General features: G+C 32.4%; 2 protein-coding genes across 10 annotated transcripts; both read right to left on the reverse strand.

The window, feature by feature from the left end:
• Positions 1-6,553: 6,553 nt before the first annotated feature.
• On the reverse strand, positions 6,554-79,875 carry LOC129222098 (peptidyl-prolyl cis-trans isomerase G-like). Of its 3 annotated transcripts, none has more exons than XM_054856538.1 (17): positions 79,834-79,875; positions 60,826-60,891; positions 60,642-60,716; positions 45,642-45,749; positions 43,453-43,497; positions 41,989-42,076; positions 33,281-33,310; positions 32,112-32,257; positions 27,152-27,275; positions 26,359-26,469; positions 26,175-26,268; positions 23,487-23,614; positions 20,831-20,899; positions 17,142-17,288; positions 14,917-15,793; positions 12,972-13,018; positions 6,554-8,851 (listed from the first exon to the last, which is right to left on the reverse strand). In XM_054856538.1, the coding sequence occupies exons 2-17, from the start codon at positions 60,884-60,886 to the stop codon at positions 8,098-8,100; spliced, it is 2,904 nt and encodes a 967-aa protein (XP_054712513.1). In that variant the 5' UTR covers positions 60,887-60,891; positions 79,834-79,875; the 3' UTR covers positions 6,554-8,097. The 3 variants fall into 3 exon arrangements, with proteins under 3 accessions (XP_054712513.1, XP_054712512.1, XP_054712514.1); XM_054856537.1 differs by having other exon boundaries at positions 79,820-79,872; XM_054856539.1 differs by lacking the exon at positions 79,834-79,875 and adding an exon at positions 79,708-79,832.
• A 4,813-nt stretch (positions 79,876-84,688) lies between these two features.
• On the reverse strand, positions 84,689-193,690 carry LOC129223385 (inositol hexakisphosphate and diphosphoinositol-pentakisphosphate kinase-like). 7 transcript variants are annotated; one of them, XM_054857970.1, is made up of 33 exons: positions 193,589-193,690; positions 191,245-191,354; positions 185,460-185,581; positions 179,320-179,493; positions 174,289-174,434; positions 170,925-171,010; positions 167,386-167,534; positions 165,103-165,204; positions 164,485-164,646; positions 160,350-160,471; positions 159,864-159,965; positions 159,653-159,739; positions 157,727-157,802; positions 157,529-157,638; positions 155,761-155,846; positions 138,920-139,021; positions 132,564-132,685; positions 130,660-130,772; positions 130,510-130,576; positions 129,887-130,028; positions 127,286-127,512; positions 126,308-126,450; positions 124,785-124,899; positions 120,654-120,800; positions 118,590-118,709; positions 117,149-117,304; positions 109,714-109,831; positions 105,152-105,259; positions 102,187-102,279; positions 97,798-97,884; positions 95,854-95,940; positions 93,969-94,184; positions 84,689-84,998 (listed from the first exon to the last, which is right to left on the reverse strand). In XM_054857970.1, exons 2-33 carry the CDS (start codon positions 191,246-191,248, stop codon positions 84,796-84,798), a joined length of 3,894 nt encoding a protein of 1,297 aa, XP_054713945.1. In that variant the 5' UTR covers positions 191,249-191,354; positions 193,589-193,690; the 3' UTR covers positions 84,689-84,795. The 7 variants fall into 7 exon arrangements, with proteins under 7 accessions (XP_054713945.1, XP_054713946.1, XP_054713947.1 ...); XM_054857971.1 differs by having other exon boundaries at positions 102,214-102,279; positions 138,899-139,021; XM_054857972.1 differs by having other exon boundaries at positions 102,214-102,279; positions 193,589-193,674.
• Between the last annotated feature and the right edge of the window lie 43,934 nt (positions 193,691-237,624).

A 237,624-nucleotide genomic window follows, 5' to 3' on the forward strand; every position in this document is an offset into this window, starting at 1 on the left:
AAAATTCTTATTTAAGGAAGTTTTTCATACAGTAGTCATACTATGTATATTTCTGTGAGTAATTCGGGGCTCTTTGGGAAAATGGGGCCTCAGTCCCCAGGCCTAGTTGGCCCTGTGCAGTAATCATGCCCGCTCTGATTTAGCCTAAGGCCCATGAGGTGCAGCAGAAAGGCAAATGACTGGTAAAGATTTTTTTCAAAGCTCTTATGTATTTAGAATTATTTATTTTTTCTGAACGTACAAAAAACTTCCAAATATTTTTATTCAAGTATTATCTTAAAATATTAATTTTTGTAGCTGACCTTGTCATTGATGTTGCGAAGGAGGTTTAGTTGTTTGTGCTTCGAATTAGTCCCATCATTTAAAAGAGGTAAACAAACTCTCCCCATTTCGTTAAAAAATTTTCAGGAGTGACTTATCATTGATATTTGAATATATTACATAACTATTTACAAAATTAATTGAAACTTTTTTTTTTTTTGCTTTTTGACAAGGGAAGTTGAAGTTTTGAAATCTATAGAATTATATAAATTCCATTCCTCATCCTTGTATAGATATTGTATGCAACCATTTTTGTTTCAATTTTTATTTAAAATTGAGTAATTTATGAGGTGCTGAGCAGAGTGGCTTTGAATATCAAACAACTTTTTTTTATTATTCCCAAATCTCAGGGCCAGATTAATAATTTTTAGGACAGTAGGGCCAAGTGCAGGGACCCATCTGAACAGTACATTCGATGAAACACTGCTGCAGAGGTGCAAAAACTTTTTCTGTCATTAAATTTGTTACAGTTTAGAGTACCCTGAGAGTGTAAAGGAGAAGGCTAAACAGCAAATAATGATCTTAAATGTTAAAAAGCACATTACACGTTCAATAGCATTCTTAATTTTAAACACAACAAACAAATTAAACCCCTAAATTAGTATAATTTTTTATATGGTTTAATTTTCAGGTCCCCTTAAGCTGGGCTTCCTCGACCTAATGGTTAATCAAGCCCTACTAAACTACATTAATGATTTTGTAGTAAGTTACCGCCCCTAAGGTAGGGCTAAGGCAGAAGTACTTAAATACACCGGCAGCTCAGTTATTCCATCCGAGGACCGCAGTTTTGTGCTTTTTAGCACTCATCTGCCCGGAATAGGAACTACCTGAGCTTGAGGCGAAAAATCTCATAAGGGAGCCAAACAAACTGGTAGCTAATGTTAATTAGCACACCAAATGAGTGACCGCAGTGATGGTGCGGTTCAACTGAAAGATTGATGACAAAGCATGGTATTTTGTAGTACTTCCTTCTTTGTAAAAGGAAGTAAAAATAAAAACCTTTTAAATTTTTTTGCAAACATAAAGTTTACAAATTATTTTTACTTTTACAAAAACTTTAAATCTCAATTCATTTGGGAAGGAGGATGGCCTTCATCTTTAAATCTATGCTTGTTTTGCAACTGCTGTATGCAATGATTGTTATGTAGCATCTACTTTTGGTTAGAGCTCAGGGTTGGCAAGTTTTTAACAGTTGGTAGTTTTATCTAGATTTAATTACAACTTTTAACGTCATGTCAAAAATCCCTTTTGGGCTTAATTGTCAAAAACCTAAATCTGTTTGAAACCTACCTAAAATTAATATTGACGATAAAATTACCTTAACAAGTTATTTTAGTGCTATAGACTTTGATTTCATGCACAAAAGGAACCTTTTTGACTGTTATAGATTTTTAAAATGATATGCAATAAAAAATTATTGTAGAATGAAAAGTATTATAAATAGTAGTGTATTAAAAACAAATAATGAACATTTATGTGGTTTTAATTTGCAAACTTACGTACTTGAATCGAGACCGTTTCAGTTAATATTGCATATCATATTTAATCCTATTCTAAATCTTTTTTTCCTTTTGAAGCATGTGGTAACAAAACACCAGGTTAAAAGCTTTTTGTAAATTAAGTTTAGGGTGTATCAATCGAAAATCCTCTCAATTGATACTGAACTACATTAGTTTTTCGAAAAACCTTTCCACCATACTTAAGCTGAGACATCCTGAATCGAGTTGTAACTTCCAGGATATGGTACAGATTCAGCTTCAAAAGCTTTTAGAAACTTAAATGCATTTTGTTGTATTTCAAGCAAATATTAGCTCATTTATGAACAGAGAATATTTATAATAGTTTATAGAAATTATTAACTAAAAAAGAAAAAAAAAATCATCATCAAAAATATTTAGATAACTTATTTTTCATTGAGTGTTGACTGACTTCAGGGTTCATACCCTTTAGGCAGAAAAAAATTCAAGCACTTTTCAAGTACTTTTCAAGGTAAAAAATTTTGTTTTCAAGGCAATATCATAAATTTGTACTAAAAATATTGTATGCAGATTTCATTTACTACAAACACATAGAAATAAGGCAATAATACAAAAAAGTATAGGAAAACAAAATTGCTTTTTCTACAACGAGAGACACTTTGGTGAAAAATCTACTGCATTGAAAGTTTTTCTGAAAATGTTTGAAAAGTTTGGTCATAAAGAGAAGCAGATACCAAGAGGTTTAATTTTGAGGTTTTTCAAAGGTTGCAGCAGTCAGAGGTTTGTATATTTTCTAGAATCAGCAAATTAATACTTTAAAAAAAACCTTTCATAAGTGCTTTTAACTTTTATGGGAAGAAACTAAAATACCCAAGTTCAATGGCATTGCCAGAGAGGAGTTTTTGAAGTCACTCCCCCCCCCCCCCCCCCCCCCCCGGTTTCAACATTTATTTCCAATATCTATACAGTGGTTTATTACAATATAAGGGCGGTTAGGACAAAACACTACCCAGAAAGTAATTTCAGTTTGCACTATTAAGTTCTAAAAATATTAGGTTTGCAAATCATTTATAAGTATGCAAATCAATTATTCGTATGTATTTATTAGCTGTTCAGCCAATAAGGCATTTCAACTGTCCTCGAGTAAATTTAAAAAATAGGAAGTAAGAAAAGTTTATGTAAGTCCACAGTACAGTATCTACTCCTCAAAATATACAAAAGCAGCTTAAGCAGTGATAAATAATCTGAATGCAAACTTGAGCCTATTCAGCTTTCATTGATTAACTTGCAATAGACAATAAATGTGCAAGTTCAGATTTATAGAGCCATATTTCGAAATTGAAAAGATTCACAAGAAGTTGACATATATTATGACAAAAGTAGTTTTATTTTGGGAAAAAATGGGTTATTGTTGAAATTAGAATTTAAATTTAGAAAGGCAATAATATTCAGGTGTAATTGTGATTTGTGAGTTCATAAAAAATTACCTGAAAGTTTCAAAGAGCAAAATGGGGCAAGGGGGGGGGGGGGAATAATTTTTAAAACTAAGACCCCCATTACTTGAATATACATATGTACAACAATAGCTTTTGCTATGCATACAATTCATAAAATAGTTTATTAAGTCAAAATATTCTGCATAGAAATACCATGCCCAGTGCCTGTTGATAACCAGCAACAGGCACTGGGCCTAGCTAGGCTGGTACTGGTCAATTTATTAGATCCAAATGAAGATGAATGACCCTCCCTTAAGCTATCTACCCCTTTGCTGATTAAAGCCTCTTTCAGTAAGCTCCAAGTACCCACAACCTTAATAAAGTAGTAATTTTGAATGTTTGAGGAAAAGGAGAAAATTGGAGATAAAAGCATAAAAACGAACACTACTGGATTTCAAGTGAATAATCATAACACAACCACCCCTGTTATATACCTTATTTATTTTAGCAGACATAAAAAAATGATGTACTTATTAATAAAATTATATAAATCAACTTTATGTTTAAAATACAAACTTTAAGTTAATTTGTTAGGTGCTCAACTGCTGAAATTTAAATTTTTTTAAAAAAAATCTGTTATGACCAAAAATTAGGTAAAGATAATCATTCAAAATTGCAAAAATAAATAAGCAAATAATTAAACAAGACCAAGGTAATAAATTCTTTAACTCTTTAGCTATTAAAATAAAAAATAAAATAAGCTAATCTGATGTAGCAGTGTCAAAATAACTACTAATTGCCAAAAATATAAAAATATTTACAAAATGCAAACGGATTGAAATCTCAAACAAGGGAAGCAAATTTTCGCGAATTAAGTTTAATGTTGTCATGTTTCCCATAAAATAAACTTATATTTTACTGAAATTAAACATAAAATATGCTAATCTACGGTAGCAAATATGAAAATAACATCTGATTAGTGAATATATTTAAATATTTGCAAGATGCAAAAAGATTGAAATTTCAAACACGAGAAGCAATTTTTCACGAAGTCTGAGTTTGTTCGACGTGGCATGTTTCCCATGAAATAAATTTATTTGTTTTTTTATTAAAATTAAACAAAAAATATACTAATCTAAGGTAGCATATGCAAAACTAACATTTGATTAGCCAAAATATTTAAATATTTGCAGGATGCAAAAAGATTGAAATTTCAAACACAAGAGCAATTTTCCGCGAAACCCGAGTAAGTTTAATGTTGTCATGGTTTCCAAATTAATTTTTGTTAATTAATGAAATCAAACAAAAAATAAACTAATCTAAGGTACCATATGTCAAAATATCTTTCGGTTGTAAAAAACATCAAAATATTTACAAGATGCAAAAGGATTGAAATCCCAAACACGGAAGCAATTTTTCGCGATGTTGCATACTGAACACATGTTCAGAAAATTGCATTGGTGAAATACTTTTTTAAAACTTCTAAGCACAATTCGTTGATTTTTGAGAGAATTTAAGCACTTAGAAACTTTTTCAAGGTTTTAAAACTTTTTCAAGGTTTTCAAGCACTTGAAAATGAACTTTTTTTTTCAAGCACTTTTCAAGGTTTTTCAAGGGCGTACGAACCCTGGACTTAGTTTTACTTTCACTCAATAGAAAAAAAAGTACATTTATATAAATCTTGACAAAGAAGGATTTATAACTTGAAAAAATTACTTGTTCCCAATAGTTTTGCTTATTGAAAAATTGAAGCAGAACTACTTTGAAAACTGAATATAAGTATACCAGCTAACATCTACCCAGTAGCTGATTGAGACACACAGCAATATCATAGGCTCAAAATTAAGGAACCTCCCGGAAAAACCAGTCGAGTTGGCACGTATAATGTAAATCTAAAGAAAAATTTACAATTAATTTGTAATTAACTCGATGAGTAAATTCAAGTTAGAAAAAAATCCAGTATGAGGAAATCGTATGTTATTAAAAATTCAATAATAACTGTATTTGAGAATAATGTCTGTATTTGAGAAATCAGCACTTTTTTGAGTTTTCGGCTAGTATTTGACATGTCACATCAAATAGTTTTTTGACATCAAAAACCGAACTCTGTTCTAGATGGTAAAGAAAAATTCTCTTTTTGTTAATAACCTCTTTCTGAACAACCATCATTCTTGCTGCATGCAATTGAAGGTAATTACTCGCTGTGGTTTGAATTTCAGCTTTGCTTTTTTTTTTCAAAATAGTTGTAATAAGCGAGTTTTATATTTGCAGCTCAATGCTCACAGTTCCATCCATTTAAAAACTTAAAATTTTTTTAAACACTAACTCCAAGATTTGTCAATTAAAAAAGCCACTGAATTTCTGGGTTGCTAAGTTTTACTCCTGATTAATACATAAATTTGTGAGCTTTGAGATGTAAGGAATTCAAGAGTTTCCTAACAATGTTAAATTTCATGTCTCCCATGTCATTGAAATTTGTATTCAAATAATGTTCATTTTATCCCTTGCTATCCCACAACTTCTTTCCCCTGGTGGAGCACCCTAGTGTACCCTAAACTAGGGTTTATATTTTTATTTCTAATTGATTTAGTTTCCTAACCCTTTTCCCTATTTATTTGCACTCCAAAATGATAATAATGGTAGTAGTAAAAGCTAACTGAAAAATAAAATAAAAATAATTTAGTGAATAGATTTGTTCAAGCTTTATAGTAGAAGGAAGGGATAATAAACTTGTGGTAGGGAGAAGTAATAGCAATATTAGTCGAGTCTTAGCTCTTTGTACCTTTTACACATCTCTAAAATATGTTGTAGTTTTTTTTAGTTTTAAAAATGAATATCAAAATTTTGGGAGATTTTTTTTTCTTTTTTATAATTATATAAGTTTGATTTTGAAGTAAAATGTAAGTTCACATCATCAAGATAGCCAAAACGAACACATATAAAAAGTTTTATGAAAATATTTGGGCATGTTGATGAAAATTTAATGTGAGGCACAGAAATTTTGATGATACTACAGATGAAAACAAAGATGAAGTATTATGGGGGGAAACATGAAAATGCTCTTTTCAGTGTGTGCTACAAAAAACTAGTACAATCTTGAGTATATTAAAAAGAAATTAGTGATCATGATTTTTAAAAAATAGATATGCTTCATTTTTTTACAACTTTCATATGATTTAAAACAATTCAAGATTTCTTTACTATGCCTTGAGCCATGGAGGTAATCAAGTGAGATAACTGTTTAAAAGAGCATTGCAAAGTAAAACAAAATCTACATTAAGCAAATTTTCAAGGTTTTTTTTACAAAAATTTTAATTACAGTTTACAATGGGTACAAGTTACATCATTAAATTTAGATACATGAGAACACAATTCCAACAAAATGAACATCAGATACACAGAGCAGCTGTTAGGCTCAGACAAACAGGAGAAATTGCCTCAGGCTCCAAGCTAGTCAAAGCCTGTCACTAGAGCAGGTTTGCACTTATAAGAGGCATACATGATTCCAAAACTAATTTTCATTGGAACTATTTCTCTTTAGTCGAAAAATAGTGCCATAAGGATTGTGTCAATGAAAGAAACAAATTTCACAAAATGAAAACCATCCTAATACTTCTGACCTTGTTTACAACATTCAATTATTTGAATCAATAGAACAAAATCAAATTCACAACGTTATTTTTAATGTTCAAGCAACAATATTATCTAAAAATGAAGGAATAACTTATATGAAAAAATTATCACAATTCTTGGCCTATAAGACGCAATTGATTTATCAATCTAGAATTAACCAAAATTACTAGGATGAAAAAGATCCACGTACTTATTTGAATGATTATACTTTTTTACAGTGAAAACCAAGATGTTTGCATTTAAAAAAGAAATATTTCAGCACTTATTCATTGTAGAACCCCAGAAATTCAATATTACTATCATTGCTGCTAAAATTATATATGATTTTTAATTCTACCGGCTCGAAACAGAATTATTATGAATATTTGCAAAAAAGTCAACCTAATCTTTGAAAAAAAAAAAAAAAAACCTAACAGCATTATCTCTTGCAAATCAGCTTGCCTCTTAAAAGATGGAAGTCAAGCTCCCAAAAAACTCAGGCTGATTTCATGGACCATTTTATGTGGTTAATTTTGTTTCATATGTGAAAATTACAGGAATGAATTAATCACACTTCATAGACTTTATAACAAAGGGCTTAAAAACAAAGCTATTCAGTAAATAGATACATACATATCTATGTGCAACATACTTTCTTATTTTTTCTTTATTTTAAGAAAAATGTTTTTTTCCCCTTTATTTTTCAAAAAAAAAAAAAAATCATCATTGTGCAAAATCTTGTACAACCATTTCAAAAATATTGAATTATATATCATTAATTTTAAAATTTCTTTGATTTAAACTTTTTTTGTTTGTATGTTTTGGAAGGACTGCTTTCAACCCAAGACTCTCAAAATGGATGATTAGGTACATCTATCCCAGTATTCATTACACAATTTAGGGTTAAATTACGAAGTTTTAAAATTTAGAAACTTTTGACCAGGTAAATAAACATTTCTAAAGAAAGGTCATTTTCAGTAAGTAAAAACAAAATGTGTAAATACTAACATAATGCTCTCAAATTTACCGTTGCCAAAGATAAAATTTTATTTTGTTATTGACAGCTACTGAATTCAGTAGCATATAGTTAAGAGTTTCTGATAAGATTATAAAAGTTCTGAGACAATACATCTACGAGTTTAAGCCGGACAACTCATTTCAACACCCCTCCCCTTCCCACTGGGCAGTCTTGAAAGAGCCATATTTCAGCAACATCCCTAAATTTCTTATTTTCTTTCTCAAATAACAACTCAGTGTGAATCACTATCCGATCGAGAATCAGATGATCCAGTAGATGATGATGACGATGATGATCGTTTTTTCTTCCTAAGCTTGCGGGATTTATTCCTTTTAGCATCGCTATCAGAGCTTGATGAGTGCCCTGAGCTGCTGGCTGAACTGCTGGATGATCTCCTCTGCCTACGGCGCCTCCTAGATAATGAACGAGAACGAGATCGTGAACGATAGGCAGCACCTTTAATTCTACCTCTACTGCTCGGGCTCTTGGCATATGGTCTATAATAATTACCACGTCGAGGCGGACTGTAGTGTCTCATTCCTTGGGGCTGATAAAAACGGGATCCTCTTTCATTACGTGGTCTTGAACGTGATCTTCGCACTCGATTGTCTGGTGACCTGCTGATTCTTCTCCGATTTCTGCTTCTTGGTGGTGAAGTTGAGCGTCTGCCAGATCTGGATCTAGATCGAGATTTAGAACGACGACTTGCTAGTGATCGACCTGTCCTATGAGGTGATGATGAACGTGGTTTGTGAACAGGTGATCTTGATCTTCGATCTACTGATCCTCTATTCTGCCTACTGGATGATGCTACTTTATCACTAGGTGATTTGGATCTTTTTCTTTTTGTAGGTGGAGAACTGGACGAACTACCTTGAGGTGATCTGGTATATTGCTTGATTGGAGATGCATTTTTCTGTTGGGGAGGTGAACCTTCAGGTGAAGGTGTGGAAGGTTCAATATGTTTTTCTTGCTCCAAGTTCTTACTGTAAAGATGAAAATTTACACATCATTCATGCTAAGGTATGGAAGAACTACAAAAGTATCAAGTCTGAACAGATCGAAAAATAATTGAATAGAAATATTAAATTACATATAAAAATGTTTCTTAATTCTAAAGGATATTTTTATAAGCTTGATACACACTAAAAAGTATGAAATAAGTATATGGTTTCGTTTGCATAGAGCTACCGGTCGAACCCTGGTCGGTTAATCGCATGAAATCTAATGATGTCAGCAGTTATTAACGGGTTGTTCGCAAACTGATGTTTCATTAAACACTTTTGGTTGATACACGGTTACTGCACAGACGAGTAATGGGTAGATGAAAAATACTTATAATTGGTCAACAAAGTCACGCGTTTCAATCCGGTGGATCTACTGGTGAAGCCATTAGGACGACTTCGAAAGCAACCAGTTATAGGGTAGCTGTATTAGAACGCTCTGGTAAGTCACCGGTTGACTGGTAGCGCCATGCGAATGTAACCAATTATTTCTCGATTACAATACTCAAAAATTAAAGTTATACTTATTTTATATTAATTATAAAGCAGCCAATAAATGTTAAATAAAAAATTTAAGAAAAATAGGCACTGTACAGCTTAGTACAAATAGCTTTTTCTGCCTATATTTCTTCTCTCAATACACATTCCACAAACATATGCTTGCTTAGGTTCAGCCTTGAAATTTGTTAAATTTATTAACAAAATATTTGCACTTTATTACTACTATTACTTTTATTGTTGTTGGCAACAATTAAAAGCAAAAGTATGTTATCTTTATAATTACTTTTTTTTTCCCGGCAACAGCAAGTAAAACACAGGCATTATTACAGAGGAAGTGAACTGAAAAATAGTGTTTAATGGAAAGAGGGGCTAATGTGACAGAAAAGAAACCTAATTTAAAAATTGTGATGTGAACATAATTTTTTTAAAGCTACAAACTTGATCTGGATAATATGGAGATCTGGACAAACAAGGACTGGATAGAAGTGATTCTATCCTAAATATTTTTTCATAGATGTCTTAAAAATCTTCATGAAATAAATACATAAAGAGCTGAATTCTGTCAGCAATGTTTCATATGTATCACATGTATTTCGCAACATTCCAAGAAAAACATCCAGAAAACATTTGCAATGCATCACAATATAAAATTTTACACTGTCATTCGGGGGAAAATATGGATTATTAACATATTTCAAAGTACAATCACATGCAAGATCTTAACTTCATATAAAAAGAGTAATTCATTTAAACACGGAACAGAATAATTGAGACTACAGATAGAATAGACAGAGAAATTGACCTATAATTTATAACTAAAACTTATTTTAATTCATATTTATGTATGATTTTCCTTTTTCTAGCAGCAAAGTATCTTTGTTAGAAGGCTACTTTATAATGATTCACTAGTTGCAACAATGATTTATACTTTGAATAACTAAAGTCATAAAAATAACTCATGTTATTTTATATGATAAAGTTTATTGATACTAAAAAAATTAGTCATAACTTGAGCGATACAAACATATTATGAAACAATTTTATACTGATACAAATGCTGCCAGCTTTCACTCAGTAAGATTAAAGTATTTAACAGAAAACTTTTAGACAGTAAAGCAAATATTCTTGTCGAACAAACGCTGAAAATCTAAGTCTCTCCTGAAAAATCCAGTAGTTAGCAGCTCATATCTTTACACTGAAGATATCATATCAAGATTCAAAAGTGTCCACATTGTGAAAGTTATTGAGACAGAAGAGTTTTAAAGCAAGAGAAGCTTGTCTCTGGTTATTTACACTGAGCAATGAGTGCCGGATCTATGATTTTTCTGCACTGGGGTAAACACTTGAAAATGCCGACCTTGGTTGTCAAATCTTGAATAACGCGCTGATGTGTGCATCACATGACTTCGTTTTACACCAACTTAATGTTATTTCCCCATTATTGGCAATTTTAATGTGATTCAATAGTTAACTCTCTAAATATTATCAACAGTGGCCAAATGCAACCAGATTTTAAAAAAAAAAAATTAAAAAAAAAAAAAATGCCAAATTTGTCGCGAAGTTGGCGACCAAAAGACTGGCGACATACCGCCAAGTGTCTGCCAAATTATAACACCACTTGGGTTTGCATCAAAATTAACAATGATTTCCCCCCAAAAGGGGGCAAAAGCCCCTTTTAGAAACACCTGATTGCAACCAAAAGGGGAGGTGTGCAACTAGACCCCACTAGGAGTCTACGTACCAAATTTCAACTTCCTTGAACATACCGTTCTTGAATTATGCAACATACATAAGCACATATGCACATACATACATACATACATACGGACATCAAGGAAAATTCTAGTAATTAACTCGGGTATTGTTAAAATGGATATTTCGGGGGTCTATATTCTTAGGCACTTATCCACGTGTGGTCGGGTTGAAAAAAAAGCTCAACATTCATTCAGGGGTGAGCAAAATGGAAATTAAGGTCCATTTTTTAGTGAAATTTTTTTTGCGAATACAATACTTCCTTTTTTGTAAAAGGAAGTAAAAATAAGTAACTTTAATTAAAAAAAACACACAGAAATAGGGTGAATTTGCTGCAGTTACCGCCTGGGGCAAGGGCTCCGGGTTGCTCCCCCTAGATCTGGCACTGTGTGCAATTTTGTTAGCTCCGAGTCTTTCTCTCTCGGTGGTGTTAGCTACAGAATAAGAACCTGAAGTATTTTATTTTTTTATGCTTGTGTTCTTTATGTGACAACAATGATTTTTGAATTAACAGTCATTCTATGCATGCTTGTGTTGTTGATAATGCTAGAACTATTTTATGGCTGGTAACTTCATTGTGATTGTTATCAAATTACCAGAGGTGATGGTGGATTCAAGTAAAATTTTCTGAAAACAGTGTGAAATTTTCAGAAACTATGAGGAAGCTGGACCGCTACCCTGCTCTCCCCTGTATTCATATAAAAATCATTGGGGAAAAAAAAGAAAATTTTTCCTTTTGTTTTTAAATAATTTTTTAGTTTTAGAATGTGTTGTTAGCCCAAAATTTTCGGAAACAGCAACCAAAAATTTCGGATTACAAACATTGCTGCAAATTACTGACAGTATTTTTTAATGCACTCAAAAATTGAACAAACAACATAATAATGCGCACATTATGATAATAAATTAACAAAATGGTATTGTCCATTCCCCTATAAAACGGAGATATGAAAATGACAGAAAAGTTTTATGACCCCCAGATCAAAATTTTGGATTTGTCACCATGCTTCACACAATACATGATCATATTTTATGCTTGTGTTTCCACCGACTTTGCAATTACTACACTACAATTAGAGTTTCGGTTGAAAACAACTGAGGGAAATGACCCCATATTTGATTTCCATTCTTATATCTTTTATGCAAATAATCTATGACATGATAAAAAGCTAACGTGTTTCAATAATTAGTAAAACTAAAATTACTATTTTAGAAAGTTTGTAATAGGTCTACAATTGCCCATAATGCCTCATGGTTTAGTTACTGGTGGATAGATTATGATGATGTCAGCAATCTAGGAATTTGAAAGCTACTGTTAATCGCAAATTCAAATTAGTATGAATGGTAGCATTTAATCCCAAGATTAGTTTTTAAACTTACCACTATATTTGCATCAGTAATAATAACAATAATGAATATATCAATACCACAAACAGTTTTACGATAAAGAATCAAATATTTATGGGAACAACATACCCAACCAAACCACTTACAAATAAAAAACTAAATTAACCATGGGCACCCATATGCAAAATTTTAAGGGGGAAGGGGGCTCAGATATTTTCCCTGTGGTTGAACAGGAAATTTTCCCCCGATGGAAATTGATTTCAGTACAGATTAGAGTTACTAAAACTTTAACATTTTCAATGACTCATTCATTAATGGCTGGAGAAGAAATGATTTTACATTTTTGCAAAGAAAAAAGTACTAAAAGCAAGGAAGTTCTAATTTCTAGGGGGGGGGGGAGCTTGAGCCTCCACTTGCCCCTCCCCCCCATATGGACGCCCATTCAATTAATTGCATTCAGTGTTACAACCAGATTAAGCAACAGAATGATGAAATAACTTACTTTTTTGGTATATCATGCTTTTCTTCAGTTTGAATAAATTCAGATTCCTAAAAATAAATACATAATTATAAATATATTCATATTTACATACACACACACACACACCAGGGATGAAATGGTGCTGGAAAACACCAGGACGCCATTCTGGTAGTTTTTCTGGAAAAATATATTTTTTTTGTTTTTACATAAAATTGGTCAGGACTAAGGAATCAATTACTTCTCATTGACATTTGGGTACTGGAAAATTTATTAACTCACTCTTGATACAAACACACACACACACACATTCATTATAAAATTAAATGTCTGTATTCATGCATGCAAAAGTATATACAATGTCTGGCCAAGTTAATCACACTTACTGTCATTAAGTTCTTCGCTAGGAAAACCTAAAAGGTTAGCTGCAATTTAAAAATTTAAGCTTAATTTTTCATTAAAAAGTTTAACTAGGGAAGAACAAATATGTGTCCAGAAAAAGTAAAGGCATTGAAGAAATTTCAACACATTTTCACTAAATATGACACATAGTTTTGACTAAACATACAGCATGAAGCAGTATGTTCTAACTACTCAGAAGTAATTCTAAGCCTAAGCCTCTCCCATTAAACTCATAAGCTATTTATACACAACAAAAGTTGAAAACAATATTTAATAAATGATAAACTAACTTTTACTTCTCTTAAAATGGTAAAAAAAAAATACTGTTATGTAAGTCATGCACTTGTATTACATATGCAGATCAACCTTTTAACTTCTTCTCTTGCGATAAAATAAAAATATTTCAAAATTTAACTTTAACAATAATACGGTTTTGCAATGGAAAAAATTATGGTTTTACATAAATTCATGTATAAAATAGGCAGTAAATGAATTTATGCAGGCATTAATGTATACAAGTGGCAACGATATAACACAATAATTTTTCATCAATATTTTGATCTGCCAAATTCTGCCTTTCATTTAACAAATTAGCTGGTCAACTGTCTTCTAACTGAAGATCCCACAACAAATTTTAAAGATCAATTGATCCTGATTCAGCACATTGACCAAGATTTCCTTCCTTTAATGCAGACTATGCATTATCTGCAGGTGGGTTAAAATTAATTTTTTACCGCAAGGTAGTATTTTTGATTTGAGGCAAATTCAATGACAATACCATTTTTTTAAACTGGGACTATAGCTCAATTTGAGCAAACCGTAACTCAGAGTCGGTTTCAGAGAAGAGAGACGTTGAATGCAATTTGTAACAATTCAAATTTTCATGGATTAAGTTTTAGTCAAATTCTTCTGAACAATTGAATGTTCAAAAACAAACACAATGCTTCAATTACCCTGATGAAGAATTAAAACATAAGTTTGTTTCACTGATTTGAGGATTCATTCACAAACAATTCCAAAAACTTATTTTTTTTATTGTTGTTGTTCAAAAGGATCACTGATGTAGAATCCATTTCTTACTAGTTAGCTCAAACTTTTCTAAAACAAATTCATATGGAAATTTAATTATACTCTTGATTTTCGACATTTTAAATACTACAGTTAAACAAAATGTTTTAAAAACGAGGAAAAATTCTTTCAACAATGCATTTAAGAAGTAGTAAGCAGTTTGCTTACTCATGCCCACACTATTAGATTGAAGTGACATTGTGTCTGCAATCGCTCAACTTTTTCATACAGGAAAAGATCTTGTCTTATTGTATGCAACAGAGAGATGAACCAAGAAAGCACGGTTTTCCTCACCTTCTGCTCAATCCTCAAATTATTACTACGTATCTACAACTCTATGATTTAAGACTAAATTTCATAACAATTGGAGGGTATGCAGCAGATTTCTGGTTTGGCCAGACTCTTTCCACTTCGGCCAATCTCAGGTTTACAAGCATTCATTCAGAATATCTTTTAAATCACTCAAAGAAAAAAAAAAGAAAATAAAAGAATATCTTACTTCATTAACTTCTTTCTGCAACTTGATTACAGAGAGAGCGTCTTCATTATTGATAGCTCTAACATCATAGTTTTCAACTGATTGCACTGGAACTCTGGAAGGTAACGGCTCAACATCTGAGGACATTATAAATGAAGATGTACTATTAGGTTCGTTTTCACTAACTACAGCATTTAATTCTACTGAAGCTGTGTTCTCGACTGCATCATTTTCTACACTTGAAGAATGCCTATTTGGCACTTCACCCTGGTCATCCTGTTCTTCAACTGAAGGCTCCTTCACGTTGTCATCTAATGATCTTACAGGCTCATTTTGAACTTGATATTCCGACAAATTTTTCTGAGTTTGGAATTCAGGAGAATGTGAATCTGATTTATTTAGTTTAAAGTCTTCATCACATATTCCAGGAATAATTACCACGTTATCTTGACTACATTCTGCTTTATTTTCTTTCTCAACTGATTTATCTCTGGAGAAAGTTTTGTGTACTGGTGTATCATCCTCATCATCACTATCATTACCATAATTAGTATACTTAAATAAATCTCTTTTTAAAGATTTGATTTTTTGTTTTTCACGTAAGATTTGCTCAGCGCTTTTTTCCGGCACTTTAGGCTCTTTATTGGTTGTTGAGTGACGGTCATTTACAACATGCCTCTGAAAGTTGGCACCACGCTCAAATTCACTACTAAATGATTTACGCTCACTTAATTCTTTTCTTCCCTTTCTCTCAGTATCTCTTTCAAATTTTCGATCAGAATGCCAGTCTTCCTCTTGTCTGGAAGACTTAACAACTATCTTGCTCCGCATAGGAGAGTTTGAGAATTCTTCTATTTCATAAGATGAATAACGCTCAAGAAATTTCCTGTCTGAGGAGCTGAAGGGAGAAAAGAAGATATGATACACATGCAAAATGTAATGCATTTTTAAGAATGAAACTATTTATACTTTTTGCACTGACACTTTAATAAGAACCATAATAACCAGTTAAACTTCATTTTTAAAGCTAGTAACAAAATAAAACTAAACATTCTTAAATTAAAAAAAAGTCTTTACCATGTTCAAAACATTAATTGTTAATAACATTAACGAGCTGACCCGCAAGAAGCATTCAAGTTGGAAATTTATATCCCTGCAGTAAAATTATCATGTAAAAACACTCTCTGTAAAAATTCATATATTCACTAGGTAGAAAATTACCAGACTCAATAGTTTATGAACTACATTGTGCTAATGACTTAAAAATGCATACTCTGCCATAGTTCAGAACGTTTAATAAAGGCTGCACTGAGAAGTCAAAAAGCGAAGAGCATTCCTGCTGCTTTAATTTTAACGCCTAAGATTTGATAGGCAAAATGCATACTTCAAAAATGCTGAAACAGTAGGCCACTAAAACAGTGGCTTAACACCTGGACCATTTGATTGAAAGCTGAAGGATCTACCGACTGAGCTACCCGACTATCCCTTCTGACAATCCAAACAGAAATTCTTACTCCATTAAAGAATATCTCCTAAGATAATTTTAAGTCTCAAATTTAAGAACAGCGGTACATTTTTAGATCATGGGTCTATTTTTCATCATTAGTCTGCTAGATAAGCTTTAAAATGAGGAATAGATCATGGAATTTGAAAAGGAATAAGAAAGATCTTGTGGACTGACAGAAAAACGGACCAGAGATATTATATATAAGATACACACATGATTGCATGAAGGATTCTTTGGTAATGCATTTATTTATTTTTTAAACATAGTTATGAAATGCAAATGAAGGTTATTCTACGTTCAGTAAAAAAGCACCTATGCCTTACTTATCTCAACATTTGTTTTCTGAAAATTAATTTAAAAAAAAGTTTGGTGTGGCACTTTCTGAGGTAGTTTTAGCTCTTGGAGCTTTGCTAGTTTCCAAACAGTTATTTTTTTTTCATACACCATTACTTTTAAAAACAAATTTGCAAGCAGAATGAGGAGAGCAAATGGCAAAATTATGCAACTACAAAATAATAGCTGGCTTAAAAAAAAAAAAAAAAACTAATAGGATAGTTAAAAAGAAAAAAACAAACAAAATAATTCAAAATAAAAAAAAATTTAAGAGCACTTTTCATGATGCAAAATGCTTTTTAAGTATCATAAATTTTGTGAAAACAGTACAGAGTACAGACATTTTTTTATGCATAAAACGATCAAATGGCAACGCAAATAACATTTATGTCAAGTTGTATGAAACCTTTTATTATTTTCTCTGCTTGAATTTTTTCTTGAATCTTCAAAAGCACTTTCCTTCCTATTCTTTCTTGAGTCTTCAAAACTACTTTTCTTCCAATTATTTCTCGAGTCTTCAAAACCACTTTCCTTCCAAGTCTTTGACACAATTCTGTATTAAATTCAAAACATAAATAAATAAATGAGGAAAAAACAAATATACTTTTTTTATTCATTTGCAAATTTAGTTAGTCAAGTAAAATGCTTCAAGTTTTATTATTAATGATAATTAAAAGAAAACATTTAAAACTTCTGTATGCCTAAAAGTTTTTTGTTTCCCGCTTACAGAAACACTTTTAGCATTAAACATTAAAAAAATGTACAAATTTTTAAAATAAATTTTAAAATCTGTATCGCTTATTATTATTATCATTATTTTAGAATTCCCATAATGCTGCACTCCCAAACTTATGATCAAGAAGCCAACACTGAGTTTAGGCATGTGTTTCTCATACCCTGTAACATTAGCCACCCCAGTCATCAGTAGCACTTATCACCCCAAGATAAAAACAACATGAATATACCCGACACCTTCAAAACACCTATTTGAATATGCTTGATATAAATTTTCAAAATTCTTTTCGAGTAGGTATTTCTAAATTTCTTTTAAGAACACACTTAAAAAAAATCTAAAAACCATAACAAAGTTAATTGAATAAAAGTTGACATTAAATGCGGATTTCTTCTTCAAAATCTAGCATGAAATCAGGATGTCAATTAAATGTTTTAAAAATTTTTTAAATGCAAAAGAAAATGAATTAATGCATTAAAAATTATCAAAATTAAAGGGCAAAAGGAATAAATTATTAAAATAAAAAATAAAATGAGAGGCAATCTTGATTCATTAAAAAAAATTATTTCTGATTTATTTCCCTCAAATGAATCAACGTACCATGATCTGCTACTACAAGTTGGCTATTAGCATTAAACCATGAACTCAAGAAATATAAAAAGAAATTAAGTTGTTCTGAAGGGGGGGGGGAGATAAGACATGTGATTTATGAGAAGTTCAAAATTAAAAAATAGTCACTACTTTTCATTTAAAAAAATATCCTAATGGCTTAAACAAGATAATGAGAAGCAAAATATTCAAAAATGCAAGCCCACTTGAAGTAAAATCACCAGCAGCACCAAAGTCAATTCATATTAATACGATACAAAGCATTTTCAATTACAGCTGAGCCATCCCCTACAAGTAGCAAGCAGGGTGACCTCCAAATTATGAGCTAATTCACAACAGGGAAAAAAGGGTGGCAGAAAACTTAATAGACATTCAGTAGCAGAAGACTGGTAGTCCACAGACAGTGGAAGTTTTACACATCCGAAGTAATGGTATTGGTAACGGAAACATAAACCATTGGCATCCGTGGCATGAGCAATATTGTCAGAATAAATTGCCAGGATGAAATAATACTTCTACCAGTATCATCAGAAATACTGCTTCTAGTATAACGAAAAAATGATGACTAGATTTAGATTACTTGTTAAACAATTTTAACCCTGTCAAATCAAATGACACAAAAATTTATATCACAAAATAAAACATACAGCATCTCTAGTTCTGATACCCATAAGACAAGCCTCTCAAACTCTGCCAAAATTGGTGGTCATTCATTTTTGCATGCAGATAGAACCATTCTACTCAGACAGTTCTACTGGTTACGCTCAAGGAGCATATTGCAAATAATTACTTTCCTCACAAAATCAGGTGCACAAACAGGAAATGCACAGTTAAATATCTGTACTTGACATAATCTGTTTGCAATACCATTGCAGCTGGTCGGTCAGTGTGTCACTGTCAACTATTTGAATAGGTCGTAAAATAAAACTGAAAGGTCTTTGTATCATTTTTTAAAGCTTCATATTGCTAGATTAACTCCCAGTATGCTAGGCTTTTCGACCAATCAGATCAAATGGGCTGGGTTACTTAATTGTGTGAGTGATTAGGTATCAGGATTGCAGATGATACTGACAATGAGACCTTCTGGTTTTTAAAAATCTGGAATCAAGACTTAGTTCTAAAATACAAGTAGTACATTGCGCTTGGAGCTTCCTTGATCTTTGTGGCGTTACATATTCATTTCAGTTTAGCATTCCTGCCAACATCTACTGGGAACAAGTCCAGTAGATGATTAAAAAATCCAGTAGATGATTATGACAGGTTTTTCATTGTTATTTAGGGAAGAATAAGGATGTTTTATTATCCTTCTAACTACACCCAAATGTTCCTTGCGTCAGATACACAATCAAGAGGAATGATAAAAATCCAGGAATCAAATGGAAAAAACAGTAGAGTTGGCAGGTATGGTTTTAAGCACTTTGACATGTGCTTGAGTTTTTAAATGAGGGAGAACTAAAAATACATTGAAAATGCTAAAAGAAATACATAAGGGGGAAAAAGAAAGGAAGATTAAAAAAAGCCGGGGGGGGGGGGGGGGAAATCATAAAAAAAGAAGAAAAACATCTGCCTCTGGCGATGGGCCCTTTCCATTTGAGTGCTGGCAAGTCGCATTCAAAAGATGTTTTTGCAATCCGAATTGCGATAGCATCTTAGCACGTTAATAATGCGATAGGACGTTCTTCATTGGTTAGTTTTTGTTGAGGCATGATAAAACTATAAGGTATAAACCAACCTAAAGTAAGGAGGAAGTCGAGAAGGTATAAACCAACTTCCTAAATTCGTACATAAATTTGAGATTCTATTATAAAAATCAATCAAACTTTATTAACATCACACATAACATTGTTACACCTCAAGAAGTAGTTGCTCAATTAAATTAAAAATCGATTGAACACAATCTCCCGAGTCTTTTACTTTTCAACAATGAAGTGTTGCCATTCGGCAGTTTGTGTAAAATGAAATAAATAAATATATTTAACAATTGAAATACATTACATGTACAAATATGAATGAGGTGTTGCCTTATGGCTATATAGCTATACATCTATATATGGCTATATATCTAACATATTATACAAGAGATGATCATTATGTGGGAACATTGAAAAAGGAACCGGAATGTCAATAACAGTCAAGTGAGGATAATAGGCAATTCGGTTTGCTTCAAAAAAAAAAAAAAAAAAAAAAAAAAGGTGAGATAAACAAGAAAAGCAAGTAACACTGAATCGCTTATGAATATTAATAATTGAAACAAATATGTAATAAATAAGTTCAAATTGAAAAGTATGTAAGTCATCAGCATTCACAATTATCTCTTAAACAATCTTATACACTTTCAAAAAGCATGCTCCAAATAGCATTTTTACCCTTCTTTAGACCATTCAAACTTAGTAGAATTAAACAAATATACCCCTTCTCCCTTTTTAAAATGAATATGAAAAAAAAAATACTCGATTTTATTCTTTTGTAGTCCAATTTTAAGAACATTTTACTGAGCAGACTATCATAATGTTGATGAGTAATTACCAAATTATCATAACGTGGAACCGTAACATGGGCGAGCAAATTGGCAAGAAATTTACCATCAATTATTTGTAAATATACAGGCGAACCAAATGACTGTTTACTTTTCTACTACCGGCAAAGCTGTGTGGGTCCTACTAGCGCAAAATAATAGTAATAATAAAAGCAAATGTAATAACTTAAATTAAGTGATTTTTGAACATAAGAGATTACTGAAAAGATCTATGTACCCCAATCTGGAAGGCAGTAAAGAGTTTTGGATTTCCATTTCTTCATCCTGTTCAAATCCTTCTTGAGCTCTAAAAATTAATAACATTCCTTTTACAGATGTGTATATAGATTTTAATCCAACTTTAGATAAAATTATTAATGTAACCAATGCATATTAAAAGTAGTTTAAGTAAACAGCAAAACAACTTGAAATTTCCAGTGTATTTAAAACAAACTTCTTCAATATGCATCACAAACTGTGGTTGAAAAGGCTCAAAAATTTTCAACATGTAGAACAAAATAAAATTTGCATTTAGCACACAATCTTAGTTTTAAAAACATGCATAGGGGTGGGGTTTTACCAGATGGCATGTTTTAATCTTCTCAACATTTTTTTGGGTTTCTTCCGAGAATAATTTCAAATTTAGACAAACAAAGATGTCATAAATGCTCTACAGAATTACCATTAAAGTGGTCAAACTTTTAAGAGGTTAATAGATTATGGTTACACGGTTACATATTGATTAAGAAATCTAACTCAGCTTAAAGTTATTTTACTTATGGTTTATGTGACATAAGAAACTTGCATATTTATTCTATTCTAATGCAACCCATTAGAGTATGAACAAAAATGGAACAAAATCACTAACCTGCAAAAGTACGGTAACAAACAAGAAAATAACACAAATTATAATACTCTCCATCAAATAATAAAGTAAATGTTACTTTTACATGAGATCAAGTTGCCAGGTAAGAGAACAGTTTAAAAAAGAGGGGGGGGGAGAAGACAATTTAAAGAAAATATTGAAATTCTATGTAATTAGTCAATTAATATGGAACTTATCAAAGCTTTTATCAAAAGATCAAGAAAAACAATTTTGTCAGAAAGACATGTTTACACCAAGGAACTTAGATGGATTGGTATTTTCATCTGTGTGGATAAGTTCTAAATCAGGTGGACTATATATTTTTTGAATCATTAGAAAATGTATGATAATACTACAGTCAATTCGCAATAACTCTTAAGGGACCAACGAAAAACTTCGACTTATCGGTGTTCGACTTACCACTAGTTTTGGTTTTCAACATTTTAATGTTAAAAACCATCGAATATTTTAATTAATATGCACATATAACAGACAAATTCACAAAACTTAAAAGTTTTTAAGCACATTATGCACAGTTTAATCAAAAATATTCAGAGAAAATAAATCAGAAGCATGGTTTTGGTTTCGATACTGCTGGAACCAATTGAATAGAGCTGATTCTACTTCAGAAAAGGTGCACATTTTCATTTGTTTCAAATTCGGGTTCATGGATTCTACTGCTTTAGAAGTTCCTCTTTTTCTTTTAATATCATTGACAGAGTACTTGCTTAGACATCTTTAATAGTAGAGAAAACTCACTCTGTCTCTCAGGAACTTATCAGCAAATGATCGAACTAAAGAATGAAGGGGAACGCATCTTAACTTTTAGGTCAGCCTTTGAATAAAGATACAATCAGTTGACTTGACAATTTGACAGCTTAAAAGCAAATTCGTAGCCCAGCAACATGTCAAAGTGTAAACAGTACAGTACAACAAAAGAAAACAAGCTAACTCATTTCCGCACATGTTACTTGTTTATCGCACATTGGCTCAACAGGTGCTCTTCCTGCTTTAGAGGTCTATTGTGCAGGAATTGCAAGTGAAGGTGAATTAATTTTTCTGCCATAGTCACTTGCTTCTTTTTTTCTCTTTTTTTTCGCTCTTTCGAAATAAATTTTAGTCATCTTTGAAAAAACTTCGAGTTATAGGAAGTTAACTTCGAGATATTGAGAACAAATAGCATGGAATTAAAGATAAAGGGGTCGGGTCTTGATAAAAACTTTGAGTTATATTAATATTCGAGTTATCACAAATTGACTGTACATTAAAAGCACTTAATCGTATTTTAGATCTTAATCATATTTGTCAATATATTATTTACACTGCAAGTTTCTACATTGAAGATTTGCAATGCAACTCATGCAAATTATGGCTGGGATTTATTTTATTTTATTTTCAACTTGAACATAATTTTGGATAAAACACTTGTACAGGTGCGTCTGATACTCTACTTTTTACAACAAAAAAGTATAGAATTGAAAGAAAAAAAGAGGGAAGAAAAACTAAAAATGATTTTATTTTAATGATTTTTTGAAGAAGAAAATTCCTCGAAATCTCCTTGCAACATATGTTTATGTTTCCGAACTTTTATCCCTTCAGAAGAATTGTAATGTAGGGGCTTTCCAGTGAGGGGAGGGGGTGAATGTTTTGGTTTCCAGAAAACAGTAAGCAATAGAAAAAAAATAGAGGTAGTATTTAAATTCAGGACGTCATTTACATAAGAATTAGCAAGAATGGTACTAGGGCTTGGAAAAAATTCTTGTTCAAAGCAAACAAAGCTGTAGAACCCCCCAAACCCCACAAGGTATTTAAAAATCAGAATCTTAAAAAGGGAATATTAAGGATCCTATGGAGACTTTCTTTAAAACTATTAACTTCAGGCATTTTAAAGGGCTTTTATTAATGATGCAAGTACTTATAAATCAAAAAACATAAAATAATTTCTATTGTTAAAGTTTGAGCTGCTACATTTATATAAAGATTCAAAATATAATACAGACAGAAAAGGGGCAAGGGAGAATCAAGTTACCCTGAATCGTCAGGAGTAGTTTCTTTTGTTGGTAATGGCATTTTACGCAATCTTGACTGCTCTTGCTTCCAATGTGGAGGTGTCTCACTTCCAGATTTACTGCCAGTAGGAGATGGAGTCCTATATCTCTGAAAGTAGAAGTCACGATATAAAATTAAATTCAGGTAAAAGCCAGGGAGGTAAAAACATTTTTATCAAACATTTAGGCAAAATACATAAGTTAAGTGCACCTAAAGTGGATACTACACCAGAAGCAGGTAACGTCTTCAAAACATTAAAGATAATATGATTTTTTCCTCAGCTAGGTGGCTCCTTAACAACTCTCACTTTTTAGGGGGAGGGGGGCACTTAGCAAGGGAAAAAGTCTTATCATCTTCATTTTTCGAAGATGTTATTTCCTATTGGTGCATATATCCACTATAGATGCACTAACCTTAAAGAAAAACAGGGGGGAAAATCCAGGTTTTTGTATCAGGGATGTTAGAATTAAAAATTTAATTAGTTAATAATAATTGAATAAAAAATCAAGTTCAAGTTCTTTTAAAAATATTTAGTTTGAAAACCCATGAAATATTTAACAAATTCATGCATTGTTTAAAATGAAGTATATTCCTAAAAATAAGTTAACTACTTACAATAAATTAAATCAAGTTGGAGAAAATTTTGAAATTATTTTTCTTCCTTGAATAAGAAATTTAAAATACATCTTATAGAAATTAGCTTATTTTAAAGTAGCATCAATTAAAATATTTTTAAGTGGCATAAATCAATATATTTTAAAGTAGTATAAAATTAAACATTTTTCAACTTTCAAAATAATTAAAACATTTAGAGAGTGCTACAGGATAGAAGTTGCATTTAAATTTGTGTGAAGTGTGTGTTTGATTGTTCAATGTCAGCATGTTTCCAAAAAAAAAATTTCAATAAATTTGAGCAAATTTTCAATTTTTTATTTTTTTTATTTTTAATCTGAAGTTATTAAATTTTTAAAATGAGATAATTTAACTTCAAAATATGAATTCTTGAATAGTTAAAACTATAAGAAAAGCAAACTTTTCCAGAAAAATAGGCAAACCTGCAGCATCTTCAAAGCTCTAAATAAGTACAGAAGCATAATAAAACTTGTCTTCAGAATTGAGTTAACAATGCTTTCACAGCCTTCATGTAGTTTGTATCAGAATTTGGAGAACATAAAATGCTGCTTTATAGCAGTCTTGAAGCAGAAAAATTAACTTCTGTGTCAGTCATGGTGCTGAAGAAATCAATTTCTGCATTAGTCACAGAGCAAATTATTGATTTCATACCATTATTTCAGGCAAATGGTTTTTCTTGAATTATAAATGGCAGTAGCTCAACAAATAGATTGTTTTACATAATATTATTCTTCCTGATTCCCATTTCCTGTTACTAGTATTTAATATTTTTATGAAAACAAAGTTATAAAGGGAAGAGAAAATTAGAACTGTGTATGTTAATGCTGTCAGATTTCTTTTTTTCCCTTCTGTCTTGAGGTGGTGGAAAATAAAGAGTACTCTAGAAGATGTTTCAGCTACTTGTACGATGGATAGATGAGTTTTTCTGTAACTTGCAAAGAAGGCAATTTCACTTTTGGTTTACACAATTTCCCTTTTAATTCGTAACTCACATAATATGATGATATATCATAGGAACAGTGCAAGAATATTCTCTTTCGGGAGCATTGACAAATTTTACAGTTAAATACATTGTGCTTAAAATGTTCCTTTACTTAAAAAAGGGAAAGATGTTCAAATTAAAAGACAATTATAGCAGTGAGAAACAAAGAGATGTATAAGGTTAACACATCGGTAGTGGCCAGTGCTTCAGTAGTAGCCACTTCAAAGTTTATATTTGAAAAAATAGGATTCCAGGTCTCCCAATGGATTCAAACATGCAGGAAGAAATATCTCCTGCATGTTTGGTGCACTTTTGAATCTATTGAGAGACCTGGAATCCTATTTTTTCAAATATAAACTTTGAAGTGGCCCTTACTGAAGCACTGGACATTACTGGTATGTTTACCTTAAGTGGATTGTTTAAAAAAGTCTTTTGAAAAAAAAAATGTATATGAAGTTCAGATCCTAGGTAAGCTTTCATTGATTTTTTTCTTCTAAATCCTGCAGTATAGCAGAATCTACAAGGGATACCAATTCTATCTCTTGCCCCAAAACAGAGGAGAGTTTCTCCTGCATTTTTTACAAGGTATCTATAAATTTTTAGTTCTGGCACTTACATCTGTTTGCTTCTCACTGCCTCAATTTTAGATCACAAATATAATGTCCCCTTTCCTTTTATTTCTACAGTCAATGTTTTTTTAAACATTTGAAGAAACATGTTTTGGATTCAATACTAACAGGAAAACGTTAGAATAAAGAAGTTTTCTAGCTTTTTTTCTGCGGAAATCATATAAGCAAGCTTGTACAATAAAGCTAACGTGTAATAGGTGACAAAACTGCAAAAAAATAAAAAATAAATAAATAAAATTATTAAGTTTGCAGTTACTACTCTTCACCTGCGTATGGCAATATTGCACGTTTGATCACAAGTTATTAAAAAATCTACAAATTTAATGTGATTAATAAACAAGTATTAAAACTCAATTATCCACTGAATGTCAAACTTACAAATATTTCAACTAATTAGAAAATAAAAACATTAATGACAACTTACCATAAAACCTCTACCTTTTATTTTCCTCCCTGACTTAGATCTATGAGGTCTTCTACTATAGCTATATGAATCTCTTGATCTGTTACTAAAATTTCTATAAAATCACAGAATAAGAATTATTTGGATTCAGAAAAAAAAAGAGAATTATCATGACGTTTACAAATTATAATTCATTTGATCTAACCTTCTTTCCTGAGTCACAGGAGATGTGTTTCTTAACAAAAATCTGTTTGTAGGAACATCTGGAATTTCTTCAGGATCTATTAAACACTTATCGTCTTCTCTGTCGGATAATCTACAAAGTTTCAAAGAGCACACATAAAAGAAATTTTAATTCGATAACATATTAAATTTATTCTTATTGACACATAATTCATTTTCAACTGAGAAATTTAAAACATATATCCAAATGTGAATACAAATTATAGATCCAAAATTTTGTAAAATTGCTAATATAGTTACAGTAAAACCTGTGAAGTTGACCACCCTTGTAAGTTGACCACCTGTTTAAGTTGACTGCTTTTTTCAAGCACGAAATCAGCCCTTATATAAATCAACCTCTGTAAGTTGACCACTAAAGTAGTGCACCGCAAGTGGTCAACTTACACAGGTTTCACTGTACTTATTTCAGCAAATTTGACCTTCGCTACTAAAATGCTAGTTAAAATTAATCAAGTAACCCATTTTCTGGAGTTAAACCAAAAATCATTACCGTGTATTAGATTATAAGCAAGATTACTTGTTGCTACGATGCAAAGATACTTTTTAAATTATTTTGCTACAGTGTTTTTAATGTTGCAGGGGTGGATAGTTAAAAATTGATATCTGGAGCAGCTTTGGAATAAGTAATTGCATTATGGAGCTTTGTGAAGCTTTGGAAGCAAAATGCTGATGGCAAATGCTGTGCAACATCTGAGGGTCAAGAGGTTGCACGTAACTAATATATATCACATAACACATTTTTAAAAAGCTATTACCTTTTATGTTCTTTTCTATCTCTTTTATGCGACTTCTTTTTTGTTTTATGTGATCTTTTCTTTCTAGATTTTTTCTCCTCGTCAGAATCCGAAGATGATGTTACTTCCCGTTTCTTCTTTCTCTCTATGTATCAACCGAAGTTATGTATAAAACATCATGATAAATTTAAAAAAAAAATCACTGACCACAAAATAAATATTTCAAGAGGTGGAGAAGATAAAGAACAAAACACACTGTATGTATGAATAACTCAATTTACTCAAATTAATTAATATATCTATTTAAAGGTATGAAAGTATCCTTCAGTGAAACTTTGAACATGTTTTTAAGATGCTTAATTGAAAACAATGTTTTTATACTTTAAAATACAGTGAAGCACCGTTTATACGTTTCTCTTTTATACGTTTTTATCAATTATACGGTTTTAAAATTGGTCCCAGCAAAGACTAATACACATTAACCTATACCTATTATACGTTTTTTGGTTTGTACGCCTTTTTCATACAGTCCCGTAAAAAACGTATAAACGGTGCTTCACTGTAGTTTTAAAAATAAATGTTATAGCGAAAATTAAAAAAAAAAAAAAAAACTATGAGGTTCAACAAGTATAACGATTTAGGGGAATGTGGGGCAAAGTGAAATAGTTAAAATGACTGAACTTTCTCAAAATGAACAAATTGAAAATTTGTTTTGAAAATTACAGCACATTAAGAAAGAACATTGTATTTTTTTTATTTTTGAAAATAAATTTGCGCCTTCAAAAAAAAAAAAAAAGAGTAGAACACCCCCCTCCTTTTTTTTGATGGGGCAAAGTGAAAAAAAATTCTAAGAAAATATTTTCCAGATGATTATAAAAAGTATTTTTGATCAAATGAATTGGTAAATAAAAGTTTGAATGAATGAATGAAAAGATAATGCAGAAAAAGTGAATAAATAAATTAATTAATATATGAAGAAAAGCAAATAAGTGAGTAAACGAGTGAATGAATAAGAAAATGAGTGAATGAATAAATCAGTGAATTAGTAAGCCAAGGAATGTAAATGAATTACCTAATAGATGAATACATTAGTGTTTTAGTAAATGATAGAGTGAGTAAACGAAATAAGCTATTTCATTTTGCTTCATCCACTTGACTAATTGTACAAAATATTTAAAATACAAATATGCATAATACTAACTAAATAAGCACTGCATCGAATATTAGAAGATCTCATTTAATAATTAAAATATTAATAACAAAAACTTTATAATTTTATATGTGATACCACATAAATAAAATATTACCAGATAGATGGCACTAAAAGTAGAGTAAATATTTCACCATTTCACTTTGCCCCACATTCACCTACGTTGTGCTAAGACAGTAAATCACCAAAACATTGTTGTCAAATTAACTTATGTTGACAGGATATTAATATTTAATTGCACAAAATTATCAGTATATATTATAATAATTCAATTACAATCCAGTAGAGTAACATGTCACATTTGTGGCAAAATTTATACAAGATAAGCATGTTGACAAGTAAATCTCAATGGGGCGGGTATGGAAATGATGAACACTATTTTGGAGCAGCTAAAATATTGTTTTAGAGCATGAAAATAAACATTTTGGAGCAGCAGGCTTGAGTAGAAAAATTACAGACCACTAAAACAATGGTTTTAAAGCGGAGGGGGGGGGGGGGGGATCAGTGCAAGCTAGAGTAAACTAATAACAAGTAAGAAGTAAAATAAAGTAAAACTACTGTTTTTTAATAAAGAATTAAGCAAGAGACAGCATTCTAAAGGTGTCCGAGAGACTAAATCAGAATATCTGCAATGAATTTCTTTTCTTTTTTCTTTTTTTTTTTTTTTTTTGCCGAATTTCAGTTTTAACAATCTTTTATGTGTGCTAACAGAGGTACCACGTGTACCATTCTTAGTGACCCCAATATACTTATATTTGAAACAAAACAAAGCTAAACATACAACTGTTCCTGAGTGATTTATTTTTTAAAATAAATATGAAGAACTTGAAAAGCTAATTGTTAGCTTTTCAAGCACTTGCAAATATAAAAGGGGGAAAAAAGAATGAAAACAAAGTACAGGCACACCAATGTTTGAAAAAAAAAAAAAAAGATGAAATATTGTTTAGTTGTTAGCACATATATGCTGCTATGAAAGATTCGGTGCATCATGGAAAATGTAAACAGCTACCGGTGATTCACTAGAAATATACATTTGTTCTTTTGTTGATGTCTTCTGCTATGTGAATGTTGACATTCATTCAACACTTACCACATTTTCGTTTCTCGTAACAACATCAAGTAATGTACAATTGTATTGCCCCCCCCCCCCCCTAAAAAACATTATACATAGGACTCCGTATCATCTTGTACTCTTCCCAATTGTTGATATTTACTGGGCTGTGTTTTTTTTATGATAATATCAAATAATGTTTCATTGCATTGCAAAAAAAAAAAAAAAGCTTTGAAATTAATACAAGAGTCATTATAATGCTATTTAATCAATTCAATGTTTGTTGTGAGAAAAAAGGTGTTGGAGATACTGTATATCATACATGAGTAAAAAGAAAAAATGTTGCAAGAATTCACAAGGCAACACTACTGTTCTGCCTTGAAAACAAAAAAGTTGAAAGGCAAATTAAATTTTGAAACAGTTTTTCATCTTTCCCTTAATTTATAGCTTTTAAATGAAAATTAACATTCACAGTTAAAAACGAATACCAGGTCGTTCTTGAAAATGCAGCTTTGATGCAAATCATAAAGCTAGCAGAACTGCAGGATAATTCCCTTTATTTTGATTGTGAAAATTTTTTGCATGACAATACATATATACTGAATTGCATAATTAGTGCTTTAATACACACTGCAGATAAAATTTATTCTGAAGTGCAAATATATAGATTATATTCTGAATATTAGTTTCAAAATTTGTGAAATGATCTATATAACGCAAAAGCTCTGGTCCCAAGGTGTGCATTATAGTGCTTCTTCTGTGTATAATTTCCTAAAAACTTAAGAGCATTTAATCATACACTGTTCAGCAAAACTTGGAAGATCAGATTGAAAGAATCTGTATCATCCTGTAGGGTTTTGTAAAATTGTATTCTTTGGACTCTACAAAACTCAATATAAGAAATTCTGAGAAATACATTTTTATTGCCTGTGTCTGTTAAAGTTTTGATTTGAATAAAAAATGTGCTTTGTGATTATAAATAAATAAATAAACAGGAGACGATTGTGTGAGCCATGGTAAACTGCTGCAGATTAATGTAGGAAAAGGATTTTCTTTTTACTGTTTAACTAAGAGCACTAAACATTTACCTTTAATATAAAGCATTCAGAAAAAAATATAAGACACAGGAAAAAAATATATACTGATAACAATATAATGTTTTCAAACAAATGAAAAACTAAACAAACAGCCTTATTTTAAGGTTTAATATGTTTCTAAACGCAGTTAACAGTCAGTAACTTAAAAACAGCTAAACTCCCAGCTAAAAACAAAATCAAAAAATAAAATGAGTTTATTTAAGTTAGCACAAATTAAAAATTACATCATAATTTTGAAATAACTGCAACATTTACAGGATGCAAGATGGATTGATTGAAATCTCAAACGTAGCATGCCATTTTTGGAGAAATACGTGCTCAACGTTAGAACATTTCTATGGAAATGAATTTCTTATACAAGTTCGATGTTATTGAAATTCAACAACACTATACAGATTTTTAAACATTTCTGTAAATCAGGGGCGCAACCAAAAAATATTTTTAGGGGGGGGGGCACAATTTTTTTTTTCACAACACTCTATCAACGTTCTCTCTCTCTCTCTCTCTTTACATCAATATATATTTATTATTATTAATAATATTATTTAGTAAAATTCGTTAAAATTGTATAAGTTTTGCAATTTATTCAAAAACTTGCAAAAACATTTATTGTTCTTATGCCAGAATTGAAATCAGGTTAAGAAAAAACTTTAAAGTACTTGAAACAACAGTATGGCGGTAAGATTTTCAAATTAATAAATGGAAATCAAAACTTGTTATTACTTCATTTACTATATTAATGAAACAAGTCAAAATGCACACAAATTTTTATCACCAAAAGCTCTAAATCATTCATATTTTTAAGATCATTCAAGGAAAGAATAAAAAAGGAACACATTGAAATGGCATGAAATCACTCAAAAATACAACAAAATAATCAATAAAATCACTTACACTTGATGAGTCCGAAATATCCACATTGCATATGTACACTTATAAAATTGTCTTATTGTCTGCAATACAAGGTTTGTTGGACAACATTTTCACCCGTCGTCAATCGGGGAGTGTTTCCGAGAAAAACGAAAGTGGCGGTGAATTTGTTTTCTGAAATTTTTCTCCTCAGATTTACTGCTTATCCATCAACTGTCACACGAAAGAAGATACGATCTTGTAATCACTGACGTTTCAAATGAGTTCCCAACTACAGAAAAATAAATGCCAAAAAGCTAAGAGGGGGAAGTTTTAAATGACCTCTCGTCGTCCCTGCTTACTTTGGAACCACTTCGTTTTCTCAAAGCTCATTCATCTTCATTCGAATAAAAAAAAAGAGTATTTTAAAATATTGTTCAAATTAGCGTTCTGGGGGAGGGGTGGGTGGGCACGGGTCCTGTGCTCCCCCCTGGTTGCACCCCTGCCTGTAAATTATTTTAATCTACAAAACAAATCAAAAATATACATAATGAAAACTGAGATACTTGAACTAATTATGGTCAAAGTACTTGTTTAATTTATTTTTGATTTCAATTACATTAATAGATCTCCTTTTATTTTATCCTATAACTAGATTACGCTTTTTATGAAGCTAAGCAATGCAAGCTTTAGGAAGCAAAATAGAAAATTTACTAATGGGGAATTCAAAACGATGAAAAATATATTGAACTACAATGAATAAAATTAATTTACCTTTTGACTTGACTTGTAAGACCATTTCTCCACAATTGACAATTTTAACATCTTTCAATGGTCTGCAGTTGCTATCTGTTTCAACATTTTCAATCAAAGTAACAACTTCTGTCCCAGAAATCACTTTTCCAAAAACTGTATGCTTCCTACCAAAAAATTTAAGGGTAGCTATAAAACTAGTCTAACAAGTTCCACTTTTTAATGGAAACTTAAAACAGTAATTGAAAACAGATGCATATTGTTACCACTATGTTACGGAAGTGAATATCTACGGTTACCATAATTTAGATAAGTTAAATCCAGACACCTTCATTTTTTTGGGAGGGGGGGGGGGGGAGATGTTTCACACTCACTTAGAAACCATTTTAAATTGAATAATTAATTTTTGGTTGGCACCATCATAGAACTTTACAGTTTCACAGCTCATTTGCATTTTTCTTAAAATAATGCTAATTTTTTTTTGAAAATTAAAAAAAAAAAATAAATAAAAATTCATCTGAATTTTGATGTTTTGAATTCCAATTATGCTTTTCACAATAACAACCCTGCTCCTTGAGTTTTTTGTTTCTGCAAATGGACTAGAATGGAAATGAAGAGAAATCTGCACGTATCATAGTATGACTAGTGGATTTCTAGATTAGGTAATATGAGGTATATCCCTAAAAAATTTAATGGTCACTAGGATGTGGAAATAAAGATCTGGTTATTGTGGCAAATTTGCATTGGTTTATTCATCACAAGAATTAAGTTTGTATACCTAAACAGTATTTTTATTTAAGCCTTTAATGAACGCAAATGATTTGTAACCATGGTTTCGAAAATTTGTTCTCTTAATAAATTTTCGATATAATATATATTTCGATATAATAAATAAAAACAACAACTATTTTTCTCGTCACTATGGCAATCTGAAAAATCAGAACAAAGTCAACCTCTGTCAAGTAAGCTTACTAAGCAGTTTGTAATTGCTCAATAAAGAGTTTGATATAACTGAATATATTGAGATGAAAATCTGTCAACATTTATATTCAGACTAAAGATGGACTATTAACCATTATATCTAAGTAAACCACTATATTTTTTTTACTGAGAAACGTTGTAAGAATAGGGTCGAACATTGAGGAACCCTTGAAAGACTTCAGTATAAATGGAAGAGTAAGTACACTTACCCATCTAGGTGAGGTGCAGATTGAGTAGTTCTAAAGAGAAAAAATAATTTGTAAGGAACAACGTACATGATTTTATTTAAAAAAAAAGCATGAAACAGGGGGTAAAACTGTTTGGAGGGTCAAAAATACTGACTTTACTGACCAAAAATTATAAAATACTAACCAATACTGACTAAATTTTAAGAACTTAACTAACTTTGGCATAAAAGAAAAGACTATCATACTTGGTGAAATAGATGCTAGCTTTATTTGTAATGTGCAACAACAAAAGCTTACAGTAAACTTCCGATTATCCGCGGAATTGGGTGGCACAAGTGCCGCGGATAACCGCAAAAAGACTAAAATGGGGGACAAATCAGGTAAAAATTGTCCTATCTCAAATTCTTAACTGTATTGATGCATAACACTTTCTGCAAACAGTGAAAATATATATAGAGTACAGTACAAATGTTTTGCATTTTTGCACAACCGAACTTAACATCAATAACAAACAAGTGTATGTACGATGAAGAACGCACAAAAATAATAATAATAATAAAATTAAATCAATCAATCAAGCAAAAACAACTGAGTGTAAATTTACAATTTTTCAAAAAAAAAAAAAAAAAAAGCCACTGGTATTCGCTTTTTACTGCAAAAATACATGTTCGCGATTGTTGATTGATTCACGGATAATCCGTCCCGCGGATAATCTGGAGTCTACTGTATTTGGTACAAATTTTAACGGAAAGATGTGAGTTTAACTTATATATTTAGTGAATAATGAATGTAACTTTTTTGAAACTAGGAAAATAAATTGAACGATCTTGCAATTGATAAAAATATTATTAATTGATTCAGAGCAGTATTTCATTTACCATTTTTTTTCTTTAAAAACTCAAGCTGGATAATACAACTTCAAGAAAATTTCTGATATCAGGAAATACATAGAGAAAAAAAATCTATAAATTGTTCACTTAACCTTGTTAATTTTTTGTTAAAAAAATATTTTAGTAAAACTCAGAGCACATTTGGAAAAATATTTTAATTACTTAGCAGCAAATATTTTTACAAGTACAGCAACTAAGTTCACTTATACTGAAAAAACTTGCGATGAAAGTTAAAAGCGACAAATAAAAATAACAATTTAAACATAACAAATTTTTTCTCATCTCAAAATTTTACACAATGTTGTTGCCATGTATACCTTATTGCTCTGATATTATTTTCATCTTGCCTTACACTTTGTACAAATATAGGAAAATTTTTCTAACAGATTTTTTCAATGATGATAAAATGCAGTGTATTATAAAAATGTAAAGATGTAAAGCATAATAAATGGTTGCCCAAATTTAAAGATAAAACATCCATAATTCAAACAAAAAATTTGTTTAAATTGGACTAATCACTCAAAAGTTATTAGGGGGGGGGGGACAGACAGATCGACCGACAGACATTTTCCCCCATCTTAATATCCTACTTTCCAATTTTTAATTTTTCGATATTTATTTATTTTTTTTTTATTTTTGACTTTTTTTTTGCTTTTTGTAATATTTTCAAGATGCATTAAGCCTTCTTTCATGCTTTTTTCGTCTTTCTCTGACTTTTATGGGAAAATAGGCTAAAAAAGCAGCATTTAATTTATAAGAAACATAGACTGTCAGGATAAGTACTACCAATTAATTTCTTTCATGAACCAGAAAAAATAAGCCAAGTTACAACATGAAATAACCTACCTTATCCATGTTCTAGGGAAGAATAAAATGTGTGGGACAAGCATTTACTGTCCCACACATTAAAAAAAATTGTATTAGTGATAACTAAAGAACCTATTCGAAGAATAGGTGATGATTGGGCCGGGAAAAGGAGACAGGTGATAATACTCAAATTAAGAGATAGACGGTTTTATCCCTCAACCTGTTCTCAACCAGTTGTTTATTCCTCAACCTTTACTCAAACAGCAACAGTATAAGTTTCGACCCTTTCATTCCCAGAATAGCAATAGGCGGAGAAATGCTTTAGATCTCACAATAGCCCAGCTCAATGCACTCCAGAACTTCTCCCACCCTAATTGAGAGCTAACAAGCTTGAATTCGGGGAGAATGAGAAAGGAATGCGCAGGGGGTTGCATTGACTGTAGTTTCATTGTCATTTAAAATTTTCTGTGCCATGTGGTAAAGGGATAGCTGTCACCACATGGTAACTAAAAGATGGGTAGGAATTTATTCAAAGGATAAGGAAAACATGGTTAGCTTTCTGCAATGGCACAAAGCAACAGAAAAAGTATTCAATCAGGAAATTTTTCCATGAAGAGGTCAAAAAATTTTGCTTGTCTTAACTGAAACTTAAATTTTTGTTTCTATGTAATATCAGTGACATTTTTATTGTAGCTCAATAGTAAACCAAGCTTAATTAACAAGATGTTCGTTTTAGCATGATTTCATATCAACCGTGGTCGTATTAAAAGAGTTCAACTGTAACACGAAACTGAGGGATCAAAATTTTTCCTGTTAAAAGATGTGTATTAAATTGCACAATATACTGTAGTGATGGGCATAATCGAGTTCTCATAATCGAATCACTCGATTATTCAAGATCATTCGAGAACTCGATTACCACGAGTACTCGATTATCGTATCTCGAGTTCTCGATTATCACTTCTCGAGTTCTCGAGTGATGAACTTCTCGAGTACTCGATTATCACTTTTCGAATTCTCGAGCGATGAACTTCTCGAGTTCTCGATTATCACTTTTCGAGTTCTCGAGCGATGAACTTCTCGAGTTCTCGATTGTCACTTTCCGAGTGCTCGAGCGATCAACTGCTCGAGTTCTCGCTTTGAACTTCTCGAGATGTCAATCACTCGAGCAGTATATTCTTCGATCGATTTGATAATCGAATGAACCTCTCAATATAGTTGACTTCTGACAAGGGTGCCCACCTAGAGAGGAGGGGGGGGGGGGTCATGGCGCAGACTGTGCTATTGACATTTTGGGGGGGGGGGGAGTGTTTTAAGGGGTATTTTTCTCATTTGTTGGGGGGAGGTCTCTGCGATATTGAGGGTGGGGGGGGAGCTTGACCTCAGGGTGGGTGGGCACCCTTGCTTCTGAAGTGTTTTAGTTGCAGGGGCGGATCCGTCATTTAGGCGGTCAAAGGGCTGGCTTTGAAAAGTTAATGATTTTACTTATGAATGAGCATGGTTTTTTTCTGTCTTCTGAAAAAATTTGCATTGAAACCTTTTAATATTTCCCCCAGAAAGACGGGCAGCGCTGAGGAGCCCACAGGGGAGGTTGGTCATTGCGCAGACTACGCCATTGATATTCCTAATGGACGTTAGACTTTTTTAGGGAGTGTCCTTCTTGAGGGGGAGAGAGGATCCCTAATTTTAAAAAGTGTGCCAGCACACTTGAGGAATAGATACCCTTGCGATCTAAATGGTATTACAAACAAATAATTGCCTTTCGAATGTTTCATTCGAATAGTGTTATAATTGAATGTATATTGTTAAATGCTTGATTATCAAATGATTCTTTGGGGATGCTTGGTAGTCTAATGATATGTTTTGAGCGAAAGGTGTTAATGAATGAACACATGGACGGGTCTGTATGAGACATGTGTTGTGTGTCCCGGTGGTGGAAGTAAATGTTGGAGGCGCTTATAAGGTTCTAACTTCAGTGGCATTAAAATTATAGTTCAGGTAAAAAGGGGGAATACTTAAGTTGAAAACCTGAGGGGACGTCTTCCCCCTTACGTTCACCTTCGACTATACGATTGGGTAATGATACAAGTGTAATAGGCAATAACAAACGATTTAGCAAATATACAGATCACTGCAGACACGTGTTTCGAGGTTTCAAGGAACCCTTTTTTTCAACGCAAAATAGTGAGATTGTGGATGTAAGGACATTACTGGATGTCTTTACGGACCATTCATTAATTGCGTAAGGGTCCCGAGGGGGTGGGGTTGGAAAAATGTCTACATACTTTGGGGGGGGGGGGGAGTGGGGTTCAAACGCATTCTTACGCAATATTTTCCAAGCCGATGTTTCATTTGCGTCTGGAAAATAAAAAGTATTAGGATGACTGTTATTTGTTTTACGAAGAATTAATTATGTAAAACATAATAAAAGAATTGCACTATGTATGGCATGTTTTATTTTTAACTACTATCGCATCATATACAAAAAAAATGTGGAAAACACATTCAGTCTAGATTCCAACTTTTTAGTAAATATTTCTTCACACAAAAAGGTTTAATTTAATAATAGTGAATTAAATTTCGATTCCAGTGATATTAAATTAGTTATTTCATTATTTCGAAAAACGAAATGGAATCTTACGTAAGAATAGGGGGAGGTGTTTGAAAAACCTTACGTACCCTTACATGGGGAGAAGGGGCCAAAAATGGCCAAAATCACCCATACGTAACAAAGGAATTGCCTCTTATATGTAAAAGCTTACTATTTTGTTGAAAAAAAGGTACCTTAAAACTCCAAAACACGTTTCTGCAGTACTCTGTATATTTGGGATACAAAACGTTTGTTATTTCATGTTACTTCTCGGCACAAAGGTACTTAGTTATTTCTTAATAAAACAAGTGGTTAACTTCTCGTGTAATTCATTTCTATGGGTGCAAATAAGAAAGGAGGGGGGGGGGGGGAGTTTTGACGTAAACTGCGGGATTGTAATTTTTAGGGGATTTTGTCTCTTTTGGGGGTATTGCTCTTGGGGGAAGAGCTTCATAGGTGGTGTCCTTTGCTCTTGGAATGGATAGATTTGGAATGATTTCTAAAATCGAATGATTGCTTTTCTCTTGCTTTATTCGAATGGGGTAATAGTTGCATGTTTGGCTTCGAATTTTCTATAATTGAGAGATTCCTTAATAATCGAGAGAGAGAGAGAGAGACAGAGAACGATATTTTTAGAACGAAAATTGTTAATTATCATAAAAGCAGATTTATGGAGGGGCATGTGTTGTGTGAGTGGCGGATACAATGGAGGGTCGTGGGGGTCATGACCCCCCCCCCCCCCGGAACTCTCGAGAATAGTATCCGTACACATTGTGTTCAAATAATTTATGCATAAAATGCAAACGATGACAGTATCTTATCTTTTTAATACATCAATTATTTTTCAAAGAAAATATTTGAACTACTACTTTGTTTTATTGCTTATGAAATTAATTTGCAACGTTTATCCCCAATTATGTGCCTTATTCCTGACCGATTAGGGGCTTTTTATTGACCCCCAAAAAAGTTTCAGAATATTTTCGTACTTAAAACGGGAATTTCGTTCATGGGGGAGGGCTTTCTTCAGCATGACTCCCACTCCCCTTCAAATGGTTTTCTGTATCCGCCCCTGGTGTGATCCGGTGGTGAAATCTTGAAACAAAGGATAGAGAAACGCTTTCCATACTGTTTTGAACTTGACAGTTATTAAGATTAAATACGTACGTATGTACAATTTTTATTAAAAAGTGAGGGATAATGATAGTATGGGCAAGTCATTGGGTGACACTAGCAGGTTTAAAATTGAGAGTTGTTAAACTTAAAAATATATTAAACCGGTATCAAGGGCTTCCATATAGAGGGGAGGGGGCAAGTGGGGGCTCAAGCCCCCGCCCCCTTCTTTGAAATTAGGACATCCTTGCTTTCAGTACTTTTTTTTTTGCAAAAATGTAAAATTATTTCTTCTCCAGCAATTAATCAATAAGTTATTAAAACTGTCAAATTTTAATAACTCTAATCTGTACTTAAATCGGTTTCTATGGGGAAAATATCCTATTAAACCATGGGGAAAATATCTGAGCCCCTCCCCTTAAAATTTTGCATATGGGCGCCCTTGACCGGTATGGTACAAACCGTGTAGTTGAAAATTTAATGTAGTCTTAGCCCTTTTTCGGATTATCGTTTCTTGGGGGAGGGGGGATTGTCATAAAAAGCGCGCCATTGCTCACAGGGACGGACGGACACCCGTCATTCTATAAGGTTTTAGAATCAAATAATTGCTTCTTAAATGTGTCACCCCTGTCATTCTACAAGGTTATTGAATCAAATAATTGCTTCTGCTTTTTTTCGAATGGGGTTAGTCAGAGAGCACACTTCGTTGAGTTAACGTTTTAAAGCGATTGTTAACGCTGTGGCAGCCATGTTAAAACGTTTATGAAATGTTTAAACGCAAGGTGTTTGTAATGCAGTGGTGCCCCCCCCCCCCATGGCGATGATACTCATCCCTCAAATGCGACATTGAACTCTCTAAAACAAATTAAAGCCCGCTTAAGTTTCCCTCTCCTCTTCAAAACTTCAATGGCGCGGTCTGCGAAATTTACCCCCCTCCCCCGAGCTCTCTCTTGTATAATATTTTGTTTGTTGTGGAATGCTCGGTTATCGAGCATCTCGGATGATTTGAAAACCGAATACGTAATCTGCTTTTCAGAGAAACTTGACAATCAATTTTAACCTTTTTGAGGACCAGCGCACGGAAAATGAAACGTAACTATGGAACCTTAAGTTCCGAAATGGACAGTTGCGAGCCTAAGTATTTTCAGCAGTTTTGCCTCAACTTTACAAAAACAAAAAAACATAAAATCAGCACATTAATTGACTGAAAATTTTTAAGTTGAGTAAATAATATACTAATCAACATTTATTAAACTATAAGGAATATGACATAAACAGAAGCGAGTAAAACAAGCAAAATACTTAAATTTAACTACCCACGCGAAAATAAATGCTATGCACACAAGAAGTCACAAATATCTTGCGTATGGAATTTCAAAAAAAAAAAAAAACAATCTGTATAAAATGTAATTTTTATTTAAAAATTGGGCCGAAGAGTGGAAGCTAAAATTAATCCCACACGACAAACTTCAATATTTCTTTTTAATGCACTCAGAAACATTTCTACTTCATTCCCAACACTTTTACTGTTATTGCATATTGAAAAATAAAAAAGAGCGGATCAAAGAAAGAAAAAAAATAATCATGAACTTCAATGCACTTCAAACCACACTTGTACACTTTTCAATGCGAAGGGAATCCCAATCCTCTGGGAAACGCAATCAGAAATATTTCACACTTCATCCTCATGCATTAGTCAGATAAATATACGTAACAAATCTCTCCAAAAACATCCAAAAAAAAAAAAAAAAAAAGCAAAGCTGTAAACTAGGAAAGAATGAGTACTTTTGCGCAGAGCAACTATTCCCCTACTTGTTTACATTATTAACTTTGTGTTTGAGAGCCCGAAACCATTTGAAATAATCACGTGATAACTGAAAATCATTAGTTTAAATGCATAACCGTTCGAATAAATCACTCAGTCGCCCAAATGCCGAGCTCCTAGTTTCTGACAAGCTAACAGGGAATCTAGTCGAACCTGCATCCCCCAAGGATTGCGACCCCAAAATGAAGACTAAAATCTATCGAATCGACCCCCTAAAACAAGCTTGCATTTCGAACTTTACCGGAGGGTAAGGGAACAAAAGGTGTATTTGCTCATTTTATCGGAAAACAACAAAAAACTATACCCACTTAAATGTAAAAACTAGAATTTTTCATGGAATTTGGGGGGAGTGGTGTTGATTCCCCTTCTAAAAGGGGGGTGTAAATACCCCCCCCCAACTTAACCTAAAACTTCTAAAAGCCAGGAGGGTTCACCCCTTTATACCCCTAAATAGTAGGCTAAATGTCACATTCCTATCTCGAGCGCACCTCTGCCAAAACAACTCGGGAATTCAACTGAAGTCAAGGGAGTCCACCTCCCCCCTTTCGCAGGGTGATGGCGCACCCTCTCAAATGTTACGGAGCATCCGTCTAGAAAGAGCTCTCCCCCCCTCCCGAAATGAGATTAAAAAAAAAAATTCTCAAAAAACCGCTTCTAAAAATTTCGGTTTCGCAGGCTGCGCCATGGACCCCCTCCCCCCTTCCGAAAATGAGATTAAAAAAAACCTTCTCAAAATACCGGCTCTAAAAATTTTAGTTGCACAGGCTGCGCCCCACTCCCTTTTAGTGGGCACCCCCGAGCAGTCAACTCAATTTTGGAAAAGCTCAGAAAATGAACTACTCGAGTACTCGATTCAAACGTCTCGAGATCTCTATTTGAAACATCTCGAGATCTCGATTTAAAACATCTCGAGATCTCGATTCAAAAGATCTCAGAAGTCAATCGCTCGAGTACTCGATTCAAAAGATCTCGAGAAGTCAATCGCTCGAGTACTCGATTTCAAAGATCTCGAGAAGTCAATCGCTCGAGTACTCGATTCGGAAGATCTCGAGAAGTCAATCGCTCGAGTTCTTGATTTCAAAAGATCTCGAGAAGTCAATCGCTCGAGTTCTCGATTTCAAAAGATCTCGATAATCAATCACTCGAGTGATCGATTAAAAAAGATCTCGATTATCAATCACTCGATTATCAGAAGTACTCGATTCCCGAGATCTCGATTATCAAAAGATCTCGATTATGCCCATCACTAATATACTGTCATGTTTGGCACATTGTCTTAACAGATTTTTCATGTTTTTTTAGTTTCTCGGCAATAAAGGAATTATACTGGCTTTTCAGAAATTTAAGGGGGAAAAAAAATCCTCATCTGAAAAGACAAATGAAAAAGAAAATATACAAAACAAATACTATAATAGAGTAGGTATTAGATAACATTCCAGAACTTAAAGGATTTTTGCAGTTACAAGAATACATAGGTAGAATGAGTTTCAAAACTCATTATACTTACATAAAGAATTGGGAGCCATTAGAATCTTTTCCCTTATTAGCCATTGATAAAATAAACGGCTCATCATGGGGGATGATGAAATTTTCGTCTAACAAAGAGAATAATACGCTAAATGAGGTATCAAACACTATATACATTTGATTATTACAGTAAGAAATAAAAAATTAACATCCTTCATTTATGAGTTATAAGCACTTCAGGAAAAAAAAGGTTTCAATTGGTTTTTTTTTCTAGGGGGAAGGACGGGGGACAGAATATTGTTCTATACTCATATAATTAGTGCTGACACTAATTCAAGTTCCTTGTGAGTGATGTGTATTTTTGAAATTGTATCTTTTCCATTGAATAAGCTCAACATATTAAGTTTTACAGTATCTAATGGTCTAGTAAGAGTATAAATTTCGAAAGTATAACATTATCCTTATCAATTATTGTTTTCAGTATTTTATGAATAAATTAAAATTGCTTAGGTCAAAAAAAGGGGGTAATTTTTATAACCATTAAACCACTGCCTGCTCCATATCCTTAATTTATTTACTTATGTTTCAGAGGTGAAGATGGCGGTATTCCCACCGAAATTTCTCAGACACTTTCTTAGAAAACAGTCCTAACACTACACCAGGGAAGATATATACCCCAGGTAAACTGGATTTTCAGCACTTTTAACCATGTTTTCTGCATTTTTAGCTACTCAAATTGTATTTTCTCCAACTAAACCTTTATAAAACTGCATTTGCTCTTCACCATCCTCTTTGGCATGAATAAACAAAAGAATCACGTATTTATAAGTCTGATTATGGCTTTCAAAAGGTTTTTACAAATAAAACTCCCCATGAGGTATTTACCATTGTTTGTAGCTTACAAGTAAAAAATGGATTTGTAGTTCTAGGGATAGTCTGAGCGGGAGACTCCTTCCAGTGAAATATACGAAACTTTTGTGCTCGGCAGATCTACTCACTTAAGAAAAAATTGTGAAAATGCTACACTAAACTGCTTCAAATAGTTCTTCCAACATGCTGGCAATTTTCTGTCTTCACAGTATTACAGAATAAAACAAAAGCGAAAGATGCAACACATTTTCTTAAAAATTAATTTGAAAGAAATACTGTTTGGGAACATGATTCTACTGCATTTGATTCTTTGTATTTGCTTCAAAACTTTTTAAGCACATACTCATTTAACACAAGATAGAGGAAGATTTCAATACTTTTTTTCCCTCTATACATTAAGCTTTCTGAGCGAAAATGTTTTTTTCTTCCAAAACGTAACCTACAGTTAACAGCTAAAAAAGCTGTCAAAGCAGCTTTAAAGTTTTCAATTTATCAACAACTGACTTTTTCCCCAGCTTATATATTTAAGAATAGGAAGCTCAAAATTGTAAAAATTGAACATTTATTTTTTTAATCAACAAAAGCAAATGCAGATAACACAGTGCATATTCATATAAATATATAATTTTTTTACCCTTGAAAGATCCACCATAAATAGACTCGCCACCACGCCCATCACCTAAATTAAGATTAAAAAAAAATAAAAAATATATATCAGGATAATTCAACAAATGTTTGACAAAATAGAAAAATATTACTCATGTAATTAAAAGAAGTGGGGGAAAGCCTGAATAAGTGAAATAAATCTGTCTAAGTAAGAAAACATTTGTCATAAAAATTACATAGATATCAGAATTGCTGCTAGCAAGCATGTACAGCATGTCAAATGCTTCGAAATTAAAAAGTAGAACACAAACATAAAGTATCACAGTCCCAACATCCTGCAAGAGGCATAAATTCAATGTCCTCCAAACTGCTTTGTTCTCTATTTTAACTGAGCTTTGTGGCAATCAATGACATTGTTTACACATAGTCAAGTTATTGCTTTGATGACAATTCTTCAGTGAAATAACATCAAAAATATAATTTTGCTTGAAATTTGGATGAAAACAAAAATAATTAGAATTTGCAACAAAACTAAGTGCATTAGATTTTTCAGTGATGATTGAATTTCATGCCAAATTTAATTTCAGTCCTTCAAGTCCTACACAATAGGGTGCCTCCCCCCTCCAAAAAAAAAAAAAAAAAACTTTCAAATGTTTGAACTCTCACTCCCCAAAAAGTTCTTTTTTGTAAAAGTAAAAAGACTGGTAAAATTTTAGAACTTTATAAAAATATTTAGAGGTCCGCCAAGAAACAAACTTTAGCAATATTTCACATTAAAACCAATTTGTAACATTGCCACCCCAAAATATTTAAAATATGTTGATTTATCAATTGATAACAATAAAAACAGAAGTAATGTGAAAACATATTTGCTTTGAACAATACAAAAAAAAAAAAAAAAAAAAAAAAAAAGAAATTCTCAGTATCAAAGCAATTTTTACAGTTACACTGTAGAACGTCTTTTTCGTGCAACTTGAATTCATCAAATACATCCTCCATGGAAATCTTTTTTTTCTATCCTTCTCTTGTCTAGTTGTTGTGTACCAAGTTCGATGTACATATTAGTGTGACTATGTTCAAAATTGCACTAAATAATCATCTTGATATTTGTTATTTCTTTCAACAATATGAAAATTTTCCCTTTATACTCAATATTGGCAAAGGTAGTTCAGCCGACAAGTGTTACTTTGCAATATTCTCTTGAAAACTGTCTATAAAATAGCTAGCCCGAAATTGTTCATTTGATGTTCTATTGAATATTTAAGTATTAAGAATGTTGATGATTGAAAACATTTGTCCTCCAATAGAATCTTTTTCTAAAACCTCAATTTTGGAGTTAAGTCCTCTTAAAAAAAGGGCATTTGTTTTAACAGTTACAGATTTCATTGTTTTCTACAGATTTGACAATGAATCTTGATGCAATTTCAGAATTTCATAAGAGATTGGATTTCACATGGTAATAATCTGACATATTTGTTTAACATTTGTTTTACTGTCCTAAAATCCTGGTTGCAAAAGACAAACAAATGTCATTTCAGAGGAAAGTCATCAGCAATTTTGCTAAACAATTTCTTCACTTATTTCTAGAAAAAGTCTCCTGCAGTGTTGTTCTTGTTTTGACCAGCATATATCTTACTGAAAGCCTACAGTTTTTTCGCAATTCCTAGAGTGATGTTAATAAATCCCTGAGAAATTAGCGAATTTCATTCAGATTCCGTGATTTCGAATCCGTTCTAATTTGTTTTTACTTCATTACACCCAAAAATCTAGTTCTTCTATGATCTTGCCATTGCGTCTTACTATTTTTTCCTTCGCGTTTAGTGCAGAAAGAGCATAAGTTCAGGACTTATGCCCTTTCTGCACTAAACGAAAAATGTGACCCCTAAATAAAGTGCTTTGTTGTACAAGGATCGACTTCCCTGCTGCACTAGTCGATGTGTCTACATACAAATATGGAAAAACACAGCTAACTCAATTTTGAAAAAAAAAAGTGACTTATACCCTTTCTGAAATATTCGACTCAATAGTGATATTTTTTAAACTTGTAAAAAATCACTTATGCATTTATAGATAGATTTTATAAAAAGTTTCAGGAAATTTGGCATTTTCTCACTAACAAGCCTTCATACGTTTTCAAATAATATTCATTTAACTACATAAATTTTAATAATAAAAACTAGCTTGTAAAAATACATTTCAAACTTAAAGATCTCTTACCATATACAAAGTCTCCCCCTTGAATAACAAAGTTTTTAACAATTCGATGAAACAGAGTACCCTTGTAATGAAGTGGTTTTTTAGTAGTTTTGCCAATTCCTTTTTCACCTGTTTAAAAATAAAAATTTAACACAATGACGCATATTTTTTATAATAAATTTCATTTGAATTTATACAGAATTTAAAGTGTATTTAAGCATGTATAGTATTTATTATTAACATTGAATAGTTTAGAAGTCAATACAATAAAACCACTGACATCTGAGCAACTCAATAAATCAATACTCTCATATCAAAAGAAATATTAAAGCAAAAATCAAGCTAAAAAAAATCAAAATCAAAATAGAATCATCCATAAAAGGTAGCTGATTTCAAGTATAAAACCAAATCTTAAGATTAGTATCTATTGATACATATTTTTCATACAAATCTTACCAGCCTATTTTGTGTAATGCTAAGTCCATAGACTTAAATTAATTGTCTGTAAAATCGTTAATTTATGACAAAAATGCATATCAAAAAGCCTGTGGGCCAAAAGTGACTTGTAAAGGTTTTTGAATTGACCCACTGAGAAAATAGATTATTCCCCCTTTTCATAAGGGGAAGAAAATAAAATTGAACTAAGTATTTTACATCTATTTTTATAGTAGTATCTCATTATTATTATTTTTTTTTTTTTGAGAAATCACGATTGCTTATTGTTCTCATTTGATTGTTTTGATGTCCTTTGATTTTATCCCCCCTTCGCCTCCCTCTGCAGCACCACCCTCGACCGGCCTCACGATGCTGCTCCTCTAGCGAAAACCGTCTCCAGGTTGCGTCCATATCCTACACACACACGCATACATACACGCACTTACACACACATACCCACACACTCATGCCTGCACACAGGCACAAACACTCACACCTACATACACATATACGTGCACACACACACACAAATCCACACACTCATCATTCATGCTTGCACACAGACACAAACTCGTGATTGCAAAAAACATAATTTGAATTCAAGATGTCAAAATTCAAATTAATTTTTTTTTTTCAAAACATGCTTAAGTTAGAGAATATGAAACTCTTAAATTATTCAAAACTGAGCAGCAAATACTTAATAACTAAAATATAACAGGAAATCTTACAGGTATGACGTTTCAAGAATTCAACTCATGAATGTAAATTGATAAAAATATTCCCACAGCTTAACACAATCATAAGTGAACCAAATTGATGTAGGGAAAAATTCGGATAGTGAAACTGATAAGTCGGAAGAAGAAAGCTTTAAGGTAATTCCACGGTCATGTGTGGGACAATTTGGACTAAATTTTCTTTATAATCTCATCTATACACAAATTAATAAGGGCTGGTAGTTAAAAATTTATTGACCCAGCAAAAGTACAGAACTCAAATAATTTGCTTAAAAAAAAAAAAAAAAAAAAAAAAAAAATCTTATTTAAAAAAAAAAAAAAAAATTGGTATTCTTTAATGAAGTTTACCTGTCCTGTGCCGGACAAACTTTTATACATCAGCTTTAGAGTTCTTGATTCTAGCATTATACATTGGATTCTGTTATTTAAGATCCATTACATACAGCGACTCCCAAAAAAGTGTTCGTACACATACGACTTTCAATGAAATAGGACCCCATCCATTGGTTAGAATTAATATTTCGGAATAGGTATTTAATTATAAGATCTATGATCAATTTTAAACAAAACTACATGAATTTTTTTTAAAAAATACATTAAAACTCGATTTTTTACAAATGAAAAACCAAAAAGTGCCGGAAATTTTATCTCACAAAAGCCTTTGTACAGTTTAAAAAATGTCTATATATTATTGAATAATCAAACTTTTTATCAAGTTGTTATTTAGTAGAATATCATGCAGTATCAACAACAACTTTTTAAAGGTCTGGGAATAGATTTCATTCTTTTTTCTTTCTTTTTTTGCGTAATTTCTGAGTAAGTGTTCAACCACACTTCGTGTCTTACTGTTTCTAGCTCTATTTTTGTTTCAAAGTTGTATTTTGGTAATCAAGCCTCCAGATATCTCTAAATATGTTACATTAAGTTCAAATCTGGAGACTGAAGGAATATTTTCTAAACTTTAGGACAATTTTTGAGGCACTAGACGCAAACGTTGAAAAACGTGTGCTTCTTATCCTTATCTTGATAAAACACAAAGTTGTCTCCGATTATTTGGTTTTTAAAATATTTAAAAAAACAGTATGATTCACTATTTCATCAAAAAATTCCAAACTACCAAGTCTTGATGTTGATGTGGAAATTCACACAAAAACACCTTCACACAGTCCAGATTAACTGGTCCAACTAAGTTCTTAAGATTAAGTTCCAAATTTTTTCTTCTATTTACAATTGTACAACAATTTAACCAAAAATGTTGAATTCATTTTTATCTGCAAGTAAGACGTAATTCCAAAACGTTCTGAGCTCATTTATCATTGATTTTGCGACGAAAAGCATAAGCTTTCTGTTTTTCGCATGGCCAAGAAAATTTCTGCAGGAAGAGGTCCTATTTAATCCAGCTAATTATAGAACTTGGCGAACAATTTTAGGTGAAAATTAAATGTAAAAATTTTCATTTAACTCTGCAGAAACTTTTACAGCTCTCAAATGCATATCTTTCAAATTTTTTAACTGTGAATCTCCGATCACGCTTTGTCAACTTTGCCCTTTTCTTACCTTGTTTTAGGTCTGATTCTTTTCTTTAAAGCATTTTATCAAGCACTTTACTAGGGAATGGAAAACATTGATTAATTTAGAGACATTTCAAACCGATTTACTGCTGCTGTGGGGAAAAAATACAAATTTCGAAAGGTTTGTGGTTTTTTACTAATACTAGCCATTTTGAAGTAATAATTACAATATTAAGGAATAAATAAATAAAAAATTAAAGCCAAATGACTTTTAAGGGTCAACACAATGCAAAAATAACAAAAAAAGACATATGATAAGTTTAATCATGAATTTATTTGAAAATATTTTGAGTGCATGATGACTTTTATGACGTATTATTTCTCTCTCTCTTTGTTTTTTGTCCCATTTCAAAAAGAATATCTGTCAATATTTTGAAATAACTACAGGGTTTTATTTAGAATGATGGGACATTCCACGAAAATGTCAACCTGTAGGCCAAAATTTCAAACTCAATCAATATTAATGTGTTATACATAATTTTAGAGATAACATTCTTAATTTTTCAATCTCGTAAAAGGTTTTTCACGATGGATGCTGTGCGTAGAATAATAGGGAAGTTGCAACCTATTAAATGTTCATATTTTGACTATTAGATATTGTTCACTTACCCTCAAAACCAAAAAATTCCCCATCACCAAATTTTAAAACACCGTGATTGATTTTTAATGAACTTTTAAAAATCCACGCGCAAAAGTGCGCTCTTCTGAAACGTCACGAGCTTACGGCACAGGGCACTAATGGGCAGCCTTGCACCGAAAATCCATTGTTTTTGCTACGGACATTTTGAGCACACTGATCTTTTTATTTTTTAGAAATTCAATAATCCTTTTTAACACGCTATGGAGGCCAGATTCGTTAAAGCACAATCTAACAATCTTCCTCAAGTAACATCAATGATGGTATTCGAATATTTACAAGAGGATGAGAGGTTTAATGTTCCAGAAATGCGAAGAGTTAAATACAAGGAGGTAAGCTTTACGTTTTGCCTTCGAAGCCAACTGCACGTTCTTCGGCTTCTCCCGCGGCGGAAAAGCGCATGACGTTACTTCCTGTGCCATTTGAGTCACAAGTGCTTGAACTTTAAAAATTAATTTAAAAAAAAAACTACTTATCGTATCCCAAATTTTTTTTCACGTATGATGTTCATACATATTACTCTATCATATAAAAATAAAATTGAAAAATCGAAAACTTCCCTATTACTGCTTGAGCATCTTTAACAACAAGTAAATTTTAACTATAAAGCATTCAAGAAACACGACCTGTAATTTTTTAAGCATACATTTGATGTATATAATTATTTTTCCAGTTATTGCTCATATTTTGAGATTTTAGTTTCTTTAATTTCTTTCACTAAACTTAAAATTTTTCCTCGTTGAGCCCATTTTGAATTTTGTGTTGAACGGCCTGTTACGTTCATCACAAAACATCGTATTTCCCCTTCCACACTTTTTATAGGACTATAAAAAGAAAAATTTTGCTTTATTCTCCTCCCAAGAGCTACCTAGAATATATTTAAAAGGTTGAATTTTTATTAAATTACTTAAACAATTAGCTATCAGCGTGACGAACGTAACAAATTGTGATGAACATAATTGCTTGAAACAAACTTCATCTTTCAAACGTTTAGTTCAATAAGAAATTAATAAAATGTAAAATTTTAAATAATTAAGTTTTTAAAAGTCCCTACATAATATTTTGTAATTTTTGCAACAATTAACTGGATTTTTTAACACATATTTGTGGAATTTCCTTGGGTTGCGTTTTATGGAAAAAACGGCAGCTGAAGAAAAAAAAAAAGAGTTGAAGTAGGGCAAAAATGGCAGGTAAACTTAGGGGAAATGGCAGCAAAAAAGCAGCAGAACGTATGCTGCAAATATTGCGTCAAAAAAAAAAAAAAAAAAAAAAAAAAAAAAAAAAAAAAAAACTCAAGAAGACTGAGGGATTGAAAATGAAAAGTCAGGAGGTGAGAAACAATTGCGGAGAAGCTAGTAAGCTAAATTCGAATAGAATTGTAAACCAATGCAACTTCGTCTTTTTCAACACGCTAAATTTACGGAAAGATTCAAAAAGCACGCTTTTGCAAGTAGTCTCAGGAAATAATAGGCTCTTAAATGTTATCTTCCTAAATAATAATAATAATAATAATATTGGAATTACTGAGGCAGAAATGAAAAACAAACAGTTCATGGGAGAATCCTTCTTGAAAAAGCAATCTTTACAATGGATTTTGTTTTCATAAAGAAGATTACATTTCTTAATAGTTTTCTGGGGAAAAAACGTTCTGCTTGTGTGTGATTAAAAAAATAAAAAAGTGTGTTGTAGAAACCCAAGATAGAAGTAGAACTTATACCTTTTCTTCTTTTTTGCATTCTAAACTGCCATTCTAACCGTACGTTTTCTTTCACACTAAGCTCTTGTTCTTTCTGCGTCTGATTTAGGCATACTCACAACATGATTGTATATTTTAATGAAGAAAATAGATTATAAGCAGTGAGAAAACTAAAAATTACTCGAAATCCGCTTTTTAATTGTTGCGAAAAACAATTAAAATTATAGCAATAATAAAGTTAGTTTTGGTAATAAAAGTGAACAAACTAGATTGAAGGCTAAACCTTAGCAATATGGATAATGCTCTTAAACTGGTGACTTGACTTAAATCAAAGCAAGTCTCGAAAACCTGCACTATTTGAAATGTTTAAAGTCACCAAAGTACACAAATACATGCTTACTTAAGCCTTGAAGTTAAATTGTTAATTTTATCAACAAAATTAAATTAACAAATGCTATCATTTTCTATTTTTTCTGGCCACTAATTAAACAACAACTACGTCACGTCCATCACACAAAAAGGTTTAGGATCAGAAATTCAAAGCTCTCGTATAAAAAGTTTCATTTCAAAACAGAGGAGAAAAAAATAAATTTTGCACAAAGCCAATAAAAAAGCATTTATTAAATCCATGTTGAAAAATTGTTGATATGAGAGTTAATTTTAAGACGAAGTATCAGTGCTTGCTTACTTATTAATATTTAAACACATAAGGGTCTAAAAAACTAAAAGAGTCTTCACCATGACGAACGTAACTTCCGAGTTACGTTTTTCATTGTTACGTTCGTCACACTTCATATTTTGAAGAAATATACATTTCTGTCACATTGTAATAAAAATGAGTATCATTCTGCATGAAAAATAAAGTTAAAGAATGAAAATGATGCATTGCATTGTTATTACAATAATACCTACCTAAACACTAGAGAAAAATGAGAGCTGAATTTCATGTTGCAAATTTAAGGTTGCAAAAATATTACGTTCGTCACACTATGGTAAATTAGTTTCAAAAATCAATTTATGCGATTTATAGTGTACTTTATTGCTTGAATATTACACAGAAGTTTTATTCTTTCACAAAATACCGCAAAATCACAAGTAAATGATTATTAGACCTTTAAAAATCACGTTATGCAACGAAACAGTCTCTGAATGACATCACAGCATTGACTCACATCATTCCTATGTTCGTCACTATGGAATGACCCAGACATAGAAATGATGTGAAAAAATATTGGAGTTCATATTTGAATTCAGTTTTGCGTTATTTTGGTTTTACTAAAAAATTTCAAATTGCATGAATACTTTTGGGATCCACTGTATATGCTTTGCTTTCCTGCTAATTACTTTCTGGTGAGAACTAACAGTGGGCCACAAAACAGGAAATCAGATATTTTGTCCCACAGGTGACAGCTCTACATTTTATGCCAAAAGCAATATTCTAAAAATGTAACAAACAAAGATTTTTTACCTAAAACACCACACATACACAAGTCTTTTCTTAGGCAAAAAATTTCGGGTTATTGCAATTTTTGAAAAGAAGTGTACATATGTCACATGCGGGACTTTTTTTGTGGAATGGCCCTTTAATTATTGAGCCAACTCCTACAGATACTGACATGAGGAGGAACGCATTGAAACGATTGAAAAGAGCAGTAGAACACCACCTTTAAAAAAACCATAGCATATGAACAATTTAAACTAGTATGTTGTGGCCATTACGAAACTTTCTTCTACATTTTTCTTTTTTTTTCTGATCCCTCCCCATGCTTGATGAGGAAGCAATATTCCCAACAAAAACAAAATTACACATGCAAAAACTTGAACAATGTCTGAATTATTGCAAAAGCAAAGCAAAGAGCGAAAATTGAAAGTTATTTTAAAAGCCTTTCTTGAATTAATTACAAACATTTATTTGTTAACAAACACAGGATGGCAACAATTAAAAATTTTAAATCATTGAGATAATTTTTCCGATCATTTCTATACAATTAAAATCACGAGAAATACGCAGACGACAATCTATTATGATTTATCTTTCTTATTGTTGCATTAATAAAAATATTTTTATTCGCAAAAAAAAAAAAAAAAAAAAAAAAATCAACACCTCTTGGAGCCATTGGTATCAAAATTGAACCAAAGCCTGTTTACATATGGATTCACATATATTCCAAATTTCAACCAGAACGTAGCATTACTTCTTGAGATAGGGCACTCAAAATGGAAAAAAAGAACGGGTGATTGCGCTACCCCCTTTTTAGCTGTTGACACAAAAATAAAATCAGTTCTTATACCCACTAAGGGCTACTTGACGATAAATTTTTCTTTCATTCCGTTCATTATTTCTTGAGATACAGCAGTCACAATTGACGACAAAAAACGTTCTATAGCTCAACCCCCGTTTGAGTTATTGACACCAAAATTGAATCAGCACCTGTTCCTGTTAATACCAACATATGGACCAAATTTTGTTTGATTCCACCAGTAACTTCCTGAGGAATAGCAAGCACGCGTAACTCGAAAAACGTCCCATTGCTCCACCCCCCTTGGAGGAATTCGCGCCAAAAACTAATGGGCACAAGTTCACATAGGGGCACATATGTGTACTAAATTTCGTTCGATTTCATGCGGTAGTTTTTGTTGTAGAGCGGCCACAAAAAACTGGTCACACACAGACGTGACACACATACACACACACACACACATACACACACAGACAGACAGACATTTTCCAAAAATGGTCGAAATGGACTCAGCACACCTCAAAACGTTTGAATCCGTCAAAATTCGAAATTCGAAAATTTGCACGAATCCAATACTTTCTTCTATATATTAGATATAGAAGAAAGTAAAATGAGTTTCTGGAAAACTGAAGATCTCCTAAATAGATTATTATTTTAAATTTTAATGGGAATAACCAGTACAAAAATTTGCGCAATAACATATGCAATTCATTTTAAAACTTACTTTGTGTGGCTAAATTAAGTAAATTTAATTTTGTGATCCTTTTATTGTTATCAATTGGTTATTGTTATAAAAATCAACTGTTTCAAAGTGATCACATTAAACAGAGACTTCCCTTAGTATATCCAGTCATTAATAAACGTTTAAAGAGAAACAAAATGTAAAGTAGAAAAAAAAGGAGCTAACATGGTGGAACTAGAGTGTGCACTAGAGATATTACTATTTGGTACAGATGTCTCCCCCCCCCCCCCCCCCCCGGCGATATCCAATTTTTTTTCACAAAATTAAAATTATTTTCTTCGCCAATGAGGCGATAATTTTTTTAAACATGGCATCCCTGCCGAAACTAACCAATGTTTGGCAACCCGAAGGTAATCTTAAATCTGTTCAAACATGTAGCCTCTTTGCACACTGCAAAGCTTGGGATGCTTTTTGTGTGTGTGTGTGCAAAATACTCATAGGAAAGTTTATTTTATATTTTTATTAAATTCAGCAGTGTGTTTCGATGTGTAAATATTAGAAGATGCCAGTTTCTTCAAACTTGACTGAATTAAAAGTAATGTCAAACATAGGGTGTGTCTCTGTAAAGTGCCATTGTTTGATATGTTGTGTGTTCTGTTTTTGTTCTTGACATAAGTTCCTTATTTATTAGTAGTTTCAGGCTGAGTGTGTGGATTTAGACAATAAAAAAGTAAGTTCTTTTTTTCAGAATTCAAAAAAAAAATTCTCACTTTAAAATTTTTGATACCTAGATATTTTTGGCTTTTGAAAGCATTTCCGGATAGCAAATTAATGTATGGTATTCTTGTATTGTTTATGTTTGAAGTGTCCTTTCGAGCCATTTCTACTTTTCATACATCGAAATTTGAATAACTTTGCATTTTTTTGACTGAAATAGTCCTATTAAAAATATAAAACAGTAGACTTATAGTTTTTTGATAATTTAGTTAGCATTTCTGCTCATAATTTACTTTCTGATATTTTTATGTTTGTGATTGGTTTTGGGGCCTTTTCCGCTTTAAACATCGCAATTTGAATCGCTTTGCTCTTTTTTAGTAGAGTATAAGAAAAGTTTTTGTTTGATGAAATGCATGTTGGGAAAAAGCTTTTATTTCTATTGGTACATATTTTTTGGTGAACTGTTATAGTAATTTGTTACGTTAAGCATTTTAAATAACTTCTAGTATTTTTCCCTTATGTACAAAAACTTTCTACTTTCTGGTATTTTGGAAGCGCATATCGTGATGTTTTTTTGCTCTGGTTTTGTGTTGTTTGAATGTAAATTACGTTCTGAAGTGTTTTGATCATCGTCATACATCGTTTTCTTGGAGATGCTTTTTTGGCACCAACAGGAAAAAGTCAGCAGCGAGGGGGGGGGGTATATGACATTAGTTCCTAATTTTTTTTCAGAGTGTGAAAAATCCTTGACCTTTTAAAGACGTGAATCAATTCTATAATTCTATAATCAAACTTTCTACAAATGAAATGAAGGTTGGCAATAAAAGAAAAGATGCAGGATGTTCCAATTTTTAGCATTTGGAATAATTGACATATTTTGTGTTTAAAAAAATTAACAAAACATTAGAATGCATTTTTTCAATTTTCATTTGACTAAAATTTTGAGGCGTACTTCCAATTTTCCATGTATGAAATATGCTTGCCAGAGATCTCTGCAGCAATGGCACATCTACAGAGGGGACTAAAGCGCTTAAACCCCTCCGACAGACAAGAGGGAATTCAGAAAGCGCCATTACCACTTGACCGAATACTTTAACTAGTGATGTGGATCGGGTAAATACCCAACGGGTAGGTAAATATTTTACCCAAGGCCTGGGTAAATACCCAAAAACTGGGAATTTTGCAAAAAAATGCAAAAAGTGAATGGGAATTTTTTTTAAAAATATAAATATGAAATAATTGATTAAACTGATACATACATATGAGGCAGTGAGAAGCAAAGGGACGCAAGTGGCAAAATTAAAAATTTGGAGACAACCAGTACACATGGTAGGTGAACCTCTCCTCTGTCTAGGGGCAAGAGATGGTACTAGTAGCCCTGGTAGGTGCTGCTATACAGCGTGATTTAGAAAAAAATTTCAATGAAAGCCTACCTAGGATCTGATCTTTAAACTTGTTTTACTCAAAACTTAAAATAGTCCACTTGCATCCCTTTGCTTCTCACTGCCTCATATGTATTACACAGTTTAAAATATTTTTTTTATTGAAAAACTTGATGAAGTTATGAAAGAAACATATTGTGAACCAAAGAATCTTGCTTTTCAACGTCATAATTGGTGAAGTATAAGCAATTCAATGATGAACATAAGGATTTCAAAATCACAATCTAAGTTAGTTATACCAAAAGGAAAAAAAAAAGGAAGCATGAGGCATGTTTGGAAGAATAAACTGAGAAGTTATTAAGACACTATGATGATATTTATTTATTTTATTACTGTTTAAGTGATAACGTGACAAATATAGAAACAGTTTTCACATTAATAAGTCAAAAAAAAAAAAAAAAAAAAAAAAAAAAAAAATCAAAATATTGTTTTCTGTTGCCTTGCTTATTTGCATTTGCTCCTCGGTACTCCATGATGAAATTTTATTTAAACTATTTTTAATACACGCAATTAGTGATGTAGGGTGAGAAAGTAAATATATTTTTGGGTATTTATCCGAAAGCAGGGTAAATCCCCTAGTAATTGCGCATTTTGGAAAAAAAATTAGGTGGTATCAAAAGGTGATGATTTTCTTTTTAAAACATAGACCGTAAAATGAAGGATTAAAAATATATAAATTTATAAATTATAATTTTTTTAATTAAAGGCTTAGTGAAAAAAATGAGGTGCAGAATATGCCTGAACACTTGAACTAGGTTTGGAGGAAATTTCTGCAAATGATATAGGTAAATAAATAGTAATAAGAAATTGAGCAACATTTCATTACTTTTTGATGTCACGCAGAGACATATTACTGGTTATAGAAGACTAGGACCCAAAAAAATTGATGTTTGCTTTTTTTTTAAAAAACAGTTAAGCTTTTTACTTTTTGTATAATGGCTTTTTATCAGGGTTGGCAAGGTTTTGGACACTATGGTAAAAACCACGGTAAAAACCCTGGTTTTTACCGTCCTGTCCAAAACCCTTGTGTCCAAAACTGTCCGAAAGTGTCCAAAACTATATTTTTAGAAAAATTATACTTTGTGAGAAAAAAATAAAAAAACAGAAAATGCATCAAAATAAAGTTTTATATTGAACATTTATTCAATGTGAACTTCAACTTATTTATGCCGCTGATTTTAATCTAGTTTCAGAAATTGAATTCTTGATTAAAATTTAAATTTATATGCATGAGTTTATTTTATTTATATATTTATTTATTGTTAGTATTATTATTTTTTGATAATGGTAACCAAATTTACTTATGCTTGTACATGTGTGCAAATGAAAGCAGGGTTGGCAAGGTTTTTACTATACGGTTCAAAACCCTTGTGTCCAAAAGTGTCCAAAACTATTTTTTGAAAACCATATTTTGTGAGAAAATATCAAAAACAAAACAAAATGTGTCAAAATGAACATTCAAGCATATTATATATATATATATATATATATATATATATATATATATATACACTACTGGCCATTAAAATTGCTACACCAGGAGGAAATGCAGATAACAAAATGATATTTATTGGACACATATATTATGTTAGAAATAAAAAATGATTAAATTTTCAAGAAATTTGGGTGGATAGATCCTGAGAAATCAGTACCCAGAACAACTACCTCTGGCAGTAATAACAGCAGTTATACGTCTGGGCATTGAGTCAAACAGAGATTGGATTGCATGTACAGGTACAGATGCCCATGCAGCTTCAACACGATGCCACAGTTCATCAACTGTAGTGACTGGCGTTTGGTGACGAGCCAGTCGCTCGGCAACCATTGACCAGACGTTTTCGATTGGTGAAAGATCTTGAGAACGTGCTGGCCAGGGCAACAGCCGAACATGTTCCGTATCAAGGAAGGTCCGTACAATACGGGCAACATGCGGTCGGGCATTATCCTGCTGAAACGTAGGGTTTCGCAGGGCTCGAATAAAGGGTAGAGCCACGGGTCGTAAAACATCAAAAATGTAACGTGCACTGTTCAAAGTGCCGTCAATGCGAACAAGAGGTGACCGAGACGTGTATCCAATGGCGCCCCATACCATCACGCCAGGTGATGGGCCAGTATGACGATGACGAATGCACGCTGCCAGTGTGCGTTCACCACGATGCCGCCAAACACGGATGCGACCATCATGATGCTGTACACAGAACCTGGATTCATCTGAAAAGATGACGTCTCGCCATTCGTGCGCCCAGGCTCGTCGTTGATCACACCATTGAAGGCGCTCCTGTCTATGACGCAGCGTCAAGGGAAGCCGCAGCCATGGTCTCCGAGCTGAGAGTCCATGCTGCTGCAAACGTCTTCGAACTGTTCGTGCAGACACTTGTTGTCTTCCAAACGAGCCCGTTTCTTGACTCACGGCTCGTGACGTGGTTGCACGATCCATTAAAGCCATGCGGATAACATGCCTGTCTTCTCGGCTGCTAGTGATAGGTGGCCATTGAGATCCCGCACGGCGTTCCGTATTACCGTCCTGAACCCATCGATTCCATATTCTGCTAACAGTCATTGGATCTCGACCGACGCGAGCAGCAATACTGCGATAAGATAAACCGCAATCCCGGTAGGCTACAATTCGACCTTTATCAAAGTCAGAAACGTGCTGGTACGCATTTCTCCTTCTTACACGAGGCATCACAACAATTTTCCAACACGCAGCAACGTTCAAACTGAATTAGCACGTGGGAAAATGTCTGTACAATTTCCTTATTTAAACACATTGTAGGTGTCGCTGCGGGCGCGTGCGCTGTCTAAATGCGCTGAAAAGCTAATCATTTGCATATCACATCATCTTCTTCCTGTCGTTTAAATTTCATGTCTGTACTATGTCGCCTTCTTGGTGTAGCAATTTTAATGGCCAGTAGTGTATATATATACAGCAGATTTTAATCTAGTTACGTAGAAATTAATTATTTTTTGTTTCCATAAACCAGATTTTTCGACATTTATGCATGTGTCGAAAGAAAGTAGTCAAAATATAGTGCAATAATTGACTTAAATGCAATAAATGACAATTTTTTGCAAATACAGAATGTGTTATATTAAAAATATGAACTAAAAAAAGAATAGCACAACTTTTAAAATATAAGTTGTGTTTAATCATCAATTTCCTGTTCTTTAATCTACAATTTAAAAAATAATTTTCATTAAAACATCACGCAAAACTTATTTGCAAAAACCATTAAAAAAAATGAAGCTTTTAAAAAAGTATTGTACAATTTGATAACATTCCTTTGAGTTATAAATGTAACTGAAATTAGTTGTCTTGGTAGGAATGTGAATTTCCTTTCATGACTGTACCAACTGTTACAAAAGGAAGTTTTTATGTGATAGAGTTATTGGCATTTTATTTTAAGTAAAATATTTTTTAAATGAACATTTTGGAGAAAAGTATTATCAAATACTCATCAATTAAACTTCATTAATATTTATATTTATGCATTACAAATATTGTAGTAAATACAAATTGATTAGATTACACCCCTTTAGCTTTAGCATAGTTTTGGACAGTTTAGGACAGTTTCGGACGGTAAAAACCACCTGTCCTGTCCTAAACCAGTTTTGGACAGTCCAAAACCCAACCCTGCTTTTTATACCTGAAATTTGGCTATCAACATTGATTAGGCATATCCAACACATTTAATGTGAATATCATATTAGATTGCTAAGTTGTTTCACACAATAATCCTTTAAATATGTGATCAAAATACAATTTTTGGGAAAAAATTTATGGTTTTGTGTATGATTGGTTATATATATATATACATAGTGGAAAACATAGTTGAATATAATTTTTTTGAAATAAATACCCAGGTAAATACCCATTTTGGGTATTTACCCGGCTATATACCCTGGGTATTTACCCCTAAAAATAAATACCCGGGTATTTTACATCACTAACTCTAACAGACTAATTTTTACTGTCTTAGTTATTACTAGACGTAGATTATTTGTTCTTAAAAAGGGAAGACTTAAAATTGCGTTTTAGAGCTCTTAATTTCGGAAATTTTACAAAATGGTTGAAAATTATTTTTTAAAAATAAGACTGCTGTAAAAATCTTTTTCCAAAAGTCTTAGCCACTATTGAGGCTCCTCTTCTTCTTCTTCTTTTTTTTTTTCAATATTTGCTGCAGCTTTCTTTATTCAACAGTTCTTTATATTGCAGTGTGCCTTTTATTATCTATAAAGTTAAACTGATTTTGCGATTTAATAGATTGAAAGAGAAAGTACTATTTTAGTCTTCCTTGAAATTTTATAAAGTCGGCATAAAATTAAAATAAAACTATAATAAAACTTAACTAATGAAAGTGAAAAAATATATACATATAATGATAATAATTTATTTAAATTTGGGAAGGGTGAGGCTGTGGAAGTTTTATGAATTTTGCTTCTCAACTCCATGATTAGAGTTCCATAAAAAATTCCTGAGTGGGCCACTGCCCTGCTGTATGTTCTTTTACTATTTTTGTTAAAGCAGAAAGTAAACAAGTTACAAAGTTGAGTATACTTACTTATAATACAAAAGTATCTTTTTTTTAAACATGTAATTAAACTGAAACATATTAATCAGGTATAAGTTTTTGAAGTCAAAAACCAAAAACCTGTTTCTGTCGAAAGAACTTGGTCAAAACGTCAAAAATTTGTAAAATACTGACATTATTGTGGTTTTTTACATAACAATAAAAATCATGGTTAAAACCGGATAAAACCACCAGCTATTAAAAACTTGCCGACCCTAATGTTATTGCACATAAACTAATCCTATGATGTTTCATTATGTTGACAGAAACTATCAGAAAGAAATAATAAAACTCACCTGAACACAGTAATCTGAAGTTTTCACAAGTTATGGGACATGTCTCCATGAAGAGTTCAATAATAATTCTTCCAACTACAAAAAGCATCACATATTAATTTTACTTATTCCATAAATAGTCTTAATACTTTCTTTTGAAAATCAAATACAGCTATTAAAATAAATATATGCATAAGTGACTTACTGTGTTCATTTCCGACTTCAACGTCAAGAAAACACCTTGGCCGTTTTGAAATCATAATCATAAATTCTGAAGGAAGAAAAGTAATATATATATATATATATATATATATATATATATATATATATATATATATATATATATATATATATATAATGCAAAACAATAAACACATAAGGGATTTACAAAATTAAACAAATAAGAATACTAAAACTAATAAGACTAAGTTGATGAAGCCAGTACTCCTCAGCAGTGGAACCTTCATCCTAAGGTCAACAGCTCAAAAATTTTAAACTAAAAGCTAAAGGGGCATTCCAAGGTATTTTTGACATTTATGTAGAGTCCGTAACGTGACCTTTTTTGCCATAACTTTTTAATTTACAGTTTGATTTGCAAATTATTTTAATTTGAGCTGGTGTGTTGGTAGGAAAAGATCAAAATAAAATAATATGCTAATCAAACAGTAAATTAAAAAGTTACGGCAAAAAAGGTCATGTTACGAACTCTACATAAATGTTAAAAATACCTTGGAATGCCCCTAAAGCGAGGATGTCCCATTCCGGAAAAGCTAGCATTCAGTAATACATAGGGCTAAATGCACAGTATGTGAAAACTGAACACAAGATTTCCTGGAACTAGGACCTAAAACTATACAGTGGGGTGATATTGAATCCGACTGTGAAACCACCATTTATGATAAAAGAAGCGGTTTCGTTTCAAAGTTAACTGTCTGCCAAGTTTTTCTTCTTGCCTAAATAAAAAAAAAAAATTTATCGGCATCATAGATTCACAAGCCATCAGAATCAAAAGAATTTGTAACACCCAGGGTTCATACTCTATTTGGATGAAAAAATTCCATGACTTTTCCAAGACTTTTTCATGACCTCGTTACACGAAGATAATAGCACTATTTAATCTTAAACTTGGTAATATTTGGAAATGAGCATTAGCAAAACGTCCCGCAGCCTCATTGAAGCACTTACTCGTTGTGAAAAAAATATAAGTGCACACTTAAAAAACTAAACTATTCTTATTTGTCTTTATCATATAAATTTAAGTAAAGTAAAAATGCAGTGAAGCAAATATGATAATGCTTAAATGTATGATTTTTTTTTTTTTAAACAGGCAGAATGATATTGAATGGAACAAAGGTTGAATGAGTCATCATAAGGTTTCAATAAATTTGCTTCAAAAGTTACCTTTTAGTGTCAACAGTGCCTCTAATCGTCCACATAACTTGACAGTATTTTGGTTCTTTAAAGTAAAGCCACATAGTTTAGTTCTTTATGTTTCCAAACCAGATCTTTTTTGAAAAAACCATTCAGTAATGAATCAATCTTCTGATTCAAAAGTACATTTGTTTTGTTTACAAATTTGCATTTTCAAATGCATATAAATTAATAGGTTCAGAAATTTCAAAACACGTTTAATTCCTGACATTGAACGTAGCAGTGGGTCGCATGGATTAGTTTTGCGTGCCGTATGTTGGGTACTACTGTTTTAGAGCATTCGAAATCCTCTTTTTCTGTATTCTGTCGCCTCACTTAATATCTATATTTTCTAAAACATTCAACAAATTAAAATAAACTCTGAAAAATTTAATAATAAAGTTCTTACAAGTGATGGAATCGAACTCCCATGCAACTGAATTGCTTTTTTTGAGTGGGCGTGGCAAAACTAAGAACGTGAAATTTTGCTACTACAGAATATGAAACATAAGAAGTGTTGCAAATAACAGAAAATTCAAAATAAACGATGTCCAGGCAGTAAAATCACATCGCAAAAAATGGCAAGCGGCTGCGACAGAAGTGGATGTAATGAGATTTCAAAATTCAGATTTGATTTTTGGGTCGTTCCATTTTTCACTTTTAGTAGCTTTTATGTGTTATACTGTTAAATCACTCAAGATTTCTAATGCTCGTTTAGTTACTGTTCCTTTCTCTTTATTCAGGACATTTTTCCGTGACTTGAAATAAATTTCCATGACTTTCAATGAAAATTTCAATTTTCCATGACTTTTCCAGGTCTGAAATTCTGTTATTTTTTTTCCATGACTTCCAGGATTTCCATGATCTGTACGAACCCTGAACACCATTACAGCTTTCAACTATGAAATTTTTCTGCTTAAAAATAAATTACTTGAAAACAATTTCCCAAATAATCTCGTCAACAACGTTACTGCTGTTATAACCTTTGATCAATACTTTGCTTCACTGTAAACCGTTTAACTGCTTCTAATGAAATGATTTTTCTTTAGCAAATCACAACATGTGGACTTTAGTTAACGATGCCTTAAGAAATTAGTTTTTCTGTTGACTTTACTTGTTTTATGGAACTTTTTTTATGGATAAATATCTTTTTATTTTAATGGATCTACGTTTTATTGACTGGAACTAACACTGACTTGCGGGACACGGTACTGAGCCCTCACCTGGAATATTAGGGAAGACCCCAGTGGCAAAAAGTTTTGTAACTGTCTGCGACAAGCTTTTAGAAATTCATAATCTGTCTGCAAAATTTTGAGCGTGGTTGCAATAAAAAAATAAATAAATAAACGAGCCTTTTTAAAAATAATTTTATTTGAAATAAGGCAGGAGAAATAAGGATTTGAGATAAGCCCCCGCCCTTCCCAAAGACGATGGTGTACCTCCCTAAATTCTATGAAGCACTCCCCTCTCAAGAACTAGATCCCCACACCAAACTTAGACCAGAATCATTCTCAAATTATCTCCCCCCTCCACCCAAAATTTTTAACGGTGCAATCTGATGACCCCCTGTCCTATGTGGGCACCTGACATTTGGAAACATGAGTTGGCTATTAAACAGGGGTCTGTCCAGGATTTTTTGCAGGGTCCATTTTTTTTTGTGAAAAATAAATTCATTTTTGGAAAATCAAATAACTTCGTGTGTGTGGGGGGGGGGGAGGTTGTGAAACAAAATTTCAAAGTGGGTGTTTTTGTGACATTTTTGTCCCTTGATAATATTATTCTTGAAGGTTTATTTGGGGGGGGGGGGGGGCTCATGGCATGTCTCTGGGAGGTAGGAACCCCTTAAGTATATTAAAATTATACACCATACCACATTATATTAAATTATGCTATAAATGTTAATTGGAAATTTTATACACACATATTTAAAATAATTGTAACACAAAAATAAAACTCAAGCAGTGGTTGAGCATTTAACTCTTTGAAACTATTAAAAATCTCAGAATTTCGTTTAAAACTTCTAAATTTTCTGATTTCAATAAAAATAAAAGGATAATTTATTTGTTTACCTTTTAACAAAGCGTACTAAACATCAAAAATTCGAGAAATACGATTCTCAAAGCGGATGCAAAAAGATTGCAATTCTCAAAGTGAAGGCTCTAAAAGTATAAAAACGGATCATAAAAGAAATAATTTTTAAAAATTATTTTAGAATTGCATTTTAAATGCCTACGATAAACATCTCACTAATATCTATCGACACAGTTGCAGAAAAACTAAAATTAAAACATCTATTCAGCATTTAAATTTTTGACTAATAAACAAAAACACAATTCCTTTTCAAAATCTTGAAACGATGGTTTTAATAGACTTATAATTTATTTGCCTTCACATAGAGCGAAGTTAGCTTGAAAAAAAAAAGAGCAAAATTCAATTCTCATATTGGATGCAAACAGATTGCATTTTTCAAAATGAAAGCATTAAAAGTATAAATAAAAAGTTTATTAAAGTAAAATAATTTTAGAATTACTATTTAACAGGTCTGAATGATGAACATTATTAATATCACTGACATATTCAGTGAAAATTCGGAGCCACGAAAAAAAAGGATGAGTAAAGGTTTAACACCACACAGTAAATGGTGATAATTTGAAAGCTGGTAACTCCTAAAGCTGGTAACAGGTCTGCATGAACATTATTAGTAACACTGACATATTCACTGAAAATTCGGAGTCGTGTTAAAAGAAAATAGAAAAAGGATGAGTAAAGGTTTAACACCAGACACGAAATGGCGATAATTATGCTTTTTTTTTTGTTTAAGTCATTAGTGGGAAAAAAAAATCCTTACTCTGCATTGTCAGAGAATTTAATAACACCACCAAAGGATGCGACAAAACAAACAAGCAAAATTATTCACTTATGTTAGTTATTTATCGCTTGTATCATAGAAGTGTGCGGACTTTTTTTTCTTTCATCCACAGAAATATGCGTTATTTTGATTTCAGTTTGCTTTTTCAGTAAACAATTTGAAAAATATCGTTTTGTTTTGGTTTATAGGTGCCACCTGCGAGCAAATGATCAGGTGTGCATTCTCTCCCCGAATCAGCAGTTCATGCATATAACTGTCTGACAGTTGCAGACAGCTTTTTTTCTCTGCTGGCAACCTTTTTTTCTTTTCTTTTTTTTTGCGGACAACTTTTATTTTTTTACTCTGAACAAAACTGTCCGCGATAGGATTTCCTTGTCCGTGATGACATTGCCTTGGCGCAGCGTTTCTGCTACTGGGGGTAAGACCCTTGAATTTCTGCTGGTGGTACGGTGAAGGACTATTATTGATAGCCATTGGCTTCTAATAGTCGAGACGAAACCCCAGTGTATAGTTTTAGGTCCTAATTCCAGGAAAGCTGTGTTCATTGTTTCCATACGGTGCGTTTAGCCCTATGTATTACTGAACGCTAACTTTTTCGGAACGGGACATCCTTTCTTTAGTTTTTAGTTTCAAATTTTGGGTCTGTTGACCTTAGGATGAAGGTTCCACTGCTGAGAAGTTCTGGCTTCATCAATTTAGTCTTATTATTAGTTTTAGTATTCTTATTTGTTTAATTTTGTAAATCCCTTATGTGTTTATTGTTTTGCATTATATATATATTTATGTATATATATATATATATATATATATATATATATATATATATATATATATATATATATATATATATATATAAACTCCATTATCTTAAACACCCCATTATAAGCTATACTTGTTGACTGTAGGGTAAGAGATAGGACTTTTTGGGGCTGCCCAAGAATGATTTTTTTTTGTAGAATATATCCAAATCGATCACCCCTCTGCCCAATTTTTCGAAATTGAAGTTCAAAAAATGCAGTTGCAAACCGATTGTTTATACGCGTTCGCTTAGAGGGCGCTGCCACATCCCTTGCGATCCCTCGCGACTAAACTTTGACCCTCCGGGGTCAGTTGGTTTCTCCTCCGAGATGAGGAAGGTGCTGTTCTTGGCCGCTGAGGCGGAAAATGCTTGTTACTCTTATCAATAATGTAATCATATCATATATCTAAGTTCAAATTAAATAACATAAAAACTAATGCTCTCCCAATATTTACTGCTCCGTGAAGTTTTTTCACTGATGATGTTGTGAGCAGTGGCGTTCAGGGGCTCTCCCCCCCAAAAAACATGGTTTAAGACCCAGGTTTGTTTGTTTTTTCTCTCATTTTAAGCAAGCATGTAAAGTATTTTTAGAGAATCTTAATCAGTTTAGGTTTTACAACTTGTTAAAATTTTTGGGATTTTAGTTTTTATGATCAACTAATTTTGTAACTTCTGTGATCTTTAATTCATCATTTCTGTGGTGTTTCTAGAAGTATCTCATTTTTACAGAAATGCATAACAACAGTCATTTTTAAAAACTGAAAGAAAAAAATCCAGAATTTATAAATACTTTCATAGTAGTCCGGGAGCAAATGGTTTCCCGTGCGATTTTTGTGATACAATTATAGCAGTTAGTTTTTCTGAAAGGTATTTGCATGAGGAAAACGAATTCAGATGTTGCCACCCCCCAAAATGGTGCAGGGGGGCTGGGAGGCAGCTATAACTGCCGTGGGGGGGCAAGTGATTTCCCGTTCAATTTTTGTGATACAATTGTGTGACTTAGCTTTTCTGAAAGGTATTGGTACGAGAAAACCAAATTTCGATAATGCCAACCCCGAAAATGGTTCAGGGGGGCAGGGGGGCGGCTATAACTACATTTGGGGGGGGCAAGCTGTTTCCCGTTCAATTTTTGTGATACAATTATGGGAGTTAGTTTTTCTGAAAGGTATTGACACGAGGAAACCGAATTTGGATGATGCTACCCCCGTAAATGCTGCAGGGGGGCGGAGGGGGGAAGGGATTATAACTGCATTTGGGGGGCAAGCTGTTTCCCGTTCAAATTTTATGATATAATTATGCGAGTTAGTTCTCCTGAAACGTATTGGCACGAGGAAACCGAATTTAGATGCTGCTAACTCCGAAATTGGTGCTGAGGGGCAGGGGGGGGCGGTTATAACTGCGTTGGGGGCATGTAATTTTTCGTTTAATTTTTGTGATACAATTATGGGAGTTAGTTTTTCTGAAAGGTATTGTCACGAGGAAAACAAATTTGGATGTTGTCAACCCCGAAAATGGGGCAGGGGGGCGGGGGGGTGGTTATAAATGTGCAGGGGGGCAAGAGGTATTCTGTTCAATTTTTGTGATGCAATCATGGGAGTTGGTTCTGCTGAAAGGTATTGGCACGAGGAAAACGAATTTGGATGTTGCTATCCCCTAAAATGCTGATGGGGGGCAGGGGGGTATGACTGCAAACATAACACACTTATATATTCAAAATTTCTCGGTTTACAACAAGTTTTCAAAGTTTAATATGCTTAAATCCACTAATAACAACATTAAATGCAAAAAACTCCGAATTAAATTGCTGACACGTGTTTCGAAGCTATTAAGAGCTCCTTTTTCATTGTTGTCAGCCAGTATTTTTGCAGTCATTCCACGCAAACGGATATTAGATGAAACATACTTGACGTTTTCATATTTAGCATTTTCTAGCACACTCTTTAAAACCTTTTCATGTGTGTTAGGGTTAATGATTAGTCCTTCGGTGGATTTCTCTTGACATATAATACATAATGTATAATTAATTCCTATTTTTAGCTTTGTATTTGGTTCAGTGAGATCCATCTGAAAGTGACTAATTGCTTACTAAACTAATAAACGACGTGCGTCAAACTTCTGCATACAATATTTTTATTTTAAATGAGCTAGACTAAAATAAGAATCCCTTCTCCTCTCTTTCTTAAAAATAAATGGTACAACGTTCCCTTGTTGACGAATTTCCATTTCATGTGACTCCAGAGAAAAAGTGGCCAATTAAAGTGTCCAATAAAATAGATAATACAGTGAAACCTGTGTAAGTTGACCACTTGCGGTGCAGTACTTTGGTGGTCAACTTAGACAGGTGGTCAACTTATAAAGGGGGTAATGATTTTTTTTTTTTGTCATTTCTTGCACCATGCACATTTTTTTACTAATTGACACTTACTCTTTCTGTTCAACTCACTTTCATTGTTTAGTATTACTTTGAAACAATAATTTAAAACGTTATTCAAATATTTTTAGAGATTATTTTCTCAGAATAACGTATAATGTGTCATGCAAATTTAAAATTTCAGTAAATTGATCAAAAAAAAAAAAAAAAAAAATTGTTTATGAAAAGTTATTTATTTGATATTAATAGTTCCTAAAAATTCATAGCTAATCAAAAATTACAAATTTTTCGCTTTATTTTTTTTCTCATATACATTTATAACCCATGATGATATACTTTTCAACAAAATAACTCCTTATTGAAGTTTGGCGCACTTATTAGACCGGTTTTGGAAATTCCATATGTCTCCCAGCTAATTTTCTCTGGATTTCTCCCTTTTCAATTAATTTTAATATTTCATACTTTTTATCAATCTCAAGTTCAACTAACTTTCTTTATGAAGTCCTATTATGTAAAACTATAACACAAAGAGCAACAAGCTGGGCTGAGGTTTAGTTATGCTGCTCTTTCATTTAGTTGATAAAATGCTGGTCTGGCATCAAAAATATTCTTGGAAAGCTATAAAAAAATGATAATAAAATGAAATAATTTGCTAAATAAAATTTAAAAAAATAAACCAAGTGGTCAACTTACAAAGGGTTTTTTACAATACTCCAAACCAAATTTGGTGTTCATTAATGGTCAAGATAGACAGGTGGTCAAGATAGAAAGGTGGTCAAGTTACAGAGGTTTTCCTTCATTACATAAGATAGGACTAATTCCGTTCTTGACAAAAGCGGTCAACATAGACAGGTGGTCAACTTACAAAGGTGGTCAACTTTACAGGTTTTACTGTACTGGTGACAGCAATAAATTTCTGTTTTGACCATTTAAAGAGATCTGCTCTTCCCTCTCTGAAACTTGTTCGTGAGAATTTTCTTTCAGAAGAATAAAAAGATACGGTGTGCTTCATAGAGAAAAGAGATATTGTAAAAAACCAATACTATCACGATCTGATTAGGAAAATGAGACCCATCAAGTTGCTTTGTAGAATAACTAGAGACATATAGGTTGTAAAACTGGACATGCCGATTCCGTGAGAACTGGATCAGATTTTGACATTGTTGCTTTTGGAAAAACTGACCGCCAACCAAGAATTGAAGATACACTAGGCCGCAATACAAAGGGAAGGAAAAGATAAGCAAAATTAAAGGCGGCGGCAAGGAACTCATGTTAAGCTCTCGTAACAATGCCTTTGTCCTCCGCTTCTATGAGTACAAAGGAGAAAGGAGAAAAAAGACCTCCTTCGACATATGTTTGTTTCTTTAATGTACGACCACCATGGTGTTGGAAATTTCATCCAAGCGCTCCCACCACTTAGTTAAAATTTACTTTAAAAAAAAGGAGAAAAACTCAAACGAAAAAACATTATTCTTTCAGAGCTGGGGCCGTCAAAGCCGTCATTTGGGGGGGGGGGGCTTAACACTGCCCCCCCCAAATGATAGGCCTGGGTAAAGGGTACAAATTTATTTCGGAAGAGGAAATATATACAAAGAATAATAATGTACACAAATACAATTTTGCATTTTTTTAATCAACGGGGGGGGGGGGGGGACCCCCCTTCCTCCTAATATTTTTTACTGAAATGATAAACTTTGTTACCAGGAACCCATTATCAATGGAAAGATCGTCTTCAGTCGGATGAATTTTCATTCATAAACTCACATCTTTTACAATGAAAAAGGAGCTCTTAATAGCTTCGAAACACGTGTCAGCAATTTAATTCGGAGTTTTTTGCATTTAATGTTGTTATTAGTGGATTTAAGCATATTAAACTTTGAAAACTTGTTGTAAACCGAGAAATTTTGAATATATAAGTGTGTTATGTTTGCAGTCATACCCCCCCTGCCCCCCATCAGCATTTTAGGGGATAGCAACATCCAAATTCGTTTTCCTCATACCAATACCTTTCAGCAGAACCAACTCCCATGATTGCATCACAAAAATTGAACAGAATACCTCTTGCCCCCCTGCACATTTATAACCGCCCCCCGCCCCCCTGCCCCATTTTCGGGGTTGACAACATCCAAATTTGTTTTCCTCGTGACAATACCTTTCAGAAAAACTAACTCCCATAATTGTATCACAAAAATTAAACGAAAAATTACATGCCCCCAACGCAGTTATAACCGCCCCCCCTGCTCCCCAGCACCAATTTCGGAGTTAGCAGCATCTAAATTCGGTTTCCTCGTGCCAATACGTTTCAGGAGAACTAACTCGCATAATTATATCATAAAATTTGAACGGGAAACAGCTTGCCCCCCAAATGCAGTTATAATCCCTTCCCCCCTCCGCCCCCCTGCAGCATTTACGGGGGTAGCATCATCCAAATTCGGTTTCCTCGTGTCAATACCTTTCAGAAAAACTAACTCCCATAATTGTATCACAAAAATTGAACGGGAAACAGCTTGCCCCCCCAAATGTAGTTATAGCCGCCCCCCTGAACCATTTTCGGGGTTGGCATTATCGAAATTTGGTTTCCTCGTACCAATACCTTTCAGAAAAGCTAAGTCACACAATTGTATCACAAAAATTGAACGGGAAATCACTTGCCCCCCACGGCAGTTATAGCTGCCCCCCAGCCCCCCTGCACCATTTTGGGGGGTGGCAACATCTGAATTCGTTTTCCTCATGCAAATACCTTTCAGAAAAACTAACTGCTATAATTGTATCACAAAAATCGCACGGGAGCTAAAATTTGACCGTTTGCTCCTCGACTATAGTGGCGAGTTTTGTTACCCGTTGAATGTGAATTTTTTTCTCTAAACATATGCCAAACTACCTTGGTTAATGCACCTGTTAAATAAATCTATTTAGTCATTGTGTGCAAGATTTTAAGGCCTGATATTTTTCTAACTGAAATTTGAAAAATGCTAGAATACTATACTTTGAGAACAAACAATATATGCAATCTTAAGTTCTTCCTAAATATTTGAAGTGAATTAGCATGTGAAAGTTTTGCTGTATCTTTAAAATTGGTAAATTAGGCTTTTTCTAGAGGGTTATCCTCCCTTATAGAAGCTGGTTTGGTGTATTTTTAGATACCCTCCCTTTCCACAATTTTTAAATTTCCTCCTTTTTGCTCTAACTACTGATCCCTGCCTGGAAGACCAATCCATAAATCAATGTCTGTATGAGGCAAAAATTTTTAGCTTAACATATTCAGGGGTCTGTCCACGATTTTTCACAGGGTCCGTTTTTTGTGAAAAATCGAATAATTTTGTGAAAAATGAATTAATTTTGTGAAAAATGAATTAATTTTGTGAAAAATGAATTAATTTTGTGAAAAATCAAAAAATTTCACAAAAAAAAATTTTTTTTTTTGTTAAAATGAAATTTTAGAATTTAGAGATGGCACAAACTGCATCAATTAAACTTAAAGTTGAGTGTTTTCCTCTTCTACGTCGAGAAAATCATTCTGGATTTTTTTTTCTGATATTTGGGGGGGGGGGGGGGGGGGGGGCATCGCTCTTTCAAGTATCAATATTTATCTACCATTCTACATTATGTTAAATTATACTAGATATATTTCTGTACAGTACTTAAAATAATTGTAACAAAAATATAAATAAATAAAATAAAATTCAGAATAGGGTTCAGCATTCAACTTTTTGACCCAAGACACTCTTAAAAAGCACAGAATTTCGTTTAAAACTTATAAATTCCGTGATTTTAACAAAAATAAAAAGATATTTCAATTGTTTACCTCTTAACAAAGCGTAATAATCATTAAAAATTCGAAAAATCGGATTCCCATAGCGGATGCAAAGAGATCGCAATTCTCAAAGTGAAGGCATCAAAATTATAAAAACGGCTTGTAAAAGAAATATTTTGGATAAAATTATTTTAAAATTGCATTTTAGAGTCCTATGATAAACATATCATTAATATCTGTGGACACAGTTGACCCAAAAAATAAAATAAACCATCTATTTAGCATTTTAATTTTTGACTCATAACAGAAAATGGAATTTTGCTTTAAAAACTTGAAATGAGAGTTCTAACAGAAATAAAGAGACTTTTCATTTATTTGAATCCTAATAAAGCGAAGTTAGCTTGAAAAAAGAACAAAATATGATTCTCATATCGGATGTTAAAAGATTGCATTTTTCAAAATGTAGATATCTAAAGAAAAAAAAACGGTAATTAAAAGAGTTTATTTAAAGTTAATCATCCTTGTTAGCATGGAAAAATCAAAACCCATATAATTTTCTCCCAAAATAACAATTAAACATGGCACCGCACCCGCACAGTAAAAACGCAAATATTGACAAGCTGGCAAAATGATGAGAATATTTTCTAATCAAGTCATTATAAAGGTTCAACGCCAGACGCTAAGTGGTGATAATTTTGAAGTTGGTAACACTATCTGAAGCGATCATATTTTTTCCACACCCTTACTATCCCTTTGCAGTTCTTAGTTCATTTCGCAGATATATATTATTATTGTTTATAGTTCATTTCGCAGATATATATTATTATTGTTTATTAAATCATAAGTGGAGAAAAGTGCTTACTAATGCATTTTCAGAAAAGTTTACAACAACACCGCTGCTAATTAGCTGTGATAAAACAAACAACCATTATATTTATTTGGCAGTAGCAATTATTTATCGCTTGCAGAAGCATCCCAAGAGTGCCGATTTTTTTTTTTTCTTCAAAATTAGCCGATTTTGTATAAGCTGATCCCTCTAATTTGACTTTGAAAAAGGTTCCAAAAATTATCGGTTTATACACAGAAATATGCGTTGTTTTGCTTTCAGATTTGCTCTTTCAATAAACAATTTGACAGATCCGATCTTGTTTAGCAGAATTTTGTGAAGGGTCCGTTTTGTTTGATCGGGATTTTGTGAAAGGTCCGTTTTGTTTGATCGGGATTTTGTGAAAGGTCCGTTTTGGTTGATCGGATTTTTGTGAAGGGTCCGTTAACGGACCCAAATATCCTCTGGCCAGACCCCTGATATTTGTGTAGGCATTTCTTGGTCGTACTATTCACCATGTGCTGTTATTTTGAGGGAAAATACTGCTTCGCATGAGATAATTGGAACTGTAAAAGCATTCAAAACTCTTCTATGTTTTAGGTAAAGAGGCGGCACTTCTATGGGCTGGGTTTTGCATTTTCTGTCAAGAATGTCTGCTTGAAATTTCGATTTCATGCTGTTTTCTGCAGAAAGACTGAGTGCACTACTGAACAAATAAAATGTTTCTCTCATACTCCTGTTAGAAATGGTTTCGATTTTGGGCTCCCTATTTGGGGAAAAGGTCGTGTACAATGCTTGAAGAACTTGCAGAACTATTTTGGTCAAATAATTTTACGTTGCAGAACATAGCAGATGGCGATTCAGGTTCTATTTCTTGGGTTCATATTTTATAAAAAGTAAAATGTTTTTATGAACATTTCTACATTTGTTCATTAATTTGCCTTTTTTTTCTGGCAAAACATAAGGTACAGATGTGATATACCCCCCCCCCCATTTGGCGACATCCGATTTTTTGCACAAAATTGAAATATTTTTCTCGCCAATGAGGTGATAAATTTTTAAACATGGCATCCCTGGTGAAACTAACCTGTGGTTGGCAACGCGAAGGCAAACTTGTTCGAACTTGTTTACTTGGGTTCTTGGTTTTACGCAGGAGAGATACGTGTTGTTTTGTGCAATATACCTTACAGGAATGCTTATTTTGTGTTAGTTTAGATTCAGTAGTTGTGTTTTGAAGTAAAAACATTAGAAAATGCCAGTTTCTTCAAACTTGAAGGTTAATTAAAAGTTAACTCCAACGTGGTGTGTATCTGTAACGCGCCATTGTCAGATGATGTTTTGTTTTGGACTGAGTGTGAGGATTTATACCATAAAAAGGTAAGTTCTTTATTTTAGAATTCACATAAAAATTCTCACTTCGGAAATTCTTTGTTTTTTACAAATCCTTGAGGGGTTCTTGTAGCTTTTAACTTTATTTTTACTGTAGGTTAATTAATTTTACAAAAATAGTTCGATTATTTTGTTCTAAAAGTTAATTCTTATCGATGCCCCACGAATTATTTAGACATTAACGTGCCTCCTTTAGGTACTGAATTTTATGTTAACAATTGAAAGTTCTTTCGGTTGTACTCTTAAAAATGCTGAATTTTATTAATAAATCTGCACAATAATGGTGCATATTTCACACTTAAAACTGTGTCATTATTGTACACTGAACAGAAGGAGCCACCCTTGGGTGTACATACACATGAATATGCATAATATACATAAATATACATAATTGTGACCATACTCCGACTGTAATGTATATTAACAGTCGGAGGGATAACGGACCGAGCGGAGCGAGGTCCTGGCGAGCCAGAGGTCTCATAGTACTTTCGTAATGAGACCGAGGCAGGGCCGGCGAGCCGAGGTCTCATTACGAAAGTACTATGAGACCGAGGGCTCGTATCCCGGAGAAATGACGAAAAAACAATTAATGCATTAATTTCGACTTGTAATTAATACAATAATTTATTTCATTGTTTTTTAATATGTTTACAAAAAACCCCGGCCCTGTACATTTTTGAAGCATATATTCGTGATGTTTTTTGTTGTGCTTTTATGTTGTTTTTATATATATTCAGGGGTCGATCCAGGTTTTATTTTTTGGGTCCCCATTTTGTGAAAAGGCAAAATATTTTTGTGAAATTTCGTTATTTTTGTGAAAAAGCAAAATATTTTTGTGCATTTTCTTTATTTTTGTAAAAAAGACCTTCTCGTGATTTTTTTCTTGGAAAAGATTATATTAAAGCATTTTTAGCTGTCGTATCGTTATAGAAAAGCCTTAGACAGGTTTCAGGGGTGATTGCAAGTTCTTGAAGAATACCTGAAAGCTGTCAAGAGAAAATGCGCTGGGGGAGGAGGGAAGTAAGACCCTTAACATTTTATTCGTAATTTGACACATACATTACATTTATTGCTTTTTACAAATATACATATGCAAGGCACACTTTCTTAAGGTGAAAGTCTCACAACAGATTTCCTGTTTGCCCCTCTCAAATACTTTAAGAGCAATGAAAATTGCACATGCTGCTGAACGTAATGATAACTCCTAATAAATACAATATGAACAGACTCAAAGATATCACATATTTCTTAACACAGAAGTGAAATACTCATTAAAGATTCCATGTATGTGTTTGAAAAACTTAAAAGTAATTAAAACCCAAAATAATACTGCACCAGCATTCAGCGTTTAATTTTTTGACGTTCTTACAGAGTAGGTATTTCGTTTAAAACTTGGCAATTTAATGATGTTAATAAATATATAAGAAATTTTATTTGTTAGCCTCTTAACAAGGTACAGTAAACATCAAAAATGCGAAAAATTCGTTTACCATGGCCGATGTAAGGAAATCAGGATCTTCAAAACAAATAAAAATATAAAAACAGCATGTAAAATAATTTTATTTTAAGTAAAGTTATTTTAGAATTGGATTTTGAAACTCAACACAAATTAATACTAAATATATATTGCGTAATCAAAGTAAAATTTAAGATTTTCCTGAAAACAAGCTACCAATCACAAGTGTCCCTCTCCCGTCCCCCCTCTGACGCTCTCAAGCAAAAACACCTCACGCAGCAAGCAAAAAGATAAGATGGGGGAAGGTGGAAGAGGCTCCCGCGTAGATGCGTACACCTTTGCGTTTAAAAAATATTGTGAAAAGGCTGCCTTTTTATAAATTTTTGTGAAGTGGCTGCTTTTACGACGCGGAATTTTGTGAATGGGGCCGCTTTTGCGATGAGGAATTTTGTGAATGGGGCCGCTTCTGCGACGCGGAATTTTGTGAATGGGGCCGCTTTTGCCATGCGGAATTTTGTGAAGGGGCCGCAAAGAGGCCCCAATTTGACGCCGGATCGACCCCTGATATTGTGTTCTGAAGTGCTTTGATCATGTTTTTTATCTGATTTTTTCCTGTTGGCGCAAAAAAAGCATCGCTAAGAACGATGTATGACATATGTCGTCATACATCGTTTTCTTGGCGACGCTTTCTTGGCGCCAACAGGAAAAAGTCGCCAAGGGTGGGGTATATCACATCAGTTCCAAACATAATATCAAAGCATTTATAGTAGTTATACTTTATTAAGAAGAGGATATTAAGAGAATAACAAGTATAATAAGGGCAAATGATGCAATATACAAAATAAGACCCTTGAAATTCTTAAATTTAATCAAAGATCTTAAAAAGTGATACATTCAAACAAATTTTAAATTCCTGACTATCGACTACATGTAGTGAATGGGGCCGTTTTTACAAAGCAGAATTTTATGAATAGGGCCGCTTTTACATTGCGGAATTTTGTGAATAGAGCCATTTTCATGATGTGAAATTTTGTGAAGTTGCCGCAAAGCGGACCTAATTTCGGCCTGGATTGACCCCAGCATAGTAAAGTAGTCTGCTTTAAGAAAATTATATAGAAGTCTATAAGAAAGTTCCTATAGAAATTATTTCTATGTAATTCTATAGATATCCGTATAGAACTTGAGAATGAAGTTTCTATAGAGAATTTCTTCTATAAAGTTCTATAGAAACTGCTATAGAATTTGAGCATAAGGTTTCTATAGATAATGAATTCTATAAAATTCTATAGAATTTGATCAGAAAAAAAAAAAACTTCCCTTACTGTAGAACTTTGTAAAAAGTTGAGAATTTGTTCATTTTGTTTACAATTACAGTTTTCATTAGTGTTTATATAATACTTCTAGTTTGGAAAGGCTAAAAAAAAACCATAATTAATTAGGAAGCTTAATCCCTAAAATGAAATGGTTTAATTCCTAATTAATCTACTTAATTTTAAGAATAATTGTTTTAACAATTATTTGTTAAGGTCATATTTTTTATTACAATGGCAGATTGTAGTATGGTCTTAAATAATAATACTGTTGCATTTTGTCATAGCTCGATGAAAAAAATCTAAACTTAATGAAATAAAAAAATATACTCATAAAATATTAAAAATTATTTATTATTTACAATGTTTAAGTTATTTTATAGTAATAATAAAACTTCTAAACATTGAAATTAATTCTAAAAATGTGAGAATTCGTAAAAATTCTTGTCATTGTTTAGTAAATAAAATAATCAAAATTCCAAGATGCAACTCCGTATTTTGTTGCGAGAATTTGCCAGCAATATTTCTCTCAATCTCTTCGTGCATGCGCCAGTCTGTTTTTCCTTTTCTGCCCCGAACGGCGATCGCGTCCATCTTGCACGTGCGATCCTCTAAACGTAGCAAATGAAAATGGCTGAATCTTGCCGAATTCGTTAGAAAGTATGTATTATTTTTGTGTTGTTTTGTTATATTTACAATTTTATTGTTATATTAAAAAAATTGGGAATGAAAAAATTTACAAATAGTACTTATAAAACAAAACTTGAATTTTAAATCCAGAATGAACTTCATATGCATTGGAAATTATTATTTGATTTTACTAAATAAATAAAGCTCATGACTGAGTAATGACCTTAATTTACTAGTGATTTTTGCATCAAAAATTTATATGTAAGTAACAATAACCGAAAGTTTTGGCGTGTTAACATTGTTTTTTATACTGATAGGGGTTTTAATATTTAATTAGCACTCCCAAATGGTATCACTGTCCAGTGTTATGAAGTGTCTTTAATCTAATAATAATGTGTAATCGTTGTAATAAATTCAGGGTTCATACTCAATTTGGATAAAAAAATTCCATGCCTTTTCCATGACTTCATAAAAATTTTCATGACCTTGTTACACAAAGAGAATAGTACTATTTATGTCAAACTTGTCAATCTTTTCGGAAATGGGCATTAGAAAAACTTTTACATGAGTACCATTACCTCATTGGAGCACTTACTTGTGACTGAAAAAATATCTGCATACTGCTGAAAGTAATAAATTATTCTTATTTGTCTTCATCACACAAATTCAAGTAAAATAAAAATATAATGAACACATTACACTGATGTTTAAATGTCTAATAAATATTTAATAAATAGGGCAGAATAGTAATGAATGGGATAAAAATTGTATAAGTTTAAAATAATAAATTTACTTCATAAAAACATTGCCCTTTGGTGTCAATAGTGCATCTTATCACTCATGTAACTGGACAGCATATTCGTCCATTAAAGTAAATCCACATTTTACAGCAAATTCATTTTTCCAAACCAGATATTTCAGCTGGCTAAAAGGATCAGGTTTGCGAGCTATATGTTGGACAATTCTGCTTTAGAGTATCAGAATTCCCCTATTTCTATGTTCTATTGCCTGACTAAAGTCTTCAGTTTAAAATCTTCAACATATCAAGATAAACTCTGATAAATTTAATAATAAACTTTTTGCAAGTAGCTGAAACGAACTCGGATGCAATTGAATTACAGTTTTTGAGGGGGCGTGGCAAAATCAAGAAAGTGAGAGTCCACTAATACAATATAAAATATAAGAAGTACTGAAAATAATGGTGGGTTCAAAATTAGTAATGCCCCAGTAGTAAAATCACATCACAAAAAAAGATGAGCGGCTGTTACAGAAGCGGATGAAATTGGATTCCAAAACTCGGATTTGTTTTTGAGATCGTTCAATTTATATGCAATATTACTAAATCACTCAGTATTTCTAGCGTTCTTTTAGCAATTGTTGCTCTCTTACTGCCCAAGACATTTTTCCATGACTTGAAATGAATTTCTATGACTTTTATGAAAATATTAATTTTTCCATGACTTTTCCAGGTCTGAAATTTGTTTTTTTTTTTTTTTTTCATGACTTTCCAGGATTTTCATGACCCGTATGAACCCTGTAAATTGCTGCACCTAATATTTTTAGGCATAATTTAGTTTTGTCAAGCATATATTAATTATGTAAAGCATTGTCATTGTGTTTTATGAGACTCTTAATAGAATCTAGAGGCTGTATAGGAAGATCTATAGAGGCTCTATAAGAAATACCTGTATAGAGTTTTATAGAATTATGGCCCAATTTTCCGTAGGATTCTATAAAAATAATTCTATAGAATTCTTTAAGTATATAGAATCCTATAGAACTAATTTTATAGAAACCTATAGAATTCTTCACTCGAGAATTCTATAGAAAATTGGGCCATAATTCTATAAGACTCTATATAGGTATTTCTAAAGAATTTTTTTATAGAATTCTATAGACCATTTTCATAAGGGCCTGTTTGCCTAGAGATCTGCTTACACATTAATTTATTGAGCCGGGCCTTTTCATTGAGTTTCTCGAGACAATGACAACACATCGAAATTTAAATTGACCAGAGTTGGACTTGCCGAAGTTGCCGCAGTATCGCGATGTTGTCTCGTACAAAGCTCGACTCAGCTTTCATAAAAAGTATGCGCAATTTGGTATACTTAACAAGGGCCAAGAACACTTATACCGTTTAAAGAAAAATAGCACATTTCTACAATTTGAAAAAGACCAGAGCGCTGCGAGTTTGAAAAGCGATCCATCGGGAACACTAATGAAACACATAGCAAGATTAAAAAGTAAACAGCACAAACAATGTAAATCAAAACCTGTTAGGCCATAAGTACAGGAAAATTTAGTGAAAAAGAATGATCAGTTAACACTGTCCAACTAAATGGTGACAATTCAACGTAAATTTAAATCTGTAACACATTTTCCTACCGTAATATACACACCATTTAGACAGACAAAAACCCAAACATACAGAACGAAGAACCCGGACGAAAACGAGACGAGATCGAAGTAGAAGTTCTTTTTAAACATTTCGAAAAACTGGAGTGAGTCCTCTAAACCTGGGAGAACCTCCATTCTCTAAACACTGAATCTACTACAATTCCTTATGATATTAAAGTTGAAAAACGGTTTATAACATAATGATTCATCCATTACAAACTATTTTAAGCTCATAGTCAATATTTTGTAGTCCTGAAACCTAGTTTTCCTGAAATTATATAGGTCGTGTTCGAATATGCTAACAGCTGCGTTCGCATACCACTACCGGTGAATAACCAAAGCATTGTAATGGGTTGCGTTCGACGAACCTCACCGGTCTACCGGTAAGTAACCAGTTACTAACCGCGGCGTTCTATGATTAACCGATTACCGCAGCGGTTGCCATTCTAAGCAGTTGATTGGAGCACGTGATCATTAGCTGTCACGTGATAAACTAACCGGTCACTCTCGGTAGTGCTCGTCGAACGCACTCATAGTTTGCGTTCGACGAGTTTAACCGATCACGTGACAGCTAATGATCACGTGCTTCAATCAACCAATCAACAGCTTAAAATGGTAACCGGTAGGTGATAGAACGCTGCTGTTAGTAACCGGTTACTCACCGGTCAACTGGTCAGGGTCTTCGTCCGCAATCATTGACCACCACCGACCGGTCGTGTTATGCGAGCGCAACCATAAACAGTGTTTGAGCACATTCATCTGAAGGGCCGTGGTAGCCCGATCGGTAGAGTGTCGGATTCGGGGCCGAAGGGTCCCCCGAGGGAGTTCGAACCTCGATGATCGAAGACCCACCGTCGTCATTAAAGGGGACTGAGCGACGTTAAATATGCTCGTGTTCTCAATGTCCTCCAAGTGAAACGATACCTCTGGGGGTGCTAGCACCAGGTAGCTATTAGCTCCTGGACTAGTTCTAAATTATCATTAACTGTTCGATCCGGTGATGGTGCTGTCATCTATCGGTATATAAAATAATGGAGGCAAGGCACTTAGTATGCAGTCCTTGACATAAATACAGTTGTAGTCAGTTGTGACTATGAATAGGAGTAGGACATTCATCTGAAGTAACCACATAGACACACACAATAAGAGTTATTATTATTAGTCTATGAGTAACCATGATTAAACGAAATGTACGAGCAACGAAAGCGTAACAACCGTCCGGTAAATCGTGCGTTAAAAATTTATTGCATTTCTACGACAAGGTTACCTTGGCTTTAGATATCAAAAAGTGCGTGGATGTTGTTTATATTGATTTTCAAAAAGCTTTTGTAAGGTACCGCATCTTGCTCTTCTCAGCAAATTAGCTGATATAAGAATAGGTGGGAAAACTTTACTTTGGGTTAGAAATTGGCTGACTGGAAGGAGACAAATAGTAGTTGTGAGGGGAAATTATTCTAAATGGAGTGATGTTTTAAGCGGGGTTTCTCAGGGTTTAGTTTTAGGGCCTCTCGGCCTCTCTTGTTTATTATTTTTATGAATGACAACAATGGGAATATTTCTGGAAGAATGAATTGTTTTGTTGATGATGTAATAATTATGAGGATTGTAGAAAATGAAGAAAAGTAAAACAGCTTCAAGAGGATTTAGATTATATTACTAAGTGGGGTATGGCAGTTAATGTAGGGAGATGTCAAGTGCTACACTTAGGTCAAGTGCTACACTTAGGTGGAAATAAGCATACAAGTTATCGTTTACAGGGTTCAATCATTAGCAGAATTCACGAATTCTGAGAATATAACTGTTTAGAATCGAAAAAAAAGGCCTCTTTCTCCATTGTCTAGTTCCCATCAAATTTTTTGGAATTCTAGCTGTGCATGAAGTAACGTAACCAGAAAAAAATTTAGGAGAGCACACAGAAAAAAAATAAAGAGAAAAATTTTGGTCTAATAGGAAAGGGTGGAGGGGGAGTGGGGGAGGGGATATTTTGAAACTTTGAGTTTTAAAAACGCAATTTTAGACTCTCTTTGCAAAAGCTACGGGGGAAAAGGTGTAGGAGGCCTCATCGATAATTTGAAATTGAAGACTTAAAAACGCGATTATATGCCAACTGACGTCGTGCAAAAAATGGAGTTCAAGGACTGTTCCCTTTCGATTTTTTAAAAAAAAATAGGTTGAAATCAATTCTGTTCCCCCCCCCTCCACAAGTTTCCCAAATTGAAGTTTCAAAAATGCAATTTTAGACAAACTTTTAAGATTTTATGCAAAGGGGGATCTGATGGACCTTTCCTGGCAAATTTTAGAAAACTATGGTCCAAAAAACTTAAAAAATGTTTTATATTCAGAGGTTATTGCACTAAAATTTTGTGTAAGTGTCGTTTGAAAAAAACCTATTGTTTGTACAGTCGAACTCGCTTATAACGAGTGCAAAGGGACCGCGATATTTGCTTGTTATAATCTAGTGCTCGTAAGAAACGAGTTCGTGAAAACAATCATAAAAATTCATCATAGTTGCTTTTTTCTCTTTTTTAATCAGTGTTCCAAAGAAGCTTTTACTTTGCTTTTTGAAGTATCCGAATGCATCTCTCTTAGGTCATCGTTTTTAGGAATATACATATATACATATAAGTAATTTTAAAATGTTTCTTTACTCCACAAAAAATGTGCTGCCATGGCCTGTTCTCAGAATTTCTGATTCCTCACTAATTTTGGTTAAATTTGGAATGTTAAAGACAATTTACCGAAAAAAAAAGCTAAGCTGAGCTGGAAGTCATAGAAATTTTATGAATCGCAAAAATAATGCTCTCTTTAAGCTGGGTTTGCTCGTTTAAAGCGAGTTATGCTTATGTTTAAAAAAAAAATTTTTTTTTTGTTTTTAACATATGAAAGCTGGTATTAAATTGGTTCAAGTAAAACCAAAAAGCTCTTGAAAGGAATCATTGGATGAGTCCAGATCGAAATTTAATTTTTATGTAATTTATTTCGATAAATACATTTTCTGTTTATAATCAACAAATTATTTACTTGTGTTCTTCGTTTGATTAATATGAGTAATTAATTCAGTTTTAATTGTTTGTTTCTTCTTAATTTGTGGGACAACATTTTATAAGATAAATATTTAGATTTTAAACATTTCCATTTTTTGAAAAGTTTTTGAGGTATTATATGTTTTACAAATATTAGAAACAGATTCATTGCTTGCGTTTTAATTTGTATTATCCATATCCCTTTGATTTTTTTGTTCATTAATATTTAAAAAATGCAAGTATGATGTACTGATGTTATAACTTAAATTTTTCTGTGTGTATGGGGGGGGGAGGGGCGCCAGGAAACTTTTGCCCAGTTAGCTGCCAGGTCTTTGGACGACCCTGAGTTTGGGTTAGTGGGACAAGGTTTTTAATCATTGCATATAGAGTCAACAATTAAATTTCAAGGCTGAATTTAGCACAGGAATGTGAATTTTAGTCATTTGAAAGTTTTCAAACAATACAGGTTTTTCTTGACATAAGTCATCCATTTAAAAGTGTTTTTAGAAATCATTTTCACCATGCACTTGTTTAGTATTCTCATGCAATGGTAGCCCTGAAGACAGGAAGCTGGCACAAAAAGTGGAATGTTTTATCTCTCTAGCGCTCATCCAACAATTCATCCACCTATGCTGCTCCCCAATTGTCATGCATTGAAGTATATAAAATACTCTGGAAAATGAAATATATTTTTCTTTTTTTCCAGTCACTGGACCGTTTCATTTGGCCCCAGTGACAAACCCAGAAGCTTTCTGAACCAAAATTATTAGGAAAGGAGAAAATTACTCAATGAAACTCTAAATTTTACTGAATGATTAAAAATGAATAAATGAATAAAATTAAAAACTAAAAAGGAGGAGTAAAAATGACTAAAAATACAAAATGAATAAAATTAAAAACTAAAAAGGAGGAGGAGAAATGACTAAAAATACAAAATAAATAAATGTTCATACTATATTAAAGAGACATTTCACGAGGAACTATTGATGTTTTCCATAATGGCCATGGAAATTACAAAAAAGCTTTTCTTTTTTCTCCATTCACCTATAGTACAATGCTGAATACATAATTTTAAACAAGGAAAAAATTACAAAATACACATACCTTTGATCTTTTGACAAATTGCATATTAAATTTCCTTTTCATCAACTAACTATACAACACAAGAGAGCGAAAGGAAGTGTACAAAGTGGATCATTACATTGAAAAATATGAATTTAGTGAAATCTCAGGAAAAAAAGTGAAAAATTTCCATTCTTTTGGAGGTTCTAATTTACTGCCAAAAATAAAAAATAATGCAAGTTTTATTATTAAATACATTGTTCTTTCTTTATATTCCGCAATTTTCAGAACAAACTTCCAATTTTTTTTAATTTTGAAATAGCTCAGTCATCTTAACTATTTCGCTTTGCCCCACATTCCCCTACTTAGAATGCATTGTTTGTTCCCAAAATATTTCAAGTTTTTTACAGCAATAACTATTGGGTCAATGAGATAAGAAAATGTTCACTTTCTGTTTAAAATTTCCAATTTTTAGTACCTTTTAAGATCATAAAAGTAAACGAATAAATAAAATAATAAGTAGTTATAATTATAAAATTATTTAATACTGCTATGGACTACATTTATGAAAAATATATACTGTTTTTTACCATTATATATTATATAGTAACAAGTGTAATACGGGGACAGAAAGACTTTTTGTAGGATTGCCTCAGAGCAATGAAATACTAAATGCTTACATTTAGTTCAAAACTGCCAACTTTTAGAACTTTCATAGCAAGTACATTTGGTCACAAATCAAAAACCAAGAGCAACTCTGACAAAGACAGAAAATTAAAATCTATTTTTTATTTAAATATTTACAACTCTTTAATAATTTAATACTGCTATGGACTATGTTCTTGAAAAATATATATTGCTTTAAGATTTACATTTTTGTCACAGGCTGTTGTTATAGTAACAAGGGTCATGTGGAGACGGAGGATTGCTGAGACTGCTGCGACTTCCAGGACCTGAGAAATCTAACACTGAGTCCACTTCAGTCATCTGTCTCCACCTGGCCCATATATCTAATGTTGATGAATTGGGTGATGAAGGACCACTGCTGGATACGAAAGATGGAGGTCCACTCCAAAGAATACCTAGTGTGAGAAAAAAGGATACACTTAAACCACACATATTATATTTCAAATAAAAACAGACATGAAAGTGTCAGTTTGGAACAAAAAGCTAAACTCCACATGGATTGAAAATTTTCATAAGAAGAACAAGCAGTTAGAGTTACATACATAAATCAGGATGTTATGAAATGCGTTAAAAAATACTTCTAAAGTGCACACTAAAATAAATTAATGATCCAAATTAAAAACTAAGAGTTATTTAATAACAAAAAGTAAAGGGTAAAGAAATTAGTAAAATAAATATGAAATTGAGAAGATTAAAAATAGAATATGCAAAAATAGCTTGCAACTTTCAAAAGAAATGAAGTATTAGCAGGATGCAAAAGGATTGAATTCCCAAACATGGCGAGAGATTTTCGGCTATGCACATGTTTGATGTTGCCATAACATATTTTTCACTTATGTGTGTTTGAAATAATGAAAATTTATTCTAATTACTACAATAAGTTTCTGCAAGTTACCTCCATCCATTTTTGCAGGCACGATTTCTCAATGGATTTATGTTGATCAAAAAAAAAAAAAAAAAAACTTTAAAAAGCAGATTTTTTTGCAAAAATTAGGAAAATTTTCATGCCTGTAAAAAGGAAATATTTTTACAGTCTTTTATTCAAAACTTGATTTACTGCATCCTCTAAAGAGTCATAACACTGACTACTTGAGTTTAATAAAAGAAAAATAAATAGTAAAATTGTGAACAGAAAGCAAATTGTATCATTAAACATTCTCACAGGTATAAATGAAGGATGAAATAAAATATTAAAATAAATACTTTTGGGGGGGAGGGAACATTTTGGGGACACTCACAACAAAGGATCTATACTAACACACACATATACATTGCAAAGGTCCCTAAAAATCTTTGTGTACATTTCTTCCTCAGAAGTAATAAAAATTCTCAGTGTGTGGGGAGGAGGAATACAACTTTACTTCTCTGACTTACTGTACCAAGATAAATATAATTATCATTAATTACAAATGCATCTTTACCTTTGTGCAATAAGTTTAAAAGCAAAATAAAAAAAGTTACAATTGCTATTTAGCAGTAAGAATAGCAGATTTGACTGTTACAAAAAAGCCCACTTATCAATCCAAAAAAAAAATATGAAAAGAATTTTGCTTTGTTGGATGTCTTTTAGCACATTAGTTCATTTTTTGTACTGATGAAGGAATTCTTTTAACTCTGAAACATGTATCAGTAATTTTCATCATTATTTGTGCAATTTTAACATTGTTCAAACATTTTTTAATAAAAACAATATAACTATGCAAAAATTGTCAAGAAAAATATTCCTCTACATATTTTAGACTACAAAATAAGTGATTATTATTTTTTTGAAAACCAAGCATATCTTATTTTAAGTTCATATTTTGTCAAAACAAATCTTAAAACGATAAATAATTCCAGAAGCCTTCAGATTTAAACATTTTTTAGAGATAACACAGCAAATGAAGAGGCTGAAAGATAAAAGGTAAACAACCCATATTGCGTAACTAATACTTAGTGTTGAGATAAGAGAAGTAAATCTAGATCCAGAATCATAAAACCGCTTAGAGCATCAATATTTATCTCTTTTCAGAGGAGCATTGGATAAATAGGATTGCTGCAAGGAAAAAGCATTGTTGAACTTAAAGGTATGGTAAAAATTTATTTTTGTTAATAACAATGAAAAAATGCACTATTATGAATTATTAAATCAACATGTTCATGAAAACATTAAATGGAGATCAGTTAATAAAAATACCTGATTGCAACCAAGGCATTTATGGCGCATTAATGTATAGTGATGTAGATATAACTTTGAGAAAATCTTGCAAAAGCACAATAGCCAACAACCAACAAAGCAGACAACCATGAAAAATCGGTCATAAAGAACAATTCGAAAAGAAAGAAAGAAAATTTTCAACGCTATAAAAATGCATCACAAGTCTTTATTGACTAATTTTCTTTATTATGAAGTCTTTAGTGCAACCATGTGGCATGTTTGAAAAACATATTTTACTAAGTTAAAAAATAAAGTAAGAAAATATTCTAAAGCAGCATTTTACTCCACAAAGCAAAATATCCAATTGAAGATGAAAAAAAGCTGAAGGAACAGCACACACAGATTTAATTATACATACATTCAACATCTTTACTAAACTGAAAGTTTGTCTGGATATCAGTCGGGATCTCTGTCTGGATCTTTGTGACGTCCATAGTGTGATATAGTAATCACATATATTTTCATAGATTCGCGTTTTTATTTCATGTGTTCGCATTTTCGGATTTTTTTATTTAATGGCGTCTTTTCCGAGTTTTTGGCGGCCATGTTTTCCCTTCGTCTTCCCGCAATGTGTTGTCTCCCGCCCTTATCGCTCATTGGCTGTAGGCGTTGTCTTGATCGGTGATGTCATTTTCCCACGTTCCCATTCGCTGCGCTAAGTGACGCCGCGTATGAATATCTGCTTTTCACGCGACCGCGTGGGTTTTTAGCGGGGATGTCTCGAAAATTTTCGTGATGAGTCGTGTGCTAGCCGTGATATGTGACGGAGCGTTGTGTCATGAGGAGCGTGGACGCTTGACCCGTGAAGGGTCGTATGAAATGGCGACGACAGCGATACGATATCTTGATTCATCTGCCTGAAAAACGATGTAAATTGTGAAGCATTTACACAGGAGCCAAGGAGCCCCGTTTCTCTCAACAAATGACAGTTTAGTTAAAAATGTGATCCAGTATTTAATCAAGAGTTTACCAAAAAGAAAATGAAAAATGTTCGCGTCCACATGGAAGTAGCTCCGATCATGCACGGATAAAAATCTTTTCTTCTTCACATTGTAACCCTTGCATAAGATTGAAGAAGCGAGTGATGTCCCTGTTTATGGTGAGACCATGATAGTGAAGCGGTATGCGCGGTCGACATAAATTTAGTTCCGACTCCCGCTGCGCCATTTTCTTCGTGAGTAATGGAGATTTCTCAGTCATCGCTGTGGTATAGTAGCCAGCTCCATGTGGTTTTACATCATCTCCTTTGCTGATGTCACTAGGATGAATTCTTTTGCTGCAACAACAAGCCGCACCCTTTTTTTAGCCTCTCCATGTGCAATGCACATCCCTCTGCTGTGACAACCTAATTCCCTGCAATAGACTGGACTTAGAACTTAACCTACATTAATTTTTTTACATTTTAATCTTTTATATTCCCTTCCATGTTTTGATTACTCCGCGGGAGCTCCCTAGGATCTTGGTATTCGTCGTGTAAACGATGATCATCGGAATAAATTTTCACATGTGACGCGAAAAAATTGTGCTTATTTTGTCTCAACTACATTGGGGTAAGTCAAACTTTTTCTTTGTGTGTTCCACGTAGGCACCAAACATTGCGACGTCCTGGAGTTTTGCGGAAACACTTAAAATACGATCGGCCTAAATTTTTCCTCATTTTTTTTTTTTGTTTAAGTTGATGGTTTGTTTTCTAACAATTTCAAAATTTTAACCATTTTTCCACCACACATAGCACCTACACTGTTTGGACGATTTTCATTGGCACTACTTTAGTTTGCAGTGTAGGGGTGTGTACCTCAAAGGGATTTTTTGAAAATTCGAACTGTTATTATTTGTATTACAATTTTAAGCCCATTTTTCACATAAATTTTATTCTATGGGGGTGAAATATTTCATTCATAGTTTTAATTTTTATGTCATTTGAGTGCTTGGAATTTTCTGCATAAGATGAAGTTTGTTAAAAGTTTCTACAAGCATTAGGAAAGCAGTAAGAATTGTTTAAAGAAAACTAAAGTCCAAGGCTTATCTTAAGCAAGCCAAACGATTCTACATGATTATGCTAGAGAATAAAATCAAAAATTAAAGATAAGTGGAATTTATTTCCATAATAGAAATAACTTTTGTATGTTACCATGGTTACATTTTTAATTCCTTTAATTGTTTTGTCACTTAAAAAAAAATTCATTTCAACATTTTTAAAAACGTGCTTATTCTGGTGATCAATCCTTTTTGTTTATTGAAAAGGATTTAAATTAAAATACTTGAACGGTTAAGAAAAAGTTGTCTGCTTTTAGTTTCTTAATTTTTATGAAATTACGTTCAGTAAATTATTAAAATATTGCTATTACAGCATTCTTTCTATAGTGATTACTTTTGGAAAAATGTCTTACTTTGTGTTTTAAGCAAGGAAGGGAAACTTCCTTCCTCTTTTAGAATATTTCTAAGGGTTTTGTTGGTTTCTGTTAAGCTATATGCTAAGCTTTTGAATTTGCCAAAAATATGAAAAAATCTTTAGAGAAATATAACTTAATGCATTGTTGATGTTATCTGTAAATATACAGGCAAACCAAATGACCTTCTAATATTCTACTATGGGCAAGGCTATGCGGTTACCGCTAGTACGCAATCAACAACAACATGAATATCCCGAAAACCCAGACATTAATTGTTTAAAATTACTTTTCGGTTTGCTGAATTTTGTTATTCAGAATATAATAACAAAATTATAAACTAACCAATAATCAAATTTGCATGGCAATAGGGAGAAGTCTTAGATTCAGCAACGTTTTACTACACACACACACACATCAGTTCATAATTTACTAATTCATAATTCACTTGATAAATAAGTAACGCTAAAAAGAATTCAATATTAAAGATACAAGTCATTAAAGCCTTAACTATTACAATAACCAAAGTTCAACTCTTCTTTAAGGCCATTCCATAAAAAAGCAGACATTTTTTCCCACATGTGACAGGTCTATATTTCATTCCAAACTGTGTAAAAAGCATTTTTTTAAATTTTTTAATGCTTTGCAAATAAAGCATATATGTGTGACTTCTTTGGCAAAAAATTTAATTAATGACATTTCTAAAATATAACTTTTGAAACAAAGTATAGAGCTGTCACGTGTAGGACATAATGTCTGACTTTCTGTGCAATAGCTTTTTTTTTAATTCTTAACTAAGACTAAAAAATAATTTGTATGAAAGCTAAGTACTAATTTGAAAATTTGCAATAATAGATTCGGAAAAGATATTGCTAGAATTGAATACTCGAAAGCAAATGTCGAAAAGTGTGTCCAACACATGACTGGCAAACTTCATTTAAAACATAAAAAAACCCCCCTTGAAACTGTCTTTTTTTTAAACTAATTATCATACAAATACAGTAGAACCTTGTTTATTCTGCTCCTGTTCATTCAAATCTCTGGTTGATACAAATAAAATTTCAAGTTTTAAAATTTTTTATATTCACATAAATAACAATTTTGACTTATGGGCAGCTGATCTACAAGTATGCGGAAAATTCGATTCTTATTTTGATTAAATGTATAATTCCTGCATAAATTTTAACAATATAACAAATATTATGGCACACTTGGAGCATCACCACTACAGCTGAACCATATATGTTGATAAAGTGTTTGTGCGAAATACTCTTATGTAATTTTGTTATACAGCCTTGTTTTTCTGCTGTAGTAAAATGCATGTATGCTTATTTAATAATTTGATTTGCTTATTCTCCATATTAACTGGATTATTGCACATCTGGATTACCTTTGGTCCCAGTTAGGATAGATAAACGAGGTTGTGCCGTAAAGTACTTTCCCTAGGTCAACTAAGTTGCAACTTTCAGTCCTTATTAATTAATGTGTATATATTATACAGTGGCATACTTAGCATGCGTGACACCCGGGCGGTAATTTTGGGTGTCACCCCCTCCCCCCCCCAAATGCAAAAGAAGAAAAAAATTATGAAAACATGTAATTCATGTCATTTTTGGAAACAACTACATTTGTGTTATAATGAAATTTTAAGTGGGCTGATGAACAAAAAATAAGTAAAAGTGGGACGTATGGCATTTTTCCCGCAGAAAATTTTCAAAATTGTAGTTTAAAAAATGCATTTTAGCTTTATATTTTTCAAAAACTTCTAATTCCACTTTAGGTATCACCCCCGACCCCCCCTCAAACGGGTGACACCCGGGGCAAACCGCACTTTTCCTCCCTGTAGCGATGCCACTGATATACATTGCTTGACAATTGCTAAGGAACAATTACATTTTTTGGAATAATTAAGAATAGATAATGATTAAAGAAACAGAACGAAGTATATAGTTAGTAGGGATGATGTGCCTTTATTATAAGTACAAAATAATGCAGATATTACTGCATCAATGAAGTAAAATCTTAAAAATAAAAAAATAATCCTACTTAAATGATTTTCATACAACCACAAAAAAATGATTTAGATCAAAATGATGGAGACATGAGTACCTTAATATGATGTATTATTACCAGGGACACTGATGCACAATTCACATCTGTTTTCCATACTCCCCACTAATTATTGAGAAGTGTTTGGGGGATGTTTTCCCACTCCTCTCTCAATGCAGATTTGAGTGCTTGTACTGTTCTGGGAGGGACGCTTCTTCGCGCAACACATCTGCCAAGGTCCTCCAAGGCAAGTTCAATTGGATTTAAGTCGGGAAAGTCAGCAGGCCATTGCATACGGAGAATGTTTTCACTTTACAGTGTGTCTGACACTTCAATGGTCCTGTGTGGCTGTGTATCGTCGTCCGTAAAGAGAAAGTCTGGACCTACAGCCCCTCTAAAAAGACGAACATTGTCCAGCATAACTTCTCTGCAATAAATTTACGACGTAAAGTTTTCTTGTTTAAAAATGTGAAGCAGTGTTCTGCCATTGAGCATGATGCCTGCCCACACCATCACGCCTGGACCGTACCGATCACGTTCTCAAACAAATTTTTGTGCATAACGTGTTCCACGCTCTCTCCACAGTTGTTGGTGACCAGAATCACTTGTCACACTGAAACGAGATTCATCAGAGAACATCACTCTAGACCAATTTTGACGATCCCAACCAACATGTCCCTGACACCAGCGTAATCTCTCTTGACGATGGCGTGGTTGAACTTGGATGCAACGTACGGGCTTTCGTGCATACAAACCAACATTATTTACTCGCCATGAGATGGTTCTTGCAGAAACATGCGTACTGGTAGCGGTTGTAAGATTTTCAGCTATCTGTCCAGGAATGAAATTTCTGTTCTTTTTTACCACGAGGGCTACATAGCGATCCTCTGAAAGTGTTGTGTATCTACCACGACCCCCGGCATGCTTTTGCAAAACATTTCCACCTTAAGCGGCCTTCTTTAATCCGGAGATGGCCTTTTTTTGATACACCCATTGCAGCAGCCACAGTGGTGGCACTTAGACCTACTTCCAGTCGTCCACGATCGTAGGTACTCAAATGACGTCTTGCTGACATTTTACTCTCAAATATTTCAAGAACCAAACAGAATTTTAGAAAAAAACCTTTTTAACATCCAGCACATTTTTTGTTAAAAACCAAACAGCTTGAATTTTCGCACGAATCTTGAGCGCGTATGAACTGTCTTTTATACAGATAACGAGTCTTGATCTACCACACCATCTGGACTTGAATTTTTTTTCCATTGGCCAGCAGGTTGAGGTATAAATTTACATAAATCACTTGTTCCTTAGCAATTTTCAAGCAGTGTATATTATATGTATATATATATATACACAAATAATAATAATAATTTACTGGCTCCAACACTTCAAATTTAGATTTTTATTTTACTGTGTTTTGCTGTTATTTTTGGTTTATTTTAAAACTATTTGTTTCTTTAAAATGCTATTTACTTCGCTTAATTGGTTGGCTGCTTTGGCGCATCTTTAAGCTTTCAGTTTGGTTTTCTCGTAACTTTATGAACGTTTTTGTATTTATTATATATACTATATATATATACAAAAGGGCGTTCCATTTTAATGTGCCTCTATTTTTGCAACCGTTAATCCTAGAGGCATACTTCCAATTGCAAAAATGTACAAAATCAGATGCAGAGTTAAGATGTTGAAAGTTAGAAGCAAAAATTAAAATGAGACAAAAAATACAAAATATAACTTTTCATGTGGGGCCCTAGGTCCCCTTACTTATGTTTAGAGAAATTTGCTCCACTGAAAACTCATTCCAACAGAAAAAAGTTGACAAAAGTACGATCAATGATCAATATTCACCCAGCTATGCAGCCTTTTGTAACCTACACCACTTTACACTGGCCATCAATAACAACTTCTGGGGGAAAATATAGCAGTTGACAAGGGTTTGGAATTATATGTGTGCATATAGCGTGATTTTTCATATTGTTTGAGGTTTTGTGTATCATGGCATAACATTTGCATTTATTTTGAAATAGCAATGAAAAATATAAATACTTTGTTTTTTTACTTTGACAACCTGACATTCTTCTCAAAGGGCGATAAATTTCAATCTCATCTTTTGTATGAATCTCATCTTCATTGAAATGGAATATCTCCTTGAGTTTTGGTTGCACAAGTGTCAAGATTTTTGTGTAATATTTTTCAATCGAGATTATTTCCCTAAAGATAAGTTAGAGGACCTACGGTCCATATAAAAAGTCAAATTTTGTATTTTCTGACTCATTTCTATTTTTGCTTCAAATTTTCAATATCTTAACTCTGTATCTGATTTTGAACAATTTTGCAACTGGAAGTATGCATCTAGGACTAACGGTTGCGAAAATAGAGGTCTTGCAGGTTAAAACAGAACACCCTGTATACACACATACATAATGTGTCATAAAGAAACAATAAAAATGTGAACAGCAAATTAATATTAACAATACAAATGTAAATTGAAAACTAAAATTAAATTGATGGATTTAGTCTCATCAGCAGTGGAAATTCCATTTTATTGATGAAAAATCAGAAAAATAAAACTACAAACTAAAAGAGAAATGTTTAAGTCCTCAATGTCTGTAAGTTCAAACTGTTCCATATGAGATGATAGAATTGCACACTATTAAAAAACTTTGCCAGGCATTAATTACAAATAAAAATGATATAAAGAGATACAAGAAAGAGAAAACAGCACTTACTGCTTGAGGGGGAAACAATAGGAAGAGCAGATGGTTGAGAACTGGATGAATTTCCAGAAGAAGCCGACGAAGACGTAGATAACTTGCACATAGCTTGTAATGACATTCGAAAAGTAGCACTTGTCATTCTTTCTAAAAAACTGTCCAATTGCTTTAAAGACAATGCATTATGCAATGTTTCCAAAGGTCGAATACTAGGAACACTGCAGTATCCATCTGAAAAAAAGAAAACAAGACAAGAAATATGATTTTTATGAAAAAAGAATCAATACAATATTAGGTTGGATTTTAAAACAGTAGATGTTTCCAAAAAAAAAAAAAAAGTCCGATAACATGCTTCTGATTATGTTAAAGTAACTACAGAAAAATGACATTACAGTTTAAGTAACAGTAATTTTTATGGATGAATATAAAATTATTTGTTGTAAATATTCAATTTTACAGTGAATATTAATTCTTTTCATAAAATACACCGCCAGCTCAGTCATGCCATCTGAGAACTGCAGTTTCATGCTTATTAGTACCCATCAGCCTGGAATAGGAAGTGACTGAGCTAAAGGTAGAAAACACCTCCTGAGCTGGAGGTTTTCCACCTCCAGCTCAGTCACTTCCTATTCCGGGCTGATGGGTGCTAATAAGCACGAAACTGCAGTCCTTGGATGGAATGACTGAGCTGGTGGTGTATTTTATGTATTTCTGCCTTAGCCCTGGCTATAGGGCGGTAACTAACTATTAATTCTACATTCACAATCACATATATTTTTTCCTAATTTGAAGTATTGCACAATCAATATATAGGAGCACTATAATTTTTTTTTAAAAGCAGAATATGATGTTTTTTTTTATTTTTAAAATGCACTTATTATTTAAGAAGAATGGTACATCATAAAATTTTACTGTTCAGTTTAAATAAATTCAACAAGAAAGCCTCAATCACATGTCAATCTCATAGTGAACTAATTTAAATAAAAAACACATGAAAAGGAAAAGTAATGATGAAAATATCATATTAAAGATCAATAAGTGCTTTAAATGCTAATATATGATATAATCATAAAAATTAAACAAAAGTAAGAAAAGAAATATGAGAACATAAGCCACATTACACCAACAAGAAAAAAACTCATGTTAAATTTTTAATACATAATTATATCAAATATACAGACAAGATCAATAACAAAATACAAACTTTGAATTATTGCCTGATTGATTTCACATGCTCAGTGCATGTTAACTTTGCCAAGGAAAAACTAGGTATAACTTACTTTCCTGAACACATTTCCATTTTCAATAAATAATGGTAACAATCATGATAAAAACCTGTTTTAACTATTCATTAGTTTTTGTTCACGGAAGCTGTTTTGATTATCGTTTTTGCACTATGACATAATGTTTGTTTTGGGGTAGAAATAATCATACTGAACTAGTCAACAACAATGTATCAAACATTAAAAAATAATTTTAAAAAAAAAGGTTTTAAAATAATATACTCTTATTTAAAATAAAGGAAGAACAAAGCACTTTTTTGAGCAGTTAGGAAAAAAAAAAGTTTTAAAACACCATAAAAATCCACCAATTTGCCGTTCGGATTTTTTAAGCTAAAAGGAAACAATGTATAAATTCAAATAATCCCTTTTTTTTAATTGGAAATTATTCTATTTTTCAAATGCATCTAAATGTTTTAAAATTTTGGTATCTATTGCTTAGCTTAGAGTGATTAGAAAAAAAAACTTATTGTGTAATAATAATATTGGCTAAAAAAGTAATCAATAAATTTAAAAAAAAGAAACGAACAAAGAAAACAAGTTCATTTACAAACAGTATAATTCTAAAATAATGTTATCCTTTACAACTACTTTTAAAATTTTGAAAAGATAAATAATACCAGTTGAAGGCGGAACTGCATTTTTAAGTTCTGGAGCACTAGAAGATCCACTTATCACAGCAGTGCTGAAAAGACTGTTAGTTGAACCTAAGAAATTACAACAGGTATTTGTTGAACCTATGAAATTTCGGTAAAAACAAGTCATTTAATATTAATCTCAAAATTGGCAAAAGAATAATTAAAGGTTAGTTAGAAATACATGCCAGCATAAGAAAATATAAAACAAATAAACAAATTTCATAAAGAAAAATTAAACATTATTAAAAATAATTAAAGCAAAGGAGGCTGTTGAAAAAGAAAACTGAACTATTGAATAATAATGTAACAGTAAATTGAATAGTATGGTAATATTGAGCTACTTTAACGACACTAATTATTTTCTTCAACCGTGAAAAATATTTAAGTTTGAGTCAATGTATAATAATTTTAAAAGGAGGAACAATTAAACAATACTTATACCAATAAGCATAAAGCAAAGCATTTCTAGAATAAGGGAAATAGGCAAATTATTGCCACAGAATTTTTGTAGAGAACAATAAAAGGATTAAATTCAAACTTAAAAAGTTAATAAAGTAATTCATTTGTTAACGAAAATCGTAGACTGGCAGCGCTGGAGTTTTAGTTTTCTTTGTCCAAGAGTAAAAATACAAACATGTAAAATTAAAGGCTATCTACTTATATATTCCAGAAAAGAACTGCCATTAAAAGAATTTAATTTAAAAATAATTATTGGAGGTCTAAGTTCAGAGCAAGATTCATGAATTGAATAACTTGTAACAATCTAATAAAATGTATCAAGTAGGTATTCTTTTTGTGAAACATTTTATGGTACTTTTGATTTACCATGTAAGTTTACTTCTTCTTTCTCTCTCCAAAATGTGTGAATAGAATAACAGTGAAGTATTACACAGAGGAATAAAAAATGTTTTTTCTTCGGCGCCCAGAGTTTGAGAACTGATTTTAGATATGTCTGGGGACCTAAATCGAAATATGAAATTAGTTTTTCTCTAGCAGCTCTATTTTTTAGATAAGTGCTGCTGTTTTACATAAAATGTGCAGTTTTAAATCCATTTTGTGCACTTCTAAAACAAGTGTAGGCTTCTTAAACAAGGATTGTTTCTGGCATATTTACCCTATTGTCGGCCTGCAGTCTCGTAATTTAAAGGAAAATTCACCAGATGCAGTAAAAGTTTGACAAGTTTAGTAATAACGCTTCAACAAGAAGGTCAATTTGTAAGTTCTTGGCTTGCTTACATTCGTCCGCGCAATGTGTGATGAGCTGGATCTTCGTATACAATATTTTTCAGGGCCTGATTAATATAGTGGGTGACCCGAAACAAACATTTTTCGGGGGGTCCTCTGAAGTCAAACCTTATAAGCATAAACATTAACGGGGAACCACCATTTCAGGGGTGTTGAGGTCTTTTAATACTCGTTCGAAATATTTGTTGGGAGGCAGAGTACCCTACACTTAAGTACACGTAAAAAAGGTAAATAAATAAAGGAGAAAACTTAAGAAAATGAATAGAAATTAAGGTAAAGTTTTCTTAAGTAAGACTACTACAATTTTTGTCATTTTGAAGCTCTTAAAAATTAGGGATACATGTCCAACAGCCTAATTGGACTGCTTGGTAATCAATCTCTTATTATTTGTACAATACAATAGAAATAAAAAAATCTCTGTTTTGTGTTTTATTTGATCTATAGATGTAACTTAAACCCGTTTTATGCATATTTAAATGTTATATCTTAAGAATTTGAGCTTCTGCACAAAAACTGATGTCATATTTGAACTCAGGGTACCAAATTCATATGACATCAGTTCCAAAAACCCCAGCACCAAAATCACTGTTGCCCTGTGTTATCAGTAAGTATTCTTATAGAGGTAAAGCATTCTTAATTTCATTAGTTATAAATAAAATATTAAATGATATTTATTACTACCATATATTTTTGCCAAATCCGCAGCACTACACATCCTAAGATATGAACAGAGTTGACCAGGAACAGAATGTCGGTGCTGGAAACTTTCTGAAAGAAAATGGCAAACTTGATAATTAAATGTACAAAACTGCACAGGGGAAAACAGACAGCATGCTATGAAATATTCTGTATTATTACTAGAAGAATTTTGACCATTAACAAATGAGACTTACATTTCTATGATGATAGTCATGATGTTAATATATATATATATATATATATATATATATATATATATATATATATATATATATATATATATATATATATATATATATATATATAAATGAGTTCTATTTAAATTCAAATACTTATAAACCACTTAAGTAATTAATTTAATATTTTCCAGGAACACTTTGTGAGCTTTTTTTGTGATTTCAAGCAATGTGATCTGTGGAAAATCTTGCAAATATTAAGTTCAAGAATGTAAAAATTATCTTCATACTCTTAAATTGAATCAGATTGTTTTAATTAAAATAATCAAGCATGCAATTGAAAAAAAAAATATTTATATGTATTCACAAAAAATAAGACATTAAACTCTTAATTAATTATGAATACAATGTAGTCATTTAGAGAAAAGTTCAAAATAATTTTTAACTTTTCATTGCTTAGTGGAAATTTAGTTCTTTCTTTTTAAAAAAAAAAATCTCACAAAGCAGTTGCCTCAATTTCATGTTCAAATTTAAGACATACTTCTCTCTACTAAAAGATTTTCCCCTTCTGTATATACATGTTGATGCAGTTTTAAAGTTTCACAAACAGTTTAATTTTTTTTTTTTTTTGTAATTCTTACCAGACATTTTTAAAAATTTTAAACATATATATGCAAGCATATTTTAAATTTTTGTAAAAGTGCTTAAAGTCTTATGTAAGAAAAATAATTTCACTAAAGGAAAAGAAATATTTTTAGGTTCAATTGAAAAGAAAATCTTGAGTAACACATATATATTTTGCAAGAACTTAATTTTTACTAAAAACAAGAACAATAAAATTTTTATTAAAAATTGAGAGACAAGATATAGGTGGTATAGCAAAACACAAAGCTGTATGCCACCTATTTCTTCTCGTAAAATTTTCAACTTAAATTTTATTGGCTGTTTTAGAATTAAGCTAAATATATTTGATATTAACATTAACTGCAATTTTTGAATGTTGAAATCAAAAAATCGTACTTGTTTTAGTTCATACTTTTTAGTGCAAACAAACTTGGTGAAATAGACTTCAGATAAAAATATATAAAAGTTAACAAACTAATTTCAAAGCTGAACTAAGCAAACATATATTTGAATTTTGGGCATTTGAACTGTTCAAATTATACAGGTTTTCAGAAGTTTCTTAGATTCAAGTCAACTCATCAGTTTAAAAAAGTTTTTAAAAGCATTTTTTGAAACTGTATACTTGTTCAAAATTGTTTTTAAATTCCAGCACAAACTTGCAGTATTTAGGGCAGATTTGCAGTAAATATAAGCAAAAATGAATATATATATATATATATATATATATATATATATATATATATATTAGGGTGGTCCTTATTTTTGAAGTTGTAGATATTTTACACAACGCCCCCTCAATTTGTTCCATTATACAAATAAATGATCCATGCAAAATTTTAAGTCAATCCATGAATATTAACACGTGCCCCTAGGGCCCCCTTTTTTGAGTTTTAAAGAAAAAATTGCGGATTTTCTCATTTTTATGTAAAAATATAACTAGGTTTCATATTTAAAGTGATTTTGAACCTCAATAGATGTTGCTACTTCCAGACCAACCATTCTCTCACTTTCATTCTGTAAAATTTTACAAATTACATAGGGTACATGTACAACAATGGCCCTGGGACAGGCATACCGTTATTCGCGCTCGTTTCAAACCAAGCGGCAGGGGAACATTTCTTTCCACCAAGATGGACACAATGGATTTTAAAGGCCATTAATGAATGGCCTAGGCCATTAACGAATTATTTTTGACAACAACAAACTGCCTCCTCCAGGCTTTGGGGGTGTTAATTTAGAAAATTTTCTGTGTATTTAATAGGTGTGGCATATAGGGTCACTAGGTTTCCATGCTATAAATATAAGTAATGACAATTATATTTTAATTTGCTGTTCTTTAGTTATATACTTAAATGCTTATGCATTCTTATAATTTAAATTTTGAAAAATCCTCGATTACCCTACAATAAAAATAAACTCTATTTTCCATATCTAAAATATAAATTTAAAAAAAAAAATCCAGATCAGAATTATGTAAAAATCTATACTTTAAACTGTCTTCTATTTCAGTACATAGTCCTTTATTATCATCAAATTCCCCTTGCAATTCACAAGATTTAGATACCAAAATGGGTATATATCCTAACCTGTTGAACCTTTTTTTCTATATCTGGTTTACCACAACGCAAAAAAGCTTGAGAACTATTGATATCTGCTCGCATTTCATCAATGTTAGACAAATGCCATATTAGGGATAAAGATGCTGCTCATTTATTAACAGCCTATGTAGATGCAGTAAATTTAAATCCATATAACCTTATGATCAATCGTACATCCCTTAAGAGAGCAAGAGAAAATCTTCGAGAGGTAAAATCAGATTTCATGAATTTAAATTTAGATTTTTTAGTTATTCCCTGGGATACAAAGCTACATCCAGATGTAACTGAAAAAAAAAAAAAAAAAAAAAACGCCGATAGGCTTACCCTGATAGCTTCAGGTTCCAATGTTGAACAGCTACTCAGAATTTCTGAGATATTTCTTCAGTTGTATATGATATCTTAGATGATTGCTCTTTATTGCTAACTGTTCAAGGTGTAGCGTTTTATACAGCGGCTTACAATACCGGCCGTATAAATTGTGCATGTAATTTTTTAGAATAAAAGCTGAACGGTGATATATTGCATTTGTATTGATATCATCTTGCACTTGAAATCATACTGCAGAGTGTCTTTAAAGAAGTTCTTTCCTTTCTTAGTTTTTTAGACTCGATATTCCATTATTTAAGCGCTTCAAAGTTCAAAAATTACACATACCACTTAAATCCTAAAAGAAGAATTTGATGACATATTATTGTTCATAGAAAGCGGAATTAAGAAATATTACAGAGAATTCTCATAACGTGTAATAATATTTCTTGTTGAAGTCCTCCCTCCTACAGGGATATGTTTTCGGCAACCTGAAGCTTATCTGTGAGCCAGATGGGTGGCAAAAGGAATTTATTGTTTGAATATTTATATATTTAGGAAACAATTTAAATTGACCTTACATGAAGAGATTGCTCGTAAGTTGAGATTGCTGTTTTACAGTTAAATGTTGTATGAAGAGATAGTTTTTCGCAGCAACCCATTCTAGGCCTTTTAACTTAATGTAAAGTCTACTGTCTAAACCCTGCAGCATACAAAATGATGTCAAACATGCAGCAAAAGCAGTGATTGAAAAATTCTTAAATTACTTATGGTACTTAGGGGATGAACTAGTAGCTTTGTCCGTATTGAATGAAGGAATTAACTTTGAAGACAGGAAAAGATTACTTCAAAAAAAAAAAAAAAAGCTTGCTGAATAGGAAGACGTGTCTGATGACTGTATAAAAATTTTCAGATAACAGTAGATGATTTGGAATACTTTCTTAGTAAAGATCTTCTTCTTTATAGAATCAATTACAAGTCAATAAAACTGTTTGATAAGTTACAAACACCAAAAGATGTTTTCCTATTTGATCCTGATTCATGGCAAAATGAAGGAAGCTATTTAAAGGGAAGAGATATCGTTAAAATGCTGAAAGTTGTGAATGATACAACTAAAGAGGAGCACAATTAATCGAGGAATTTCACAATCAATCTACCAAATATGAGTCACAAAAGCAACTTAGTATTTTACAGACAGTCCAAAACTATCGGGGAAAAAATGCACACGATTGATATACATTGAGAAAAGGGTACGATTAAGGTAAAGTTTCTATAGCACTATTTCATTCCTATTCAATGTAAAATCTTTAGACGGTATGAAGTAATTAAAAAATTTAATTTTAGCGCTACCTCACTGTAAAAATATTTTGCAAGCATAGGAGAAACGATGTACGGGGTCTGAAGTAAAAACTCGAAGATTTAGGGGAAAATTATCAAAAGTGTTGAAGTTCAACGGCCTAGGGGCACGTGTTATTATTGACCGATCGAGTTCAAATTTTGCACCGATTACTTTTTATTATAGTGTCACAAAACTAGGGGGCGTCACTTGTTGAATTCCGAAAAAAAAATTTCCCATATAAATAAGGACCACCCTAATATATATATATATATATATATATATATTCAGAAATGGCCTCTTAATAAAAACCGAGAACGATAAAGAATACCTGGATTTGAAAACATGCAAAAAGTACCTCTTCTTTCTGGAGTATTTCTGTTATTTACAGAGACATCTTCTAGACTTTGAGTATGAGGACTACCTGAAATGATAGATAATAGCATTAAAAAAAGTTAATGGCAACAGTGCAGCATTAACACATGTGAGATTGATTTGACTAAAAACAAATTAACTATAAAGGTTGAAAAAAAAAGTTTTCAGCTTCTTAACTTTTTTTTTTACAGATTAGAAAAAAATCTTGCCATTTTGTATCTTGTTCATTCCTTTGGAGCTTTAACATACATTTTTCTTTATCGCCATGCACTCTAATATCTGCAAAGTTGAGTTAAAAATATAGATATAACTTAATCTGAAGTGCACATGTGGTCCACAGTTCATAAGTAAAAAGCAGCAAAACATTCATGCCACTCTTTTACTAATTGCAGATTATAAGATTGAAATTTCTATTCAATAACTGACTTCATTTATGGATGTTTTATCACAGAATGCAAAGAATGGACCCCCCCCCCCCTGCCATTCTTGACAGGATGTAAGGGTATTACAGACTGAAAAAAAAGCATAGAGTGATAATTCCAACTTTGACTGAAATTTGCAATGAGTATTGAAGGCACACATTTTGAAGTTGTAAGTGTTCTAAGTTTTAGAGAAAGAAAATACTAAGCCTGAGAGAAAGAGAAAACGGAAGCTACAATTTTTTTTTCTGCACAGCTTTTTTTCTGCAAAGAAGCTTCTGACACACATGCAGGAAATTTCTACAGCAAATTTAAGTCAAATATTGCTTGGCATATCAGAGTACAGTATGCAGTCAGCATAAAAATTATCATTTCAATTTATTTTTAGAAGATAAAAGTTGATTTTTCAGCATATGAGCGATTCTGTCATCAAATGCCCCTTTATTAAGACTAAATGAGTGACTAAACAGTTTTTCAATGCTGATTCGCATAAGTTACAGGTATTTTTTTCCGGTCATGTTCTAAAAGGTGGAGATGTTTTTTGTCAATGTATTTATACAAAAACAGAAATATTTTCAAGAACAATAATACTAAAATGGAAAACACCTCAAGCAATTTAAATGCTTTATTTTTAATCAAAACTTTTTAACTTCTGCCTATAATATTTTTTACATTATTATTACTGCTGTTGGAAAGTTGACGTAAACTTGAGAAGAAAAGAAGTATCTACAAATTTTAATAATGTCAGATTTCCAGTAACATCTGAAGCTTTAACTGTATAAACAGAGAAAATCAACAACTAATGCAATTCAACATCTTTAATAAATCACCAGAAAATGGAATTATTTCTATCTATTCATTTGTTATGTCCTACAGATTTCAAAATTCATTTTGTTGAAAGAAAAATGTATATTAACTTTTACTGAAATGAAGTTTCTTAATTTATACATTTTTCTGTCATCATGAACAATTCTTGAAAACCCTAGATGATGTGTCTCACATTTTTTTTTTTTAATTGGCATAGCTAAATTAATAAGGTATTATTATTAACACTTACTGTTACTTAATCTGCAACACTAAAGATTTTAATTTAAATTGGCTACATCTTGATAAAAGTCACATTTCATTATGCTTATGTTTTATCAGATACATATTTTTATTGTTATTAGTTAGAAAAGACTCAAAAATACAGACAGATGGTCGATTGAAATTCCAAAAAAAAAAAAAAAAGAATTTCTCAGAGTTGGGCATAAGTCCATAGTAAGCTGCATATGTTATCGTCGCTGCCCTGTGCCAATCCCAAACAGCACATGAATACTTAGACACATACACTTATGGCACTGCACTGTACATAATAACGTGTCGCAAATCAAAACAAAGTCAAATCTGTGGAAAAATGGAGAGTCGGATGGCACAAGATATGTGGTGTAGTTTATGCAATGCAGAATATGGCGGGATTTTACCAATTTTTTTTATTATTATTGTAAAATAATTCAAAACAATCAGCCCGGATTTTTGCAATCTGGATTTATGAGTCTGTTGTACTATTAAGCAGAAGTGGATTTTTTTTCACTGTAAAAGACTTTCTGTTACAGAACTCACACCAGAGAAAAATACAATGTGAATTTCCAATTCTGACCAAAATGTTAAGGGATGGTTGTGATTTGTTTGGGAATGCACCGTAATGTGATTTTTATGGGAATTGGGGGCAATAGATTTTTGTTCAGAGGAATTTTGGAAAAAAGTGCACGAATAATAGAATCCCACTTCCTGGTAGGAGCACTGTTCTAAAATTTACTTCCATTCTTGTTACCTAATATGTACACATATGCACACACTTAGAGAGAGAGAGAGAGAGAGAGAGAGAGAGAGAGAGAGAGAGAGAAAAGATACAAAAAATAGCTATTGATTCAGCAAATAACATGATAGAAATTCGTACTGATACAGATTCAAAAACACTTAATCCTTATTCAAAAAGTTTTTGCAATATGATTTTTTTCTATCAAATAAGCAAGATAGACCATAAGCAACTCAAAATAGACCAATTCACAAATTAACTGATATTTTAGCAATAACAATGTACAGTAAAACACCTCTAATGCATACACTAATGGGACAATTATTTTGGTCCACAATAGAGGGGTGTCTGCAGGACAGGGTTTAATAATATTATTTGCCTTGGAATCGGGGAATTAAAAATTGTCGGCATAAGAGGAGTGTCTGTTAGGAGGGGTTTTTAACTTCAGTCATTTTCCACGAGCATGATGACAACATAACAATATGTTATAACACAGTGAAATCCCATTACAACAAATGCCAATACAACAAAATATCTGTTTTGAGGAAACAAATTTTCTGTCCCTATGTAATTAACATTACATTGCTTGAATTCCAATTACAACAAAATTCTTGTTGCATTAAAGAAAATTTGCAGTCCATTGAAGTTGGCTATGAAGGGATTTCTCTGTATTAATATTTCATAATTTAAAGCTTCGTTTCCACCTTTTTCAGTTTTTGAAGACTTTTTGTTAATACTTTCATTATCAAGACTTCTAGGCCGAGAGGAATCGCTATTACTCTTCATAATAATACATGGTTTGTGTTGGACATCTGAAATGAAATCATTTAAATTAGATATTAAGTAGATGTACAAAACATTAAGTAAGTATTATTACTCCATTCATATTCAAGCACAAGTTTATTTTAGCAGTTATTATAATTAATATTATTGTTTTATTTCAATTGGAAAAATTTCAATATCAGAAGGTTATTAAAAAAAATAAAAAAGCAAAAATAATCGAAACATTTAAATGCTGTTAAACAACTTTCAGAAATTTTTTTAAAATATATGGCATACAACAGTGTCCAAGGAAACAGAAAAGAGGCAATATCTATTACAGAAACAGAAAAAAAAAAAAAAAAAAAAAAAAAATCAGTTTTAATTTGATCAGAGAAAAAAAACCTTGAAATGCCTTTTTATAACTCTAGAATGTGTGATTAACAAACGCTTACAGATACATATTTTTTGAATATCACTGATTTACTGGAGAGCCTTTATTTAATTGATACAGAACAATATTTTACAAAGACTTTTTTTTGAGTGTGTGTGGGGAGGGGGATTGAAGATTAATTTAGCTATGAAAATTCTACACAATTTTCATTCAAACAAAAACTTTAATTCCCTTAAAATTTTAATACTTGGTAAGATTTGAACCTCTTAAACATAATAAATAACTGGGTGTTATACATATGAGAGTTTGCTACTGCCATAAAAAAATTTCTGCAAAACAGAGGAAATAAACAACATTGAACATAAACAACAATTTACTTAAAGAATAAATAAAGAATAAATAAATAAATAAAAAAATTTCTGCAAAACAGAGGAAATAAACAACATTGAACATTTTTGCTGTTTCCTTACCCCCACATAGATTATCATCTCACCCTCCTAATCAAAAATATTCAGCTTTCAACACATATGTTTATCGTGCAATGAATATTTGTTCTTCACCTGAGCTTCTTAATGCGGAACTTAACTATTTAAGAGCTGTTGCTGTTGATAGAGATTATCCGCCCACCTTAGTTGATTCCATTTATAAAAAACTTTGCAAAAAATCTCAAAATGTTGTTCTTAATAGAACTTTTAACACTAAGAATTTAGTTGTTCTGCCTTTCTTCCCTGGTATCAGTTTTCAGGTTGCTAAGATTCTGAAGCGATTCCAATTCCAAGTGGTATTTTCTCCTATTAATAAACTTTCTTTCTCTTCTCTTAAAGATTCTATTCACCCTCTTAATTGCTGTGGGATCTATAAAATTGTTTGCAATTGCGGACTCGGATACATCGGACAGACCCGCCCTTCTTTGAAATTTTGGTTAAAAGAACATCAAAGCTATGTGAGAAAACAACAGCTGAATAAATCCAGTATTGCTCAACACTGTTGGGAATCGAATCACTCTTTTGATTTTAACTCTTATCAAATTATCCAAAAATGCCCCAATTTGTTGGATCTTGATTTTTGGGAATATTTCCACATCCTGAGGAACTGTTCTAATTTAGTTAACGATCTTACTGCAATTTCCTATTTTTCCTCTGTGTGGACTCCTTTGTTAAAATTGGTTTAGATTTTCTATTATTTTTATGTAAACGTCGTACATTTCTTACTTTTATTTTTTCATTTTTTGCTTTCTTATTTCGTTTTGTGATTAACTAATTCCAATATGTTTATCCTTCACTCTGTTTTTTTTTCTGCATTTCTCCATTTGATACATTGCTTCCATACATAGTCCCCCCCCCCCCCCCCCCCCCGCTGGTAAATTTATTGCTAATTTATTATGAGTGGTTTCATTTTTGGACTTTTTGCATTGTTTATGGGTTTTCTTTTAAAATTTATTACTTAACGGTTTTTTTTCCTCATGGAATTATATAATAAATTTTGTCTCCAGGTGTCATTTTATCTTTTTTGTTTTGTTTAATTTCCATTTTTTGATATTTATACAATCTCCTGTTCCACCGTGTTGCTTTTCTCGGATGACTTTTTATCCAAAAGCTCACACTTCTTTGCATTGAAAAAGGTGTTCCTTGTAACACCGAAACACGTGTCTGCAATCATTTGCAAGTTTTGTGCTTAATAACGTTGGATTACTGACTTTTTAACAATTTACTTAGTTATTTTTTAAAGTGTGCAACAAAAATAATTTTCATTTAAAAAAAACATTATCTACTCAGGGTTGCCACAAAAGTTCAAGAATGAAATTCCCTGAAATTTCCAGTTGGTTTTGAAAAAAATTCCAAATTATCAATCTCCACCTTTATTTTGCAACATTAATATATACATCTCAACTTTTTGATAAAAAATAACCTCATTTTCAAACTTTACAAACAATGGTTACCAAATTTAATTTACTCAAGCTGAAATAATCAAAAATATGTACTAAGGGTGGTTCAAAAAAAAATTTTTTTTCAGCTAGAGTCCAAGACACCCCTTATTTTTTCTAGACTTACTAATAGTATTGTGCTGTAAAAGTTTTAGCTTCTTAATCAAATTTTAAGAGTCTCAATTAAGAGCTTAATTTAACATTAACCCTAGCACAGAAAAAGTCACAAATTTAGAAACATTTAATTTCCCCAGTTGTTTTTTTTTTTTTTTTTTGTAAATAATTATTTTATTACAATGTATATGCATATAACTCGTGTATATTATAATATGTAAAATTGTTTTTTCAGTTCAATGTATTTTTTTAACCCCCATATTACTAACCACAAGTCTAAAAACATTGAGTGGAGTCCCGTTTTCTAGGAGAAACTTTTTTTTTTTAAGTGTATTTTTGAACCACTCTAATGTACTATCACAAGTGAAGCAAATTACTGTAATAAAGAATTAATAATTAATGTAAATGTAGCATATCTTGTTTTCAATAGCGAGGAGCCACTGCCTTAGATCAAGTGAAAGAACTGCCAAATAAACAATTTTGACATCTATATCAAAAAAAAAAAAAAAGTTAATTGCTAATAGTCTGAACTAAAAACTTATGAAACCTAAACCTTTTCAATTATTGCCTTCCAGCCCTCCAGTCCAATACATTCACTGCACTTTTAGACTTTGGCCTGAAAAAAAAAATCATGCATCTTTTAGCTCCACATATTTCCCCTATTTGTTGCTCATAAAGCAGGGGTGCTTCCCCCCCCCCCATATTTCAGAATGCCTTTGCTTTTTTTTATTTTCAATCCTCTTTTTTTATTTTTTTTAAATATTTTTTTATTTACCTATTTATTTTTAATTATTATTGTTTTAAAAGAAAAGTTCTGCGCTCGCTCTACAATGAAATACACACACACAGCATAAATAAAGTAAAATAAATAATTTGAATAAAAATAAATAAAGTAAAACAAATAATTAAAAAATCCCCCCAAACATTTTGATGGCGCAACTTGCGCCATAATCCCCCCTGTGGGCACCTGTCATAAAGTTAAATTTTGAGCAATGATCACAAAACACTCTCATGTGCAGATTTTTTTTTTAATCGGATTACTTTTATTTTGAAAGAAAGAAGCGCATTGAAGCAGTCATTAAAGATCACTACCAAAATACTAAAAGATTAGCAACACTCCTGTAAAAAGAAACTTTCTAAATTTAAAATTGTCTAAAGAACTAAATTTACAGAACAAAATTGTTTAGAAGAATACGATTTCATTTATTAATTTAAATAAATGACATAAAATATGAAAAGATTATTGCAGCTCAGTAAGAACTTCTGTCGCACTCGCAGACAAAACAATGTGCTGTGTATCATAACAACTTCAGAATTGCTGAGGTAAAAAAGCAGCGTTTAGACAGAGCCCGCTCCTCAAACTACAAAGAAATCTAATTCCTTCTGTGCATGTTCTGCATGTTCGCCGCTGACTGCTATGGCACGCGCCAATGCTAGAGTTGATAAAAAGAGCTGCAGGGGGGAGGAGAAAGAGGGGAAGGGCAAACCAACGAATGGCAGCCGGAAAAACAAGGCTGAAAGATTTTTTTTTTTTTGACGTCATAGAGCACGCGCCACGCTAACTAAGAACGATCGGAAAATAAAAGAAATTCCCCTGACATTTCCAGAAAATTATGCTATTTTTCATTTTCCCTGACCATTTTCGGCCAATTTCATTTTCCCTGACAATTCCAGGTTTTCTCGGTGCATGGCAACCCTGTCTACTCTATTTCGAAATGAGAGAAGAAAAAAATACATATTACTTCTGCATGTTTGTTTAACATATATATTTTTAAGGGGGAAAAAAAAAGAGTAGAAAAAGTTTAAAAGCATTTAATGAAGAAAATACAAACTAATTTAAGGTTTTTTGCTGGCTTAATGATAACACAACAAAATTGAATAAATATAAAGTAGATAAAATTAAACTCATTGAGGTGAGATTTTAGTGTTATTCTGCTTTCCCAATCTTTTGTTTGAAAATGTTGGTTAAGGAAATTTATTTAATGTAAAAGAGAATTTAGAAATCTGTTAAATGTACAGAAACTGTTGAGTGCAGAAATGGAAAATCAATGAAAATAAAATCTTGTACAACTAACTTGAGACAGATTTTACAGCATTTCTTTGAATTGGAATAGGTTCTGAAGCTTTTGATCGACTTGAAACTAGTTTCTTCTCATATTTTAGTTCATTTTCTTCCAAAATAGTTGGAGAATCCTATGAATAACATTGATTTCATCAAATTACATTGGTTACACTAAAGACATTTCATAGAAATGAAAATGCCATACACAGTGAAGCACCGTTTGTACATTTTTGAAGGGACTGCATGAAAAAACGTATAATAGGAAAACGTTAATAAGTATCGTTTATCCCACTATCTTTACTTTGAAGGTATCGATTCAAAAACGTATAAATGATGAAAGCATATAAAAGAGAAACGTATAAACAGTGCTCCACTGTATTCTCATTTTAGCACTGAAAGAAAGAAATCATGAACATGACAAGCACATAATTCTTAAGTACGAGCCTGCCTATTATATTCAAGAAATAAAAATTATTTTTTAAATAAAACACACTAATTGTATGTTTGTTTTATTAAATATCAAACCCTCATAAGCATGCAGATTTACAAATGGGTAACTTCTTTTGACCACTATGCGCACACCACCTTAAACACAGCATGAAAAAATGGGTAACACTGTAACGGAGGTTAGCGCAGGATCAAGAGGTTGAGATTATGATCAGTGTGTGAATGGAAGTTCCAGAATCTTCTTCACGGATAATTCAGAAGAACAAGGTGCAAAAGGAACGTTTTGAAGCTATATGAAGCAAAAAATTAGAAAATCCAAAATTCAACAGTTTTGCCACATTACGCAAGAAAATTTGTTAGTTTTACTAGATAAAAAGCATATTATCCAATACTTCCTTTTAATTTGAAGGAATGGGGATACTACTACTAATTCACTTCTTTTGACCACTATGCGCACACCACCTTAAACACAGCATGAAAATATCAAGAAATTGAATACTGCTGCAAGTCATTAGGAATTACGACATTCCTTTTTTTTTAAACATTAAAACATAGCAGAGACGTCTTTTAAACTCTAGTAATTCACTATGAACAAATTTCTTAAAGTTGACTTTTTTTTTAATTTTAAATCCACAGGCATGGTTTTGTCATAAATTTTGCAAATTATTGGTTTAGAGAATATCTATACTAATATTATAAAGAGAGAGGGTGGATTTTTGTGTGTTTATATGTTCGAGGTAATCTCTGGAACCACTGCACCTATTTGAAAAACTCCTTCACTATATGAATGGTGCTTTCTTACTGAGTGACATAGGCTATAATTCGAAAAAATCCGATAAATAGTTCTTTTTTTATTCCAATTCAGGCCCAAATTTCACATAAATTCCCGAATATGGGAGTGAAAAATTACTTGCACATATTAATATTACATATCGTTGAAAAGTGTAGAATTTTCAGCGTTCTAAACAATTTGTTTCAATGCTCTAACCTAATTACAGCGGGAGTAATTTGCACTTTTAGCTCGAACTTCTTTAGGCTTAGCTGAAATTTAGGCACTTTTTCTTCATTAAATCTATCAATAAAAAGTGAAGTAATTGTCCCACAGTTTTCTTTTTGACAGCATTGGAAACAGCGACATTTTTTACTCCAGATCTCTCCCGACCTGGGGTCGAAAAACTAAGCTTCTATCTTCAAAGGAAAAAAAGTTACAAGCATTTTTAAATCAAATTCGAAAAATGTCATTTTGATTCAAGTTGTCAACCATTTTGTTTTTGCATTTTCATGGTTACACTTTTTGAATCCATTGTTTTTTTCCTTATTTTGCATTTAATTTCTTAAACTTATTTTATTTCGTGTTTCCATAGTTATGCTTTTAAAATCCATCTTTCACATTTTAATTTCTTAAAAGTATTTTAATATCTGTTGTCATTTTTTGGAAGGGTAATTTTGCATGGTGTTTTTTTTTCTTTTATTTAAGCCTGATTGTTGAATATATGTCACTTGACACAATTTATATTCTCAAGGTAGACCGGGCAACGCAGCTCTTAATATATAAAGATTTGAAAACTACTGTTAATGTGATTTTATACTTTTTTGTTTGTTTGGCGAAACATTTATTATTGCCCAAGAAAAAACATCCGCTTCATTCGCGAAAGAGCTGAGTTCCGGTAGCGTGGTCACTTGGCACGTTAGGCGCTGAGCAGTTCAGTCTAGGATTATTGTTTTAAAGCAACCGTAAATGTAATTCATTGTTTTGGCGATTTGTTTTGAAAGAAAATAAACTTTTGATTTGTTTTTGGCCAAGTGAAATGTACGACATTTTCTCCTTTTTTTCTGACGATGATTTCTGAATGTTCCACTAGATGGTTTTTTTCGTTAAATGGATGGATTATGATAACGTGGTTGCTGCGTGAGTTTGGCGATAAACAATAGAGTTGCGGAACTATTTTTACATTTGAAAGATTTTTGATGTCTTTTTTTGTTTATTTGGCTAAATATTTTAAATTGCAGTAAAAACTGCTTCACTCGCAAAATAGAGTTTTAAAGCAACTGTAAATCTAATTTAATGATTTGAAGAAAAGTTTTAAATTCCAAAGAAACTTTAATAGGTTTTTTTTTTTTTGAAAAGGTGTGTATGCATTTTATACAAAGAAAAATGATCATTTCACATCAGAGGGGGAGGGGGAGTCAATTTTTTTTATTCTTCCATTAAATTTTTAGCAAGGGCATCACTGTGCGGGCACTGCTAGTTCTTTATAAATGAGAGGGAGAGAGCCTTTCAGATTTAAATACCTTAACTAGTTTTAACTTTAACATTGATTTAAAATGCTTTTTGTTCACCAACATCAGCTATTTTCAATTTCTTGAATAAGCAAAAATGATTTTCTGGTTTTTGAAACTTAATGCATTAAAGTTCAAATACAAACGCTAATGTAACCCATCTATATTGATTTAAAAAGTGGGTCATTTGGGCCTGATATACTTTTTTCCTACGTATGCAAAATGGGAGGTAAAATATTTTTGGACACAACACTCCAGGGTGACTCGTACCTACCACTATGCATGGTTCAACCAGTTGGGACCTGAAGACAGCTCTGTTTTTTTAATTCCAGACCAGAAACCAAGTAATCCCACATTCAGCACCCCCAAAGGTATTGATTTGGAATGGGAACTTGGGGGACTTAGTGACCACGACATATTTAACGAGCCCCAGTCACCATTAATGAACACAGAGAATCTTCGACCGGCTGGTATCCAACTCGGGACCCTCCGGTTACGAGTCCGATGCCTTATTTTTGGACAGTAACAAATAAGAAGGTTAGGGAATTGAAAATTGCAATGGAAGCAGGTTTTGTATAGAGAAAACCAAGTCACTTTTTAGTTAATTTATCCATTACCAGTGGAAATAGCTACAAACAAAACATGAAAACAGCAAGCTTACGACTAAAGAAAAAATTTACCAACAAATGATTAACAAAGAGGAGATAAGCAAAAGCTACAGTATCATATTAACAGAAATATATTCCTTGAAGCTGGTGAACTAAACTTTCAAACACAGTTCCAATGCTAAAAATGGACAAAATACGAAGATTATCGTTGGAGGAAAGGCAAAATTTGTTGAAAAAAATTCTAAAATCCCAAGAAAAGTACATATTTGGTTCACGACATCCAAAATGCTTCTGTTAAACAGTTTACATTGCAATCTCTCATAAATGCATTAGCAAACACGGGGTTCAGTAAGGATTAATTATGCCTCCTATAACTAAATGTTATTGCAACTCAAGTTCATAAAAATGACATTTAATTAAGTACCAAATGTGTACATATGTATAACTAATACACGGCAAAAGCACATAATTATTTTGAAGAGGATTATCTAGCAATCTTTTGTTAAAAATACAGCAATTTTTTGAAAGTTTTTGAAGCGAAAAAATGTTTGAAAGCATAATAGTTTAAAAACTTCTTCTTAGAAATCTATAACAAACTCAGTTTTAAAAAAAAGTTGTGAAATAGAAAGCCAAAAAGTGATTAAGAATTTCTTGATTTCAAAAGACTGTTTCTGAAGCAGTGAATCATCTTGACTGTTTTACAAAACATAGATATGTGTGAAAAGTTGAAGAAAGAAAGTAAGAATGGGTAAATGAAAGCATTAAGTTAGGTGGATATGAAATTCTGATTGATAATGAAATCACACTATGTAACTGCAAAATGAATCATTTTCTCACATTAAGTAATCGATGATTGTTGATATTCTGCATTTATAAGTTGAAGATCTTTTTGGTTAATTAAATTGCATGGATAATCAAAACCGTTAAGTGAAAGATATTTCACGCAGGAAAAATGTTACTATCTACTTTTAAGCAGTAATAAATCAGCTCAGTTCCAATTTTTAAATATGATTGACTCTCCAGGGCTGAAACTTTTCTGGGGCGACCATAGAGAATTCTGAACTCTTTAAATTGACGAATTCTGGAATTATGGGGGTTCTCCTTTTTAATTAATGAATCTGAATAAGAAGAGATATAGCTTGGACTTCCCTCAAGGCCTGAAAATGCTCCTTGATGTTTTCTAACCCTTTGAGGACTACAAGTTTTACAGTAAAAAAGAAAAGAAAAAAAACAATGTTTATTTTTCCTTTGTTTTTTCTTTAAATTAAGATTCTGATGTCTCATTAAGATGGGGGAAAAAAATCGTTTATAAAGTTTTTGTTTTTGAAAATGAATTTGAACTTGAGGGAAACATATGTCCCATTTTGGTACTTTAACTATTAAAGGAGTGAAATATATGAAAGGGGTCCAAAATCACAATCAACCCAACAGCAGAAACAGCAAGACATTGCAATGACTGTCAGATTTTAGAAAAAGTTGACATGTTTAGTAGAGAGAAATAAAAAAGAGGAAGAAAATAAGAATTTTTAAATCGTAGATTTCTGCAGATAGAGATTTATGCCACATTTTTTGGAGTAAAATCTACATGATGTATATACATTGTGGGAGTGAAATAACTATGTTTGAATTTTGAAAGAAAGTCAGCAGGGAATACAATGATTTCTATTATTATGCATTATACAACCTACGAATTAATCCAATAAAAAATTACACATCTTTTCTCAATGCATTTTGTGTGAGTACTAATGAGAAAATAATAAGAAAGCTGATGCTAAAGACTGTAGCACAACTATAGTTAAATGCTAATGTGGCAGGGCACTTGGCATTGAAAAAATAAGATAAAAATACAAAGTTTCCTCCAAATCCAATGTGAAAGATTTTAAACATCTGTAGTAAATAAAGACTTAAAGCATTAAAATTTAAAACATATCAAGTTTTTGCAAAATAACGGAATTTTTTTTAACCTATTTTATGAAGGTAAAGGAGGTGTATAACTGATTCTAAACAATAATTATATTCCTGGAAAAAAAAAAAAAAACATTTGAATGCTAACCAATCATTAATTTAATTTTAAATGCAAAAGTTTATGATGAACTTTTGAATTATTTAAATCATTTTCAGCATTATTGATTTCTCTAAATAATGTTCTTGAAAAATCAATGTGTTAAATGACTTTATAAAAAAAGAAAAAAAAAAAGTCATTTAATCAGTAGCACAAAACAATGTGCATTCCAAAACTTAAAAATTTTCAACAATAACTAATAAATACCTTTGTGCTGGAAAATTAAATGAATGAATTACCATCGTTTTAATGCACAAAAATTGCACATTACTGAAGTTCTTTGCCATTTTTGTGCATTAAAACACTGGTAATTCATTCATTCAATTTTTAACAATATTTACACATAGAAATAGTCTCTGGATATAACACGGAAAATGTGGTACATGGTTTAATATGTAGGTCAAATACACTCAGGAACATTGAAAATAGCGCCCCAAGAAAGAAACATTGGATTGAAGTGAAATTTAATGTACAGAATAATGAAGGTGAGAGATACACTTGAGCTCAAAATCTAGACAATTAAACAAATACAGGCTAAGAAATGAGATAAATACATTGCTACTTCAATCGAGTGTTGGACATCCTTTTGCTGCAACACAAGCCTCAACACGGCCCGGCATTGAGCTAATTAAAGGTCTGATGTTGTCCTGATGCAGATGGACCCCCAAATTGTGAACAACCACTTCAAAATCTTGCACAGCAGTGCCGGATTTCGGGGAGGGCAGGCGGGGCTACTGCCCCGGGGCCCCACAACAAAATTTTTACGAAATAGTCTAACTTTCACGAGTCGGAAATATCGGATATAAACATATGTATCAAAATATTCCGATAGATATCAAAGTATCAGATATTTTCGAAAATATGCTGAATTTTTCGAACCCTGATTAGGGGCCTCCACACTTCCAAATCTGGCCCTGTTGGGTGTATTTATAGCTCAGCTATCATAATGTAAAATTATGTATATAAATACAAATTTGATCCTGATTAACCGGAGGTCTGGATAAACGAGGTTCTGCTGTATTTGTGACTATGTTTAATTGTTTTCATTAATGAGTTTTAACTGATTTTACTTCTTGTGTTGTATGGTTGGAAAAACAATACTTTATTGCCACAGTAAATTTGTATTAATCTTTGTATACCATCTTTAGTTTTATACTATTCAGTTATGAAAAATTAAAAGATGTTAGTAATGTGTTTTGAGTAAGTAATTTGTCTCAGTATTTGTATTTTTACTATATGTATAAGGTACTTATTCTTTTGTACAACAATACTTTATTGTTACAGTAAATTTGTATTAATCTTTGTATACCATCTTTAGTTTTATACTATTCAGTTATGAAAAATTAAAAGATGTTAGTAATGTGTTTTGAGTAAGTAATTTGTCTCAGTATTTGTATTTTTACTATATGTATAAGGTACTTATTCTTTTGTACGACTTAATATGAAAATAAAGTATTTTTAATCATTCCTCATTGTGATTATTTGTGACTTAGCTTTGACAGCTCAAAAACCTCAACTATGCATTCACAAATATAGGCAGTGAAAAATGAATTTATTCTTCACATAAAAGTATTTCTCAGAGGTTTTTACATATATGCATATATATATATATATATATATATATATATATATATATATATATATATATATATATATATATATATATATATATATATATATAAAACAAGTCCCAAAACAGTGAGGTTGTTGGTTAATGTATCATCCATGTTTTGAAACATCAGCTTTGAAAACAATGAAGCTATCAAGGTTTTTCCAATCACATACATTTGATTTATTTGCTCATTCAAAGAGGTTAAATGTTTTTTTACTTTTACAAAGAACTGTCTTTACCAATCTTTGCAACATAAAAAGAAGAAGAAAAAAGAAACACTCAGATGAACAGCTAAGGATATAAAAGCATACAAGAGTAATTTTCATGCAATAACTTTTCCGTTTTGTCTTTTAAAAATAAGGATAATCTAACATAATAAAGGGGGAACAACACTACATCATGCAGAAACAAAAGTAGTAAGCCAAAATGACTGACGTACAGGATCACTTCCAACATCATGACAGTTTATTTCCTCCTCTAAAGTAAGATCATCATCTTCTTCATCAATGCGAGCATGTTTTTCATACTCATAACCACAACCTTGTGCATGTTTATCTCCAGACATCATAATCATGGGACAATTAAGTCTTTCTTTCTGTAACATCAAATAAAGAAAATATTTAATTAATAATTTGCTGAAAGTAAATGAAATCATTACAACATTGTGTATTAATGATTGTCTGCTTAGCCTTCACAATGCTACCATTAGGTTTGCCTCAACTACACACAGTAGTATTTTTATCGTTATCGTCTATGCCAATAACAGATGATCGGGGCTAAGTAAGAAGATACAGGATTGCATAATAAGCAACTTAGATGCTGTGAAATGAAAATTAGTTAGGAAAAACGTAATACTTAAATAGTTATAATTAAATTACCTACACATGAATTCCAGAGAGGAAGAAAGATAAGTTTTTAGTGCCAATCGCTTAAAGTTTAACGCTTGTTCATAGTTTTTTTTTTAGTATGGTGCATTTTTATGAAAAAAATAAGGTGAAGTTTCGTGATGGTAAATTTTTACTATTTCTGAAATACCTACATTTACACTAAAAAGAATGAAATAAAAAAATTTTGAAAAAAAATAGAACCAACTTCAAAATTGCTCTAAAAAGTGAAAAATAATTTTATTCTTTAAACATCATCGATAATGCTTTCAAACATAATTTTTGAAGTTGGAGCAAAAACAAAACGTAAAATCTAGTGCAACCATGCTTTGTTCATAATTTTTTTCAGAAAAGCATCCAAAGTTACGAACGAAGCATTTATATCGTTATTCAAATATGTTGTCAGCAATGCATAATGTATATGATAGTGAAGAAACTGTGCCTGTTTAAATTTATAGTTGTAGTTGAGGTATGTCTGTTAATGATTTTATCTATCGTTTTTGCGCCAACTTCAAAAATTATGTTGAAAAGCATTATCGATGATGTTTAAAGAATAAAATTATTTTTCACTTTTTAGAGCAATTTTGAAGTCGGTTCTATTTTTTTTTCAAAATTTTTTCGTTTGTTAATGAGTAAATTGCACAATTAATAAATTGTATTTTTAAGGTGCCACAATTTAAAAAGAATTTTTTCAAAAGTAATAGAATACTGATAACTTTCTTTTTGTATAAATATATCACTGATAACATATATCAGAAAAGAAAAAAGAAAAAATACACTAAGCCTTTACACTCAGTATGTGCATGAAAACATTTGATATAAAATACTGATTACAATAGCATGAGATGTTATCTCATTCAAGAAAATCATAATCCAAAATCTAGTTCCCAGAAGAAAAAAAATTGTTTCACTTTTAGATGTAGAAGCTTTATTTTTAAAATTAAATGTAACAGATTCATGTAAGAAATCAAACAATGAACCAGAATGAAAACTTACAGGTCCACTCCGTGACTGAGGTCTGAAGCCAGGACCAGGTGGCAAATTTTTCTGTACACAACAAACTACACCAGGACTAAAGTGAAGCTCTACATGAAATCTTTCTTCCGATGAGATATCCTAAAGAATTGAAATAATTTTCTCAAAAGGTAACAATAACACATTATAAAGAAAAACCTAAACGTAAAAAGTTTTATAAGAAACAGAATTTTTTTTTACTTGAGACACTTTTTACGTTTTTGCTTGACAAAATTAATTTAAACTAATTACATTAACCATTGACTACATGCACTATACCAGACAACCCAGTTTATCACATCCAGAGACAGCAGTTTTGTTCTTTTTATAATTCCTTAGTCTGCAATAGTGAACTGGTATAGTAGCTGGAGGCAGATGTCATATCATTGAAGCTAAAAGTAGCAACAAACTGGTAGATAAAGGGAATTTATCTCACCAGCGAGTGTCTGCAGCATGGTGCAGTTCAACTCATAAATTGAAGGCAAAGTTACCGTCCCTAAGCCTGGGCTAAGGCAGAACTACATGCAATATACCAGCTTACTTAATATACATTTTTGTACATGTAATAGCATGTACAGAATATTTTGCAGTGGCAGATATATTACAGTCTACATGTAATATGTCTTCGGCCTGGCTTAGGATTGGTAACTTGATGCTAACTAACCATTGAGTTCAATGATATTAACAACAACTGGTATGCTCTGCAACACTGATCAATGGCATGTAGCAATGCTGAGTGTGTATGATACAGAACAATATTTATGACTTCATTGGTCAATAAATTTAAGCAATGCTTTTAGAGAACCCCTAACAACTGGTATAATATTCAAACACTCTTCTCTTGCATTTAGTACCCTTTCAGAAGAACATATATCATCATTTTCCTAACAAGACTATATAGAGACAAGACTTCTATCAGGTGCAGATCTAGGCGTCATGATCCCCCCCCCCCCCCCAAGTTACCAGAGATAGTCTAAAGCTGCTTTTTAGAGACATTCCTCCCTCTCCCCCTTCTGAAAATTACCCCTTCCAAAACCAGCAGCTGGATCTGCACTTGACTCCTACAGAGTCATACCATCATTTTCTAAAACTCAACTATGAAAACAAAATTAAAACTTAAATATACATGAAAGTAATGCATGTTAACACCTGCAGGATTTTCACCAAGAATTTTGTGATATTGTATTCCATATCAAATTAAAACTAAAACATTGGGTACATAACAATGAGCATGGATATCACAAAAATTGTGTAATAAAGTATAAAGATAAATTGGCTAAATTTATAAATTCAAGCTGGTAAGTTCTGTTTAATACATTAAATGAAGAATAAATAAGTAAAACTGCTCTGTTTTGTTCTTTTAATACATCTGTTTGTAGCATGCTATAAAATTCTGAGAATGATTCAGGTGTTCCAAGTTGTATAAAAATGTTATTTTCATTAGATAAGTGGAAGTGAGTGAGGCGATGGTTCAAATTGCTAGTGAAGTAACTTTTTTTCTTATGCAACAAATTCGGCACAGCACAATATTTTAAATTTCTACAATTACTAGACTGTCTATTTAAGGACACAACAAAGCGTTACAAATATTTCTATAAAACTGTAAAGCAATTAAAAAACTAAGAAATAAAGAAAAACAACATTTCTGTGCTGAAAACATAAAGGTTGAAAATAACTAAGTAAAACATAAAAATTACTTAAAAATTGGCAATCTTAAACTAATGCAGAATCAGAGGACATAATTTCAACCTCATTCTAACCTATGTACCAGGAAAATATGCCGGCGGATTGCAAATAAATTAATACTTTGTGAGAAACGAAGTAACAGAAAAAAGTTTAAAATTCTCAACAGACCAGTATTTATTGGAAAGTGATAGAGACAGACCAGTGCCTGTAGTTAGTCATCTATCTGTATGTATGAAAATGTATTCAATTCATGTATTCAATTTAATGTAACCAATATCATATGCAAAAACAGTGATTTACAAACTAGAAATATGCAAGCAACAAGTATAAGAAAACTAAATAAGCGAAGAAAGCCATTACTTTTGTAGGATCTTCATACAACATAATAACGACTTGAGTCATATAATTAAGCTCTGAAACTGCACTAACATACTCCATTGCCCTCCTCCATTGTTCATCTTGAGTGTCTTCAGGTAAACAACTACAGAGCAAACTTGCTTCTGGCCACTGAAAAATGATAAGTACTTTAGAGAAAAGATTAATACAATAAAATTTCCAGCAAAAGCTTATGATAGACACAAATTGCTTATAACAATAACATTTCATGTTCCTATATTACTAAGGAAGCGTCATTTTTGTTGTTAACTAAAAATTTACTTCAAAAGAGGTTGGACACACATGATAAAAATTAATTTTTTGGGTTAATTTTTGAGCAATCACGATTGCTTATTGTTCTCACTTGACTGTTTTTGGAGTGCTATCATTTTATTTTCCCACCAGCACCCTCCTCACCATCACCGTTGACCGGCTCATCACGATGCTGCTCCTATAGCGAAAGCCGTCTCCTGGTTGCATCCATGTCCTACACACACGCGCACACATACACAACTACACACACGCATACATAGACACCTACACATACAACTACACACACATGCACACACATACATAGACACCTACACATACACATACAACTACCCACACATTCATGCCTGCACACCGACACAAACACATATGCCTACACACACATAAACATACCCTGCTCCCACGCACACACATTCATACACACGACTACCCACACTTATGCCAGCACACAGACACAAACACAAATGTTTACATACACATACACATATCCCCCACACACAAACACACACGCCTACATACACACACTCGTGATTGCGAAAAACATAATTTGAATTCAAGGTGTCAAAATTCAAATTAATTTTTTTTTTAAATCATGTCAAATTTTCTGCCCTATGCAGGTAAAGGGCAAAAACTGCAAAATTTTCATTTTTTATTGCATTTTTGTCATCTATTGTACGTTATCTTTATTGTACAAGCTCACTTATTTGGTTTCCGCTGAAAAAAAGGCATGAAAAAGACATCTAATTCTAACATTTCCCTAGTGTTAGTATTGAATCCAAAACAGGTTTCTTCAAATATCTCGAAAACTCATTCCTGCAGATACTGCCGTTTGCCTGCACACGGCAGTATAAGTAGAGAGTTTCTTAGCAAAGTGAAGGTGTTTTAAATGACTTTCAATTAGTGTACATGACAAATTTAATCTCTCTTCATTCTTAAGCACAACATTGCACACAGCAAAGAAGAGACCGAGGGGACATGATTCAGCTGTTTAAATTTATTAAAACGAAAGATGTTAAGGGGCTAAAGTTTAGCACTGAAAACAGGACTAGGGGTCATTGTTTTAAGCTATTTAAATCTCAGGCTAACTTGGATATTAGGAAAAATTATTATTTTAGCAGGGTAGTGGAACCTTGGAACAGCTTTCCGGAAGAGGTGGTAATGAGCAAGGGAGTAGATAGTTTTAAGAGGGCCATTGATCTTCACTGGGGATTGTAAATTGACTAGGACCAGTCTAGCTGGGCCCAGAGCCTGTTGCTGGTCGTCACTTTTGTATTTGTATTTGTATTGTAATCTGATTCAATTATGGCTAAGCTTTGAGTTAGACAACAGAAATTTCAACATCAATAACATCAGTTACAATGCAAAGTGATCTTTGAAAACAAAATTATTGAAATGGAATTTAAAAAAATATTTCGACACTTGGATTTAGTTTTTGCAATCAACACAACAAACTTCTCATCAATCTCTGAACCCAAGCAGTTACCTAGTTTTTACAGAAATAGAATGTTAAAATGTCAAAAATGTTCGCTTTCACTGTACCAAATCAATGGCAAAATGAGCAGTTACCACTGGTCATAGCATGACTAAATGGAAAAAAAAAGGCAATTAAAAACCATTTGTCAATCACCACCTTAAACTTTGTGATTTTACCAATCACTATGTGGTAAAAAACTTTTCATCTAAATCAAGATGCAGCCTCTATAAACTAACTAATTTATCAAAAATGCATCAATTATATTAATTAATGTGTTTAGGATTATGAACTTTAATGAATTTTTAAAATACATTGTTAAGTGTAAATAAAAAGTAAAAAAGTGGCTACAAATGAAATTGCAACGAACAACACATTATGCCAAAAACAGTTTGATGAATAATTCAAACATAACATTGTTACTTTACTCATGGAAAAATAATAAAATGAAAATAATTCATTCAATATTAATATTATTCCAAAGCGTCTCACACTGGGTGTGATAATGCATATCACATTTTTTACCCATTTATATTTTTCCCATGTTTTCGGTCATTTTAATCGTTTTCTTCCCCCATTTGGTTGTTTTTTTATTTTCCTGTGCATTCCACGTTTTCCCCGCGTTCCCCCGTTAAATTTCGCACACTTTACGATATCAAATATGTGACTTATTCACTTTTCCCATCGTTTAGCTTTTTGTCAATTTTTCAAGCGTCGATCCGATTTTTTGCATCTTCTTGTCGGCCATTAAAATGGCGTAGCGTCCCCTTCCCTTCGTTGTTTGGGCGCCAAACGCACTCATTGGTTCCCGCGCATCGCCGCGTACCCGGATCTGATCGCTCATTTGCCGATTCATTTTTCCACCCCACTTCACTCTGCTTGCTGCTTCCAGTGCAACCGGACGTGCATCTCGTTGCTCCGTTTTTTTTTCCGATGATGGCGAAAGAGATGGAAGTGTGCACGGCGTCATGGGACGGCCGTTGCTCTCCGCGATATGGTTAAGACCTCAAGATGAGGTGAAAGTCTTCTTATTTTTTATATGTATTTGAAATCATAATAATCAAGATTGTTATACTTCGTCGCAGCCGAAGATGAGAGCATAGGAGACCCATCACCTGCGTGAATGATGGCGTCCGACGCGGTATGCCGATTGCACCGGAATCGTGCCCTTAAGTAACTACCCTTTTGATGATCAACATAGCATGAGGTGACGACATGGATCCGCAATTACCCCGAAATTACCCTGATTCATTTTTAATCGTGTGACGATCTCAACATTGTCACCATGGAGATTACAACCAGCGCCATTTTTTGTCTCAACGTACATTGGCCTGCAACGGACATCTTTAACCATGAGCCATCCCTGAATTACACCCCACCATCTTCATTGTGAACTGTCCGTCCTCCGTCCATTTTAATTTGATTATTTCACCACCCTCCGAGTGAACTCTCCGTTTTTTGATCTTTAACGAACTGTGCAACCCCTGCCAGCTCCGCCTTTTTTTTGAACTCTTAAGTCTGTATTCCTCGCATTTGTGTTTTTTTTTACCAAGTGAGAAATGTTCTGGTGATCACCATGCCAAATTCCTGTCTTCGTGTCTGCTCAGAAGTTAACATAGAATAAAGAACGTATGGTAATGAATTTTGTCCTTACTATCGTCTACAAACACACAACCCCTGGGTAAGTCTTTTAAATTTGTTCTTTGGCATTCAAGGCAGTCGTTGATCTGAGGTTATGCGCGGCTGCGATGCTTCCACTTCCACGGCCTAAAATCGTTTTTTTTGGTTTTCGAATGACTTTGCAAAATTAATCGCGCGCATCATGACACTGGGATATCTAAAATAAGATTAGAAAATTTCCTCTTTAAAGCACTAAACAATAGTAGATCTATGTATCACAATACTTAACTTGCACATTACCACATACATATTTATACATTTTCTTAATATACTGAATACTTTCATAACATTTTTATAAACAGAGAAATCCTGAATTTTTTCAAGTTGCTTGCTTCAGTTCAGTTATCTTGTTGCAAACTTGTTAATAGACAAAATTTAATTGCAAGTTTGGAAATGGCTTGAATTGTTGAGTTGCTTTAATTATGTTTTACTAAGTACTGTCAGCATATCTTTTTTTCTTTTTCTTCCTCTTCTACTACATTGAATTTCACACAGGGTTTGTTTTATGTAGTTATTATTCCATAAACAGTTAAGATAAATTAGCAGATTAGTTAATACTAAACAAAAGGAGCTGGTCTTAAAATCAACCAAAATAAAACAAGGCATATTCTCAATATGATCAAAACATAAACATATTTATCTCATCTTAAACAAAAATAATAAGAAGTCTTTTTCTGTCTAAATCTGAAACTTACATCAAGTAAACCACCATAGCGCAGAACTGTTAGTAAAGAATGGATGTGACTTTCACTTGTAAAATACAATCGAGTTCTAACATGCCGCTCTGGGGATGAAACGCCGTGTGAATACCTAAACAGCGAACAAATGCAATGTATAGAGAAAATGCATTTTCATTACTGGAAACTTACATACAAGAATATTTTAAAGAAGAAAAGAAAAAAAAATGCATCATACTATTTTGACCAAAATGAAGATTAAACACATAATGTTGAATATATGTGGGGGCCCATTACAACGGGGATGCCTCACGAGAGAGCGACTAGCGCCATTCCGAAAGGACAACATACGGACGCTCCACCGGAATAGCCACCCGAAGGATTTCGTCAAGAAAGGCCCTGATTTAAAATGCAGAAGTTGACCTCTAATTTCCTAATTGTAAATATCTTTTGTATATATGTGTTAATATCAATTAAAATTAGGTAATGAATATTAAGTTGAGCTGTATGTTGAGTGGCAAAGCTCATTTGTCAAGATCAGAACCCCTCAAATCCTACAAATATAACTTGATGTAACTAGCCCTAATTAAATAAAATTACTCACTGAATATATAAATTATTAAGTGTCTAATGGATAGTTTGGGAGCAGCAAAATGAATGCAAAAATTACACTGATTTTGCTTGCCATTTTGAATTAGTAACCTCCTACTATTGAGATCACTAAATTTTCTATTGATAGTCTCTGAAACTACTTATTCAAATTCTTTCTTAATTACATACTTGTACAGCTACACCACAAAGCCTTTGCATTTTCCCCTGCTTAGTTAATTTCAAAGCCAAAATATGTACAAATCAAAAGAATATCAGACAGAAGAACATTGTTTGTATTCTTACTCACAAAAAATTGAATGCAAAGACAAATTGTTCACCTATTTTTTTTTTAAATAGAAGTTTAAAATATATTTACATAATTTTGCTCTGTGTTTATTGTTCCATAGCTCTGATACTTAGCTTAGCATGGAAAAGGGGCTTTTTACAACTTCAAAATACCATAATTAAAAAAACATAGCAAAATTATGCCCCATGTTGAACTTATTCAACTTTACAACTAATACAGATATAATAATTTTAAACATAAATGAAGACGTATGAAAAATATAGAAACCATGCTACATTGTTAAAAAAATTTCAACAGACAAGTCTTAAAAATTCAAAAATTTGTAGCATAATAAGAGACACTATAGAAATGATAACCCCATTAAGTAATCAGAGCAGTAACAACACAATAACTAACAACATTCTTCAAGAATCATTATATTTCACAGAATAACTGAATAAGGTAATTGTTACATATTAGTTATTTAAGAAAGGTTACAAATAAATAAATAAATGCTATACATCACTGATAATTATTGATGGTAAGGTCAGAAATTATTTAAAAATCAATTAATCAACCAAAATATTTATTTTCAGAGCAAAAAGAGGAACTTGACTCACACTAAGAAAAAACATACACAACAGAGTGATTTCATAAAACATACATTGGATTTAATCTGTTAACATTTTCTGTTTCGTCAGCAGAAGGATCAATATTTCTATGCAGGTCTGCACGTATTTTCTTTAAAAGAGGTGTGCAGATTCCCAATCCAATCGTAAGCTTCTCTTGTTGATTTATTCCATATTCCTAATAAAGTAAGTGATTCTTTCAAACAAAACTAGTATTGATACCTTAAAAAGCATAAGAATGATATTTCAACTGGATTAAGAGTTAATTTGTTTTTTCTTTTTGAGTCATCTTCCACAATCATTCATCAAAATAAATAAATAAACAAAAATAAAACAAAAATAAAGGCAGAAAAAAAAAGAGAGAAGGGGGGGGGGGGACAGATCAGTTTAATTTTTTTTTACATTTTGATTTGGTTGCTTCATTTAAAGTTCTTATAAAAAACAATTTTAACAAAAATTTCAAAATTCTACCTAATACACCAATAAAACTTTAAAAAATAGCGATGAAAAATCCTGAAAATTGCAGATTCTGAATATGTTTTTAGCTTGTTTACAGTTAAGTTTAGAATTATCTAATAATTTATGGGATAAGATGAAATTCGGTTAGCACCAAATAATTTTCATGCTCCGGTTAATTTTGTGTACAAAAGGATTGACTGTATAAACAATTCAAAAAATAGTCATTTTTTCCCCTTGATTTTAATTTTAATTTTATTTTCTGCTTTTCAATTAACTTCAATAATTTAAAGATTTTTGCTTTTGAATGTATAATAACACAAAGATACTAATTTAAAATTTCAAAAATTTAGTAGATATTAATTTCTACATAAATTGCACTACCACATGTTTACAAGTTGAAATGCATGATTTCATCAAGTTTTACAAAAGAACAGTAAATAAAGTTCAGCTGTTAAAAATAACAAATGCATTTATAGCTACAGTGATTTCAATTTGTTTTCAAGATTTTAATGACTAAATGGTGCTCAAAATTCAAACTAAATTTAAAAACTTACTTGGGGAATCACTATATCTGCTAAAGCTTTGGCATATATATAGAGTTCTTCTGCATGCTGGAACTGCAAATTATGATGATTGTGTTGCAAATCATATTTTATGCAGTCATAAATATCAGGAACTTTGCTGATGTCAAATTTACCAGTCTTAAGCTTGAAGTCTTTCTCTAGTTTTGACCACCTCCTTTGCATTAGGTCCCATGTTTCTCCATGATATAGAGGAGCTTCTATTAATATTTAACATCAAGCATTTTGCATACTTAAATTTATCTTCACTACAATGAGACACATTATAGTTACATGCACAATTTTTGTAAAACACTAAATAAAATAGATAAATAAACAATGATTTTAATAAGACTGCAACATCTTACGAATAATATCTTACAGGATATATTGCATAAAAGTAAAAATATTACTTGAAAACAAATACATAAAAAAAAAAAGAAAATGGATTTATTTAAAATTATCAAACACTTCAACTCATTTTTAGATAATTTTTTTCCTTATTTTCCTTTAGGTTGTAAATAGATATATTTTGTGGAATACTCTCAACAATAATTGACTTGCAACTCTCCAGGAACAAAATCAAAATATTTTGATTTTACTTCTTCTACACTTTCTTAAAAATGGTTGGGTATATTTTACTATATGCTCATTCAGAACACATCTATATTTGCTGATTCAAATTTTGTAGACATTGGAAAAATATCAAAAACTTTGTTCAAGAATTTGCACACTTGTCACTAGCATATGTAACTCATCTAATTAATTATAATTGATCAATAAATCCCAACAACATTGCATGATAAAGTATAATTCAAGTAAAATAAATGCAATAATATTCACATTTTGACCAGGGGCAATACATTTTTTTCTTTTAAACTTTCTCCAATTACTCCAGAATTGTTAATGCTGTATGGTTCGTTCAAAATATATATAAGTAAGCAAACACATGAATATATAAGAAATATACTCTGGTCAAAGGTAAACAAAAATACTCAATGAAACAAAGATTCCAAATAGCCTTAAATCACATTCAAAATATTGATTTCATTTTATTTCACCCCTTTAAACAGGCAGTTTTCTCACTTGAAGAAGAATTCCTCCAAGAAACCATTTTTAAACTCAAAAACCAGCCTTCTTTCACAGCACTAGGGGGGTTTTGCCCCCTGCTCACTAACACTCACCAACCCCTGAAGATTGCTTCTCAATCTTATTTGATTTGCAAAGATTTAAATCGTCAGCTAGAAAGAAACAGATTAAAAATGCCCTTTGGATCAAAAGGCACCCCTTCCCCGAGATTCAAAATAACTTGTACCAACTTGCAGAGCCGTAAGGGTAAAGAGGCTCATAAGCATTGAAAAACTGCAGTTTTGTATGTTTGAAAAGTCACTTTCATATTCTTTCATAGTCTCTAGTAACATATTTTGCTCTTTAGCTCAGGGCTTGAATTGAGTTGAGCCTAAGATTTTCCGTTAAAATTGAAACACTTAAAGTTTGTGAATACGAAAGAAGAAACATGCGAATCGAAAAGACGTAGCTATGGCAACGCCAAATAAAACATCACTAATTTTAATGAAGATGAGATTATTCGAACATGATTTTTAACAGCATGTAACTTCTTTTCCTTTATAGATAGAATTTTTTGACCATAGGTCGAGTTAGATCTGGAGTAAAAAAAGTCGTTCTTTCCAGTGGCGTCAAAAAGAAAACTGTGGGACAATTCCTTCGCTTTTTACTGATAGATTTAATGAAGAAAGTAGTGCCTAAATTTTAGCGAAGCCTAAAAAAGTTCGAACTAAAAACACAATTAACTGACGCCCTATTTAAGTTAGAACATTGAAATAAGTTGCGTCGAACGCGGAAAATTCTACCCTTTCCAACAATATATAATATTAATATACGCAAGTAATTTTTCACCCCTTTAATAGGAAATAATAGGCAATTTACGTGAAATTTGAGCTTAAAAAATTAATTACAAAAAAACTAATTTGAATTTAAAAAAACAAAACCCCAGTTGCACACCCACGGGGCTCGAAGTAATTTTGTACAAAATTTCATGTCTGTAGGCGCTATGGGGTCTCCTGGACGCACGTCTGCCACAGACTTCCGTCCAGAATTTCTTTGAAACCTTACTTTTATTAACTATAAGAAAATTAATAGTAACCCATAAACTACACAGAAAAATAAAATGGCAAAAAACATTAAATCTAGAGCAGAAATTATCACCTACTCTACTGTCAACCAGAACAACTTTAGCAAGTGGGACATCTTTTTTGGTTTTTGAAAACGATAATACTTGACACTACTGAGTTCCCAAATTAGCTTAGATGCAATAGTGTTTCTTCGGGCAATGAAAACATTACCACATCGATTAGCTAGTTTCAGAATTCATTAGAATGCTGAAAATCATCCTTTTTCATAAACCAGCAAAGATGCCCCACTTGGCAAAGGTTGATGATATTCAAACATGTGTCTAAGAATAACAAATGCAGTAAGAGATTCAATGTTTAAAAAAGAGATACCCCCCCCCCCCCCCCCCCAAGTGTATTTTTTGGTCATGGTGAAACTCATTGATTTTTAAAAGACATAAATCACCTTGCAGTCTTGGATCTTCTTTTTTTCTTTTAATGAGGATGTTTAATTGCTGTACCAAATCATACACATGTTCACAAGCTTTAACAGGATTCTTAATAAATTGCAGTGCATTATGAATAGATCTTGCCTTTGTAGGATTTAACTAAAAGAAGTTAAAAATAATATAATTCAATTTATCTTGGAAAATAAATAATACTGCAACAATTTAATTTAAGTGTTTTGTTGAAAATAATGAACTTACATGCTTCTTCTGAAAGAAAAAAAAAAGAAATGACAATTAGCAGACGATATAACTTAATCTTTCCCGAGGGACTCCCATCTGGTATGTCACGTCAGTGACAGGAACCGGGGACCCTCGGGGGTAATGGTAATAATGATGATATAACTTAATCAACTGCTTATTAATCCTATCTTAAATATTATAACACAGGAAAAAAAGATAAGAGAAAACAAAAGAAAGGAATACAATCAATTTTGTTAGGTAACATTAGAAACTTAAAAAGAAAACATACAGTTTGTTGTAAATTGACCAAGGAAAGAAAAAAATATTTAAAAAAAAAAACCCTTATGCATACACAAATAATAATAATAATAAAAAATAATTAAAATGTTGATAAATTCACCTTTTCAAAGTCTTCTTCACTAAACTCTCTATCAATTTGTAAAGTATCATGAAGTTTTTGCTTGACCCTACAAAAATTATTTAAAATTATTCCCTAAACTAAAAAACAAATGCAAAAACTGAGGTTTTTAAAATTCTTTTTAATACTTACATATTTTGATAATTACTTGAATCACAATCATTATCTAATAAACCATTTGTATTTGCACTTTTAACCATTTGAACCAAGATTGGAGTAAGCTCACCTTCTAAGGCCAACAATCCCTGAAAATTATTTTAATTTCCTTTAATTGCTATTAATGGCCAAAAATACAATCTGATAGTCATGACTCAAAAGCAGTGGCACACACAGGAATTTTTCAAGAGGGGGGGGGGGGTCTAATATTGAAGGTCCACCATTCTTATATCATATCCCAACACGTGTCCAAACATACTCTTTTAATTTTATCGAATGTCGGGAACAAAAATCATTAAAAAAAAATTATTGAATAATTACTTAGCATTAATTATTAAAGTAACTTTATTAATAAGAAATATTTAATAAAAATACCAGAAAGCACAAGAATGCATGTATTTACTTTTCTCATAATGAAAAATAAAAGCAGCAAATCAAAATCATCATTATAGGGCAATTCATATTCACAAACAGCTTGATTTTGCAGGGGAAGAAAGAGAGAAAACAAACTTTTTTTTTTCATTTATTTAAACTGAAACAATTGTTACCTTTGAAATACCCCTTTGGTGCTAATCCTGTATTAGCTACCAGTTTGTTTGGCCCTCTTGGCTTCCATAAGAGGTTTTCCACCTCCAGCTCAGTCACTCCTATGCCTAGCTGATGAGTGCTAATAAGCACGAAACTGCAGTCCTCGGCTGGAATTGACTGAGCTGGCGGTGTATTTCATGTATTTCTGCCTTAGCCCTGGCTATAGGGCGGTAACTTACTGAATTGTTACCTTTGTTTGGAATTATTTTATGCACTACATACACAGGATTATACTGCCGTGTGCAGGTAAAGGGCAGTAACTGCATTTTTTTAAGAAACATTTTTTTTCATCTATTGTATATTAGATATCTTGTACAAACTTGCTCATTTTGTTTCCGCTGAAAAAAAAAGCGTGAAAAAAACGCCTAATTTCAACATTTTCCTATTGTTAGTATTGAATCCACCACACATTTTTTTAAATATCTCGAAAACTCATTTCTGCAGATACTGCTGTTTACCTGCACATGGCAGCATAGTCAATCAAAAAAACTCAAGGGTGATGGGAGGGGTCCGGACCCCCTGGACCTTCCACTTGTGTGAGCCACTGCTCAAAAGAAATTTGTTATGTCAGAAAAAAACAAATTTAAAAGAATAACTGAGCATTATTAATTCCAAGTGTCAAAATAAGAATTTAAAAAGTAGAAATTTACAGGATGACCGGAAAAGAAAACTTTTAAAAAGGAAAGGAAAAAAAACACCATAAAACAGAAGTGAAAAATTTATTCTAGCTAATGTTTCATAGAATTACTTAAACTAAATCTTTATAATATAATTAATGTAGAAGTTAAAATTTTACATTAATGTGCAACAGTGATGACATTGCTTATTCAGCAAGAATAAATCAACCTAACACTGCTGACTCTGAGACACTTATAATAAGGTTAGCTTTAAAACTAAAAGAGGGAAACTACTAGACATTTAAAAAAGTTACCAAGGGTAACGGTTTTATCTCTATATTAAGGCCTGAAGTAATAGTTATTTTTTATTCATTCATTTAATTCATTGCAACCAAGGATGCCAGGGGGTCTTTTCTTTGGGTTTGGGTGGTCTTCATGGTGTTCAGGGGAGGGGGTACATCATTGGTCTTGGGAGGAAATGGGCACTTCTGTTAGCAACTAATTCCACTAAAAATTTTGGATTAAAAATTTTTGCAGAGAAATTAACATTACAAAATACAGATACATTTCGCACATCGGAAAACTAGCAAAACCAAAAAAAAAAAAATTATAACATCAACCTTTTACTAATAACCCCAGTGAAAAAGAAAGAAAAAAAAATTAATTAAAAAATACTTTTGCAAAAGCTGCAGCAGTCATTTGTACTCTTCCTTCATCAGATGCATAAATTTTTAAATCATGACGATAAGTACTATGTAAACGTAAAAGGCCCAAACCTTGTGTTCCAGCATATTCACCTACAATAATAGATACACTAAAATTTAAACATTAAAAAATTACAAACATGAAACTGAACATGAATTAAACAACTGTAAGACAGGAAAATGGGTAACAAGTTTCAAAATTTGGAAACAAATCTAAATTGAATCTTATCTTTTCTTTTGATTCAAAATGTTAGTTTTCTTTTTGACTACAAACACTGGCAATAACTTATATAATCATGCCAGAGTATTAAAAACTTCGAACAGTAATATAGTGTTACCTGCTTTAAATGAATTTTTACAGATAAAATGCTTGTTTGATAACATTCATAGATATGAGTTGTAAAATAACTGGTTTTGGAGGTCAAATAATAATAATAATAATAAATAAAATAGCCTTATTTATATATATGATACAAAACTAAAGAAAAATCACTTTGAAAAATTTCAAATGTTTCAGAGTATAATCGAACCAATGAAAACAAAAAGTGCAATGAAATCAATCATAACATGTGCAGCAGACGGCTGCTAGATAACATAGTCAACTGCTCGTGCAAAAGTAGAAAAGTTTGTGTATTTGAACTCAGTCATAAGTGACTGAGAATTAATTGATACTTAAACTAGATAGGTTGGTTTGGTCGTGCTTATTGGTGCAAGTGTTTTAATGAGTTACACATTCAAACTAGTGTCGAAATTGAATGAGGAGAGAGCAGGTACATATTTTGTTTGTAATTTGAAGATGATATTGGCAGGCATGCAAGATTTTAATATTTTTAAAGTGGATTCACTTCCCATCTGGGATCACACTGACAATTCTCAATCATAGAAAATCAGTTCAGGGGCGGAGGGGGTATTTTAACTGAGACCCCCTCTACAACTTAAATATACATAACTTTACACATATATACATTAGTTGCTAAACATACGAGACACAATTCTTACATTTGAATAGTTTCTTTATACAAAAGCTTTTGAATATGTTTAATTAAATTATGAATGAGTTATAGTTGCCTATGGGATGGTACTATTCTAATTTTCTCAGACAAAATATTTAAAATACATCTTTGACAAAAATATAACTACAGCATACATTGATCATTCAACTTTTCGGCAATAATATGACAGTTTTTAAGGTGAAATCGAGACATTTACAATGCAGAAATGAAGAAATACCTTTGCGGAAAAGAAAAGAAAATAATACAAAGATAAATTGATCCCAAAGTCGCAGCTCTCTGCAAATTTGTGCAATTTAGTATAATATTTTCTTTTCCTTTGGTATCAGTTAGGCATTATTGGCAAAATTTAATGAGATGAATTGAATTAATGTTAAAACTGTCAATATTTGGAAAATGAATCAAAAGAAGTTTTTGCATTAGTTCACGACAAGCTAAAGACCTGATAATTTAAGACTTGTCTAACTCACTATTATGCTGTATTTTTGTTCCCTGTGCATATATTACATAGCTTTTGCGCAGTTTTAGATCCCAGATGGTAACAAAGATAGACCTTTCTTTGCATTTGAAAGTACAATTCTTTGTTTACCATAATTTGAAGGTGTAGGAAGTGTCCAAAAAGTTATGCTTTTAAGAAATATTACTTCAAATGCATGTTCGTAAATACACAGGCCCATTGTTTTTTCAGTAATTCAAAAAAATTGATTATCTAATTGGAGTACAAAGAAATAGTGTGGGTCACATCAGATCTTTTTTTTCCTTTACTTACAGAAAAGAAAAGTTTTGAATAAGAGATATGGATGGATGGATAAAGAAAAAATATAATCCTTGCATTTGCATGATATTGCTTTAAAATAAAATCATTTTCTTGCATCAGATGCTTTCTTATATTATTTTAATGATACTTCATTACAATGAGCTTTTAACTTTTGTTAGTATCCATTCTAAAGAAAATTCACCAAATTTTATATTTTCCTCAGTTTTAAAGCACACATTGCTTGCCATTTATAATTATTTAATTATCGACAGAAATGACTCAAAAACTAAACAAAACAGTTGAGTATTATACAATTAAATTGTTGGGAAATAAATGAAACAATAATAATGAAAATTATTTAAAACAAAAGAAAAATTATGAATCATTCTATCAATACAGATTAAACATAACATAATAAGACAAACATAAAATATTTAACAAAAAGGCATGAAACGTTAGCACAAACAAATAAAAGGGTCTATATTTGCTTGGCACTCAGACAAGAAATAATAAAATATTAAATTTAACACAAACACATTGAAATATATGCATTTGAAAGACATTTATTGCACAAACATTTATAATCTTAAACAAGCAATTGTTTTTAAACAATTCAAACACATATAAAACGCATTGTTAGAAAAATTAGAAAGTTTTCTATCATCAAGAATTTAAGAGTTATTATTTCCTTCTCCTTCAATGAGTTAACAGGTAAAATATTTCTGAACAAAGGCAGCAGTTTTGAAATTTCTATTTGTAGCACTAGCTAGCCATGTTATAAGAATAGGGGGAAATGCAAAGTTGTTCAAAAGAAAGCAAGAATAATTAGAAGACACAGAAATTAATTAGCTTGACAGACTATAGAACTACATGCAAATAAAAATTTTGAAAAATGAAAAAAATTGGATTCCCATATGATGAACATAACTTCAGAAAAAAAAAGACCCCCCCCCCTTAACTTAGAAAATTAAAAAAAAAAGTGACTCTGGTGTTTTTGAGTAAAAAAAATTAATTTTGTTTAAAAAAAAAAAGAAAATTAATTGAGCATAACAAAAATACATCATATTGTCACATATTTTAAGAAGGGAATAAATATAAGAAGACATTTTTAGATGAAGGAGTCTATATGAGATATTTCTTTGACATAACAGATTTTTTTTTTTTTTTTTTTTGGTTATCTAATTTGATTTAAATTATATACATATACACATATATAATATGTATATATTTATGTTACATACACATTTATACATATATGTCTATTAGGTATAGTAAATAACTAAAAACGGTTTTCTTCTTGAAATGTTTCAAAACTTTATACAAGGAATTTTAGATTTGATTTGATAAAGGGCAAAATCCAGATGAATGAACAAAATCAGGTGACTTAGTTTGCACATTAAACCAAAAATATCACTGTTTTGTGCTGTATATAAAGTTTTGAAATTGAAAACAAAATTGCTTGTTTCTAACTGTACAAAATGTTGCTAGTATTGAATTAGCATACAAAAAGTAAATACATAAAATATTTCACAAAAAGTTCAAAATTGAAAAACATACCCAAATACTCATAATTAAATCAACTACAGAAGATTTAGCTTTCAAGAGTCATTTTGATTAAAGTTTACTTGATTTCTGAAGGGCGACTCAAATAAATTAGTGCACCGCGTTTAAAATGTGTGATATTATTCACTTATTATATAAGTAAAGCTTTGAACCCTAAACATAACAGACAATCCCTATCATCTTCCTTAAGCTCAAAAAAGCTCTAGATAAATTAAGTTTTGCTTAAATGTAGAAATTGCAAAATTCAACAAAAAACTTTATGTACTGAAGATTAGAATATAGTTAAGTATCATCTTGTTGCATGTGAAACAAACAGTATAAACATGCAACACCTTTAACAAAAATTAGCAATTCTGTACAATTATCAATAAAAGTCAGAAATAATTTTATATTCAACCATTTTCAACTCTCTAATTTTCAGTTGTTTATAAAAGTTAGTGTTTCTACTTGCTTTTACGATATAGTCAGCATTATCTGAGTTTCCAGTAATACAAGTTGGTGTTGGACGTGGACTATCAGATTTTGAGTTTGTATTCATTTCTCAATTTTGGGTTCAAAAATTAAATACAAAACATTAAAATGAGGAAAACACATCCTGCCCTAATATAGTATGATAATTTTTGACAAGATAATCACAACATATTTTTAAGCACTAAGCCAGTCAAGATGGAAGATGCTAGCAAAAATAAAATAGGGGCATCAATTCATGCAAAGAATGTGAAGCAAAATAGAAGTTAATTTTATTCGTTAAACATTGGTATTATTAGAAGGGTGAGTTCAAAGCTTTTTTTTTTTTTTTTTTTTGTAAACATTTTTCATAGCATGAATTTTATTTTTTAACAAAATTGAAATTATGAAACGCATTTTGTTCAAAAATGTGTGAATAGAACATTACATTTCAAATTAGGTATCCCATTTTTAAAATCAACTTCTTGTGGAGACTCAAAAGTCAAAAACAGGCTACTGCACAAGTAGCATTCAGTCATAATATAAATATATTTAATTTCTGAATGGCAAACTGTTCACGAATCACAGAAGAGTAAATTATAGAGATAAAAATAGTTTGTTTAGATGACAAAAATCTGGCTACAAACTAAAGGTGAAGCAGAATCATCAAACCATATGTTATGCCAGAGACAGGAGTACAAAACTAGCATTCAGTGTCTCATTCAAGCCATTCATTTCAAACAGATCACCCTTATGAGCTCTTCAAATAAAGGGTGTCTCAAAATTAACGCAAGATTTGAATTTGCCACCATTTTTGCCGTAAATTGTTGGCAGCCATGAAAAAAGAACAATTTGACAGCAAAGAGTTTGGGTTACTAAAAATCGACTGTTATGCTACCATATAGTCAGTGAAACAATTCAATTTCTGCATGAGGCATTTTGGTGATCAGAATTGGCACCCTAGATCGTTTGATTAAACATCATTAGATTTCTTCTTATAGGGTTATTTGAAGTCAAAGGTCTATGTCAACAAGCCCACAACCGCCCGTGCATTATGGTGTTGTGATATCGAGTGCCAATAACAGTATAAGCACGCGCGTTGAACTAGTGCGATCGTAGGTTCGATTCCCACCGCTAGCGTATTTTTCAAAAGATCGAGTAATTCACTCAGGGATCAGTTTTAGGGCCTCTTTTGTTTATTATATTTATGAATGACATCAATGAAAATATTTCTGGAAGCATGAATTGTTTTGCTGACGATGTAAAAGTTATGGGGATTGTCGAAAATGAAGAACAAGTAAAACAGCTGCAAAAGGATTTAGATCATATTACTAAGTGGGCAGATAAATGGGGTATGGCAGTTAATGTAGGGAAATGTCAAGTGCTACACTTAGGTCATGGAAATAAGCGTATGAGATATCGTTTACAGGGTTCAGTCATAAATCAGGCAGAAAATGTTATGGATCTGGGTATCTTAATAAATCAGGACTTCAAGTTTAGTCAACAGTGCAGTATTGCTAGTAACAAAGCCAACAAAATGCTTGGGTTCATCAATAGATCTATTTCAAATAAAATCTAAGAAAGTTCTTCTGCCTTTATATAGGAGTTTAGTAAGACCTCATTTGGAGTATGCTGTTCAGTTTTGGTCGCCTTATCTGAAGAAAGATATTTTTATATTGGAAAGGGTTCAAAGAAGGGTAACTAAATTAGTAAGGGGACTCTCAGATTTAGATTATGATACCAGACTTAATAGGCTTAACATGTATAGCCTGGAGCAAAGGAGAGTCAGAGGGGACATGATTCAGTTATTTAAATTTATCAAAATGAAAGATGTAAATGGATTAAATTTTTGCGGGGAAAGCAGGACAAGGGGTCATTGTTTTAAGCTATTTAAATCTCAGGCTAACTTGGAAATCAGGAAAAACTACTACTTTAGCAGGGTTGTGGGCACTTGGAATAGCTTACCGGAAGAGGCGGTAATGAGCAAGGGAGTGGATAGCTTTAAGAGGGCCATTGATCTTCATTGGGGACTAATTAATTGACTAGGACCAGCCTAGCTGGGCCCAGAGCCTGTTGCTGGTCGTCACATTTGTATTTGTATTCACCAGCTTCAACTTTTTTATTTGTGAAATAACTGTTCAATAATGAAGACACGTTATTGCAATGTATAACACTCCATTTTAATAACCCCAAACTCTCAGTTGTCAAATTGTTTTTTTTTTTCGGGGTAGCCAACAATTTACGGCAAAACTGGCTGCAAATTCAAATCCTGCATTAAGTTTGGGATAATCTTTAAAAGCTACAGCTTTGAAAAAGCTTACATGCTTTGAAAAAAGTATACCTTGACTCACATTCTTATAAAATATCTTAGCTTATATTACAAAAATCAAAAATTTGTTTAGGAAAAGACAGTAAAATGATATAAACAGAAAGCAAAAAAGGTTTTCTTTTTGTAAAGGAAGTTAAAATGTAAGAAAGAAGGAAAAATAACAAACATTATTTGCCTGTGGCCAAGCAAGTACAGCATACCTTGTCCACCTGGGTACATACATCGAAACACCCGCCCCAGTTCTTCAGCTTGCACTCTGCCAGCAGGAGTTAGTTCACCACCCCATTTTAAAATAAGGACAAGAGATGGCTCTCTGGGTGTATCTGAAAATTAAGGAATAAAAAAAAACAATAATATCACACAAATAAATTATTCAGAAAACTAAAATTTTAACAACTAGCAAGAAATTAATGAAAATGCTTAAGATACTTACAAACATTGTTATTGATACAGATCATCACATGCATAAAACTAAATAAAAATTCCCTTATTCTTACACCAAAATTTTTAAAGTAGTTTTTTTTTATTATTACTATTTTAGTTTTAATGAAGACAAATCAAAATGTAAAATTGAGATACTATAAATTTGCATAGATAGGAAGGAAAAAAATACAATTGTCTGCGCCATTATGCAAATGCGCTGTCCGCAGAGGGCAGCACAGGTGACTGTGGATATAAAACAGCTAAGCTCCGTGAGAATGGTTGGCTTCCTACCTGATGTATCTTAACAGCATTTGGACACTCGTCCGTTCCACTGCATGTCGCAGAACTTTTATAAAACCAAGAACGGTTTCAATTTTATTTATAATGTTATTTTAATTTACTGTACATTTGCTTAGTTAAATATAATAGTTTTAAGTAAATCTTAGTTTTCTTGACAACAATCAGTACAAGAGCAAACAACAATCTTCTTATAATCCAACTAACTGTAGCAATAATGAAATGTACTTCCAATATCATTATAAGCTATAGAAAGCTTGAACTTCTACAATTAACAAAATTTGTTCATTATGCCAATTCTTTAGCACCAATAGTTAACTCATTGATGGTTTTGAACGTCTTATCACGCCCTAGTGAGCATGTTTTAAAAGCAATTTGCACTTATTTTTCTGATGCTAAATGTTTGTTGTCAAACAGTCAGAGGTGCAGGGTGGTAACTAGGCATTGATAGAAGGCAGGGCACTTGATTTACATGGCAAATTACTCCAGAAGAAAAAAAAAATCATGGTGGCAGAATTTCACACATTTTACTCATGACCCAGGACCCTCAAAGGGTTAAAACTGGACTAAAATCAAATGTCAAAAATTGGTACAAGAATTTCTTCTTTTAAACATTTGTATGAAACATAGGAATTACCTACATGTTTATTTTTTTATGGCGTCAAAGTAAACACTTTTATTGCTGTATTACGTACAGAGATTATGCAAAAAATACTTAACTTTCAATTCATACCATGTTCCATTTCAGAGTTCAAAATGGTATCAGCCAAGAAGCATATAAGTGCTTTATTCCCCCTTATATTTATTTATTTATTTTTTTTTTTTTACATATTCACAGTTTTCTTTTGCTGGTAGCATTTATTTTCTTTCCCATCTTTGCTTCTATTTCCTTTCAGTTTTACTAAATTCAAGTTTGTCTTAGCTACTTTACTTAGAGCCTCTCTTGATTTACCTATCAATATCTGGAGTGTTTCACCCCAGCTGGAAGTTCAGAAAACCTTCTTACCCTTGCCAAGAGAAATATGCAACAATTCAGATAATTACACTGAGCCACAGTTGGTCAAGCAATAAATATGCTAACCTATAACTTCATAAACTGGATTAACCTATGATACAAGCAACTAATTAACCACACAACGCACATTTTTTAAAGTTGATTGAGACAATATCAGCACTTTTGTAAATTTAACAACAAGCATCTGAGCATTTTTTAAAAATCCATGTTAACTTTGTAAACAAGATGAATTTAAAAAAAAAATACCATCATTTTTTTTTTTTTATAAGTTCCACCACATAAGTTCCTCCACATTTCTACAATTTGAGTAGTTTTTCAATTTCTATTCAATTTTGCCCTTCTCCAACTTATTTCTTTGCCTCAATTTCTCCTTCTCTATTCCTGTTAATAACATTTGATAATTACTTCTAGTAGAATAATTCCAAGACTACTACATAAATCAAAATTCAAAACATTTTCTTTTGGCTCTGGAGCAATATATCAGCAAATAGTACTACAGATCCAATTGAGCTGTGGCATAAACATAAGATAAAAAATCTAATATGCAATAAAAACCATATTTTAAAATGGGGGTGGAGGAGCACAATATTTGCAACTCAAGTTCCGTGGATGTACAAAATTTTGAAAATACATCATCCGTAAGTTCACAAATGGAAAAGGTATTCCCTTAACTCTGAAACAAGTGTCTAACATTTTGAAAATTTTTGCTTTTTAATTGCTGTTGCTTTTAAATTTAGCTATAAATGTGTTTCTAACACATCCTGAAAGAGATATATTTCAATAAAAAAAATCATGGAATTTTTTGCTTTTATTGAAAAATTACAATTATATAAATCAAATGATGTTTATTGATAGCATTTACTTTGCTCCTCCTTTTGTTAAGCAATGGTGAAACTTGAAAATGGTAATAAATTGTATAACAATAATCAGATATTTCAATTGCATGGATCACATTTTACTGTCAAAAGAAAATTAACACTAATCACATCTAAAAAGAAGAGAAAGTATAATAATTCAACAAACATAAGCATCACTGATGCTGAATTCAACTGTAGTACATGAAGTATATGCACTACAGTTGAATTATTGATTATTTAAGAATTAAGAATTATGGGTAAACAGACCAACATTTTTTTAAAACCCAGCATCCTGATCAATAAATATATTAATATCAAAATTGATGGTTACCACAATAAATGAAGTTTTCAGAATGAACAGCAAAAATAAGTTATTGTTAGTAATTTCACGGGAGGTAATCTAAAAAATAAAAATTGAAACTACAAATGGATGCCTCAACTGCCAAATCAATTAACTCCACTTTAAAAAAATCCTCATTTCTGCTTTAATAGTGCTTTATTAATGCCTAGCATGTGAATTTATATTAAAGTTTTGGTTCAGTATATTTCTGACCATGTGATGGCAGAAAATGTAACACGAGGGCCTATTCACTCCTATGGATAACACTATCTTCTTCATCATTTTTCTCGACTTTTTGTTTTATGGAGTTAATCAATTTGGCAGGTGAGGCATCCATATATAACTGATTTGAAAACAGATAGATTCAAAATGTTCTGTTTAGTCAAAATATGCCATTTAAAAATATATATATATATATATAACAAAGACAAAAATGTATATAAAATCACCAAAAGAACAAATTAATGCTTACAGCTCCAATTTCTGCAAGATAATACAGAAATCTTTCAAGTAGCACAACTATGGGAGGATGCCATTACAACAAGAATTTTGACATCCAGTTTCTGAACCACATGAGACACCTGGGTTCTCCTAGCGAAACCACACTAGGAATTTAATTTTGCCAAAAGTACGGAAAGCTAAGCAAGTACTCGGGGGATCTTTTAGATGCCACATAATCATGGATGCAGCAGATTTTCTGCATTTTGAAAATTCACCAATTGGAGCCAGGTTTGAACCTGCGCCTTCGGATTTAAGAGGCCAATGCCTAACCAACACACCACTCTGTTTGCGTCCAACTAAAAGTACTTGTGACCAAACCCCCTCCCCCTGCTGACTTGGAGAAATTTCAAGGTTATAAGCTGAAAACATTTGATATAGTCACTAAAAGGAAAGGGGGGGGGGGGGACAGATTACCAGTTTCAATAAATAATTATTATACCAATTCATTACTCAATTTTATAAATTCGTCATGTTGTTAAAATCTGCACATAACCAGTCAGTAAAAATATTTCTGGAACTGAAAGGCCTTAATTGTAGTCAGCTTTTTTTCTTTATTAAATAATTTGAACAATTACAATTAGAATGCTGAATCTATATAATTTCTAAAATATTAACAGCAAACTCATGCAGCTTTATTTGAGTAAACCTGAGCAAGAAAAGTTGACTTCATAATTTATATACAGCCCACAAATGAGTACATTTTAAATGATTAATATCTCATTTAAATATAAACAACTTTATGATAAACTTAATATATTATGAAAAACAGAAAACAAAAAAGAAAGAAAGTAATATAACAGCAAATTTGAACCTCACAATCATAACATCGTTAATAACAGTTTGCCTTGAGATGCTATACACATTAAACAAATTAATTTTGATTTATGTTTCAAAAAAAAAAAAAAAAATCGGATTGGAAATTTATTTCTTTCAAACCAGGTTCGAACCATTTTTCCAGTCACATTGAATACCAATGGCAAGATTAAGGCACGTAAAAATTTTCAGCAGATAAACAACATTTTTCTCTAAAATCAGGGGGATAAATGAGAGACATGGAAGCAAATTAAAATTACTTTTCTAAAAACCATGAAATACGTGCAACTTTAAAGTTTTTACAAATCTGTCAAAAGACAGAAAGTCCATTATTAGGTAATTTTTGTATGTAAAACAACAGACCAAAAGTAACACTGAAATCATTATTAGCATTAGTTTTTATATCAACTAAAAATTCTGAAAAGCATTTGAAATAAAATATAACATGAAATAAATAAAATGTAAAATAATTATAATGAATAAAGTTAGATTAGGGTAACGGCACCAGTAACAGACATGCTGAAGACACCGTTCTCAGGTTAAATTCTTTTTCTGAGCCTTTCAATGTATTTAGGTTTTTTTAACTATTTTTCTTTCATGAAACTACATCTCATCTAACGTTTGGCCACTTCTGGATCCTCTGAATAAGTTAATTCCATTTTTCTTTGCACAATTTCGAACAAAAATCTGACCCCCAGTAACAGACACCGAAAATTCTGATGATACTCAGTAACAGCTACGAAGGGGAAAGGATGAGTAATAGATAAAATTACCCTTTTCTCTGCAAAATGTGCAAAAGTTCTTTATTTTTAGATCTAAAACCTTATTAAATTCAAATGAACATGAAATACCAACTGTGTGTGATCTTGTGGTGGCTGTTCAAACTTCCACCACAGCCTTGTCAATACCAACTGGCTCATAAAACTCACTCTGATAACACTACATGGTTGCACCGTATTCATGGGCCACATCAACATCAGTTTTACCCGCCTAAAATTCTTATTATTTAAATCCAAACTTATGACTGTCGGTTACTGGACCCTTGTCTGTTACTGGTGCCGTTACCCTGTTTTAATTCTTTATATACATATTATGCATAAAAAACTTTTTAAGTGAAAGGAAGCAGCAATTTTAAAACCAAAATATTTTACTTTTTTTATTTATTTATTGTTACATCCATGCACACAAGCCTTATATTGACTATAATATTTGATTTTAGAACAGTGTTCTAGATTTAAATTAATGCACCATAAAACAATCGCTTGATAATAAAATTGAAAAGATCTTCATAATTTTTGGGACATATTACAATGATTAAAACCAGTATTGAAATCACACTCATACATGCTTAAAATATACTTATTAGGTTAGTATGTTAAGCAGCTCTCAATGTATTTTTGTTCAATAATTTAGTTGACAGGGTGGACACCAATTAAGCAAATTGTTTCTCCGGGTTTTGAAATGATTTCCCAGACTCATTCCCCATTTTTGGGCTAATATTCCCTAACCTTTGCAGACATAAACTGAACATTATTTTGTTGTGTTATTACCCTTGGCTATATATGCAAGAAATGAAGAGTAATTTATCTTTTAAGTGCTTTAGATGTATTAAACAAAAATGTGAATAAAAAAGTGATTTTGAACAACAAGACAAATACATAACCTGCTTTGAAGTCGGTTAAAAAGACATATTTTATAATAGAAAAAAAAAATCAACAACAACAAAAAAATTTGTACATCATTTTTAATTAAACCATGCATGTTGTCATAGTAATGATAACCAAACCATGAGCATTTTGACAGGGAGAAAGAATTAGTTTTAAAGATCCCCAGTTAAAGGAAATGACAAGGATCTTCTGAGAACTGGCATAAATTTTTTAATGTATCAAGATAAGAATATGTTTTTAATTAAGAAGGTCTTAACAAGCAGAAGTCAACAACCATGGCCTGTCACTTCATTTTTTTCCAGGAGAAGGTTTTAAAAAAAATAATACAGTAGACCCTCATTTTCGGTTTCGATTCTACGTGGTTTAAGATTTGACACCTTTATTCTATTTTATGCGGATGAGTTTCGGTTTTACGCGGATGCGGCAATGCAAACAGATAAAATTTTCCCCTCTTTCAAAATCCAAAATATTAAAGATTGCAGATTATGCGTAATCAACTGCATTTTGGCGTGCTAATAATCGAGCTTGGGCCACTGGGGACATTTTATGCGGTTGGTTCCAGAACTCTTTCCAGAAGTAAAGTTATTAAACTAACACAGTTCAGAATTCACTGGGAGAAGAGCCTTTAGGAGTGACAAAGGGAGGCAAAAACCAACGAGGATACTGACATTGGTGACGCACAACCAAAAACGTTCACATTGAAAATTTTGAGCCATTCCTAGACAATAGAAATGACCTTTCTGATTTGTTAGTGAAGGAAGATTCTATCATGGAAATGATGCAAGTGATCATGGATGCGTTAATGCCCTGCAAAGAATTACAGAAAAAAATTCTTAATGACTGCCAAAAGACTATTATAGCTCCTCTTTATATCATAGCTCCTCTTTATAAACAGAACACGAAATTAATTTATGTTTTCCTTATTTTTATGTTGTGCATAAAAATCTATATAAGTACACATTAAACTTATTATACAATTAGTCATCACTAGAATGAAGTATTTTGTTATCAATGGAACCAAACCCTTATTTTGACACTAGTATTAGGATAAATAAATACCTTTGTGCTGAACAGTAAAGTGAGACAAACAACGTTAGAAGCAGCACAAATTTGCAAATTACAGCAGACACGTGTTTCGGCGTTACAGGGAACGCCTTTTTCAAGGCAAAAAATATTGAGCTTATGGATGAAAAGACATCCGACAAAAGCCAAGAGCAGACAAGCATGCAGCTTAAAAAGATAAAAACAGCGGATTTATTTCATGGTTTTCCATTCAGCTTTTCCTTTCTTGCTGTTCACGGTTACTGGCTTTTTCTTTTCTTTTTGTTTAAGCTTCGGCTTAATCTTTGTCCAATTGAATTCTTTCTTTCTGGGTTTCGTATCTAAGAGAAAGCTCTTGGCCTTTGAAGGCATTCCTATTGGTTCCTGATTGGTTTATAACTTTGTCATTGGTGTTTGGCTAATCCGCTGTTTTTATCTTTTAAGCTGCATGCTTGTCTGCTCTTGGCTTTTGTCGGATGTCTTTTCATCCATAAGCTCAATATTTTTTGCATTGAAAAAGACGTTCCCTGTAACGCCGAAACACGTGTCTGCTGTAATTTGCAAATTTGTGCTGCTTCTAACGTTGTTTGTCTTACTTTACTAGTATTAGGTCTCAATTAAGGCGGTTTCGATTTACGCAGCATTTCCGTGGAACGTAACCCTCGTGTAAAACAAGGGTCTACTGTATACCAAAAAATGTAAAAAAAATCTATATTTCTACAATCTGTATTACTTTCCAATATAATCAATTAACTTCAAATTTAAATTCAGCAACCAGTTTTATGAAAATTCATAATTCATACATTACACATGCACTACAGCAGAGCTAATCAATGGTTTATTGGCGATGGTCAGAGATGCAGCCTATTTTTTAAATATATTTGAGAGCCAAAAATATTTTTTCGAATCATCTTCATAGAAACAAAATAAAAGTTCTAGAACAATCTAGTATAAATGAATTTGCAAAATGCAAAATTATTATACCAATTAAAAATATCTTTGGACATTAAATCTAGATATAGTTTAATGGAATTCAATTCTATTCAGAGCTGTCAGCCAACCTAAAGTCGCCCTATCAAATGAGAAAGGAAGGGAAAATGGAGAGAGGGTATAAGGGCCATGAGATGTGGCATCGTTCCCCCCCCCCCCCCCCTCTCTTCACTTGAAAAAGAATATTTTCACAATAAAATAGCAGTTAATTAAAATAAAATACTAGCCGATATTCTAATCCCGATATTTATAGTGCTAAATATATTTTTTGTATTAATTAAATAAATATAAATTTAAGTCCAGACTTTTTTGCAAAAGCACCCATTATTTCCTGTCAGGTGGCGACTGTGAGTTGATAACATATAAATTAAATATGCATACAAAATAATTTCCAAAAGATAAACAGTTATAAAAACACAGTTAGAAAAACATCTGGGATAGCAATGAAGGAAAGTTATAAGCCAGAAATTTTGAAGGAAGTATTTTGAATATTTTAGTTTTAGGAAAAAATCAAATACTAAAGATGGATCCAAAGTATTTTTAAAGGAACTATTTAAAGGAATAATTATTACACTTTGTGTAAATTAATATCATTAAAGGATTATACAATGGTATGCACACATAGATTTTAGCAGGTTAATTAGTTTCATTTACACTAATGATTCACACCAGCAAACTGAATTACCCTACGTAGATTCATATTTAAAGAAATGATGTTTAATTTTGAAAAATTAGAAGTTCTATACTTTCTGAAAATGAATTTGTACTTAATATCAAGTGTGTCAACTTTGAGCCACTTTTTTGATGATTTTTAAGCACATCTTTGGTATTATTTGAGATAATGGGATGGGCATTTTAGCCAAGATAACTATACATCTCACCAGGAAACATCACGAGCTCAGTAATCATGAAAAAAGTTAAAAATGGTCGCATTCGAAAGAGTATCTTTAGAAAAAAATTTGACCCAAATATTGTGTGCCCTCGTCCTTTAGTTTTTGAGATATGGGGGGTCAAAGTTTGTCGAAATCTTACGAAAATTCGCCAAATTTAAAGACTTGGCAAGAAATGGAAAATACCACGTGATTTCATCGCCAGCGTCTAGCAAGACTCTCATTCCCATTTCTGGTCATCTGCAAAGCGCGTAAACGATGTTTCGAATTAACCCTTTACTTGTGTGTGTAAAATTAAAAAGTAACTATGAAGCCTGTGAAATGGAAATTAAAGAGCTTTATCCAGAGGAGCTACAACTTTATAACGAAATTGAACGTAGGATTTAACTTTGTAATCGAGATAATAATGCATTTCAGAATTTAAGTGCATTTCAAGTGTGTTTTACTTAACTAATTTAAATTTGTACTCTTGTTATGAAATGTGTTGTAAGTAATTAATAATTATGTAAGAGAATTAAAATGAATAAGATAAAAAAACATGCTTATTAAAGCTTATATATTGAAAATAAAATGGATAGTTTTTGATGTTGAAAGAAAATGATCATGGATTGTAGTATCCCAGCTCTTATTTATTTTTTCAAAAGTTACTATTATTCATGAAGTTTTATTGTCTGACCACTGCTAGCGAAAATGTTTAATTTTTAATTTAAAATCAAAAAAAAAAAAAATAATAATAATAATAATTAAAAAAAAAAACAACGGATAGTAAATGTCAAAAATTTGCACAGCAAAACTAACGATGTCGGAAATTACTTCACAACAGATTTTTATCAAAAATTTTATAGTCTACGTTCATTACAACAACCCCTGTAGTTCAAAAAAGTCTGTCACTGCAACTGAAAGTCGCTATAACGTAAATGCACATCATATTGCATGTTATTTAGTCATTTTTAAAAATACTGAAGTCACTTTTACCAATTATGTTTCAAGTTAAAAGGGAATTCAAATACGAGTAAAATAAAAATTAATACAGTTTTTTTTTATTTGACTTGTTAGAGGGCTTACACATAACTTGAAAACGATACACATAACGAAAAACACACTGGAAATAACTGACAGAAATCGTTTTTTTTTTTAATTTGAGAACGTGGTTTGCAATCTTTAAAATTGTCGTTTCCTTCGTATTTAGATACTGTTGAAGACTTTAGATTTACGACTTTTCAAAAAAAAAAAAAAAAGACTTTAAAGTGTGTTTATCGTTTCTCTACGGTTATCATATTTTTTTCAAAACAGTTTCATCATCGAATAAACTCTTTCAGTGGAAATATTTCACCCGCAGAAGCATAAAAGTTTTAAACATCAGTTTTTTAACAGACAGTGTTAAGAATAACAAAAAAGTTTAAACTTTGAACGGTATATTCAAATGTATTCAGTTAATACGTTCTATTGGATGCTAAAATATCATTACATCTGTGGAATTTTAATCGAGATTTTGTGCTCGAACCCTATGACAGATCGGTCGCAGTAATAGGAGGTCGTTCTTGTTGACTGCAGTTAGGAGCGCACTGATGGGATTGCACTGTGACCTCCCAAAAATGTTCCTTATTCGACAAAGTTCGTCTGACAGTTCGGTAAATTAGAGGACATAATTACAATTTTTTAACTCCCGAAAGTCATTTTTCATACATTATTATTTGCGCATACTCGTATTTTATCGCTCGGCAAAATTTGAATTTTCTTTCGGGAAATTGAGAATTTTTGCTTTCCCAAAAGTTTAAGCTCGGGGAACCTCTTACTGCAGTATATATTAATTTGCTTTATTACTGCAGTAAAATGTCAAAAATCAGAACAAATTAGCTTTGCACAGAACCTAAAAGAAAAAATAATTAATACTTATGAGAACCTTGTTTAGAAATAAAATATATTTCACCAATAATAATAACCACGAAAAATAGTTAAGAAAAATCTACTTACATCTACTACTACTACCTAAAATGCTAAAAGACATTTTTATCTTGACCTTCTCCATAACATTTTACAGAGGGGAGGTTCAAATTAAATTATTCGAGAAAATTACTTTTAGTTATTCGAAAAGCAACAAAAGACACACCCACATTCATATTTCTATAGTTGGAAACAAATGTTTGAAGGAACTCCTCTCTGGGTCTAGGGGATTCGTCAAAAGAAAATATGATTTGAAGTCAATATACATTATATTTCCATTGTTTTTACAATAAAATAAAACAAATATTTCGGGCGGTGGCGTTTTCCCCTATACAGTTGCACGTTAATATCCCGGAACACAAGCCCCTAAAAATTTCCATGCCGCAGTCTGTGCCACGACACCCCGCGCCATAGTAGTCACCCCGAGTAAAGAATTAATGCGCTATTTCTCACGCGCTTTGGAGGTGACCAAATATGGAAGTGAAATGTCTTGTCAGATGCAGATGTTGAATTCGCGCCGTACCTTCCATTCCTGAACAAAACTCGCTAAATTTGGCGACTTTACTAAAAATTTCGGCATTTTTTAAGACTTCATATTTCGATAACGTGGTCACGAGGGCACGTAGTTTCAGTGCCATAAACATGTTTTCCAATGCTCTTTCGAATGCCACCAATTTGGAATTTTTTTGAATTTCCTTGATCGTGATGTTTCCTGGTCAGAAATGTAATACTGTGGTTGAAAATAAATCCAGAGAGCATGTGTAGGGGTTAAAAAATTTTTTACATGGCACAATGTTATGTATATGAGAGCATCAACTTAGTGCTACCACCTTTTTCTCATTCAAAATATATTTTAAACTGCCCTATCATAATATTGTCACTTAGTTATTCATAATTGAAATCTGTATCAAAAATGGTTATTTCTGCATTTATTTTTCTCTCAAGCTTTCTGTGGAACAAAAACATTTGTGTGATTATTTTAAATTTTAACAAAAATGACAAAAGTTTACCTAACTTTGACTGGTATATTTGTATAATGTATGTTTTAAAATAATTTTATTGTTAGCTAACATTTTGAATTCAACTAGAAAAGGTGTCTTGAAGGCACTGGCAAATTTTTGAAAAAACAAGGAAAAATATGTCTTCAGGACTAAACACTTGTTAGAAACAAACTGTCTGTCTCCAATTTTTCAAGCTGACTTCAACAGTCTTTTAAATTGGCTCTTGTACAGTTCTGGTAGGAGCCATTCTCATCTTCCTCCAGTCTCTTCTTTTGATGTTTTAAAAGGTAACACAAAATTTCTCAAAGTTATTAAATGATATTATGAGAAAAGAATGAAAATTATTGAAAGAATTTTAATAATGAAAACTGATGGCACAAAGTTGGAACAAACATTTCTTATTTGAGGATAACCTTGACATAACACTTAAAAAAAAAAAAAACAATTTGTGCAAATGGGTTTGGGTTATTAACCTTTGATAACATAGAAATACAGCATTAAACTTTCAAAGAACTTAAAGTATGTCGAAACAGTTGTTTCACGTTAGACTTCACGACAATACAGAAACAATGTGTAACACTGCATTCACATTCAAATTTTTTACTGTCACAAAAAGTAAGCTTAAAAACAAGCCATCACTTTCTATAAGCTAATGCTACACAGTAATATGTATTCGAAGCTCTATTTACACTTTAACAGGGGCTATGCAGCTAAGTGTAAAAATATACTGTGGCACAAAGTTGAGTTGCCTGCACAAAGTAGCACACTTGACGGTCACAAGAAAATATAAATGATTTCAAATACAAGATGCTTACTTACTTTATATGAAGTCATTTATTTGTAGAGAATGTATTTAAACAAAACCTTTTTATTGTCAGTAACTGTATTTTTACAAGATAATCAAAACAAAATAAAATAAATTTTGACAATAATACTTCATTGCTCATAACTGTCGATTTAAAAAATAAATATTTAAAAAAGATGAAAAATATTTTGCAACTATTACTTTAAAAGTAGAATATTAATTTTATAGTCTATAGTAGAATGATGAAATTAAAAAAAATAAATAAAAAAATCTTAAAACTACAGAATATTAGTTTCAAAGGATTAATATGTAGAAAGTGTAAAAGGGAGATGAATTATGTTTCATTTTTTACTGCATGAAAAGGAAGCTCCTATTAAAATTACTTGCATTTACCAATAGTCATGCAAACATGACAATACCTGTATTAGGAAAAGATGAATTTTCCAGAGAAACAACTTTATCTCCCAATGATTGGAAAATTGTTCCTTCATCAATTTTGGAATTCAATAAGGAAGAACTAAATTCTGTAAACATGAATGAATATATTATTAACATTCTAAAATGAAGGATAAATCACTTACCAATGGGACAGATGAATTTTGGCGATCCAAAGATTCTAGATGAAATGCAAATCTATGTGTGTGCACCATTGAATAAACGTTTGTAACATAGAAAACTGCTGCAATAGCATTTTAAGCCCATTTATATCAAAAATAGTAGTCAAGATTTCACCAATAAGTGACAAATGGACTAAAAACAGCTTCAACTAAGCTTTTATTCCTTCTAATAACCAACTATCTTAATTTAGAAATTTTGGCACCTTTTACCAATTTTTACATGTATTGCCATTTTAGAGAGAAATTATAACACCTTATATTCAGTGGTGTACTAGCAGAAATGCAGTATGTTCAAAAAATGAATGCATTTGATTGTATAACAACACTATCTTTGATTTTTAATTTTAATTACCATTTTTTAAATTAATTATTAGTATTTATTTATTTTTTCATTTCTATTTATTTATTTGGACTAAAAGAAGAAAAGATCATACTAAAAGCTATTGAGCTGCATTCAAGAAATTAGGGGTTTCTAGCCTGAACTATAGTAGGAGTTTATTCAGAAAATTACAAACGAAACACATCTATAAATCTAGAATATCTCAATTTAGAGTAATATACATTTTATCCACTATTAAACCAATACAGCTTTTTTTTTATTTGCTTGCATGTAAATAGAAAAAGAGAATTACATATTTTGAATATGTGACTTACGCATAACATATAAGCATGTGACTTTTAAGAAATATTCAGAGTAATAAGGAATTCATTTAACACTTTTCTTGGGGTTTAAAAAACTCATTATGTAAAATAATGAACTCAAAATGCATAATAAAAAATTATAAATTTAAAAATACAGAAAACATTTTATTTTAATAATTTTAGATCAAAGTTTGACTTATTATTCATTGCTTTATTAGTTACAATCTTAATACTGCAAATGAAAATTGGAGAATGCATTATACAAAGAATAATAATGTTTAATAACTGAAAAAAGGCAAATTTGCAGAAACGGTTTGAGGCAAAACCTTAGCCTTAGCAATGACAGAACAAAAGAAAAATACAAAGTTAATACATAACATGTGATAAAAATGATAAAATGAAAAAATATTTATCATTTATTGAGATATAAATAAGTAAAAATTTATCAATGAAATTTTTTTCTTTTAACAGTTAGTTTACTGGTTAAAACAAAATAGAATTTACTAACAAAGTGTGCAACATAAAACTATCTTCGTAATATTTGTTTTTTCAGTTACTCAGCAAATAATGCTTACAGTTTTCATTTTCTTTCATATCTATGCAGGCTACGTAACATTAAACAGTGGCGCTGACTTGCAAAAACTATTGGGGGGCGGGGCAGACATCACCGGGGGGGTTAGGGAGTTATGTAATCCCACGGAGATTCCCCCCCCCCCCAAATAAAGGTCATATTTTTGTACCTTGAAAATGCCAATTTACATATTTTCTAGTGTGTATGATTTATAGAAACAGTATGTTACATGGCGTTTTCAAAGTAAAACAATCTAAAAATTGCTATAAAATTTTCTGGTTCAACTAGATCATGTTACTTGTCTTAATAAGAGAACTTTTTTGTTCTATTTTATGGGGAGCCGTGCAGTGCTGTTGCTAGGCATTGATATAAGGTAGGGCACTTGACTCGCGACGAAGGGCACTCTCAGATGCCAACTTTAAAAAAATATTGGGGGGGGGGCATACCGGGGGTTCTTGCCGCGGGAAATTTTTTACATTTGAGATGAAAAACAGTGAGTTTTAAAGTTTTTTTTTAAAAGCATTTTAAAGTCATATAATCAACATTAGAAGCCCGAAAACTCGACAAGCGTGATACATATTTTTTGGCTTTGAAAGAAGGAAAAAATTAATACAAACACGCACAGTATTTTTTTGTAAAAAGGTAATTTAACTTATGCATGTTTTTAAAGACCAGTTGTTTTTTCATTAGTGATATCGGCTAACATATTCAAGTGTAAATGACTCTCAATGTCTAGGCCATTTTTGAAAACTCAGTTGATTTTTCAAAATTTGTTTCACCTCTGTTTAATAAAAGCAAGCACTCTTGTTCAACTGCAATGACCTGTGCGCATCCAGTTGATGTAAACCGCCCAATAATGAAAAGATTGCACCATTTCACAAGCCTCAATGTTATTGCCTCGTAGTACTCCTTTGGAATTTTGAAAGTGTGCGATGAGCTGGCTTCGTTGTTTTCATACTTCTTTGGTATACGTCCATTCCAAGGAAGCGAAAGGATCATCATTTTGTGAAGGTTTTTCTTTCAAACACAATTCGCAAAAGTATTCAAAACTATCACGCCTCCCATTTAATATACAACCCTCATATATTTTTTCCAGATCAGCAACACTTAGAAGAGCGCGCCGCAGCGCTGCCCACCAATACCACTTAAATTTAGTTTTGTTTTCTACACTTTAACATGTTATCTTCTGTAAAGCAACAAATCTCTAGTGTCGTTTAAGTTTTATTGTATCATTGTAATGCTTTTATGCATTGATTCTGTCTGCTTTATTACATATTTTGATGTTAAATTACCAAAATTTTTGTCAAGAGCAAATCAAAATTGTAACTGATAATAATGTAATCTTTTATATGTTTAAATAAAGTTCCTCAGAGCTCCACTTGCTCAGATTTATCTGAACATTTAAAACCGATAATCCGAGCAATTGGTAGGTGCGGATGATCTCTGAGGGTGTCAAGTGTCAAGGCAACAGACTTGACCCGTAAGTTCGAGCACTGGGACAAATTCTAAGTGTGCTTGCAGCACCGCAACACCATCATTTTTCACACCACTCGTTTTCAGTAAACCTGCTTACTAGGGTAATAATTATTTGTTTTAACTCATTACTGAATGTATATTTTACAAGGTAAACTATCTTCAAACAAGGAAAATAAAAGATAAATTTAAGAGTTTAGAAAGTATTTTATACAACTAAATAATTTTCTTGATTTATTGAGGGGGGGAGTATGCCCCCAACAAAAATATTTTTAAGAGGGCTTGGCCCCTCTCACAGGCCCCATGGAGTTGGCGTGACATTAAATTTGTCATCATCTTCTATTTTATGTTTTGTGACCTGTAGATGATAGGACAGTCATTAATTACAAAGTCTTTTGAGGTACATAAAAATTTGGGGTCATACAAAAGATGTTTTTACTTGCTTTTCGAGACAGATGCCAAAAAATATGAAACATTCACTTTCTGACCTATACTCTATCACACATAGAGCATTTTTCAAAACAGATGTCTTTATACATGTCCTTTGTAAAAAGTTCTAGTTGAATTTTAATATTACTCTAACATAGCATATGTCTTCAAGACCCTTCTCGCAAAAAAGATATCAAGTCAGCAGTTGATTAGTTTACTGATATATGGATGCTTCACTTGCCAAATCGATTAACTCCATAAAACAAAAAGTCTAGAAAAGTGCTGAAGATAGCGTTTTACACAGAAGTGAACGGGCCCTCGTGTTACATTTCCTGTACTGAACCAAAAGTTTAATATAAATTCACATTCTAAGCATTGATTAAACACTATTAAAGCAGAAATAAGGATTTTTTTTTTAAAGTGGAGTTAATCGATTTGGCAACTGAGGCATCCATATGTGTCTAATTTTAATGTATCAGGGTCATTCCACAGTAATTTAGACATTTATGTAGTAGAGTCCGTAACGTGACCATTTTTTGCCATAACTTTTCAATTTAATGTTTGATTAGCATAGTATTTTATTTTGAGCTTTTCCTACCAACACACCATCTCAAGTTAAAATAATTTGCAAATCAAACAGTAAATTAAAAAGTTATGGCAAATAAAGGTCACGTTACGGACTCTACATAACTGTTAAAAATACTGTGAAATGACCCATCAACAAAAGCAATGCTATCTATAACTACCTTCATCACTGCTGGAGCGTCGAGGTCTTCCTTGAGGTTGATATTTCAATTGCACTTTTCTATTAATGCCAGAAAAATGTCCATACCTGAAATAAGATGTCTAATATAATGACTATAATAGCCAATTATAGCATATGCGTTAAAAACTATTATTGCAACAAAAAAAATTTTACACCATGAAGTAAATCTTCACCACTAAAATACTTCATATCAATGAGAGATAAATCTCACATAATTAAAAACTGAGCGCATGTATGTATGTATCTATGTTCGAGTTACTTCTCCTGAACACCAGTGAACTGACCATTGAACCAGCTATTGATAGATTCGTAATTTTCCTGACTTTATGTTCGGCTATTTAACATAATCCTTCAATGATAATTAGCAGATATATCAATTAAAAACCATTAATTATGATACTTAGCTTTCGACATACAATCCCAATTTTTCGAAAGCTTTCCTCCATTCAAATTAATATTCAGTGCTTCATCTCAACTTTCCGTAACAATGCTTTCATTAAAATTTGTTGCAATGAAAAAAATCATTGAAAAGAAAGGTCTGTTGCCATTTTTTTTTCTTGAATATGAACAATTAAATTTCTGGCTTTTGTTGTGAGGCTTTTCCTGTAATCGGGAGATTTAAAATGTCCCCTTTTTCGTTGTTTTACCCCAGTCTGCCGCAAAATTTTACTGTTTTTTTTTTGTTCAAGCCTGATTGTTGAACATGCGTCACTTGACATAACTTTTAGTTTTGAGGTAGATCGTGCAAAGCTGGGTGACGCAGCTAGTAAAATCAATAAAAAAGGAATTGCATGTATTTATTATTTATACCAGGAGTTTTCCTGATGCAGAGAAATAACTATTTATAAAAACCCCAATTGTATTCATTTAGTACTCTCATATTCCATGTAATGTAAAATGTGCTCTTCTTTGGAATAGTTTGTAGTAACAATTCGTATGGTAAAAATGAAAAAGCAGATAGTTTGGAAAAGTCCCAAGTAAAATAAAAAAAACATTTGGCTTATCATTACATTTCATTACATCTTATCATTACATCTCAGCTTATCATTACATCTCATATTCCATGCAATGTAAAATGTGCTTTCTTTGGAATATGTAAGAAATTATATGCTCCACGCGGTTACATTGCGTAACACTTGACAGGGATTCCAAGATTAATAACTTGGGATCTCCATAATTGCGTAATGGGGCTTCCGCGATTGCCTACTGCACAGATGCAGGAGAGCGCCTGGGTTATATGGCTATAGACAGTCGTGAAGGCATGACTGGAAAAACCTCCTGACCGAATAGCGGGATAACTTTATGGCATATCTTTTGACCGCTATTCGGGAAAAAGGGCAACTTGGCTGCTCATTATGTATATTGTGTCAGTGAGTAGAAAAATAAATTAGTTTGTGGGTGTTGTGAACATGGTGTCTTCAATTCTCTCCCTCTCTAAAAGTTGATTTATGGAAAATGTGAAAAAGAAGTGGCGAAGATCCTCTTCAGAATAGTTTGTAGTAACAATTCGTGTGGTAAAAATGAAAAAGCAGAAAGTTTGGAAAAGTCCCAGGTAAAAAAAAAAAAAAAAAACACATTTGGCTTATCATTATATTTGATTAGTAAGAAATAGTCACACTATAACAAACTTTTCATTGAAAAAAATTATTAATTTAATATTATTCAAATGTATTATTTCAAAAATGTATGTTATCAGATGATTAGAAAGTTATTCAAATCATTAAGACAAATTTTATATGTATACTTACATCTCTAGCACAGCTTTTAGTTGTTCTAATTTTGCTTTGTTTTCTTCTATTTCAAGTTCAGGCTTTAGTTCTATTTCACTTAACAAAAATCGTGAAATATCTAAAATTTCCTGGGAAAATGAAATATTTTCATTTAAGCGTCAAAATATTTAAAACATTGTTTAAGATTAAAAATAATAAGTCCAATAAGTAGCTCACTTGAAGTTGTTTTGGTTTTTTCAACTTCACATGTCCATCTTTGTATCCACCATATTTTTTAAATATTTCAAAGAATCTAAAACATTAAATTAATTTTTTAGTAAGAAATGGGAGGAAAAAAGTGTTTGCCATGTAGCAGATTAATAATGCTGTAAAATCAGTTGACATTAAAATTTGGAGGATATATTTTAATCCTGAGAACCCAAATTTATTACAGTACTCTGAAAATGTAATGAGAAATAAACTAAAGTTTTACTAACCTTTTTAATTTTTTACGATAGCTGTTACTGTTAAGTGATTCATTAATACACATTAAAACTTTAACATTCATCAAAATAAGTACAATTAAATGTTTTGTGCTTTTTTTTTTGAATACGTTTCTTTAATTGAAAACATTAGGAATAACTATAAATCATATACACATTATTTTATAAAAGAAATATTACATTTTACAGTAAGGATAATTTGAACACTTGAAAGAACTTAATTTTGGAGAATCATTTCACTGAGGGGTAAAAAAATCTGCAGATTTTCTTTTAATAATTGTGATAGGTTTATTTATTTATTTATTTAATTTCTCTCAAATTTGAAAATAATTTAAGAACTTTTCCAGAGTAGTGTAACAGGGTGCCCCATTTTTTCATGTTTTCAATACTTAGTTTAACTTTGGCTTGCATGTTTTCAACCAACTATTTTTCTATTTAGGATTTGCTATAAAAAAATCATTTGATGAGTGTTCATTAGGGTGGTTCAAAAAAAAAAACTTTTTTTCAGCTAGAGTCCAGGACACCCCCTATTTTTTTTTTTTTTTTTTTTTTTTTTTTTTTTTAGACTATACTAATAGTATTATGCTGTAAAAGTTTTAGCCTCTTACTTAAATTTTAAGAGGGTGCTCAATGGCCCGTTAATTTAACATTAGCCGCAGCATAGAAAATGCCACAAATTTAGAAACATTTAATTTCCCCAGCTGTTTTTTTTTTTTTTTTTTGAAAATTATCATTTTATTGCAATGTTTATGCATATTACTAATGTATATTATAATGTGCAGCATTGTTTTTTCAGTTCAATGTATTTTTTGACCTTCCTCCCCATGTGTATCATATTTGAGGGAGGGGGTTGAGCACCCTCTTTCAGTTGAAATAGGAAGCTAAAATTCTTCCAGTATATTACTATCCACAAGTCTAAAAATATTGAGGGGAGTCCTGTTATCTAGGAGAAACTTTTTTTTTTACATGTATTTTTGAACCACCCTAGTGTTCATAGAACTCCATTCCCACACACACTGAGGAAATGATTAACTATAACTGAGAAATGGCAACTTAGGCAATGTCGGCTTTGAAATTCTGACTCAGAATGTGATTATTCATTAATGTGCAAAATGAAAATTTATCTGCAATACAAATTTTAATCCTACAGTAATGAAACATAAAACTTTATTTTGATATGTAATGAGCATTAGCAATTCAGACCCAAGAAGTTAATTACAATGTTTGTTGCGACATAACTATATTGGCAATGCTTTATACAAAATAGTTGGTAATACAATACAAACTTAACATTAGAAAAACTCAAACTCTTGCTGAGCTGGATACACATATTCAAAAGCAGTGGGAATAAATAGGCCTTAATTAAAGGACAAATCAGTAAAGATATCAAGATTTGTAAACAAAACATTGATTATAAACTATAACAGATGCACTAAAAGGCTAATAGTCTGCACTGAAAATTTAAGACCCTAAACTTTTCAAATGAGATGCAAAAATAGCATTTTCTATCACATTTTTTACATATTTTTAGAAGTTAAAATACAGCAATTTACACTTCAATTCTTTTCACAAATTTAACTCAACAAACTTATGCACAAAGAAAACTTACAATTCATCACATTTAAAATGCAGAATGTCACTGATATTAAATTATCCATACTTGTAATGTTTAACTTCCATTTTCATTTTCTGTTTCGGAGTTCGATCCCCATGCCGAATAATAGCAATAACACAACGTAGTTCCATCCTGAAGTAAATGAAATATTTTTTCACATTTGTACGGTGGGGTCAAATAAAAAAATGCATGTATAAAATATATTTCTCTACATACAGAATGTTCAATCTTTAAAAAAAATGTTAAAAAGTCATACATTTTCCCAAATGTTGTAGGAACAATTGGTGGATCATCTAACTGAAAAGGCATTGACCATGGTATATGAAGCTGAGGTGTAAGTTCACGTAGAATCATGTTTCTGAAATATTTAAAAAATGATTTGAGTAAAGAACATTTTATTTTAATGGCAGCATTTAATAGACAGCATTTTAAGTATAAACTTTTACACTTAACATGCTGCTTGAACTATTGTCCTAAAATAAAAACTTCATTACAAAACATACCAGAAAGAAAATAACATATAAATTTTTGCTTAAAAATTACAACATATGAATAAAAATAAGCAGAATGTAACTGTTGAAGTTTTATTTCAATGAAATATTAGTTTCTAGAGTAAAATGCTTATTATGAGTGCTTCAAATACAATGAATAAAAATACACATGTTGCATTTTGAATGTCAATTAGTACATACTGTTATAGAAAATATACAACTAACTTTTAAGACGTATACAAAGAACAAACCCTAGAATTTTAGAGCAATCATCATAGTATTTCATAGAATTCTTCACAAAACTAAAGCCATTTACATCACATACGTAGGATTTTCCATTAGCTCTAAGAAGATCAAATCCACAAACTGTTTGCTAAAATAAATAAAAATCAATAAATAAGGTGTATGTGAGGTTTTTTAAATTATTAGTATATGTGGGTTCTTTTATTATTAGTATAACATAAAAATGTATTTGAAAAAATAAAGAAAAGTAAAAAAACAAGAGACAAAGGTAAAAAAGAAAGTGATAATGATTATTTTTGTTTCCTCCTGCTGTAACCTTTTAACTTAAGACTAAATTGTAAAAACAAGACAAATCCTCATATATATAATAGCCAATGATCGAGTAACGCTGTCGTCATCAACAATGAATTTTGCACCATGGCAGGATAACTTGATAATATTTTTTGGCAATATTTGACATGGCAGGGAAATGCTTTATTTTGACAGAGCTGAACTGGATCCGGCAACTTGACTGTTTTATTGGTAAGACTGTCATTTCAGGGGAAAGAAGAAACGTAAAAATGGTCAACAATGAGCGCTATCTGCTGGATTTTAGGTCCACTAGAGTTTGGGTTAATAATTTCAACTATCAAAATATCACCAAACAGGTAATTGCTTCGTTCAAATGTAGAAGCAATTTTCACCCCTCATACCTTGACGGGAGATTTTCTACTTTGTAGAATAAGAAATAAGTCCAGCAGCTAACAGAATATAAAATCATATTGATTTTATTTTTCATATTTCTGCACAAAGGGGATTTTTTTACTTCATAGTCTATCCATTTATATAAAATGTCCAGAAGATCTAGACTTTGCTCTTGAAGGTTGCTTACATTACAAGCAAAGTTCATATTAGCTGCTAAATAAATTTCATAGACTATTTCTTAAATTATGGCTGAGCCATTTACAGTGGCAGATCCAGCCGATTGTTTTGGGAGGGAGCCATCCGAAATTTTTGAACAAACTCCCCAGGGCCGAATTTAGCTCCATGCCGCCCCTAGGCAAATTTGAAATCTGCCGCCCCTCTCCCCCCCCCTAAAAAAGCAAAATATCCTTGACTCAATAAAACGTAAACAGTGTTCCCCAGGTTCCAACTGTCAAACTTATGAAGAAATGATGGCGTTTCACATTCAGAGGCGCCCCGATGAAATGATCACAGTGATCTCCCACAAAATTTTTTATTCGGCAAATACCATGATTGAAAAACATTTGACTTTCATAAGATGTGTGAAAGTAATCATTATTAAATTACAAGAAAAAATTGTCTCTGGAAAATGAAAGAATGCTAATGTATTTTACTTTCAAGAATAACAATTTAATTCAAAAAATATGTATTATAATAGCAAATTTGCCGCCCCTGAAAAGTTTGCCGCCCTAGGCAGCTGCCTACACTGCCTATTGGGAAATTGGGCCCCGATAACTCCCCAGAAATTTTATTAAAATTAAGTTTTAAAAACTCAATTTTCGGGGTATCGAGACATTAGGTGAGGGGGTGGATTTAGGAATAACCCTTGAAAATGTTTCAAAATTTAAATTTCCGAGTAATTTTTGAAAATTAGGAAACTAAAAACGCATTTTGTCTATTTTTGATGATGTACAGAGAAAGGTCAGGTTTCGGGCGCTGGCCCCAAAATACTTTTTGAAAATAAAGCTTAGAAACCAAAATATTCCGTCATTATGCATTGAGAAGTTGGAAGAGGAGGGGTGCTCTTCTAGCTCTTCAGCTGTCCAGCCTAAAAATGCACCTTTAGGTAATGTTTGCTTACGTTAAAGGAAGTGTGAAGGTACTTAGAATCCTTCCTTCCTGGAAATATTTTGCCTTTAGGCTCTAAAAATTCGATTTTTAACTATATTTATACATATTTTAGAAAGGGATGGAAGTGTGTGAAGTTCGTGAGCTCCTCCAAAAAAAAAACTCCCTTTTAAAGCTATCACGATATAAACTAGTTAGGGAGGGGGTCCTATCAAAACTCGTTTGTAATTGAAGTCTGAAAAAAATTCATTTAAGTTGCTTTTAAGCAAGTTAAGTGATAAGCGCTTGATAAGCTAGTTTCAGTTGACATTTTTTCCAAATAAAAGACTTAAAATGCAATTTTCTGCTACATATCAAGGCATTTGTGAAAGGGCATGGGAAAAGGGGGTTCTCCTCCTAGTTTCGAAATTAAAGCCACAAAAACGAAAATTTAGGTTCTTTTGGTCTTGTGAACAATAGATATACTCTGAGAACAGCAGCATTTAGAGATCGTCCAAGTGTATGTAGTTGGAATCAAGAAATGATGTAAAAGATGGAGGAAAATTTTGGAAATAAAAGTTTTGTTTTGAGGATAGGGATATGATTTATCTCCCAGTTAAGGCCTATACTTTTTTTTCCGTAAAATACATGTGTTAAATTTTGTTATCTTGTCATAATATATTTTTCTGTTTTTTCCTTAAAAAAATTCCTACAATAACAAGGCTTTGGGAGGGGCCATGGCCCCCATGGCCCTCTTCTAGATTCGTCCCTGGCCTTTTATACCAATAGCCATTTAATCCATCCAGACAGGTTTTACTCCAAGCTTAAGTAACTACTAGAGTCCGGATTACATGTACCAAAATATGATTGAAATATCCATGAAAATATGCAGTAAAATACTAAAAATTGAAAAATATATGCATTAATTATTTTTAAACTACTATAAGTAAAAAGTAATGCATCTGAATAAAAAATGTTCGACCATTCTATTTTTGCGTTTTACTATTAAGGCAATATGAGGCAGTGAGAAGCAAAGGGATGTAATTGGATAGTTTCAAGTTTTGAGTAAAACACATTTGACGTCCTATGTAGGCTTTCATTGAATTTTTTCCTAAATCATGCTGTATAGCAGCACCTACCAGAGCTGCTGGTACTACATGAAATACACCGCCAGCTCAGTCATTCCTGCCGAGGACTGCAGTTTCGCGCTTATTAGCACTCATCAGCCCGGCATAGGAAGTGACTGAGCTGGAGGCAGAAAACCTCCGAAGGAAGCCAAGAGTGCCAAACAAACTGGTAGCTAATATAGAACTAGCACTGACCAGACGAGTGACCGAAGCAATGGTTCGGTTCAACTGAGTTGAAAGGCTGGAATGACTGAGCTGGCGGTGTATTTCATGTATTTCTGTATTCTTAGCCTGGCTATGGGCAGTAACTTACTGAAAATACTAGTAACTCTGTACTGAAAATACTCTTGCCCCAAAGACAGAGGAGAGGTTCACCTACCATTTATACTGATATTGCAAAACTTTTAATTTTGTCACTTACATCCCTTTGTTTCTCACTGCCTCATATATGAATATGTATTGAAACAATTACTTGCATTAAGGTTTACATTAATTACTGTTATTGCAATAAATTACATTATGCTTTTCAAGGTTTTTCTTTAGTTACACATAGACTTTTATCATTTTATAATTATTTCTAAACATATCGATAATATACCCCCAAGTTCGCAACAAAAATGAGCAGTTAAATCTCTTGTCCATTTGGTGATGCTAGTGTTATTTAGTGAGATTTCCAAAAAATCAACATTAAAATTGCAAGGTCCCAGTTGGTATAATTTATCGGTATGATTGTGACAGTATTGGCCACAACAAAATTCTTAATTAGGCATCCCAGCTGTATATTTAATAGGATTTAAATGAATGTGCTACATTATATTATTTTTGAAACATCACATGAAAAAAATCTAGTCTTAACATTTTTTTAAGAAACTGGCCTGCTTCTACTCTAGCATCCAAAAAAAAAAAAAAAAAAAAAAAACACACACACACACACACACACACACAAATAAAATAAAAATAAAAATTTAAAAAATGCCAACTCATCTAGCACAATTTCATATAGATGTTTTTTTTTACACTGAATAAAAATGCTGCCTTTTTACATATTTTTTCTAAACCTAGCATTTTACCAAAGGGTTTCTAGTTATTAAGCATCAAATTTAAAATTACCAATTATTTCATGGGGGTCAATAACTATACCCTTTACCCCATTAAAATTAAAGAATACTCAGGATAACTTAGGAAGAAATAACCATATCATTAAAAACAGAATCAAGAAATCAGTTTTAAATTGAAGATAATTTACCTTGAAAGCTAAACAAACTTTTCGTGCTATCAGTTTCTCAGCATTACTTAAAATGACTGGATATCTCACTTCTTTGCCTTCCTTGTCTCTTTCCACTTTCCCATCTAAAGCCGGAGATTTTCGAGCTTCCGCGTGGGCATAATCAGGTCCCACTGTGTATACCTAAAAATGACAAAATTAAATGTAGTTTAAACTAGTATGTTGTAGACATTACAAAACATTCATTTCAAACAACCAAATTTTTACTTACAAATCTAAAAAAGCAAAAAAAAAAAAAAAAAAAACCCTTAAAATAAAAACATAAATTCTTGTTAACTTTGAACCATGTTATTATTAAAACAACAAGGATTTAATACAAAGCTTTAAAATAAACCAACAATTACCATGTTGGAATTAATGTTATTGGATACTTTATTCTTATTACAAATCTTAAATTTTATTAAATTGTTTTCCTGCTCTAATAATTTAATAAAATCATTGCAATAACTTTAAAGTAAAGTACTAACAAACTTAGAGTCAAACATTACAACCAAAGTTTGAATGTTCTTTTTTTTTTTTTTTCATTTTTTTAAAGCAAAAACTAGTAGAGAATTTTAAGCTTCAAAATATGATACATACTTTGACATCAGTACCATCAGTAGGCATAAATTCTTCATAGATGAATGATCCAGATTTTCTTACTCTACTTTCTGGTGAATAAACGCTACTTCTGCTACCAATCTGCACCACAAATACAACAATATTTTTGTGATTGGTAGATTAACATTAAATAAAGTTTTAATTTGGAAAATGAATAATGTAGAAAATTATTTAAAAAATAAACATTTTTCTTATCAAAAGGAAAAATAACTATTCTGAAGTTATCAATATTACCAGAGTTAATTTTTTCAATGCATGCAGACAATGTAGGAATAAAAATTTAACTCTACTCTTTCTTTTTAAGTGTTTGAAAAGGAAAAAGATTGGAGGCAAGTGTAGCAGTAAGGATTCGAATGCAGAACTGACAAGCGAAATGAAAACTAAATCAGTAAAACTTTTTGAACAAAAAATAACTAGTTGAAAAATAGCTTCACAAATTAGTTTAAGTTTGTTGACATTAAATAATAATTATCACACTCTTGGCTTCAGCTGAAATTTTCATTATTTATTTGGGTCCCTTACAGTTTCCAGACTGCAGACACATTAAAAAAGTAATTGCTTTACACCTTACTTTTCAGTAAAAATATAAGAACAATGTACAAATTAAAAACTTAATCTATACACATACAGTCGGACCTCCATATATCAAAGTAGCAAATTGCTGGAAAAAAATTTGATATGTAGAAATTTCGATATATAGAAACAATTTTAGTTTATCATAAAAATCTTCAAAAACATTAAAATAAAGCCTAATTTTCGTGCATGAAACCCAATTTCTTGTTTATATGAGCATCACATTAAATGAAAGTTAATAATTGAAAAATCAAAAGAAATTAAATTTTTCCGCCTTCATACATCTTCATTCTTTGGCAATTCTAATTGATCCGCAACAGTAAGGAATTTCGGTTTTGACAATGTAATCGAGAGAAAAGTAAAAAATCAATCTATTTAACTTGAAAGATTTTTATTGATGCTAAAAAGACTAGGAATGATAATCAACAGACAAAAGGGAAAACTTGAAACTGATTTGACAATGTTACTAGTTACAACTAAGATTTGAAATAAACTTGAGGAAATTTAAGGACTCCAGAAAGGAACAATGACCTATCTACACACCCCTCAACACCAGATTCCTTATGAGTTTCATAGCAACCGTAAGTGAACATAATTTTCTTCCCTAACCTTCATTTTTTTATGAGACAAACAGTTTAAAGTGGAAAAAAAATCTACGAATGTCTGGAATTTTTTTTTGATATATAAAGATTTTTTTCGATATATAGAAACAATTTTTCTATGTAATGAACATGAATATTTGCTGGAATTTTGATATATAGAAAATTTTGATATGTGGAAGTTTGATATACGGAGGTTCGACTGTATATGCTATGTGGGTATGTGTATGCTCTTTATACAAACCCAGTTTACATTGGATCTTTGCCAAATTTGGCAGATGTCTTTTAATGCTCAAGAATTCATATAGGGGGTAGATCCCCCCCCTCCCGGCAGAAAGTTTGAAACCAAACGTTTATACCTTTTTACAACAATGACTGAATTTTTGGAACTTAAAAAAAAAAAAAAAAAAAAAAAAAAATCAAAAGAGGTTCAAATTTCAATTTTTAGCCATAAAATTGTTCTTTTTTACATGTTGATAGAAAGTTCTACGCTTTTTTTTCTCTTTATTTAAACCAGTAGAGCAGCAAAGCGTGGGGGGGGGGGGGAGAACCCCCCCTTTTAGAGCCATTATTTTTAACATAAATGCAAATTCTAATACAGTAGTTTATGCATATGAAAGGGGTGTTTTCATTAAAAAAAAAACTCCAGAAGGTATTTCTCATCGAAAAACCCCTCAAGAAGGTATTTTTTATCAAAAAAAAAAAACCTCCAGGAGGTATTTTTCATCAAAAAACCCGGTATTTCTCACTGCAATAGTGAGCCTGATTAATAAAACATGCGTCACTTGATACAACTTTTATTTTCAAGGTAGACCCATACAATGTCAGGCAGCACAGCTACTTTTTAAAAAAAATATGAAAAAACCCCTAAAAATAAGCAAAATCAAATACACAAATATCATCAAATACAAAAAAGAAAAATAACAAATAACGTATCAAAACTTCTTTGAATAAAAGAATGAGAAAAAATCTTTTGAGATAAGATAAATTGGTGCTGGTCAGCACAAATTTGCTTTTTAATTCGGAAAAAAAAAACCTATGTAAAAACATCTGCACCGTCCCTTTGAATATTGAGAGAAAACTATTTTACCTTTCGAAAAAGTCGCTGACTCCCACCACCAGCTGATGTTGGGTAATATATATAAATATTGTGGTCCTCTGCAGATATAGGCTTTTCAACAAAAGGTTTATTAAAAGTTACTCCATCTACTTCTACATGATCTTCACTTTCAACTAATTCTAAGAAAAAATTTAATCATGTGATGCATTATCTATCAATACATTTGCACAAGACAAATAAGTATGCAAAAGAAAAATGATATATTGAAAGAAGGAGGACAACTACATAAGGAAGGAGAAGAAAAGAATGGCAACCAATCAAACACTGACTCATTAGATGCTTGGGAGTTTGAAGAGTTGCTAATATGCAGTTAGTGTGACTAAATACGTAGTCTAAAAATTATGCAAGCTAACCAATGTCAAAACCTATGTTCAGTTCAAAATGTTTATAAAATAACTGAAATAACACAATTTTTTTTTAAAAGAAATAAAACAAGGATGATATGCATGAACAGAGGGGTTCAATTGGGCAATTAAAAAAAATTCAATGATGCTTTACGTCTATTTTCATTAGATGTATGCAGTGCTGGATTTACTTATACAGTGCTGGCCAAATTATAAGACTAAGACTTTTAAAAGCAAATTCTTTATTGATTACATAACTTTAGACACATTATCGAACAGTGAAATAATTATCTGATATTTAGTATGCATTCCCTTGTTCTTGATGAGCATTTTAAGTCTTTTTGGCATACTTTTCACAAGGTTTACACCATTTCTTAACTTTTTAAAAAAAGGAGGTAAAAAATTGTTTATACTCACTATTATATATACTCACATACACATACTCACTAATTTCCTAAAACTAAATTTAAATATAATAGAACACACTAATAAAAAGAACTAGTAAACTGTTTAAGCTGATTGAGGTTATGTTCGTGGTAAGTAGATAAACAAAGAACATAAACAAAGCACAGTGCTGCCACCTGCAAACATTAAATTATGCTAAAATAATGTAATAATCAGTGTACAGTATGTACTGTACTTTAACAGTAAAATAAATAGTATTTTAGTACAAATAGTGTACAAAAAAACAAAAAAAAACTCTTAAGTCTAATAATTTGGCCAGCACTGTAAGCTAAACAAACTAGTTTAGGGAGTCCAGTAGTTCAGGGGAGGGGGGGGGGGCAACTCCCGAAAAACTGCATGATTCGTTCTTAAAAGAATAAAAATACTAGAAAACATGTACGCCATTTTCAAGTGTTTGAAAGCCTTGAAAAGTTGGGAAAATATAGCAACAAACCTTGAATTTTAAAATTTCAGTAAATGGAAGAGAGTGAGGGTTCTTGAAATTCAGTTCTTGATACATCCTGTATCAAAAATATAAAAACCATGGAACTCTCTTTTCTGTAACATAATGCTTGAGACAAATTTTTGTGACTCACATGTTTTATATATTGCTATTTATTTAATCCCAAAGTCAGTATTTTTGAAATTCTTTTACTATTATTTGCTACTTTCTTACTTCTACTGCATACAATCAATGTGCTTAGCACGAATGAAAAAATTACGTTACCTCTATTCCTTATCGTTTTTGGCACTACTTGTAGTTGAAAAAAACGAGCTGATGTGTGCATCACATGACTTCCATTTATGCCAATTTAATAATAATAGCGCTTTGGAGTAAGCAAGGAAACACTAAATATTTTCACCCTTAGTTTCTTGTGAATCGAAGCAAATAAGAAAACGTTTTTACACAGATTTATTTCCCCATTATTGGCAATTTTAATGTGATTCAGTGATTAACTCTTTAAATATCACCAACATTGGCCAAATTAAAACCAGACTTAAAAATTAAAATAAAAAAAAAAATCGTCAAATATTTTGCCAAGTTGGCAACAAAACTTGACTGCCAAAAGCTTGGCAATATATTGCCAAGTGTTTGAAAAATTATAACACCACTTGAGTTAGCTTTGAAATGAACAATGATTTCCCCCCAAAACGGGGTAAAAGACCCCCTTTGGAACTCCTGAATGAAACCAAAAAGGAAGGTGCACAACTAGACCCCACTAAGAGTCTACATACCAAATTTCACCTTTCTAGGACATACCGTTTTTGAGGTATGGGAGCTACATACACAAATACGTACATACATAGGTATATCACGAGAAAACTCGTTGTAATTAACTCAGGGATCGTCAAAATGGGTATTTCGAGTGTCTGTATGTTCCTAGGCATATATCCACGTGTGGTTGGGTCGAAAAAAACTCAACATTCATTCGGGGGTGAGCAAAATGGAAATTAAGGCCAATTTTTGAGTGAAAATTTTTTCGTGGATACAATACTTCCTTCTTTGTAAAAGGGAGTAAAAATATAAGAATGAGAAATTAATAGGGTTTTATTTATTTATTTATTTTTTTCGAAACTTAAAATCGGTGTTCCCCCACAAAGTTAGAACAATGCAGTAAAAGTATACAATCTAGTATTCAAGTGTAAGATATTGGAGAGTGCAAATGAAGTGCATATAAAAATATATGTCAAACAAACAAATTTTCAAACCAGCGTTTGCAGTTGAATAAAAAATAATATGTTTATTAAAGGAAAAATTTAACTCAAACTTTAAAAAATCCCTAATTTTGAGTAAATCTACAGTTTTTTTTTTTTTTTTTAAACTTAAAATAGGTGCTTCTCACAAATTTAGAACAATGCAGAAAAATATACACTCTAGTAAGATAAATAAATAAATACCTTTGTGCTGAATAGTAAAGTCAGAACAAACAACGTAAGTAGAAGCACAAATTTGTAAATTACCGCAGACACATGTTTCGGCGTTACAGGGAACGCCTTTTTCAATGCAAAAAATAATGAGCTTATGGATGAAAAGACCATCCATAAGCTCATTATTTTTTGCATTGAAAAAGGCGTTCCCTGTAACGCCGAAACACGTGTCTGCGGTAATTTACAAATTTGTGCTTCTACTTACGTTGTTTGTTCTGACTTTAATACACTCTAGTATTAAAATGTGAGATATTGGATAGTGCAAATGAAGTACACATAAAAATGTGTTGCCTAACAAATTTTCAAACCAACATTTGCAATCATCATCAACATTCGTTAAAATGAAACTCATTTTTGCACAGGATTTCCCGTAACACTTTTAAAACAAAACATACTACACCAGACTACACACAAATCCATTTTAACCAGTTTCCAGAACTAAACCAATTTTTCTGCCATTACTTTTAGACATAATAAAAATATTTTTGCTAAACACAAGTGTAGTTCATTTTTAGCTGGGTACTTACATTATTTACATGAAACTGGTAACTTACATTATTTACATGAAATACAATGTACTTAAAAAAAGGAAAGTATGATAAAATACTGTGCAAAGCAAAAAATAACCAATAATATTTTTTTCAAAAATAAAAAAAAACAATTAAAATATAAGCATGTCTTTGAAATATTGAATAAGAAACAATGAAAAAATTATAAAATTGGAGAGAACTTATTTTTTTTATATCACAAATGGAAAACAATTGTAACTGTTTTAAAAGAAGTGGTACATACCAGAAGGATTTTCAGACTCTCGATCCAAAACAGCATATCTAGGAAGCTCAATACCTTCATTTTCCAAAATACTATAAACTTTTCGTCTGCGCCAAAGCAAATAGATTTGTTATTTTAATTTCACAGGATGAAATTCTCAACAGTACAAAAATGTAAAATGAATTTATTGATTCAAGTATGACTCATAAAACATAAATATTGAAGCTATGACAAATAATAACTATGATAACCGAAAATTACAAAATATACATTTACTACATATTTAACATTCAATGAATTTATGAAATGATTCAGATGCATGTACATAGTTAATGTAAAGTACCAATGGAAAATTCAGAAACCGCTTGATTTTAAGGGACCTCTAAACTTGACAGGCAAAAACAAATGAAAACTGGCAGGAGGATAAGAACTTTTTGAAAAGACAAACTGTCTACTTTTAGAGAGAAAAGGAACCTGAATTCTAAAAAAAAAGAAGGGCCTTTTTCTTAACTTCAAATGTTAAAATTAGGGGTGTATTGATCATAATCAACCAATTTGTATTGATTAATCAGCTAAAAAAATTTTAACTGAAACTACTTTTGCCTAAGAACAGAAACTATGCTAAATGAAATTATTAAAACTGCCAATTGTTTTGAACTCCAGCTGTTGTGCGGCAATTTAATAAAGAAATTTTTTAATCATTGTGGTAGAGTCTGAACAACAGATGGAGATTTTTTTAGAGAAAAAAATACAAATGGAAATAAGAAGCTATAGGAAAAATTCAAAATGAAACAAATTGTGAGGGACACAGGAGGAAAAGGGCTATGGAAAAATTGACTTGTGGGGACTTTTGGAGACTAGTTATTTGGACTAGTTACCCCGCATTATTCGGCATGCCGGAAAAAAGCGAGGTTAATCAGCATGCCAGGAAATTTGAATTTTCTGGAATGCCGGATAATTTGAGGTTTATTTTGTAACAAAACTAAAGTCGATTTCCCCATTCAGTTTCAATCAGAAAGCAAACCATTGTTACTGCGATTCGTTCATAATTTTTTTAAACAAATTATTTTAGGTTCCTTTTAGAGAGGTAAGTTTAATTTTTATTTATCGAATAGCTATGGTAAATTATTTAGCACTTGCTTAGGGGCGGAAACTTACTGCTTAAATGTTTGCTTAGTTTTAATTTAATTTTTAGAAAATTATTCGTTATTGAATAATATTTTTCTTGGTAAAATAACAAATGACACTGTTAGTTAATATTTTTACAAAATTCAACTGTTTATTAATACTAATAAGATATGTATAGAACTTATATTATTTTTTAAGCTAAACATATATATTTTACTGTTTTAATTTTTTCCTAACCTCGATTTTTCCGGCACGCTGGAAAGGACCAGGCAAGTGCTATTAAAAATTTGGTGAACCCCCGAATTTTGCGGCATGCGAGATAATGTGGGGTAAAACAGTATCTTTTCAGTAAAGACAGATTTTGAGATTAATACTAGCTGCCAGGGTGGCTAGATTAGCCGCCTATGGAGGGTTGTGCAATCTGCCTGCAGTGGATTGGTGTGCACCGCCTTCGACAGTCTATGTTAGGGGCTTCATTTATTCTTGCCAAATGTGGTGGTAGATTAAGTACTGAGCAGTACATAAATTTTCTGCATGACACCACTTCTAGAAAAATTCCATTTCCAATCTGCAGCGCTCGTCTACTTAATCATAAACTCGAATCACTCAATCACTTCTGCTTTAAACAGAACAAGAGAAAGAAAATATAAGTTGCACAAAAAGAACACCTTGTTTTGTGCAGGCAAGAAAAGCATAACCTTGAAAAAAGAAGAACCGAGGGCGTGGGCAGATCCAGAAAACATTCAAGGAGGGGGCGATTGATTTTAGATACTTACCCTTTTATATATTTCAAATTTCAAAATTTCTTCCCTAACATCATGGAAGATCGTCTCAAATTAAGGGGTCTTCTTTTAAGTTTGGAACTTCCATTTCTAAAAAAAGTCATCAAAGGTGTCCTATAATTGCTCTTTTTGGACTTCAATTTAAAAAACTTTCTAGGGGATATCCCTGAAACCCATCGTGTGTCATCTGGGATACTCAAAAATGGAGTTTTTTAAACTTCAAAAACCTTCTTGTGTTAAGTTCTGATCCCTGTCACTAAAGTGTTAAGAGATGTGCCACAATTACATTTCCAAGACTACAATTCTGAAAAAAATTCTGAGGGAGAGCCTTTTTTTCGCAACATTATTGAAGATTGTGTCTAAAATTACGTTTTTCGAACTTCATATGCCAAAAGAGAGTTTATGCATCTTGACTCAAAGAGGGGCGATCGCCTCCATCGCCCATCTCTTGTATCCGTTCCTGATTGAGGGTAGGATTTAGCAAAGGGTCAGCTTTTATGCCAGAGTGCTCTCCTTTCGGGGGTAAAAATGTCCTAGAGAATTTGCATTTTAATTAATATTTTCCATAATTATTGTCGTAGAAAAACAAAAACTGCTCAGACATGGTGTACGAAAATTACGAATCTACCGATACCTGGTTCAATTGGCAATACTGTGGCTTTCGGAAAAAAGTTAGGGTGACGTAGATAAATACAAAGATTCATACACACGCTTTTTAATGTATAATACATTCTTTTCTCCAACTATTCATAAGCCAGGAATGTGTCTATTTTTTTGTCAAATAAATTGACTGCTAGGCCATCAAACTTCTGGCTAACCAGTGCCCTTGAAATCTACAGGAGTAAAAATTTCATGCTTCCAACAGTTCTAAAAGATGTGCCATCATTGGTTTGTCAAGGTGAGATAAAGAACATGATGAACCAAGGAATATGTTTCATGCTGAAACCCAAAGTTACATGGGAAATTTAAACAATTGGCATAGTTGCCAGTGAATAGGGAGCAATGAAATCAAGTGCCAAAAAACAGCATATACTCAGACAATTTACGAAAGTAAACCCATAGAATAGTACAAGTAGTCGTCAACTTAAGCATATTTTGCTCAACAATAGTCAAGTTACCACGTTCACTCATACAAGTAGTACTGTGTCATTAATGGAATAATTGATACATGGAGTTACCTGGATAGTCGAGTGATTTACGGGTAAATTTCAAAGTTTTAATGTATTTGAACCCAAAGAACATGTTAAGTTAGTATTTTGAAAGCAAAAATTATTTTGATAAATAAGTGTAAAATTTTCTAAAAACCAGCAGTTTGATAGAAATAATTTAAAAAAGTACAAGAAAAATTCTCAAAAGAGAAATTTTTTTTGCAACTAAATAAAAATGAATTCCATTACTGAATTTTGAAATATGTGCTATTATAATATATGAACATGTATACATCCATAAATTAGAATAAAAGCCACAAATCATACCTGTCTTGGATGTCATATTGCATGAACAAATCATTAATAATAAAAGGTTTCCTTAGATTTGCATACTCCACAGCTTTTGCTAATGGAAACCCTTTTGAATGAAATGATATAAGGCAATCGCATATTGGCCACTTTTCTACTGGTTCCTACAAAGCAGTATAGATATTTATTATTAACTCATACTTATACAATATTAAACCTATGATAACAATTGTTCATGTCAACAAATAACACAATAAAGGGTAATAGTACAATAATATACGTAAAGTCAAACTTTAAAAAAGTTAACATGAATTTTTCTTTTTAATTTTAACAATCAGTTTCAAATAATTAACTTCCATAAGGAAAAAAATAGAAACTACAAGCTTACTGGTTAAAAAAAAAGTAAAAAAGAAAAAAGAAAGAAAGTAGGGGGGGGGGGAGGGAGGGAAAAAGAAAGAAACAGATCATCACTGGCCTGAAGGGAAAAAGTGAGAAAGGAGTAGAAGTTAGTGGTTTGTTTAACTAGAACTGAACAATCAGTGCATGAAGGGTATTTTGCAGACTTCATTTTTCAACTGCATACATGTTTTCTTAACATCGTCTTCAAAGTCAAAAATTTTTAGTCACATTTTAGTAACATTTTTAACCATGAAAATCTTATGTTTTGAGAGTATAATCTAGCAGTGTAGTTTTGGTTGCCTTATGTAAGGAAAGATATTTGTGTATTAGAAAGGGTTCAAAGAAGGGTAACCAGAATAGTAAGGGGACTTTCAGATTAAGATTATGATACCAGACTTAATAGGTTTAATATGTATAGCCTGGAGCAAAGGAGGATCAGAGGGGACATGATCCAGTTGTTTAAATTTATCAAAATGAATGTTAATGGATTAAATTTTTGCACCGAAAGCAGGACGAGGAGTCATTGTTTTAAGCTATTCAAATCTCAGGCTAACCTAGAAATAAGAAAAAACTACTACTTTAGTAGGGTTGTGGGCACTTGGAACAGCTTACCAGAAGAGGTGGTAACGAGCAAGGGGGTGGATAGCTTTAAGAGGGCCATTGATCTTCATTGAGGACTAATAAATTGACTAGGACCAGCCTAGCTGGGCCAAGAGCCTGTTGCTGGTCATCACATTTGTATTAATTGTTTTCTACACAGGAGCAATTTCATAAATAGCAACACTGTCAGATTTCATGTAATTAAACTTAATGTCAGTTCAATAAATTTAATCAAATATAAATGGGTCTTTCTTTTTTCAGTGCTCTAAAAAAGTTCTTTTTGGTAATTCATATCTCAGTTAAAAAAATCCCTCTTTAGTTCAAGACATAGCTATGGATGCACTGGTTTTGGTGCGCATATATTTCAGAGCTAAGGTTGGAAAAAACTATTTCGGGACTCCCCCTTGGGGTTTGAGGGGACTTACCAAACAAAAAGGTGCTTTGAAAACAATTTACATAACCTTTGCTTTATTTTCACAATAAAAAAAACAAGTACAGTTGGCTCTCTTTAAAGACTTTCAAGGGACCACAAAAAATTGTCCTTAGGTAGAAATCGTCCTTAAATAGAATGCTTTTTAAACTATAGTGTACCATCTGGGACCGGGAAAAGCCATCTTTAAATAGAGAAAGTCATTAAATAGAGCATCGTTAAACAGAGAGCCAATTTTTTTTTCAAGGAGCAGCACTCATTACTAACTACAGCACTGTGAATATTTATAAAAAAAATTCTTAAACTTTTCAACATCAAGAATAAATAAATTGGGTCCTTTTTCCCTTTAAATAAAACTATAAAGTTGTGTGGGGAGGCTCAGTCAGGAAGTTTTTTTTTTTTTTTTTTTTTGGCTTTTGGTGGTGCCCTCTTTACTTCTATGATTGTGATTGATGTGAGTTTCAGAGGATTTTGCCTATCCTATGAGAGGAGGCTTGTACCCCAGCAAATAAAAGGGTTGACAACCCGGAGCAGGGAGCAACAGTGAAAAGACAACACACTATAGATGGTGGTGCCATCTACGGACAGTTCGAGAATTCAGAACCAGGCCAGGAGCCGAATAACTTTCTGGTCTGGCACCCCCAGAGGTATCGTTTCACTTGGAGGACATTGTGACCACGAGCATATTTAACATCGCCAGTCACCATTAATGACGACGATGGATCTTCGACCAGCAAGGATCGAACCCGAGACCCTCCTGCCCCAAGTCCAATGCCTTACTGATCAGGCCACCACAGCCCTCTTTTTACTTCTATCTTGGCAACAGCAAAAAATATCATTCCATGTAGTAGCTATGTTTGACCATAAAGAGAAATAAATACCAAACCTTTGACAAATGGAAACATTGAGGCATAGGCGGATTTAGGACGACAATTTTGGGGGTGCAACAATAACAGGGATCTGGGACGTGGGGGGTTTCAACAAGGCAGTGGCGAAATCAGAAAATAATTTTAGGCCAGGGCGTACTTTTAAGTCTAAAAAACGAGATGTAAACCATATTTAGTAACATTAGGAGATCAGCAGTTCTTAACATTTCAAACTGCAGAAAAAGTTTTAAACAAAAGTCGATGTTGTTAGAAGCAAGGGACGAATCCAGCTTCTGTTTTGAAAGGGGATTCACGCCCCAGAAAAAATTTGCAATAGTAGTTTTGAAAACGCAGTTTTAGAGTTCTTGTTGATATTTTAGGGGAAAGAATGATACGTGGGGCTCCAAGACTGTTTTTAGAAATTTAAGTCTTATAAATGTGATCATAGTCCATATTTATAGTTTGGGTTAGGAATGACACTCACGGACTGACCCCAATTGTTTTTTTTTAAAAACAGATAGAAATATGTCCCCCCCCCCCACCACCTCTTTAATTTTTTATAATTGAAGTTCCAAAAACGCTATGGTGGACAATTTTTGATGCTATTCCCGGACGATGGTCCTGAAGCTCTCCCCTGGAAAATTTTCGAAATTGAAGTCCTAAAAATGAAGTACTTATGCAATACTCCATGGTATTAAAAAGAGGATTTCAAAGGCTACTGTCCCAAAAGATTCTCCTACTTATCACGAAATAGTATAGTTTTCAAAACCAAAATATTAACAATATTTGATGATAATTAGAGAAAGGGGGTGGGAGGCCCTTGTTCGAATATTTTCCAAAATTAAAATTTTAAACACATGAGTGGAAGACCATATTTGGTAACGTTAGGGACACTGCAGTTTTCCAAAACTGAAGCTCCGAAAACGCAATTTTAAACGATTTTCGATGTTTTTAGGTGATTATAGGATCTTCCTTGGAAATGTTGCGAAATTGAAGCCCAAAAAACGAAATTTAAGATACTCCGTAATAACATTGGCAAGAGAGAGGGCATCGGGGGTAAAAAAAAATTGAGGACTAATAGAAAAAATGAAAACGAAATAGAAAGAATGAAAAAAAAGGGAGGGAGGAGTATGAAAGAAAGAGGATTGTGCGAGGAGGAGGGGGGAGGATACACACAATTCTCCGTCAATAATCTGAAGCTGTTGAAAAATTTAAAGGTCAATATTTCTCTTTTTGATATAAATTAAGGTTTTTCCCCAATATTATTTATTTTTTTCTTCTTGAAATAACTGCATTTTCCTAAAATTAGATCTTTTCTTCAATTCAATAATGAAAAATATATTTTTTAAAAACATCAATTCAGCATTCTGTGGGAAGGGTCACCAGTATTGTGCCCCATCCCCCCTGAATGCACCACTGCAGCAAGAATTCCGGGAGTCCTCCTTCAAAATGTTTTTGAAAATTTACCGGAAAAATGTTGGTTTTTAGTTGAGTTTGGAGTAGATTTTATTAATTTTGTTGCAATTTTGTCATTTTTTTTTTCTTTGACTTGATTATCTATAGTTGTTTCAAAGTAGAAGAATTCGTATTGATATACCAATAAATACACAATTAGAGAGCAAACAATTATTCTATACTATAACACAGCACTAGTATAGCAACTATGAAATTTTTTTTACCCAACTGCGCTTCTGAGTGACAAATACTACATTAATTTTTTTCAAAACCCAGCCAAAAATTTTGGGGGTGCGGCGCACCCCCTGGCACCCCCGTAAATCCGCCTATGCATTGAGGGTCAATAGTTGTCCATACATGTCAATTTACTTTCAATACCTTTGACCCCACCTCCTCCCCTCCTTGTCACTTCAACATAGCATCTCCCCTCCCCCAGTCACACTATATTTTACAAACATACACTTGTAGTTCAGAAACAAAGTACTATGCTAAAAATCACATTTTAAATTTACAAATCATGACTGGTTCTTAAGGCATATTCCACTGAAATTTGTATAAACTGTGGGAAATAATTTGGCTGGTACATAAACATTTCTCCTAGCTTTTATGATTTTACAATTTTTGTTGAACTCTGATGAATATATGTGTACTCATTTTGTACAAAATAAGATTTAGCTTAAGACCAAAAACATAATTAATGTACAATAATGTTAAAAATAAAAGTGCAAATGAAAACTATAGTACTTTAGTACTTGATATACTTTGTTTTGAATCTTATCTTTACTTTATGAACACAAAATATTCAAGTAGGTTGAATTTAAATGTTTTAAATTTAAACTTTTTACCCTAGGACTTAATCAAAACCTAGTTTAAAATCCATGTTTCATAACAAAATAAAATCAGCATACGAAACAAAATCACAAAAATGACATTATTGTCTTTTAAAAAATAAATATAAGAGAAAAAAAGACAAACATATAAACTACAATAAATGCTTAGTATGTTTTTGTTCCTTTGTTTTTATTTAAAGCACAATATGCGGTGGTACATGTTCTGTTCAACCTTCCTCTCCCTTGTCACAAACTAACACACAATTTCATGCGTGTGAGCCCTCTTCCCCCTCCAGAGCATGACATCATTTGTGCACACATGGCTCCCTGACCAAACTAGGGTTGTCATATAAATATAACCCAATCTCAGGGTCGTCATACTTAAATGTTATTGCAAAAATATGGTAACACTAGTAAAAATCTTCCTAAATGAAATGTAACTGCAAATACAATAAACGTATTAACTTACATTCAATATAACATCTTCTTGGAATACGACAGTTTTCAAGTATTCAAACTCTTCCAGACGAGTCAGTATTTCTTTCATTGGTTTTGACTGAGATTTTTTTGACATAGCACAAATACCAACAATAACTTGTTTACCTTCTGAGAGATCATCCTCATCTGCATGCTTTTCACTTTCCTTCAAAATTGAATTCAAAATTTTAATAAAGTGGAACACAACAAGGGATAACAACCACAGAAGAAAATTATTTTTACACAATGAGTAACACAAAAACATGCAAAACTGCAAAACAGAAAATGTTCTGTACATACAAATGGCATAACATAAATGAAAACATACATAAAATGTTTTAAAACAGAAATTACAATATAAATAAAATACAGAACTACAACTAAAAATAGATTTCCTACTTCTAACAACTTACTAATGTATATTAAAGTAAAATTTTCAGGCTGAATTCATCTTTACATAAAAAATAGTCATAACAATACAAAATAAGCACACCCTATCTCAATATTTTAGTTCATATTAAAATTAACATACTGTTTAGTATTAAAAATGATACACATAAAACAATGATGCATATACACAAATACAAAAACTTCATTGTACACCAAACAATTTGAAAGCTAAATTTTTCTCCTGTTCCAATGAATGGAATGCTTGAGAACTTATTTCTTAACTGAGTGTTATAACAAAACCATATCCAAAATGGTTACACTTGTTTTGGATGGAGGTCCAAAATGGTTGCACTTGTTTTGGAGGGAGAGCACATCTGTTACAGCATTGAAATCTTAATAGCTACATTTGAAACATCAATCAATAATTGCCACTACACAATAGCTGAATTACAACAAATATTTGTGGTGATAGCTAAAATTACACATTGGAATCAGAACTAAAAACTAAAAATCTATTTAGCAACATTTGAATTGTTTTTTTTTTTTTTTTTTTGCAAGTGGAGATTAGTATTTGGGCACTGGCTTTTTGGATAACAGAAACTCTAAAAATGAAAACTCACTAGTACTAAGATAGATCTTTGTAATTACAAAACTGAAGTAGTTTTTAAAAACTTAGCTAATTTCATTTTAAGTAATGCCTCGAACTAGTTTTTTTTTTGTGTATGGTACAGTAAAAGATACCAAAAGAAGTTAAGGAATGGTTGATATGATATGACTTGTAAAAGAAAATTTAAAAAAAAAAATACATCTACAGTACAAAATACCAAATTATTTTATGTGCAGAGAAACGATTAAAAATTTTTTAGATGTAAACTGTCCTCTTCTCTGAAAAATTACATCTTCAATTATGCTTGCAGTTAGTACTCGGACCCTAATAAATTTATTTTTCTTATAGTTTTTAACGAGTTAATCAACCATGCTTTTAGGTCAAGACGAAACTGTTGGAAATTGTTACACTTCCAGGAGCAGAAACAGCGTGATGCTGTGACGTATGTCACAGAAAAAGTTTGCAGACCAAGGTTGCATGCCAACTACTATGCATCTGGCGTAGAAACTACGCATTCATATGCTGCTCTCCATGTTGAAGATTTGAATCTTTTTGCATCTTATAAATATTTTAATATTTTGGCCAGTTGGAAGTTACTTTAATGCTTGTTTTCTGATGACAAGTTTATTACTTTTTATTGTAATAATTATGAAATTCATTTATTCTGCACAACATTGCACAGGTACATCAAGCCCAAGTTTGAGAATTTAATCCTTTTGCATCTTGTAAATATTTTAATACTGTGGGTAGTTGGAAGTTATTTTAACACACATAACCACAAACTAGCATATTTATTTTCTATTGTTAGAACTACAGTAAGATCCCACTACAACGCAATCCGACTTACAGGAAATGGCTATTACACGAGATTTTCATGACTAATGAATTTTTTATTGCTGATGCAAATTGCTCACCTGCAACATGAATTTTTTTGGAAAGGAGCAACAAAGTGCTAGAATGGGCTTCGTTGACACTAAATATTGGTTTTGTGAACTGAAAGCAGAAGTTTACACACTGTATTAGTTAAACAACGCTTGGCTTTACTTTATACAAATAACCGCTCCAATTTTTAACATATTTTTTTTTCCATTCTACATATGAATGTGATAAATTAGAATGGCTCCCATACGCGCTTTTTCATCTAAAGTTAGCGAAAGTGGAAAGAAAAAGAGAAAGTTTCTGACCATTAAAGAAAAGGTCAAGATTATCGATATGCTTGAACAATTAAAAACTGTTTTGAAGGTAGCACGACAATTGGATATGAGTGAATCTTTGACATGTAGAATTCAAAGTCAAGAAAAGGAAATCCGTAAAAGTTCAGATCTTAGTTTTAATACTGAAGCTCGCAGAGTAGTGTCTAAGCAAAATAAAAACATCGTGAAAATAGCTGCTCTTTCATTCTGGCTTAAAGAGGGCAGAAAGAGGGGTGTTCCCACACTGCATAAACCATCATCTTCATCATTTAAAAAATTATAATTAAGTTTACGATACCTACTGTTCAGTGCTATTGTAATACAGTCATGTACTTAATGTAAGTACCATACTGTTTTAATTCATGCCTCTCATTGATCATTGATTTTGTGCTTCATAACAGTAGTTTATGTTAAATAGTAACGCTTTATCTTCAATACAGTAAGAAGTCAGTTCCTTTATAAAAGATACGGTAATATATAATTAAAAAATGGTTTGAAACAATTTGAGGGGTGTTAACACATGTCTGAAATACTTAGGTATGCTTATAAAAAGTTTCTAAACATACGTTGTTCCACAACGTGAAATTTCGACTTGCGCAAAAGGTCTTGGAACGCATCCCTTGCGTAAGCCGAGATCCTACTGTAACGAAATAATTTACTTAAAGATAGCCCAACACCGAGTGCCTCTCTTCTAACTGAGGCCATTTGATTTAAATTGAAATGCATCTAACTGCTGGTCCAATGGCTGCACGAGAACTATTACACAACTTTCCATACTGCAAAAAGTTTGCTACTCTAAGATGATAACTATATTGCACATACCAAATATTAATACTAAAAATAAATTAGGTTGCAGGCTTTATAATGGTAAGTTTTGCTTATTCAAGAAATAAAAACGTAGTAATTGGAAGGGAGAGTGCTATGTCAATATTTTTAATTAAAAATATTTATTTTAAAACCTAATGCTTATGATTTCATCTTGTCTCACGTTAAAAGGAAAATCAAGGCAGCTACCTTCCATTTCCTTGAGATTAATAAATACTAATTTATGAAAATGGAAAAGTCATCAAAAACTACTTCAATTTTTCTCCAGTTGTTTATTTCTTAATTGTATTTATTCATCTGTTTAAAAATTTTTACATAAATATAAATGATCAAAATAATTTTTGCCTAGATGTTTTAATATTTTAATTAAACTTTTATGAAATCCAGCTTTCCTTTTCACTCTAAACAGATAATTTTTACATTTGCAGGTTCAACATTAGCAAAATGTTCCTAAAGTCATACTAATGTTAAATGATTACTACGATTATTTTTACTACATAAAACCCAGTTTACCTGAACAGTATGTTGTACAAAATAGCTACTGAAAAGTTAATGGGAATTCACCTACTTTCCTTACTTTAGGCCTTAATTGTACTAAGTTGAGAGCTATACATTTAGCTAATTTCACCAAAACAGATAACGAAATGTATCCTAACATACATGATTTTTTATTGGTTGATCAAATGTAAGAGACAATCATTTAGACGAAAGACATGGGGATGAAATTTTTTTTCCAGCTTATCTGTTAGTGTAAAGTAATTAGTGTTGATAAAGAAAAGCAAAATTTCAGTGCAGTGCCTGCACAAATCTCAATCATAAGTTTAAGGTAAAAAGAATTATTAATGCAAACAATCTGAATTTTGAACTTGACCCATAGATTAAACACTGAAATCCAAAATGGGAAATTGCTGTGATAAGACTTATATGTCAACGAAATATCATGTTTAAATTTTGAGACAAATACTCACTTATAAAGCATCATGATTGTTAGTATTTTTAAAAGAGACAAAAACATTCCATTAAGAGACATCCATCAAAAAAACAAAACTTAAAATTTAGCAAAATAAATCACAGCAACACAAACAAACAGCAAAAAAAAAAAAAAAATGCATTCAGTGAAAGGAAAAGGAAGAATGTTAGGACAAAAATAAAAACAAAAATTTTTTTCAAAATTTAAAATGTTGTTAAATGCTTATCACGTTTTAGGTACCATGGATAAGAAACAATAGCAGCAGTCTGGGAATTTAGGGCTGGAATGCAACAGATACAGGGGCGACTAGGATTAAAAATTCTGGAAAAGAAAAATAAATTTTAAGTTGCAATTGAAAAAGCATTAAGCATCTTACGCCACATAAAAAACTAAAAAATTAAAACTTTTAGTTTATAATGCTTGAAAATGAAAAATAGTCTAAGCATCAATCTGAAATCAAATTTGACCATTTCATTCTTCTTCTTCTTTTTTATATTTTGAGCAAAGTTGCCAGTTAGCTTAAAGAAGAACACATTTTTAAAGTTATTTTACATAAAAGGCATAGAAACAGTAGAAATGGAGAATAATATTTACCAAAATGTTTATTGCATTTAGCCCCCCCCCCATAAGTATCTACTAACAACATATTTAAGATCTAGTTTGAAAATTTTCTTGAAATATTGTCCTTATAAAACAATATTTTTATGATTTTAGTCTAAACATTTTAATTCATAAAAATTAACTGTATTTGTTCGAGTATAAATCCCCTGCACATATAAGTTGCAAGTTAGTTTCGAAACAGAAATAAATTAGCCAACATACATTTCATAATCTAATTTTTTTTGGGAATAGTTACTTTTTATAATAAAAAAAAGCAGTCAAAAAAACTTTATACTAAGAAATGAGTGAAATACAACAAGCCAATATACCACTACAAACAAAAGCATTAAAAAGAATTTAAAACTCAGCAAAAAGCTGTTTAGAGGCTACCAAAAGCACACCTCTTCATCAGTGCATAGTTGCAGTTACTTATTATTTACCGTTTGACCATAGTGTTAAAAATTTATTCTAGGAAAAGGGGTAGATAAATGTTTCCAACATCATCTAAAACTGTCTTCTTAGTCAATCGTTATCGCTTTGTCACTAATCTGACAAGCTTACAATGACTATTTAACTTTTATCTGTTAACTGTAACTTGGCACATAAGCTGAAATTGGTAGGAATATGCATTTTTGCAGAGGAATTGAAAAATTTCAAACTTCTATGATTCAGGCATCTTTTGCCCTGAGTTTTAGTCCCGCCAAGAACATCTTTTCCCACAGTGAATCAAAATACATAAAATACAAAGAGTAAAACTTTTAATTCAAATGTTACTAAATCACTTTTTAAGTGAAAAAAAAATAATAATAATTATAGCTGTTCTTTATCCATCTGAATTTCAAGAAAAATTCATTTCAATGGAAAATTTTTAAATGCACAATCATTTCATGTTTGTCAGAAACTAAACTGACAAAACCTGAAAACATCAACAAATTCAATTTTTGATGCATTCAGTAAGAGCAAAAGTGATCATTTCAATTCACACAAAGTTTCATTTTTTTTTTCTAAAAAAGAAAATGTTCTCAGAAATTCTATTAAACAGTTTAATTTCTTACAAAATTATGAAACGTTATTGATAAGAACCTATAACATGCTTTTACAGCATGCATATAGATTTTGCTGAAACTATTTTTTAAATGTCACACCTTATTTTTTTGAAAACCCATAAAATACTTGTTACTGTAAGGATGTAGAAAATATAAAACTAATTATGTCCCATTAATTTATATTGTCCAAATAAGATGTCCCAGTACCTCAAATAAAAACATCCAAGGCAGGAACTAGCTGAACAAGTTATTTTAAATCTATTTTTTTCATTTATGAAAGCATATTGCTCAGAAATGTAAAATGAATAAAATTAACAGAATACAAAATGAGAAATTAATATTAGTATACGGGAAAACCGAGCCTGATGAAAAAAAAATGTAAAATGCGAGAAAAACGTTGATTTGGGGGACATAACATCGAGATTTCACTGTATGAAACTTTTCATGAATAATTTATAAAGATTACATAAACAAGAAATTGAGTCTAAATCACTTCTTCACCTTTGTTATTTTATGTGACAAAGAACATTCATCTTCACCAATATAAAAGCAGGGCCGAGACTGTTTCAAACCTTGATAACCTTGTTCCAGTTCTGTATAAGACATTGACGAGCCTTGTACACCTATAAGGAAAACAACAAAATGCATAGAAACAAAAATTAATACGCTACAAAAATTATAAGTTTTTTTTGGGGGGGAAGAAAAGGGCTGTTTATACTAGTTCAAAGAATATTTAAAACTCTATGAATTTCAAGTCGATGCAGCACATGGCATGAATAAGTATTATTCTGAACACTAGTGCAGCTAGAACTCCCCTTATGGGAGAGAAGGATTTAGCTACAACTGTCCTTATACTTATATACAGGGGCGGACTGGCTGACTTTGGCCCAGTCGGCAAAAGTGTATTTTGGCCCACATCTGTTAATTAAAAAAAACTACCACTATAGTTCCTATTTTCCTTTAAATTTCTAAATCAAATTTCAAAGTTCTAAAAAAAGAAAATTGTGAAACGTAAAATAAAGCTAACACTGACATATTTATAATGTGCCTTCAAAGGATACTAATGGTTGTAAGTCTGAAAAGGCACATCTTTAGGCTTATATACTGACAACATAGGAAGGACACGAAAAAAGGGAGGAATCAGGTAAATTCCCCTGGAAATTTTTCGAAATTGGTTGATCTGTATAGGCATAAGGAGGAAAGAATCGGAAGAATGGGTTCTAGTTCCCTTCCAAGCGATATTTTCAAAGTTGATGTCAAAAAGCGTAATTTTACAATTTTCGGTTACATTGAAGATAGGGTATAGAAAAAGAAAGGGTTACCTCATGATTTTGTTTTCTTAACTTTTTTTTTTTCAAAATTGAAGTCTATTTTTGGCTATCTTTGTTTACAATAGAATGTCGAGGACTCTTCCCAGAAATTCTCCGAAATGTAAAGTTTTAGAAATGCAATTTTAGGTTACCCTGAGTAAAATTTAATGAAACAGGGAAGCATCGGGAGCTTTTTACGAAAACATTTCGACTTTGAACTATTAAAAAACGAAAAACTATCATTGGTCACGCTTGAGAGAGGAGGAGGTTCAGTGATCTCATTTAGAAGCACATTTAAAAACTGAAGTATACTCTACCCAATTTTAAACTGCATTTAGTTACTGTAGGGAATCCGGCGACTCTCCTTCTTCATTTTTCGAAATTGAAATTTTAAAAACATAGTCTTATAATGTGTTTGAAAACATTAAAAGAAAAAGGGACAGGTTCTCGAGTGTTTCCCCCCAGATTTTGTAGGAGGAGTCAGTGTCATTCCGCTTTTAAGCTAACTTTTGAGCTTTAACTTGATCAACCCTCCTCGCCCCTTAAAAGTTTAGACAAAACTGCACAAATTTTTTTTTTTCAAAAGGTAAAGATTCACATAAGCCTGTCCCTGAAACGTCACTCTTTCGTTTCAATAACTTATCTACAAGAATCTGGTTAGAATATATCTGAATATTTTTTGCATTACCTTTAAAACTAAACATCAAAACGCTTTTCAATATTTTAAAAATAATTACTATAACATTGTGGGTAACTAGAAAACCAAAAAGTAAAAAAAGCACCTTTTTTGTTTTACAAAACTTCTCTAAACAGTACCCTTTTATCTGAAAGCGCACTGCCCCTTTTTTTTAGTCTGGGGGGAAACACTGGTTCCCTTAGGGCATTTGTTTCTGAAACTGAAATCAATTTTTGGCTATAGTGCTTACAAAAGGGTTACGGAGCTCTCCCATGAAAATTTCAAAAAGTGAAATTTTAGGCTATCTTTAGTGACTTTAAGGGAATGGCGAAGGTTCAAAGACTTTGTCTGGCAATTTTTCGATATTTAAATCTGAAAAACACAGTTGAGGGCCTTGATGCAAGAACCAAGTAGGTCCAGACTCACTCATTCTTGGTAAGACCAAGAAATAACATCAGTGTCCGCTAAAAAGACTAATATCTTTCCCACATTATTTACTAGAAAGCAGAGGGCTGATCTTACATTTGTGTCCCGTTGTAGCATCAATCAGAACTTCTATACTATTGGCCACAAGCAAAAATGAATTTAAAAAAAAAAGTTTGGACTGAACTGGTTCTTGCATCAAAGGTCTCAATTTGTAGACTTAAGGCTAGTATCGTTGGTGACTTTTAGACTAAAGGAACCTCATATCTGAAATACCTTAGGTACCCCTTTAAGTATAAATCTGGCCCTGATTTCAATTGAGGATTAATTTATCAAAAGGGAACATATCAATTTTCCAAAAATGTTTAGGAGGTGAGAAAAACGAATTAAGGTAAGAGCAAAATAGTTTTATCAACTTATCTCTGGGTACAGAATTGAGCACAGAAGCATTGCAAATCATGGGCCGAAGTAAGAAATGTTTGTGTAAAAAAAAATCAAGGAGATATCGCCATCTTAATTTTGGATATGTACCCTTTCGAACGAAAACGTGAATGTTGAAAGTTCCAATTTCACCAAAACTCTAATATTTCATCTTCTCATATTCTCTTATCGAAGTACATGAACCTAAAAGTAGTGGATTAAAATTTGAGGATTTTGGACATGTGTTTCTTTGGATATAAAAGTCTTCGTACTACAGATTCTTGCAGGATATGTCCCTTTGTGTTCAAAATAAAACGTCAGAGGACGGATTTGTTACCTTTTGATCCAAAAGCCACACTTTATCCTTAAATAAAATAGGATTTTCCACGTTTGGACTTCTTGAGAGTAAGTGATTTGATAAAGGTCGTGTGAAAGATTTAGAAAACATCATAAAATGAATTTTTCTAAAAATTGGACATGTTCCCTTTTGATAAATTACTCCTCAACTAATGTAGCTCAAAAAAAAAAAAAGAAAAAAGAAAGAAACCTTGCTCTCCTCAGCTCCTCGGAACTCAGTCCTAAATCCGCCTGTGTTCAGGAGCTCTCTCGAAGTCGAAATTTTGTCCTGTTTCAGATTCAGTTTATCGTAGTCCAGACTTCCTTTAGCTTTCCCGTATGGGCTTCAAAGATGAAAATACTCGTATAGCGATAATTTACAATAGATCAATGAAATATCTTGCCAACTGACAGCATTTAGCTGAATCTGTCACAACTAGTGAATACCAGGGACGTGCACAGAAATTTTGGTGCACGTACAAATGTCTTTTACGGGTCCTCCTCTATCTTGTTTACCCCCTACGTCCCTACATATATTTCACCCTTCATTTAAAAAATCTCCGGCCTTCAGGCTCGAAACCGGGCCAACAGATGTCCCGTCTCTCCCCGTTTGCCCTTGTTCGTGCTCATGTATCAACACCCCTAAGCATGATCCACACATTTATAGCAGTGCCGGGGCCGCTTTGTCTAATGGTGCAGGTCCCTTCAATTTTTGTCAATAGACGTAGAAATATGAATTTTTAACTCGCTTTTTTCGTCCCGGGCCCTTTTCCAGGCCGCGTCGGACTCCTATTTCTCTGGCCCCCTCCTTTTTCCTCAATGTGGGCGGCATGGCCCCCAGAGCTCTAAAAACTAGAGAGAAAGTTGATAAAAGAGGAAAGCATTCGTACGTGGTGAACTTCAGCTATTTACTTTGGTCCCTGCTTAGGGTGGGAAAAAAATAAACCTATTTCCAAACGCTTTTTTCACAGAGATTAAACGAATGACATGTTTTTATTTATTTTTTAATGACACTTTTAAAATGTTAGGTGTGAATTTAAATGTATTAAGTTCAATAAAAAAAAATCTTGAAGTGGCCCACTCGGCGGTTGGCCCAGTCGGGGATCCCCGACTAGCCCACCTGGCCAGTCCGCCCCTGCTTATATATACTGCTGTAGGAAGGTAAAGATCAGTATCTGCAAATGTTTCATTTTTTGCTTTATGTCATCTATGGTATTTAAGCTTTATTGTACAAGCTTGCTTATTTGGTTTCCGTTGAAAAGAAAGCATGGAAAAAAGTCAAATTTCAACATTTCGCTATTGTTAGCATGGATTCCAAATAGTATTTCTTCAAATATCTCAAATATCATTTCTGCAGATACTGTGCTTTATCCTGTGTGCTGTGCCCACAGCAGTAAGAACTATCATACTGGGATTGATGCAAGGGTTCGAAACAGGGAGCAGTTACATTGCAACTAAAAATTTTCGTTTGAAGACTATGATTTTATGACCAGCTGTCACTTATTACGAATTAACTGAATAATATTATACAGTGTATTATTTTGTTTGATAAAATTTAAATTTGATAATTCTCTTTTTTAATAACTAAATGTCCCTGTCCCCAAGCCTATCCTCTTTTGGAAAAAGGTGCTGATAGCACCTAAGTTTTCCATTATAGTTTTGAATCCTGATTGGCATTTATGTTGAAACTAAAGGTTCTGACCCTAAAACAATGATGTGTCACTTACTCTAAACATTTTGAACAAGGCAAAAATATACTGTAGTTGGTTTTTTATTTCCTTTTATTTGATTTATGAAATGAATTTTTGCGAAAAACCACTTGATTGAAATGAATTGAATTCTCAGTCAGATAAAGCTAAAATTTAATGCTAAATCAATTGTTTAAGACAAAAATAATTTGGACAAAATCCCATTTAAAGTGAAACAATGAATGTGAGATGAAAAATTTTAAGGTAAAAAGAAAAGAAAGAACAAGAAAAAAAAGAAAATTAACGTTTTACATGAAATTTTCTTACTAACTTGGGAAGGATGAAAGATCTGCAGTTTAACGCAAACCAGCGCCTTGTCACTCATAGTCAGTTTCTGTGAACCAAAGACCAGTTTAATAAATTTAAAATATGAGTTTTGTACTTAATAAATGTAAGTGCTTGTGTGTTCATTCTTGCATAAATATACTTTGACCCCTATATTTCCTGCGTCACCAAAAACAAGAACTTTTGTGTCTTCACTCAAAATTAGGTAAATGTAGAAATTGGTCACTGCTAAATTCGGCTAAAGCGAAAAATTTTGACCTCCCTATTGAGTTTGTGTTAACATGGCACAACTGTATTTAACAATAATATTGGACTTGTAAATCTGAACTAAAAAATTTTTTAAATAACATCTGCCGATAGATAAATGTTATCAGGGCCCAATACAGGCTGATTTTGCTACCGTTTTTCGGTACCTTCACAAAAATCTTGTTTTGAAATAGGTACTTTCACAAAAATAAAGTAATAAAATCAGTAGCTTCACAAAAACATCGAAAATTTCACAAAAATTCGCATTTTAAAATATAAAATTTGTTTCTCTATTTAAAACAAAATTTACTCATAAAATAAAATTCTAAGCAGGTTTAGATGAACAATCGCTTAAATAGAAACCTTTTTGTAGTATTTTAACTAATTTTTAGCTGTTTCTCGCCTAAGTGTATTTATGCAATAGTATCGTAATCTTTCAACATCTGTCTTAAGGAACCGTTTTTCTTATAATTTCCAATATTGTACACAGTACATAGCCCATTAAGCTGAAATTACGATGGTATTTTTGGTACTTCTTAGGTTTGTAGCTCCCCCCCCCCTCCTCCCCAAAAAACGAAACCTGTTTAAAATAATACTAGATGACATTTACACTTTTCGAACTAAAATTTCACTTGTTCTACTTCTCTTTTACAAAAATTAGGATGCCTCTAAAAGTTCACAAAAACAATGCTGATAAAAAAAATCTTTCACAAAAATAGAATGATGCAATACTTTCACAAAAATAGGTAGCAAGAAAAGAATCCTGGATTGGCCCCTGGTTATAGTTCTTTTAATCCCATTTAAAAAAAATCAACCAGCATACTTAATAAAAATTGACTTACCCATCAAATACTATGCACAATGAAACAAGATGATTAAAGCTCTTCAGTATACAAGTATAAGTAGAAAACCCATGCAAAATATATCAGTCAGATGATCTCCATTTTTGAAACTAGAACAAAATACATACAAATAAAGCTTAGTTTCCCTATAAGGTATATTAACTAACAATTCCTATACAGAGAAGAATTGTTTAAATTTAACTTTAAAAAAAAATCAAACAAAGCTTGGTCAGCATGTTTTACTTATACATACATGCAAATGCATGCATTTACAGCAACTGTTACAATGAAGGTGGAAACTGAACATTTTCACACTGGCAAAGAAATTCTTTTTTTACAACAAAACATGTGGACATTTTGCAATTTGTACTGTAGAATGTTGTTAGGCCTTGTTAGCATAATAGATAAGGTGTTCGACTCATGACTGAGGGCCCTGGGTTTGATGCTAGTTAGTTAAAGATCCTCTGTACTCGATAATGGTGACTGGAGCATGTTAAATAGATCATGGTCACTAACTTCTCCAAGTTTCTATCCCAAATCAATAACCAGTGCCTACGAGATTTGAAATAGCTAGCCAACAAATTAGCCTAATGTTAAAAGCCTTTTGCCAAATTCCAAAAGTCTTAGCCAAAGACTTAATCTCAATAAATTTTAATTGTGAAATTTTCATTTTTTTAGAATACTTTAATCCGAAAATAAAGTAATAATTTTATAAAATATGCAATGCAATTGCTAATGTTTTGAAAATGTAGTATAAATTTAAGTTTAATAAACATTTTAACAATGCATAAAACATTGAGCTCCCAATTTGGTATTTAGATTTTCCTTGCGGAATTTTCAATAATTTTGCTGAACGAGGGGAAAACTAATTTCTTTTTTGTGTAAGTTTCAGAGACTTTGTAGTTTGCCAATACTCATGCCAAATCAAAGTCTATTTTGCAGAACTTACAATTTGCCCTGATGGCGTGTGTGGGAGGCTGGATCAGAGGTTGCACAATGCACAGCTCCTGGTCTGGATCAGAAAACAGAGCTGTTTTTTGAGCCCCATTCAACCGGTTTAACAACGTGTAGTGCTAAGTACGGGAGACTCCGGAGTGTAAGGTTTGGGGAATGTAGAATGTTGGTTTCCTCAAAACAATAATGAACACTTTTAACACTCCGTCGGGCGCAACTGATCTATTAGGCACACCTCGAATTCTTTAGTTAGCCACGCCTCCTCAATAGCTCATGGAAAAATGTATATTCATTTTCTCAAACTTATGTTACATTTGAAAATCATGAAAAACTGTTTTATTTCTCTTCTTTGGTGTTTGTAGTTGACAATTTTTTCGTAAGAAAATGTAAACATGCGTAGAAAAGATCAGTAGATCAAAGTGTGCTTCCCAGGCTCAATGCGCCCGATCGTGTTCTACAACATATTGCGCCCGACGGAGTGTTAATTTTTGTTTTATCCATTTAACTTCTGTTTCAATTCTAAACATTTCCTATTTAGTCAGGGATGCACTTTTTGTAAAGATTGTTGTATGAAATGAGAGGTACAGGGGAAAAACTTAAAAGTTTGCTGATAGATGCTGGATTTTGTATAAAGGGTGTAACTGCCATAAATCACATTTATTGCTGGAGCAGAAAACAATATCCATATTCTGAAGGTAGAAGGCAACATGCAACTGAATAACCCCTAAACATTATCTCAGTACCTGAATTTTACAACTCTTTATTTTATACAAAGAGACAGACAATTGTTCAAATTCTTGGTTGTCTCTCACAGAGGACAATTAATGAAAATATCCAAAAGAAAGCTAAAGAAATTCAGTAAAAAAATAAAATTTGTTGAAAATGGATCCTCAAACTAGAATGTTAAAACTATTTTGAGTTTGACTTAAAAACTGGTCTTTTTAAGGCTTACAGTTATGTATTTCAGTTATGAATAGTGCAAAACTTTGGGTGTAATCTGTTTAGGAGAAATAATTAACATTTTTAAAAGACTAAATCTGTTTTGATCTGATTTCTGTCTGATGAATGGAGGAATAATCATAGAAAAAAGATATACCTAAGTGCGAAAATATATCGCTAAGGTTTGGAGAACGATTAGTAGCAAAATGGATAAACTGCAAGCTATATTACATAACTCTACATGTTTTACACATTGATCTTAATTCACCAAACTATATACTGACTTAATTAAGTGATAATAACGGATCGCGGATTATACAACAAATCAATTACAAAAAAAGGTCATTGGAAAAGCGGAAGAGTTAAGCACTTATTTAGCAAATAAAATTCAACAGAAAAATAAGCAAGCCGTTCTTCGTGGAATGCTTAAAGTGCAATGAAAAGTTTTTACCCATTTTATTAAGTTCTTTTTTTTAGCTTGTAGAATTCATTTATAAAACAATTTCAGCTGCGCCGGTTACGCTAGCAACGAGCAAATCCGCGCACAAGCAATGTTTACCCCAACATATGTTGTGCCTCTTCTTCTTGCTTCCTTCATAATAATAATTGGTATGTTCGAATTACGTAAATGGTTTACCGATGTCTAACCAGGCGAGATAACCAGTTGATGAAAACTAATTCGCAACTCCAACGAACTGTAGGGGGCACTGAAGTCACTGTCTAATGGCGGAATTGAAAACTAAAACAAACGCACATGGTAACGAAGAAAATGCTAAAAGTGTTGTGATTTTTGTTCGTACGTATGATTTTTTCGCTTTATTCTTTTTAAATTAATTTCCAAAGTCTTGTGGATATTCTGGCCCACGTAGAAAGAAATGAGAATTCAAGAAGCATTACTAAACGTCAAAGATTAGTGCAAACTACGTAGTTCGTAGTTCTAAGCAGCTATTTCCATGATGTTGAATTCGATATTTATCAATTCTTGATAAAATTAAATAATAATTGTGGCCTGACAAGAACAACAATTAATGCTAGAAAATTCAATATGACATTACAAATTATTATCGAAAGAAGATGATACTTCTTTGCCTTACTTGGCTAGCGCTTATTTTTTTTCCATTTGTAGCTGAGTTATTTCTCTCGAATTCCCGAATCGGTTCATTTAAAAATTTTCTGTTTCGATTTTTCTAATTTCTGAGTTACGATTTAATTGTGTCATGTTATGCAAATCATCAACAAAATTCTCACGGATATATGGTGGTAGTTTTCTTTTCAGTTGATTGACCATTATTTCTTTTCACTTATCGAATTCTGTAATTTTACTACCTTTTTATTCCACTCATGATAAAAATTAAAAATGGTTTAACTAAAAACGCGAAATCTCGCCAAGGCTACTTTGCTCGCACAATACCAAAATTATAACCCTAAACAAATTTGGCGAAACCTTTCAGCTGAGAATAAAAGGAATAAAGTAAATTCTTTCTAGGTTAAACATTTTTCATTTTGTTCTACGATAATAAATCCAAGAAAATATTTTGCATACTGTCCATTCCAACTAAATGCTGCTGTAAAATATGATTAGTTAAATTAATTTAAGATAAAAAAGAACTCATATTCTTACAAATTCATACAATAAAATATTTTACCTGGTATAACGTTATCCAATTTTGTTAATCCAGAGTTTTCTTGTTTACGCGTCCACCATTTAATACTTTTTTGAAAGAAATAAGGAAAACTAACATTATTTTGAGAAGCTCGAGAATACTCTTAGGGGACGAATTAATTTCTGTAGCTGAAAGCAAACTAAGACACATCGATTGCGTTAATAAATACTCAGAACAAACTGCCTGTGTTTACGTCAACAGACACACATGGAACTAAAACGTGACAATGTTTTAGTTCCATCGGCAGTTTTGTAAATCACCGCAAGGTAGCGTATTCGAGCGCTGGAGTTCCGAATTATAGACCTTTACAAAAAAAAAATATATATATATGTATTTTTAAAAAAATAAAAAAAAAAGCTTTAACTGAAGATTTAAATTACAATTTTGTAATTTTTATCTCAGCTCTATGATTGCGCCACCACAATCGTTATTATCTTCCTGTTTCAGTAAGTGATCAACAAGAATTACATCACAGTGCGCAAATTGAAAATGGATGTGGTTCTCTGCGCGGCACGCTCGCAAAATGGAAAATACTTAACTTTTTACATAAATTTTAACAAAAAATAGGCAACATGTGTGTGAATTCAACAAGCAATTCTTAATTTTAAAGCGAGGTGACTAATTTGACCTAAAACTTGGGCACCACGCTAGGAATACTTCTTTCGTTTGGTCTCAGCTTATCGGTCTGTCTGTCGAGTACGCAACCGAATTCATGTCTGTCAAATTAATTTTGTACTTATTCATATGTAGGTAAAATAATATTAAAATGACAGACATACTAAAATAGTTTTTTTTTAAATTATTTTATTCGTAAAAAACATCATCTGGCATGATATTGGCAACAGCAAAAATGTCTGGCAATATTAAATTTGTGTTTCGAAAAGTGTTTAGAATTCCCTGAAAAAGAAAAGATTCTTACTAAAATGATTTCAAAATCCATATTTTTACCTCTAAAGATGTGATGCGCAGTAATAAACGCAGCGTTTAACGGCCGCCAGACAGCATGCACGCTGTTCGATACGTCACAGGGAAAAATATATAGAGAAATCAGCTTTCCTAAAATTCTATCTCGAAAACGTTGCTAGCTCTTAGACTATAACTGCAATAGCGTTTTCTTTGGAATTTGAAACTTTGGCACAATATTTGCTCTCCTCTTATCTGTTGCGTCTCTTGTTAGTACAACGTAGGGGTGGTGAAATTTGCTCTATACTGTGAATGCATTCATTTGGGCGATACTGCAATAAAATATCAAGAAAAGAGTTTAAAAAAAAAGGTTAATTTCAAAGGAAAAAACATTACTTTTCTGGAGCCAAACTAAAAATTTTGGATCCCGTTTTGGCCGAACTAGGGCCTATGCAGTCAAACCGCTTTAACTGGGCTCATATCTAGTGGAAATTGCCCGAAATCCAGAATTTCGTTCAGATCCGTAACACTCAAGGTCGTACCGTTTGGTAGTAAGCGCTTTTCATAACGCACTCATAAGGACAAAATAATCTTTCTGGGTCAGAAAGGACAAATTAAGCATTCCTGTAGTTTTCGAAAATTCCAAGAAAATGACACCACAAACTTAGAAAAGTGCGGCTTAAGTCATGAACAGAATTTCTTATCATTATCTAGCTTTCAATCATAAATTTGAGTGTTCAAACATGCATATTTTTCTTAAGGGGAAAGTTTGGTTTGAAATGACTAGAACCGCACTTTTCTTCGTTTGTGTTGTCATTTTCTTCGAATTTTCGAAAACTACAGGAATGCTTAAATTGTCCTTTCTGACCCAGAAAGGTTATTTTGTCCTTTTGAGTGCTTATGAAAAGTGCTTAGTATTTTTTTTTTTTTTTTTTAATTCTGTTATTTTATTCTTTTTAGTGTAAATGTATTTCAGAAATAGAATAATTTTACCGTCACGAAACTTCAACTTATTACTTTCTTTTACAAAAAAGGAAGTACTATAGTATTCGCGAAAAAAATTTCACTCAAAAATGAACCTTAATTTCCATTTTACTTACCCCCGAATGAATATTGAATTTTTTTGAGCAATCACGATTGCTTATTGTTCTCACTTGACTGTTTTTGGCGTTCCTATCATTTTATTTTCCCACCAGCACCCTCTGCAGCATCACCGTCGAAAGGCTCCTCACGATGCTCACCCTCTTGCGAAAACCGTCTCCAGGTTGCGTCCATATCCTACACACACGCACATACACACACACGCCAACACACACATACACACACTCATGCCTGCGCACAAACACAAACAGACACCCCTACACACACACACACACACACACACGAACGCCTACATACACGCGCGCGTACACACACAGCACTGCATACGCAACACGCACACACATGCATACACACACACACACACGCACCCACACACATGCGCCTACACAAACACACACGCGCATTCATACACACACACACTCGTGATTGCGAAAAACATAATTTGAATTCAAGATGCCAAATATTCAAATTAATTTTTTTTTTCCCCGACTCGACCACACGTGGATAAGTGCCTAAGAACGTATAGACAAGCGAAATATCCATAATGACGATTCCCGAGTTAATGACAACGAATTTTCTCGTGACGTCTGTCTGTATGTTCGTATGTATGTATGTGCGTATACGCGGATGTGCGAATGTATGTCGCATAACTCAAGAACGGAATGTCCTAGAAAGTTGAAATTTGATACGTAGACTTCTAGTGGGGTCTAGTTGTGCACCTCCCCTTTTGGTCGCGTTCGGGTGCTTCTAAAAGGCTCTTTTGCCCCTTTTTTGGGGGGGAAATCATTGTTAATTTCGATGTAAACTCAAGTGGTGTTATAATTTGGTGGACACTTGGCAATATATCGCCAGTCTTTTGGTGACCAAGTTTTGTCGCCAACTTGGCGACAAATTTGGCGACTTTTTTTTTTTTTTTAGTCTGTTTCAATTTGGCTACTGTTGTTGATATTTAGAAAGTAAATTATTGAATCACATTAAAATTGCCAGTAATGGGGAAATGACATTAAATTGGAGTAAAAGGAAGTCATGTGATGCACATATCAGCACGTTTTTTCATATAAGTGCTCGGTACTTAAAGGGAAAAAAAACTATATACGTGTCTAAAACTTTAAGCAGTTACACTAAAATTTAATCCTTGTTCCTCTCTAAGATTTATGCTTGCAAATTTCATCCTTGCTTCCGAGAAGCCTTGATTCAAAATTTTCATTATGATTGCTTTTAACATTACTGTTGCAAGGCAACAAAATTTGTAACAATGGGTTTTATATTTAAACATTTAATGGGAAAATTGCATGAAATTTGCTATTTTCCATCCTAACCAAAATACTAATTTTATTTCAGAATTTCAATTTTTCAGCGTTAAGTTTACGATACCTCTTTCAACGGAAAACGAAGGAAATAGTTTTCGGGACCTCTTTGGCTGTCTCTATATTTTAGATGATCAGCTACTAAATAATGTAGCTTACATTTCAGTTTTGCTGTCCCCTCTGCTTTGGATATTTTCATTCGGAACTCCAGCGCTCGAATACGCTACCTTGCGGTGATTTATAAAACTGCGAATGCAACTAAAACTTTGCCACGTTGCGTTCCATGTGTGTCTGTTGACGTAAACACAGGCAGTTTGTTCTGAGTATTTATTAACGCAATCGATGTGTCTTAGTTTGCTTTCAGCTACAGAAATTAATTCGTCCCTTAGTAGTATTCTCGAGCTCCTCAAAATAATGTTAGTCTTCATTATTTCCTTAATAATAGGTGAAAGCGAAAATTCTGGATTAACAAACTTGGATAACGTTCTACAAGGTAAAAAATTTTATTGTTTTGTATGAATTTGTAAGAATATGGGAGTTTTTTTAATCTTAAATTAATTAAACTTACCATATTTTACAGCAGCATTTAGTTGGAATGGACAGTATGCAAAATATTTTCTTGAATATATTATCGTAGAACAAAATGAATAACCGAGAAAGAATTTACTTTATTCCTTTTATTCTCAGCTGAAAGGTATCGCCAAATTTGTTTAGGGTTATAATTTTGGCATTGTGCGAGCAAAGTAGCCTTGGCGAGATTTCGCGTTTTTAGTTAAACCATTTTCAATTTTTATCATGAGTGGAATAAAATGGTAGTAAGATTACAGAATTCGATAAGTAAAAAGAAATAATTGTCAATCAACTGAAAAGAAAACTACCACCATATATCCGTGAGAATTTTGTTGATGATTTGCATAACATGACACAATTAAATCGTAACTCAGAAATTAGAAAAATCGAAACAGAAAATTTTTAAATTAACCGATTCGGGAATTCAAGAGAAATAACTCAGCTACAAATGGAAAACAAGCGCAAGCCAAAGCAAAGCAAAGAAGTATCATCTTCTTTTGGTAATAATTTGTAATGTCATATTAAATTTCCTAGCATTAATTGTTATTCTTGTCTGGCCACAATTATTATTTAGTTTTATCAAGAATTGATAAATATCGAATTCAACATCGTGAAAATGGCTGCTTAGAACTACGAACTACGTACTTTGCATTAATGTTTGACGTTTAGTAATGCTTCTTGAATTCTCCTTTCTTTCTACGTGGGTCAGAATATCAACAAGACTTTGAAAATTAATTTAAAAAGAATAAAGCGAAACAATCATACGTACGAACAAAAATCACAACACTTTTAGCATTTTCTTCGTTACCATGTGCGTTTGTTTTAGTTTTCAATTCCGCCATTAGACAGTGACTTCAGTGCCCCCTATAGTTCGTTGGAGTTGCGAATACTTCTTTGTTTTATTTAATTAAACTATCGTCTGCAATGTTTATGTGTCTTTGCGTTATTTAACTTAAATATCGTCTGCTTTTTCTTATTTTCTTTGTAATATCAGCGAAAACAGAAATTAGATAGAACAGTGGAAATGTTTTGCTGGTATGTAAACTTTGTTTTTCTTACGCGTCTTTGACGAAAAATGTTACTGTAAATTTTCTCATCAATATGATTATTCTTAAATATTATTTTTAAAAATGTATTCAAAATTATCGTGAAAATTATGACAGAATAATGGCAAATAAAATGAAATGTGTATTTTGCAATGGAATAAATGAAAAAATAATAGCATTTGACGAAGGAAAATTGAAAAAATGTGAAGAAGTTTTGAGTGTTCGTGTTACATTCAACTTGAAATATAGTAATATAAAGTTACCCCAACAACTAAATACTTCTGATGGATACCACACACGATGTTACAGATCCTTTGCATCCTTGATGGCGAAGTATCGGAATATATCTGATGATAATTATGATTCATCAATAACTCTTCCTGGCACATCAAGTTCTTCTTCAACATTACCGAATAATCCAGTAGATGCAAGAGAGACTTTGTCATGTAGTGATGCCTGTTCAAGTCTTAGTAATGAAAGAGTCTGTTTTTTCTGTGAAAAGGATCGAAAACAAGTCAAAGGTAAGCAACAAAATTTACATTCTTCCAATGATGTCAAGATGCTTGAAAAAGTAACGCAGTGGGTTGAAAAATGCCAAAATCAAGAGTTGATACAAAAAATTAGTTATCTGAAAACCTCAAATGGTCCAATATTCTATCATCATTCATGTGAATTGGAATATTTCAATCATTACAAAAGAATAATTACTGATACTGCACGAACCTCTTGGCATTGCGTAAGAGATATTCACAACACTGTTTTCGATAAAATTGTGTCAATAATTCAGGAAGACATAATTTAAAAAAAAGTTATTTGCTATTAAATTCTCTTTGTGACACTTATAATTATGAATTACAACAGGAATTAGTACTTCATCCTGAATCAGAAATAAATATGATGAAAAATCATCAGCTTGAAGAAAAAATATTAAAACAGTTCAAGCAAATAAAGATTATAACAAAATACAAAAAAAAAAAAAGATTATTATGCATACTGATAGTAACTTATTAGAAGAAGAAGACTTTATGATGCTCGAAGAAAATGATCTCATCGATAAAGTTGCTTCGATTCTAAGAACTACAATTTTGAAAATGGAGAAAACAAAATTACCTGCTGCAATGAAAACAAAGGATTTGATAAATGGTGAATGCACAATTCCTGAAAAATTAGATCGTTTCTTTAAAGCATTGATTGGAGGTAAAGATATTCGTCGCAGAGATGGAGTTAATTGTCATAGATTGAGCAACTCATTGGCTTCTGATGCTGTTTTTTGTGTAAGCAACGGTACTGTGAAACCATCAAAACATATAACTCTGGGTATGACTGTCAAAAGTCTTACGAGTAGTCGAAAGATGATAAATATTTTGAATAGACTTGGACATTGTTGCAACTACAATACGTTGGAAGAATTAGAAACTGAAGCTACGATCTCATCCGTAACACGTTCTGAAATTTGTCCTCCTGACATCATTCGAAGTCCGTCATTATGCACAGGTGTAGCATTCGATAATTTCGATAGATACGTTGACACTTTAAATGGAAAAGATACACTGCATGACACCGTAGGGATCATCTACCAAATTGTAAGTGATGATTACGATGTAGAATTAAACCCAAGCAATATAGATAGTAGTTTTGATATGTCACCACCACCAGCAAAAAGAAGACGGACGTTTAACGAAGAAATTCCTGAACTCCCTTCGTATGGAAATCGATTGCAGATATTAGAACATTTAACACCAGTTGAAGACAATGCATTAACTCGGCCCGTAAACTTACCTTTGATAGAAACAATAGATATGCTATACTTACTTTCACACGTCTTTCATGTGCCAAATACTCCAATGTGGACTGGTTTTAATTGTCAAATCATTGAAGATACTAGCATCAAACAAAAAGTATCGTATCTTACGCCTATTAATTTTTCACCAACAAATGCAGCGGTGGTTAAACATACACTGGAACAGGCCCAAATCGTTGGAGAAGAATGTAATCAAAGGTACGTGCAAGTTACTTATGATCTGGCAATAGCTAAAATAGCATATAAAATTCAATCAACATCAAAGCCCCAATTTGATAATATCTTCATCCATCTTGGCTCATTCCATTTAATGATGGCTTTCTTCAAAGCTATAGGCGTTTTTATTAATGAATGTGGTCTATCGCATATGATGATTGAGAGCCATATTATTGCTCCTGGCTCAGTAAATGGGATAGTTGAAGGAAAGCATTTTAATCGTTGCAAACGTCTGCATCCGTTGATGGCTCTTGGCTTGCAAATGTTGCATTTTGATACATTTTTAAAGATGGACAAAATGGAATACTATTTTATGAAAGAGCAAGTTTCTGACGATCTTTTACATTACCAGGAGGTTAAAGTTACTTGTACATCTACGACGATAGAATTATCAAATAATGTATTATCGAGACTAATATCTGCTTATGAAAAATTCGTAGCAGAAACAAGACAAGGTAAACATGGGAAAACTGCTCAATTCTATATGAGTTACATCCAGCTTGTAAACTATTACATTACCCTATCAAGAAGTATACGAATGGGTGATTTCGAAATGTGTAAGTATGTAATTCCAAAAATAACAAATTTGTTTTTCATTGTAAATCAACCGAATTATGCTCGATGGTGTGTTAAATATTTAGACAGTTTGAATAATGTTGATGAAACACATCCAGGACTCAAAGATGATTTCACAAACGGATGTTTTGGAATAAAAAGAACCGACAAACCATTCTCAAGGATACCAATTGACCTTACACTGGAGCAGACTATAAATGCCGAAGCGGCTAGACGTCTTAGCGGTATTGCACATTTTACCAATTCCATAGCTGCCCGTCAGCGCTGGTCAAAGAGTCACAGCATTAGAGCTGCTTTAATTTCTCACGTTCTCGATGTTTGTGGATTGAGGCAATTACAAGACGTGTCTGCCGATTTACAACCTAATAGAATCAAAATTTACAACAAACAAATCACCGATTTTATAGAAATCTTTCAGAAAAATAACAATCCATTTGATCAAAATTTGGACAAAAATAGTTTGTACAATATTGCTACTGCGAAACCCGCTCCTGAAAATACAGCTGACTTTTTGCTGAATATTGAAAAAAAAAGGGTGACGATTTGCGAAAGCAGTTTATAAATGAATGCGCTGAAGATCAGGAGAGATTTGACAAACCAATAAAAAAAATCAAGTGCTTAATTTTGCTTGTGCTCCCAAAGAAGAAAAAACTAACTCTTGGTAACAAAATTGTTGAGCTAAGAATGCAAAGAGATCTATTCGGTAGAATGTTGGGGATATCTATGAACAACAAGGTTGATATTGAAAAAGTATTAGGATTTCCACTAACACCAGTACCAACATCAATGTGCCATGCCGATGGTAGTATTTGTAAAACGGATAAAGCACAATTAGTCAAAGTATTCGAAAAGAAAGTTAGCAGTGTCAATCAGCAATTGTTATGTTTTGATATCAGTATTTTGGACGGATTCTTCATGTTACACCTTATGAAAGAAATACCACAAACTTTCGATGGCATATCGAAAAAATTCCTCAAAGTGATTTCACAGTTTAAATCATCTCGCATTGACATTGTTTTTGATCAGTACTTCAAACCTTCCATAAAAGATTGTGAGCGTTTACGTCGCAGTGAATTAACCAGTACAGCTTTCATCAAACCTAGTCAAATTCGGCCTCATCATTTTGCTGGTGAACTCAGAAACTCGCAGTTCAAGGAAGCTCTTGTAAGGTTTTTTATTGATCATTGGGCAAATGATGACATGTTTCCTTTTATTGGGAATAAAACTATTTACCTGAGTTTTAATAAGTGTTACTCGTATCAGGTTGTAAATAATCAAGTTATTAGAATCGTTGAAGAATCATTATCATGTGAAGAACACGAAGAAGCTGATACTCGTATCATATACCATATTTGCCAGATAAATTTTGACTCTCAAGTTCTTGTACGTTGCTCAGACTCTGATATTCTTATTATACTTCTAGGCAATATGGATCACCTGAATGCACCTTTAAAGCTTTGGATTCAATGGGGAGTAGGAAACCATGAACGTCTAATAAACGTCAATGAGTTATATCAAGCTCTTAGTATTTCCTTATCAAAAGCTCTACCATGTTTCCACGCAATAACAGGATGTGATTACACCCGAGCTTTTTTCCGGAAAGGTAAACTAAGGCCCTTCAAGTTGCTAGAGAAATCTGTTGAGTACCAGTTGGCATGTCAAGAGATTACAACAGACGATGAGCGTGTACTAGAACGCACATTTGACAGGTTAGAAAACTTTATATGTCACATGTATGGGGTGACTAATCCTTCAAATGTTAACGATGTTCGCTTTTATCTGTTTTCAAAAACTTATGAATCGAAAAAATGTAGTGATAACTTTGAAAAAAAAATTCGAAATTTTGATGCATCGAGCTTACCCCCATGCAAAGCTGAATTATATCAGCATTTATTGCGAGTGCGGTATGTGACAAAAATTTGGAGAAACGCTAATTTAAAAAATCCGTCATCTTTATCGCCGTTAACTTCCGGTTGGGTCATCAATGATGATAAATACGATTTTCTCTGGTTTGCTGGGGAGCAGTTTCCATCATCAGTTGCTGACATCGTTATTGAAAGTGAAGTATTATCCAACGAAAACTCTACGCAAGATGACGATGATTACAATGATTATGATGAGAGCAGTGACGACGATGACGACTATGAAGATACATCACTTTTTTGCGATACAATTATAGAATGAACATACCTATTTTAGTTAAAAATGGATTGTAATTTTTTAAGTATAATATTTATAAGTAGTGAGAACTTTGGCTCTAAATTAAAGTTCTTTTTCCTGTATCTTTTACAAAAATAATGTAATTTAGTTACAATTGGATTTTTATGATTTAAATATAATCTGTAAATATTCTAATTTTGATACTTATAAGTGACATATTTCTCCTGTTATTAAACAAAATATATATTCAGCTATTTTATATCATTTTGGCACGAATTTAAAAAATAATGTTTCATTTTTCTCATATTCAGAGGCATAATGCTGCGCTACTCTACAGCAATAAATCGGTCTGTCTGTCGAGTACGCAACCGAATTCATGTCTGTCAAATTAATTTTGTACTTATTCATATGTAGGTAAAATAATGTTAAAATGACAGACATACTAAAATAGTTTTTTTTTTAATTTTTTTTTTTCGTAAAAAATTGAATCTGGCACGATATTCGCAACAACAAAATTGTCTGGCAATATTAAATTCATGTTTCGAAAATTGTTTAGAATTCACTGAAAAAGAAAAGATTCTTACTAAAATGATTTCAAAATCCATATTTTTACTTCTAAAGATGTGATGCGCACTAAAAAACACAACGTTTACCGGCCGCCAGACAACCCGCACGCTGTTCGAAACGTCTTCGGGAAAGATATTGTTACAAATCCTGTAAATAGAAATTATTGTAGTAACGTAACCTGTAAATAGTTTCCCGTAATGAATATACAACCCCTTAACATATGGCTCAAGTATACAACCCCCTATCCTTTTTTTTTCTTACTTCATTCACTGATTTTATCAATGGAAGTGTAGTTGTAGAACGTCGTAGCATTTTCTGGAATATTTGAGAGATTTCTTTTCGGTATATATAAGCCGTTAGCGATGGATAAACAGTTTAGTTTCGATTGATATTTCGAACTGAGAGCATTTTGCTCTGTTTATAGCGAGGCATTTCGCTGTGTTGTTTTCGTATTTGGAAGTAAATACGTGTGTAAACGTTGAGTTTACGGTGTTGTGTGATAATTGCTTAATTGCTGATGAATAATTTAGCAGTTGTTGAAGATCTTTCCTGTACATAGTGTAAATAAATTTCCTGTGTTTTTATCAAGAACTGTGTTTTCATTTCAAGAAAGTGGAAGTCGCACCGAATCCGTCACAATATATTAAAGAACCAGCTTTCCTAAAATTCTTGTTTTTTCGACGTTGCTAGCTCTTGGACTATTACGGAGCCAAACAAGCAAGTTTAGAACCTCCTTGCAGCCGAACTAAAGCGTATTCACTCACACTATTTTACCTGGGATCATATCTAGTACGAATTGACCTAAATTCAAAAATTTATCCAGGTTCGCGACTCTCAAGTTTTTGCCGTCTGAACCACATTGATTTGCAGGCCTCCTTAATTGCAATGACATTTTCATCGGAATTTGAAATTTTGGGACAATATCTACCCTCTCAAGACATTCGGCATCTCTTGTCAGTACAACCAGAGGTGGGGGGGGGGGGGATTTACTCTATGTTGTGAATGCATTTAATTGGCTGTTACTGCAATGTGAATGCAAGAAAAACGTAAAAAATTTTTAAGTTCAAAGGAAAAACCATTGTTTTTCTGGACTCAAATAACAACTTTGGACGCCCGTTGCAGCCGAACTAGGGCCTATGCAGTCAAACCGCTTTACATGGGTTCATATCTAGTGCGAACTGACCTAAATCCAGAATTACATCCAGATCCGTGGCCCTCAAGGTCGTGCCGTTTAATAATTAGTATTTTTTAAAAAAATCTGTTATTTTATTTTCACTTTAAAGTTTTAATTTATGTATTCAGTTTTCGGCGGATAAATTCGAAGTCCTTTATGTTTCTACATTAAACTATGCGCAGACAATTTTTTTTTTTTTTTTGACATTGAAAATTATTTCTTTTACTTGACATTTTATTGTTTTTATTTTTTCTGGAAAGTACATTAATTCATTTAAAAAATATTTTTTGGCAACAGGGGAAAAACAAACGTTTTTTGAGCAATCACGATTGCTTATTGCTTTCATTTGACTGTTTTGATGTGCTATGATTTTATTTTCCCGCCAGCACCCTCTGCAGCATCACCGTCGACTGGCTCCTCACGATGCTGCTCCTCTAGCGAAAATCGCCTCCAGGTTGCATCCATATCCAACACACACGCGCATACATACACACACACATACACACACACACACACACACACACAAACACACACACACACATACACACAACTACCCACATATTCATGCGTGTACACAGACACAAACACATATGCCTACACACACATACACATACCCCGTCCCCACGCACACAAACACTCATACACACAACTACCCACACACTCATGCCTGCACGCAGACACAAACACACATGCCTACACACACATACACAAACCCCTACACACAAACACACATACCCCCCCCACATAAGCACACATACACTCGTGATTGCGAAAAACATAATTTGAATTCAAGATGTCAAAATTCAAATTATTTTTTTTTTTTTATATGATGTATTTAGTTGATGAGCTTATTATTACTATTTTTTTTTCTTTTTGAAAGTGGTTAAATTTTTTTTTCTTATTAATGGAAAAAAGTGTATTAGCTGCTTTGTTTAAAAAGTGCTGGTGCTGCTATTTTATTTGTTCGTTTAGATATTTATTTTTTTTTATGCATCTAATTCTTTAGATGAGTGAAGCATATTTTATTCCTAGAAATCGGCATAAAATATGAAAAAATTATGTTTGAAACAATTTGCGGTTTAAGCTTTTTTTGAGAATATTGATCAGATACTAGAAAGTAGATCAGGGTATACGAGAAAGTAGGCTCGTTTAGATCTAGACGGAACTTCTGGTTTAAAATATAGATATATATATAATATACAGAAAGAGAAGAGGAGTAGGATTCAGCTTTATGGTTTAAGAGGGAGTCATTGGTCATTACTGAATCTAACTAGTAAGTATTCACAGAAATAGGAAGTTTGGGGGTTTCTCAATCCGGAAATTTTCTATTTTGCAGCCTTAAAAATGCACTTTAGACGAGCTTTGGTAATACTAGGAGAATAAATGGTCAGGAAGTACTCCCCGTTCATTTTTCAAATTGGTGTTGTTTCCTTCAGTCAATTGTATTACTTTTTGTCACTGTAATTGATAGAATAAGCAAGAAAAAAACATGGACCCAGAAAATACTTCAATTTTCTCAACAGTTATTTTTTTAATTAACTTTTTAAAATGTCCGATTTTTCAAACAAGGCGTAGGTCTTGATGAGGTCACAAATGATGCTCTTTGCTGCATCTTTCTACCACGTTTCCATGTTATAATAATCAAAAGAAGCAAATTAAAATTGCGCTCTACGCTTGCTATCAACCATATCGTTGCCAATACACATGAGTAAAGATGCGAACTAAATATTTTGCTCTGTTAATGGCAACACTGAATGGCATTTCATCATTTGTGATGTCTTCGGCAGAAGTGTAAAAAATAAGGCTGGGCGATATACCGATATATCGTCATATATCGATATATAACTATTACCACGGTAATGATATTTAGATTTCTATCCGTTCGATATATCGGTTGAAACGAAAATACGGGACACGGGACATAATTACGGAGAAATTGAAATACTGACTCAAAAATACATAACTTTTTATAGTTCTGTATGATAGATGAGTGCTTGAAATTTCAAGAAATTAACTGCATTCTTCAATCAGTTATTTTATTTTTAATTATAGTACAAGGGAAAATTAACAGGGCCGCCGAAGGTCAAGGTGGAACCATTGTCAGATTGGTCTCCAGATCCCATCCCCCTAAAAAGTTTTCAAGAGCGAGGCCCTTCTAAGGACCGCGCCCCTAGTTTCCGACAAGGCTGATATTGCCTCTCGTGGTCCCTGAAAAGTGAATGCGTGTTGGTTAAAAAAGCATCTTAATGCAACAATGGGATTGTTTCCTTCAGTCAAAAGTAGTACTTTTTGTCACTGAAATTGATAGAATAAGCAAAAAAAAAAAAATATATATATATATATATATATGATATATAGACTCAGAAAATACTTTCATTTTCCCAACAGTTATTTTTTAATTAATTTTTTAAAATGTCCGATTCTTCAAACAAGGCGTGGTCTTTATGACGTCACAAATGATGCACTATGGCGCATTTTTCTATGGCATTTACGTTATGATAATCAAGCAGCGAATTAAAATTGCGCTCTACGCTTGCTATCAACCATATCGTTGCCAATACACATGAGTAAAGATGCGAATTAAATATTTTGGGCCGTGAATGGCATTTCATCATTTGTGATGTCATCGGCAGAAGCGTTAAACGATAAAAGAGCACCGATTTAAGTATTTTTTTAAAAATATCAAACTTAAAGAAATTATTTTAAAAATGGTCAGATTCTATGTCTTTAAGCATGCTCTTTCAGAAAAAAACACTTTTAAAATTTTGGAAACGACCCCATTAAAATTTAACCAATGGAGGTATCAACACGGTTCATAATTCTAATTAAACGTAAACCATTGATAGTACGCTGAATAAAAGGTTGTATACTGAACAGAAATGTTTGTATTTAAAAAGAAATGAAAAACGAAAAAAACCTAATGAGATTAAATAAAATACACCGACATTCATTTCCATCCGAGCTGTCGTATCTCACTAAAGGGAGCGCAACTCATAGCTGAATGAAAATAGCTTTATCTTCGATAACAAGAGGGAAAATTTTTATTCTGTTCATAACACGAGGCACCAATTTTAAAACGTTATCGCCGGCAACCCTCCTGAAACTGAAACGTTTGAACTTCTCGTCAGACATTACCGTTAATGCGCTGACATAGTGTTTTTGTGAAAGTTGTACGCATTGATGTTAATGCGATGACATAGTGTTGTTTATGAAAGTTGTACGCAGTATTGTCCAGTCAATAGGTAGAAAAAAACGGGCTTACCTTACAAAAAATGGGGTCAAAGATTTTTTTTTTTTTATTTGTATATACTATTGCCAATATGAAAAAACTAAGTTATCCAACACGAAAGACCTCGGGAGAAGTTTTGGGGACCGAAAAACCCCAAAAATTTGTGACTTTTTGTGGTATTTCCAAAATATCTCAAAAATGGTTAAAATTAGAGAAAAACTTCGAATGTAAATGTTGAAGAAGATTAAATTTCCTTCAACTTTTGTCATTACAACATTTTTGTAGCATGAAAAGCAAGCGAGTTACAGCTTCTTGAAAGTCACACTTTTCTGAACCCATCAGCAAAGTGCGTAAAGGCGCATCGGATAACGAAGGAAACAAGAAGTTCCGTCTAGAACTAGACGAGCCTACTTTCCTGTATACCCATACTACTTTCTAGTACCTGATTAATATTCTCAAAAATAGCTAAAATCGCAAATTTTTTCAAACATATTTTTTTTAATATTTTAAGCTGATTTCTAGGAATAAAATATTCCTTACTTTTCTTCAAAAAAACGAACAAATAAAATAGCAGCACCTTTTAAACAAAGCAGCTAATACACTTCTTTCCATTAAAAAAATTTTTTAACAGCTCTTAAAACGAAAAAATAATAATAAGTTCATTAAAATAAATACATCATATAAAAAAAAACGTTTCTTTTTCCCCTGTTGCCGAAAATAATTTTTTAAACGAATTAATGCACTTACCAAAATAAAAAAAAAAACAATAAAATGTCAACTTAAAGAAATAATTTTCATTGTCAAAAAAAGAAAAAAAAAAATCGTCTGCGCATATTTTTCGAGTTTATTCACCGAAAACCAAATACCTAAATTAAAACTTTAGCGTGAAAATAAAAACAAATCATATCAACAATAATTATTTCACAGTTAAAACCACAGCAGCGGAGTCGGAGTCGGAGTCAATCTCATTTTGGGATAAAAGAGTCGGAGTCGAATATCCAAGAATCGGAGTCAGTCATTTGTCCTCCGTGTATAAATGTTTGCCAAAGCTACGAAGTCAGAGTCGAAGTCGGGGAGTCGGAGTCCGATTAATTGTCGGGAACAGGAGTCAGAGTCGGTGTCAGGTCCCCCTAAATTCTCGGAGTCGGAGTCGGGAGTAGGTCGTCAAGAGCTATTTCCAACAAAGTTTGTTTGAAGTAAATCCGCCTTCAAGTACGGAATCTACATTGACTTTCAGTTTCCCCGTAGGCGCTAATGTTAAGGGATTTGAACTGTTCAAAATTGAACGGAAAATTGTTCAAATCAAAAAGATATCTTATATACAAGTTTTTTTATCAAAAGCTTTTTCCTACAAAGTTTGTTTGAAGCAAATTCGCCTCACAGTTCGGAATTGCTTTGAATTTCCCCGTAGGCGCTAATGTTAAGTTTTTTTGAACTGTTCAAAATTGAACAAAAAATAGTTCAAATCAAAAAGTGAAATATAGGAATGAGGTGTCCTCGCCGAGATCTTTCGAACAAAAAAAAGTTTGTTCGAATCGGACTATTCATTCAAAAGTTATTAGGGGGGGACAGACAGACAGACCGACAGACAGACCGACAGACAGACAGACCGACAGACAGACAGACCGACAGACATTTTTCCCCATCTCAATACCCTACTTTCCAATTTTTAATTTTTCAATATTTATTTAATTATTTTATTTATTTTTGACTTTTTTTTGTTTTTTCACGATATTTTTAAGATGCATTAAGCCTTCTTTCATGCTTTTTTCTTCTTTTTCTGACTTTTACTGGGAAAGTAGGCTAAAAAGGAGAAACACCGGCTGCCTGACCTTGGAAATGATTTGTCTTTCGCAGCTGAGGGTAAATCAGCCTCTGTTCCCTTTAACATAAACAAAACACCCCCATTCTATCCCTTTTTAGCCTACTTTCCCAGTAAAAGTCAGAAAAAGAAGAAAAAAGCATGAAAGAAGGCTTAATGCATCTTAAAAATATCGTGAAAAACAAAAAAAAGTCAAAAATAAATAAAATAATTAAATGAATATTGAAAAATTAAAAATTGGAAAGTAGGGTATTGAGATGGGGAAAAATGTCTGTCTGTCTGTCTGTCTGTCGGTCTGTCTGTCGGTCTGTCCCCCCCCTAATAACTTTTGAATGAATAGTCCGATTCGAACAAACTTTTTTTTGTTCGAAAGATCTCGGCGAGGACACCTCATTCCCATATTTCACTTTTTGATTTGAACTATTTTTTGTTCAATTTTGAACAGTTCAAAAAAACTTAACATTAGCGCCTACGGGGAAATTCAAAGCAATTCCGAACTGTGAGGCGAATTTGCTTCAAACAAACTTTGTAGGAAAAAGCTTTTGATAAAAAACTTGTATATAAGATATCTTTTTGATTTGAACAATTTTCCGTTCAATTTTGAACAGTTCAAATCCCTTAACATTAGCGCCTACGGGGAAACTGAAAGTCAATGTAGATTCCGTACTTGAAGGCGGATTTACTTCAAACAAACTTTGTTGGAAATAGCTCTTGACGACCTACTCCCGACTCCGACTCCGAGAATTTAGGGGGACCTGACACCGACTCTGACTCCTGTTCCCGACAATTAATCGGACTCCGACTCCCCGACTTCGACTCTGACTTCGTAGCTTTGGCAAACATTTATACACGGAGGACAAATGACTGACTCCGATTCTTGGATATTCGACTCCGACTCTTTTATCCCAAAATGAGATTGACTCCGACTCCGACTCCGCTGCTGTGGTTTTAACTGTGAAATAATTATTGTTGATATGATTTGTTTTTATTTTCACGCTAAAGTTTTAATTTAGGTATTTGGTTTTCGGTGAATAAACTCGAAAAATATGCGCAGACGATTTTTTTTTTTTTTTGACAATGAAAATTATTTCTTTAAGTTGACATTTTATTGTTTTTTTTTTTATTTTGGTAAGTGCATTAATTCGTTTAAAAAATTATTTTCGGCAACAGGGGAAAAAGAAACGATTTTTTTTTATATGATGTATTTATTTTAATGAACTTATTATTATTTTTTCGTTTTAAAAGCTGTTAAAAAATTTTTTTAATGGAAAGAAGTGTATTAGCTGCTTTGTTTAAAAGGTGCTGCTATTTTATTTGTTCGTTTTTTTGAAGAAAAGTAAGGAATATTTTATTCCTAGAAATCAGCTTAAAATATTAAAAAAAATATGTTTGAAAAAATTTGCGATTTTAGCTATTTTTGAGAATATTGATCAGGTACTAGAAAGTAGTATGGGTATACGGGAAAGTAGGCTCGTCTAGTTCTAGACGGAACTTCTTGTTTTTCCTCCAAATGCGATGTTTACGCGTATTGGTCATTTCAGAGTTCGAGCAAGAGTATGTTTTATCAATTTGTATGTTCTGTATTACAATTTTTTTTGTAGAAATGATTACGCCTGACCAAGATGTTTTTTTTATTTGCAAAATCAGTTTGAATGAAGGCGAAATAAGGATTGTGAAGGAGAAGGGAATAGAAAATCTTCAGAGATGCAGTGCAAAACGTCAAAATGAGGATCCTCAGTGATTTTTGAAGGACACTGCCTGTCACAAATGCTATATCAATGAGCAATCAATCTCTTACTTTGAAGTAATGGTTTAACCTAACTTGGTAAGCTAAATTCCCCAAGAAAGATTTCTGGCAAATTATAACAACAAAAATCATCTTATCCAAATTCTTAAGACGTATTTCGAAGAGGGTGACATTGAAGCCAGGCAGTTCTTTCAAAGGTGAAGGAAATTGAAAAGATTGTTATAGCGGGCGAGGATATGGATCTGTTGGTGCTGATGACAGCTTTAGGACAGCCTTTCAGCAACTTGTTCTTTTTAAAACCTGGAAGAGGGAATACTTGTGATTTGTTTTTTTCCCCCACTAAATCCTTTAAGTTTGATCCCAGCAATATTCTTTTTATCTATGCGTTTAGCGGGTGTGATACGACTTCGGCAATCTTTGGCCAAGGCAAAATTAAGTTGTGCAACATAGTCAAAAAAATTCCTGAAATTTCGGAAGCTATTGAAGTATTTATGGATCCAATCAGTCATCATGATGCCGTAGCTGCAGCTGGAGAAAATATTTTGAAAATATTATACACAGGTGACGTAAGGTATTTGAACCTATCTTTGGATACTTTGTGATTTAATCTTTTTATAAAACCAGTATACAGAGTCAAAATAAATTTTGCAGGGCTACCTCCAGTGTGCAAAAAAAAAAAAAAAAAAAGCTGGACGTTATCATTCATATTGGTGCAACCAGCAAATTCTAAGTTGGTTGGGCAACATAATTGATCTAGGGAAATGGGGTTCGGAACACAGAATGCAAGGTCTATTGCCTGTTGACTTGAAAAGTGATTCAGCTCCTCAGACTCTTTTGAAGATTGTATCTTATTGTACCTGCAAGAAAAATTGTACTAGAGCCTGTTCTTCTTGTAAGGTGGGTTTGAAATGCTCCAGCATGTGCAATCACTGCAGTGGCATAAATTGTGAAAATGTTGCACAAATTTCATCTTTGGATGAGACTGCAGAAGATGATTTGTCCTAGGAGCTTTTGGAATCACAGCAACAAGGAGATGAACAATTCAAGGACCACAGATTCTTTCTACCCCCTACAGATTCTGAACAAGGAGAACCTGGGCCTTCAAAACGGCTTCGAAGAAGATAAACAACGTATTTTGTTGTCTTTTCTCTATTTGCTTTAAGATCGAATGAATCTCCCTGTAATTTAGATGCACGTATTAAACTTCCACAGTTGGATTTTCATTTTGAAAGGTAATTCTTTTGGGTTTTTCATTCCTTAAAACGTCAGTTTCTGCAGAATATTTTCAAAGTGTTCATTACTCATTACTATTGTACCTTCATTTGTGCATTATTGTGTCTATTGTTTGCTTATTAGCACCCTAATATTTATTAATTCACATTTATATTCAACTATCGCATTTTCGCTTGTAATAGTTAGAAAAGATGGTACGAATTATGTGCTTTCAATGAATGTGTAGATTATGTAATTAAATTACAAACTGAAATATAAATCAAGTAATATTGGAGTCTGATGAAGACTACCTCTATCAGATCCGAAATATTAGTTCATGAGCGGTGGGGGGAAGCTTTATTATTATTGTATCAACATAGGATGCATGATTGTGTTGATTGTTTGCTTATTAGCAGGGCCTGATTACCGCACAGGCCTACTAGGCCTGGGCCTGAGGCCTCCTCTTCGTAAGGGGCCCCAAATTACTTAAAGAATTATGCATGACATTACAACTATACAAAAAATACACACATTTTTTAAATAATAGTCTTCAGGGGCCTCAAAATTATTATGGGCCTTGGGCCTCACTTTTAGTTAGTCGAGCTCTGCTTATTAGCTGCCTAATATTCATTCGTTCACATTAATATTTAAAGATCGCATCTTTGTTTGTAATTATTAGACTAGAATGTACGAATTATATGCCTCAAATGAATGTATATAATGTGTAGTCCAGTTACAAACTGCAATATATCATCTGTTATTGGAGTCTGATGAAGACTACCCATGTCAGACCGGAAATGTTAGTCCGTGAGCAGTGGAGAAGGAGCAGGAAACTCAAACTGTCAATAAACTCTCTGAAACTAAAGTTTCTATTCGAGTTCTAATAATTGTGATGCTTTGTTTTCGGTGTGAATGCTTTTTTTTTTTGCGGAGTGGAGGAAAACTGCCTATTTTCAAAGAGCTATAGCAAGTTTGTTATTTGTGCTACAAAAAAGTTGTAAATACGAAAGTTGTAGGAAATTTAATGTTTTTTAAACTTTGTATTTGATATTTTTTCTTAAATTGAACCATTTCGGAGATATTTTGGAAAAAACAAAAAAAGTCATAAATTTTTGAGGTTTTTCGGCCCCCAAAAGTTCTCCCGGGGTCTTTCGTGTTGGATAACTTGGTTTTCCCATGTCGGCATCAATATGTACAAATTTAAAAAAAAATCTTTGACCCCATTTTTTGTAAGGTAAAATGTATCTATTGACTGGACTAGTAACGAAGATGGAATTGAGTTCTACCATGAACGGGCATGGGTTCTTTGTGAAAGTTCTACGCATTTTCGGAAGAGTTACAAGTACCATGCTTGAAAAAGCTGAGCTTGTCGATTGATGACATTTATTGGATGGTTTACCAAGATTCTCTAAGACCGTCAGATAAAGATAAAAAGTAAGTACAATTTTTAAGCATTTTTTTAAAATTTACTAATGTAACATAAATGAATAATATACATAATTCGTGGATTTTAAAAATTATGAAAAATTTCATTGAAACAAAGAAAATGTCTTATAGTTTATCTAAAAACACCAAAAAAAGAAGTTTACTGCATTAATTTTGATAATATTCAGATTTTTTCATAAATAAATAAATAAATAAATTTTTTAATTTTAATTTTTTCCCCCCGAAAATATTTAAGTTACCTATCGAATTGCGGTGCATTTATAGCTGCATTCTTTAAAGATTTATTATTAGTATTTTACTTAATCTTGCTCAACTAAAAAGTAAAAAGTCTTAAAGCAAAATCTATTAAATGACTAAAAACAAACTATTTTAAGACATCAATACGAAATATAGTTCAAAGTACATTCAAATAATTGAGACTGCTCAAATTGAAAGATTTAAACAAAATACTGTTGAATTGAATATTTAAAACTTTTTGTTGCGAAGCACTCTTGTCATGCATAGAGCTATACCACTGAGCACGCTCTCCTCCCCCCCCCCCCTCCAGGAAAGTTTTTAATTAGAGAAATAATATTATATTTGGAAATGTTTTTTGTTGTTTTTCGATCCTTTGCACCCCTCCCAACCAAGAATATATCTATATATCGAAAATATCGATATTTGGAGAGCGATCTATCGCGGTATTAAAATTCTGATATCGCCCAGTCCTAGTAAACAATGAAAGAGCACCGATTTAAGTTTTTTTTTTTTTTTTAATGTTAAACTTAAACAAATCATTTAAAAATTGGTCAGATCCTATGTTTTTAAGCATGCTCTTTCATGCCGCTTAAAAAGCTTTACTTTTAAATGCTTTAACATGCTTTACTTTTAAAATTTTGGAAACGACCCCATTGAAACTTTACAAAAGTAGTTGGCTGATTACGTTAGAGAGAGGGGGCTTGGAGGCTCCTCCCCTGAAATGTTCGAAATTGTAACTCTAAAAACGCAGTTTCAGAGGACTTTGGTGATGTTAGAAGAGGAAAAATTAGTAGTCCATTTACAGAAATTTTTTGAATTTGAAGTCTTAAAATCGCCTTATAGGCGATCTTTGGCAAAAATAGAGGAAACGAATTTCGATGGAAAACCTGAATTTTGATGAAATTTTAAATAACTTAGCAAGAAAAAATACACTGCTGAAATCTCTCCTTATTGTTTAATGTACTGACCCTTTTGTCTCCCTTTATTTCCTAAAAATCATTAATATTGTAAGTAAATGTAGCAACTTTTTACATATTAAGCTATTTTTTAACTTAATTTTTATACGAACAAATTTATCACTGATCGTTTTACTTCATTATATTTTTACTTTGAAATAGCAATAAACTGCTATGAAAATTAGTAACTCGGAATGTTTCTCATTATTTGCTCTTTTCCCGGGGCTTCCCAAACTTTATAGCCAGCGGACCCTTTTCATAGACCAATATTTAGGGCGGACCCCTGCCATTAGGGTGTATAGATATTTGTAGTTAGTAGTTAACAGGGTGTAGAAAATCATACATAACACAAAGAGAAGAAACAAAATCATTCCAGATAATTTTATCATCAATATCTCACCCTAACATGAGATTAATGGAACATCTGAAATTTAGTTTACAGATCTTCAATTTCGTAAATTTTCCACCTGAAGCTCCCAAATACTCAGCGACATCGAAAATATTGGGTCAAGGGTACCTATACCGCCTTTTTCTAATATCATACACAACTAGGTTTTTTAAACCATACTTCCAAAAAAACGAAGTGGAATAGCTCCTGAATACAAATCATTGCTTAAGTATTTAGGACCAAATTTTGAAAAAAATTCTACGGCAGAGCACCAGAACCTTCTTCCCGTAAAATCTTCAATGATTGTCTACAATTGAATTTTTTAAACTCCAATTTCGAAAACTTGCAGGGGAGGGGGAGGAGGAATTGATTTTGATCTATTAAAAAGAAATCGATCGGGACAGTTCCTAAGTTCCATCACTTACCCTAACATCAACAAATATGGCCTATAATCACGCTTTTAAAGCTTCAATCTCTAGAAATTTCCGCTGAGATCCCTGTACCTTTTTCCCACCTAATATCAGCAAAGGAAGCCTAAAATTGCGTTTTTAAGACTACAAATTTTTAAAATTTTCCGGGGGAGAACCCCGGACCTCCTTCTCCTGTCAGATATAAAAGATTTTCAGATCACATTTTTTTTTCAATGTGCCCGCCCCCCCCCCCCTTCCCTCCCCTCCCCCACGAAAAAAAACTTGCTTCTGGTTTGCGCAGGGGCGGCATTTCACCATTTCATTTGGGGGGTCGAGTTTCTTAAATGTGTATAACCCCAAAGCGAAACCAAACATACATTAGCTAACAAGAAGTTGTCATAAAATCGGTTTACTATGAATAAAATTAGTGTTTAGAAACAATTAAAATTTTGGTTCATTGACTAAAAAGTTATCATACAAAACATCTCGCTACAAAAGGTTTTATACCTTTTGGAAAAGTTATAATGCATGAATTTTGGAATTCGAAAGAGCAGGGAATCGTGTTACTAATCTATCAGTCCCCAATGTCATGCTGTTTTGCCAGTTCAGCTAAATGGACAAGGTAATTTTTTTCCCCTTTGTGCTTCAAAAATATTTCTCAAACCTCCTGAGACATAAAAAAAAATCTTTCTCTACTAGCTGAACTAATTGTAATAGTTAAAAAATAATTGAAGTAACGCAAAGTTATGTGTTAAAACACTTTTTATAACTTGGTATACAAAATCACTACAAAAGCTACTTCAAAAACTGTGAGGGGCTTAAACTTTTCATCATTGAATAATCTAGTCATGTCGGCACTCTCAGCTTCAATGAGATATCATCTGCCTAAATCTCTGTTATTCACTATTCCAGACTGATGAGTCCATAACAGGGACGAAACTGCAGTCTCTGGATGTAAAAACTATTCTGTCGGAATATTGCTTGTAATTTTTCTTGCCTCATGCTAAAAATTTTACTCACAGTTGAAACATTTTGTTTTTCGTTTTCAAAATCCAATCCAAATAACCATAATCCCAGCCAACCATACAGAAAAATAATTATCATCAAATCTTGTGTTAATTTCATTCGGAACTGAATCTATTACTTCATACAAAATATTCAAAAATCATTTTTGCGCCTCTTTAAAATTGGCTCGGAGGAAGAATTTTTTTGAAAAATTTCACGATTGATTGAAATATACATCTATAAAAAATCTATTTTCAGTTTCAGTTGTAGATTGAACTGTGGTAGGATGGTGCACAGATCAGTTGTAGATTGAACTGTGGTTTAAATAGTCGAGTAGCGAATTGAAGATATAAGATTTTGATAGAGTAAAGCATTCCTTTCCCGATACAAACAAATTGGATAAAAATTCAAACGAAGTCATACATGCTAAAGGGCATGAGCTTTTTCACCATTGAAGGAATTGTTTTGCAATAATTCTTGAAGTTGTCAAATCACTGCTTTGAAGTGTTATAGAGAAATGTTTTTATCGTTTTTTTTCTTGAAGATTATCTTGTGTCACTCCGCGATTGAATAATTATAGAGCCCCATAAAAGGTATTTCTTGCTATGTTTTTTTTTTAATCCAATAATCACATGCATTTTTAAGAAGTTTCTAAGAAAGCATTATAATGTATTGAGCAGCTGTAACGTGTTTCTAGCAGAAGAAAGCAATGAACACTCATTAAATAAATATACAACTTAAAAAATGAGCGTAAAAGTGAATGTAAAACATAAAGGAATTTTCTTGTGAAAACCATGCTGCCACACCACTTTTCACGAGATCATTACACTGGGCACACAAGTGTGAAATATTTAGCCTATATGAGGCAATGTCTTCTTTAGTTAAAATTAACCATGGTTCTCTATCAGTTTTCTATGTTCTGAAAAAGCTGAAAATACTTCATGAATTTCTAAGTCATCATCCAAATAACGAAAAACACTTTTTCTAGTCTGAGAATGTGTCGAGTTTCATCAAATAGCTGCTGAGAACCAGCGAGATTTTCTTTAATGAACATTGATTTCTGACTTACATAAATTGAATTTACCCATTTTCTATCATTCTGCTCAAAAAATTTGGGGGTGCAACCGCCCCCTTTTGACCCCCCTATTTGCCGCCCCTGGGTTTGCGCTACTGTACCAGGTGTATCTCGAATGCTGCCACAACGATTTTTAAAAAAATATTGTTTGCTCTTTTTTTTAAATAAAATGCTATTTATTGATTTTAATAAATATTATACTCGATTGCAAGCTTTCTTGGCTATGGAGAAATGAGCTGCGGCCAAGTGAAGGAAATAGTTCCTTGCGCTTTGCCAGATAATCGGGGGGAAATTACGCACTTTGCTTTAGAAATCGGATTAGTTAGTTAAACCGAAGCAAAAGGGACATTTTTTTGTCATAATTTCTGTGAATCGTTAAATATTTTCAATTTTAAGAGCGGTGTAGCGCGGATCCATACATTCATTTGCAACTGAACGAACCAGCCAATCAGAGCTCACAAACAGTTGGCGATCTCCGGATATTCTGCGTTTGGCGCGATTTTGCTCGAGTGCTCCACTCTCGTTGAAGTATGCCAAAGCGGATTAATTCGCCAAGCAGGCAACTGCGAGTGCGGTGTCTTATCGGAGATCCTCCTTACAAACCTACAGGCGGTCTTTTCACTGTGTTTTTCCTCCGCGCGTAATGACGTCACTGACAAGTTAACTTGCAAGGATTATTTAACTCAATGCTACCCGCCTTGTCTAGTGGTCAGAGGAGTCTGACTGTGATGAGGTGGTTCCGGGTTCGAATTCCGGCTCGGCCATGGATATACTTTCTCTCTCCTGTCCTTGTCCTTTCTTTGTGTAAATGTGTTGTTGTGCTGTGAATGGTTGCCTACTCTATTAACGGGTCCCTATGGCATGTGTGTGCTGTGGAAGTCGGACTTCACACCAAATTACGGTACAGAGTTGGAATAGTGAAGCAGAGAGCGCACCCCAAATTGCCAGCCTAGCTGGCACAAGACGATAACAACAATATTTAAATCAATATTTGGTTATTCAATTTTAATAACTAATTGATTAGTTATGCAGTTTAAATTAAATTATGAAATATTTTTATAATTTATGTTTCTGAATATTAATTAAATATTTAATTAATAATGAATGTGAGGGTTTTTTTTTAATTAGAGATGCGCCGGTCTTCTGTGAATGCTCGAACCGAATTTTATTTCCAGTCCGACCCTGATCTCAGTTACATTAGTATTAGTATTTGTATTATTAGTTACATTAGTATTATTAACCGACTTCAAAAAGGAGGCGGTTATCAGTTCATACTGCATGTTTTTTTTTTTTTTTTGTTTTTTTTTTGTTCACTCACAGCGTCTCGCCTAGTGAACCGATTTTGATGATTATTTTTTTAATAGAAAGGGAATGGTTCAACTTAGGTCACATTACTTTGTTTGACAATATTTGTTTGTTAAAAAAAAGTTATGGGTAAAAAACAGTAAATTTCCTTCAATTTTCCTATTAAATGATTAAATATAAACAGTGGCAGATCCAGACTATGGATTTGGGAGGGGAACTTTTTTTGAAAATATGTTTATCGAGGGTATATGAAATGTGTTATGTATATGAAATTACAGTAGAACTTCGTTTATCCGGTCCTTGTTCGTCAGGATAAAATGTTCTGAAAAAATATTTTTATCTTTACAAAAATAACAATTTCAAATTACGCTAGCAATAACATACCTATAATAAGGCAAACATTCGTTTTTTCTTTTTCTAAATGTAAAGCTCCATTACAGCTTTTACAATAAATTACGGTGGTCTAAAAAAGAGACGGAACTTGAGAAAACTCCAAAACTATCGTCAAAAATCGCAATTTTAGCTTTTTTTTTTTTCTGAGATGTAAGGAAAGTGATTAATATAGTGATTTTTTCTCGAAATTTTTTTGAAAACTGAAATTACTGGGGACGTGACGTTATGAAGTCGGGGGCTCCACTTGGGGGGGAAAAGTAATTTTTTCAAAAATGCAAATTTCCTCTATCTTTAATGATGTCAGTTAATAAGAAAAGTTTTGTGGGTTTTTTCTCTCCAGAAAATTTTGACATTAATGTCTTAAAAACGCAGTTTTAGTCTATGTTTGGAAAGGAAAGAGATTACCGCTCGAAATGGCACAGATACATCCAATATTTTTATGAAAACGTGTGAAGTTTCGTGACGGTAACTTCGTACTATTATTTCTGAAATGCATTTACACTAAAAAGAATGAAATAAAATAATTTTGAAAAAAAAAAAAAAAGAAAATAGAATCGACTTCAAAATTGCTCCAAAAAGTAATAAAAAATTATTAAATAAAAACAAAAAACCCGACTGCGTAAAAACAAAAGAGAAAAATGCATAAGCCCAGTAGTTTAGAATGTTATTAAGTGCTACTGAATAACTATACCGTTGAAATAGTTTTATAACCGTACACAGATAAGACAAATCATAAATTGAAAAGCAGAATAGAAGGATCAACAGTCAGGGCTCATTCCTTTCTGATTCAAGGAACCCCGTAAAATTTGAATGGGCCCCGACTGTTGATCCTTCTATTCTGCTTTTGAATTTATATTTTGTCTTATCGGTGTACGGTTATAAAACTAATTCAATGGTATAGTTATTCAGTAGTACTTAATAACATTCTAAACTACTGGGCTTATGCATTTTTCTTTGTAGTTTTTTTGGTTTTTACGCAGCCGGGTTTTTTGTTTTTATTTAATATTTTTTTATTTTACTCTTTTTAGTTAATTTTCATTGACTAAGTTATTATGATTATAAGACGGCACATTTCGCAACCTTGTCATTTCATTGAGACAGTTTGTTTGTATCGTGAGTTTTATTTAGTAACTTGCGGTGGTCTAAATTACTGATAATTAGTCCCTCTAGGAACCTAACTCGGGTTAAAGTTACATGTGCTTGACCTTCGGCTAAAATGCGAGAACTTAAGTCAACCACAGCACAGCTATATAAACAGCCTGTATTACTCATGATGAAGCGAAATCGGAAACGTCGTCAGTCAAATCTTTCTCGCAAAACTAAAAAAGCCTCTCAAGAAAGTACACGTCGCGAAACTCAGTCCCTTGAATCAAGGCAAAAACAAATGCAACATATGTTAGAGATGAAAATCGAATTAGTAGACTTTCTTTCTTTTGGTGCTTATTGCCCGTGTTTATTTTGATGAGGACTACAATCTGAGTTACGCATAATATATTTTTATTACACTACAGAATACATATAAAGAACATATGAAAGAATTTACATCAGAAAGAGGGGAAAGTACATCCGGAGCGAGGGTGTCTTGACCCACCGCCTCAAGTGGGAGAAGCAATCGCTTAGACCACTCGGCCATTGAGACCCTAATTAGTAGACTTGGTAAACAAAAAAATTGAGGCAGCGAAAACTACCTGCATTTGCCGCACGCAGGTAGCGTGCGACACAGTGTGCAACACCCAACGTTCGGCGATCCAGAACTGACAAAATATGGCAACTGGTTGTTGATATGGTGAATTTTGATTACTGTTATGTGTTTAGTGACACTCTCAAGGTTAAGACAAATCGATTGACGTAAGAATTGCCAAAATTGGCCAAGGCGTTTAGCTTCTAGAACGCCACATAGGAACGAATATACATAGACTTATAAACACATTACCCTACTTTGCGTCGTGCACGCGCAGTCGGGTAAAAATTCAGGCAGCGAAAACTACTTGCATTTGTCGCACGCAGGTAGCGTGCAACACAGTGCGACACCCAGCGTGCGCCGATCCCAAACTGAGAAAATGGCAACTGGTTTTTGAAATGGTACTTTTGATTACTGTCATGTGTTTAGTGACACTCCCAAGGTTAAGAAAAATCGATTGACGTAAGAATGACCAAAATTGGTCAAGGCATTTAGCCTGTAGAACGCCACATAGGAACAGACATACATACATCGACTGATACTGTCTGTTCTCGAACTCCGCGACTAGCAGCTGCGAACGGTTCCAATTGAAAAAGGGGTGATGGTTTAAGGAAGCACACTTCCCGATGCATTCGGTTTTTACTTTCTCGTTACTTCCTTCTTGGTATCAGCCCTGTTTTGATAAAATCAGAAGAGACCTGACGCATGCGCAAATTTGAGTAAGGTTTCGCGTTAAAATGTCGGACAGTAAACACATTACCATCCTTTGCGTCGCGCACGCGCAGTCGGGTAAAAAATAATTTTATTCTTTGAACACCATCGACAACATCGATTTGCCAACTTCAAAAATTACGTTTAAAAGTATTATCGATGGTGTTCAAGGAATAAAATTATTATTTTCTTTTTAGAGCAATTTTGAAGTCGACTCTAGTATTATTATTATTATTATTATTATTATTTTTTGAAAATTATTTTTATCTGCCATTTTTTTATGAAATTGCTAATTGTAAAGAATAAATGAATGAGAATAAAATGGTATTTATCATAACATTTTGAAAATAACTGAAATGAATATGTTTTGATGTTTATGAATTTTACCTCGAAATTAGATTACAATTCTCATTTTTCTTCAATTATGTTTCATGTTCATATGTTTTGTTATTAATTTTTATGTACTATCCTTCATGTTTGAAGCACGAGGATCATTAGATGCCTTTCAGTTCAGGGCAGGGTTTCGTAGTCGAAAATAAAATGACAGACTCCGGCTCCGACTCCAGGAATTTTAAAACCTTCGATTCTGACTCCTTTACCCCAAAATCAGTCCGACTCTGACTTCGATTTCTGACTCCACACCGCAGCACAGGCAGCAATGCACTTCTGAGAGAAAATGACCGACTCCAATTCCGAGTCTTGGAATTTTAGAACCTTCGACTTCGCCCATCCCTCCCCCCCCCCAAGTTCAATGGTGCAAATTCCCCCCCTTTCCCCCCTAATTTTTTTTTCATCACTCTTTCCAATACCTACCTACATATATTTTACCCCTGATTTTTAAAATCTCGGGCCTGCTTCAGGCTCGGGCCCGGGCAAACAGGTGTCCCTTCTCCCACCCCCCTCCCCTGTTCACGGTTCTGAGAAGGAGAAATTGGGGTAAAGAAATAAGTTGGAGAAGGGCAAAATTGAATAGAAATTGAAAAACTACTTAAATTGTCGAAATGTGGAGACTTATACTGCCATGTGCAGGTAAAGGTCGGTAACTGCAAATTTTTTATTTTTCATTTTTTTTTGCATTTTTGTCATCTATTGTAAGTTATCTTTATTGTACAAGCTCGCTTATTTAGTTTCCGGTGAAAAAGAGGCCCGAAAAAAAGTTTAATTCCAACATTTTCCTAGTATTAGTATTGAATCCACCACACATTTCTTCAAATATCTCGAAAACTCATTTCTGCAGATACTGCCGTTTACCTGCACACGGCAGTATATTATATATATCCTCTAACTCGGTGCATCGGCACACTGGTGTGCCGCGACAAGATCCTAGGTGTGGTGCGGTAGTTCCGGAATTGTAGAAAAAAGAAGAACAGAAATGATTTTTAAGATTATATTGTAAGATTGTATTGTAAGAAACATCAGTACTCAATACGTTTTTTATGCATTTCCTGAAAATAATTAAATTCACACAGCATGACCATAAGTAGTTATTTAGTATGCTCATAATTATAGGATTGTGCCCGTAACTGGTCAAACCAGTGAATTCCAATTTATTTGTAAATATATATATAAATCATAGTTGAAAATTAAAGAAATTTTCACAGCTATAAAAATTCTAACTTTCTAATACTGTGAGAATTGTTTTTTTAGCTCTCTTTTTTTTTTAGATTAATTGATTATTTTTTAAATTTTTTACTCATTTATTTATTTTTAATCATTATTATTATTATTATCATTATTATTATTAGAAAAATTCTGTGCTACGCCAATGACACACACACACACAAACTAAATAAAGAAATGAAATAAAATATAAATAGAATAAAATAAAATAAAATAAAAAATTTAAATTTAAAAATAGATAGATAAATAAATAAATAAATAAATGACCCCCCTCCCCAATTTAGATGGCGCAACTTGCGCCCTAATCCCCCCCCCCCCCCTAGTGTTGATTCTTGATCAGTGACATTAAATTTGCAATCGCAACGTGCGCAGGGGACGAAAAGGGGTTAATCAGCTTGGCAATTATGGAATCAGCATGTGTTCGACGTCGGGCCACCCAATGTTGTGCCCCCTCTGTGACAGAGGAGGGCTCCGAGAAACTCTCCGTGTACAGCGTGTGAGCTGTCAGTGGGGCGTGGCCTCAAGCGTGGGTGATTGTCGATCAAAGGTCTGGAGGGAGCGTCTCAATATACTGTGCCGTCATAATTTGCGGTCAGAATCATTTTTCAGAAAATGGGATCAGTACTGGAGAAATGGATGTCGGCTCGTAAAAAAGAAATTTCGTACTCATTTTTTCTTCCGAAACAACTTTCCTCAGAAACAAAAATATTTAATCCACAAACAATAAAGTGGCAACTAATATCAGGGCCGTCGAGATGCCTCTTGTAAGTTCAGTCACCGGGCCCCCCTCACCCCTTGCGACTCATAAAACTTATACTGTGATTCCGAGTAGGAACCCTAGTCTCAGACTAGGATGACATTGCCTCTCCTCGGCCCCGACTAATAGTAAATAAAAAATAAAATGAAATAAAATAGTTTAAACGACACCGATTGCCGATCTAATACAAAGGTGAATTTCGCGGGTCAGAACACAAAGTAAATATTCAGTAAATTACCGCCCATTAGCCAGGGCTAAAGCAGAAATACTTGAAATACACCGCCAGCTCAGTCATTTCCAGCCGAGGACTGCAGTTTCGTGCTTATTAGCACTCATCAGCCCGGCATAGGAGAGGGACTGAGCTGGCAGTCCTCGGCTGGAAATGACTGAGCTGGCGGTGTATTTCAAGTATTTCTGCTTTAGCCCTGGCTAATGGGCGGCAATTTACTGAATATACCTTGCCTTGCGTTCAATCTTCGAGTTGAACCGAACCATTGCTTCGGTCACTCGTCTGGTCTGCTAATTCTATATTAGCTACCAGTTCGTTTCGCACTCTTGGCTTCCTTAAGAGGTTTTCCATCTCCAGCTCAGTCACTTTCCTATGCCGGGCTGATGAGTGCTAATAAGTACGAAACTGCAGTCCTCGGCTGGAAATGACTAAGCCGGCGCTGTATTTCACAAAGTTATATGACTAGTAATAGGCACCCAACCAGTAATGGGCATGTGGGTGTTGTATTTGTCAATATCAAGCTTGTAATCGATATTCCAGGAACACCATCTTTCCATATCACCCTTATCACATTGTTTCCATATTATTATTTGTGACCTGAAACCAATGTGCCTTCGTTTTCTTTACGCCCTCGAACCTGTGCGCCTTCGTTTTTTTTTTCTCCCACCCCCAAATCTGTGTGCTCTCGGGGTTTTTTCTGCGCCCTTAAACCTGCGTACCTTCGTTCCCCCCCCCTCCCCCAAGCATACGCGATTTTTTTTTTACTTTTTTTTTTTGCCCTCAAACCTTAGCTTTTTTTGTAAAACAGAGCGCCTTCTGTTTTTCTTTATATATATATTTTTTTTGCTCTCCCTCCCCTCTTGAACTTTGCTTTTTCATTTTATTTTATTTGCGCCTTTATTACATTGCACTCTCAAACCGGAGCTTCGGTTTTTCTTTTGTACCCTCGAGCACGTGCGCCTTCGTTTTTTTTTTTAATTTAATTTTATTTTACTTTATTTACGTAATTGAACGTGAGCGATTTCGTTTTTCTTTCTTTCTTTCTCTCTTTAAAAAAAATTTTTGGGCCCTCAAACCTTTGTGCCTTTTTTTTCTTTTGCACCCTCAAACCTGTGCACCTTAGTTTTTTTTCCTTCTTTTAATGCGTCCTTTTGGAGTCAAGGTTGACGCCCTCTAGGGTGTCCCACTCCGCCCCTGCCTGTGTGCTTCATTATGAGTGCCAACGCATGTGACTAAAGCATGACACTAACGTACTGTTATGCTGTCATGGTGCTATGGATAAAAAAAAAAAAAAAAAAAAAAAAATGGGAACGACCATTAGGGTGGTTCAAAAAAACTTTTTTTCAGCTAGAGTCCAGGACACCCCCTATTTTTTTTTTACACTTACTAATAGTATTATGCTGTAAAAGTTTTAGCTTCTTACTCAAATTTTAAGACGGTGCTCAATAACCCCTTAACTTAACATTAGCCGTATCATAGAAAATGTCACAAATTGAGAAATATTTAATTTCCCCAGATTTTTGTTTGTAAACAATTGTTTTATTGCAATGTATATGCATATTTCTAGTATATGTTATAATATGTAGCATTGTTTTTTTCAGTTCGAAGTATTTTTTTTTACCCCCTCCCAATACGTATGAAGTTTGGGGGAGGGAGTTAAGCACCCTTTTTCAGTAGAAATAGGAAGATAAAATTTTTTAAGTATATTGCTGTCCACAAGTCTAAAAATATTGAGGGGTGTCTCGGTATCTAGGAGAAACTTTTTTTTTTTACATGTATTTTTGAACCACCCTGGTGATCATGTTTCGCATATGATAGCAAACCATAACATCACCCCAGCTGCGTGTGCACTGTGCCACCCCGCTGAAAAGCAAAGACCTTTTTTTTTTTTTTTTTGAGTTCTCAACGGGTTCTCCATAAGTGTATAGAAAGTGTCCTCATTGCCCAAATTCAACCTGGATTCATCGCTAAAGACTATCTTGATCTACTTTGTAGCATCCAAATTCCATCGAACTTGACACTACTCCAAGTGAAGGCGACAGTGTGAATGCCCTAATAGAGCCTTTGCTTTTCAACGGCACGCCGCACCCTCTGTTAGACGCTATGGGATGAATAATGCGATATGAACAAACTTTTTTTTTTGTTCAAAAAATCTCAGCGAAGACACCTATTCCCATATTTGACTTTTTTATTTGAATAATTTTTCGTTCAATTTTGAACAGTGAGTGTCTACGGTTAAAGTAAAAGTCAATATAGATTCCGAATTAAAAGCGGATTTGTTTCAAAGAGACTTTGTTGGAAATAACTGTTGATGAGGAACATGTATAGAGCAGATATTTTTTATTTAACTATTGTAAGGGTTTTTTTTTTTTTTTTTTGAACAATTCAAATTTTTTTAAAAATAACAACAATGCGAAACATTATTTTGTTGGCACCAAAAATTGAAAATATTGTGTAGATTCTAAATCAATTTTTGGTTTCCAGAAAAGGAAAAAAAAGCTACCAATAAAAACCAAAATACAGGGTGTACATATATTCCCTATCTAGTTTTGTGATTTAATGGTTAGAAAATTTTTATATTGCAGATACAGAATGATAAAGAACGTACCCTGGTTGTAAAACTCCGTATCCAAGATCTCCAGATTTAACACCACTGGATTTTTTCGCTTGGGGCTTCATCAAATCTCTCGTGTATCGCCAAAGAATCGAAAATTTGCGAGATTTGAGAAATCGCATCTAACAAGCAGTGACATAGATTACTCCCCGAACGCTGGAAGATGTTTCCGTGAAGCAGCAAACAGTTTTGAGATGTGTAGAAATATCGATAGTGCTCATTTGGAATCAAATTAGTTTAGTTTTGACCGTGTTTGTGGCAATTAGAGGAAGAAAATGTGTGAGTTGCACATTAAAATATTCCTTCAACAATATCGCATTGAAGTTTTGTTTTATTTTAAACCCTTCTATAAAATATATAGGGACTTTACGTAGTACACCCTATACAATATTCGTCGACTTAACATTGACGCGAGTGAGAGATAAATACCTGTATGACTGAATCAAGATAAAATGAATTCAAAGCACGAATGTTTTTACCAGCGCTGTGGAGTCGGTGTGGAAATAATGACCAACTCCCGAGTCTTAGAATTTTAGAGAGTCGACTCCGACTCCGGACCCAGTGCCCCAAAATAAATCTAACTCCGACTCCGAGGCAGTCATTTTAAAACCTTCAACTCCCGACTCCGACTCCAACTCCGCAGCCCTGGTTTTTATTGTGAAATAATAATTATTCTTGATATGATTTGGTTTTATTTTCACTCTAAAAGTTTTAACTTATGTATTCCAATTTTGACAACGACAAATAAAGCGAAATTCGGAGTCCTTTCTGTTTTAACATGCAGACTTCTTTTTTCTTCTTTTTTTGATGATGAAAATTACTTTTTTAAGTGGACATTTCATTTATTTATTTATTTGTTTTTTGAAGTATATTTATTTATTTATTTATTACTTTTTGGCAACGGGAAAAAAATAAAATCCGAAGCTCTTTATTTTTACCGGAAGAAGGAGCTTAAAAACTTTTTTTTTTTTTGGGGGGGGGGGGGGGGGGCTTTATTTTAATTAGTTGGTTATTTTTAATTCTTTTTTTTCTCTTTTGAAAGCGACAAAAGTTGTCAGTCGTGCTCCCCCCCCCCTTCAGGTGTATACTATACATAGCAAGAGAAAGAGACCTATAGTCGTCGAAAGTAACATTCGCGGAGAAGAAGGGCTCAGAGCGTTTTCGCCAGGAAATTTTTTGAAATTGTAGTTCTAAAAATGCAATGTAGACGATCTCTCGTGATGTTAGGACGAGAAAAGGTTCAGGGACTTCTATAAAAGGTTCGAAATTTCTTCCTCAAAAATTTCTCGAAACTGAAGCCCTAAAAACAAAGACAATCTTTAATGATCCGAGGGAGGCTCGGCGACGCTCTCTAATTTTTCAAAAATGAAGTGCTAAAAATACAATTATAGGCCATCTAGATAAAGTTAAGGGAAGGAATTGAGTTCGATACTCTTTCAAGGGGGGGGGGGGGCACATTTTCGAAATCAAGATCATAAAAATGCAATTGCAGGTTATCTTTGATAACGCTAGTCGTTAGAAGAAGAGTTTTGATTCGGAGACTCTAAACAGGAATGTTTTCGAAATCAAGTCCAAAAAACACAACAGTAGGTAGTGATTGCAATACCGGACTCAAAATGCAATACCAGTATACGGTATTTTTTAAATCGTGATATCGGAATACCGGTATTGGAAATTTTTCAAAAAAGGATCAAAAATATACTTGTTTCTTTGCATTGTTTCATAATTTTGAAACAAAAAGTGCGTTTATTGCGGAGGAACATGCGTGGAATATGTGTTATGATAAAATATCAATTATAGTAAGAAGCATGGTGCATCTATTGAATTGTCACTAAGCTCATTTTATTGCAAAAGTTTCTTGAAATTGAAAATACTCTTTCTGAATTCATACTTGGGGGTACTGTTAATATTGCTCGATACACCGTTTTTTTGGTCCATATGAGTGTGGTTTTTTTTTGTACTGTGTGCTGTATTTTTTTTTTCATTTGTAGCAAGTTGTAATTTTTAGTCAAGATGTAGTTGCATCCCAATATTAACACCATCTTCAACTATTAACTATTAATCAGGATAAGTTCATTCATGCTTTTTATTAATCCTTTGGTTTGAAATTTACGACTAATTCAATAAATTTGATTTGCTAGTTTCTTCTATTGCTTCCCATTTTCTTTTTTAAATTCTTTATAAAAGGTTTGTTTCCTTCAGTCAAAAGTAGTACTTTTTGTCACTGAAATTGATAGAATAAGCAAAAAAAAAAAAAAAATAATAATAATAATAACATGGACCCAGAAAATACTTTCATTTTCCCAACAGTTATTTTTTAATTCATTTTTTTAAATGGTCCGATTTTTCAAACAAGGCGTGGTCTTGATGACGTCACAAATGATGCTCTTTGGCGCATTTTTCTACCGCGATTCCACGTTATGATAATCAAGAAGCGAATTAACTATTCCGAGTCACAACTGACTACAACTGTATTTATGTCGAGGACTGCATACTAAGTGCCTTGCCTCCATTATTTTATATACCGATAGATGGCAGCACCATCACCGGATCGAACAGTTAATGAGAATTTAAACCAGTCCAGGAGCTAATAGCTACCTAGTACTAGCACCCCAGAGGTATCGTTTCACTTGGAGGACATTGAGACCACGAGCATATTTAACGTCGCCCAGTCCCCTTTAATGACGACGGTGGGTCTTCGACCATCGAGGTTCGAACCCAGGACCCTCCCCCGAATCCGACACTCTACCGATCGGGCTACCACGGCCCCAGAAGCGAATTAAAATTGCACTCTACGCTTGCTATTATATCAACCATATCGTTGCCAATACACGTGAGTAAAGATGCGAATTAAATATTTTGTTCTGTGCATAGCAACACTGAATGGCGCTTCATCATTTGTGATGTCATCGGCAGAAGTATAAACAATAAAAGCATACCGGTTTTAGTAATTTTTTTAAAATATTAAATTTAAACAAATTATTTTAAAAATGGTCAGATTCTATGTTTTCAAGCATGCTCTTTCAGAGAAAAAAAAAATTAAAATTTTGGAAACGACCCCATTGCACAAATATCTGAGAATATTTTCTAGTTTATTATGCCATCCTCTATGCAAATTTTCAAGGTTCTAATTGCTAACTAATGTCTCGTCAAGCATGCAGCTAAATATTGAGATAGGACAACAAACCAATACCGGCAACAAGTTATTATACTACATAATCATTATTCAATTAGAATAAACGCATTTGTTATACTAATACAAAATGTTTTTCTCGAAATCCAGAACAGTTAAGAGAGATAATTAAATATCAATAATATTGCTACTATTGGGAGTTGGAACAAATTATTCGTAGCACAAATGCATTTTTAACTGTGTATGAAAATAACTTTTACGATAGGCAAGTGAGTGATCAAGAAAGTAAAAGAAATAAGAACGTGGTGCAAGTAAACGCACGAAAATGCAATTCATCAACAATCTGATGATGAAAATATAATTTTTTATTCATTTCGCTTCATTTATCTATTTACCTTACATATTAAAAAGCGAGTATATCAATATATGTATCTATGTCACTCTAACTTCTTCCAAACGCCAGAGAACTGCCGATCAAACCAGGTATCGATAATTTCGTAATTTTTCAGACAGCTTCTTTAGGCAACTTTCGTTTTTCTACGACCTTAACTAGTGGAGATATTAGTCGAGTTGGCCGCTCTGGCGGTTGCATTCAATTAATTTGCTTTTTGGAAACCAAATTTTCACATCAATAGATTAATTTTGGTACTGTTTTATTGAAAAAGAAATGCACACATTTAAAATACTAGAAGATATTCAATAAGTTAAATTTAAAACAATTTATTATTTGCAGCTAATACCGAAAATACCGGAATATTACTAAAGCCAATACCGGTATTATGAAATTACAAAATAGCTCGAAATACGGTATATCGGTATTGCTGTCACAAGTAGCCAAATTTTAGTTCAAAAAAGAAAGACGGTTTTTATACTTTGTATGCACTAGAGGTGGGCAATGTCGTTTTTATCAATGATCCGTTCACTCAACTCGTTCATTTAAACGGCTTCGTTCATTAAAAAAAGTTGCAGATAATCTCTCTGCACGACATATACTCACTTACATTCGAGATGTTTTATTAGATCAGTAATATTCTTTGAAGAAAAAAAATATGCCGATGAAAAAAGAATAAAAAAAACTTTATTCGAGTTTAGATATGTAAAAAATTTATGGTTCATTTTGTAAGATATTTTTCAGTTGCCGAATGGTAAAATATGTTTTTCATTCCGAAAATCGCAGGTTCCATTTCAGCATGCCAAAAAATTAATTTTTTCAATTTTACTATATAAAAAATATTAATTATTTGTGACGTCAAGAATATCATATCTCCAAGCGTAATATGGTCACAGGTGAAAATAAAATAAAAAAGTTGTCGAAACCAGGGCCGAATTTAGCTCCTAGGCAGATTTGAAATCTGCCGTCCCTTCCCCCATAAGAGAAGCAAAGACTCAACAACACGCAAAAATGTGCTCCCGAAATTTATACTGTCAAGTTTATGAAGAAATAATGACGTTTCACATTCAGGGGTGCACCTATGGGAAGTCACTGCGAGCTCCCAAAAAATTCCTTATTCGGCAAATTTTGCTGACGATTCGGAAAATTTGGAGATAATATTGCAACATATTCTTTTTTCTTTTTTTTAGAATTGTTTTTTAATGATGCCTAACGTTCCTTCTCATTAAATGTTATGTACGTATGTATGATATGCGTGTAAGCTCGTGTTTTATCATTCGGCAAAATTAGAACTTTCCTGCTCCCAAGAATTTTAGTTCGATGCGCCTCTGTTTATATTTGCGCTGATCAATTACCATAATTGAAAAACATTTGATTTTCATACAATATGTGAAAGTAATCATTATTAGAATGCTAATATTTTAATTTTAAGAATAAAAAAATCATTTACAAAATGTGTGGCTCAAGCAAAATTTGCCGCCTCTAAAAATCTTGCCGCCCTAGGCAGCTGCCTACAATGCCTATTGGGAAATTGGGCCCTGGTCGAAACTGAACTTTTTTGACCCCAAAACAAGCATAGATAATAACTGATAGGTAGGCTTGCCAGATGTCTGAAATGTTTAACGTTTAACTGGGACCGTAAGAATACTCCCTCCCCCCCCCCCCCCGCACCAGCGTAGCAAGCATTCAAAAGGCTACACACTTCGGGTTGACTTTTAGAGTGTTTTAGCAGAGGGTAGTTCACATTCTCATTGCTATGAGTAAATGGTTACTATGTAAATTCTTACCAAAATAAAAAATTTGTATGATTTGCTGGAATCCAAAAAATATTTTCAAAAAAATTTAGATTAAAAATGTATGTCCTTCGTAGAAAAATAATTAAGTTAAAACTCTCATTATTTCATGTGTAGTGTATCACTAGTCATTGTTGTATAAATTGTTTTTTAACTATAAAAGTAACTGAGCTTAGTTACATTTCATTATAATTTGAATTTTTAGGATACATATTTCCAAAGCATAAATCAGATGGTTGCAATTTAATTTTCACAAAACAGTAATTTTCATATTCTAGAGAAAAATTAATGTTTTTTTTTCTGGAAAAATTGCATCCCGTGAGTCGTGGAAATATGCGAGATGGGTCATGGAAAGTTAAGGAAAGTCATGGATTTCAACGCTCGAAACGTAGCAGATACCCTGTATGCTAATTCTGAGCTTAAACCAGGGGTAATAAATGACACAAGCAGGTACATTAAGAAAAAAAATCCTACAGATTAATATTTTAAAGTTACTTTAGTAAGAAGAAAAACTTTGAATGAGGAATAAAAATTTGAACCATAATTACATATTCTTTGCATTAGCTACGACTTAAAAAAAAAAAAAAAAACTTTCTATAATCTTGTTGTAAAAATCCTCACAGGCTAATCCGGTATTAATTTTACAGGTCAATGTTGCAGTTCTGCACCTTAGAGCCAGACGAACGTAAGTTACTTAATCGCTACCTTACAGGAGATAGGAAAAACATTTACCTGGCGCATGCAAAGGATTGGACGCGCGCTCTTTTAGGATTCTACATACAATGCAGTAACAAACGCAAAACCGAAATTTTTGGACTTACATCTGGCTCTGAGGTACACAAATGACAAAGTTATTATTTTGAACAATCCTTCACGGTTAATCATTTTTAGACGTTTTTGCTCATCTGTTATCAAATTAATCTTTTACCGGGATGAGAAGTAAACCGGCCAGGATGAGAAGTAAACTTTGGAACTGTCCCGATCAAACCGGGACATCTTTCAAGTCCATATGACAGGGCAGTTATAGAAGACAAAAGGATCGCCAGAAAATTGATAAAAGGTATTTTTAGAAATAATTTTGGAGACAGAAAACGTGAGGAGGATTTTAGCAGGTGCGTGGGACAGGAAGCGGAAAGTCCAAACCTTTTGTTAGGGATCCAAGCAAGTTATAAAAAACATTACTAATGGATACATTGGAAAACTGCAAATGAATTGCAACGGTTAAAGAAAAATGGTGAATAAAGAAATAAGTAAAAAGGTTTGAAATTGAATATATTGTACTTCACTGAGAAAAGGAAATTTGAGATTGATTGAGTGTTAAAAATGAATGTAATTTAAAAAAAAAAAAGCTATTTTATCACAAGTGCATCAACACAATGTTCCAAATTGCTCACGTCGTTCATTCTTTAGGTGAACGAACGGATCTGTTCATTTAAAGAATTCGTTCTTTTTGATCCCCGTTCGTTCATGAACGACACATCTCTAGTATGCACACTTTGTAACCACGTTTTGAAGAAAAAAAAAAAAAACTATGCAGTCATAGGACTGCAGACAGAAGTGAAAATTTAAAACTACAGAATAAATGCTGTGTGCTTGTGCGCGCGTGTGTGTATGTAGTGTATGTGTGCGTTTAATTTTCATTTAAAATTTATTGTAATTTAAAAAATTAAAATTTTATAATTTGTAAATTCAAAATATCAGTTACAGTCTAGTTTTTACGTTTATCAGCAATCCGAGCATCAATTATATACATTTTGGTACGGTCTATTTCAGTTCATTTATAAAGTAAATATTGATACAAATGTAGGAAATAATTGAAAATAAATTCTTTGTGTTATTCAGTTTTCCATGCATAAAAATAATAAACTGCACACATTCTGAACTTTCCACGTAATCAATTCACTGTATTACCCCTCTTTAGCCGACATGCCGTGAGATTGACCAGCATCCCGGAAAATTCAAATTTGAGGCATCCCAGGTAATTCGGGGTTCATTTCGAAAAAGAAAAAAAAAGAAAAAAAAAAAAAAGGGAGCCTATGGATTAAAAGACATTTGGCAAAAGCCAAGTGCCGATTTGTTTGCCCTGTTTTTATGCACCCATTTATATGTACAAATGCAATCTGTTCTAATTTTGATTTAAATCATATGCAGCTGTATTAAACTGGCTTTGCATGATGACATGAAAACGTTTTGGTGACATGTTATTTGAAATTTAATTGTTTTTAAAATTTTAAAGCATTGATTTTAAGTTTAATAGTATTTAAAAGTATAAATTAATCACTTACTACAAAAGTTTCTAAAGCCTTTTTAAGAAACCAAAAAAAAAAAAATCTGACTTAAATTTTTTAAATTTGATTTAAATCAAAATATTCCAATTTTACTTATTTTTTGAAAAAAAATCATGATTTTTTTCCCACCCTGATCATTGTCATTTCTTTCATTATATTTTAAATTTATAGGTTTATGGTAATTAAATAGGAAATAAATAATTTTGATTCGAATCTATTTAAATATCTCTTAAGACTGCATCCATTGTAGTTTTATATATCGTTGTGCTAAGATTGCGATCATTGGACATCGTTAAATTAAATTATCTATTTAAAAATCCATTTAATAGTAGATTGTTATCATCTGCAAAGTTGATGTTGAAATCCCCACTCAAAATCATTAGCAAATCATTAACGCTGTTCACAATTTTATTTTGATGTAATGCAGAAGCGTCTTAAGAAAAATAAATAAATTTTCATTAAAAAAGTATTTCAAAAATTGCGTTTATAGACTTAGCCAGTGAAATATAAACAGCAACCATTACAATGGGGTGGTTTGGTTTCCTTCAGTAAAAAATACTACTTTTAGTCATTGAAATGGATAGAATGAGCAAAAAATAAATAAATAAATAAATAAAATAAAATAAAATAACATGAACCCAGAAAATACTTTCATTTTCCCAACAGTTTTTTTTAATTAATTTTTTAAAATGTCCGATTTTACAAACAAGGCGTGGTCTTGATGACGTCACAAATGATGCACTTTGCCGCATTTATGTCTGCAGCATTAAAAAAGTATTTTTTCCTTTTTTAATTCGTCTTTTAATTAAGCATTTCAAAAATATATTCCCAAAATTTCAAGTCATTTCAAGCAAAATTCTCAAAGTTATCAAGTATTCAGTCTCCGCTCCTTCAAACTGTAGAAGAATGCAGCTGTTCTGACAGCTGCGGATGACGCTCAGAATGTCAGTGCTGCTTGCT

The sequence above is a fragment of the Uloborus diversus genome, chromosome 5 (genome assembly GCF_026930045.1).
Source record: "Uloborus diversus isolate 005 chromosome 5, Udiv.v.3.1, whole genome shotgun sequence".
Lineage (NCBI taxonomy): Eukaryota > Metazoa > Arthropoda > Arachnida > Araneae > Uloboridae > Uloborus > Uloborus diversus.

What these genes read in the sequence shown, in the direction of transcription:
- LOC129222098 (XM_054856538.1), bottom strand. Translation starts at nt 60,886, where the DNA reads ATGATTATGATTTCAAAACGGCCAAGGTGTTTTCTTGACGTTGAAGTC. An exon ending in TTATGGTGGATCTTTCAAGG is followed by an intron (nt 42,077 to 43,452) that starts GTAAAAAAATTA and finishes TCTCTTTGTTAG; the next exon opens with ACGAAAATTTCATCATCCCC. An exon ending in GATAGAAAAGAACATAAAAG is followed by an intron (nt 26,470 to 27,151) that starts GTAATAGCTTTT and finishes GAAACTTTGTAG; the next exon opens with ATTATCCGACAGAGAAGACG.
- LOC129223385 (XM_054857965.1), bottom strand. An exon ending in AGAGTCTGAAAATCCTTCTG is followed by an intron (nt 167,535 to 170,924) that starts GTATGTACCACT and finishes ATTTTTTCTTAG; the next exon opens with AATTAGTTGAAAGTGAAGAT. An exon ending in ACGCTCCAGCAGTGATGAAG is followed by an intron (nt 151,807 to 155,760) that starts GTAGTTATAGAT and finishes TCATGTTTACAG; the next exon opens with AATTTAGTTCTTCCTTATTG.